Below are 288,358 nucleotides of genomic sequence, written 5' to 3' on the forward strand. Positions count from 1 at the left end.
GGTATGTCCATCCCAACAGCTCCTGGCATCTCTGCTGAAAGTTCAGTGGCTATAGATCCACCACTGGACATAGTCTCCTCCCCTCCCTATGGTCTGTTATAGAGGAATCCTTCATTTTCCCAGAAGATACAGGATTAGTTGATCACTTACACTAAGAAGGAAACTAACTGGAGTGATTTATAAAGACAGAAGCATCCCACACCCTGGATGGACTTGCCAGTAGTGCCAAGTCAAAATCTAGTTTACTAATTTATGGCTTAGTGTCTTGTCTGAACTAAGCACGCCACGGGTTACCACAATGTGTCATCACATTCTATGTTGTCCATCATTACCTATCTGTTAGCCATCCATTTAACTGTATATTTTCTGCCTTTCAAGACAAGAGGAGACAAACACTTTTCAAATGAATTCTACAGTGACCAAGCATCAACAATGAGAGAAATGTTCAGTAGCAAAATACAGTCTTTCGATGTGAACTTATCTGTTAAACTGAAACCTACTGAGTCCGATGTAGAAATTGCTCTTGAGGGAGGCTTCAACGCTGGCAAATCATCCAACTTGAGTGCATTCTTGAAGAAGACCAAAGGAATGGTAAGCTGTTAAAAAAAAAATCAGAGGTAAATATGCAGTATTCCAGGGGAACCAATATTCACATGCCATAAGGAACACTGAGCCATTGGCTGCATTCATGATGAACTGGGTTATTTGCACAATCTAAGCTTGCTTAGTGTAAACCTTGTTTAAGTTTTCTGTGTCTTAGCATGATGTGAGAATCCAACCTGTTTGGCTAGTTTATGGGTACTACGCAAATTAGAATAACCACCTGAAATGACTAAAAGTTAGGAAATTCATTTGCAAATCAGGACATTATTTCTATAAAATTTCCACATCCTAATGTGCACATACCTATAATGATTCATAATTTCTTTGTGGTTTGGATTTAAAATACTGTAGGTGCCTTAAATACCAGCTATAGAGTGGTATAGAAAAGAGAGGATGCCCAGAATCCTTTGCTGAAAACACGACTATTAAACTAAATTAAATTTGAAAAACAGGCAGTCCCTAATGTACCTAAATCTGACTTTACATAAAGAGGTGCAAGAATGTCAGCTTCCATGTTTGCACATGCACACCATATGCTGTCTGATATGGGCAAGAATTGCCTAGGGATTCCTTGCATAACCTGAGAACTGCCCATATAAGCAAGCTTATAGTAATCGGAGGACAATGTGAAAGAATACCATGACCTCTCTCTCTACCTGTGGGTAGAATGACTTATATATTACTGTTTTCTGCTTATAGGATCTCATCTATTTACACGTAAAATCTAATATACAGCTGGGAACTTTCCAAATGCGAAGGCGCAATTTGCGCTTGAGTGAAACATTCCTGGAAGATCTAAAGCTTTTGCCCAGTACCTATGAGAAGGGAGAGTATTTTAAATGTTTGGAAGCATATGGAACTCATTATTCACAGAGGGGAACCATTGGAGGAAAATATGAACTAATGTATGTGTTGGATAACCATACTCTGTCAGAGCACGGTAAGGACAGAATGAAAGTCCTCTCTTATACATGTCCTGACTCCCAGGAAACACTCTGAGACAGGGAACTGGTCTATAATGTTTTATTGATAATACACAACAGTAATCCTAACAAACTGAACAAACGTGGGAAAACCCAGCCATATAAACCCCGCAGGTTAAGGTGGTCCCAATCTGTGCCTCTTGGAATGGCTCACCAATTCCTCAGTGCTATGCATGCGCTTAACAGTCTGGAAGGGAGCCCCCTGCTCACCATCCTTACTCATGACAATACACAAGGGTAAACTTTGGAATAATGGGATAGCTGGAAATCAGAACAACTGGTTTCTGACCATAACCCTGTTTTCTTTAAAACTGGGTTCTTAAAAAATATTAACTTGGATTGGCTCAGGATACCAATTGCATGTTATGATGTTTATATGAGCTGCTGTTAATTTTGTTGTTGCTTTCTTGACTTCAGAGGCAAGCAATGGATTCCCCCTATTCTCCCCCCTATTCTCCCCCCTTTTACATTTTGAAAGATGTAAAAAATGTTCAAAAGCATTGGAAATATGCTATTTACTTTCCCACTTCTAATCATTTTTTAATTGACTCCATTTTCAGGGCTCACTGCAGTAGATGTAAATGAATGCCTCGGTTTTAATTTAGGTGTTGCTGCCACCGTAGATATCGTAGATGCCAAGGCAGAGATTAAAGCTAAACAGTGTAAAAACAATAAGTTTAAAAATGGTAAGTACATCAGCCCCTACCTTCTTCTGACATTTTGATGCCCAAGTTTGCGTTTAAACTGGCACATGTGTCCCTGATATAAGAACCAAGATGTGTTGTTAAAACAAGTCAACCATGTACTATATAACCATATTAAGTAATGAACAATACATCCTTATATTAATGCCAGTATATTTCATTAGCATGCTAACCACTATATAATGCCATGATATAGTGATAATGTGTAGCTTTGTGTCATATATTTGTGTGAATGGACTTACATGAAAGTTGAAATATATTATATTGCCTCTCCATGGATTAATAGTAAGGCTGGCTTGCAGGCATTGATGGAAAAAAGGATATTGAAAGCATCTCCAGAAGTACAGTACCTGTATGTCTCAAGGCCATGAAATAATTAAATGGTGATCAAGCAAGATGCTTATTCCAAAAGATTGCCTGTTCATTTAGGAACCATGGAATTCAAGCCAGGACTTCCTGAACAATTCACTGGTTCTCCCGGTCACTGGTGTGTAAGATGGAATAGAGAATGCTGTGCCACCTGGAATATGCTCCCAGCAAATCTGCTGCCACCAAGCTGATATAAAGCTATATAAAGATTGAATGTCCTCAATCTGGGCAAATATAGTTGACAGAAACTCCCAGGTAATCCATTCCCAACCATAATCAACATCATCATTTTCCTTTCTTCCAAGTGAAGGTGAAAAAAGAAAATCAAATGTATGTTCACTTGGTCCTATCATCATCATCATCACCACCACCACCACCACCATCACCATCATCATCCTCATTCCACAAGAAAATTGTTCTGGTAAGGCAACTCTTCCTGTTTTTTCACCTCCTATTTTTTTCTCTTCCAGTTGATGAAGTGAGAAGCAGAGGGGTTATCCATGATATAGTCTCTCTCGTTGAAGGTGGGACAACAGCTACTTTAACAAAGTTGAATGAAATGCTTTCATCAAATGTCAAGTTAGTTGATGTAGAACAGTATGCCGAATGGGCTGCTACGTTACCTCAAGCTCCCACAGTGATCAGACAAGAGGTAAGATGGTTTTCTTCTATCTATCAATAAGTTGGAGAAGTTTGCAATAAATGTGAACCTACAAAGGAAAGGGTTTTCCTCTTTCTTTTTTATAGTAAATTGTATTAAGTTTCAAAGAAAGAATAAAAACTACAATAAAAACAAAGAAGAAAAAACTAAAAAAGTACAGAAACACAAAAAAAGAAAAACATTTTAAATTTACAAGAAGATGTGGCTTCCAACTTTTAACAGCAAGGATATACCAAGTTTCCATAATAAATCTCTTACTCTATATTAAACCAAAACACCACATTATTTCTATAAAACTTTCCCCTTTAACACATAATAAAAATAACTAAGTACAGTTATTCCTCCTCCTTATATTAAAATAAAGAAAAAAAAGTATAGACCTGCTAAATATCTTTCTCCCCTCCAAAAGATAAAACATATTTAATTATTCCCTTCCTACCACTATTGTATACATTTCTGTCTACTATAATTGTTCTGGTAAGGCAACTCTTCCTGTTTTTTCACCTCCTATTTTTTTCTCTTCCAGTTGATGAAGTGAGAAGGAGCAGGGTTATCCATGATATAGTCTGTCTAGTTCAAGGTGGGAGACACCTTGTTCAAGACAATTATTTATTCAATCTTTGAAATTTCCTTTGGAAGGAAAACAAAATCCAAAACTTAAAAAAAAAAAAAAAGTAATCCCAAAAATAACATTAAGCACCAAGAGGACCAGCTTCTCCTTACTGTGAAAAGCCTGTCTTGGGGTACATATACTTAAAACACACACACACACACACAAATTGGTGATTTAGAAATGGGGTGGGCAGACTTAGTGTCTTTTTAAGGCTACAGTGTGGCTTGGAAATGGTGACGTCCCCCACCTCCCAGGTACTCTTACCAATCAAAAGCAAAACACAATCTTCTGGCTACAAGCTGCCATTTCGGAGGATAAATGGGATAATTCCCAGTATTCTCCTTAATCCAGAGAACATTTCTGGGCTTCAGGAAAGCCTTCCTGAGCCCCCCAAAAGTTGCTGCATTGTCCGCTCCACCTGCTGAACCAGCAGGCACAGCCGTTCAGTCCACCATTCCCATCAGAAGTGGAGTTTTCCTCTTTCTTGAGGAAATATTTTAAAAGTTGCAAACTTTTCCAAGTCAAAGATTATGGACAAGTAAAGCTAAAGTCTCCCTCAAATGAAGTTTGACTCCTGGTGGTGAAATGAATATTTCCATGAGTTTTTTCTGGGAATGCTTTGCCATAGCCTTCTTCCAAGATATTTTTTGACTTTACATTCTGGTCTAAAATCCTGGGGTTTCCTAGTGAACCCCCTCTCCTCTCCTCTCCTCTCCTCTCCTCTCCTCTCTGCCTGAATAACAAAGCAGTTCTTTCAATTTGAGACCTTCTAGTTCACAAACATGCAACCTTTTAAGTCTGTGGGCCATGTTCAGCCTTTCTTTGGGGTGCATTGCAAAACATTAGGCAGGGCCTGGAGAAAGAAATATGTGGAGTTAAGGCAAAAACAACATTTGATTTTAATTTAGAGTAAAATTAATCAAATACAGTTTAACATGATCGTTTTCCATATATATGTAGTAATTATCCCATTCCATTCCTTTTAAAATCACAATTTTGTGGCAACCTTTCACTGGGGGCCTCATGCAAGGCTTTTGAAATCTCTGGACCCCTATTTTAGTTTTTCCAGCAACCTTTACATCTACAGGCAGCAGCAGATCTGCATAGATATCATTTGCATTAGAATTTGATTTAATAGTCCCAGCCCATCCTATCTTCATGATCTGCATCCAATAGACAAAACTCCACCCTAACAAGTTATGTGTTGAAGTACAGTGTTTTTAGACAAAGGTTCTCTGATTTGAGATGGTAATGTACTTTCTTAAGGCCCACTTCTAAAGCCCCCTCATGGAAATCTCTAATACCATGAAAGAATTAGTGGGAACTTGATATACAGGTTGTCCCTTTATAGCAACTTCCATTAATGATGGAGCTGTTGTAAACTAATGGTATAACTAAAGTCTGCATTTTAAAGAATCAGAGTATTTACTTAGGAGAGGTGAGTATAATTGTAGCAGAGTATGGTTGTTCTCATGTTTAAGCAGGGCAGCAACTAAGCGGGGGCAAGCGGGGCATGTGCCCTGGGCACCGCAGTGGGGAGGCCCCAAAATGAGCATTGGGGGGGCGCCAAAATGAGCACTGGGGGTGTGTGTGCCAAAATGGGTGTGGAATCCATGTTTGCCCCGGGTGACAGAGACCCTAGTTGCAGGCCTGTGTTTAAGTACTGTATTCTGTGTTTTCTTCGTGCACAGAACTGCATAATAATGGTAAGCAATTATTTAAACCGAAAAATGCACACATACATGTGGTTAAATATTTCTGCAGATACTCCCAATTTCTGAACTTATACCACTGAAAATCCCAGACTCCCGAATAAAGAAAGAAAATCTGGACAGAGCTATAGAGGATTATGTGGCTGAATACAGCGTATGCAAATGCCAGCCTTGTCTAAATGGTGGGACGGTGATGCTGCTGGAAGGAAAGTGTGAATGCGCTTGCACCCCATATTACAAGGGAGAAGCCTGTGAAATACCCAAGTCACCTTTCATACCAGGTTAGAAGTCATTCAATAACTTAGCATATATTTAAATGACTCTCTTGGCTCTACTGTGTTGGCTCTACAGAACTTCCTTATGTTGAGTCAGCCCATCCTGTATTCTGAAACAAAAAGACTACATGTGCACTTAACCAACATCACGTGTAAGAATTGGTACTCTAAGGCCTAGAGTAAGATCTGTCCCAAAAACTGGCACTTATGGCTTTAGCTATTAATGTGTGGATTAGAGACCTTTAATATAGAATGGAAAACCTGGTTACTTGAACACAAGGAAGTTGGGATCAGAAGGCAGAGGCTGGAAATTAAGAGTTGACAAATAAGTGATGAGGAACAAGAGCAACTTACTAGCACACTGGAAGCCCCCACACAAGGGAGGACTCAAATAGGTGCTTCACACATTGTACTAAGCCATAATATGATGTACATTTTGTGGTTTGCTTATGACTTCTTGAAGAGGGGGCATACCACCGCCTCCTCCAGGGCTGATGGAACCACCCTATCCAACAAGAATGAATTCACCATCACTTGGATCCAACCACATGTGACCTCCTGGGACACCTTAACTAACTTGAAGGAGCATGGATCTAATATGCAGATTTACAGCCCCAAGAATCCTGTCGACTTTCTCAAGAATTACAGGATCAGATTCTTCCCAGATAACAGGGCAAGATCGTGTCTCAGTCAATTCAATTGCAGCTGCCCATTTCAAGTCCAACTTGGAGTGAATCTGAATGACTATAGCTGGCAGGTGCCTAGAATGTTTCTCACAGCAACCCTGTAGATGTTCGTTCCCAGGGGCAGGTCATTTTGAAAAGGGTTACCGGTTGACTATCTATGGACACAATAAGAGCAGAAAAATAATTGTATTTTGTATTTTGCCACTACAAGTAATGGGCCCTAGAAATTTACATTATAAACAAACAAAAATGTAATAGGACTATTACACTAAATAAAATCCATACCCCAGTAAGTAGCAGTAAATCAAAACCATTCATTCCAAGTCAGAAAATATTACCAATTATTCTTAGCTGAGCAGGAATCGCAACTGTGAGTACAGGGCTATAGAAGAGTTCAAATGTAATTAGAACAAAGCTAGTATCCATGTAGAATGAATGAGAATGGATTTTCTCCCATAGATTTAGAAAGTCTTCTTATTGTTTTTGACCTGGTCCACATACTGTACTAAAATGTGCGTTGTTTAACCATTGTTTCTTGGAAGAAAACACTATTGGTGGATTTATGCAATATAGATAGCCCAAATAGCCAATCAATATGCAATTGTCCCTCTTTGAGGGAAATGGACGGTGACAGAATTTGAAATATAAATGAATAAATATAAATAAATAAAGATCTACTGTAGTGATTGTGAGATTCTGAAGGTAGATGGAGTAAGTTCCATGTTCTGAAGTTAGACAAATAAATTCTTTCTGATCCTGATTCTGATGCAGATCAAAGAGCCGTTGATGGGAGCTGGAACTGCTGGTCTAGCTGGTCTGCATGTGAGCATGGAGAACACCAACGAACAAGGCAGTGTAATAATCCTGCACCTGGATCTGGGGGCAAGCCGTGTCCTGGAGCACACTTGGAACCTGGCTATTGTTAATTGTAGAAGACTACTAATAGGTTTGTGGCTTCTGGATACGTAGAAGGAATATGGTGCAATTGTAATGTAAGACTTTGGGACAGTTTGGATTCAACGCTTTTGGAAGCAGCTTATCCACTTCATATGGAGAGATGAAACTATGAAGGTTTGCTGGTTAAGTCAGGGAGACGGAAGGAAGGAAGGAAGGAAGGAAGGAAGGAAGGAAGCAAGCAAGCAAGCAAGCAAGCAAGCAAGCAAGCAAGCATAGCTCCCTACATTCTGTACGTCTATTTTTTATTTGTTTGTTTGTTTATTTATATTTATTGCATTTTTCCACCCCCCATCTCAACAGTGATCTGGGTGGTTTCTTTTACACAGGCCCGCAACTAGGATCTCTGTCACCTGGGGCAAACATGGATTCTGCACCCATTTTGGCGCCCCCACCAGTGCTCATTTTGGTGCCTCCCCAGTGTGGTGCCCAGGGCACATGCCCTACTTGCCCCCCCTATTTGTGGCCCTGCCTTTACATCCCCTAAACGAAGTATATACTTACATAAAACTGAAGCTTTATGTCTTCAGCCTGACCAAAAACACACCCCTCATAGTTACATTGACTCCTACCAAATTATTTTTTCTACCTCTCCTGTTGTACCTGCCCCCAACAATGGCAGAGGGTTGACAGCAACCCAGAGATAACATACTGCAATGTCCTCAAAGTGATGCAGCCTCCCTAGTCTCTCCCCACTTTGAAAACCAGTTATTGTTGCTTTCATCTCCTTTCAGTTAATGGGGAAGCAGGCATTCCAGCAAGGTCATCTGTTTTCATGGATGTTTGCTGAGATAGACAACCTGATATGGGTCCTGCTCTGTTCACTGAACAGAAGGCGTTTTTGCTCCCCCTTTGTGGAGAAAGAAAGAGGAGCTGTTTGTTAATTTACACAACCGTGAAAGTTCCTGGAGCAGGAGGGAATACGGAATGTCTTCTCATTAACTCAGCTACTGGCTGACTCACAGAGAGCAAAGATGGGTGGAACTTGCTTGCTCTGAGCTGTTATATCCATACTAGTTCTGGCTGGGATCTGGGACTGGTGAGGATGAAGTGGGGAATCACATGGGATTTAAAATGCATTGGGAATGATTTGCAAATGGGACAGACGATGGCTTTTAGTCAGGTCCAACTATTCTTACCATTACAAGTATCTATATATTATTTATTTGTTAGATTTGTGTCTAGTCTTTCCTTCAGAAGTTCAAGACAACAAACATAATGCTCCCTCCTCCATTTTTTTTCACCCCAAGAGCAACCCTGTGGGATAGGCTGGGATGAGAGAGAATGACTGGCCCAAAATCACCCAGGGAACATCTGTAGCCAAGGGTCAACATTAACCGGACTCTCCTTGGTCCTAGTCCAACACCTGAACCACTAGACTGTGCTAGCTCCCCCATAATAGGACCTGCAATATATTCTCCCACCTAAAAAAGGGCTCCTGCAAAGTATGCAATTACTAACTTAATCTTATAACAATGTTTTAATCCTAAAAGTTCAGGTTGGTAATACTAAGTTTTGGTAATACTATTTATTGACTCATGCAAAGTGCTGATAAATATGAGAACTGTAGTGTCAATACATCTGATGGGTGAAGGCCATATTATACTTGCTCAAGGCCTGTTTTGGTCACCGCATAAGATTGCTTCAAATATTGGTGATTAATAGTGATGTGCATTAGACTGCACTCAATTTCCTCCATTATGTGCCCTTTGTCCATAAACAGAAATATATATATATAGTAAAGGTTTCCCTTGACGCAAAGTCCAGTCGTGTCCGACTCCAGGGGGCGGTGCTCATCTCCGTCTCCAAGCCTTAGAGCCGGCGTCCGTAGACATTTTCTGGGTCATGTGGCCGGCATGACGACACGGAACGCCGTTACCTTCCCGCTGAAGCGGTACCTATTGATCTACTCACATTTGCATGTTTTCAAACTGCTAGGTGAGCAGGAGCTGGGACTAGCAACGGGAGCTCACCCCGCCGTGCGGTTTCGAACCGCCGACCTTCCAATTGGCAGCTCAGCAGTTTAACCCGCAGCGCCACCGCGTCCCATATATATATATATATATATATATATATATATATATATTCATTCATTCATTCATTCATTCATTCATTCCTGCTCCTGAGTGGCAATTTGGGATTTATGTTGACTGTGATAAGGTCAGCATCTTGATTATCAGAAATGGCATGTTTCCCACTCCCACTCTGTGACATGCTTTGCTTGCAATACAGTATTCTCCAGCATCAGGGCTCCATATCCTTGTTTGGAATGAGAGTCACATCTGATCTTTTAGCTGCATATTATGGGGTGGGACACTTTCCAAAAAGTGAATGGGATCAAGACAAAGAAGGACACAAAAACTAAGGTTGAATTTAGTTTTAATTTAATCCCAGTTGAAATATATAATAAAATATATTTATTATATTTAACACATTTACCCCCTTCTGTCACATAACATTGACAGTTCAGAAGCAAATTTTGGAGGGGGTCTGCAAGACACACCGAAAATTTTAGTTTTACAGACCTATCCAACTCCATCAGGTATTCTGGGCACAACCCAGCAAACATACAGGCAAAGAGAGCCAATCTTCATGTTACATGCAGACCTATGAATTAAATAATGAGTACAGTTTCTGTGGAAAATCATTTCAAAAGTGGCATTTTTCAGGGAAAATTAGATAGGGGTGGTACTTAATTGTTTGAAGCTACAGCTGCCCTTTCAAGCTGCCTTTTATTTTGCAAGGTTCTAGGCTTGGGTTTTTGTAGGAATTAAATATGCTTTTAGGGTCCCATGAAGATGAAACAACCTTGAGGGAGGAGAAATGTGATATAAGGAGGAAAGACTTTGAACTTGAACATAGACTCATGGCTCTCAGTTGAAAGATTCAGTCACGTAAGTCTCAATATCCCTGGCAGGAAGAAACAATATGCAATTCATGTTTGTGAATATTTGCATATTAGACCTCTAGACCTACTGGAATGTAGAAGAAAAATGTTGAGGAAATCCTGGTTGGAACCCTCCAGTCCATTTACTAGTCAGCATACTAGTGTGAGTAGAACAAGCCCATTAAATGTATCTAGAGAAAGATGCTTAAAGTCCAAAGGGACAAAGGGAAGTTGATTGAGGAACTACATACTATGAAAGAAAGGCTGAATTTCTGAGCTCCTTCTCTTTATGTTAGAAGGAGAAGGAGCTACATCTTTTGTACAAAACAGGTTGTAGGAGAGTGTCAGCCCTTTGGGGTTGTCCTGGCAGGAAACCAAAACCATGAGTACTAACACTACCTTTATTGTAAGGTTACAGTAACAGAATCTTGCAAGTCTGAAAGCCCTTCACCCTGTCCCTGCATTTACTTTCCAGAGAACTAGGGAGGGTCCCTTCTGAGACACTTTCTCCACCCCCATCCCTCTTTTGGGCTCAGGTGTCTCCTATCAGACCATTGTCTAGGCTGTGGCTCTTCCTCCTGCCTCCCAAGGTGATTCTCACAGCCCACTGCAGGACAGCCTAGTCTTCCAGTCAAGGGAAAGGAGGGGCAGAGAAAAAGAGAGGGAGTCCCTTGCTTACTGTCTCTATTCCTAGTGACCTTAGTGATCAGTAGGAAAGCAGGTGCAAAGAGAATATAGAATCGCATAGAGTTATACCACCTAAAGCCTTCATCAGGCCTTTCTTCATATATTCATAGAAGGCATGGGTGGTGCACTGGGGCAAACTCTTCCCCAGCTGTCCATGGACTGACAGGAACTTGCAACCAATGTCCATGCATACAAGTTTTGAAGAAACTTCAAAACCCTGAAAGTGAGCTTCAGCACCCTATCACAACCAATATTGAGGTTCTCTGTATGCCATTCATTGCACAGATGTGTTGAAAGCCTGACCCACTAGTCATCCCTTGAAAGGATATGTGAAACTCTATTGATTGTAACGGGACTTAGTCACAGTAATTTCTGCAGATTTTTGGTTAAAGGGGAGGTCTAGCCCAAGGAATTCCTATCCTAGTTTTACCTCTTTTTTTTAAGTACAGAAAACATCTGCATTTATAAAAATATATAGAAATGTTATTTAATGTGCACTTATAAGTAAGTGCATACAGGTAAATTAAAATGGCAGTAAAATAATCAAGACGTTTTCTTATACAGGTCCACCATGATAAAAATCTATATTGAATAATGATAAAGACATTTCTTCCAGCTCCATAAAGGGCTTGAAAGTCCTGTTCAAAGGGTGTTTTTAAACATCAAGAGATCAGAGATCCAGCCATAATCCAAGGGGGAGAGAGTTCCAAACAGTAGGAGCCAGATGGGAAAAAGTTGTCGTCCAAGTCAGAAGACGCCCATTTTGCACCAGACCCTCTTCTATTGTGTCTTTTCATATAGATGATCTTTGTGTCTTTCAGCAGATATCTGATGGGAAAGTAATACAGCCTGAATGTCCCTATTGGATCTACGCTTCAAGCTTCCTGTGAGCAGGTTGAATTCAAAGCTATTGATCCATTGATCTCTGGACTTCAGAGCTCCACTTTGTACTGAACAATAAACCTGATGACCTGCAGAATACACATCTGTGCTATTTGCTCTATCAGCGTCAAGTTTAATCCTTTAGACCTAGGGTCATATTGGGGTAAACCCTCGGCATACTAGTGCCAACAGTCCCAGTGGGCCTGACACTCCATAAAAACTGTGGCTCTGAATTGATTCCTCTTTTATTCTACAAGCCACCTCCACTCTCTCCTCTTAGTACCCAGATGAAAACAGCAGTGACAGGGAAATCATAGCATTTTCTTACAATTACCAGCAACTTCTTCTTCCTCCTCCCCAAAATGCAGGAGGGTTGGTGGCTACACTTTCTCCAAGCAGCAAAGGCAACTACAAGGACCACCCTATCAAAACTTGGAAACAACCATTGTTCATATTGATCAGTAACTTGATCGCATACTTTACAATAATCCAAAGAGGAGAAGTTAAGACCAGCCCATACTGAGTTTTTCAGGGCCATCCTTACGAATTTAAGGATTTGAACCTGTTTTACCAAATACTTTATCTACTTTATTGCAGTTCCTGGAAAAATTGAAGTTAAAAAGAACATGAGTCTGCTATTTAAAAAAGGGCAGTCCTGTGTCAAATACTTTCCTCCTTTCTTCACTATAATTTCTTCACTTTATTTTGTGTCACTGCAGTGGATATTTTACTGTTCCATCACAAACAGACCGTAGAACAAGAAACATGGCCATATCAACCTATTTTGTCACAATGTGAAGGATAAAGTTATGGAGAGGAAGAAGGTATGATTCCATGGGGTTACACTTTTCATCTTGGTTTTAAACCAGGACCTCTGGGGTTCTTAATTAATATATTGCAACATACATGATGAGTCTACAATGAAATGTGTCTCCTGATGAGGGTGCCAGCTAATCAGCTACATACCATTTACTTTCTTTTACACACCGAGACATGCACACACATTGCAATATAGCATTCTATAGCCATATAGTGTCACCCTTATTGGGCTGTTCAGCCATTTTTCCTCTTCCACCAAACATTTTTTCTGCGCTTAGCCAAACTTGGCTGATCTAAAAACCACCACCACAACAAAACTTGTAGTGTGGTTGTGTGAATGAATGGAAGGGTCCCTATCCTTAACCAGTGATCTTAGGAGTCCAGGATTGGGGGCTAATTGGGTTTACGGTTTATGGAGGAGCTGAGGGTTCTGAAGAGGGTTAAGAGATGCCTAGAGCGCTGCTGGAGGAAGACAAAAGTCGAACCCAACCGAACACAAGCTAGAGCCGCGATTAAGGCCTACCTTGTGGCGGTAAGAGTGGCGAAGCGCCAGTACTTCTCCGCTCTTATTGCATCCGCAGAATGCTGCCCGGCGGCCCTGTTTAAGATTACCCGATCCCTTTTAGGGAAAGGGGAGTCAGACTTCCATCTACAGGGCCGTGCGGAGGAATTTTCAGGGCACCTGCAAGATAAAATCGCTCGGATCTGGACTGAGTTGGACTCCAAGCGTGAGATAGAGTCAGAGGAGTTACCCAGGGAACGTACTTACCAGGTTATCTGGGACCAGTTCGATCCTGTTGAACCCAAGGAAGTGGACAGGATCCTTTGGATTATAAATGCTACAATGTGCCAATTAGACCCATGCCCCTCCTGGCTGGTGAAAGCAGCACGGGAGGTGACATGTGGCTGGGTCCAGGCGATGGTAAACACATCCTTGAGAGAGGGGGTGTTCCCAGCAGCCTTTAAGGAAGTGCTGGTGTGCTCCCTCCTCAAGAAACCATCGCTGGACCCTACTATACTGGACAATTTTCACCCAGTCTTCCACCTCCCCTTTTAAGGGAAGGTGGTTGAGAAAGTGGTGGCTTTGCAGCTCCAGAGGATTCTGGATGAAACGGATTATCTAGACCCCTTTCAGTCAGGTTTCAGGCCCGGTTATGGGATGGAAATGGCATTGGTCGCACTTATGGATGACCTCTGGCAGGAGTGGGATGGAGGCAGTGCATCCATCCTTGCTCTCTTTGACCTCTCAGCGGCTTTCGATACCATCGACCATGGTATCCTTCTGGACCGACTTAGGGAATTGGGGGTGGGTGTCATGGTTCTGCGCTGGTTCACCTCCTTCCTCCAGGGTCAGTCCCAGTCGGTGTTGATAGGGAGCGAGAGATCCGGCCTGCAGCCCCTCCTTTGTGGGGTGCCGCAGGGTTCGGTACTCTCTCCGCTTCTTTTTAATATCTACATGAAATCACTGGGTGAGATCATCCATCACTACGGGGTGAGGTATCATCAATATGCAGATGATACCCAATTATACATCTCCATCCCGGGTGAAGTAAGTGATGCTGTGGCCACCCTTTCCGAGTTCCTGGGGGCTGTGGGGGCCTGGATGGGGGACAACAGGTTGCGGCTGAACCCGGGGAAGACGGAGTGGCTGTGGATTAATGGCTCCTCGATTTCTGGGAAATTGTCATCTTTAGTTCTGGATGGGGTTGCACTGCCCCAGACAGACCCGCTGCATAACTTGGAGGTCCTCCTGGACTCACAGCTCCTGCTCGAAGAGCAGGTGGCAGCAGTGGCTAGGAGGGCCTTTGTGCAACTTCATGTTTTGCACCAGTTACTCCCATTCCTGGAGCGAGAGGCCCTTTGAACGGTCACTCATGCCCTGGTTATCTCCCATATAGACTAATGCAATGCGCTTTACATGGGGCTACCCTTGAAGAATATCCAGAAGCTACAGCTGGTGCAAAAGCTGGTTTCCCAAGATCAGCACACGTCACTCCTTTGCTCCATGAGCTGCATTGGTTGCCAGTTTGCTTCTGGGTCCAAGGTGTTGGTTATCACCTTTAAAGCCCTACATGGCACAGGTCCAGGTTACCTAAGGGACCGTCTCCTCCCCATCACATCAACCTGTCCCACCTGATCGTGCAGAGTGGGCATGCTATGGACCCCATCTGCAAGAGAATTCCATCTGGTGGGGTCCAGGAGGTGGGCCTTCTCTGCAACAGCCCCTGCCCTTTGGAATATCCTTCCCCTGGAAGTGAGATTGGCTCCCTCCCTCCTGGACTTTAGGAAACAGCTAAAGACCTGGTTCTGTAATTACGCCTGGGGCGGGAGCGAGAGTAGCCATTCTTGGGGATGGTTAGTTTCTTAGAAGGACCCAGCTCCGCCTGCAAATCATAAAGAACTTTCAGCCATCGAGGTTTTTATTATATTTATTGTATTATGTATTATAGCATTCTATAGTTTTATAGTTTTATTTATGTTTTATTGTAAACCACCCAGAGTCCCTTTTGGGAGATGGGCAGTGATAAATTTGATTAATAAATAAAATAAATAAATAAAACTTAAGTTTGTTGGTTAGTACTAGGATGGGTGTCTAGGAAATCCCAGATCTGTAATCAAGGCTGGGAAGCTATCCCAGAAGTAGGCAGTGGCAAAACACTTTTATTTATTTCCAGCAAAGCAACAAAATTGTGTCCATGCAAGGGCTGAGAACTGAAGAATTGCCATATTTGGCTTCTTGGTGGATCAGCTTCCCTACACTCTGGAATGGCGCCTGTTGAAAACCCATATTTTCACCCTGCATGAAGGTGGCATGAAAGGCTGCTGTTCAGATTTTGTTTTCTTCTCTCCATCATTAACAAGCTTTGTATTAAAGTTATATTTTTAACATATTGTTTGTGTTCTTGCTTTTTTCACTGTGTTATTCTAAATAGTTGTTAAATAGACTGCTTCTCATTATTATAACCTGGTAGTATATAAATGTAATTAATAATATTTTCAGATCCATATTCTTCATCTGAGCACACATTATAATGAAACCTCATTGCAATGGACTAATTAGGGGAAATCCATTATTCACTATTATAACCTGGTAGTATATAAATGTAATTAATATTTTCAGATCCATATTCTTCATCTGAGCACACATTATAATGAAACCTCATTGCAATGGACTAATTAGGGGAAATCCATTATTCACAAATATCCACTAAATACAGAAGTATATCATTACAACAATGTATGCTCCTTGCATGACAATATCATTGTGCAAATGATGTAAATCCCCATGAAAATTTAGTCCACTGCATGAGAAGTTCTTATGCTGAGGAATATTGAGGAGGTTTCCACATATTCTCAGAGTCATAGACTAATAGGCACCCACCTGCAGCCTTATGAGATCATGTGCTTTCCCTCAAGTGCCCCTCTCACACATGCATCTGTCCAGAGAAGCCAAGGTCTTCAAGTAGCAGACATGGGTATGTGAATTAGCTACTGGCAGTATAAGAATGTCTTTCATACTGTTTTAATAAATGCTTTCTTGGCTACCCTGATCTCTTGTACAGAGAATAGAAAAGCTAAAACCATGTGCCATGTATAGTTTCCCGTCCCCTGAATGTATAGCCCTTAGATCAGGCCACCAATATCCAGTGACAAAATGGTTTACAACAACCATTTTGACTCTTTAAGTCCTCTTTCCCCAAGCCCATAGGCTAAAACATGGGCCACAACAGCTGACTCTGTCCACCCTGAGACCACATCTGTAGCTTTTAGGAACAACAAGCAGCTGATAGGGTTCAAATTGTACAACTCTGGCCAATATTATTTACAAGATAGCTCGAAGTTCTTCTTATTTGAAATTCTATTGTGTCCAAATTCTGTTGATCTTTCACTGGTCATCTCAGAACATACCAAGATTCAAAATCTTTTTTCCAGTTCAATGACCAGCTTTCTCTGGAATTACTAGTAGGTTGAAAAGACATGGTTTAAAGCACATGTACACAGGCTTTCATTAAAAGCTCTTACAATGAATGTAGTCTACAGGTAGGACCAGAACCCTTGCCAGCATACAGTAAAATTCAAAGACTGTTAAGATCAATAGGTTTGGGATCTGTGTTTGACTTTATTTTGAACATTTACGCCCTTCCTGTCTGACAAAGGATACACACCACAAGGCTTTTGTTATGCAATTACTCTGCCTCATTTGCAGAATGTTATGGGGGTGTGTATGTGCACAGAACACAGAAGTTCTTATCTTCCTTTTGTTTTCCTACCAACTTCTTCCATCCTTTTTTTTCCCACTGGGAAAAAGTCAACAAAGCAGGAAAAGTTCACTAGCTGCAGAATGTCTTTTGACCAATAGCACTATAAACGGTCCATCTGGAAACACAGAGGTAGTCACAGTGGTTAATGGTTGACATGAGAAGCAATGCAGGATAATAAAATGGCAAATACATTTATGGGAATGGTTGTAACTTAGAGAGAGCAAATTCTTTCCATGTAGAATAAAGGTGGAAAACATTTGTGTCATCAGGGGTTCACTGAGGACCTTCTAGACAGCATGGCCAGTTGTGTTATATCATCAGAGTAGGGGCAGTTTTTTTCACCATTGTGGTGGGCCTTGGGTATTTAAGGGGAAAGGGCTGCCTATTTATTTAATAGGACAAAGGAAAAAAATAATAATTTTAAAAATCCCACCCATATGTATAATGTGGCCCCAACTACTCTAGAGGCCTCAGATCCTACAAAATTATCAAACAAAGCTCTTGGCCCCCCAGAGATTATCCCCTCTGATTTATGGCTTATGTCTTTATCTTGTGTGAACCCAGCAAATTACAATTCATTTCATGAACCATGATTAAACAAACCATGGGATGTGCAAAAGTAAGCAGCCCTAATGCCAGAAGTGCTGATCTTTCCATGTGGCAGAGAGAGATCTTAAACGGAGCTGGTCAGTTGGAGAGATGGTAGATAGTCCCCAGATAAGTGGGAAAAGACTTCCCTTTGCTATGAGAAATCCTTTCTGACAGAACTTCAAATTCTCAACATCAGAATCAGTATTAATGAGAAAAAGCAATGGTTTGTGCATATTAACAAGGTACTTTTTTTATTTCTGCAGGTGTTACAGCCACTAACGTCTATTTTCACCAGTCCTTTCCTTTCAAACTGTGCAGTGTATTTTCAAGCTCTAGCTATATACTCTGTGAGATCACAATATGCAAAGTATGGATTGTGCTGATCAGTTTTTCCTTGAGATGCTGGATAAAAACCACTGAACGCTCAAAATAGGAAGTTCCAGGCAAAGGACAAAGAAAATGTTCTTCTTGTAACACAGCAGTCTCGAGCAGGCAAGCAAGCAGAGTTTTCTCAACAATGGTAAGTGAAGAACCTTGTCTTTATTCTTTATTAATTTCACTGTGGCAGAGAAAAAAAGAAAGTAACCCAAAACAAGGGGAGTTTGACTGCTTGGCAAACTGTTCATGAGTAGCGGGCACCTTAATTTCCATTCCTTCAATTCAGCCAACAGCTACATACTCCGGACTGTTTCATAATCTCAGAGCTTTTGCGCTGTGAAGCAAGTTGCAGAGACCTACTCCCTCTGTTGATTAAATAGTAAGACAATGACTATGTTCCGTTCAGCTTAAGTGATGGCAGCCGTAGACAGAACTGAGAACTAGATGGTGGAAGAATCTGTGTTTGGAGTAAAAAATAGAGGTGGCAAGGTTAAAATTCCTGCCTGCCATGTAGTTAGATTTTTCAGTCGAATCTACCTTAGAGCACTGTTGATAAGATAAAATGGAGACAAACCACCATTCATGCTGCTTGAAGTTCTTGGAGGAAAAGTGGGTTTAAATGCAACAACAGTTCTTAAAGTAACAAAGTTGTCAGAGATGATGAACTTAATTGTGGGCTGAAACAGCTGCAAGAGCCAAAGACCACTGAAATATATTAGAACTCCATCTGCATGTCATTTCCTTTGGCATCTTTCTTTCTCATCAGGACAACCGTCAGATGTTAGGGGTTTGCAGACAGAATGGTTAATCCACTGACAGCCTGATTTTGTTCTCTTAGCACCATGAGAACAAAATATGGCTTCATCTTTCACATAAGATAAATGTTCTTTCCTGTACTTTGTTGTACGTTACAGGCATTCTTGAACTCAGATGCATTGGGATTAAGGACAGAAGGAAAAGTTGAAGAGGAGAAAGTGATATTAGGAGAAAAATTCCGCCAAAGTGATAACACAATTCTATACATGTTTACTTAGAAGTATGCCTCCTTGATTTCAGAGGAGCTAATTCCCAGATAAGTGGACATGAAATCACAACTTTAATCAATGTATAGCCCTGCTTAGTTCATTGGAAAAAATGAAGTCAATGCATTGCTCTTTAACTTAAATTGTCAAGACTTTAAATGTGAGAGACAGTTAGTCCTTGTTTAGGAACTGTTCACAGTTACAACAGTAATGAAAAAGTAACTTTACAACCAATCCTTGCATTTACAACCTTCACAGGTTTGTAAAGCAAAGGAAAGCTGAAGTAAGATCATAAGCATAGTCACGGTTCATAAGTACTTAGAGACTGCTATGCTTAATGACCGAGTTGCCAGTCCCAATTGTGGTCACTTAACAAGGACTACCTAGATAGATAGGCTTTATACAAGCGATCCCCAGTATGGTTCTCATCAGTTGGCTGGGAATTCTAGGAACTGTAGTCCAAGCATCCAGAGAGCACCAGAATGGGGAAAATACTTTAGAAATCTTCTCATAACATTTAACCAAAACTCTAGGAGTGTCCCAGAAATCAAATCAGTCTGAACTGATTTAAGACCACTGAACCTATCTAACAGGGATCTTATTCTTTTTTCTTTCTTTGAAAAATCCCAAACTGCATTCTCAGAATCTTTCAGCTGTTTTTCAGAACTTGGAAAGTGTTGTCCTATATCCCTGTGTAAAGAAGCTTTTGAGCCTCTGGTAGAGTCACTTACCTGCAGGCAAAATAAAGAAGCAAATAGAATGTGTATTCTGAAGAATATAGTTGATTACATTTGCACTGAGAGTGGATTCAAAACACACACAAACACATTTCCATGCATTTGTGTGTGTATCTGCCCAAGTCAAAGCCTGTGGCAAGAAAAAAAAAGTAAAGCAAGAGGAAGAGAAGAAACAGACAGTGGTTTTTCTGTCCTCATCATCAGCATTGACCAATGTTGTGTGGTGTACGATAGAACAAGCTACATAGCCAAGTTCTGAATCAGCACAGTGTAAACTTGATTGCAACAAGGGCATGCAGTGGCTTTGCTCATGACCAGAAGTAGTGTTATACAGGAAATGCACAAACAATATGCCAATGAATTGACTCCTCCCCCTCCCCAAAGTTTCAAATGTGAGTGAAGAATGGCAGGAGAGATTACTTAGGGATGGCAGGACTGAGCTTAAGGACCAGATCTCTTCCTGGGCCTTTGCCAAGCCCAAAGCTCTTCTTCAGAAAAGCTGCATCAGTGCATGGCAGAGGTTCCTTTCTGGGACACTGGGTTAGAAGTTACTCCTTCTTGAACACTAACATGGAGGGAAGTTGCTTGGCTGACCCTGCATTTTTCTCCACTAGGAAAAGTCCAAGGGTACAAAGTATTGGGCAGATCAGCTTACCTGTCAGTGCTGCTCATTGGTGGTATCTTCATGGACTGGCTTTTAAAGAGCCAGTTTCCCCAGCTTGGGGAGAAAGAAGGAGAAGGAGAATTCACACCATTTATGATTTACTTATAAGCTATAGTGTGAAGCCTGATGCCATTTGCTTCTGGGCAGCTATGCACTTTAGGCACAAGAGGGAAAGTAAAGTAAATGGGCAGCGGTGAAAGTGACATGGAGAAGATGGGAGCATTCAGAGACAGGCCAGACCAAAAATATCTTGTCCACCACACCCCTACACCATTGTGGAACATGCATGGCAGCTGCAGTACTCAAACATACGATTGTACTACAGGAGTCCTTGTACAGATGTTAGGTACGTGAGATGGGTGGTGATATGAATCAAATAAACGAATAAAATGAGTGCCCTGCTTCAAACAGTGTTGGCTCAGCTTCTGTCCAGATATTGAATACCAAGAATGCAAACATTGTACATGCCAATATTTCATAGATTAAAATAAGGATATCCTTGTGGGGGTGAGGCAAGGCCTTACCCATGCATTAACTGAATGCAGTGAGTAGAACCAGGTCCCAGTTCTAACATACCCATTGGCTTCACCTAATGGCAGTCCTGCTGTCAGGGCCACAAGTGTGGGGGGGAAAGTGGGGCATGTGCCCTGGGCACCACGCTGGGGGGGTGCCAAAATGAGTGCTGGGGGGGGCGCCAAAATGAGCGCCAGGGGGGTGCCAAAATGGGCGCGGAATCCATGTTTGCCCTGGGTGACACAGACCCTAGTTGCGGGCCTGCCTGCTATTTTATATGGATACCTATATTAGCCTCCCCCAACTTGGTGCCCTTCAGATGTGGTGGAGTACTTCCCAGATCCTCAGCCTGCATAGCCAAAGGATCTTGGGCAGACTTTTGTTTGTGTTAGCTAGGAAGTTTGGAAGCTCAAATCCAGTTCATCTGCAAAGCACCAGATTTAGTGTATATGTAGATCTTTGTGACATTTGTAACCTGGGCCATAAAATACTTCTGATTATACATGTAGTCTGTACTATACATAAAGTTCTCTGCATGCAGAAACCCTTTGAAAATAAGTTAATTATATGAACCTGTTAGGGACAATTGGTCAAAAAATACATTCTCTGCAGCTTCTTCCTTCCCTTCCTAAATATTTCCTTCTCATCTAGGGCTACAAATCTGGGCAAAATAAGTTAGCTAATTTTACGTATCCAGCTTTTTGCAGTCCAGATGTGGCAGCCTTATTCTTACCCCATCACAGGAACACCCACTTTGGCAAAGAGATGGAATAATTATTTCCCCTGGTATAACATTTTTTACTTCTTTAACTGCAGTATTTTATACCTATCTGTTTTCCTCTAAATTTTAGCATCAAATCTGCATCCAGGGTTATGCATTTACAGTGGAATAGTGTCTGATAAGAACAGCTTTCCCCTAGTCCTCTAGATGTACTGGATTATATTCCTCATGTATTCATATCTCCCTGACGTCAAACATCATGGATGAAATGCCTCTTTCACAGAAGAAACAACAGACTTTCATTGTATTTATATTTACTGAAAAGAAAACCACTTATTTAATGACTGTATTCACACATTTATATAAACAGCTGGGAAATCTTGGTGTGCCTTCATGTCCATTTGCTGGTGCAGCTGTAGGAATTATATTTCTTTGGCTTTGGCACACTGTATAGTGTAAACCTAGCCATTAAACCATGACTTATGGTGAATGCAGCTATTTGTGGTTTATTTGGTAAACTCTGTTTAGCAAACTATGGATTAGGACAGTGAGTTCACTCCATTGTTTGGGTTCATTTGAAAGAGAATAGGAGAGCAATACAGAGGGAAGGAAGGTAATTTTGATGTTATGGATGTTTGTATCAGCTCTAGCTAGCATGCCGGATGTCTAGGGATGATAGGAATCATAATCCACAATGACTCATAGGCTCACCCCTGTTGGAGTGAGAAGCTGGACAACTCAACTCTAGGTGAATTTGATCCCTTTAAGCAGGTGTTGATTTGTGCTGTAAATGTCCTGTTTCCCACCCATGGAGTCCTGCATGATCCTGCAAATAATATATTTAAATCTACTTTGCATTTGCTTAGAGCAGGAAATGGCTGAGTTATCTGTACATTCACACTAATGGGTAAATGAGTCTCATATGTCAATGTGTACAATTGTTTACACATGCAAATGCAAGAATGGGTAGAACCTTATTTTTCGGAGATAAATGGACTTCTTTGAAGCAGCATACTAAATGGGGGCCAGTAGGGATAAAAACACTTCGTATTTATTTAATTTGTATGGCCACCCATCTCAACAAGTGAAATATATGGTATTTCAGTAAATGTTAGAAGCTTCAGGAATCTATGTGTGGCTTCCTCTTATGGTGAGCCACTAAGCTATAGATTGAACTTCTCAATGAATTTCCTTCAGGTCCTGGCCTGACTCTGCCCACCCTGGTTGGTTGTTGGAATCGTATCCTTAAAAGGAAGGTCCATAAGAGGTCTTCCTCCTTTAGTTCAGCTTTATGTAACCTATGCAGATCAGCTAAACTAGGTTTAGAAGCTTACTTGCTTACTCTTTGTAAGTCTTAATACTACTGGCTTGTCATCTCAGGTTTCTGCCAACAGTGTAGCCCTAACAGGAATGTTGCCCAGTTTTATTAACTCTGGATTACTGACCCAGAAGTCATTGTTTTGGTTTTAAGCCACGTGGCTGCAAAGAAATTAAACTGAATATTTTCCAGTTGTAAACACTCTTACATCCATATTTGCTCATTCTGCCTATGACATCCATCTGTCAGACAATTTTGCCAACTCTCTTAACTGTTGGTTTAACAGGAAAGCTCTTTGTCTATCAATATCAGTTATTTCTACATATACATTATCATTGAAAGATCTCAAAGTTTAAGAGCCAGATGCTTTTTCTAATAGCTGCAATCAGGTCTGTAGGCAAGAGTTTACTATACGCTGCTTCTACATGCAGGGAAGATCAAGAGGGATTGTCTGGAAGAATTAAGGTTGGAGTCCTTGGTGCTCTCTGAGCTGGGTTGTTTGATTGCAGACGTTTCATTACCTGACTAGGTAACATCATCAGTGCTTGTAACTGTGGGATTTGCTCCCTGTTTATATAATTAATTAATTAATTAATTAGGGTTGGGTTTGCTGATATCAGCTGCCTACAGTGGGAAAATCAAGTCTAAACTAGCTGGAATAACTAGCACTCTACTTTGTGGCATACATTTCAGCCCCTTCATTCACAATAAAACCTACACCTTCACTTCCTTGCATGTATTCATCAACTCCACTCAACAAGATCAAACCACATGTATTCAGATTTATTTCATCCTTCCCCTTTCTCTTAGTTTCAGACTACAGCATATCTGGGTTGTTGTTGTTTTTTGTTACCTTTAATTCCTTAATTCTTAATTCATGCTGTTTACCATTTATTCCTCTTCCATTCCAAGTCATCATCTTCCATAGGCCATGGTTGTCAGCAGATGAACCCATTGATATTGACCTCTGCTGACCATCAGGCTTTGAAATGTAATAAACCCACCTCTTGTTCCTTCTCCCCAATAATGGGAATATGACTATTCTCACTCAGGTTGATGGAATAGCTCTTGAGCATCTTGCACTTGTTATCTTTTATACTGGCTTTTTAAAATTATGTTTTATATTGTGAGCTGCCTAGAGTCAGTCGGAGTTAACTTAGTTACAATGAGTGCTGGGGGTTGTTCTATCTTGCAGAGAGTATCTACACAATTTGCTAAATCAACATCAACAACAAAAATCCACTTAATGGGAATGCTCTTCTATTTTGCCTTAACCCCTTCTCCAAACCTCCTGAGAATCAACAGGAGCCTCTTTGGCAGAGAAAGAAGATTTGGAGAAAATTGGAAGGGAGATATCAGCACAGTATTCATATCCATTAAAGCAGAAATTGTGTTTACCAATGTTTTCTAAGCTAGATGTTTAATAACTATGGCAGAAAGAAATATTTAGATTATAAAAAGAAGCACGTTGGTGCTACGGCTGGTATATGAAAGGTGTTCCCGTGAACCTGTTTCCATGGTGAACATAGGACAGTGTTTTTCAAACTTGGCAACTTTAAGATGTGTGGACTTCAACTTAAAGTTGCCAAGGTTAGAAAAGACTGACATAGGAGTGATTCGTAATCTTCATGGATGTTTGTTCTTAGAAAGAATTCATATCCATTCCCATATCTGCATTGCTCCTACTTCCTCTTCACAAATAGTGCAGCCCTACAGTAGCTGGCAACATGATGTTCAAACCCAGGTGTACATTTTTAGGTGAATAATTCAGTGTCTTAGGGGCAATGCCAGGACCAGATTTTACATTGCCAAGCAGCTACTGAGACCCACAGATGAGGAGGGCTATCCCACTGCTAACCCTTCCTTCCTGGTTTTGCTCCTTGTTCACTAGCCCTCTCCAAGCATGAAAGAGTGCCGAGTTAGAATAAGAATTCAGATTGAACCAATTACATAAATATGCGCTTGTTTATGTAAGTATAGTATTACATGTATGCCTTTAAGCTGCGTTGTACTGATGTCATCCTGAAGAATGGAATTCTTGAGACAATGCCAACTGGTGCCTATTAGTGACTAATTGATTACAGAACGTATGCCTTGAGAGAGGCAGAAGATTCCAGGGTGTCCACCCCTGTGCTTTCTTATCTCTTCCTCCTTCTGGAGTAAAGCCCAGGGTCAGCTTGTTTGAAAAGCAATTAGAGCCTTGGTATTCATAACAAAGCTGCTATGTTGCATTTCAAAGAAAGTGCCTGCAATGTTTTCACACTGTGAAGCATACCCATGTGTGTAGCAATCTCTGGTCCTCGAAAAGGAGCGTGGACATCTATTTTTGCTGCGGTTGTTAAGTAGCTTTTATGGCTGTATGTTGATAAGAACCCATTTCCATTTGCTGGAATTGTATGAAAAACACCTCAACTGCTTGAACTGCAGACAGACCTTCTTTTTCTCTTCAGGCTGTCATATACCAAAGAATGATACTCTATGCAAAAGCTGGAGGGAACATGTATTGTTTACGAGATAATAGTTATGTTGTTTTAGCTGTAAAGCAAAATGAGCCATGCAAAGTATTAGAATGGCAACAGCTAGGAAGATGGCAATATATTTTGACACTGAAAGATTTTGAGTCTGTGAAGTAGAATAAAGAGCACAGAAATGGCTGCTTGACTTGCTACAGGTAGTCCTCAACTTACGACCACAATTTGGACCAGAACTTCTGTTAATAAGCGAGGCAGTCACTGATGAGTCACGCCTGATTTTACGACCTTTTTTGCCACAGTCATTAAGTGAATCTGGCTTCCCCCATTGATTTTGCTTGTCGGAAGCTGGCTGGGAAGGTCACAAATGGCGATCATGTGACTCCAGGACATTGCAACTGTTGTAAATGTATGCCAGTTGCCAAGGGCCTGAATTTTGATCATTTATTTATTTATTTTATTTATTTATTACTCATATTTAGCCACCGCCCATCATGTGATCACAGGGATGCTGCTACAGTTGTAACTGCGAGGAATGGGCGTAAGTCACTTTTTTCAGTGCCATTGTAACTTCAAACAGTTGCTAAACAAATGGTCATAAGTTGAGGACTACCTATATGTATCTATCCCAAATAAGAATACTCAAAGTGGTATATAAGCAGCTAAAATGGTGTGGCTTCTCTATTAACTCAAGGCACCACACTGCTTCACTTTGCAGATCTGCTTTTAGTGATTCAAATTTGTCCACCCCACTGAAGATTTGCACAGTCCTAATCTACAGTCTCTGTTTTCCCCAATTTTATCTTGCTGTGTAGAAATTTTCATCTGCATTTTTTTCTTAACCATTTTTATTCAATTTTATTGACAAAAAATAGTTTTTGAATTCTATTTCAAAGGGCAATAAAATTCTGATGAAATTCTCATAGGTGAAAAGCATATTTCTTGTACTTGAGTTAAAAACAATCCTGCATACAATGCCATTCATAAATGACATAGGTCACTTATCTCTAGGGTTAGGACAGGTCATAGTGATATAACTTTGGCAACTGCTTGTTGCGTTGTTATGATTTATTTCTCAGCTTGTAGAATTTTAGGATGTGGAGAGACAAGTGGTACTACCTGTTTATGTAGCCCTTGTCCTGCTTGGAGGATTAAACTGTTCAGCATAGGACTGGCTCAATGTTTAAGACAGGTGATCAATGTCTTCTTGTGGGCAGGATATTCCTCTTCCGCCTAAGGATGCAGTTATAAGAGCTTTACTGAAGAAACTATCCCATGATTTGGAAACCAGTGCAGATATAAGTCAGTCTCAAAGATGTCATTTCTGAGACAGATCATTGAGAAGGTGGTAGTCTTCCAGCTCCAGATGCATCTAAATTGTAATGATTGACTAGAGCCATTTCAGTAAGGCTTTCATTCAGACTATGATACCAAGACTTCATTTGTGCCTTGGTGGATGATCCATTCTAGAAATTGGGAGCATGCAGCTTTGCTTGTTCTCTTGGAGGTCTCAACAACTTTTGATACCGTTGACCATGATATCTTCCTGGGCCATCTGGCAGGATTGGGAATTCAGTGTTTGATCTGCACTGCTTCTGGTCCTTTCTGTCAGAAGTACCTAGGAAGTGATGCTGGGGGGTGGGTGTAATGGTATGTGGGAAAGACCTTGAGAGACGGGATGAAGGGATGCTGCCTAGGGAATGGTCAGATAAGGGAGGGCATAGCAGGAATGTGGGTGGAGCAAGAGGCTCAGAAGGGACCCTCCCTAGCTTCTCACGCTGTAAAGCCGGAGATTTGTACTTTCAGATTTGCAAGATTCTGTTAGTGTAGCCTTACAATAAAGTAGAATCAGTTCATCTGGTTGTGTTTCCTGCCTGGTCTACCTGGGAAGGCTGACATCAATCTTGCAAGTCCAAAAGTACAAATCTCCCACCGTCTCCTTTACAGTCCGAGAACAGTACGCAGAAAAAAGTCGCCATTGAAACAATCCACCATCAAATAATTCCTAAATGATACAAATAGTAGAACATACAATAAAAAATAAAAGTTAACACCATTCTTCACAATAAGTCACTAGGAGTTCCCTGGGAGATCACAATTTATTTAAAAATATACTTTAAATTCAGGCAACTTCACATTAAAGAGGTAAGTTTCATTCTTTATTTTCAGTTTAAGAACACTGTTAATGCATATATACAGGCCTACACATGAAACAAATATAGTAATTTTGTAACTTCTGGCCTATAATTAAACCTGAATGTGCAGAGGGCTGAGAAATATTTCAAGGGTCCCTCCAGGGTCAAAAAGTTGAGAAAGGCTGATCTCAACTAACGGCTTTTCCACGCTCCTAAAACTGGCAGGAAATTGCCCTGGCGTGATTTTTGCTGACCCTGTTGGCAATTCCCAGTCATGCTATTGTCTCTATTCTGACTCACCGGTGAATGGTCCTGCCCTGATTAGGCATGTGCAGCTATGATAGGCACAGTGATTGGTTCAGTCCTCCATGTTTGCTCTCCTCCTTCTGCATATCATCAGATGGTGAGAAAAACACCCACCAGTCACAATCCTGCAGCAGGAATGGGGCAGATCTGATTGCAAGCCATGTCCTTAAAGCCCTTCCCCATTTGCATCTCACCACTGTGCAAGCATGATCTGGCAATATATTTTTTTTCTGCCCTATCCCATAGCAATGGTTTCATCATGTCCACAGACCATGAGTGAGTCAGGCTGAAGTTGGCCTTGGTGGGACCAGTTTTAAAGTAGCATTTTCCCATATTCTGCCACCATCAAAGGACAACTTCAAGGTATATACAAAATCTGTTAAGTTTTGTCTTCCATTTTGGGGGGAGGGACATCAGATAGCTGGCAGCAACTGGGAAGGGAAGAGAGGCAATAAGGAGGCAGGATTGCAATTGGAAATGGGGACAGTGCATTTCATGCTGTTATTGTTCTCTGCTAACTCAACGACAGATGGATAATGTGATAGCCCCGTGATAGGAAGAGGTCCTTCAACATTGCAACTCTTTCAACTGTATAAAGCAGCATTTCTCAACCTTGGCCATTTTAAGATTTGTGGACTTCAACTCCCAGAATACCCTAGCCAGCCATGCATGGACTAGGAAATTCTGGGAGTTGAAGTCTACACATCTTAAAACAGCCAGGGTTGAGAAACACTTGGTTAAAAGCTGTCTGGGCAATTGTCATGCAAAAGTCTATATATCTTAAGCTATCTTCTAAAACCAGACAGTTGGGGGGCTCATACCAAGGAAATCAGGGTGCAAAATCCAAGGGTGATCAGATCCACAGAGGAACATATACATTGTATTTTCAGTTGATCTTGGCACACAGTATGGATGGTATTGCAGGAGTCAATTTGTCTTATTGAGTTGTCCTTCTTGATAAACAGATGGCTGCATTGTGCATCACCCTACAGTTTCTGGACCATCTTCAAGGGTAGGACCATTTAGAGGGCATCTCTGACAGTGCAACTTTCTTTCTCTAACCACAGCTTCCTGCTTGCAATTAAACTTTTTAGGTTTTACTGGCATTTTAAGGGATGCCCAGAAGAGCTTCCTGTATAAAAATGTATTTGAAACATTGGCTCTAATTAGTTTTTCCATGAGAAATATCCCCATGTTATATACGTACCTTATGCTCTATAACTCAGCTGCCCACCTGGCTGAGTTGCATGGCAGCTCTGTGACCAGCCGTCCATGTGGTTGCACTTTGCTTATTTAAAAACATGTATCAGTGTAAATATGCTAGTTATTTTTAAAACAAAAAAAAATTAAAAATTCAGATCATGTATGCATATAGAGGGAATAAAATTGAACTGAATTGAAATTGGATGTGTCCTTGCCTAGACAGAGAGAACTGATAAGAAGCTGTACTCTACATGGAAATGTTTATATTTTTTCCTCTACTTAATAAAATAAAATACTATAAAATAAATAAACTAAAATAAAGGGAAAAAAGCAATCTAGGTTTGAGGAAAAAAAATAGCTAAATGTAGCTTAACATTTCACTTCTTGGCTCACTTTCCCAAGGGGCTTTCCTACTCAAATGGGATAGTGATAGTGGATAGAACTAAGAGGAAGTCTCTCATTTGTCTTTATTACCAGAAAATGTTGTCATTTTGTAACTCGGACTATTGTAAAGGCAATAATATGCAACTTCCTGAACAATTCAGTCCTGGGACATAGTCCTAAGCATGCAAAATAAATAAATGGAGAACTGTAGCCGCCGCTTCTGCTTTTAGAGAAATCACATGGGCTTGACGTTTATTCCCAAGCTCATCTGAACTGCAAAGAGTTTAGTTCCTTATTCTGTTCCCTTTCTTGCTCTTCTTGCCCAACAACCGGCAAATATTATAAGAGAGTCTTCTTTGTCTATGTGCCCTTAAAATTAACTGGAGCAAAGGGGAATTTTCTGTTGAGGGCCAAAGCTATAACTCTCTAACATATAGATTTTGAGCATGCACAACCCACACAGAGGAATTTTAAAAGTTTATGGCATATTCCCTGTTTCCTCAAGTAGAAATAAGGTTTGGTGACAGTGCTACTGTGTTTTGTTTCCTTTCCTTTGGAAGGAAGAACCCTGGTGTCTAAGAGAATTTACTTCCTTTATTCACAAATAAACTAAGAGGACGAAAGTGGGGGTAAACAGCAAATAGTCCTGTAAGGCGGCTGATCAGTTACATCAATCCATCAACCTTGCATCAGTTCTTCTTGGATTATATACTGTATGCCCAACATACTTAAGCAAGTTTATTTCTAGCTCCAGCATGATGTGCAAGCCCAGAAAACCAGTCAGGTTAGAAGAGAGGAACCCTTTTAACACCAAAGTGCCCTTGTTCATTTCTTATTAGTAATCTCCACTTCAGTCTTTAATTCCATCAACTGTATATAACAACTAAAACTAGAACTATTAAACGTTCTACATTATCCCAAGGAAGCTGTTAGCATCTCTTTAGTAATGCAGCGAAAGCTACACTGATGAACGTGCAGTGCAGGGCGCACTAATTTTGATGTGAGAATGTTGCGTACTTCTTCAGCCTTGAAATTCATTCGTTTCACTTCAGAGAGGTCTTTGAGCAAAAGCATTTCAAACATCCCTTTGCACAATCTTCCTTTTCAATGAAAGGGCAAGGAGGAAGTTAAGCCCAGGCATAAAGCACTGATATTCCAATATTGGATTATATTTTCTACTCTTACAAAAAGAAAAGGCATAAAGAAGTCATAAACAAATGGCTTATTATCAGGGCCAGTTGCTACAAAGTGCTGAGTCGTTTCCATTTCTGGAATGCCCTGGTGTAGTTTCATCTGCGCTGCTTCAGGATATTGAAACAACAACTTTCTGGCTAAACCCAGCTGCTTAAACTAGAGACTTCCAACCATGCTATTTTAAGGGATATAAGCAATTGGCTTAATTTTGGTGCTTAAGTAAGCCCAGGCTATGGTACCAATGTATCCAGATTATAAATGTTCATCTCTAATACACCATGGTTACTTTTCCCTTTAACTTTCTGGCCGTGGGCCTATCCCCCAAACATAATGTGATTTGTATAGAAAATTCCAAAAGCCACAGAAAACATGTGACAATCCTTGGATACCAGTGACCAAGACAAACTAGTGAGACTTTATAAATGAATTAACTACTTATGAATCCATAACCACCACCACCACCCCGCAAACCACCCTTTAATGAATGATAAAATAAATTAAACAATACTTAAACTGGTTGGAGTAATGACTTTTTTTCTCAACCTACTGCCATGTATTTTTATTATGTAAGTGTAAAGGGTAGTAGGAAGTAAAGAAGAGGTGAAACATCATCACCTTTCAAAATTTACAGAATTTCTAGACTTAACATAAATAGAAACAGAGTGAAGATGGAACCCAGTGTTCTGCCCTTACATTGCATCCTTTTATGTACTTTTGGAGAAATCTGCCATTTGCTTCCTGGACCACTCTTAAAATAATACAACATGCAGCCTTACATGCTGCAATTGGTATGTTTATCAAGTAGAATTTATGTTCATGAAAACTCTGAAACACAATATAAAAGAGTCTCTAGACCAGTCTTGGGGATCTGGCTAGGACTGTTGGAACTGTAATTCTGCTATTTATTTATTTATTTATGAAATTTGTAACGCTGCCCAACTCATGACAACTCTACACTGCTACAGGTATCCCATTCCTGCTCTAAGACCTAATCCCTGTGGCTCACAGAAAGATAATAAATCATATACCTTTAAAAGTGCAGGTTGTTCTCCAGAGACTTTCTACTTCCTTTACTACTGTCTCCTCCCCTACCACACCACAATTTTTTTTGCTGATGGGATGGAGTTACAGTTGAGATATGCTGCACTTGCATCAAAGTCCACATTTCAGTTGGTAGCTTGCGGTATACTAAAACATCTACAGCTGAACTGCTTCAGAAGATGAGTTATAATTAAAAATGTTTCTTAGTACTCTTCAGGAACTATCTGTAAGAACAAGGGCTGTTTCACTGTGAAACAGCAATGTGCTTCTTCCAATTCTCAGCATCAGGCATGTTTTTGGCTCCAGTTCTTGCGTTCACACATTGGCATGGATGCCTGAAATGAAGAAACATATATGTGAATGGCTACTCATGCATAAACTTCCACATGCTTGGAAGCTCTGATGCTAGAGAGATTCCAGGCATATGGAAAGCTAAGCAAACAGCTCTGGTATAAGTTCTGGGAGAGTAGACTCCCCCTAGGTCTCTCCCTCTTCGGAGGGAATGTCATCTAAAGTAATAATGGAGACAAGCCTTTTAGTTGCAGTCTTCCTGTGGAAAGCATTGCATCCAGAATTAGGCTATTGGTTTTTTGGAAAGCCATGGCTGTTCAGGAAGACCATGGAAGTAGATTTGCTATAAGTAGAGATCTCCCATTTGAGATATGATTTTGCGTTTGGCTATTCCTCTTGGCAATAAAGTCTACTGCAATTGTTTTCTTTTTTTGTAATTTTTGTTGTTGTTGTTCTTATGATTTAATGTTGTCAACCTTCTTACCCTACAAGGGCATGTATGCCACTCAGAAGCCCTAATAGAAAACCAACCAACCAAGCAAACAAGAAGGATTCTTTATTTCAGAAGTTCACACCCAATATAAGGACATCAAAGGATGGTTCTAGTAGTGCACTCAGCAACAGGAATGAAGATAGTGGTGCACCATCACCCTCATGGCTTATTTGCTCCCCTATATAATACATTTGGTTTCCTGGAGTGTATTACAAAATCCATTCTGAGCAACCTTAGAGAAATAACAGCAGCTGAGATTTAAAAAAAAAATGTGCATGTTTATTGCAGAGCTGTTTTTCCACTGTTACTTTGCAGAAAAAAGAACTGCCTACTACAGTCAGAGTAGCAGTGGATGCAGTGGGGCCAAGGAAGAGGAAGGTTTTCTCCCTGGAAAAATCCATTCCAGGAAATCTTGGGCTCTTACTTACAGCTAAGGAGAACAAGCCACCAGAGAAGACCATTTGTTCGTAAGCCACCCAGAGTCATTTGTGTGAGATGGGCGGCTACATAAATCAAACAAACAAACAAACAAGGCACACAGACTTGGTGCCCATAAGTCAAATAAATAAATAAGACATATAAACTTGGCCCAGATAAATTAAAAATAAATAAATAAATAAGGCACACAAACTTGGTGCATGTAAATCATATACTGGAAATAAACAAATAAATACGGAGGCTGAAATCTAAAGAGAGGATGTTAATATGTGTTAACATGTATGTGCTACTTGGACAACAGGTAAATTGGGATAACCTGGAACAGTCATTAGTTGATACGTTACAACATCCCACAAGTGTAGATTTAATTATTTGTGGGGATTTTAATGCTAGAATCACCCCAGTTTGGAAATATTGAACCTAAAGGATAAAGGCTTTTTTTGAAATGGAAGCCATTTTCCCTCTGGGTTGTATGTCACATGGTAAGATCCAGAATAATCTTGTTTGTTTGTTTATTAAAGAAACAAATAAACAAGACACACAAGCTTGGTGCATGACTTCTGACTAGCTGGGAGTGACTGCTTGGTGTAGAACTGACTAGGTGTCTGGTAGTCCTAGGCCTACGTGTGCAAAGGAGTTTTGCACACACAGGAAAAGAGGGAAGGAGTGGCCTGAACTGATATCTATAATTGCTGGCTTGGCAGTGCTAGACGGCGCAGTGGGATTTGGGGATTGGGTGGTCGCAGAACCTTTGGGAGGGACTGATAGTCTCTGAAACCAATGAGGTATTTACTTATCAGCCTCAGAATTGCATTTAATTGTCAAGAATTGTTTAAGCACTGACATTGCAAAACAGTTTTTTTTTCTTCAAAATCTTATTGCTCCATTATGCTAAAAACGAAATCCAGGAAGAAAAAAAAATACAATTTTCTTCATGTTTTCCATCAACCCAGATGAAAAAATGGAATGTATATCTTGACCTCTCTATACCCTATTATGGGATTTATTATTATTATTACTATTATTACTTTTATTATTGTGGTTGGTCGCACAGTCAGCCAGATGTTTAGACTGAATTTGGCATTATTGTCCACCTATTGAGTCCTTCCCAAAGACCTGGGAGGAAGACCTGGAAGATGTTGTCTGATGGTGTTAAAGGTATCTTCACGGGATGTAAGCTGTTCCAAGTAAAGCTGCCTTTTGCAATGGACTGATGGTGATTTTGTCAATGCCAGTGGTGTTCAAGTGGTGCTCCAGATGTTTTCAACTTGCACCCAAGGTGCCTATTACTCTTGGTACTACTTGTAGTAATAATAATATTTGAGCCTTCAAGTCAGTTTTTTACTCCTAGTGACTGCCTGGACAAGTTCCTGAAGTTTTCTTGGCAAGGTTTGTCAGAGGTGGGTTGCCATTGTCTTCCTCCTAGGGCTGAGAGAGAGGGACTGGCCCAAAGTCACCCAGCCGGTTTTCATGCCTAAGGTGAGACTAGAACTCACAGTCTCCTGGTTTCTAGCCTGGTGCCTTAACCACTACACCAGACCGGCTCTCTATTCTTGATGTGAAAAAACATAAATACTGTCAATCATAAGACAAATGAGGAAAGACAAAGGATTTCAAAGTCTTCCTAGAGACCCAGGAGCTCAATCCACTTAGCTCCAATGACAAACATACTGAATGGAGAACTACTTTCTCTTTATTGCAGCACACTTTTCCATTTGTTGTAAATTATACTGATAGGCAAAATGTTTCCAGAAGAAACAGCTACAAAGTATGCATGTGGACATCTTGTGTCGGCCACCATACCCATGTGCTGGTTTGGGCCACTGGGAAATTGCTCCAATAGCAATTGGATGTCCACATGCATGTCCACATGCATATCTTGTACTCAGATTTCCCATAGCAATTTCCTGTGGCCCAAATTTCCACTCACATGCTGGACTCACAAATTTCCACTCATATGCAGCACACCACTCCAGCTGTGTCTTTATCGCTAATCTTGACATGTTATAGGCAGGCTAATGTATTTGGTTCCTAGCATCAACAATTCCACTGCTGAAAGAGCCCTTCAGCAGAATGAGAGACAGCTGGGGCAGCATTAACAAAACTCAGTTTGAAATTGTGCGTAGCCTTACTCTCAGATTAAGGGACAGTCCGACGCCTTGCCTCCCCCTTCTTCCTTCAAAGGCTAAGGTTGTACCTGCACTTTTGGAGCTATGTTCTGCTTTACGTTTTTGTCAAAGCAGAATTGAGATTTAGTCAACAGCTTTCTTATTAAACAGTGTAAGTCTTGGAAGAATATATAGAACATCTTGGCTTCAGCCTATACACTGATGCAGATGTTTCAGAGCTCAACCATCACTAGTGTGTTCCGCAAATGTAACAGGAAGAGAGAGACATTATGGCAGACAAAGCAGGGAACGATCTAGTCAGCAAATCAGCACTTCTCTGCAGTCAACGTCTTGAAATACTCCACAGCCACAACAAGTACATAGCAAAGTGTTGAACGCTGTTAGCCGTACAGGAAGCTAAGCGCTGCGGTATCTCTAACCTATCAGGAAAGCCAGAAGCCTCAAACCAGGAACGCCATCAAAGTAGCTACAGCGTTCATGAATGCTGCTACGAAACCCCTTCCTGACTGTGCTTTCTTTCTACTTTGCAGGATGGCAAGGCACATGTGAAGACCATTATGGCAAAGTTTAATAACAACCCAGCGGAGGATGTTCACTGCCATCAGGTCAGAGCTGGGGGGCACCCTCCTTTGGTTAAAAAGGCAGCATTTGAGAAGTTTGCTCAGCTTGAAAATGCTGGCTTGCCTCCCAAACCCAGCAGCTTTTACAAGCCTGCATCGCTTAAATCACCTTCGAGCACAAAACTGCTTCATGATGCATCAAGCAAGGATTTTAAAGCACCTCCTTTGCAAAGCAGCCCTGTGGCCAGCAAGGTGAAGATGCTAGCTCAGGCTGCTAGCCGAGAAGCTAATGAAAGGGCGAGCTGCCCTAAGCCTTTGGCTTCCAAGACTTCTGAAGGACTAAGAGAGGAAGCCAAGCCAGTGTTCCCAAAGGCTCCTGAGAAGAAGCTGCCTGGCTCTCCTGCTCAGAAAAATGAACTGAAGCCTTTAGATCAGAGATTCTTCAAACCTGAACCCCAAGGAAGTGAGGCAAAGCCTGTCTTTCCCACCGTCGCTGGAGTTAAAGAAAAATTCACCAGCGCTGCACAGGAAAACAACCCCAAGCCTCCTTTTCCAAAACCGTCTATTAGCCAAAAACCAAGTCAAAGTTTCATCCAAGGTGAAGAAGCTTCCAACAAAAGTCCTTGTTTTAATCAGGTGCCACCAGGTTCCATGGGCCTCAAGCCGAAAGTGGGCTCCATCCGACCCCTCAAAGATCCACAGGACAAGAGCAGAAATGAAACTAATCCCATCAGCCCTTTCCCACCTTTGAAACCTGTCAGTAACCAGAACAACCTGCCTCAAATCCTTCCCAAACCTGTTGGGCAGCAGAATGAAGAGGCAAAACCAAGATACGTCAAGACTGTTTTCCAACACAACAAACAAGAGGATTCTGGATCTACTTCTGGTACAACTGCTGCTAAATTGGCCAATTCATCCAGAACAGTTACGGCAGGACCTTGGGCCAATAACACTGGAAAAGAAGAGAAAGACAAAAATTTGCCCAGACGAAAAACACTACCTCCACCAGTTACATTGGGACCAGCCCCACAGAAACCTAACAGGCCTCCAACAGTTGACCTGGAAAAATTCAGGAAAAATCATGGCGCAGGTGAGTAATTTTTCTGTGATTTATGGTTGGTTTTATGCTTGGCAAAAGCTTTTCTGTGCTTAGAGATTAACTGTGAGCATGTCCCATGGGTTTTCTATTAATTGTGTTAGACTGAATTGTACATCTTTCCCAATTCAGGGTTTGCAGTCTCAAACATTTGAAGGGAGCTGATTGGGGTGGTTATTATTTGCTACTAGATGCTGCTAGGATTCAATTCTGACTCACATTGAAGTATGGAAAAATGACTTCCAGAAGTGTGATTGGGCTTTGAGAAGGTGCTAAGAAGACCTACAGTTCTTAAGTTTCCTCAGCAGACTTTCTCTTCTCTATGAGAGCCAGTTTGGTCTAGTGGTTAAGGTTCTGGGCTAGAAACCAGGAATCTGTGAGTCCTAGTCCCTCCTTAGGCATGAAAGCTGGCTGGGTGACCTTGGGTCAGTCCCTCTCTCTCAGCCCAAGAGCCAATCAGGTGTAATAGGAGAGTTCTAGTCCCGCCTTGGGCCTGAAAGCCGGCTGGGTGACCTTGGGCCAGTCCCTCTCTCTCAGCCCAACTTGGTGCAATGTAGACTAGCCTCCGCATGGTGCACCTTGGGCAACGTGACTTGTCACAGCTAAATAGTCTACACATCTGGCTGCTGGACCTCACAAAGATTTCCCAGCAAGAAAAAGCAGCATGAACACCGAACTGCTATGCCATACGATTAAAAAAAAAATTCTCTCAAGTCCCTCCTTCATTTGTCTTCTGCTCCCAATGAAAATTCCAGGCCACATTTTCTTCCTTTTTATGCTCAGTTTCATAGCAAAGTGATCTAATGAAGATAACATTGAACAGCAACAATGTGACCACAACATTGCTAGGCATTTCCTTCTCCCCCAACCCCGTGCTTTGTGAATGTCACAACACTGTTGTTCTGAAAACATGTTTCCTGCTTCAACAGTAATATTCCATGTGTTTTGAGCTAATCTCTAATCTAGAGCACAGGTAGGAACTCCATCTGTACAAGAAGGATAAATTTATACCAAGAGAAGATGCCATATCAGGTGCACTTCCGCCCCTACTTTAGGGGTGTAGTAAAAATGTAGAAACAGGCTGTAAGAAGAGATAAAGCTATCCCATTCAGGTTATTCCACCTGGCTTTGTGGGTGATCTTAGCACCTCAGAGAAAGAGAAGGAGATGAATCTTTCTGGATCTGCTTTTTCCTACTTTGGAGTTTCAGGCTTGTGAAGCCCATGATCCCTGGAGGGCTGTAGAGTTGCCCAAGAAGTAGAAATTATATGTTCATCCCACTTTCCTTTGCAAACTTAAGGTAGCGCATGTTGGTGAATCCCCTTATTTTATCTTCACATTCACACTGGAAGAGAGTGTGGCAGGCCCAAGGTCACCCAGTGAACAATGGTCAGGTAAAGATTTTACTTGGTTTTTCCCAGTCCAGGTCCTACATCTTAAATGTTATATCACACTTGTTTTCCTGAAACCAACAGAGTTTAGAGTTACTGACAGGACCATCCAGGGAGAGGAAGGATTGGGGGAAGGGGGTTGTCAAAAATGTCAAGGTGGTGGGTGCAATTATGAAAAAGGGGCAGGACTTAGTTTGCACAGTCCTACCCATAATCCCAGTTTTGGTTTGTCCTCAATTCTGCTTTTTGTTTATATGCTAAAAAGCACATGACTAGATGCACTATATACTGATATCCACTATATCACTGTTAAGTATGTAATTATTGTGTAAATTTCACATTTTTAATGTGGCATGATCTCCAATTCAGTAAGCAAAAATGGTTGTCTAACCCCTAAGTGCTAACCCAAATTTCATCTTTTCTTTCTCGGTTCTTGTTTCTGTCTTTGTTTATCCTATTAAGGTTTGCTGTAAAATTTCTAAAATTGGAAGTCCCCCAAGAGTTAAACAAAATTGCATGAGAAATATGTGTTTATTACATTTCTGTCTTTAGGGAATTAAGGAAACAACAACAGCTGCTCCTATTACTACCTGCCTTTGGTAGGAGGAAGGAATCTCAACCTATCCTCCATACAAATTTTACTCAAACATCATTCCAAGATGACACCGTGCAAGAAAATAATATGAGCAATGATGGTTGTTCCTTGTTATTGCTATTTTCAAGCTTATAATTCTGAAAATGTGATGGCAGATTTTTTGCTCACATTTAATTTGATCCTGGTACTGTTAAAACTCTTATTAAGACTATACTTTCTATTCCGTTTAATGTAACTTTTTACTTTTCTGTTTTCCTGTTCCTCCTATTGTCTGTATTTTCAACACTTCTTCTCGCTTACATTCTTTTAATCAGATCACATTAGCAATCCATTTATTTGATTTAGATCTCATTTTTCCAGCAAACAAGATTTGTTTTGTTAACAGGGAAATTAACAGTAAAGGAAAATCTGTGACTTGAAAAAGATAGTTTAAAAGCAGACTTAAAATAATACAGTATACTAATTACAAATTCAAAACTTAATAACTATGTCCAGTTGAAAATCTGCAGTGGACAGCTGGTGTAGATCTTTTAAGTATTGGAAATGTATGATTATGGTTTCAAAAACCACTTAGTATAATGGCATTTAAAACCAACTGAAACTTCTGGGTGCTCTTCAAACATCATCCCAAGTCAATGTGTAGTAGTCTAATTCTGATATGATCAACACATGAATACCTGTAGCCATGTCTAGTCTGCTCAGGTTGCATATTAAATATACTTGTGCAATGGGTGTTCTTCATCGTTGCACCATTTGGAAATTTTTATCCAGTCGTACATGATGCATGGATAGATATGAAATTCATTGCCACATGATAAGATGATAGCTATTGCCTTAAGTGGCCTTAAAAGGTTAGGCAGATTCAAGGAAAGCGCCCTATCCAATATACGAAAGGTTGACAACCTTCTCAGGCTACGAGTACCATCAAATAATCTTGCTTAGTAGCCCCAAACCCCCAAATCCCATGAGATTTCAGCAAGTTCAGCTCAAGGCTGATTCTTCATTCTCAAGCGCAGGACATAAATAATGGATTTAAGTTACAAGAAGGCAGATTCTGAATGAAAGTTAGAAAAAAGAAAAACTTTAATAGTAAGAGCAGTTGAATCAGTTGGAAATGGTGAATTAGCCTTCAAAAGGTACGCTGATGCAGTGTGGTGCAGAACCAAAAGTGTAGTACTTAATGTTTGGACCTGGACTGGGAAGACCCAGATTCAAGTCCACCATCAGCCATGGAAATTTACTGGCCAACCTCTCAGCCCAACCTACCACATGGAATTGTGGGATGAACTGAAGAGAGATCCCTGAATAAATCTCCTTGACCTCCTGGAGAAAAAGATGGATATAAATCTAACAAATGAATAAGCAAGGGCTGGACAGCCATTCGTTGGGTTGCTTTAAGTTGGATTCTTGCACAGATGGTGATTTGGCTTAGTGGCTTCAGCAAGCTCTTTCCAAATCTCTGATTCTATGATTTAAGACCTGCTACAAGGCAGTGAAATCTTGGGTGAAATGTTAGCACTTTCTTACAAGGTTTCTTCAAACTTGGGCAAAATCATCCAAATCCCCAGATGTTTGGTGATCTTCTGAAATACCAGTCATTTTGGACATTGTATTATTTTTATTTTTATTTAATGTTGAGAGGTTTTATGCTTGCAGAGAACTGGACATCCTTCCAATATACATTAAACAGCATTATTACTCTATTCAAACAGAGACACCTCCTCTTCCAGTTCCATTTCTGTTGATCATATTAGAAGACGTAATTATGAATGGACTGTGTAACAGATAGTTTGACCTTGCATCATGGCTTTGTCTTTCAAAATGTCTGTGAGAGACCCAAGGGCAGGATAATATGACACTTACAGACTGAAAAACACACACAGTGAACACATGAGTGAATAAGATATCAGAGGCATCATATGCATTGTTTCTTACTCAGTAGTTCAAATCAAAAGACAAACTTCTGGTAAGGAGTGATATACTGTCAGCAAATCATGGGACTCTGGGTGTTATCATACCCAAGATAAACAAAATTTAGTTTAAGGCAATCATCTGCAAAATGCAGATAAAGTAGAAAGAGAATTTTGTTATTGAAGCAATTTGGAAATATTTAAAAGAAACAAAAGAAAAATATGTAAAATACCCAATATGTCAAAACTTTGTTAAATATCCTTGCTGATAAGGAGCTGGGAGTAGGTATTAGTTTAAATGAGTGTTTCTCAACCTTGACTACTTTAAAATGGGTTGGCTGAGAAATTCTGGGAGTTGAAGTCCAGCCATCTTAGTTGCCCAAGTTGAGAAATACTGGTTTAGATTCTGAAAGGAAATAGTTCTTGTAAGAGAAAGAGGGATGGCAGCTATCAAGTGGCAAAGGGAGAGGTTTTAAAGCACCCACAAGGACTATGGGAAGGAGAAAGCTTGAAAACTGAGGTGATGGCTGGCAGCTAAAATGGCTAACCTGGACTTAGGTAGCCTTAGTGGTTTCTTTTTAAAGAATTTTATTAGATTTAAAGCAAAGATCAAAACCACAAAAAAACCCAAAAAACTACAAAAAGAAAAAAAAATAAGTGTGAAAACACAAGAAGAAAACATTTTTTAAAGATTACATAAAGAGGTGACTTCTGATTTTTAGCAGCAAGAATTAAAGCAATTCCTATAATCAATTCCTTACTCTATATCAAACCAAACTCACATTATTTCTATAAATCATTCCATTAGCACATATTAAAATCGCTAAGTACAATTGCACCCTCCCCTTATATTAAAAGAAAAGAAAATATGTAAACCTCTTAATCAGCTTCCCCAACCCGACAACATTTATTTCCTTCCTACCATTATTCTATACATTTCTGTCCACTATAATAGAGATCAAACTAAAAAGCATATAGATTGTCTGCTCTTATAATTAATACTACAATTATAACAATCTTAATCATATTGAACCTGAAACCGAGCATTTATTATTATACCTTATTAATCTTAATCCAAATCCTTAAAAAGAAATGAAGTCAAACAAGCCTTAAAAACAATCCAGATAAACATTCTTAAATCCTTACCCCACTTTAAAGTAAACCAAAGCATTTACATATCTCCAGAGTACACACAAGGCATTTTTCATAAAAAATTCAGACAGCCCAACTGCCCCCTTAAAAACTCCTAGTTCTCAGCAGAAAACTTCCCATAGATAACAACCTCTTCTTTTCCATAGCATTCCATCAGAATAGTTTGCAATTCGATTTGTCCCTTTAATTCCTTCAACTGCATGATCTGATCACTGTCTGGCAGTTCAACAGAAGCTTCAATCTCACTGTCAGTAGAAACATTTCTATTGTTATTGAGCCCTTCAACTTCTTCCACAACATCCCCAGCCAGATGATACATTTTAGAGCTGACGTTTTCTACAATGTCCAGAATATCTTGCATAATAACTTGACAGGAATCTGAGAAAATCTGTCTGAGCTGACAACAGAACTCTAAGAAAGTCTCCTTGAAGTCCTCCATGTCTCAGGCAGTAGATTATGGCACCCCCTAGGTACTTAACCTGGCATGTATTACTGAAACCTGGCTGGGCCCCGAAGGAAGGGTGCCCCTTTTGGAAATGTGCCTGGCTGGGTTTACTGTATGGCACCAGCCGAGACTTCAGGGCAGGGGGGGGAGGGGTGGCAGTTGTCATCCAGGAGTCTCTGGTGGCCTTCAGGGGCCCTGCCCCACAAGTGGCCAGTTGTGAGACCCTGTTTTTCAAGTTGGGTGCACGAGAGCAGTTGGGAGTGTTGCTGCTGTACCAGCCTCCCTGCTGCATGGCAACCTCCCTGCCTGAGCTGCTGGAGGGTTGGCAGTGGAGTTCCCCAGGCTTATGGTTCTGGGGGACTTCAACCTGCCTTCCCTGGGGCGGGTGTCATGAGTGCCGTTGAGCTAAAGTAATCAGCGCAATGGCACTCATGACAATGACAAGGAAATAGGTGAAGGGGTACAAGTTAAGTAGCCATCAACCCACAACGACTAACGGCTAACAAACAATAGATAAACGGATCACGGAGCCACCCAAGCCATCAGCAGCAATACCACGGGGATCGCCCAGCTGAAAGCAATCAGCAGAAGAATGAAAACCTGCGGATGGGCGATCCTAGAAACCCTCAACCAATGGCAGGGCAACGCATGGGACAAAGGGGGGTGACGTGACCGAGAGCGAGGGGGCGCTGACCGGCGCGGGGTATTTAAACCCCGCACCGGCGCGCTCCTGTCACTCTCAGCTTTTTCTAACAACGTTGTACCTATCCTGAAATAAACCAGAGCCTGCTTTGCAACCCAGTGTCTGAACGTTATTCAGAGGTAGGCAGCGCATGACATAAAGCTGAGAGTCATAAACTCAGCCTCGCCGAGCCCCACCGGACGACAACGAGCCGCGGGAGGAGTAGACGGCGAGAAGACCAGCAAGATGAGGCCGGAACGGCGCGGGCAAGGAGGGCGAGCCGCGCGGCAAGAGACAGAGGAGGACCGACCGAGGCCAGAGGCACCGCGGACTCCCGGAGCCATGGACGCCCGCCCCACCCGACCCGAGCCTCAGCTCCAACCCCAAGGGGAGATGGCGACGGAGGCAACCCGACCGCGGGAGGGAGCAGCACGACTTCCGAAACCAGCGGAGGACCCCGCGCCCCACATCGCACCCCAGCAACGGGCGTGGAGCGACAGCCCCACGGTGCTCGACACGGAGGAGGACGACGGAGACACCCATCAGACGGAGGAGGAAGCGGACCCGCGGCGGAGGGACGATGAACCCCCCCCCCCCGAGGACGCGCCAACGGAACCGGCCCCAGCGGCGGTGCGGGCTGTGGACGAGGAGGCACGAGCTGAACTCGCGGCCATGCGGGCTCAGCTGACGGAACTCCGGACCATGCTCCAGGCGCTTATGCCCCCCGCGCCACCCAATGACGTCCCCGCACAAGCCCACACCCCGAGCGAAGCACCGAACCCACACGAGCCAGCGGAAAGCCAGCAGACGGCACAGGCGGCCGACACCACATCCCGGGAAGCGAGAGGCGGGGCCGCGCAAAACGCCCGGGCCCCAAAGGACTTCCCCATCTTCTTCGATGGGACCCCCTCAAAACTCTCGTTTTTCGTCACCTACGCTAGGGAGTTCATGGGGAGGCACGGACACTCCTATGACTCCGAGGCCGACAAGATCGGCGCCGTGGCAATCAAACTCCAAGACAGGGCGGCGGACTGGTACGTCCAACTGTACGAGTCCAGCTCCCCCGCCCTCGCCACCTTCCCTGCTTTCATCAACGAGATGAAAAACTATTTCGAAGACCCCCTAGCCAAAGTACGGGCGAAAAGCGCACTCCAGAGACTTAAACAGGGCGCACGCACGGTCCCTGACTACGCCCTGGAGTTCAAAGCCCTCGCGGGAAAGGTCTGCGACTGGTCTGAGACCACCCTGCTGGAAATCTTCAAAAAGGGGCTCAACCGCGACGTTCTCCAATGGGCCCTCTACCGCGACGACCCAGAAACGTTACACGGGTGGATCCACCTCGCGGGGAAAGCCGAACACGCGCACCGCACCTTCCTTATGACAACCACGGAAGACACAAACTACGTCGGGGAAAAGGTACCCGCACCACACGGGGGGATGGCCGGCCCCATATACCCTAAAAAGAAGTTCAACCGGGAGCCCTGCGGGAGGTGTGGCAAATTAGGGCACAAGACGGCGGACTGCTTCGCCAACCGACCGCCGACCAGCGCGCCCAAGCCCGCCCCGAAAATTAGCCCCAAACCACCCAACCCGGGGCCGCCCCCTCACCGCCGAATGACCGTGGCCACAGCGACACCGGAAGAGGGCTGGGACGCTTACTGGGGAGAAGAGGACAATACCGACCCCGACCAGCCGGCGGGAAATGCTCCCCGCTTGCCCTGAAACGCGTGGCGAGGCAGGCGGCGGGACAGCAACGCGAACCACCTCAACGAAACGACAAAAGCTCCGTAATATTGGCAGCAATTCAACTCTCTGCCAGCAACGGAGCCACCACGGCCGCGGCACTAGTGGACTCGGGGTGCTCAAAAAACCTTATCCACCCCGACCTAGTCGCCAAACTCGAACTCCGCTGCTTCCCCCTCCCCACGCCGCTGGCATTCCACCAGCTGGACGGCTCCACAGCGGGGGGGAAACCAGCCACGCTACAAACCGAGCCGGTCACCCTGCAAATGGGCACTCACACCGAGCGCACATCGTTCGTAGTCACGCCCATCGGACGGCCCATTGCAGTCCTGGGGATGCCATGGCTCGCGAAAAACAACCCGCGGATCAACTGGGCGACCCGCACCTTCACATTCGGCGACGGCGAGTATCGAGCACCAGTACCAGCTGGCAAAAGCAACCCCACGGTAGGACGAGCGGAGGCGACCACACAAGACAACGCCGCTACCACTGCAGACCTACCGGAACAATACGCCGACTTCTCCGAGGTCTTCGGAGAAGCAGAGGCAGACCAACTACCCCCCCACCGCAAGACGGATTGCCGAATCGACCTACTGCCCGACGTCCCCCTACCTAGACCAAAGATCTATTCGATGACCCCGAAGGAGATGGCAACCCTCCGGGAGTTCATCGATAAAAACCTAGACAGGGGATTTATAGAGCCAGCATGCTCACCGGTCGGAGCCCCCGTCCTATTCCGGGAGAAGAAAGACGGGACCCTACGGCTCTGTACCGACTACCGGGGCCTAAACGCGGCTTCCCTGTCCAACAAATACCCCTTACCCCTGGTGAAGGACATGCTCGCCCACCTGTCCACGGGCAAAGTCTTTTCCAAATTGGACCTGCGCGAGGCGTACTATCGCATCCGAATCAGGGAGGGGGACGAATGGAAGACGGCGTTCAACTGCCCCCTAGGCGCTTTCCAGTACAAGGTACTGCCCTTCGGACTCGCGGGGGCCCCTGGGGTGTTCATGCAGCTCATCAATGAGGTACTGCATGAACATCTGTTTAAAGGGGTCCTGGTCTACATCGACGACGTCCTTATTTACACAAAAACATACGAGGAACACGTAACCTTAGTCAGGCAAGTCCTCGACAAGCTCAGAAGGGCGCAGCTCTATGCAAAGCCCACAAAGTGCGAGTTTCACAAAGACCGCCTAGACTATTTGGGGTATCGAATCTCCGGGGACGGCATCGAGATGGACCCCGCAAAAGTCGAAGCGGTACTAAACTGGGAGCGGCCCCGCAACAGACGGCAACTACAGAGCTTCCTGGGATTCGCGAATTTCTACAGGTCCTTCGCCCGGGGGTTCGCTGAGATAGCCCTACCCTTAACGGACCTCCTCAAAACCAAAGGGGTGGGGGACACCAGACGCGCCAAGAACCCAGGCACAGTGCTGAATTGGACTCCCGCGTGCCAGACCGCATTCGACAAGCTGAAAGCGCTGTTCACGACGGAGCCAATCCTCGCGCACCCGGACCCAGAACGGCCGTTCGTGGTCCAAGCCGACGCCTCAGACTTCTCCCTGGGAGCCATCCTCCTACAAAAAGACTCCACGGGGCTCCTGAAACCATGCGCCTACCTGTCAAGGAAGTTCTCCGAGACAGAGAGGCGATGGCACGTCTGGGAGAAAGAAGCCTTCGCGGTGAAATCGGCACTAGAGACATGGCGTCACCTACTCGAGGGAGCCACCCAACCATTCGAGGTCTGGACGGACCACCGGAACCTCGAGGCCCTACGAACGCCTAGACGCCTTAGCCCAAAACAGGTCCGATGGGCACAATTCTTCAGCCGCTTTGATTTCCAGTTGAAGTTCATGCCGGGCAAGAAGAACTTCCTGGCCGACGCCCTCTCCCGGCTGCCCCAAGACGAAGAGCCCGCCCCAGACACCATTGGGACGGTCCTATCCGCCTCGCAACTGGGGATGGCCGTGACCACCCGAAGCGGCGCACGGAGGCAGCTCGACGCTACGGCGCAGCCGACGGCGGGACAACCGGCGACGGAAAGAAGGCAACCGCAACTACCAGGGGGAATGCGCACGGACCTCGCCGCCGCCCTCAAAACCGACCCCTGGTTCCTGGCAAACCCCGACAAGGTAACGATGGCGCAAGACCTAGCATGGGGGGAAGGCAGAATCTACGTCCCGGACTCGCAACGCCAGGCGATCTTGCATAGGTCACACGACGCCAAGCAAGCGGGACACTTTGGGTTCCTCAAGACCCTACACCTAACACGGCGGCAATTCTGGTGGCCCGCGCTCAGGCGAGACGTAAAAACCTACGTGGCGTCCTGCCCAACGTGCGCTCGGGCCAAACGGGCACCAGGCAAACCCGCGGGGCTATTGCAACGGGTGGCAGAACCCTCCCGCCCATGGGAGGAAATCTCTATGGATTTTATAGTGGACCTCCCACCCAGCCAGAAGAAAACGGCCATTTGGGTGGTGAAGGACTACTTCTCAAAGCAGGCCCACTTCATCCCCTGCACGTCAGTCCCATCCTCTCAACAACTAGCCAAACTCTTCCTCATCCACGTGTACAGGCTACACGGATGTCCCGCACGTGTGGTGACCGACAGGGGCACACAGTTCACCTCCAAATTCTGGCGGGCCTTCTTGAAGCTGACGGGGACCCAACAGGCCCTGTCTACGGCTTGGCATCCGCAGACGGACGGAGCCACTGAGGTTCTTAATGCCACCTTAGAGCAATTTATACGATCCTATACGAACTACCACCAGGACGACTGGGCTGAACTGCTCCCGTTCGCCGAAGTCGCATACAACAACGCCGTCCACACGAGCACGGGAAAAACCCCGTTCGAAGTAGTCTCGGGGCGCGACTTCGTCCCCATACCGGAGCTACCTCAACCCCCGGAACCCCAGGTGGACGCCAGCGACTGGGGACGGAAGATCGCGGAAGCATGGCCAGTAATCACGGCGGCGCTGAAGGAGGCACAGGCTGCTTACAAAGAGCAGGCCGACAAGCACCGGCGCCAACAACCGACGTTCCAGGCGGGGGACATGGCCTATCTCTCCACCAAGTTCCTAAAGTCAACCCAACCCTCGAAAAAACTGGGGCCTAAGTACATCGGGCCGTTCCGAGTCACGCAAATAGTGAACCCGGTAGCAATACGCCTGGACCTGCCACACAACCTCCGGAGGCTCCACCCGGTGTTCCACACCAGCCTCCTAAAACCGGCAACCACCTCCCGATGGCACCCAAGCACGCCTCAGCCCGCACCGCTTATGATCGACGGGCAACACCACTTCGAGATAAGGGACATCCTCGACTCACGCAAGCAACGAGGAACCCTACACTATCTGGTCAGGTGGAAACACTTCCCCCACCCGGAATGGGTGGCGGCGCACAACGTTAAAGCGCCTGACCTGACCAGAGCATTCCACCGGGCATACCCCGACAAACCGCAATCAAGGTCAGCAAAACCAACCCCCCCCCCCGCAGGCCTCCCCCCGCCTCCCGTGCCCCAAGGGAAGGGGCCCCCCCCAAGCCCGCGACTTGGGTGGACCTTCCCCCCCCCGGGACTCACTCCCCCCGCCCCGGGCCCACGGGGTGGTGACAAACGATCGCCAGCACCCTCCCCCCGCCCCTTGGCCGCGGGGGAGTGGCAAGCAAGTCAACAGGGCAACCTGGGGGCAACGCCCAGGAGACACAACAAAGGCGACGCACTCCAAATAAGCAAAAAAGGGCCCTACCTGGAGCTGAGCAGCACCCGACCAGCCACGCCTCTCGCCTCGCCGAACTGAGCCAAACAAACAGGGTGTGGTTGGAGCATGCGCACGCCAGGTCAGAACCCGAGCATGCGCACCATGGACACACCCTGGGAAGGCACGTGGTAGAGGGAGGAGCAAAGGGAGGGGCGACAACTACTCCGGCGGGAACTTTGAAAAAAAAAAAAAAAAAAAAAAAATGGCGTTTTGACAGCTCCATGGGGGAAACCCAGAAACCCGGGGGAGAACACTATTCGGAAAGGGGGCAGTATGTCATGAGTGCCGTTGAGCTAAAGTAATCAGCGCAATGGCACTCATGACAATGACAAGGAAATAGGTGAAGGGGTACAAGTTAAGTAGCCATCAACCCACAACGACTAACGGCTAACAAACAATAGATAAACGGATCACGGAGCCACCCAAGCCATCAGCAGCAATACCACGGGGATCGCCCAGCTGAAAGCAATCAGCAGAAGAATGAAAACCTGCGGATGGGCGATCCTAGAAACCCTCAACCAATGGCAGGGCAACGCATGGGACAAAGGGGGGTGACGTGACCGAGAGCGAGGGGGCGCTGACCGGCGCGGGGTATTTAAACCCCGCACCGGCGCGCTCCTGTCACTCTCAGCTTTTTCTAACAACGTTGTACCTATCCTGAAATAAACCAGAGCCTGCTTTGCAACCCAGTGTCTGAACGTTATTCAGAGGTAGGCAGCGCATGACAGCGGGCCTCTGAGGCAGCTCGGGAATTCATGGCTACCCTGGCAGCCATGGGCCTGACTCAGATTATTCACGACCCAACTCGAGACAGTGGCCTCACCCCAGATTTAGTTTTCTTGTCGGAGCAGTGGCAATGTGGCCTGAGGGGAGAGTTACAGCTATCCCCATTGTCATGGTCAGATCACGCCCTGGTGGCCTTGAAATTCTCTTATGCCATCCCCCTCCGCAAGGAGGTGGGACCCATTCAATTGGCCTGCCCCCGGTGACTGATGGACCCAGTAGGGTTTCAGAGGGAGCTGGGGGTTATACCTGGGGATCTGCTGCACGGTCCACCGGAGGTCCTGGCCACCACCTGGAATAGGGAGGCGGCTGGGGCCTTGGACAGGATTGCACCTGTGCGACCTCTCTTGCCTCATCATACTCAATGCTTCCCGTGGTTCACGGAGGAGCTGAGGGTTTTGAAGGGGACTAAGAGACGTCTAGAGCATGGCTGGAGGAAGACAAAGACCGAATCCGACCGGACACTGGTTAGAGCCACTATTAAGGCCTACCTGGTGGCGATAAAAGCGGCAAAGCGGCAATACTTCTCCGCTCTTATTGCGTCTGCAGAATGCTGCCCAACGGCCCTATTTAAAATCACTCAACCCCTTTTGGGGAAGATGGGTGCAGTGACCCACCTACAGGGCTGCGCAGAGGAATTTTCGGAGCATCTGCAAGACAAAATCGCTCGGATCCACTCTACGCTAGACTCCAAGCGTGAGGCAGGGTCTGTGGAGATACCAAGGGATCGTACTTACCATGTTATCTGGGAACAGTTTGATCCTGTTGGACCCGAAGAAGTGGACAGGATCCTCCAGACTGTAAATGCCACCACTTGCCAATTAGATCCATGTCCCTCCTGGCTGGTGAAAGCAGCTTTGGAGGTGACATGTGGTTGGGTCCAGGCGATGGTTAATACATCCTTGAGGGAGGGGCTGTTTCCAGCTGCCTTTAAGGAGGTGTTGGTACAACCCCTCCTCAAGAAACCATCGCTGGACCCTACTGTACTGGATAATTTTCATCCAATCTCCCACCTCCCCTTTTTGGGGAAAGTGGTTGAGAAAGTGGTGGCATTACAACTCCAGAGGATTCTGGAGGAAACGGATTATCTAGACCCCTTTCAGTCAGGTTTCAGGCCAGGATATGGGACAGAAACGGCATTGGTCGCACTTATGGATGATCTCTGGTGGGAGCAGGATGGGGGTAGTGCATCCATCCTCTTCTTGACCTCTCAGCGGCTTTTGATACCATCGACCATGGTATCCTTTTGGGTCAGCTCAGGGAGTTGGGGGTGGGTGGCATAGTTTTGCGCTGGTTCACCTCCTTCATCCAGGGCCAGTCCCAGTCGGTGGTGATAGGCGAGGAGAGATCTGACCCTCGACCTCTCCTTTGCTGGGTGCCGCAGGGCTTGGTCCGCTCTCCTCTCCTATTTAACATTTACATGAAACCACTGGGCGAGATCATCCGTCACCACGGGATGAGGTATCATCAGTATGCCGATGATTGTTGTTTATTTGTTTAGTCGCTTCCGACTCTTCGTGACCAGCTCAAGCCAGAGCTTCCTGTCAGTCGTCAACACCCCCAGCTCCCCCAGGGATGAGTCCGTCACCTCTAGAATATCATCCATCCACCTTGCCCTAGGTTGGCCCCTCTTCCTTTTGCCCTCCACACTCTCTAGCATCAGCATCTTCTCCAGGGTGTCCTGTCTTCTCATTATGTGGCCAAAGTATTTCAGTTTTGCCTTTAATATCATTCCCTCAAGTGAGCAGTCTGGCTTTATTTCCTGGAGGATGGACTGGTTTGCTCTTCTTGCAGTCCAAGGCACTCTCAGAATTTTCCTCCAACACCACAATTCCAAAGCATCTATCTTCCTTCTCTCAGCCTTCCTTATGGTCCAGCTCTCACAGCCATATGTTACTACGGGGAACACCATTGCTTTAACTATGGGGAGCTTTGTTGTCAGTGTGATGTCTCTGCTCTTAACTATTTTATCAAGATTTGTCATTGCTCTTCTCCCAAGGGTTAAGCGTCTTCTGATTTCCTGACTGCAGTCAGCATCTGCAGTAATCTTCGCACCTAGAAATACAAAGTCTTTCACTGCTTCTACGTTTTCTCCCTCTATTTGCCAGTTATCAATCAAGCTGGTTGCCATAATCTTGGTTTTTTTGAGGTTTAACTGCAAGCCAGCTTTTGCACTTTCTTCTTTCACCTTCATCATAAGGCTCCTCAGTTCCTCTTCATTTTCAGCCATCAAAGTGGTATCATCTGCATATCTGAGATTGTTAATGTTTCTTCCAGAGATTTTAACTCCAGCCTTGGATTCCTCAAGGCCAGCTTGTCGCATGATGTGTTCTGCATACAAGTTGAATAGGTAGGGTGAGAGTATACAGCCCTGCCGTACTCCTTTTCCAATCTTAAACCAGTCTGTTGTTCCGTGGTCTGTTCTTACTGTTGCTACTTGGTCGTTATACAGATTCTTCAAGAGGCAGACAAGATGACTTGGTATCCCCGTACCACTAAGGACTTGCCACAATTTGTTATGGTCCACACAGTCAAAGGCTTTAGAATAGTCAATAAAACAGAAATAGATGTTTTTCTGAAACTCCCTGGCTTTTTCCATTATCCAGCGGATATTGGCAATTTGGTCCCTAGTTCCTCTGCCTTTTCTAAACCCAGCTTGTACATCTGGCAATTCTCGCTCCATGAATTGCTGAAGTCTCCCTTGCAGGATCTTGAGCATTACCTTACTGGCATGTGAGATGAGTGCCACTGTTCGATAGTTTGAACATTCTTTAGTGTTTCCCTTTTTTGGTATGGGGATATAAGTTGATTTTTTCCAGTCTGATGGCCATTCTTGTGTTTTCCAAATTTGCTGGCATATAGCATGCATCACCTTGACAGCATCATCTTGCAAGATTTTGAACAGTTCAGCTGGGATGCCATCGTCTCCTGCTGCCTTGTTATTAGCAATACTTCTTAAGGCCCATCCAACCTCACTCTTCAGGATGTCTGGCTCTAGCTCACTGACCACACCGTCAAAGCTATCCCCGATATTGTTATCCTTCCTATACAGGTCTTCGGTATATTCTTGCCACCTTTTCTTGATCTCTTCTTCTTCTGTTAGGTCCTTGCCATCTTTGTTTTTGATCATACCCATTTTTGCCTGGAATTTACCTCCAATGTTTCTAATTTTCTGGAAGAGGTCTCTTGTCCTTCCTATTCTATTGTCGTCTTCCACTTACACGCATTGCTTGTTTAAAAATAATTCCTTATCTCTTCTGGCTAACCTCTGGAATTTTGCATTTAATTGGGCATATCTCCCCCTATCACTGTTGCCTTTTGCTTTCCTTCTTTCTTGGGCTACTTCTAGTGTCTCAGCAGACAGCCAGTTTGCCTTCTTGGTTTTCTCTTTCTTTGGGATGTATTTTGTTGCTGGCTCCTGAACAATGTTGCGAACTTCTGTCCAGAGTTCTTCTGGGACCCTATCTACTAAGTCCAGTCCCTTAAATCGATTCTTCACCTCCACTGCATATTCCTTAGGAATATTAGTGAGCTCATATCTAGCTGATCTGTGGGTCTTCCCTAATCTCTTTAGTCTGATCCTAAATTGTGCAAGAAGAAGTTTGTGATCTGAACTACAGTCAGCTCCAGGTCTTGTTTTTACCGACTGTATAGATGTCCGCCACCTTTGGCTGCAAAGGATGTAGTCAATCTGATGTCAGTGTTGTCCATCTGGTGAAGTCCATGTATAAAGCCGTCTCTTAGGTTGTTGGAAGAGAGTGTTTGTTATGCAGAGTGAGTTGTCTTGGCAAAATTCTATCAGCCTATGTCCTGCTTCGTTTTGTTCTCCCAGGCCATGCTTACCTGTAATTCCAGGTGTCATTTGACTGCCCACCTTAGCATTCCAGTCTCCCGTGATGAAAATAACATCTCTTTTAGGCGTGTTGTCCAGTAGGTGCTGCAGATCCTCATAGAACTGCTCTACTTCAGCTTCTTCAGCATTTGTGGTTGGGGCGTATATTTGGATCACTGTGATGTTAGATGGCTTGCCCTGAATTCGAATTGAGATCATTCTATTGTTTTTTGGATTGTATCCAAGCACTGCTTTAGCCACTTGACTATTAATTATGAAGGCTACTCCATTTCTTCTGTGGTCCTCTTGTCCACAGTAGTAGATCTGGTGGCCATCTGATGTGAAGTGGCCCATTCCAGTCCATTTCAGTTCACTGATGCCTAAAATGTCTATCTTTAATCTTGACATCTCACCAATAACCACATCCAATTTGCCCTGGCTCATAGATCTTACATTCCAGGTTCCAATGGTGTGTTGATCCTTAGAACATCAGATTCGCCATTCACCACCAGCACCGTCGGCCGCTAGCCGTCCTTTCACCTTTGAGCTAGCTGCATCATCACGTCTGGGGCTAGTTGAACTCATCCTCTGTTCCTCCCCAGTAGCATCTTCCAACCTGGGGGTCTCATCTTCTGATGGTATACCGACATATCTCTGGTTGTACTGATCCATTTAGTTTTCACAGCAAGAATACTGGGGTGGGTTGCCATTACCTTCCCCAGGGATCACATTTAGTCTGACCTCTCTGTCATGACCTTCCCGTCTTGGGTGGCCCTTCACGGTTTAGCTCATGGCATCATTGAGGTGCTCAAGCTCCAGCACCACGACAAGGTAACAATCCTTTGCTGAAGATGATACTCAATTGTATATCTCCATCCCGGGTGAGGTAAGTGATGCTGTGACTGCCTCACTCGGTGCCTGGGGGCTGTAGGGGTCTGGATGGGGAACAACAGGCTTCGGCTGAACCCTGGTAAGACAGAGTGGCTGTGGGTTAAGGGTTCCTCCGTATCCGGGACTTTGTCATCTTCAGTTCTGGATGGGGTTGCACTGCCCCAGACAGACCCGGTCCGTAACCTGGGGGTCCTATGGGCTCACGGCTCCTGCTGGAAGAGCAGGTGGCAGCCGTGGCCAGAAGGGCCTTTGCACAGCTTCATGTTGTGCACCAGTTGCACCCTTTCCTGGATCAGGAAGCCCTTCAGACGGTCACTCATGCCCTTGTTATCTCCCATATAGACTACTGCAATGTGCTTTACATGGGGCTACCCTTGAAGAGTATCCAGAAGCTTCAGCTGGTCCAGAATGCAGCCACATGGGCTATTTTTGGCGCCCCTAGAAGGGCGCACATAACACCTTTGCTACGTGAGCTACATTGGCTACCAGTTTGCTTCCGGGTCCAATTCAAGGTGTTGGTTATCACCTTGAAAGCCCTACATGGCATGGGACCGGGTTACCTGAGGGACCGCCTCTTCCCCATATCATCAGCCCATCCCACCTGCTCATGCAGAGCGGGCATGCTGCGGACCCCGTCAATAAGAGAATTCCATCTGGCGGGGTCCAGGAGGCAGGCCTTCTTGGCAGTAGCGCCCACCCTTTGGAACATCTTGCCCCCGGAGGTGAGATTAGCCCCATCGCTCCTGGCTTTCCAGAGGAAGTTGAAGACCTGGCTCTGCCACCAGGCTTGGGGCAGGGAAGAGAATCAACATACTTGGGGTTGGCTGGTGCCTTGAAGTGCCCCTCCTACATGATGGTCAAAGAGATCATAGCCATCTGGATTTTATGAGCTGGGGTAGTTAGGAAATTGTTTTGGTTTTAATGGGATTTTATTGGAATTTTATCATGTATTTATTTGAGTTTTTATTCTATATTTATTCTGTGTTGTAAACTGCCCAGAGTCCCTCCGGTTGGAGGAGATGGGCGGTGACAAATCTGATAAATAAATAAATAAAAGTAGGAGTTAATGGAAAATTTCCAAAAGATGATTACACAAGTAAAAGTATGCTAACAAGTAGCTCCCAAGAGAAAGTGGCAGCAGAAAGCTGATGATTCAAAACAGCAGATTCAATGTGTAGGAAAATATTAAATTCTCCCAAATCAGTACAAAAATAATAGCAGAGAGGCAATTATTTATTCTCAATCCTCCTTAGTATTTGGATGAGAAACAAGCCAAAACTTTAAAAGATTTTTTAAAAATTAATCCCAAAAATGATAAGCACCAAGAGACCCCACTTTCCCTTGCTGTAGAAAGCCTCTGTTAGGGTACATAAACTTAAAAAATATATAAATTGGGAGATTTAGAAATGAGGTGGCCAGTCTTAGTGTCCCTTTAAGGCTACAGCACGGCTTGGAAATGGTGACGTCCCAGCTTTACAGCATCTCTTACCAGATTAGCGTGAATGCTGTTTGCAATCCTCTGGCTACAAGGCTCTGTTCTGGAGGACAGATGGGATGATTCCGAGCAATTTCTGTCCATGAAAATGCTCCAGGGCTTCAGGAAAAACCTGCCTGAGCCCCCCAAAAACTGCCATCTTGTCAGTTCTGCCTGTGGAGCCCACGGGCACAGCTGCTCAGTCTGCCATGTCCCCACCAGAAGTCAATAGCCTTAGTGGTTGTTGAAGATGGATGTTGGTTTCATTTCAGAGAAAAGATGGCTAATGATCCTAAAGTGCATTTGGCAGTGTTTGTGAGTGGTCCAAAACATTTGAAAGCACAGTCCAGGGAAGAGTGTTGAAGGGGAAGCGGCTTGGCATGGCTTGTTACTTGTTCATCACAGAAAACCCTCAATGGGGTTGAAGATGATGGGAGAGAAGATCAAAGGTTTACTTGTCACAAGCACCAACTAGATCAAGGCCAACTACAAGTTCACCTGACTGAAAGAGGAAATCTTGCCACTAATATCTGTAATCCCTTTCTTAATGTTAGAATTAGGAAGAGTGAGTAGGGGTAGAATTAGAATAATGCACACATACTGTATGTTGACCTTAGATCATAATCTACACACACATGCATGCTTAGAGCTTACTACAGCTGCAAGTTGGAGTTCAGAAAAAAAATGCTTTCACTTGTACTGACACTCTGTCTTAAGAGAAGGGGAGGAGGAAATGATTCATGTCAGGAACTTACGTTTGGCGAGCTTGGTTTTCTTCTTGCAAACTAGATAACATCATTAATGCTCTGACACAAGGGAGCATGTTTGCTGCCTTTTTATGTGTGGCAGCTTGTGCTACCCTGTGTAACTTGTGTCCTGATCAGATTTGTCTGTGGTTTGTGTGCCTAATTCTGATTGGCCTACCTGGCTTTGTTTGGCTGTATTATTTCATCTTAGATTGTTCCAACCTATTCTATCTGGTTTTCACTTATCTACATATTATTTGCCGGGTAACCATATATCAAAATTATCTCAGAAACCACAGCAAATTACTTCAACTGCAAGATATCACAGTAGCCCACAGACAAATGAAGTCCTTCCAAAGCATCTCAAGCCAATCCAAAGATCCAATCACTACAGAAGACAGAGCAGGGATTCTTTAAAACTTACAATGTGAAAGCCACTAAGTAGGACAAACAGGCAGAAGATTAGCAGCATGCAGCCATGAATGCTAGCTGGCTGTCAGGATTTATGGTGAGAAATCTTTAATTTTGCAATAAAATAGACAAATTTAACCACAAATGCAAGTGGGGAAACTGTAGCCATTTTAGACAAATCCAGATTTTAAAATGCAAAAGATTTCCTATAAGCCTGGCATTCTGATGGATCAGCCATTAATAGACACATACTGTAGGGATAGAAAATAGTTTACAAAGTGTTCCATAAAGCAAACAAAGACTCAGCATGAAGCACATTCTCCCCTATCATACACCCAGCAACCAGTAGGGAGATAAGCAAGAACTGACACAATAAGCAGAAATAATCTAAATGAAAATGGTACAGCCAACCGAGCCAAGAGGATTGATCAAAAAACAGGCACAGAAACTACTAGAAGACAGGTAGGACAACCTGTCACACATAAAAAGTCAGCAAACTCCACTTCCATGTGTCAAAGCACTGACAATATTACCTAGAGAGCATGAAGGACTCCACAGTTCAACCCTGAGCTACAAATATTCTCTTTGGATGTTACCCAGTTGTGTAATGAAACATTTGCAAGCCAAGCTCAGCAAACACCAAGATCCCAACATTTCATCCCTGAGCTACACTTATTGCCACTATAGAAAATGGTATCTGTTGGATTAACCATTAAGCACGATAAGCACATGCTTAAGGCACCAATGGAAGAGGGCAACAAGCTTTTTCCCTTGCTACCCATAACTCTTTCATTGCCACACTCAACTTTAGCCTTTTTTTTTTTTTTGGTAATTGTCCTTATCTGCCATATTCTACTTTAATCTGCATTGTTAAAAAAATGTTTCCTTCTGGCATGGTGAGTGACTAAAATTTAAAAGTTTGGCTTGAAGATATCACATTTGTTTCCATCTCATGGCACAAGAGTTTTGCTTCCATTGAAGGGCACCATTGTTGGGCTGTACTTAGGGCATCAGTTGGCCTAAATCCAGCCCTGACTTATTAGAAATTTGTACTTCCCTAGTTCAGCAGGAAAGGAAGCTAACAGTTTTATCAGTAGTTTGAATAAGAAGGGGGTGAAAGCTGGAATGTTGTTTTGCACTGTTTCTTTCAATCAAATCCTTTGAACCCTTAGAGGTACCCACTGAGCGGGTACAAGGAATAGCAACCTGAACAAGAGTAAATCCAGTACAGTCCAAAGAGATATGGATGTCGAGGACTTAGAGAATTCAAACAATAATTCTCAAATTTATATTTTAGTTTATTTGCTTTTAATAGTGCAAAAAACCTAGTGCCTGAGAAAGTTGACTTGGTGTGATTGTAGAAGAAATATCTGTGGAAGTGTTCAGTAAGCTTTGAATACATTCAATACAAACTTTTATTTCTTGAAATCAGTCAAGTTCTCAGGATGAATTCCTAATAAATTTGGCTCCAGATAAGCCAAAATAAATCAAGCCACATTGTGCCTAGTGCAGGAGGTGGTAGTGGTGGCAAACTTTTCAGAGGCTGGGCACCATAACATGATTTTGTATTATGGCTCAGATACCTCCTCCCAATTAAAATACGCTTATTTATTTAATTAACTAAATTTGTGTGCTGCCCTTCAAAAGGTTGGTTGCGGGCTGTTCCCTCCAGGTAAACCATTATTCTTTTCATTGTTTTTCATATCTGTTTTTATTGTTGTTTGTTGCCCTGAGTGATCTGGGACTGGAGGGCCTTATAAATATGAGAGAAAGACAGGGAGACAGACAGATAACTGGAAAAAGGAGGACACATCCTCCTTTTTGTCCTCATGTCCTCTGTCCAGCAGACATAATCTTAAAATCAAATACAAGTAGACTTCATTTAGCGTGACTTCCAGGGGAGGTGTGGGAAACTGAAGACAGCTCTGAGAAAGTGGAGCCAATGACTGCAGCAAAGACCAAAGAACCAATGAGTAGACCTGTTCCTTGGAACCTCTCTGGATAAGGAGAGGATGGGAGATCACCCACATGTGCTCTGGATGTCTGCTCCTTGTGAAGAGACTACAGGACTGCAGTTTTCCACTGGATCGGCCATCTTGCTCACAACCGCAGTGGAGCCTTTTAAAGGACACTAAGTTTGCAAACCTCACTTTCTAATCACTTTTGGAAATTGCCTATTAACCATCTTAAAGCTATTAGACACCTTCAGAAAGACAAGTTTGAAAAGTCTTCATTGGGTGAGTTTATCTTCAACTCTGAACAAAAAGAAAAATTATAAGCTTAAGAACTTAAAGAATTTGAAATAAACAGCAAAAAGCTAAATAAGATTTTCATCTTAAAAAGTTGTAAACAGATTAGGGGTACAGATAAGTTTGGAATATTGACTTTTACTATAAGATTTTGGAATTAACTATAAAAAATAAACAGCTTCTTGTGGGAAACAGACTTATTTTGGCTATCTTGGCTGTTGTAAGTCGTAACAAAGATAAGTGATGATTTAGAAACTGAACACTGGAGGTGACTAAAGATTCTAAGCAGAAAAAAAAATACAAGCCTGTTCTCGATGTCAGTTAACACTGGGACTTACAAAATGACACAAATGTTATAACATCAGAAATATTAAAGGAGATCTTTGAAGAATGGAGCCAGAAATTAGTAACTACAATATCAGCATTGTTAGTGATGATGTCTGCTTCTATGGATAGACTATGTCTAAAAGATGTTCATGAAGGAATGACAGATGTGGAACAAATTTTATCTGATAAGACAGAGAAAGTACCAAAAGTGGAACTACAAATCACAGGCCAAGAGAATGATTTGGTAAAGAATGCTTTACTTGATATTCAAAAGAACCTGGCTGAAGTTTTAAAAATTAAAAGGAAAATACAAATGATAAACTAAGAGAATGACTTGGCAAATGTTTTCTTACTGGATCTACAAAAGAGGCTTGTTAAAGCCTTGAAGAAATCTGTGTGATGGGACAAAGAAGAAACAAAGAAAAATCAAATCCTACAACAATATTTGATTGAATTAAAGATTAAGACTTAGACGTAAAAGGAAGGAATATAAAGTTGGTTTAATTGATCAAGGTTAAAATATGTTTTTTGCAAAGTTCTGGCAACCATTTATGGACTTTTTGCTGACACCAGGATTAAAAAGTCAATGTTTTATGGATTTACTGATAGATAAGCAATGGGATATGGGATGAAGAGATATCTGTTCAACCTTATCTATCTATTTATTTATTTATCAATCATATTTTTATCACTGCCCATCTCTCCCACACAGGGGATCCTGGGAGGTTATAAGGGGTGAAGAGTTATTAAATTTGTTTATACTTGTGATGAAGGTTGGACATCACTTCTTTATATATTTCTTTTCTTTTTCTTTATTATATTGTTTCTTTTCTTTTTCTTCTTTTTTTCTTGCACTTTTTCTTCTTTCCTCCATTCTCTTCTTTTTCTCTAAGTTTAGTTTGTATTAGTTTTTACTACCACAATTAAAATTCTTAATAAAAATTATATTTTAAAAAGTCCTTAGTTAGCAACTGCCTTGTTTAGCAACCATTCTCATTTACAATGGTGATGAAAAAGTAACTTTATGACCAATCCTCACATTTACAACCTTTACAGATCAATAAAGCAAAGGAAAGCTGAAGTAAGATCATAAACATAGTAACGGTTTCACTTAGCAACCACATTGCTTAACAACCAAGTTGCAGGTTGCAGTTGTGGTCACTAAACAAGGTCTACCTATATTCTCCAATTTTTTGAATGTCTTATAATTATTATTATTTTGGACTGATTTCACAATGGTAGTCATTCAAACTTTCATGTATTATGACTTTGTAAATTGCTTCTTTCTTTCCCTTGTCCAGACTCAACAGCCTAGATTTACATTATATATTTCCAGATTCCAGCAATCGGCTTCAATATAGCCCATTCAAATCTGTGATCACTCTAGTCTGTAGATCACATGACTCATCATACATTTCTATGGTGAAATTTGAAATGCCTATTGTTGTCAATTCTGTATTATCCCTAGCATATGTTCTTGAAAATAAAGATTTGTTGGAAAAATATTGCAATTGAAAAACCAGTCTTTCTGATGCTGGAAAATTTTTTATATACATGTAAGCCAAAGTACATTTTTTGCAGTTTTTCACTGTAAATTTTGTCACAGATGCCAAGAAAGTTAAAGTTAGCGTGTCCTTCTTTTCCCCGCATTTGTCCTCCTTTCCAACTGTCCTTGTCCTCCTTTGCCTGTTCAGATATCAGGTAACCCTAGCAAGAAATCTCACGAGATTGCCAAGTATGAGATTTCAGCATTGTCACCCTAAAACTTGCTTGCTACTTCGGCTATATAGATATTGTTGATCAGCACAGGAATCATGAGTGATATACTGCTAACCCCTGACTTAACACACTGAGTAATACCACAATCAGAGAGAATCAGAAGGAGTCATGTCCCTCATCTCTTCCGTTATTCTCTCCTGAATATTAGGAATGGAAGAATCTGCTTATCTGGATTTCTGAAATATTTATTGGGTTTCAGACATGTCCATTCTGCCTTCTTTCAATGTCAATTTGCATTTTTTTAAAGAAGTTCCTATAAAGTTCCTATAAATATAATAATATGAACATGTTCCTGTCACTTCACATTAGCATGGTGCAGAGTGGTTGTACATTTTTGAACAGAAGCCACTGTGGAGCAGTTTTGCATTAGATAGATAGACAGACAGACAGACAGACACAGACAAAAAAATTTCAGAGTTTCCTTATTTTCTGGAGTAAGGCAAAGAATGAAAGCATGTATGAACATACACATGGTAAACTGTAATTATTAAAATATGGACAGTTTATCCAAAGCAGAAGTTATGGGAAAACATAATGGTTTAATCACTCTCTGATTTGATAAAAATGTGCCACGCAGACTGCAGAGCTAGAGTAGCATCGTGGAAAGGAACTGATTGTGACTTCACAAATGTTAAGTGTCTTTTGTTTCTGTTCTAGGCTCCAACACACCCCATTCAGGGGGTTTGCCTCCTCCACTTCCACCACCCTTTCCTGCCACACAGCCTGCAGATGTACTACCTTCTCCACCTCCACCTCCTCCTCCAGGTTTCCATCCATCAACACAAACTCCTGTTCTCCCACCAAGAGTGAACATCCCATCCAGGTCTGATTTCAGGTAAATAATTGTGAATTATAGTCCTTCTTCCATATTTTCTTGCTTCTGAAAAACTGAGGGGAATCTCTGTTCTTCTCTTCATTGAAATGTCTTCTCCATGCGGTCATACAGAAGCACATAATTTTTAGTATCCATCACAGTGAGCTGCAATAAGCAGCTGCAATAAGCTACGTATAGCAGTAAGCTATGGTTGTTTCATAAAGCTACAACTGACTACGTTCATTCAACACGCTGGGCCATAAATTACCGTTTACAAAGCCTAATGGGAAGAGAAAGAAACTTAGAAAGGATCCACCCTAATTTGGCAGGTGGTAAGACTGTGTAAATGTAGCCAAACAATAAAGTGGAAGTAGCTCATCTGGTTGTGTTTCCTGTCTGGTTTACCTGGGAGGGCTGACACAAGCCAATATCCAACAGATCATATTATGTATGAACTCAGCCATATTCACTTTCATCTGCTATCATGTGACAATAAAAAGGCTATTTCTTGGGAGGGCTGTGTGAAAGCCATCATAGATTAGCCATATTGCCCTGTTTACGTATAAAATGTAGGGGAGGGGACTGGAAGGAGTCTTGTTTTAGCATGGCTACAACAGCAGGGAGAATTGTACTAAGCATGCCTTTTCCTAGCATGGAAGTCATGTGGAAAATAGTCCTTGTTCAATTTCTGCAAGTGCAAGCGTTAAAAAAATGGGAACCCTTTCTAGAAAAAGTACCATATTTGAATATATTTACCTATTATAAACTGACTCCAGAAACCTTAACTGCACCTTTTCCAATAAACTATAAGACATGGAATGGACTTTCACTTAAAATAGAAAATATATTTCAATGGATTTTCTTCTTTTTCGTAACAAATTCACTTTTGCTGTTTTGCAGAGGCCAAGAAAATGAAGAAAATTATGATGATGTTGGATTCGGTTCAGAAGGTAAGAACATTTATGATCATCCACAGAGGACAAGTGAGAAGCATGTGTGAGATGCCATAACAAATCAGAAATAAGCCAAAATTCTGGGCTCAAATATATTGACAATCAAATTGTATAAGCCAGCTTCAACGCTTGCACATGCAAATGCAAAAATGTGATATTTTAATACACTGACTTCCCCATCCTATTATGTCCTGACATGCATGCTGATTACTTGGTTTCCTTGTATCTGACCTGTCCATTTAGAGACAATGGAGAAGGGCCTTTTATTTGTCCCTACAGAGTCCATCTTCTACTTCAAGGACTCTTGTGGCTAAGTCTGTATTCATAGAAGGATCTGGCCAACCAATAATTAGCATCAGAAAGCAGACTGGGCAGGCATGTAGATTTCCTGAACCTTGTCTTCCCCACTATGGTGAGGTTCAAAACACGTTTTCCAAAGGATTTTTGAAGCATGCAGAGCCCTAGTAAGGTAAACAATAATGTACATCAGCTTTCTCAACTTTTTGACCCTGGAGGACCTCGGGGAACCCCTGCACTTTCAGGCTCAAATATAGGCCACAAGGTACAAAATTATTATATTTGTTTCATGTGTAGGCCTGTATATAGGCATTAATAGTGTTCTTAAACTAAAAGAATGAAACTCTTGAATGTGCAGTTGCACGAATTTGAAATATTTTTTTAAATCATGATCTCCCAGGGAATCCCTAGTGACCTCTCACGGAACCCTTGGGTTCCATGGAACCCTGGTTGAGAAACCCTGATGTACGTTAAAGATGAAGGGGGGTTACAGATTAAGTACAAGGATTAAAATAAGCAACTGGTACAAGTCATACTCCATTGCAGCATTCATGTTTTATAATAGGCTAGTATTTGATTTAGACCAAAGTTGCCTGCTTAGAAGTGTTGTATATATAGAGGCCATAAGGGATATAATAAAAATGGTGTCACAGTATTGTGACACAAGCTCCATCCCTTTGGGGCATGCATGTAACATCACAGAACAGGGCAAAACAGACAGGGCTTGCTCATTGCTTTCATCTGCCTGATCCCCTTGCTTCTCAACCTGACCCCCCCAACCTCCCCATACACCTCTGGCTAGCAAGAGCTACCATGACTTGCTATAGTTTAATGATTGGTAGACTACAAAATAATTTAATGCAATTGTGTTGCCTTTTTTCCCCATTAGGTACTGGAAATGCAGATGAAGTAAGTATTCCCCTTCATAAACTACAAATGTATTTAACCTTTGGTCTTCTCTGTAGTCATTCTCCCCACTAGCTCCCAGAAATCAATGATTTTTCATTTATACCTTGCCTCTTTTTTTTGGAAAGCTCACAGACATGGTACGTGGGAAGCCACTCTAAGTAAGATCATTCTTAGAAACAAAATGCTGGATTAGATCATTCGGATGATCAAGGGTGCACTTTATGAATTCAATTTACTGGTTTTCAGAGACCTACTGAGGTGCTGCTATCCAGGGTGGGAGCCAGCAAGTATGCCAGCTTAAAGAAGTGCTAACCAGACTTCCAGCCCCTATTCAGCCTCAGCAATGAAGCAGTCCACCCAGGAACCAGGGGAACAAAACAGGCTGAGTAGGAATGCTTCCTCTGGTACTTGTAACTGGCATCAGAAGAGATTCAAGTCTTCTGCTATCATTTTTCCAATCCCATAGATCAGTGTTTCTCAACCTAGGCAACTTTAAGACATGTGGACTTCAACTTCCAGAATTCCCCAGCCAGCCATGCTGGCCTGGGAATCCTGGGAGTTGAAGTTCACACATCTTAAAGTTGCCCAGGTTGAGAAGCACTGCCATAGAATGATCACTCTGTGAAAAGAAAGGACTGGTGCTAAAGGAGCAGTTTGGGCCTCTTCTCTCCCCTCTGCTTCTCTTGCCACCAATGATAATAGAACTGGGAAGAGAGAACTCCCTCTGCTTCTCTTGCCATGGGTGATGGTGAAGAGCCACCTCCTTGTTTCCCTTCTGCCATGGGAAGAGAAACAGGGGAAATCGCCTCTTTAGCCAAACCAGCCATGGCAACTGGAGAACTGTTCCCCTCATCATGTGTGTAAACATCCCCATCCACCCCCGTTTAGGCACTGGGGGAAGTAGCTCTGCAGCTGGTAAAGCTGCCCACAGGTTGACTACAGGGGTGCCAGCAGAACAGCCATTTCCATCTCACTTTCCTTGCTGCTGTGAAGCCCCTCACAGCAGGACACACTCAAGGGCACACTCAAGGAAGCAAAGATTACCCAGACTTAAATAAGGAAGCATCAAGGGTAAAGTGCTTAATATTGGAAACTACAATAAAACTTGCAGGCCTTGTTCACAGAGGGTCATAGAATTCATAAGTGCCTTTGGATGTTCTGAATCTTGTTTTTTCAGGATTTGTTGTTTTTTACACCTTGGATTTAGCTGCCATTTCTGAGATAAGCTACTAATTCCCTCCTCTGCTTTCTCTTGGTTGTATATGTCTAGCATTCCTGCAGGTACTTTCTCACCCTCCCCACAATTTCTCACACCCACAGAGGAAGGGAGGTGGGGAAAGAGACAGGGAAGGGAGGTGTGGAAGAAATGGGTCTTTTGGATGGCAGGAGAAGCTGGAAAACACCATTTTATACCTCGTTCAGGTTCCCTTCTTAGTAGGTCATGTATGAGTTGAACATAATATCATCCATGTCTTTGAAATCCATTTGGTGAGGCATATTTCTAGCCTACAGTTAGCAGGCTACAAAGAAGGAGGATGAGGATGAGGAGGATACAGAAATCATCCCATTGTTATTCAGGGCACTTTGTGGTTAAAGGGGATTTGAACCTGGGTTTTTCCTATCCATTATTTTAACCACTGCACTGTACTGGCTACAATCCTCTCTTTTGGGTGCCAAGTTAAAACCATCCTTTTTTTTTTTTTTTTGAGATAGATTGACCCACTAGGTCCCTGCTAATCTCGCTGCAGGAAGCTGCATATGTTTTAACTTATTGGATTCCAACAGACATAGAGTCAGGTTCAGTGTTTGTTATGCTCAGAAAAATAACAGGATTCTAAAGTGAGAGCTTGCCTCATTGGTATCATTATGTTTTCCCTAGGGTAGATAATCTGGTACTCTTGGAGTGTTTTAAACTATAACTTTTATAATGTTTTGCATTTGGATATTCTTATTTTTCCCTGAAAACTGAAACTTCGTTTTTACTTTTTATAGAATCAGAACAGTGATGGAGAAATGTATGAAGACATAAATGATATGAGGTATGAAAAAGACAATTCTACATATAATTGGGTCCCTGATCATGTTATAATAATCGTAGTTGTGATTAAATAATGTCAACGATTAAAAGTTGTATGCAAATAGATCCAAAAGAGAATGTACAGGTCCATTTCAGGCATTCTAGGCATGAATTCTGGTTATCAATGTCCAATATATCCTGATCATTCATGATTTTAATTTTCCTGTATATTTTAGAGGTAGGTGCTCTGGCCGTGAATAAATCGATTTGCTTTTAGCTATTTCAATATTTCTTGAATTACAAAAGGCTGCAAAGAATTATCAATACATGAAATGGGCAAAAGCATTAAAGCTCTTTTTGCCTATTCTTTGTCCATTTCCAGGTTCCACTACTGCTGTTTAGCTTTTTTTTAAAAAAAAAAAAAACAGGAGATCTAAGAACAGATCCATTACATCATGTGAAGACTGTCCACCCTATCCAAGCAGACTAATTTTTCCTGGTCAGAATCTGAACTTAGGTTTTGTAGCAGGGCTAGGTCAGGTCAGGATTCTCCATTGGGAAATGGAAAACTTTGGGAGACAGGAAGAAGATCTGCATCCTAGGCAATGGTCCGATAAGAGGCAGCTCGGTCCACAGGTGGGGGAAAACCATGGGAAGCATCTCAGAAGTTTTCCGGAGACTAATAGAGAGGAAAGAAGAATCTTGCAAGATTTTGTTTAATGTCAGTTTACAATAAAAACAATTCTGATGCTCCTGGTTGTGCTCTTGTCTGGACTACCTTGAAGGACTAACATTGATCTTGCAAGACTCAAAGTATTTGTCCCCTCCTCACTTTATAGTCTCCAGAAAACTAGGGAGGGTGCCTTCTGAAATGTTTCCCGTGCTTTTCCCCACCTACAGATTGAGTTGCTTCTTATTAGACCATTACCTAGGCTTCAGGTCTTTGTCCTGTCTCCCAGGGTTATTTCCACATACCATCACAGGGGGATTGTTAAATCCTTTCTGAGGGCTTAACAACAGTTTTTAAGCAAACTGGAGATCTTTGGCAATTGTATCTCTGAAATTTGATAGCATAATCAGAAGGTATTTAGGGACAACCCAAAAGCAGTTAGGAAACCACTTGCAGTCCTGGGATTTGGCTGGTTACAAAATATTGGATTTGACCAACAATTAGAATGATTAAGAAAGCAGATTGTGATTCAATTTACTGACCTTTCCAGTAAAGCTGGGGATTGTATACAGGAAAAGAAGACGGTACAAAATCCCCTATTTAGAATGTCAGAATAGCAGATGTAAGCAGTAGCAAGATTTACTCAACCCCTAACTCCAGTTGGTTGGTTGTCACCGTCTCCCCTCCCACACACATTTCCCATTACAAGGGGCATTTTAGAAAATTGTTTCTGCTGATGGCTGTCATTGTTTTCTAAAATGCCCCTCAGAAGTGTTCACTTGAGGAAACAAATGTATCAGCTGATCTGAGAGATCTTGCTAAGTCTCCCCCTTTCTCCAAAACTGTGAGCTGTACCTCAAATACAACCACAACAATAAATGAATGAATGAATGAATGAATGAATGAATGAATGAATGAATGAATGAGTGGGCAATTCAAGTTTAGAACTGAATAGTGGGTTAAGTTTCCCCTTTTTATTATTCAGACTTACACAAGATGATAAAAAGAAAGAGAAGGAGGAAAAGAAAAAATCTGATCAAAAGAAAGAGCAAAAGGATAAGGATAAAAAGGAGCAAGAACTCAGAAAGAAGTTCAAGGTAAGAATTCTTTCAAGAACATCATGCAAAGAACTGGAATAAATATATATGTCTATAGTTTCGAAGTTACTAAAATATCCCCTTGGTACTTTTATTTAACAGCAAAAGTTAATATTTTAATGCCTGCTTAATCAAATTGACAGAGCCAGCATAAAGTGTGACTAAGCAGAATAGGCAAATGGCCAACAGAGAACATCTGGAATTTTGAGATCATGTGGTGGGTGTTTTCATAAAATGGCTGTCCTCGTGTGAAGTTGCCATAGTGGCAACTAATTAAAACCTCTAATTACCATAAGGCAAACTGATGAAGTTGATCTTCACCATACCCCCTAGCTTCCCAGGATGCTCTCTACCAACTCCATTGACATTTGCCCCTTTTCCACAAAAGAGCACTGGGCTCCAACCCCAGCTATTTTTATGTTCTGAGAATATTTCTGGAACTTTTGTGGGACCCAAAGGCATTTATGGAAGTGAAGATGATGTTAAAGCTTGGCATTTTACTTTGTAGCATGTTAGTTCTTCATTTATGGAGTTATTTTAATTAAAAGGATTACAAGAGCCTGGTGGAGACCATGTGATATTTAGTACCATGGGCACCTGATGGCCTATCCTTGGAAGGAAATATTTGAGAACGTACATTCTTACCAAAAGACTTAACACAATGTGGAATTTTTAAAGTTCTTCTTCTAGGACCAGGTTGCAGCTGGTGCATCTATCCACACAGCTTGATCCTGTGCAAGTTTTCCAAGAAGTAAATGCCATTAAATTAGATAGGATTCACTCAAAAATGCATGCATTTCAAATTGTTGCTGCCTTAACGGGGCCCAAAATGCTCTTTGTATGATTGCTATGGATACAGAAGTAATACATTAATCCTAAACTCACAAAAATTAATTAGACATATATATCTAATAAATGACAGCCAGTTTGGAGTAGTGGTTAAGGCACCAGGCTAGAAACCAGGAGACTGTGAGTTCTAGTCCTACCTTGGGCACAAAGCCAGCTGGATGACCTTGGGCCAGTCACTTTCTCTCAGCCCTAGGAAGGAGGCAATGGCAAACCACTTCTGAAAAACCTTGCCAAGAAAACTGCAGGGACTTGTCCAGGCAGTCTCCAAGAATTGGACATGACTGAACAGACTAAAAAAAATCTAATAAATAATGCAATTACTTTTAAGGGGTCATTTGAATCATAGCTATTCACCAAATCCATAAATATTATGGAGGTAGGGAATAGCTATGATTCAAAAGACATCTATTCAGAAGACCTCTAATAGTAATATCAGAAACCCTCTAGCAGAAATTGATTCAGAGCACATAGCAAAATGAGGTTATCAAAACAGAAGAGCTTCTAAGCTCTTTCTTGCAGCTTTACTACAGGGAAGGAAGACTGCATAAAGCCTATAGCAGTATTTCTCAACCTTGGCAACTTTAAGATGTGTGGACTTCAACTCCCAGAATTCCCCAGCCAGCATGGCTGGCTGGGGAATTCTGGGAGTTGAAGTCCATATATCTTAAAGTTGCCAAGGTTGAGAAACGCTGGCCTATTATGGGTGGAGAGGTCTCATTCTCGTAACACAGAATCATGTTTTAGTATTATCTCCTAAGAAGCCTGTTCTTTCAAGCTATGTTTTGGTTTTCTCTCTCCCCGCCTCTCTCTCCAAGTATTAAATCTAACCACATGTCTTTATTTTTTATGTAGCTAGAGGGTCCCATTGAAATTCTTCACCTGGCACGAGCTTCCACAGACTTTAAGGGAGGAAAGTATGACCTAACATTCAGACAAGGAGATCAAATTGAAATACTCCGCATCACAGACAATCCAGAAGGGAAATGGTTGGGAAGATTAAATGGCTCCTGTAGGTATACTATAATGTGCAGAAACTAAGTAAATTCATGCTAATGGTTTTATACCTTATTTCTTCAAGTGATTAAAAACTGTGTTCATTTACTGCTTAGGCAGTATTTCTCAACCCTGGTGACTTTAAGACGTGTGGACTTCAACTCCCAGAATTCCCCAGCCAGCATGCTGTCTGGGGAATTCTGGGAGTTGAAGTCCACACGTCTTAAAGTCGCCAAGGTTGAGAAACGCTGGCTTAGAGAATCTGAATTTTCTCTAGGGCATAGCTCTTGTAGCTGTGCATTTGTTTCTTTCTTTCTTTCATTCTTTATTTATTTATGAAATTTATATGACCGCCCATCTCATACCAGGTGACTCTGGGCAGTGTACAATAAAAGCCAACAATTAAAACATATTATAAAACCACTTAAAACACTTAAATAATTAAACATAAATAAGAACAAGATTGCAAGGGGGTTAAAATCAGAATGTTGTACATGGTGCAGCCAATGCACAGGCTCCCTGCTGCCAGGAGGTCCCCAGGCCTGATGAAGAAACCGTGTGTTGAAGGCTTTCCAGAAAGCCGTAAGGGTTGGGGCCAACCTCATCCCAGGGGAAATGATGTTTCAAAGGGCAGGCACTGTGGCAGAAAAGGCTTGTCTCCTAGGTCCCATCAGATGGAACACCTTAGCAGATGGGACCCACAACATGCCTCTCCTGCTGGATTTTTGCTGTTCTTGCTCACCCCACTTCAGAATTGTGAGAAATTCTAATGGTGCAATGGTGATCAACATTTGGGTTTCTTTGGTGGTGAATGATATGGATAGCTGCTTAGACATGGAATATACTTCTTCAGAAGGAACAAATACAGGCTCTGGCTCACGTAGATAGGAAGGTGTCCCCAAATCTCTCCTTTTCTCTAAAAGAATAGAGTGGCTTGTCCTTCTTAAAACCAGCAAAGATTGCTGTGAAAGAGGCTGGAAACAAGCAGGGTGGAACATCTACCTTCCACCTCAGATTTCAGCTAGAATGTACATAAGCAGGGTTTTTCCAAATCACACAGACTAGTACAGAGATCATTTCAAAAGTAGCCTATGCTTGAGAGAAGTAGGACAATGTTACCCAAGAGCTGTGTTCTTTATTTATATTGATGTGTGTGTTTAGGTCTACTTTGATGTTTGTTGTACCTATACAATCCCAGTCACTATGCGTTTGATGCTTCTTGGGATCTCTGAGCAGCAGAACCATCATACCCTGTGAACTTCCCCAAACTTTTTTATGGGAAATTCTATTATAGCACTCTTAGCATTTTTTACAGCAGCATTGTTTTTAATTTCCTCCACCATGTGAGTACCAATGTTTGCATTTTTTTTTCATAATGAAGTCTTGTGATATTGATCTAAATCTCAAAGGAGAGATCCCTTTGACTTACTCTCCTTGTACCACAGATTTAGGAGGGCATGCTACGGAATCAATTTCATTTTTATCAGCTTTTCTTTTCTGGCCAGGATAATGCATAGACTGTGGGATACCTCCCTATTTCACATGTTGCGCTTAAGAGGGGACTACCACGCTAATTCTTGCCTTCATGGAATTCATTAAATTGTACCTGGACTGTCTGGCTTCAGACTACAGATGAGAGCTTATACAATGGAATAATGTTTTGTACAATGTTTATAGAAAATTAATATAGGAAGGAGAAAGATCCTAATCCAGTTTTTCCTATGATGTGCTCCATTTCCATGTACTATGCCTTATTTTCTTTTTGTACGGAGAAACGCATGAGCTACAGTATCTGTGGTACTGTCCAAACTCAGATTTATAATCTCAGTGAGAACAAGCTTTAAGAATCTGCAAAAACAGGGCGATTATTTTTCTAATTCAGGCAATATATTCTGCATCTATTGAATTAGCAGGATACATTTTGCTCCACTGGCTGTAAGGTTACCTTCAGAACATTAAGAATTTGAGTTGCTGCCAGAACATTAGTAAACATCTCTCAGCTGATCGTTTCTGCCTCTTTGTTCTACACCACAATGCATTTTTGCATGATGATTTTTCAGTTCTTAGATAAGTTTTTAATGCAGAAGCAACTGCATCACCAAATGGTATCTGTTTTAGATGGCTACATTAAAACTACCATGGTAGCAATTGACTATGATTCATTAAAGAAGAAGCCACGGATTCCCATCAATGTTCAGTCAAAGCACCAAGACAGTGATCAAGAAGTGTATGATGATGTTGGAGACCAGGACAGTATTAGCAGGTATGTCGCAGATTTGCAAAGTGATGGGCACCACATCCTACCAGTTCTAGAGTAAGGTTTAGGTGCTTTAAGTTGCTGCTGGTAGGTGTATATGCTGTAAAACAGTGTTTCTCAACCTTGGCAACTTTAAGATGTCTGGACTTCAACAGCCTGGCATGTTGGCTGGGGAATTCTGGGAGTTGAAGTCCAGACATCTTGAAGTTGCCAAGGTTGAGAAACTCTGCTGTAGGAGGAAAGGCTGGTGAAGATGACAGAATTAGCAAAGATGGCAACATTGACTTGTCTGATTAGAGAAAGGACAATAACCACACTTATTAGCAACTGGAAAGTCCTTATGGACTTTTTGCTAAAGAAAGAAAAAAATGAACTTGTTATTTATGAGTTTGATTATTAGAACGGATGGACTATGGAAAGAAGGAAATTATGCTGTAATCTTAGGGCAAAATATAAATGCATCTATAACCACTGTTAAGATCAGAAGCTACTGCTTTATAATCTTTTCTTTTTCTTTGCTTTCTATTTCCTTTCTATTTCTTTCTTTCTTTTTTTATCATCTATTCACTATTCTTCTTTACTTTCTTCATTTTTTCTCTAAAATTTGGATTGTTGTTATCTTGTTAAAAAATTATTTAATAAAATTATATATATATAAAAAAGAAACACTGCTGTAAAGCATCTTTTCCCCTTTGAATCCAGGATGTTGCACAGCCCTAGTTTACTTTATGGAAACAGTGTGTTATATCTAACACAGTCACTACGACACCCATGAGCTAAGTTTGCACAGCGCACTGGCTAGAAGGCAACTGGCTACCGTGTGCCAACCCAGTAGAATAATTGAGTAAACCATAAATCAGTTCAGCATCTGTAAGCATATTGTAGAAATAAAGCCATTCTGTATAGAACAGAGTCCCCTGTGTTGACCTTTCTGTGACTGTACCCATGACAGATTCCTAAAATTCCAAAGGTCACCACTGGTCCAGAAAATGTTGTCATTTTTCTCAAGCAACAGTTATAGAGATCAGCAGCAGTATAAAAAGAATTGCTGAGAGTGATTGACCCTTAACTTGGCCAATGTGTGCATGTGCAAATGTACCTGGTTTTCTTTGCATTCAATATTTTGTTTTGCTTTGTTTGTTTTTATGGCCAAAGTGGAAGTCAAAGTGCCACGGGAGGTAAGCTCTACTTTTATTAATGTCTTGAGATAACAATTGTACCAGGGGTCTCCAGCATTGTATCTGGGAACTACAGTTAGATTCTTTGATATTCTTTTTAACAGTGGAAACCTAGAATTGATCCATGTGAAGCATAACCTGTATTTTCAACAATGCTTCTAGGCCCCACATAGACCCTAGAGGCATTCTTGGAAAATAAAATGGTGGGTAGCTACTGTACAAGACTTTGTTTACCTTTTGGTATATCGGGGGCTTGTGAATGGCCAACCAATTATGCCAACTATTTTGTGCCCATCTCTTGCTGTGATTGTTGTCTCTAAAAGGTTGGGAACCCCTCAGTTACAGTTTGTTTGTTTGTCAGCCGGTCCAGCATGACTAAGCTGTGATTTCTGCATGTGTTTTGAACATTAGGCAAATCTATGATTTTGCTTAGTAATGGCTGACAAAATTAACCTCAAATGTCTGGATTCACACAAGATTCTAAGCTATAAACAATGGATCACCAACTAACTGGAGTAGTTTAAGATGGGTGTGGCTCATCTTAAGAAAGTGAACTCAAAATAAGATGACTCTCACAATAACATTTCAGCAGTTATATTTCAGAGTAAAATTATGACTCTAGTTCATAATAACAATTAGCAAGTAACTTGTTTACACCCCAAAAATCAATCAATTCATAATGCTCCCATTACTAAAATGTTCCTATTAAATTGAGGCCAATAAATAGGACTTTCAAGTTTCAAATCAAAACCTCTCCCTCTGACTTCCTCCCATCCAGCACCAAGCAAAGTCAGAAAGGTTTGCTCCTGTGCTAAAGGTTCAGAGTAAACAGCTTTTTTCTTAAAACAATGAGCATGAAAACAAACCCATAATCACCAAATTTGTTTTAAAACTGAATAAATTTCTATTTTTTTAACAGTAGCTCCAAATTGAGAGACCTGGTAACTACTGAATCTGTGAGCTTTATTACTTATTTTGATCAAGTTCTTCCCCAGACATTTATTAAATATAATTCAACACAACACAACACAAGCCTCGTGTGGCGCAGAGTGGTAGGCAGCAGCTTTGCAACCGAAACTCTCCCCACCACCCGAGTTCGATCCCAGCAAAAGCTGGATTCTCGGGTAGCCGGCTCATGTCGACTCAGCCTTCCATCCTTCTGAGATTGGTAAAATGAGCACCCAGCTTGCTGGGGAAGGTGACGACTGGGGAAGGCAATGGCAAACCACCCCGCTCTATAGTCTGCCAAGAAAACATCGCGAAAGTGGCGTCCCTCCAAAGGGTCAGACATGACTCGGTGCTTGCACAGGGGACCTTCCACCTTTTTTTCAATCCAACATAAAATCCATCCAAGACATCCTATTATACAGGGGAGGACTAAGCATGTGCTAATTGTTAATGGGCAACAAGATGCCAGCTTAGATTTCATTGCCATGAGGAAGAGCACTCTTCTCTGACTGGGAGTGATGACATCTGTAGTCCAGCATATGTGGAAAGCCCTAGGTTGGGCAAGACTGAAATTGAGGACTGTCTTCTGTAAACTAGGATATCTGTCCATCTTAAATCTGAACTCAATAAGATTTACTTCTGAGTAGAAATGTATTGGATGCACTGTAAATAACTTTAAAGGTATTAGGGTATATGTATTTATACTAGCTATTCTGCAGTTATTCCTTGTACCCATAAACTCCTCTTGCTGCAGAATTTCGAACTAAAAGATGAATTGATTTATAAACTCCATCTCTGCCTATTTCTTCCCCCCATCCTCTTGAAATAGGGTTTCCACCTCCTCCACCCGATGACATTTATGATGGTGTAGAAGATGATGAAGCTCCAACAAAGTAAGTATGAATTGCCCATAAAGTAATGAAAAGTGTTCGCTCAAAATGCAAATGTGTTAGGAAATTAACAAGTTGGACACTGGGTGAATTTTGCAAGGTTTGGAAATGAAATTATATACATGTTTAACCACAAATTGCTTTCTGAACTCAATCCTATGAATATTTCCTTCACCGGGTCCTTTGGAATGTATTGGTATTTCCTTCTATGTATACAGGTTTAGGACTGGGCTAAAGTCATGAGTCATGTATGATTCTCTCCTTTGTTATTTTTACTATAGTTGTTGTCACCTTAGCCCATTTCACACATTGTAGAGCAACCAATCCCAATTTCCCTTCATATGGACACTCAAGAACATTATATAGGTTTCCAAATATACCTTAGTTCCATCCACACATTATTTTGGAGTGTACACTTTAAACATGTCAGGGCTCTATACTTCATATAGCAATTATGGTGTATAATACTGCTAATGCTAACACTTCCTGTAGCAAACATAACTATAGGTATGATAACCACATCATTAAACACATGTAGCCCGATGCATTTGTGTGCATGTGTGATAGGCACCCTTCATAAGTTCATGGTAGGAAATATTTTTGTACAGAGAGCAACCACTTGCTAGTCTGTGGGCAGAGCTGCCTAAAATGTAACCCTAAATCGGTGTTTTTCAAACTTGGCAACGTTAAGATATGTGGACTTCAACTCCCAGAATTCCCTAGCTGGCTGACTTGGAGTTGAATTCCCCAGAATTCACCAGAATGGAGTTGAATTCTCCCAGAATTCCCCAGCTAGACTTGGAGTTGAAGTCCACACATCTTAAAGTTACCAAGTTTGAAAAACTCTGTCCTAAATATTCTACAACTAGCCCCCTGAATACATATTTTTGCTTATTCAATTAAACCATTCTGCCAAAGTACTTGCTAACATTTTTGGATTTTATTCTGCTATGTAATAATTGTGTGCATACTTCAAAGGTCTGTGTCACAGGATGAAGAGAAGAGTGACACCTGGTCCAAGGGGCTTTTGAAGATTTTAAAGGGAAAAGATTACCAAAAGAAAAGTATGCGAGAAACAGCACCCAAAGTGAATGTGACTGAAGATGAAAGTTCCTTGTAAGAGACTGCTGTGAAAAGTAACACAAGCAAAGCTCACTAAAGCTAATACCACAGATACACTGATGATTGTGCACTACTAACCACTTCTCACAGCAGCCTAACTAGCCACAAATCAAACATGCATGAGATAACTCAAGCTATGGAAACACTGCTTGACTATGAAAAGCTGGGCCATATTCTGTCTGCCACTTGGTACGCTTTGGCTATCGTGATTGCATGTCAGGAGAAGTGGTTTTACTATGAAGCAAGGAGAGATGGCTTCTGCTGAGAGCAGACTCAGTGTACCATTCGGTGTAGCAGAATCAGGAGCAGGTAGATCTGACCCACTGGAATCAAAATTGTTGGCTTTGTATGGCTCTAATTCTCATCAGCTGGGTTTGCCCAGGAAAACATCATGGTGGAATGTGACACCTAGTGGGTCAATGACAGTGTGGATTTCACAGAATTTCCGTGCTCAATAGGGGGCAAAAATCAGCATGGTCCCACGTTAATTATGTTGCTAGCAATTTTGTTGATGTTATACAACTGCACTCAGAGTAGATGCTTAAGGAATTGTCATGTTTAAGGAATTAAACAATAGTTGCAAAGGACCAGGTGAGAAAAAAAATAGAATGAATTTCCTTTGCCTTTTTTTCATGCACGAAAGAAGTATTCCCTTCAAGGGAAATATTAACTCCAATTTAGCAGAAATATTTCCATGTTTCTATTGTCGGCCTTCTTACCACACCAAGTTTGCATGAATCTGATTTAAGCCAGTTCTTTTCCTAATCCAAATAGACCTATTAATTGACAGCAAATGGATTTTTCTCTAATTTTAAAAATGACAATTCTTTTAGACTTGCCTTTGAAGCTACAGTTTGGATGCGGAATTGATACAATCATAAGGAAAAATTATTATAAATCTTTTTTTTTCTGATATGATACACACCAGTTTTCTATATCTTGCAGATGAAGCTAGGATGATTTGACTATAACCCAGCATAAAACATGTGCAGGAGGTCCTTCATCCAAGATCAGGTGCCCAGATACACTATAGATCATCCCCAATGGAGAGAAAACCCTACTTGCTTTTCTTTATCGTTTTTCTCATGTGCTGCAGCTTGCAGTTTGCGGGTGGGGCACAGGGTCAGCTTTTTAATTGAAAAACAGAAAACCCAAGGCCTGCATGCAGATATGTGTTCTGGATGGAGCAGAGACATGGCAGTAGAAAAGGGTTATTTTTTCGTTAGGCAGCTGCATTTTTTCCCCCCAATTTCAGATGTGGCACTGCCAGATTGCAGGTAATGCCATAAGAGCACAGCAGTGTCTCTAGAGACAGATGTGAGGCTTTCCCTGCTGTGGTAGACCTCCAGGTTGCAAGTCACGTGAAGGACCTCTGCCTGGGACCTTGAAGTAGTTGGACTGCCAGAATTGAGGAGCTCAGCCTGATGACCCCAGAACCCTCAGATACACATGCCCAGGTGCTACATACACAACCATTTTGCCCTCTTCTCCCCATTTCCTGTGATCTACTAGGACTTTTTCTTTTTTTCCCCTTCTCCCTAGGTTCTCATTTCTCTAGGCACATGGCTTCTCTTGGAAATCAGGATATGGAACAGAACTGCAACTCAGCTCTGCAGTGCAGTCGGACTACTTAATAAGCTAAAAAGAAAAAGAGAGAAGCTGTTAGTGCCACAATATGGTAGGGAGGAAACAGCACACATAGAAAGAGGAGCAAACCTGCCAACCAGGACTGGAGAGCAGGAATGAAGAGGGTGGCACATAGAGAATTTCTGGGTTTTGTTTTTCCAAAAAGAAAAGATGTGTGTGCTTGAGGATCTGTAGGTCCCTCAAGACCCAACTCTCTCAATCAGAGCAGACAGTGCTGGTCTAGATATACAAGCAGCTTAGCCTAGAAGAAGGCATTGTCTTGTATTACCTGACCATCACTCTGACACTAAAGGTCAGACATAAAAGAGAACTTGGTTACGTTCTATGTAGGTACATTTAAGCATATAACAAAACAAAAATGAGAAGCTCACAAAGATAAGGAGCTGAAACCACTCAATGACACATTCCAAGAACTGAACTCTTCTAAATTTGTGGCACACATCCTTCCCCCGTGCCATCCTACCCCTGTTTATTCTTCATTCATTAGCAAATGGTCATCAGCCTTATTATTCAGCTGCTGTTCTGCTGCCAGCAATAGATCTGGTTCTTTGGGGGGGTGGGGTATTAATTCAAGCTGCAGACAAAAATTCATTCTTCCATGGCCAAAGATTATAGTAAAAGACCTTAACCATTTTTTTATTTTTATTTTTTTTTAGAAAAATCCATTTCACTCTTCTTAGCATTTCTCTCCTGCTACACTTAGACTGTATGGCTTGGCTTTAATAGCAACAGCAACAATAATATATTGCATGTATGTAATACTTCAGAACTGTTTAAAGCACTTCCAGTGATCTCAGGCCAAGGTATTTATTTCAGAGTAGTATAATAGCTTTTGAAATAGAAACCTAAATATAGCCAAGAAACAAAGCCAAGAAAAGTTCAAGTGCGTAACAGGCAGAGGTTCTCGCTATTATAATATGCATAGATGTGTCACTTAATGATTTAAAGCAAGGATGGACAACTTATGGCCCTCTTGATGTTGAACCTACCAACCTTAGTCTGCATGTTCAATGGCAAGAATTCAGGATACTTGCAGTGTAATCTGGAGACCTGTGTCTACATATGATTTAAAGCTGGGATAATACCAGTCCTACCATTTCACATTATTAATTAAGGTTGTTTCTAAATTTATTTCTAGAGGGAAACCTTCAGCAAAACAAACAGGGAAGGGTAAGTAGTTGGGTCAAATTCTTCAACTGTGATTGACCTGAATTAGGACTACTAATTTCTGGGCTGCAGAAATCTGGATAACCATGAAATGCAGCAAAGAGATCTTAAATTCCAAACTTTTGCTGCCATTTAATGGTTGGGGCCTTTTGCAGCCTGGATATGGTAGCTTTAATTTAGGGTTTCTCAAACTTGGCAACTTTAAGGTGTGTGGACTTCGAGTCCCAGAATTCCCCAGCCAGCCATGTTTGAGAAACAGTGGTTGAACTTGTATAAATGTCATGGGTGCTTCCTTGTATGCAACACCTGTAGTCCCTTTTCTTCTTCCTCCTGTTATTCAAGTATCAGTCAGCATATTGCATCTCCTTCCATCATCTCAGGAGCTTTCCACCAAGCAACAGTTAGAGAAGAGTCGTTCTGCTTCTGGCAGAAGCTGCAGAAGAAATTGCAAGTCTGCCTGCCTTGCATCTATACTGGTCCCAGTCCTGACAGTCTGGTCCTGCTATAATAAAAACAAAAACGACAATAAGAAAAGCCTTTCTGGTTATGTGATGGAAGGTGTCTCTGAAGAGGGAGATGATGTGATGGACTACAGTAACGCAGCTGGTTCTCAGGAAGGCGGGAGCACATTCCAAGGAGGGGAGTGAGATAAGAGAAAACACAGTCCAGAGTTGGAACGTGGGAAGACTAGGAGGTTCAGAGTAGCCATGCCTGAGACCCTTCCCAGGTTATTTCCCCTTAGGTTAGGTAGAGTAACTTTAGTCTGGCAAGATTCCATCTGTACGATGTGAGCAAATAAAGAACTGGAGTTTGGCTGGATTGATTCCTTGCCATTCTTGGGCTGGGCCTGATAGGTTAGGTCATTATGTAAAGGCTGTCTTAATGCTAACAGGAAGAAAAAGGCCCACTGCAGCAACTTCCCTGCCATTCCTCCTACTCTTCCTCAGTTGCTCCTGTTTTCTGGAGGGGTCAGAGTGGAATGGGCCACACTGCGCACCCCCTGCATCCCTGAAGTGAGTCTGTTAGGTACATCCTCTTGCTAGTACAATATTGCTGTAAGTTTTATTTCACATAACAGTCAGTTTTGAATTGTGGAAAAGACGCCATTGTTCTTCTGCGCTGGCCCTGAATGACTTACTTTCTAACTGAACACCAGTTCAAATTCAGGTAGCCCTCATTTAGCAACCACAATTGGGACTGGCAATTGGGACTGGTCATCAAGCGATGCGGTTGCTCAGTGAAACCATGACTGTGCTTATGATCTTACTTCAGCTTTCCTTTGCTTTATAGACCTGTAAAGGTCGTAAATGTGAGAAGTGGTCACAAAGTTACATTTTCATTACCTTCGTAACTGCAAACAGTCACTAAACCAGGCAGCTGCTAAACAAGGATTACCTGTAACACTTTTAATGTTATATGTAGTTTGAGCCCAAAGACTGTTGGAAGGGACATTTTGGAGTATCTGCAGTGACAAGCATAACACTCCTTTAATGGCAACAAATACTGATAAGCAGCTTTGAGCCTACATAATATTCAGTGAATTCTTTTAAAATGTGTTGCTGTTTCCAAGCAATTCCTGGTTTCAGATTCCAGCTCAGTGTGGTTGACAACTAGTAATCCAGCTTGGCAGCAACAAAGGACACAATCCAACCCAGAAATATATACAAATAAGCCAACACTGCCCTGAAATGCATTAGTTAAGTCTTAAATAACTCTGTCAGAAGGTCATTAGACAGTTCAACACCGTTAATATATGGAAGATCATGTAATACCCTGGCTTATAATTGCCATGGCATACCACAGTCCCCAAATTCACTGTTACAACATATTACTCAATGTACTGTGGCCTGGCTTACATATACTGTAACACTAAATCATGATTTCTTTTGCCTTGACTAAATTTTATTTGAATGGCTAAACACATGCAGGAAACAAACTTTGGTTTATTTTTAAGCTGCGAACTTCAATGTGAAACAAAGTTTTAAGATAACATAAAGACAATGGCTTGGTTTAAACTATGGCTTGTGATGTCTGAAATTGAAATCCTGATTTATTATTCTTACCCAAATTTATCACCAAACAACATGTACAAACATAACCAATGACTATTACATTTTTTTTTCCAAATGTTTCTTAGATTCCGGAGACAGTGATGTCTATGATGATGTTGAATCAACTGACTTCCCTCCACCACCAAAAGAAATTAGGTGAGTTAAAATAAATAAAAAGGTTTTTTCAATAATGTCTTTTGTTTTCATTTGCACAGAGTAGGGGCTGGCTGAGTTGCTGTACAAAGTAGTAAATATAACAAATAATTTGCAACTGCCTATAAATATTCCAAGGTAATGCACTGATGGTTATCTCTTTTTTTATCCTGATATATTGCTTTAGCCTAGGGGTACATATAAAGTCTTTGAACTTTGGGAGGAGCAAATTCAGTGAACGTGATTCACAGAAGCTTAAGAAGATTGACAAAGAAGAGAGAGATTTTCGAAAAAAATTCAAAGTAAGCATTTGTTTGCTTGTTTGCAATCTATTGTTCAGCTAGTAATAGAAAAGGGAGTTAAACCTGAGGGACCGTCTCATCCCCATTACGTCAGCCCGTCCCACCCAGTCAGGCAGAGAGGGCATGTTACGGACCCCATCCATGAAAGACTGTCAATTGGTGGAGCCCAGGAAGCAGGCCTTCTCTGCCGTGGCCCCGGCCCTATGGAACACTCTTCCCCCAGAGGTGAGGCAGGCCCCCACTCTCCTGGCCTTCCGGAAAGGGGTGAAGACCTGGCTCTGCCATCTTGCATGGGGTGGGAAGGGGGGTATTCAGTCTTGGGGGCGGCCAGCACCTTGAAGAGGCTCCTGTGAATTGAATTAAATTAAGACATTTTAACATCTCTATCTTGGATTTTATATTTTTACCGAAGAATATTGCTTTTATTGTATTTTAGTCTTTATTTATGCTAGTTTTATTGTAAACCTCCCAGAGTCGCTCTTTGAGTGAGATGAGTGGTGACTAAATTTGGTAAATAAATAAATAAAGTGGAGCTGTAAGCAATCCTAAACACATCAATGGGCATCTGGCCATTATATAGTTTCCTAGCTTCACAAGAGCCCATAAATACTGGCAGGGGGTCCAGTTTCATTAATATGCTGATGATTTCCAACTATGCATTTAGTTCCATGGCAAACTGATGAGATGGTAGAAGTGTTGGCCCAGTGCTTAGAGACTGTCAGGGCCTGGATGGGGAGAAACAGGCTCAGACTGAATCCCTCCAAGATGCTGCAGAGTGGTTTTGGTTGTTTCTGAGCCAAACAGTTCCAGGGAAAAAAATTTGGGGGGCTCTGAACAGAGTTGTCCTGCCCTGTCCAGAGGTGGTTGGCAGTATGGGGACACTCTTGGACTCACAGCTCCTGCTCGATTGGCAGGTGGCAGTTGTGGCCAGGAGGGCTTTTGTACAGTGACATTTTTTGCAGCAATTGCAACAATTCTGGATCAGGAAGCCCTTTGCAGTCATCTATGCCTTACTCATATAGTTACTCTGCTGGGAATATTGTTATGTGCTGTACAAGTGGATGCTCTTAGAAAGGATTTGGGAGCTACAGCTGGTACAAAATGCAGCAGCCTAGGGAGTGATAGGCGTATCCCAAAATATTCAGGTAACTCCACTGTTTAAGGAGCTGCACTGGTTGTTGATTGGCTTCTGGGTGTGATTTAAGAAGTTGTATGTCACCTTTAAGGCCCTACGTGGCTCTAGACTGAGTTATCTGCCCAGAGTCTTTATGGAATTGGGCAGCCTTCTAAATTTGACAAATAAATATGGTTGACAGATAAAATAAATATCTCAGGAACTGACTTCTACTTGTATTCATCTGCCTGTCCAAATCAGGATGAATTGAATCAACTCCCTCCAAGTCCCATCTATACGAAAATGCCATCTGATGGGGCCTTGGAAGCAAGCATTTTTTATCACTGCTCCCATACCATGCTCTAGAGCAGTGTTTTTCAAACTTGGCAACTTTAAGATGTGTGGACTTCAATCCCAGAATTCCCCATGCTGGCTAGGGAATTCTGGGAGTTGAAACCCACCCATCTTAAAGTTGCCAGGTTTGAAAAACACTGCTCTAGAACCAAAGGGCTGAAAACAAAGTATAAATAAATAATAAACAAACAAACCAATACATAAATAAACAAATGGTGGTTAGATCATTGCCTGCCATCTTAAAAATTAACAGCAAGAAACTGTACAAAGAAAGGGCATTCCAGTTAAAAAGTCCCAATCTGTCACTAGGAAATTCAGAAAAAGGGCCAGATCCAGCCGAAGCTATGGGTCAGTCTGATTATATAGCTATTTTGGCCATGATGGGCTAAGGGATAAATTTTAGGGTGAGATCATGCATGGTGTCATTTAAGCCTCTGTCATGTTTTACCCAAGGTTTCAGAGTCACAAACGCATTTGAATTCAATTCAGATGCTACCTTGGATCTCTTTATCTCAGATGCTGTAACCAGCAACAAATCTAAGGTAATAGATGCAATCTAAATGGGGCCCCAATGACATTCATTTTGAGTTCAACATATGGTATGCAAGAGAAGGGTTAAAAATGGCGCTATACACATTCTCACTATGATTTTTCTGTCAAAAAGTTGTACAAACATGGCCTGTATAATGCTATTTCCTATGTTCATACTAGATTTTTTCAAATGTAGCCCAGTTTAATAATTCATAGCTTCCTTCCATCCCATGAAAATGTTCTACATAGAGTTATGTGCATATTTTTTTCCCTATAATGGGATCCTGGGAGGTAAATTGGGAAAGACCAGAGGAGGATAATGATTAGATGACTCTCTTCATATTCAGAAGGGACAGAGCTGTATGTGTGGATGTGACAGAGGTAGGGGGTATTTTTAAACAGTAATATGTCTGCTTTAGGCCCATAGGTGTCTGCAGGAGGGGTCAAAAACTGCAAAATGGCTGGGCTTGCACTATAGTGTCATGCCTGCCATCTTGTAGATGTTGACCACCCATTCTCCCGCACCCCCAGACACTGCTGTTACAGCCATATGCTACATGTGCTTCCCTCAGAATAGCAGAAAATTATAGGAATAGACAGGAAATTTTCCTTCACAGTGGATTCTGGAAGCCACAAAAAAAAAAAAAAAAGGTTCAGACTGCAGGTGGCTTTGGGGCTACAGGTTACACACTTGGGGATCAGAATAACCTATTATTGGCTGTGTTTGCAGAATGCACTGGTTAGGTTCACACAATACGTATTGACCAGGTCTGTGAAAGATTTAGAAGCCACATATGCATAACAAGGGAACCTTTTAAAAAGTAGGGTTTTGTTTCTGTTTTGTAGGTTAGCATATTGTACAAATTAAATCCATTTACTTAGTTTATTTTTTATTTATTTATTTTTCATATTTCCCTACAGCCCATCTTGTATTATGATGATTCTGGGCGGTTTACAGACAATTAAAAATAAAAAATAACATGCAGTATAAATATAAATAAATATAAGTATAATATAAAAGTGCAAAATATAAAATATAAAATTCAAGATGGCAAGTAATGATCTTATTGTTGGCCCCATCAAGGTGCCAACTATCCCGATAATTGGCTATCCCCCCTCCCACCCCAAGCAAGGTGGCATAACCAGGTCTTAACCCCCTTTCGGAAGGCTGGGAGAGTAGGGGTCTGCCTTACCTCCGGGGATAACTTATTCCAAAGAGCGGGGGTCATGGCAGAGCAGGCCCTCCTCCTGGACCCTACCAATTGGCAAGCCCTCATGGACAGGGTCCGTAACGTACACCCTCTGCTTGACTGGGTGGGATGGGTCGATGTAGGGGGGGTGAGGCGGTCCCTCAGGTAACCTGGACCCATGCCATGTAGGGCTTTAAAGGTGATGACCAACACCTTGAATTGGACCTGGAAGAAACTGGCACCCAATGCAGCTCATGCAGCAATGGTGTTATATGTGCCCTCCTTGGGGTTCCTAAGACTGCTCACGCGGCTGATGGTTCAGTGTATTGTGTGAACCCAGAAAATACTTTCATTCTGTAACCAAGTTAAGCATATTGTGCAAACACTGTCAATGAAATAGAAACCAGGCAACCATATTTGTGTTGGGCAGGCCTAGCCCCTGTGCCTAATATGGCAGTGAGTATCTCATGTGAACCCAGAATATTGGGCCATTTGAGTAAACTGTGGTTAAATTAACCACTGGAAAGCATGTCATTGAAATAAATCCAAACGCATTTCCATTGAACTCAGTGGGATTTACTTTCTGACGGTCATATTTAAGTATAGTTAGACTGTTTAAATGTTAATTCATAAAAGCCAACCGAAAAGCCTTTCAAAAAGCCACCTTAGAAAATAATTACTCATCTTTCCTTCCCCTGGGAAAAATGTGAAAGTGGTCTATTTCCCCAATGCAAACACTGTTAGCAAAGCTTTTTATAGGTATGACTGCAAGGGGAAGTCATTCAGTCGTCTCAGGGGAGAGTTCAAGTCTTGTTCCAGAGAAAATGCAAATCTCTGAAGAGCATGATGCATGGTTTGGTTTGCATGTCTCTGTGAACCAAAAAAAAAAAAAGGGTGTAAGTTTGTAGGGTGCTACTGCACAATATGTTTCCTTGCTCATCTATCCAGTGCAGCTGCTCTTCTGAATGTGTAAAATCTACTACACATAGGACCAGACTCCATGGCTGATTAATAAAAGAAGTGCTCTGATAGATCAGACCAAAAGCTATCTAGTTTAGCTTCTCTCCCACTTCGGTGAAAAGAAATCTCTGAGAAGGCAGGATATGAGGGCATGAGGAACTTCCCAGTCATGACTTCAGCTGCATCTCATATTGGAGATAAAATATGATTATCCTGACTACTAGTTATGAATAGCCTTATTCTCCCAGTATCTGACTAATCCTCTTTTAAAGCCATCCCACATGGTGGATGTCATCATGTCATTGTGTATTTCATAGATCAATTATACTCATTACAAAGAAAAGTTTCCTTCTATCTATCCTGAATCTCCTTAATGATCCTAAAAGTTCATTCATGATCTCAGATTCCTCTTCTCACACCATGTATACTTCTATACTCTTCAGTTGATGGTCTTCTTTTATCACTTTTTTCCTAAGCTAAGAAACCCCCAATTTTGCAATGTTTCCTCACAGGGGAATTGTTCCAGAGTCCTTGTTGTGCCAACACTATCATATGCTTTTAGGTAGTGAAATGGTATGTGGGAAAGACCTTGTGAGACCGGGCAAAGAGAGACTGCCAAGGGAATGGTCAGATAAGAGACAGCATAGCCCATAACTGGAGAGTGGGTGGGGAACAAGGCTCAGAAGGGACCTCAGAGACGGTGGGTGGGGGGTGGGGAGGACTGTACTTTCAGACTTGCAAGATTCTGTCAATGTAGCTTTACCATAAAGTAGAATTAGCTCATCTGGTTGTGATTCCTATCTGGTTTACCCCGTGAGGCTGATAGGTAGAGTATACTGTATGGCAGTGTTTCTCAACCTTGGCAGCTTGAAGATATGTAGGCTTCAACTCCCGAATTCCCCAGTCAGCATGCTGGCTGGAGGATTCTGGGAGTTGAAGTCCACACATCTTCAAGTTGCCAAGGTTGAGAAACACTGATCTATGGTGTCTGGAACAGGATGGAGAAGTAAGAGGTGGGTCATTGACTCACTGAGATAGGTTCCTGATATAGTCCCTATCCAGTCCCTTGCCTGGATCATCAGGTGATAAGAATTGTTGAGAAAAGATCACTCACTATCTAACCAAATCATCTTGTACTGTATGCTTTGGGAGGGAAAGTCAAGAAGCAAAACGTGAATATCAGGTAATAGCCTAATCTTCCACAAGATTATATTTTATTCAACTGTACATAAAGCCACAAGATTTTGACCTGGCTTTACTCAGTCATTGCCCAGGGAGCATTTTGCAGTTAAAGTACAATAATTTGCAGTTCTAGGTATATAAACAGAAATTTGACTTTTGTTTTAATAGCTGTCATTCTATAGCAAAAAAGGGAGGGAGGGAGGGAGGGAGGGAGGGAGGGAAGGAAGGAAGGAAGGAAGGAAGGAAGGAAGGAAGGAAGGAAGGACAAATAAAAACCCAGTGGTAATTTTAAACACATGCACCCTAAAATGTCTTGCATGCAAGAATAAAGAAATTAAGAAGTGATTTAATTACAACTGATGCATTATTTTTGTACAAGTAACCTATCATTCATTTCATTTCTACAGTATGAAGGCGATATCCAAGTTCTGTATACTATCACCATATCTAGAGCACCATCCCCCAAGAAAAGAGGTTCCAAAGATTTGCAAGTCAAGCCAGGAGAACTGGTTGAGGTTATTAAAAATGTGGATGATACTAAAGTCCTCTGTAGGAATGAAGAAGGAAAATGTAAGTACTAAAACACAAGGAAAATCATCTCCCTTTTCTGTAATATAAGAAGAAGGTATGTAGAGCAGAATGGGCATTGAGGCCATCCAAATATTGTTGAAATCCAACTTCCATCAGCCCTAGTGCTTATGGCCAAGCATAAGAGATAATGGGGGTTATAATCCAATAACATTTAAAGGGCAATAAAAGTATAGAAGCTGTTTGTACATTCAAGATCACTGGGGGCTAGACAGGCATTACTAGCAGCAGCCCAAATATTTTCAGATTAATTTACAGAACATAATTATTCTGAGCTCTGCTGAATGTTTTTTATTCATTTTTAAAGTGTCCCTGCTAAGGTCCTATAGCTCTGCTTACATTGATGGTTAAAATAACCTGCAGCAAAAAAAACAACCCACTCCTTTTTAAAAGGAAAAAATGGTTTCAGAAACGCATCATGATTGTGGGGAAAGCAGGTGGCAGAGAATACTCATCTATAGCTGGAGGGCTGGGCTCATATATCACACTAAGCCACAGCTTGTTTAACCAGGACTTGTTAAACTCCAGATGGATAGTTTTATTTTAGGTTTATAAACTGCAGTGGCTACACTGATCCAGTGTGCAAAGCCAAGCCAAACACACCACATTATTTACTTAGCATGATTCATGAGCCTAGATGTTTATGCATTTCTTAGCCACAAATTTGGGGAATCATTAGGTGCCTGGAGGCCAGCACCAGCCTGAATATAATTCTGAATATTGTGCTAGCAGTAGTAGCTGCTTTGTGTTGGAAAAAGTAAATTTGTCGGTGTATATCTGTGAGTGTTCCTGTGAGCTGGAAGCCAGTTTATAAAAGAAAGTAGGTTTATATAAGGCACTGTTTCTCAACCTTGGCCACTTGAAGATGTGTGGACTTCAACTCCCAGAATTCCCCAGCCAGCAATTAAACACTGATTTAAGGCAATTGTCACAGTGTGACTGGTGGTACCTTTACAGCTGGGTGTGCATATGACTTTAGGCAAAACAATTGCTTCACAGAGACAGAAGCTTTTTAGTTTCTATTACAAGTAGATTTACAGGAATTGGGAAAAAACAGAACTGTTTACAGCAGCGTGTCCAAACTTCCCAGTACAAAGTCTCTTCCTAACCCCTGCCTTTCCAAAGGCTCTGACTTTCTCTACCTCTTTCCCAGAGCTATTTGCTAGTGACCACCCACTCCACTGCTTACTTACTATCTCCCCGCTTTCTCCTCCTCCCTCCTCTTCAGCTTTTCAGAGAGAGAGAGAGAGAGAGAGATGAGAAAAGGGAACAGGCTGATTTATTTTGTGTGTGCCTAAAGCCTTTATTTGTGATTTTTTGGACCCCAACAGCCTTCCCTCTACACTGATGTTGAGTGATGCACCTCCATCTGGGTCTTCTGCCCAGCTCTTCCCAATCTGGGGCTTCCTCAAGGTCTCCAGGTGTCCCTCTGCAGACAGCCACCTCCCTCTATCCCCATCCATCTTGGGTTTTGGGTGAAGCACATCTCTCTGTCTGGGTCTTCCCTTCTCTTCTCCCAGGGAAGCCTCCAGCCGACATCTTCACCCCTTTGAAATGGCAACTGCCCAGTCCAGTGGCCCAGAACACTCCCAGCCATGTCTCTCTCCAGCCAGCCACCCACTTCCCATATAGTCTCTCCAAAGACTCTCCATCTGTTCAAACAGCACAGGTTCAAACGTGGCAATGTGTTAACCTTGAGGAACAGGAGAAAGAGCCGCTATCAAGACAGTGGTCAGATAAAAGAAATCTGAGTTAGGCCAGAACTGTAACCTGAGTAAGCATCTCGGACAAGACCCTCCTGTTCTCATGAAGATAAAGGGAGGGAAGGGGGAAGCTCATTCAGACTTGCAAGGTTCTGTTACTGTAACCTTATAATAAGACTTAGCATGCATGACTTTGGTTTCCTAGTCTAGTCTACTCTGAAAGTCTGACAAAGGTTGGGTAAATCTTTCATAGGAATATTACATTCTAGCCTTTATCAGTTTGCTATCTTTCTGATAGCATGGCTCATTCATAACAGCTTTCCTTTCTACATCTTATCATCTTTATGATGCAGTGGGACTTCAACCCCTAGAATCTCTTTCCAGCATGGCATGAAATAAAGGAATTGTAGTCACAATATATTGGAAGGGTAGTAGGTTATGGAAGGGAAACTTTTCATACCACATCTAATGTGGGCAAAATATAATTTTGTTTGAATAATTCTTGGAATCCATTAAGGAGCCACTGGATCAGTGTTTCTCAACCTCAGGAACTTTAAGATGGGTGGACTTCAACTCCCAGAATTCCCCCAGCCAGCATGCTGACTGGGGGAATTCTGGGAGTTGAAGTCCACCCATCTTAAAATTCCTGAGGTTGAGAAACACTGCACTAGATGATGGTATTACGGCCAATTGCCTTTATTCAACATCCCGTTGAATGAATGGTAATTTTAGCTTGCTTTTCTGAAGGCACCTGGTTCTCATGAATAAGTCTGTTTGTTACCCATCTCTTTCCCCAGGGAGGTATTAAGGATTGGAATTATAGGAATGCAGACTGAGGCTTGTGTGACCTTTCACTTTATTTCTCTACAAAGCCCCAGGAACTGGCACTATTCCCTACAGCTCTGCTCTTCTGCCTTTCCCCTTTAAGTTCAAACCTCTTAACAGTACGGGATACTCCTAAATCAGAGTGAGATTACATTATTTGCCTTCTGGAACCCAGATATGTAGCCCATCATTACTGCAATCATAAATCATTAATGGAGCCTTCAAAGGATACCATTCATAAAATTATTTCAGTAACTATGATTGCATGCAATGTCTGAAAGCAGAACTTTGCAATATTTTTGGTTCTCAGGGAGATTTCCTTTGAATATTTTGTTCCATCACATGTGTCCATTGTGTTCTAGCCAATGTATTGTTACTTGATCTGTCACATTAGAGCACAGTCTGTGGCGCAGGGCTTGCATGAGTTGACCTGTTGTGTGAGCCATGTCAAGGGGCTCAGGTGTGGCATCCCTATGTCATCCCAGTTCTGTGCCCCACCACCTGTCACCTGCCTCTGTCTCTTCCTGCCACCTCCTTTGATGTGTGCTGTTCCCACCTGAAGAAGACTTAGACGAATTATGTTACAGAGAGTCATAGATGTGCTGTACCAGTGATGGTGAACCTTTTGGGCTCTGCATGTCAAAAATTCAGAAAATGAATAACTTGACTCTGCTGGAAGGTCACCCCCCACCACCTTGAACAAAAGAGGAACAATTCTTTACATATTCATTTATTTTGAAAAAAAATACAATCCAATTTTGGGTGGCCAAAAGCACAGAGATGGTTAGGGAAGATAGGTGGGTGGAAGGAGCTGCAGTTCCTTTTGTTCGTTCAGTTGCTTTGATAACTCAAACAGGGAGAATAGGTGTTGTTGGGTGTGGGTGAACGCTGGCATGTCACCCAAAACATTGTGGCGTGTCACCTTTGACGTGTGTCATATTTTCACCATCACTATGCTATACCAGTCAGAGGTATAAAAAAGGAGGCTTGGTGGGATGGCAAAGTTAAGGAGGCTAAGGATGGGGGAAAATACAAAGAAGAGAATAATTGCTGCAAAAAAAGTTGTTGTATGCTGTGGAGTGAGAAAAAGAGAGCTGTAGTGAATGTAGTCAAAGAGGGCAAGGGATGGTTAAGATTAAAAACAACAAAGAAATGCAGAGCAATTTTGGTGGAAAAAAATTGTTTTGGAAGTGAGTGAAAAGGGCTAAGGAAGGATTCACACCCTGGCAGAGTGAGTGGAATTTAAAATAAAAGTGGTAACAAAAAATGGGGGTGCAAACTGAGGTGAGGTAATATTTGGAAGAGTACCGGGGAGAGGGGTATGGGAATAACAGTAATATGTCAAAGAGTTGATTTAAAACAAATACTACAGTATAAACATGTCCAAGTAAAAACGGATGAAATGGAGTCATAAATGATCAGTGAAATCAAAAAAATGGTAAGGCTGATGTCGCAGGAGAAATGTCACAATATGGATGTGGTTTGCTTATGGGGTGGCTGTGTGATTTTTTTACTACTTCTGTGCCTGAAGAATTATTGTTCAAAGGGAAAAGTAGCAAGATCTGTCTGTCAAGAGTGTCTGGGAAGGTGTTTGGCAGAATACTGACTGAAAGGAGATGAGCAGTGCAAACGAACAGCACATGCCAGGCAATGGTTCTGCAGACCATATTTTTGCTTTTCAGTAAGTTATTGAGAAATATATTCATGCATTTTTTTAAAGGGGAAAACTGAATGAATGATTTGCAGGTTATACATATGTTGCAGAAAATCCGAGCAAGTAGATGAACGCTTATACCTTTGTAGACTGTTTACTAAAAATGGAGAAATAGATGCAAACGTTGTGGTCTATTGTGGGGAGTCAATGCTTGCCAAAAGAAGCAGCAGCAGCAGCAACAACAACAACAACCTTATGACTTTGTATAAGAGTGTGATTCTGTACACACTGTTATAAGGAAGTAACAGCTGGGTATCTCAGGAGAAACATAAAAGTAAGTTGAATGCAGTGGGAATGGTTTATTTTGTAGGTGTGTACAGGTAGTCCTTGCTTAACAACCACAGTTGGGACTGGAATTTTGGTTGCTAAGCAAAGCGGTCATTAAGCAAATCTGACCCAATTTTACAACCTTTTTTGCAGTGGTCATTAAGCAAATCACCGCAGGCCTTAAATGAACCACATGGTTGTTAAGTGAATCACTCAGTTCCCCATTGATTTTGCCTGCCAGAAGCTGGCCAGGAAGGTCAAAAATGGTGATCATGTGACCGTGGGATGCTGCAACGATCATAAATGCAAACCAGTTGCCAAGCGCCCAAATCATGATCATGTGACCATGGGGATGCTGCAACAGTTATAAGTGTGAGGACCAGTTGTAAGTTGGTTTTTTCTGTCGTAAGTCTGAACCATCACTAAATGAATGGTTAAGTGAGGACTACCTGTATGGTAAAACACCAAGTGGTAGGATCAAGAAAGAATGGGTGATGAATCAAAGTTGATCCACAATGTTTCAAGGGTAGATTCATCATAGATTTGCACAAAGGATGAGCAGCATCTGTAGCTAGTTGCAATGACTCCAAAATGACATGTGTGGTGATATCATCATACTGTCCTTACATACTTACATCCCAATATGTAACTCAGCTATGTAAGTTTTAGTATTTGTGTGATATTATGCACATGTTGTCATTGTCCCCAAAATAGAAGCTCATGCAAAAGGCATTATGCTACTCTTAGATTAATTTTATTCCTTTTTCTAATGATTTCCAACAGTGTCCTAATCCTGAACATTCTTGAGATGTGTGAATTTGGCAACAGTCCCATTGCTGGCTGGGGGCTTATGTGGGCTGAACTCCATACATCTAGAGAACACCAGGATTGGGGAAAGCTGAATTATGATGTGGGATTTATTGTTTTCATAGCAGCTGCACAGGTTGACATTTTCATCAGGCTATCCATCAAGATCTTTTCACTGATTACTCACAACCATTTCAAACCCCACCAGCGTATATATGAAATTAAGTTTCTTTTCTTCCCAATTGTTGCCACATCAATGATGTTCTAATTTATTATTCTAAGCTAAGAGCAGTTCACCTGCTAAAATGTCCACTTAAACAGAAGTCAATGTTTTGGAAAAGCATGGACATCTGTTGTATCAACCAGTTACATTAACCACTTTCTTTCCGGTTTTATTCTGTATTTCTGTAAGGAACAGCCACATCTAATTGTTATTGTGGGAGGAAGTATATTATGAAAGAAGGAGCCTGCAGGCAGTGGATGGTGGGGGGAGGAACCCCTACATTTACTGGTATTGTACCTGGTGCTGTGCTGACATAGAAGATGGCAGACTGTTGATGGCCCCAATTATCTCTCAAGCATAAGGAGATCATTGGCAGAGTGCTATGAGCCCTTCAAGGCAGGCCAGAGCAGGAAACACACTCCAAAAGAAATACTGGGATTCTTACTTTATTGGTATTCGTTATAGTAACAAAATTATAAATGCCTGATGTCTTCCATCCTCCTCTCTCATATAAAAGAAAATTAAGGCGGAACTAGTTTAAGGTTCTTTTTAATGTTCTCTTCTTTTCCTGGGCTTAAATCATATTTTGCCATAAAAACTGTTGTATTCCTTCTCCCAGATCATCTCTGTGATTCTCTACAAGTGCCATGTGGATGCCAAATTCTCCACTTCAGTAGTTAGTAGAGTGGCAATGACCATGACTGATAAAACCTTGGAAAAGGAAAAAAAAAAAATTGTACAGTTAAATGAGGTTGTTATCTACCAGTTGCTGCTGCTGCTGTTATTGCTGCTGCAGGGAATACTATTCTTGGTATGCAGTAGGAATGTGAAAATTTATTCAGTTATTCCATAGAAGTTATGAAAGATGGCAAGAATTATGCAGAACTGAATATCATAGGGAGAAAAACTGTCTTCTTAAGCTATACTCATATGTATAATTGTCTGTGTGTATATGTATGTTCACACGCATACGTATTTCTGAATTCCTTTTAAAAGTCAGCAAAGAGATTTCCCAAGGTAACAAGAATTACACCAAAAGAGAACAGACTCGAGTTGATATATACTTTCTCTGAAAAAAGTCTACAAACCCCAAAAATATTCATTAAACTTCTTTCAATAAATATTCAGTCTATAAATATTCTTACTGTACAATCCTATACATGTTTACTCAGAAGTAAGCCCCAGTGACTTGTGAATATTGGAGCAGTTACTTAAAAGGTAAAGATTCGCTGAAATTGAACTCAATTCCTGGTGACTGTGTGGACCCAGCCATTACATCATCTTTGATATGGAGTAACTTTATAAATCAAAATTATTTTTTTAAAAAATGGCTGTGCACACTTCAAAAATTATTTGGCTTTGGATCAAACCATATTTTGACATCTTGAAGTTTTTAAAAAAAACTGCTTTAAAATGCTGGTACCCTTGGCCATTCTAGCATGAGGATGATGTTTTCAAACTTGTCAACCTTAAGATGGGTGGACTTCAGCTCCCAGAATTCTGGCTGGGAAATTCTGGGTGTTGAAGTCCACCCGTTTTAAAGTTCACAGGTTTGAAAAACACTGCTATAGACGAATGCTTCCAAAGATACTTGGCTAGGAAAAGCTATTGCCTTTTCTTGGCTTCCAGGAATTGAATCAGCTGGATACAGACAGAAAACTGTATAAAATCCCTGAAGACATTCTTCTGATAATAAAACAGAATGGGCACTCTGCATAAAAAAACAAGAATGCCCCATCCTCTCTTACAAACTATGACCATCTGCCTTAGCTTCTAGCTGAAATGTCCTGTGCCGAACCAGTTCATTATTTCTCTTTGATTTTATCCCTGTTATGTCTACAGCACAGGGCAGCAGCTAGCCAACCTTGTCTAAACACAGAAAAAACAAGGAAAATCCTTATCAGTTTATTTGATGTATATTCCACCTCTATCTTGCACAATTCTAGGTGGCATTCCTAATGCTTCCTCCTCTTATTTTCCCCACATCAAACCCTGATCCTATGGCTGAAAGCTAGACTGTGAAAAAAATCCCCATTTTGTATTGTTGCCAAGAAAGCTACGTGGACAGATCTGCATAATCACCAGAAGCCAAGCTCAACTGAAGGGAGTCTTTAACTTATTCATGCTTTGCTTCTACCTGGACTAGACTTTGCAGTACAGTTAGTGTGTGGAGGTCTTTGAAGATGGTTCTGCAGTTGATTCAAAATGTAACAGGCCAGATATTGATGAAGTCTAAATCTCCAGAGTATATTACATTGATGCTGCAACATCTGCATGGGCTGCCTACTTGCTTCCAAGCCTTATTCATTAGTATTCATCTATAAGATTTTGAGCTATTGGAAGCACGTTTCTGATTCACTCAAGACACTTAGCCCAACAGTGGTTTGCTTGTTTGTGCTTACTGTATTGTGTAAAATCATTCACTGTAGCTTATTCAACAAACTGTAATTACATCAATCATGGCTTAGGGTGCTGTGAGAGCCATCTTAAAATATTACTTATGCCTGTACAACTAGCCACAGCACTGATATCAGCCACAGAGGTATTGTTTAGATGCCCTCCAGGAAGGAAGCTTACATCAGCAAGCGTGTGAGACAGGACATCTTCAGTGGTGGTCACATTTATGGGGCTCTCTCCTTCAAAGGATACATTCAGCTCCCTGTTAACTTTCAGGCAGGCCCTGATAACATATTTAATTTTGCAGCTTTTAGAAGGCATTTATTCTTAGTCGCCCAAGTTTTACATATTGGCCGACTGAAGTTGAACTATTTATTTCAGAGGACGGAATTGAGGCTAAAACAAGAGTTGCTTGCAAACCAGGGAGCTTCCACTTGCACCTGGAATCTCGTTCTTGCTCTGTTGTTGTCATCTTAACTCCAATATTCAGCTCCAACTATTGGTCAGGTTGTTGTCATGGACAGCTAGTGATGTGTTAGCAGCTGATCCTGAAAATAAATGTGTGCCCTCCTTTTATGAGTCAGTCATTCACAGAATGTGGTTCAATATCTTTATGTCATGAAGACACTTGGATTCTAAGATCAGTATGGCATGACGTAAGAGACGTTATTTGTGAAAACTTCAAATGACACACACATTCCAGTCAGCTTTTCTTTTGGATTATTAACAATATCAGAAATTCACTACTTTCCACTGCTTCCCAAACTTAGATTGTCTTGTGACACTTGCCTAACCCATTTTATTTTATTATCACTTAGATGTGTGTACATTCCAGTCAATTTTGTTGGATGTGTGGCATATGGTCTTGACAGAGAAACATTTTGTATGTATGGTTTTTTGACAGCAGGGAAAAGAAAAGATATAATGGTGAGAAGATTCTGTCAGGGACAGAATTATTCTGGAGATAGTGCTTATATAATATTTATATATAGAGAGAGATGAACAATAAAAGTTCTTGTTTCTGGCAGGTTAGCCAAGTCCAACAAACTAACATAACTTCTATATCAAAGTACAATCAATAAATTATCATTTGAGCTTCTTGTTTTGGGAAAGTAGATGTATTGTTGCAAAATGGGAAGGATAGAAGAGGGAGATATGTTTAGCACAGTTGAAATTAATTAGAAGACTCAGCACCATTTCCCATGGATCAAACATGTCATAACTTCTTATGAAACATCACAAATTAGCTACCTGTTTACTGCAAAAATATCAGGGCCATACCTAGCTGCTTTTTGAGACAGTCCACCCCTTCACCTTTCCCTTTGCCTTCTCTCTTCTCCCTTCCTCTCTCCTCTCCTCCCAGTAACGTAAAATTAGCTTATTTTGGGGGCTGAAAATGGATGATTTTCTCTAAAGCCTTTGCTTATGGCAAGGATTATTTTTAGATGAGAGAGGAAAGAAGATTAGAATACCCTAGATATGAGCTCATTTCCCCATGAGAGTCATAGTGAAATTGCAATCCTTCATTTAAGGGGAAGTCTTTCTGCCTTGAAATGAACAGGAACTCCGATTTCAAAAGCCAAGGAGGGAACTGTATCAAGCTTGGAATGTTTGCCTTGCAGTTTTTAAATCTAACTGCTAGGAAGGGAAGTGCTCTTAATTACTCTTGGGTTTTTTTCATATGAGAAACTGACTCGGTGAAGCTACATCAAATAAACACAATTGATTGGTTAATTATGTACCATTGAGTTGTTTCTGATTCCCAGTGGCCACATAGATAGCTTTTCTCCATGATGATCTGTCCCTAACCTGGTCCTTCAGCTCTTCCAGTGGTGTGCTCATTGCTACTTAACTGAGTCCAGCCACCTTGCTGTTGGTCATCCTCTTCTTCTCTTTCCTTCTACCTTTCCCAGCACTAAAGCCTTCTCCAGAGAGCTGGGTCTTCAGATAATGTACCTGAAGTATAATAATTTGAGCCTGGTCATTTGTGTCTTGAGTGAGAACTCTAGGTTGATTTGTTCAATGATCCATTTCTTTGTTTTCTTGGCTGTCCATAGTATTCTCGGAAATCTCTCCAACACTGAAGTTCAAAAGCATCAATACTCTTTCTATCCTACTTCTTCAAAGTCCACCCTTCGCTTCCATGGAGTGTCACAGGGAATAACATGGCTTGCACAATTCTGATCTTTGTAGGTATAGACACATCACAACATATGAATATCTTTTCCAAGGCCTTTATGGCTGCTCTACCAAGTACTAGTCTGCAGTGTATTTCTTGACTGCATGTTCCTTTACTGTTGATGGTTGATCCTAAAAGGCAGAAGCTATCTGGATAGAAAACAAGCCCAATACCATCTTTTTAAAAGCCAATTTGAAAGTTCTGGAGAAAATAGGCTGTTCCGGAGGTCTTTTAAAGAACATGAACAAGATTTTGTTGTTGTTTGCACTACAGTGCTGGCAAAGAGGTAGAATTTCATCTTCATGATGCAATCTTATTATCAGAAGGCAGTGCACTGGTGTATGTGCAGATTATGGATAAACACATATGTATATACCCCAATACACAGGCATTTCCACACCACAGTCGGCTTCCCCTCTGCAGGGTTTCTGCCACCATGTATTTTCCTTGCTGTTGTCTTGGGCTGAGAGGATTAGAAAGGGAGATGAAGGGGTGGGTGGGGAGGGGACTGTCAGCACACCCTGCCCTTCCTTCCTGGCTATAAGGCTTTCATCATAGAGGCAAAAAATCCCTGATAATTAGATGGATCAGCAGCACTGTCCTTTTGTCAGCTTCAAGAACAGGGACAGAAGGTGCTGTGATGCCTTGGCTTTGGTGGCTGGGGAGGGGGCGGAATCGCAGGTGCTGGGAAATGCGACAAGGCAAGAATTCATGCCCATGGGCCATCGTGTACCTTGCAGCTCCAGTGGAAGTGCTGCAAATGTGATCTCACAATGCGGTCCCTGTTTGACAGCGTCAGCCCTTCAAGGAAGTCCAGACAAGAAGAGCAAACCATGAGTACTAACACTAGCTTTATGGTAAAGTTACGGTAACAGAATCTCGCAAGTCTGAAAGTATTCCTCCCCTCCCCTCCTTTTACTCTCCAGAAAAGTGGAAGGGTCCCTTCTGAAACACTTCCCACACCCACTTTCCTTCTGTGGGCTGAGATACCTTGTGCATGATGTCTATGGCTATGGCTCTTCCTCCTGTCTCCCAAGGTCATTCCCACATACCATTATAGACAGCTAAGGCTTCATCTCCTGGCTGGGAGGTATCCTAGCAGGTCTTCCAAGGGGAAGGGAGTTGTGCCATGTGTTTAATTCCCAACCATAGGAATGACTATGCAGATAGCTACACAAAGGAAGGATAAGGAAGTTGTGGCAGGGAGGGGTGTGTGTGTTTGTTTTGCTGCAGGATCTCTGACAACCAGCTTGGGGTGGGGCAGTGATTTTCTTCTCAGAGTTCTGAGACTGGCAAAAATGGATGTTTGCAGGTTATCTTCAAACTGCTTTTGCAGAATTGGGAAACGGAAGCATTGGTGGAATTGAAGCATGCTTGGTAATTAGCAGGTTGTCTCTGCAATTTTAGTGGATCACTGAGTCTGGTTTCGGTCCAATGCAAAAATAGAGCAAGTGATGTGTCCTGATTACCAGGAAACACACTGAGGCGAGAACTTGGTCTCTAATATTTATTAGTAGTACTTAACAAGAATCCTAACAAACTGAGAAAGCGTGGGAAAACCCAGCCATATAAACCCCAAAGGTTAAGGCGGTCCCGATCTGTGTCTCTTTGAATGGCTGAACAGTTCCTCAGTGCTACGCATGCGCTTGACAGTCTGGGTGAGAGCCCCCTGCTCGCCATCCTTACTCATGACATGATGTGAGAAAAAGCTTTTTGTCTGATTTCTATACATGACTGTAAAGCAGATAAAAATAACGTTCTGTCGTGTATGAAATTAGCTGATTTTTATCCCATGGATGGACAACTTGGGCATCCTACAACATAGTAGGATTATTATTTATATTATTTATTATTTATTCATTTATATTATTTATTGTTGTAATTTTATATTGTGGATTTTATTATTGTTTTAATTGATTACTGTCAACCACCCAGAGTCCCCCAATGGGAGGAGATGGGCGGGGACAAATTAGATAGATAAATAAATAAATAAATAAATAAATAGTCTTCATTCCAGCAAAATGCCAATACATCTCACATGGTCAAGATGGAACTCAAAGATAAGAAACAGTGTTTTTGTATTAGAATTTTCTTCTGTCCAGATTCTCTTAGCTGAGATGTCAGCTTAAGTTGAAAATAACTATGTACATATGATTTAATTTTACAGATGGCTATGTCCAAAGAAGCTGCATAGCATGCGAGTAAGTGCAATAATTTCATAGTAAACCACCCCCCGCTCAAAGAATGGTCAAAGGATAATTTAAAAATGGTTTATATTTTGGGGGGTTTAGTAAAAAAAAAAGTTTTATATAAAAATGCTGACAAATAATTACTTTTAAAAACAACAGAGAAACAAAAGTGTTTCAAAGAATCTGAAGCCAAGTTTTTTTTCCCTGTTGACCTTTGATAAGGATAATTATTTTCCATCCTTAGTTTATAATTTAAAGATTGTTTAAAAAATAAGGTCTTGACTCTTGGACACTTCATGGAGGCATGTGTGGAATTTTTATAGCAGCAACCCAGAAGGGCTTTGCCACTATCTTCTCTAGAATGTTTTTCCAACTTTCCAGTACATTTTCCAGTCCTTTCTTGGTGGTCTCCTGTCCAAATGTAAATGAGTACTAACAACCTGCCATTGGAGGGAGAGGCTGGGTGTCTTCTGACATGCACCAAAAAAAGGACAGTTCCTTTGTCTCTGACAGATAATTCTAGGTTTTTAAATACACAGAGAGAGACACACATTTCTCCCTGGGCCCAGTCAGGAAAGTCTTTTTATGGAATCCCACATGTCAGTCTGTCTGTCTATCTACTTTGGTTTTGGGGCCACCCTACTCCTCAACAGCTCTGAATGGTTTACAGTTAAAAAGAAAAAAATATTTAAGAAACACACTGGACCAGAAGGCTAACTCAGTATCACAAAAAACCCCAAAACATAGGGGCTCCACTGCCATCCTATCCCAAGGCCTGGGGGAACATCCAGGTTTTTAATAGTTTTTGGAAAGTCAATTGGGTGAAAGCAATACAGGTATCTGGGAGGATGTCATTCCTGATAGATGACATTGTTTAATGAAAGGGACCCAGAGGGTGACCACTATATACAGTATATATGCAAATACTATATTTGGTAGCTTTGAAGGTCCCATGTTCAGCCACCTGGATCTGCAGGTAAGATGGGACAATCTGGGCTAAATCATGGAGAAGAATTGTCATAAGTATTAGTACTGAGCTAGATGGATCAATGGTGTGGCTCAATATAATGCTGCTTCTTGATTCCTAATGTCTATAAAAGTAACTAATTCATTTATTCTCTTTCTAAATTTACAGAGATGAAGAAATATATGATGATATTGCAGATGGTATGTTATATAAGTAAAATGGAATTCTAATGATTAAGAATGAAGCCAATTGAAATGTTTTTCTATTGGTTTGTTTTTAATTATAAGGATAGGAAGTTTTTATCCAAAACTGACTTTTCCATTTTTTCCCTCTTTCATAGACTGCTTATATGACAATGATTAGCTCCAGGCCTCATCTCAGCACAATCTTCACCTTCTCTGATTGGTGGATACAAGAGAGAAAGTCATTACTCACACTCAGGATTTATGTGTATGTACAAAAGATTTGGTTAAGCTATTCCACCAGTTTCTGGACTGTGAAGCGTGTTTTATCACAGAAGCATGATAACATTACACAAATATGCTCTTGACTGCAACCATCAGCCAAATCTTCAGATCAGGACGTCGTTAAATCATTGGGGGTAACGTGCCAGTTTTCTTTTGCAAATCCCCCAACACAATCCAGAATATTCTCTGTAGCATGCTAGAGATGAAATCAGCAACCCTTATTTGCACATATAATACCCCTTGTCGTATTCATATAATGGGCTGTGGGAATGTCCCAACATGCCCACAGACATGATCCCTCTACTTCATCTTTTGTATGTTATTTTTATCTCCCTGCAGTACACAGAATCATAGAGATGGAAGCAGCCATTTAGTCCAACTTGCTTCAACTCACTATAAAGTTTGTCCTACTATTCAGGCAGAATCTGCTTTCCTGTGACTCAGAAATAGGCAACCCATATCCTAGGGCTGTGCTTCTGAAATTCAGTCTGAAAATGGCTGGATTTCAGCAGCAGGATTTCAACTTGTTTTTCAGATTTGGGATGGTTTTAAGGATGGAAATGGAAAGGGTTTATCTCCAGGAGGACTCGTCTTCCCATCTCCACCCTTAAAATCCACCAAAAGCTGAAGAATCAGCCATGCCTCCTCTGGTGATGTCACATCACTGAATGGCCTCCTGTGGATCTTTGGAAAATTGAGGTGTGGCCATTCACCCTTCAAACATTGTTCATCTCTGTCTATAAGTTAAGGCTGTTATTCCATTGTTTGCTGGGATGGTAGAGAGCAGAAGTTCTTCAGCTGAGCATCCCTTCAAGTACTTGAAGAGTAGTATCATTTTCCCCCAGTCCTCTCACAGACTCTCAAAACTATGAAAGTCCCTTCAAAATGTTTGTTGTCCTTTTCTTCACCTATCTGGGTTTCTATCTTTCTTAAAAAGTGATTCTCAGAACTGGATAGAATGCACAAAGTTTGGTCTGACCAATGCCGAATATAATGAAACCACCAGTTCCTTCCTTTTGGACAGTCTAGTTCTACAGATGCAGCCTAACATTACATTAGATTATTTTTTATGTATTCTTAGAAAACCAATTATTCCCCATTCTATACTTATGCACTTGATATTTTTTCCCTAAGTAACGAGTTTTGTACTTATATCAATTAAATGTCCTTCTTTATTTTCAGTTTACATCCTGCCCTGAATTATAAAACAGGATACATTAATTAGCAATTTTGCTGTGTTATCTCACCAATACTGATAGTATAATAAATTTAGTTACAGATATCTGGTATAAGCTATGACTATACGTATCATACTGTCATTGAGCAAATGTCAGTAATTGTGTATTATGTATCATTCACATGGTGTATCTGAGGTAAGTAACATAATTTATGTAATTTGTCTTGTGCATTGTCATTTGTTGTGCTGTCGTTTGTGATATCATGTGACATCACTTGCCCTCCATGGATGTCTATGGCTTCACTTCAAATGCAGTCGTCATGATGATCCTGAGAAAAGATGTAGCTCCTTTAATGAGCTTCTGGCCAATCATGCATTCTTGCTCCTGTACTATCCCAAAGAGATTTTTGGAACTAAATCTTCATCATTGCACACATATACAGTACATACCTGGGTAGATTACTGATTTTCTAAAAATAAAAATAGTAATTAAATAATAATAATGATAATTAACTTCTATTAGATAAGGAAAATGTGAATGAAACAGCCTTGGCCATTTTTGTTTTGTATCTCTTGTCTGCAAGGGCATTGGATACATGCATGTTAATATGTAAAAAATAATAATCTGAGAAGTAATACAAGATCCATCTAGACACTTACCTGGTTCCACAGTTATCAAGCTAATGTCTATAGGAAGCATTCCAGCAGGATATCAGGGTCTTAGAAACCAGTTTATGTTCTTCAGGAATTAGTATGAAGAGGCAATCTGCCTCCAGCATAGGAGGTAGGCTCATCATGATTAGTTGTTAATGGTATTTTTAACTTCCACATTTTTTTCTAACTCTTTTTCAAAGCAAGTTCATGGTAATTACCCACATTTTTGTTTTGAAATGGTAATTACCCACATTTTTGTTTTTTAAAAAAGAGAATTGCTATCACAAAAAGTAATTAAAAATGTTTTTCTCTCTTCTGAATTTCCTGACTTTTCAGATATATTTGGGGTCCTTCTCTATCATGTCTACCTTTTTCTTCTCAACCCCAAATCCTCAAACATAATATTTTCTTGGGGGAAAAAAAGGTACTCTGACCCTTTGATCATTTTAGCTACCATTTTATGGGCCTTTTCCAGTTGTACAATAACATTTTAAAGTTGTAACCAGAGCTATGCACAGTGTTCTAACAGAGTGTCTCCTGAATTCAAGCCAGTCATAACTATTCCCCTACCCTCCCCCTGAAAACATTCAGCACCCTATTCCTGGAGCTGGTCTCTTCTTTTACGTCTAAAACATTTTTTAAAACTTACCTGCTCGATTGCCCCAGTCCAACTGCTACTGGGGAAAGCACCCAACCGCAAAATTGCCAGTGTTACTATCACTTTATCTTCACACCCCACAGGTGTGTCTTTAAATGTAATAGAGGAATGGCAGTAAAGCACCTGGGAAAACCTGGGAGAAGTTCAGTGCTTTCCTTTCTATTTTTTATAATCGACATTCCCTCACATAGCTGTCCATGATAGCAAATTATCAGAAAAATGGACATAAATACATGTACTGAAAAACATGGAGGGGGGATAGTGAAGCTGAGGCTCAAAGGTATTTGTAACTCTGCCACCAGACAGCTGAGAAAATGGGGTGCTTGTTGATATCCTTTGCCCCCTCCAATATAGGTAGTCCTCGCTTAAGAACCATTTGTTTAAAGATGGTAAGATGGTTTGGAGTTATGACAGGGCTAAAATAAGTTATTTACAACCTGTCCTTAAAGTTATGACTGTTGCACAACCTCTGCAGTCACATGGCCACGATTTGGGCACTTGGCAATCAGCTTGCATTTACAACCGTTTGGATTTTCTCATGGTCACGTGATTGTGATTTGCAACCTTCCCAGCTGGCTTCCAATCCTCAAAAATCAATTGAAAACAATTGATTCACTTTACAACTGTCACAATTCACGTTACAACCACATGATCTGCTTTACGGCCATGGTGACTTTCTTTACAACTGCTGCAAAAATGATCATAAAATCAGGTCAGGTAATGTGGTGCCTTGCTTAATGACCACATTGCTTAGCTATCAAAAATCAAGTCCCTATTGTGGTCATTAAGCGAGGACTACCTGTACTCTTGGTAAGCTGGAGGAAACAGGGTCAGCACTAATTGGCTGGTGGTGTTTCTATGTGTCCTCTATATTCTGAGGTCAAGAGAAGTGAAGATGGTTGCAGGTTGGATTCAAAGTGATTTCTGAGGACTCAGGGTTGGAAATAGTTGTAGCACAGAAGTGCCTTGTGCAAGCTTTTTTTTCCTTTCACAAAATCTTTCTCTCCTCCCCTTTCTCTCACACACAATTTACACACTTTCTACCTATTTTTCTAACAGAGACAGTGTAACAACCAGTCAGTAGTTTTTTAGATCCTTAGATCCCCTTTAAAAGATTGCCATAAATATGTACCACTTCCTAGACTTGTACACAAACACCAAATCTTGAATAAACATTGTTAGAATATTAAGAATGTCACCATTGAATTCTTAATGATCCATTAATGACCCTGTGATTTGTTTTTGCTTTGTAAATAAGAGCAAGAATTTTGCCTCTTGTCACTACACTTCACCTTGTTTTCTCACTCTCTTCCTAAAAACAGAAGTTCAGGCCCAACATCATCTGCAATGAAAAAATTAACTGAGCTTCTCTTCAACCTCGTTCTCTAATTTTCTCATCATCTAACAGTTTAACCGCTTTTCTCATACATTGCTTGCTGATCTACTCAAATCAAGGTCTTAGTATTATTGGCCACATGCTTCTTACCTCCTTTGGTTCCTCTTCATTTTCATTTGGACAAGACTTCTATTTTTTTTGAATGGGCAAAACAGAGACACATTTTCTGAGAGCAGAAAGGCTGCAGAATACAAGGACTGAAACCAACCAACCACATTCCAGATGCCCTGTCAAACCATTCCAGGAGGCCCTTGTTTCAGCACAAACAAAATGTGTAAGTTTTTGTTGTTCTGGGGTTTAAGCTGAAACAAAAGGGATCCCAGAGTACTTTTACGGAGTGAGTGGGACAAGACTGGCATGTGTCAGCCCCTCTTTCCCCTCAGCAGCTCCCAGAATGGCATACTGTAAAGAATGACATTGGCAAGGCAGAAACCAGCACAGAGAGAACCCTTGTGACGCCACTGAGCAGGTGCCTCCCAATCTCAGGGCCGTGAAGAAAACGGTATATGCAAATAATTACAGTATATGAAGACCTGCAATAACGTGCTCCTCCTCTTTCCATTTCATCTCCCTACCCAACCTCCCCAATTAAGAAAAACAGCAAGCACTTGGACAGGTTAGACACAGTACCGTGACTGGATGGCCTCTGTGTTTTAGAATGTAGAATAAAGTATTTCATCACATATTTCAGTCTTCTATCACAATACATGAACATAGTCCCAAGTCATGTTTCTTGTCTGATATCTTTTTGAAGATTAGATAAAAGTGGTTTCCACCTAATGATCCTCTGACAGTCACCCTACTAGAAGTGGCAAAGAATCCTCCTTAAATGGGGGGAAAAGACTGTTTTAATAGAAAAAATATGGAAGTGTGCGCATATACACGGACAGCCTGGCACAATGTTTAGAGAGAGCACTGATTACAGGAGAAATAAACCAGGGATATTAGGCTTCAGCTTGTGATCCACAACATTGTCACTCATAGGGCAACCCTACATAGCTGCAGTTCTAGCTAAGGAATCCTGACGCATAAATGACTCCAATCTGCAGAGTTGTTTCCTTACCATACAAATAGACATGTGAAAACCTTTAGCGTAACAGACAGAATATGACTTGCACAGAGAATTTATTTGGTAAAGTTATAATGGCAATTGCTTGGTAAAACTTGTTTCATTTTTTTTTTAAATGAACAATAGTTAATGTAATTTATGCATTGTTCAACGTTTTCTTTTGTGCTCAGATTTTAGCCTTGGAACTCCTGACTTAATTATAGTAGCATGTTGCTATGGCATCCAGAAGTTTTGGGTGTGGATATTATGTTTTTATTCTTTGTAGATTTTGTTCTTAAACTTGTTCTGATTTAGGAAAAAATAAATAAAAAATTCAAGTTTTCTAGATGGCAGTTTGCTACTTTTCATATTTATTTCAAATGCCCTCATATTTACTCTTAAACAGACATCCCAGCTATCAGGTGTCATAACCACTAAATAGTAATCAGCCTGATTTCCAGAATACAGGACATGATCAGCTTGAAGGCAGTCCAAAGAGGTGGGTGGAAGAAGTGGGAGAAGAATGTCTGGCGTGATTTTCAGGTGATGGGTATATTATCAGGAATGGGCACTTGTAAGAGAGATGTTGTGATGTTGTCAAATGTTGGATTCTTTTTTAGCTCAAAATGATAAAACTTGGTAAGTCATAATGTTTGCATAGCAAACAGTATAATATTTCCTTCCATGGAGTTTGATGACTGTCTGGTTTGGTCACAATAGAACCTGTTTTCGGTGTCTCTTCCTTTCAAGATTCATGAGCCACACTTTATAGAATACCTTCCCCCTGAAGGTATGGATAGCCCTGACCTTGCTATCATTCTGTAAGCAGATCAAAACAATTTTAATCCAGCATGCATTCAGCCCTTAGATTATTTCACTTTTTATAATTTTAATTTTGTATAATGGGTCGTGCTGTTGTTCTGTCTTGCTGTTCTGACTTTGTACCACACTCAGAGTCTTCAACATTGGGGCAGGCTGTGAATATTGGAGAACAAATAAATGGTAATAAGAGCCAACTTGGCTGCAAGTTGTGCTAATCAATTCATGCATTCAACAGGGTTAACATAGTCTGCTAACTCAATATGATTTCTCTGTTTGCTTAACAAGGTGTACATTGTGTACAAACTAAGCCACTATGGCTTAATTAACCATAACTTTAAAAATTCTGGCTTAATATATAACACCACCACTCACATTCCTCTCCCTCCCCAACTCTCTCCACACAAACACACAGAAACACCCATTTTAGTGCCTTGACTCTGGATATTACCAAAAAAATGTTCATTATTGTAGTCAAGGCAAAACTATACAGAGTGTAAACAGGAAGCATTTGACATTTTTCAAAGAAAAACCAGTCATTTTTCAGAGTAAAACCACAGTCTTGGAAGCGAGAAACTTTGCATGTAAAAGTATGAACTGAACTTAGTTTTTGTTTTTTAAAAATACCACTTTCATAGCATGTAAGAGATACTACACTTTATGCTGCTGTTAAAATATAATTTTAAGAAATACTGTTAAACCCAATCCCATTTTTTTCATGGCTTAAGCTGTAATATTCATATAGTTCTATGTAGATGGATCCCAGTCCTATCCAGCAGATAGCATGGATCCAACTTCAGAGAGTGGGGCTTATCCTTCAAAATGAAATGTCTTGAGGACATCTTCTTTAAAAAAAATCCAGAAACTACCAATGTAACTAGTTCTGTAGGAAGGTTTTTTTTTTCCAACTAACTTCAGATTATGAGGTTCGGAGGAGTGGGGTGGGGGACATAGATGAATAGACATTTTTGCAGATCCAGTGAGTTTCAGGTCTGTTATGGTGCTCATCCCTTTGTAAAGTAATTGTACAAAATATGAAGGGACATCACAGTGCTATCTTCTTATGGTTTACAGTAATTCCTATAAAACAAAATCTTTCTTTGGATAAACAGTTAAAATAGTTATATTTACAGGGAAGATAAGGTATTTAATACAAATTGAAATCCTATGTGTTTAAATTGCACAGTGGATTTTACTTCTGAGCAGGCATTACAGGACTAAGAACTATGTAGGCTCAGGTCTAATTAATACTCAGATGTGAGAGCCCCAGGCAGTGCCACAGCTTTAAGTTACACTAGAAAGTTGAAGAAACATTCCAGAAGAAACCAATAGCAAACCACTTGCTCTTGCCAAGAAAACTGCATGGACCTGTCCATGAAGTCATCAGGAGTTGAGTTCAACCCAAAGTAGTATTTACTTTTCAACCTAAACTTTCCTAGAATTTCATTAAAGGTAAAGGTAAAGGTTTCCCTTGACGTAAAGTCCAGTCGAGTCCGACTCTAGGGGGCGGTGCTCATCTCCGTTTCTAAGCCTTGGAGCCGGCGTTGTCCATAGGACACTTCCGGGTCATGTGGCCAGCATGACGACTCGGAACGCCGTTAGAATTTCATTAGAACACACCAATTAGGATTGGTTGTGCAAGTAACCTCCAAGATTACCAAATCTATTATGTGATGGTGATAAACAGATTACGCCTACCAATTTTGAGACTTCCAACTTTTATCAACTGAAATGAGTGTTCCTTAATCATTCACTTGGTTTTAGAGATGTTATTGAATATTTATGAGCATCAGTTTCTCATAGAAATGGGAATTCTGCCTGCAACATACAACATACAGGTCAAAACCCACAAAGCCATTTGGAAGCAATGTTGTTGTTTATTCGTTTAGTCGCTTCCGACTCTTTGTGACTTCATGGACCAGCCCACGCCAGAGCTTCCTGTCGGTTAACACCCCCAGCTCCCCCAAAGTTGAATCCGTCACCTCTAGAATGTCATCCATCCATCTTGCCCTTGGTCGGTCCTCTTCCTTTTGCCTTCCACTCTCCCCAGCATCAGCATCTTCTCCAGGGTGTCCTGTCTTTTCATTATGTGGCCAAAGTACTTCAGTTTTGCCTTTAATATCACTCCCTCAAGCGAGCAGTCTGGCTTTATTTCCTGGAGTATGGACTGGTTTGATCTTCTTGCAGTCCAAGGCAGTCTCAGAATTTTCCTCCAACACCACAGTTCAAAAGCATCTATCTTCCTTCTCTCAGAGGCAATACCTGACAGTATTAAACTAATATCATGTGTGCGCAAAAAGGATTTGTGTAACGAAGACTGATACAATGAGGAGGGACTACATGAACATTGTATGTGAAGGAGTATTTTATTTATTTATTACTCAAATTTAGCCACACCCATCTCCCCCAGAAGAGGGACTCTGGGCAGTTTACAGTGAAATCCCACATAAAACATAAACATTAAAATCACCTAAAACAATTATGATAAAACACAATAAATAAATAAAATCCCAGAGAAATGTAAAATCCAGGCTGGTGGGAGGGACTCTAGGGTGCGAGCCATCCCCAAGAATGGTTATTCACTTTCCCGCCCCAGGCGAGACGGCAGAACCGGGTCTTCAGGGCCTTCTGGAACATCAGGAGTGAAGGGGCCTGCCTCACCTCCAGGGGCAAGATATTTCAGAGAGCGGGGGCCACCACAGAGAAGGCCCGCTTCCTGGACCCTGCCAGATGAAATTCTCTTATGGACGGGGTCCGCCACATGCCCCCTCTGGATGATCGGGTGGAGCCGGCCGATGTAATGGGGATGAGACGGTCCCTCAGGTAACCTGGCCCCATGCCATGTAGGGCTTTAAAGGTAATAACCAACACCTTGAATTGGACCCGGAAGCAAACTGGCACCCAGTGCAGCTCGCGCAGCAACGGTGTTATATGTGCCCACCTAGGTGCACCAAAAATAGCCCGCACGGCTGCATTCTGGACCAGCTGAAGCTTCCAGATACTCTTCAGGGGTAGCCCCATGTAGAGCGCGTTGCAGTAGTCTATATGGGAGATAACCAGGGCGTGACTGACTGTTCGGGCTTCACGATCCAGGAACGGGCATAACTGACGCACAACCCGAAGTTGTGCAAAGGCCCTCCTGGCCACGACTGCCACCTGCTCTTCAATCAGGAGTGGTGAGTCCAGGAGAACCCCCAGATTATGCACTGAGTCTGTCTGGGGCAGTGCCACCCCATCCAGAACTAAAGATGACAGTTTCCCAGAAGATGAAGCCCCATCAACCCACAGCCACTTGGTCTTACCAGGGTTCAGTTGAAGCCTGTTGTTCCCCATCCAGACCCCCACAGCCCCCAGGCACTGAGAAAGGGCAGTCACTGCATCACTTACCTCACCCAGGATAGAGATGTATAACTGGGCATCATCAGCATACTGATGATACCTCAAGCTGTGGTGACAGACGATCTCACCCAGTGGTTTCATATAGATGTTAAACAAGAGAGGAGAGAGAACCAAACCCTGCAGCACCCCAGAATGGAGGGGTCAAGGGTCGTATCTCTCCTCTCCTATCACCACCGACTGGGACCAGCCCTGGAGGGAGGAGGAGAACAAGCGCAGAACTACACTGCCCACCCCCAACTCCCTGAGCCGTCCCAAAAGGATACCATGGTCGATGGTATCGAAAGCCGCTGAGAGGTCGAGAGCAAGGATGGATGCACTGCCTCCATCCCGCTCCCGCCAGAGATCATCCATAAGTGCAACCAATGTAGTTTCTGTCCCATATCCTGGCCTAAAACCTGACTGAAAGGGGTTCCAGATAATCCATTTCCTCCAGGACCCTCTGGAGTTGTAACACCACCACCTTCTCAACCACCTTCCCTAAAACGGGGAGGTGGGAGACTGGATGAAAATTGTCCAGCACAGTTGGGTCCAGAGATGGCTTGAGGAGGGGGCACACCAGTGCCTCCTTAAAGGCAACCAGGAACACCCCTTCACTCAAGGATGTATTTACCATTGCTTGGACCCAACCACATGTCACCTCCCAAGCTGCCTTCACCAGCCAGGAGGGGCATGGATCTAAATAACAGGTGGTGGCATTCACAATCCGGAGGATCCTGTCCACTTCCTCGGGTCCAACCAGATCAAACTGCTCCCAGATAACAAGGCTAGAACATTCCCTCAGTATCTCCACAGACCCTGCTTCACGCATGGAGTCCAACTTAGACCGGATCCCACTGATTTTATCCTGCAGATGCTCAGAAAACTCTTCCACACGGCCCTGTAGGTGGGTCACTGGGCCCACCTTCCCCAAAAGGGTACGTGTGATCTTAAACAGGGCCGTTGGACAGCAATCTGCGAATGCAATAAGAGCTGAGAAATACTGCCATTTCGCCGCTCTTACCACCACAAGGTAGGCCTTAATAGCGGCCCTAGCTTGTGTTCAGTCAGATTCGGTCTTTGTCTTCCTCCAGCGGCGCTCTAGGCGTCTCTTAAGCCTCTTCAAAACTCTCAACTCCTCCATGAACCACGGGGAGTGTCGGGTTGGATGAGGCAAGAGGGGCCACACAGGCGCGATCCTAAGGCCCCGGCCACTTCCCTGTTCCAGGCAGCAGCCAGGGCCTCCACTGAACCGTGCAGCATGAATATGTGACGGATCTGTAAGTAAACAATGCCAGAGATGGAGGTACAAGAATGGTGAAAATGTGTCTGTGTGAGAAAGAATATGAAATTATTAGGATGTTATTAGAGTAGTAGTTACACTAGGAGTTGGATCAGGAATGAGAGAGATCCAGCTTCAATTTTCCTCCATCCCCTCTGCTCACCCAACATTCTTGACACTCTTGGATAAAATGAGAAGCTCTCATCTATGCCACCTGGACCTTCCAAATGAAAGGCAAGATAAATGTGAGGTGTACACTATGTCTGTGTGTGGGGGAGCAGCTTTATCCAGACATTAAGCCAAATGAGATTATGTCCCCTGTTCTTTTGAATAATTAGAACATTCAGACAACCCTCCTGCATTTTTTAACACAAGTTGTTGGCCTGAACCTCTTGAAGTGACTGGAGAAAAGATAGTCCTCACTTAACAGCAGCAATTGGGACTGGAATTTCTGTCACTTTTGCGGTTGTAAATCGCAACATCACATGACTGGGGCAACGGAAATTCTGGCACTTCCAATTGCCGTGGTTAAACAAATCACGGGTCATTATTTTTATTTATTTTTATTATTTATTACTCATATTTAGCCACTGCCCATCTCCCCCAGAAGAGGGACTCTGGGCGGTTTACAATAAAATTCCCCATAAAACATAAACATTAAAATCACATAAAACAATTATAATAAAATCCAATAAATAAAATCCAAGAGAAACGTAAAATCCTCATTAAGTGAGGATGTCACCTTCTGCCGGCTTCTCCACTGACTTTGCTTATAGGAAGCTGGCAAAGAAGATCACAAATAACAATCATGTGACTGCAGGATGCTGCAACATCATTAATTGCAAGCCGGCCACCCAGCTCCTGAATTGCAATCAGATGACCGCAGGGATGCTGTGACAGCTCTAACTACCACTCATTCAGGCCACTAAGTTCGAATGGTCACTGAAGGAATGGTCATTAAACAAGGACCACCTGTACAGAGAAAACAGGTATCCAAAACGTCCACTCACCCCTAGAAAGCTTACATACATTTTTTTAAAAAATGTTCCAGAAAGAAAACAAAGTATTAGTTACGCTGACCCTATTTGTGGTATTATGCCACAAGTGGATGTTTGCATATGCCACAGGTATGCATTTTTATACACAAATGCATAATTTACATGCAGACAGCTTTTATATACATACATACACACACACACAACCCCACAGACATGCAGACATATATATATATATATAAAACACACATGCACATACTGTATAACCATATACCCAAATATACACTATATATGGACTCGAAGTGACCGGAAGGCACACAGAGAGAAAGTAGATTGGTACACGGAGACGCTTAAGTTATCCGCGCGCGCACACACAAGCTACACATCCTACTGAGGCGCGCACACTGTCTATTACTATCCCTTAGTAAATAAGGTCCTGCGGGCCCTGCCACCTGGCTCGAGGAGGCAGACGCCGCGGAAAAGGAGGCGCGGCGGCGGCACTGCCGCTCCCCGGCCCCGTCTTGGCCCCTTCCAGGCATCCTCCCACGAGGCACCGCTGAGCGCTGGCGGGCTCTCTCCGCCCTCCGGGAGCCCCCAGCGCCGCCGCCCCGCCCCGCCCCGCCCCGCCCCGCCCGGACTGCCGGGCGAGAGAACGCCGAGCGCCGCGTCCGGCGGGCGAAGTCAAGCGGCGTCCCCTCCGCCCGCTCTCGCGAGATCGGGGAAGGTTTCCGGTGTTGTGTCTGCGGGACCGTAAACATGGCGGTGAGTCTCCGCGCCCGCTCGCTGAGGCACCTCCGCATCCGAGGTGAGGAGAACCTGGCCTAGGCCCAGACCGTGGCGGGCGGGCGGGCGGGCGGGCGGGCAAGGGAGCGGCGTTTCTCCGGGCGCCCCGTCCTCGCCCCTGCCTCAGCCCGCTGCTCGACAGCCCCGGTGCGGCTTCCATCTCTAACTGAAGCTCTGCTCTTGTCTCCCCTTTCTCCCCTCCAGGCCGGAACGACAGCGGCGAGGAGAACGTCCCCCTCGATCTCACCCGAGGTAACGGAGGGCCGGCGGGGCCGGGAGCCTCCGCTGCGTCTCGCGTTGCCGGCTCCCATTTTCAGAATGGGAGTGAATGGAGTCTGGGCTGAGGGTGGAGGCTCGCCGGGGAGTTTCCCGTAGGGAGAAGGGAGGGTCGCCCAAGAGCACTGGCCAGCCGCTTCTCCATTTGTCGGGGCGCGGACGCTTTGGGGATGGAAAGGTTGCCAATGAACAAATGACCCCCGGCCGCCTCCTCTTTTTCCTCCATTACTTAGGATTAAGCTGGGTTGGTCACATCCCTGTGAGTAATATTTCATTCAGCCTGGTTGCGGTGCGTGAAGCGGACTTGTGGAGTAGATTAGTTCCTCAATATAGGGCTCTGCCGTTCCATTACGGGGGTGTGGGGCGGGTGTTGTTGTTTTTGCAAGACTCTTAAGAAATAAGCTCTGTGCTCTGTGTTTTCCCTCTGGTTATGGGATGGCGTTTTACCCGCTTAAAATAAGTTGGTATTTGTTGGGCCTTTTGAAAAGGGAGGGAATGTGAAGGCTGGGTGGCATGATGAAAGGCAAAAGGTGTCTCTCTCTTTTTTTCTTTTTTTAAAAAGGTCTGCCATGCAAATAGTGAAAGTCATGGTATTGTTTTATGGGAGGAGGATGCTTTACTCTGGTGAGTTGCTTGCTGAGGTAGTCTTGACACATGGGAAGGGGGAGCATGAGGACAACAAGCAGCTGCTAGGTTATTGGCAGGTATGTTATTCTCTCCACCCTAGATTGTTTGTGCAATTTAACCTATTTCAGGTTCATTGTTTAATGTCAGCTTGCTGCAGATGGGCTGTTAGCAGCATTTAAGCATTTGAGCGCTTATGCTGGCACTATGTAAATCTCAATGGTCTTTCTGAAGGCATTCTGTTCCCCTCCTACAGTCAGCTTGCAAATTGATTTGGTGAGTCAGTCGACTTGGAAATAGGCTTCCTTTGCCTGAGCTTGTTGATAGTCATGAAGGCCTCCCTAACTGACAGTCTCCACAGGCAAGGTGATTTCTGCTGATTAGATGTGGATCTTAAGGCAAGGTGGCAGTCAGAACTGTCATCATAGTGACATTTTTGAAAACCTCAGATGTTTCAGTTAATTTATAGGAATATATATGTTCCTTTTAAACTTAAAATATACATATCTATAGCAAAATATCCTGTCAACATGCTATCTAAACATAAAACAATTATGTGTTAGTATTTACTGTGACTGTTATTTCATTGCTTGTTATTTATTTAACAGATTTATATTGCATATTTCAGTCATACTCCTTTAATACTAATGTATTAAAATAATACAAATATACTGTAGAGCTCAGAATGGACATCTTGTCAGTCTCAGAACTGCTTTTACAGCAATGTGTTCTTTCTGGAAAAGAAATAAACTATAGTTTCTCCTACTTAGGCCAAACAGATGAGCAGGACTGTATTTCCCTTTCCATCATGCTTTTTCTGGGAGGCAGGTTGGAATTCCTCACTAGTGAATGGCAGAACAGTGTTTCTTTTAGGTACAATTTTGGGTAGATAAAATGTTGGACTCTAGAGTACTGCAAGTTAGGATTCACACATCCTTTGAACTGCAAATTCTGAAGTAATTTGTAATCAGGGTGAAATAATGGGTATAGTTCTGTATATGAGAAAAAAATGAGAATGATATTTATTAGAACAGCAGTTAACATAAGCTTCTGACAAAATAATATAGGGTCCAAATGGCATATTGCAAAAAGATACTGGGTTTATTCACACAGGGCATGTGATTTCTCTGGACATTACTGCAATGATTGCTGGACTTTACTATAGACATCTTCATACTGCTGTTGTAAAATCTAAATTGGGGCTAAATTGTTTTAGAATATGAAATTCAATGGAGAAATCAGTCATTATTTAATTTAAATGCTGTAATTCAAAAAAGGATTTATCACAGATTGTATCTAGACAGACAACATTCATCTTTTGTTATTGCTGTTCTAATAAATATATGCCTATTTTCTATGTTATTGAAGAAAAAATATATTGAAGGTCTCTAAAAAAGGTCAAGTAGCTTCTTTGGATTTTTTTGACAGCTTTTATGAGGATACTGAAAATGTTATTTTCCTCAAGGACATTTTGTTTCTCTTGTGCCCATATTATTCTGTCTATCATTATGCTGTTATGGCTCACTTATTAGAGGTACATGTACTTCATAATGTCTAGTGTATTTTGTTATCTCTTAAAACTTGCTTCAGTAGAATAGTCTGTGTTATATGTGTTCATGCAGTCAGATCAGTGATCTTTGGATAATAGTTCGTAAATATATTCCCTGCTTTTGATTTGTTTAACTTTTGAATGGTGAATGAGGGGTTGAAGAAAGCTAAGCATGTTTAGCAGTGTGTGGTCAGAAAGATAATTTGTGTCTCTTAAATCCATGGTTAAGTAACCCATGTAAAAACTAGCAATGTTACACATACTGTACATAACAGGTAGTACTTTTAAGTTGCTTTACACATGATGTGGAAGTGGTGCCTTTTGCACCTTGCTATTATTATTTTTTGTCTTTTATCCTGTGGGATCCTATTCTCTGGGTTGCATCAGTTAGGGAGTAATGTCTTGTAGGACTCAGGAAGCGTGCCTTTTTTTGTCACAGTGCCTGCCCTCTGGAACACCACACCACCCGAAATTAGGCTAGAACTGATCCTGGTGACCTTTTGGGAAACCATTAAGATCTGGTTATTTTCCCAGGCATGGGGGTCAGGGAATTACAGAAGTTGAGCCCAGGTGTGTTAGTTGCTGGTTTCCTTGGTTGCTGTAGTATATTGTTCTCCTTGTCTTTAGTTTTTCTTTTTAGTTCAGTGGCTGTATGGTTTTAACTCTGCCAACCTCCCAGGGTTGTGTTTGCAATGCAAACTGCTTGGACAGTTTTTTTCATTGTTACATATTATGTGCCAGTCACCCACAATTCCTTTGAGCAGGCTTTAGTACAGTGACCTAGAACTCACCAGCTGAGTGCGAGCCAGCAGTCAGTCATTATGGTCCTCAAGATGCTTAAAAAATCCAAGTTTATTGAGCCACGGTTAATTGACGTGTTGGCAAGTAACTGAAATTTGCTTGGATGATCAATTATTTTTTAGCTTTACCTGGGAAAAATACAAGAACCTGTCTGTATGCAATGAAACCAGAATCAAGAAGTACAGGTAGTCTTCAATTAACAGCCACAGTTGGGACTGGAATCTCAGTTGTTGAGCGAAGCTGTTGTTAAATGAGATGGCACATGACTGTTTCGCTCAACAACTGCAGTATCAGTGCTCTTGCAGGTCGTTAAGCAGACAGATTCCCAGGTAAGGAGCACGGAGTGCCTCAAGGGGGTGGGGGAGGAGGCCCAGCACAGGCTGTGCTAGAGTGTCTCTCTGCTCAGGGACTGAGATTCCTGCTTGGATCTCAGCTCCCTCTCATCTCTGGGTTTTTTTTAAAGAGCACCCTGCCAAAGGATTCCTTCGTGCCTGCTTGCAGGGAGCTCTTTAAACAGCCTCCAGAGATGAGAGGGAGTCCTCTAGCAGGCAGCAGCAGCTTGCAACCTTCCCTGCCAGGTTCCCCACTGACTTTCCGGGGAAGCTGGCAAAGAAGATTGCAAATGGTGATCACATGATCGCAGGGCGCTTGTCAAGTGTGAGCAGGTTTCCAAGTACCAAGATTGCGATGGTGTGACTGCAGGGTGATGGTGCAGCATTTTGCAATGGTCAGAAGTGCTTTACAAGGCGTAAAGCACCCTTTCCTAGGATGTTGTACCTTCAAACAGTCGTTAAATGACTGGTCGTTAGGTGAGGACTACCTATATGCATAGTTCCTTACTTCTCCACCTAAGGACAAAAGTAGATAACGTCTCAATACTAAATGCAGTTTCTAACCTGCCCATTTTAAGTTAATTCAAAAAAATGCAAATAAGCTTTTGTTTTGTTTTGTTTTTTGAGAGGAACAGAGAGTCCTTTGCTTTAAATACATATCATCACAGAACATGGGCATTTATATAAAGTGACATTCTTGCCTGATTGAAAAATAATGGTTAGTGTGGGAAACCACAATTACATTATCAAAATTTGTGTGTATAAATTTAAACATTTTAATATCTGTCACATTAGGATAGTACTAATTACTCTGTATTGTCAAAAATGATAATGAATATATACACTGACTTCATGTATTACAAATGCATAATCCTGTTTATTTCAGTGAGGACTTTATGGATTTTAAAGTTTAAAACTTACATGATGGGTGACAGAAATTGTATATTGCATTCCAAATGAAGTATCATTAGAACATTTCATAATATGGAAAAAAATCCAGAAGACCTATGAATAGGATTTATAAACATTTACAGTCTAGGAATCTCTCTGACAATATAATTTTTATATAAGCACAGAGTAAGGAGGTGAGGATGGGTGTCTCGTTTCATGCCACAATGTGGGAAAGAGATCCCTTGTCTCCCTAGAGCTACATGCGTTCAAAGACTTAGGAAGGATTCATAGCTAAACTTTTTGAGCCAAAAGCTATTGTAATAGAATTCTGTTTCCTTTGGTGACTGTTTTAATGGAAATCCAAAGTAGTTCATATCCACTTAATCCAGTTCTGTCTTATTTGATTGGCAGCAATCTTCCAGAATTTTAATAAGAGATCTGCATTGATGACTTAAAACTTTTTAAAAGATTTCTTTTAAAAACTGCATTTTTAAGAAAGCCGTGGAAGGGGATTTACTATAAGTTAGAACCCTGGGTTGTGTTTAGATGTTTTTGTTACTAACCTTAGTTTCTTTCTTAGTAATTTGTTATTTCTCACTGTGGTCTGATATTTTCTTATACCTTTTTTATTTTTACTCTTTTGCCATAGGAAGGGAATGAAAGCTTCTCAGAATCCTGTTGGACTGAAGCAGCAAATGAGCTCCAGCATGTGTGCTTTTTTGGTGCTTAAAACAGTTCCCAAAGATTAATGTTATTGGACTGCAGTGGCAGTAGTAAAAGATAAATTCTAAATGTGTGTTTCTGAAGAAAACCCTGTCAAAGCCAGATGTTATCTGATTTAATTCCAATTTAAATGAAAATCTGTCATATTAGTAGTCCTGGCAATAACAGGTGGCCATAGGACTTTGTAGAAGTTAAAAAAAAAAGCTGAGTCTATATGCTTTAATTTTAAGTCCAAAAGCCTTTTGCATGCAGTTTATACAATATTATAGCATAGGCCTTTTTGCTAGTATAAAGAATGTATCTCCAGATTTCCCAGATCTGGGTAAATAGAGCTTTAAAAATCAGTCAGCACCCTGACTTAAGTCCAGAGTGAATCACCAGCAAGTGAAGTTCTTTCAGTACTGAAATTTATGTCCCTAATGATGATTGCTGTTTGACAATTAAGTTGCTATTTCTAGACTAATTGCAGGTTCTGGACTGTCATCAAGAGCAATTCCAATCAAGATTATCTAGACAAATTTAACAGTTGGTCAGTGATACCTTGTCCCATTTTTTTTCCCACTAAAATAGCCCTATAAATTAAGCTGGATTGAGAGTGAGCGACTGACTCAAAGTCAACCAGTGAGCTTTGATGATTTAGCCTGGACTAAAACCTAAGTTTTCCTGCTACTAGTCTAACACCCACCACACAGAACTCTTTGTTTGTGGTAACAGTTAAGTGTTTTGGTCGGTTGGGGATATGAATGTACGTGTACTTTCATATGCAAATGATGGCTCAGAACCTGATCTATTTGCAGTGAATATTAAATAAAAGTATGTTGCAACAAGGAATATAGATCTGAAAATAAATGTGGCAAATACCAAAATAATCCTGCTGTAGCATTTTGAACCACTCTGGAGCGCATTATTGGATATCATAGTGACTCAGTCTGAAATTTCGAGGAACTGGAACAACTGATGCCAACTAGCCTTCAAGGATCTTAAAGCAAGGAAATTAAATGCTTCTAGATTATGAAGAAATTGTTTTAAGCATTGAAAAAATTCGTTTAGCACCAATCATGCATAATGCCTTGGTTGTTTTTTTTTTTTAAAAGAGTACAATTACAGCCAACATGGTCTCTTTGTGCAGTATGGACATGAATTGATTGCTGTATTATGTGCCATCAAGTTGGTGTAACACTTAATGACATGAATTGGCTGTTTTTTCTTTAAGCTCTGTTTTCAGTAGTCTCAATGCAGTTGCAAGGTGACAATTGCAAGAGTTTCTGAATGGGGTTATCCATTAATTTATTTTATTCCATTAAATCTTTTTATATAACACATTTCTCCTGTTTCATGCAATTCACATGCAAGTGATGTACAGTGGTAACCTTATTTAAAAAATGTTCAGGGCCAGTTGCAGTTTCAGGGCAACCCCATGTAAAGTGCATTTGCAGTAGTCTAACTGGTTGGTAATGATGGAATGGGTTACTATAGCCAGGTCCTCCTGCAGCAAGTAAGGGTGCAACTGGTACACCAACCAGAGCTGATCATAGGCTCCTCTAGCCATACCTATGACCAGCCTTCTGGCAGGAGATATAAATCCAGAAGAATAATTCACAAGTCGCAAAACTGTTCCTTCATAGGTATTGCCTGCCTGTCAAGGGATAATACTGGTGTCAACAGCGAACCCCAATGTACAAACAGCAATTCTGTATATTTTTTTTAATCCGTTCAGTTGTGTCTGATTCTCGGAGACTGCCTGGACATGTCGCTACAATTTTCTTGGCAAGGTTTTTCAGAAGTGGTTTGCCCTTGCCTCCTTCCTAGGGCTGAGAGAAAGTGACTGGTCCAAGTTCACTCAGCTGGCTTTGTGCCTAAGGCAGCACTAGAACTCACAGTCTCCCAGTTTCTAGCCCGATGCCTTAACAGTGACACGAAACTGGCTTTCTTGGTTAAGAGACAATAGAGTAAATGTCACCCCAAGTCGTCACAGCTTCCAGGCACTGAGAAAGGACATAAACAGCATCTCTCTTAAAGCATGGCATAGCAGTGTATAATTAGGCATCACCAGCATGCTGATATCATATCCCCAATTGTCAGATGACCTCCTCCATCAGTTTACTATAGATGTTAAAACACAGGGGAGAGAGAATTGAGTCTTGTAGAAGAAGCAGAACCACTGCAAAACAAGACTCCTATCCCCAATTGCAGGCGGCCCAACAGGATACCAAGATCAGTGTGTTAGAGGCCACTGAGAGATCCAACAGAACCAGGAGGGGCACACTGTCCCCATCCACATCCCAATAGAGGCAATCCAAGAGAATAGCCAATGCTCTATTCCATATCTAGGGCTGAATCCAGACTGAAAAGGATCCAAATACTCTGCTTCTTCTAGGATACTGTGAAGTTGGTCTATTATCATCTTGACAACCTTCCCCCAAAAGATGAGATAGGAGACTGTACAATAGCTATCCAAGACTGCTAGGGATGGCCTTGTCAAGGTAGTTCCTCCTCCCATAAAGAGGTATTAGCAATTTCCTTTATCCAGATGGTCACCACTCTACCTAGTGTCTATAAAAACCAAAATGGGCAAGAGTCCAAGAAACAAGTAATGGGACAGCTGAGACTGTATCCTGTCTACCTCAGAGGTCACAGGCCAAAAGGAATCCCAGATAATATGGTGAGAGTGCCCTAGACACCACCAAAGACACTGCCCCTGCAGAGCCAAGACCACAGCAGATCTGAGTGACTTTGTCAGCCAAATGCAAAGTGGGGGATCATGAGATTGTCCCATCCCAGTAGGAAATTCATAACCTAAAGGCCACTGGCTGATTAAGGTCTCAGTAAGTAAGTATGCTTCACCTCCTTTACCACCATGGAGTAGTTCTGAACTTGTGCACATATCCATGTTTGGTCAGATTTGTTTCTCATCTTCCAACACTGGTGTTATAGGCATCATTTCTGGCACTTTAGTGTGCACTTTTTCAATTTTTCTCAAAATTTCTAGGCTCTTCTCTCCCATCTGGAAAAGATAGGCAGGGCAGTGGTGAGGGGACCCCATTGTAAAGATAATGGAGTAGCAGGGAACGAGACCTATCTGGAAAATAGTGTCTTGTCATGTTTATAGTTATTTCATGTAAATGGAGAGGGAATTTGAAGAAATCTAACCAATTCAAAGTTACAAAAAGCTAATTTGTATAAAATCAGATTTTTTCTTTTTTTTAATAAGAATTTTATTAAGTTTAAAGCAAAGATAAAAACTACAAAAAAGCAAAAACACTAAAAAAAACTAAAAAAGTGAGAAACACAAAAAGAATTTTAAAGATTACATAAAGTGACTTCCAACTTTCAACAAGAATATACAGCAATTTCCATAATCAATCCCTTAGTCTATATCAAACGAAGATCACATTATTTCTATAAATAACTCCATCAGCACATGTAGAAATTACTAAATAATTGCTCCTTCCCCTTATGTTAAAGAAAAAAAAATGTATAGATTTCTAAACCAGCTTCCCTCCCCTAAACACAACATTTATTCAATGGTATATTTCTGTCCACAGTAATAAATCAAACTATAAAAACATATACATTGTCTACTTTTATAATTAATAATACTACAACAATCTTAACCCTATTAAACCTAAAACCAAACAATTATTATTGTACCTTATAGATACCTTATAAATCTTAAAAATCAAACAAACCTTAAAAAGAGACCAGTAAATCTTAATCCAAATCATTAAAAAGATATAAAATCATAAAAAAACCTCATTGTCAATCGGTTTAAGCATTCTTAAATTTTTAGCCCACTTTGAAATATATCAAGATGTTTACATATCTCCATTTTACACACAAGGCATTAATCAAAGCAAATATCTGTAGCTCAGGGTTGAACTGTGGAGTCCTTGCTTCTCTCTGAGCCTTGTTGTTTTCTTGCAGACGTTTCATTGCCAGACTAGGCTACCTCTTTGCACTGAAGCTGTTGCCTAGTCTGGCAATGAAATGTCTGCAAGAAAACAACAAGGCTCAGAGACCACCAAGGACGCCACACAAGGCATTTTTCATACAGAAATCAGACAGCCCAACTGCCCCCCTTAAAAACTCAGACTTCTCAGCAAAAAACCTCCCACAAAACATTCTCTTCTCTCCCATAACATTCTCTCAGAAAGCCATAACAGTCCCCCAGAAAAACAACTTTCTTTGTAATCTGCAGCTCAGACTGTCGCTTTAACCCCTTCAACACCAAAGTGTAGTCTTCGCCTGGCATTACTTCGATCTCACTGACAGCAGAAGCATCTCCATCTTTGCCAAAATCTTAATCTTCCTCCATAACACCTTCAGCCAGGTGACACAGTTTAGAAATAATCTCTTCTCCAATGTCTTGAATATTCTGCAGAACAGCTTGACAGCACTCTGAAAAGATCTCTTTGAAAGTCTGCTTAAACTCACAACAGAACTCTGAAAAATCCTCCTTGAAATCTTCCATGTTTCAGGCACTAGATTATGGTGCCCCCTAGATACTTGACTCCCACAGATAGAAGTTAATGAGTTAATAAAAAGCTTCGGACTGAAATTGGCACAAGAGAAGGTACACTAACAAGCAGGTCCCAGGGAAAGTGAACAGAAGGCTAAAGATTCAAAACGGCAAATGTGTAGGAAAATATTCAGTCCTTCAAATTCAGTACAAAAATGATAGCAGGGAGGCAATTATTTATTCTCAGTCCTCCTTAATCTTTAAACAGGAAAACAAGCCAAAACTTAAAAAAAAAAAAAATTAATCCAGAAATAATAATAAGCACCAAGAGAGTCTGCTGATGTAGAAAGCCTCTCAGGGTACATAAACTTAATAAAAAACTTTTTTAAATTCCCTTTTCACCCCTATGGATGGTATGTGTCTTCATCAACCTCAGGTCCTCTACCAGAGGCCTGGGAGTTTGAGGGTTCTGCACAGTAACTTAGCTGTTCCTAGCACAGCACTCTTCTGGACAGAGAGCTCTGATGTTGTTCCTGGGATCTGATGGAGCCACTCTCCGAGCTTGGGGGTCACAGCCCCAAGTGCTGCTACCACCACTGGGACACTTTGGCCTTCACTTTCCACATCCTCTCTAGTTCTTCCTTCAGGCCCTGGTAGTTCTCCAGCTCCTCATACTCCTTCTTCCTGATGTTGCTGTCACTTGGCACCGCTACATCTATCACCACTGCTGTCTTCTGGTCCTTTTCTATTACCACGATGTCCGGTTGATTGGCCAGTACCTGCCTGTCTGTCTGGATCTGGAAGTCCCACAGGATCTTAGCCCTGTCATTCTCCACAATCTTCTGAGGAATCTCCCATCTGGACTTGGGAGGATCTAGCCCATACACTGTGCAGATGTTTCTGTACACAATGCCAGCTACTTGGTTGTGCCATTCAGTGTATGCTGTTCCTGCCTGTATCTTACACCCTGCCACTATGCGTTGGACTGTCTCTTAGGCCTCTCTGCACAGTCTGCACCTCGGGTCCTGTCTAGTGTGGTAGACCCCTGCTTCTGTGGATCAGGTGCTTAGTGCCTGTTCTTGTGCTGCTATGATCAGTGCCTCAGTGCTGTCTTTTAGTCCAGCCCTTTCCAGCCACTGGTAGGATTTCCCAAGGTCAGCCACCTCACCTATCCGTCAGTGGTACATCCCATGCAGAGTCTTGTCTTGCCATGGCGCTTCCTCTGCTTGATTTTCCTTCCATGTCTGCTGCTGCCTCAGGCATTCTCAACAGCTCATCTTTAGGGGCCATCTTAGTGATGTACTCCTGGATGCTCTGGGTCTCATCCAGGACAGTGGCTTGGACACTCACCAGAGTGTCCTGTATATAGGGTGATTTAGAAATGGGGTGGCTCAACTTAATGTCCCTTTAAGACTATAAATGTGGCTTGGAAATGGTGACATCCCCCACCTCCCGTAGTCTCTTACTGGATGGTTACAAACTATTTGTGATTTTCTAGCTGCAAGACGGCGTTCAGGAGAGCAGTTGAGGTGATTGCAAGCTTTTTTTTCATTCATGAAATTGGGTTCCAGGAAAAAGCCTGCTGAGCCCCCCAAAAAGCGTGCGTTGTCAGCTCTGCCTTCAGCTCCCCCAGACACAGCTGCCTAGTCGGCCATGTTCCTACCAGAAGTCGTCTAAAATCAGATGATTTCTTAATCCACTCCGGTATTATCGACTTTAAATTAGTACTGGCTCTTCCTTACTACTGTTAATCTGATACCTTTTTTTGTAGAAGTAGACAGTCCTTGGCTTGCAGGTGATTCCCCAACTCTTTTTTTTATTAGCACCTCCATCCCATGGCATAAGATAGCTAGAACCCTGCCTGCTACTAATTCGATCGGTTTACTACTGCCGCTTTCAATGTAACTGAGGCACCTGTTACCCTACTGCACAATTGGGATTGCAAGTTATGTGTGAGGCTTTAACTTCCTGGTAAAACCAATGTAACCGAGATCATAGTTTTCTTCCTTTTAATGTGGTCCCAGTGAAGGCCTGTTTATCTTCATATGTTTCCAACTAAACTCTGTCACACAATAGTATTCAAAAGGAGTAGAAAGAAAATAATGGGAAGGTATAATTCCTGGAACAATCTTATTTGTTCATATCTTCAGTTAGAAGTGGCAACTGTTATTTTATTATTTTTCTCAAAAATACGGATATGGGGCGTAAGAATTTGCTCTGGCTAGGTGTTTTATTTAATTTTCAAAATGTATGGGAGCAGGCTTCATAACCAAGGTATGCCTGCTCCTTATAATATGTCATATGTGCTTTTAAAGCTTTGTGACCAGAGGATAATTTATTACTACTTTGAGAGAGGGTAAATACGACTACATTTTGCCTGTTACACTGACTTGACCAAGTTGCAATGTTTTTGTTTTATGGAGCCTTATTGAGAAAGTACAGGTAGTCCTTGCGACCATTCACAATTATGACAGTGATGAAAAAGTAACTTTGAGAGCAGTCCTCTTATTTATGACCTTTGTAGGTCTGTAAAGCAAAGGAAAGCTGAAGTAAGATCATAAGCATAGTTTCAGTTAGTGACCACTTCACTTAATAACCAAGTTGCCGATCTCAATTGTGGTTGCTAAACGAGGACTACCTGTAGTTTGATATTATTATTATTATTATTATTATTATTATTATTATTATTATTAGATTTTTCTAAATAACTCTGAACTGGCGGTACTTGAAATCTAAATAATTTCTGCAGCAAAATCATTTGAATCTAGAATTATTCTTGGCAATATTTTGCTAAATGTTCAAAACAAGAATATAGATCAACCATATTATATTGTCAGTGATGTTAAATTGTAGGAAAGCAACTTATCCGATCTATTACGCATCCTTAAAATCAAAAGTTATAACAGTTCGTGGTACTTTCATACCAATACCATTGATATAAAATACCATTCTTTTTTATCTCTTTTGCTTGTAGCTTTTACTTCTTAAATTCTGTAAAATGTTTTCTATCTTTCTCTTTCCCTTTCTCTCATTCTTTTACCTTTTCTATTTAAGTGGTATTCTCATTTTGAAAAATATTTTTTGGGATCTCGTGATTTTCTATTATTTAGAAAATAATATTTTCTAAAACATTCCCTTCCTCCAAAATTTTGAATTTCCTTTGATATTATAGCAGTCACAAAAAAATAAAGTTTTTTTTAACTGCATTGATGGTAACTGAATATTTAATATTGTCTGCAGTTGATTACAAGGTGACTAACATAAAATAAAAGTGGTTATTTTTAGTCTTTAATTCAGCTAGAATTTTGTCTTTTAGATCAGATAAAGGCACAGATTTATAAATAAATAATAACCCCAGCATGGAATAAGTTTGTGTATCAAAACACATGGCAAGAATATTCAAAGTTAGATATTAAGATAATTTAAGGAGCCTCACTGTGATCTGTTTCCTAAAGGGCACACTTTTTTATTGTTTTGGTTTCTTTATACGGTTTCTCTAACTCTCGTCTATCTATACCACATTTCTTTTGTAGACCCCTCTGATAACTTGAGAGAGATTCTTCAAAATGTGGCCAAATTACAAGGGGTTTCAAATATGAGAAAACTTGGCCATTTGAATAATTTTACTAAGGTAAGAAGCTTTGTAACTATTACAGCATTATATTTTACTTTTATTAGTGAATCAAAGAATATTTATGTTTTAATAATGTCATCAAATAGTAATGGGATTGCTAAATTGTTTTAAATTACTTGGATATCCACAACTTTGCAGTACAAGAGCTTGAATAAGAATGTGACTTCTGTGATAATGAACCATGTTGAGTAGGCATGTGCAGATTATTTGATGTATAAAAAACACTGGATCTGCTTCCAGCAGAATTATCTTCTGGGTATGTTCATTCTTGTGCAGAAGACCTTGAAAGGGCCATGAAGCAGTCACCTGAGCCTTTAGCTGTTTCATTCCTCCTTTTTGCAGATCCAGAAAGGCATGTCAGAGGATCTGCTCAGCCCTATATTGAATACATTTTCAAGATAGAAATTGAGATTTTGGATAAATGTGATTTATTTATTTCTAGGATTTACTTAGTGCCTCAGTTGACTCGGATTCTAGGCAATGTACAACATGTAATAACGATAACATAAAATTATTATTATTATTATATCATAATACAAAATAATATAGATTAATAAAAACATTCTTCTGCCAGTGGCTCCACACTGATCAATTCCCAAAAGTCAACTTTTTACAACCTTCTGGAAAACTATGAGTGTGGGAGCCATCTTTGCTTTGGGGCAACCTTAATCCAAAGGAGGGGAGACCCCACAGGGAGCATCTACTATCAAGCTCCTTTCAATTGAACCTCATCATAGCAGCTGTCCCCTGGTGACCTATATTGTGCAGGCAAAAATGGTCTCTAAAATACTCAGGCTCTGAGTCATATAGGTTATAATAAGTAACCAGTGTTTTGAATTGCGTGTAGTAACCAGTGCAGCTCCCTAGTATAAATTTTGCTCATAGATCTTTGGAGCAGTGCCAGCTCAAGGTTATATGATGCCCCTGGGCCACATTGACTGCTGGAACCATCTTCTGCCAATGCGAAGTTTTGCATTTTTAGAATGATTCAAAAGAAGGGGTGGTATCAGTGCCTCCAAAGCTTTGATGCCCTAGGCATCAAGTGTCCTAGGTTAGTGTCTACTCAGCCTAAAGCCAGCCCTGCTTTGGAGTATTTTATAAACTTCCTTCATAAAATTAAGCATCCACACAAAATGGAAGAGAAGTATAACACCTGATCTCTAAAGTCTCTGTTCTTTGAACTGAACTGAACTGAAATGCTTCATAATGCATGAATGTGCAAATACAGCACATCTCTTTATATTGTCAAAGCAGCTGAATCTTTTGTAAGACTCCAAAGCTGGTTCAGAAGCTGCTTGTGACTGTATTTGCATGAGTGTACAGGTGCATTCTCTTTATTTCACTTTCTTCATACAGCATTTTCTTCTTGTATTCAAGTGAATTCTACCTACTGTAGAATTCCCCACACAAAATTCCCCTCTACTGTCAAGAATGTTAGGGCAGGTTTGAAATATGGAAGGATGGTGGGTCATGCATATGGCCAGTTTCTTTCTTGTGTTGCTCTTACTCTGTTTAGACATAATGTTTGAACTGATCTCAAGCAAATTCCTAAATGTCCAAAGAGCTGCCCCCATGTTTTACAGAATGCCAGGAATTCTTTGGGTTATTGGAATGTTCCTGTGGTTAGCTTGATGGTAGTTTTGAAGAGAAAAAAGGAAATATATGAAAAAAATATTTCTGGTATATCATAATTTAGAAATTCTGTGAATTAAATAGGTAAAACTATGATGCTTCATTTGTGAAACTTATAACTAAAGTTCCCAACATCCTTTAAAATAACATTTTGAGCAAGCAATAATTATATGACTCCATTGATATTGTGGAGACCATGTGGAGACAGTTTGAAAATTATGTTTTATATAATCCAAGAGCTGCTTTTTAGAAGAAAAACTCTGAGAAAATTGGTGTGCAATTACTTATTCCTGTTCAGTTCTTTTAGGAGCTTTAAAAAGTTGAAGTAACAAAGAAAACTCAACACAGTGAAAAACATTAGAAATTAACCCTAATCTTTTACTACTATATAGGTTTTAAGCTATTATTCTCATTTCCCCTTTTCAGAGTGCTTATACTAGTTTAACACACTTGTTTTCCAATAAAAATATTTCTAAAATAAATTTGGGTGGTGTAAAGCCACAAGCCTTTTGTGCATTTCCTGATGCCTCATTTTCCTAGTATCTGTGCTTTTAAGATTATCCCCCACTTAGTATACAGTACATCTTTACTATAACAACTGACCTACATAGCAGGGTATCAAAGAGTTGAATTATTTTTAAAAAATTATTTTTGTTAACTATTTACAGGCAACTAAACAAAAGTTATATTGGTGAGTTTTGCTTTAAGAATGGTAGTAGCATTACCACAAAAATGAATTGGATGAAGATGTGAGTGATAATCATTTTTTTGAAATTCAAGATTGTGTGGAGTTGCTGTTTTCAGAGAAACCAAATAATATATATGTCATTTTTAATTTATGTTTTTAAACCTGATAACCTTGTAGTGTCTTTTAAGGTAATTAGAGAATCCTGGATACATCTGAAAAATAAAGCAGTTTTTCAGTCAATCCAGTTATCAGTAGCTTTCCTTTTATGAAGTAATCTTTTAAAATAATTGGACAAAAACTAATGAGAATAATTCAACAAGGCCATTTCTTCCTGTTCTAGTAATATCCTGGAAAATTGCTCAGGATGGTTAATTGGGAAGCAGTGTAGCTAGTGGGATGTGAGGAAATGTTTAGTTGGACTTGTGAATTGAGTTTGTTGTTGAAAGTACTGAAATGTATATGCTTACTTGCAGCTTCTTTGTAATGCTGGTCATACTGAAGAAAAATTAGGTTTTACTTATGAAGATATTATCATATGGTAAGTGTTATGTACTGTAAATAGGAATCTGATGGTTGAGTTTCTGTATTAAAGAGTAACAAATCAGAAAGGGGCTTTATCCAGAGGAGAATTATCATGGCTTGTTACAATTAGAACTAAAGGCTAGAAATTCTCAGTCATGGGTAAGAAAGTGGAAACAGAGCCTTAACGTGGATTTAGGCTGGGCACCTCTTCAGACCCGCTAACAATTGTGAGCAGTAGAGATTATTAGCTTGACAGTTACTCCTGTCCCTGATGCACAGTTGGGATGTCCAAGTTATTCCTTAAACATAAGCCTGTTGTGTAATGTATCTTGTTTACTGTTAAAGTCCTGAAAGAAAACCTTTCATTAAAATTGTTTGTGTTTAAAATAAATAACCAGACACTGCCAGCCATATATTGGGATAGCAAAGAATCTAAATAATTATATACAGTGGGTATGCAGATAAATACTACAAAATATAGTATGATTTGATCTGATCTGATATATTTGTAAAACAATAAAATTGTAATATGTTATAGGTGTCAGTATGACATACTTTCTTTTGGAGGTGTTAGAGAAATACTTTATTTAGTATTTATTTAGTAATTTACATGCATTTTCTTTCCTTTTACAGCTAAGGTGAACAATAATATCTTAATCATTTACTACTAACAGAAATGAGTGCATTATATTTCTATATTAAAATCAGAAACAATTTTAACAATATCAGTTTTATTTTCAATCAGGGCTATGCGGTGCTTTAGATTTGGTTCCAGAAAGGTGCTCTGGACCTGTAATAGTGTAAACTTACTAACTGTCTGCAACTCTTTAAAGGCCATCACAAGACTAGAAAAAAGCACAGCTCTTTTTAAAAGTTGCAGACACGTTTCCATGTGCTTTTTTACCCAGTTGGCCATTCTTCTGACTTTCAAAATCTTATAATGTGCTAAGCTGAAAACCTCTGGGAAAAACATGATATACCAGTATAAGATTGAAAACATTTATCTGTGCAGTGATTCTCTACCCCATAATAGTTTCACTTTTGATCGAGTATCCCCTTAATTGAAAGCAGTGAATAATTGGCCTCTGTTTGTATACTTGCAACTACAGAGATGAGCTTTGGGAGAATTTAAGCTCTGTAGAACCTTTTTAACTAAAGAAACCAAAAGATTTAACAAATTGGCTTTGGTGAGTTGGTAAATGGTTTGAAACTTTGCAAATTTGGGATTATATAATCCTTTAACAGATGCAAATGTGTTTCTTCTGTGATAGCAAGAATTCTGAATTAGTGTCAACAATGTTTACCAAAAACTGTAAAATTTTGTTTTATATTTATATATCATTCTCTAGAATGTTACTGTTTTTAATTTAGCTAAATATATAATATGTTAGATATTTAGTGGTTCCTAAACAACATATTTACAGGATTTTATACATTATTAGCTGGTGAATAGAATGCTGTAAAAAAGAAAGAGTTGAGTATTACAGTGTTAAACTAAATATAATTAGATGTAGCAAGTTAATCACATAAAATGGGGTTGGAGAATATAGAATGGATATACTTTGATCATGTATAGCCTGACTAACCTCTTTATATGATCACAGTTTGCGGTTAGCTTTACTAAATGAAGCTAAAGAGGTGCGAGCAGCAGGACTCCGAGCTCTTCGATACCTTATCAGAGACTCCAGTATTTTACAGAAGGTATTAAAACTGAAAGTGGATTACTTGATAGCCAGGTAATTATCAAAATAATGCTACGGTAATATAATTTGGTATTGCTCAGATTTTTCATGAGAATCTGTTATTTATATGACCCTTCAACAGTGCCCATTTTTATTATTAAGTTTGTAACTTGGGCCTCCTCCCACAGGAATCATGATTCCATCGTATATGTATTTTCAGTGTATGTACAGGATTCATGTGTATACAGAACTTCTGCTTTCAGTCATATAACAAACATACTGAAATATTTTTTTTAACATTTCTGAAATTACAGTATGCCCCATCCAAACTGTTCTATGAAGCAATTAAATTCTGTAGGCCTCTTGCTTTAAGCCACATCTAGTCTGATAAAAGCATCTCTTAGAGCCTCCTGTATGTCTTGTAGCTCTTGGGTTGTTCTTGCTGACTTTGTTATCTTGTTGATACTTGGATTTGGAGCAGTAGAGCTACAGTCATTTTATAAGTAAATAAACTGGAACAGTTCATGGTGGAGGCTTTGAGGCAAACAGTTGTTTGGATTATTTTGCCTCCGCAGTCTTTAAAACTTGAATCTCATCTACGTATTCTATAAAATAATTTTGGGTTGATTTGAGCATTTTCAGCCACCAGCAGAGTTCTACTCATAGTTTGAGAGGAAGTGAAAAACATAATTGTTGCTGGTTCTTTCTTCCCTATGCTACCCCTGTGCAGTCTCCTATGCATGTACCAGAAGACTCCACTTCTCCCTGCAAATGTTTTGGAGGTAGATTAACAAAGGGTATAAGGAAAACATCACCTGTTCTATTTTTCCATCAGAAGTATTCCACAGGGTCAGCTTTCAGGGGAGGAAGGAAGCTTTGTGTGTCTGAGAGGCAAATTCTGGATCCAAGTCACCCAATAATAAAGGAGCCTTGCTGGAATTTTGACGTCTGAACCCTAAATACAAGGGACTAATGCATTAAATGTTTAATACAACAAACCATGTTTTTATAGGTAGCTATAAATATATGTACATAAATATATATCTATTTAATTTTAGATGCATAGATATACAGCAGAGTAATGAAGTAGAACGAACACAAGCACTTCGTTTAGTCAGAAAGGTATGTGAAGACTCATAGTATAATACCATCATTTATTAAATTAACCATATCAATTTTTTTTAAGACTGAAAAATAATTAATCAATCTAGCAGATAGCTTGGTTATTTAATGTGGAATACAGCCCTGGTAATGAAATTCAGTTAACATGGTATAAACAAGATTATAAATATAAACAACTATACAGATAAGTATAACGGTTTGGTTGTGTCCCTCATCCATTGCCACAGTTCTGACCTTAGTACTCCCTGTAGCCCCTGTGCCTTTCCAAAGCCAATCAGAGTCAGAGGACTTTCAGATATGGAAGAATTAAGATATGGAAGAATATTCTTCATATAAAAGAAGCATATACAATTGTGTAACATTTAGGTACATTTAGCTCCTATGCAGGGCTTCTGGTCGATAAATACAGTATTTCAAGGGCTCTGTAATATTCAGGTCCACTTTTTGAGAACCCTCTTAACACTATTCAGCTGTGTACCAAATGCCGTACGCCTTTTAGGGACTGGACAAAGCCCATTGGAAGTCAGGACACGGTTAGCTGTAACTGAATTCCGGTTCAAAATGTATGTGTTCCATTCTACTTTCTTACCTTATTGATGACCCTGGTTTAAAATTTCATCTCAGAAAATTAGTCAAATTGATCTCTCTCCAAATCAACTATTTTTAATGGCGCATACAGGACTTTTGGAGTCACATTTGGAGCTGTATGATGCTCTCATATTCCCAGGTTTTCCACAGACGGTATTATTTCTGTGAACATTTCAGGTGGAGAAATTATTCTTATTGGGGCACCTTTTGAAGTAGCTTTTAAGTATGTTTTTGCTATTCTTCAATTTGTGTGGATAAATTGAATAAAAATATCTTGAAGATGCTCTAGCAGCAATTGTTTCCTTTACTGTGGCTTCTTCTTTGTATGGCTATACACCAGTTATCTTTTGAAAAAAAAAAAGATAAAAAATAAAGAAGTTATAGAGATAAGAACAGAATACCAAAACAAAATGTTCAGGCAGGTGAAATACAGTTTAATACAGATAACTGAATATTTTGCATTGTTCTTTAATTGTGCTATTTATGCAGTAAATATGTCCTTCTTTTTACATTGCTTTGCAGATGATCACTGTGAATGCTTCATTATTTCCCAGTTCAGTTACCAATTCTTTGATAGCTGTTGGAAATGATGGCCTTCAGGAGAGGGACAGGATGGTTCGAGCATGTATTGCTATTATCTGTGAATTAGGTAAGAATTTTAAAAAGTATTCCAGTTAAATATGAGATACTGATTAAGGATAGTTTGAGAATGCTTTAAAATGTATCGAATGTTAAATTTTTATAGTATATAATTAATGCCTCATAAGTAAACAATAGGTATTTTGTGAAGTAGAATTCTGAACTGTGGAGTCCTTGGTGCTCTCTGACCTGGGTTGTTTGCTTGCAGACGTTTCATTGCCCGACTAGGTAACATCATGATCATCTGCAAACAAACAACCCAGCTCAGAGAGCACCAAGGACTCCACAGTTCAACCCTGAGCTGCAGATTCTCTCTTCTGTTGGAATTCTGAAATACCAGATTACTTAAGAACATAAGAATGGTTACATTATGAAACCAAAATCCATCTGTCCAGCATTGTTTTTCACCAGTGTTAAAAATACATGAAAAGCTCAAACATATAAAAGGATTAAGACAATGCTCTTCTGGTGTTTCTTTTCATTTTTTAGTTCTCAGAGTTCTGAACATTTCTCACAATCCTTAAAAATATATGCTACTGTACTTTTTACAGCCATTAATAAAATATGCTTTTATTTATTTTGTACTTTTAAAAATCTTTCTGTGTTGATGCCTCCTATGTTTATATATTTGAGCTCATACGTAGGTTGATTTTATTTTCTAACTTTGGTTTGTTTTTATTTTTATCTCAATGATATAGCTCCATAAAACCCTGAGGATAGCTTCCAGAGGGCAAATAAATTAATCCTAAAACTATAAATGCCAGTTAAAAAAAATAATCACAGAGCATACAGTTCCCATAAATTAACCATTCAGCAGCTGTCAAATATATCAATAATCATAACCAGGCTGAATTTAATTAAAAATAAAAATAATAAGCAGTGTGCAAGTTGCCAAAGTCTTGTAATAGGTAACTTAAAATATACTTTCTTAAAAACTGCAAAATGATAAATATTTTTGAAAGAGGAATATTGCTGTTGAGCAGGTTTAGGACAGAGAATCAAGCATCTCACAAGGAATACATTTAATGATTTTTCGCTGCCCAGAGTCACTGGTTTGAGATGGGCGGCTATACAAATTGAATAAAGAAATAAATACATGATTTGGTATGAAATCCTATACAACACACCGGGGAGTATGCACCATTGAACATATTAAAATTTGTTTCTAGATCGTAAATACCTGTTCTGATTTGTATTCTTAAGCAATTTGAAATTGAGTGTTAAGTAAGAGTCCTCAAAGTTTCTGTAAGGAATCCATTATGGATTGGTAGTGAAATTATTATGTAAACTTGGAAATTTAGAGAATTTAGAACTATTTTATAGCATTTTGAAAAATGAATTTAAGATATAATTTTAATATTAAAATTTAAATATAAGATTTTTGTCTTTGTGGAAATGTAATTAATATTAAAAATTCTTAAAATATTAAAATATTTAATATTCTCTAAAATGGAATAATTTTCTTTCAGCAATTCAGAATCCGGAAATAGTTGCTTTCCGTGGTGGTCTAAGTACCATTTTGAAAAATGTAATAGATTGCCAGTTAAGCCGTATAAATGAAGCTCTCATAACGACTGTCTTGCATCTTCTTAATCATCCAAATACCCGACAGTATGTGCGAGCTGATGTAGAATTAGAGGTAATTTTAAATATAATTTTATTAATGTTTCTATTTGTTCTGACCTTGAATTGTTTATTTAGAGGAAGTTTTCAGTTAACAGCCATGATTTGGACTGGCAACTCTGTCACTAAGTGACACGGTCATTAAGCAAGATATCACATGACCACGACTAACTTACAGTCTCACTTCCACCGTGGTCGTTAAACAAGATATCACATGACTGTGACTTACGATTTTACTGCTGGCTTCTCCATTGACTCTACTTGTCAGAAGCCGGCTGGGAAGTGCGCAAGTGGTGATCATGTGACCATGGGATGCTGCAACAGTCGTAAATGCCTGCCGGTTACACAGCATCCAAATCTCAATCACATGACCGCCAAGATGCTCTGACGGTCGTAAGTGCAAGGACTGGTCATAAATTTATTTTTTCAATGCCGTTGTAACTTTGAATGGTTGCTAAACAGGGCAGTCATTAAGCAAGGACTACCTGTATATTACATAGTTTTGGAGCTCTGGCTTTTGATAGCAGAATATAATCTATTAACATAGAAATGTGATACTTGCATATGTGTACATGAATTATCCTGCTTTTTTCAAAATAAATTGAAAATATTTATGAAGGTAGAAAACAGATTGGTTCATAGCATCTCATCTCCCAGTATCTTCCATCTGTTTAAAAATAAGCAAGATGATTTGAGTTTAAATGTAGGGACAGGCTGCATGTTTTCATGTTAAAGCTCAGAGTAACTGTCTCATGCCAGTTCTATTAAAAAGTAAGAAGCTTCTGATTGGCAAAAATATAAATAATATGGGAAAAGAGGGCTTTATTTTGAAAAGCATTTAAATAGATTTAAATACCACAGTAATATGCACAGTGATAATAAGAATGATGCTAATGTTCTTTTTTGTAGCGGATTTTAGCTCCGTACACAGACTTTCACTACAGGCACAATCCAGACACTGCAGAAGGACAGCTCAAGTAAGTACATAACCATTCTCTTCTATTCCCATATTACCAATCTGTGGAATATGCTCTTAACAGCAATACCATTTAAAAGAACAATAAAACATAACAGTTTCAGTGTAACTTCAGAATCTTTACCTATTAATGTTTTTATAACAGAGAGGACAGAGAAGCACGGCTTTCTGCTAGTAAAATGGGAATTGTGGCGGCATTTCGATCTTGGGCAGGTAGGCCATTTGTTCTCACTTTAACCAAAGTTAGTAAGTAGAATAAAATGCTTCATAAATAAAGCAGAATTTGCTGGAAACAAAACTTTGGGGAATTAGTGTGAGCAAACTGTAGATGGGAAACTTTTTTTAGGTAAGAAAGTATTAATAAAAGGATGAATTAAGTGATAGCAGAATATAATCAGCACTTTCAGTGCTGAAAAAACAATAATGTGTACTGGACAAGTAGATAGTTTAGATTATAATGTATTGATGCACCCATCTTGTTCATGATCGGTTTGTTTGTTTGTTTGAATTTATTGACTGCCCAACTCCAGTGGACTCTGGGCTTTAACAGACTCTGAAACTTTAATTGAAGTTTCTGTTTATATGTTCAAATGTAAAAACTTAATACACAATCCTACTCTACTGTTATATAATTATGCATTTCATTTTGTTTTCAGGTATAATCAGTTTATGTAAGCCTGGGAATTCTGGGATCCAGTCTCTTATTGGGGTGTTATGTATACCTAACATGGAAGTGCGGGTACGTGTTCAACTTCTGCAGTTAGAATTGTGAGATTTACATGTTCTTCACAGGCCATACTCAGTTCTCACAATACTGTTAATCTAGGAACTGTATAACATTTATTTTCTCAGGCATCTATATTGTGTGTAAAAACATGTCAGAGGCATTGCCATGCATCGCCATCTGTATTTGTGGGGATTGCCTGCATTAAACTTGGTTTTAAATGGTTATAAATCACATTATGGTTTAAAATACAGTAGAATTTAAAAACTTTAAATGCACTTTCCTTAATGAAAGCATGAGGAATTACCATCATATTCAATAGACTTATTTTACTCATTTCATATACATTAGCTGACATGCATTATCTCAGCCCAATGCAGATTGTTTATTCATTACAAATATTTTTGTAGAACTTCTATTACAAAGCTTCCCAAAGCAATTATTATAATCGTAAAAAATTCAGAGCAAAAGCAAAGTAAAAGCATCTGATTAAAACTAGAGATACTGGGGGGAGTTAATGGCTGAGAAAGACCACTATAAAAAGGTGGCTTCCCCCCCCCCCACTGATGATCCCACCATTAATATTATCATGTTTTGTTTTATTTTAATGCATTTTTATCCGTATTTGTATAATTTTATATTTTATTTGTGGTTCTGGTCTATAACCGTAATAAAATATTGATTGATTGAAGGTGGCTTAAAAAAAAAAGACTCCTAAAACATGCCGGTGTTGGTGTATATCATACAGCAGAGTGGAGGCTATTCCACTTGATAGATGCCACTGTGGAGAAGACCTGCCACCCATACTACCACCAAGTGATAATCCCCCCTTTGAGGTGGGAGTTCAAAAGTTGCATACACCTTCATGTTCTTGTAATGGTTTGTTGTGTGCATTAGCATAGCAGAAAATGGTTCTGTTGAACACTAAGATTATTCTTCCACCCCAGGTTTTGAATGTGTATAAAGATGAATTATAGGGAAACCTTAAAGGAAGCCTAAAATCTCATTTTATTTACTTTCCTATATTTTTAATTACTATAAATCTTAAGTTCCCAACTAGTACTTGTGGGTGCCTGTATGTTTTAGGTGATATCTACCAGACTCTCTGTTCCATGCAAATTTTAAAACACATTTTAGATTCTTTTAACTAACAAAAAAAAAAAAAATGGGAAGCTTAAATGTTGGAAAGACAAGCACCAACCACACACATCATTTTTATTTCCAAGAATACCTATAAGTCACAAAGTATTCTTTGAACATAACATTTGGTAACTGCAGTCTAGTGCTTTATTTTGCACTTGGCCTAGCTGTTCCCCTGTCTTCAGAAAAACAAAAGTAAATCAGATTGGTACGAAGTATCCTGGGGAGACAGTATGCTAGAGAACATAATACAGAGCAATGCTGGCTGGGGAATTCTGGGAGTTGAAGTCCACCCGTCTTAAAGTGGCCAAGGTTGAGAAACACTGGCCTAAGTTGTGTTTGCTTTGGCTAATAGCTTCATATAAATATATTTCTGCTCATCTTTGAAATCCGATTCCTGTTTATGTTACAGCGAGGCTTGCTTGAAGTTCTGTATGATATATTTCGCCTTCCTCTTCCTGTTGTGACAGAAGAATTTATAGAAGCACTTCTCAGCGTGGGTTAGTATTGGAACTGGGGAAATGCTCCATGTTATTTGCTGGGATGATTGAGGAGTATTCCTATATCTGCTGCTGTGTTGGGACTTTAACCCCAGCTAAATTGCAATAATTATGCAATAATATTTCTTTTATGAACTTGAATCATGGCTTTAAAAGCTGTAAGCATTTTATTTATGATATATAAAGGGCCCCTTTGAGGGAAGTCATTTGTTATCTAAATTGCTAGTATTTGAGATGCTTTTTAAAAATAACTTATATTTGCACCATCACTACCATGCATGACAGATTTTAAATTTAAGATTTTTTATGATGTGGACAAGACAAGCAGGAACCTATTAGCAAGTATTTATGTAAATCTATCCCAGCATTGCAAAATAGGAAGAAAAACTGCAAAGAAAACAAAGAGAAATAATAATGCCAAATCAAACGAGAGGTGCCATGCAATAATTTTACAGGTATTCTGTGGCCCGCCTTTAAACTTAGAATTTTTTATTTCACATTTTTATTTGTGTAGATCCAAGCCATTTTCAGGACAGCTGGAGACTTTCTGATGGCTTTGTAGCTGCAGAAGCTAAAGTTATATTACCTCACCGAGCCAGATCCAGGTACTTAACTATTACCTACCCAGACAGAAAATACATTTTTGCCTCATTTTGATAATATGAAAGAGAGGTTAAAAAAAGAAGGTTAATGTGAAGGTTTGTGGCTTTTTTATTTTATCTAGGCCTGACCTCATGGACAATTATTTGGCCCTGGTTCTCTCTGCTTTCATTAGAAATGGACTCTTAGAAGTAAGTTCAGATTTTAAATTATTAAAAATTATCCCAACTTTAGTACAGTATGTTCACTGTAAAGCAACATGAATGTCATGTGTACACCACATACTTATAATTTCACTTCTTGATTATTCCAGGGTCTAGTCGAAGTAATCACAAGCAGCGATGATCATGTATCTGTCAGAGCAACCATATTACTGGGAGAACTTTTGCATATGGTAAGAGAGACTTGCTGATTTGCTGCTCATCGCTTTAAAAGTCATTAAGAGTTCGCCTTCACTTCCAAAAGTGAAGGACAAGGAAATAATGTTCAAAACTTAAAGGAAGATGCCAAGACACATTCATGTTGTTGTCTTACATTGGTAAAAGAGATAGAAGGTAACAAAAATGACTTTCTGTTCCCTCTTACTTTTATTATCTTAAGGTCTAATGCTTTTCTGAGTTTGGTGGGTTTGGTGTTGTGCATAACAATGACTGCCTCTTCTGTAAAAAACTGGGCAGTTCACTGCAAAATCCTTGCTTGTTTTCAATGCGTTGCTGGTGATCCTGAAATCTCTCTGTGTTCTTGGTTTAAGACCACACAGTCAAAGTTCTTTTATTAACTTGAGAACTCCGTCTACTAAAGTAACATTATCAGGTCATAATTCATCATTTCAGCAGGCTGTTCCTTTTTAGATTAAGATTGACCAATTGCTTGTTGGCTGCTTTAATTAACAGGTAATGTTTTGTGAATGGCTCTTCCATGTCTATTTCCTTTGTTTACAAGCAAGACAAGCAATTAGAAAAAAGCATGTTCTAATAGTTTTTTCCCCAATTCAATATTTGCTTTTTAAATAAGATGTTTATATTAATTATATCATTTGATATAAGCTCTGGTTTTATATTTATATTATAAATCTATATTAAAGTAAAACAGCTTTCACTGTTGGAGGGTGGCTAGATGGAAGAAACTGGACTTTGTTTCAAAACCCGTAAAGCTATTTCTGTTTTTCAGGCAAACACCATTCTTCCACACTGTCACAGCCATCATTTACACTGCTTACCAACTTTAATGAATATGGCAGCTTCTTTTGACATTGTAAAAGAGAAGAGACTGTAAGCATACATTTTAATAGCATGCTCTAAGATAAAAGTATCCACTTAGCATTCTTATACATCAGAGTACATCTTTATACATTTTATTTATCAAAATAGATATCTCTACTGATGAATCAGAAAGATAGAATTACTGCTCATTGAAAATTGCCTCCTATTGATTTTAGTCTCTACTACATCAGAGCATTTCGTCAGCACGGGAACACCAGTGGATAAACCCACTAGTGAACAGATTTTGCTTCCTGTATTATTATTTTCATCTGACAATTTCTCTTTCCAAAATAGCGATTAAGACAGATTGTGTTTATTTTCAAAAGAAAGCAAATATAACCTCCTCGTTTTCTTGTTTTGAAATTCCCAATTGTTTTCCTTGCATGTTGTATTTCAATTTGGACTCTAGATGCAAGTTGGCAAAAATTCAGAACACTTTATAATATATTCTGTGAAGCAAACAGCATGTATTTGTCTAAGTTGCACATCTATCACAGATTTTATTTGGCATATTTCTATACCAGCAGCACTTACTCAAAGGCTATTGTCTTGGCTTTTCTTTTTTCTCTTTTTTCTTTTTTCTCTCTTTTCTCTTTTCTCTTCTCTCTTCTCTCTTTTTTGTTCTTTCTGTTTATGGCCAAAGAGGACCATTGGTAGTGAGCTAATTTTTGCAAGACCATATTTTGTTTTTGTCATTTTGAATTTTATCAGTTAACATGTTCAGTAGTTGTTTCTGTAAATTTATACAGCATTCTAATTTTTGAAACAATTTCTTCTCCACTACAGCAAACACTAGTGGCACTGATATTCCTGCATAAATTATTCTACAGACAGTAGTCTTAAATCTTGGTGTAAGAACCAATATATTGCAGAATCAATCGTTATAGCATGTAAATTACATTCAAATATTTTCTGTTTATATCTAATAATTACCTGTATTTTGTAGAACAAATGAAAGATCCAAAGCCTGCATATTTAAGAATGTCAGAACAGTGTAATTGCTATTTCACGTAGGCTCCTGAAATGGGACTCAGCTTGCACTGGATTCAAATAAATTTATTTTAAAACATTCCGTGCTTCAGGCCCCACCATAGAAGTGACCTCTGCTCAAGCCATTATTGAGCTTTAAAGCCATCTCAGCATAAAAACCCCTGGGATCTACAGAATATACCAATCCTTTCAGATCCTTATTAAGTATAGTAATTGTATTAACATGTTCTTCTGGTAGACGAGCCAGTGCTGCACTGAACTGCTTGAAACGCTTTCACGAAATGAAGAAAAGAGGGCCTAAACCTTACAGTCTTCATCTAGATCACATTGTCCAGAAAGCCATGTCAACACATCAGCGAAGAGATCAGTATCGCGTACAGAAAGATATCTTTATTCTAAAGGTAGAGTTATCTATGTTTTTTGTAAACATGAAAAAATAGTACTTATATAATTTAAACCTAAACTTTCCTGTTATAATGGTTAGCAATTCTAAGTATAGACTAACATTTTTTTTCCCATTCTTATGGGGTCTTGGGGAGCCTGTCTCACTAGAAACTAATACAACTCTAGGGTTTTGGTTTCATTTTCTTTTTTAAAAATATACCTTTTGGTATGGTTAGTCTGAAATGTGGTGTTTAGTAACACAGAGGTAATTTTACAGTAAGATTAACTTATTTTTCTTTTCCCTTCTGGTGCCAAAGGATACAGAAGAAGCACTATTAATGAATCTGAGAGACAGCCAAGTTCTTCATCACAAAGAAAATCTGGAATGGAATTGGAATCTGATAGGGACCATACTTAAGGTAAGCACAGTGATATCCTAATTAACATTTAAGAATTGAAATATAAAGAAGTAATTGAAATAATTCTTACTATGCTTTGTATTTTTTGTTTTTAGTGGCCAAATATTAACTTAAAGGCCAACAAGGATGAACAGTTGCACAGGTATTTATCTACTATGTTGAGAAGAATAATTACAGAAATATTTCAGTTTGACTTGGACATTTTTGTTATTGTAATATTTTAGTGAGCAGTTGATACATTAGATAAAAAGAAATTAAATTGTCTTTTCCTCCAGTAATTTGAATTTAACTTCTTATAAATGAAACTATTTTCAGCTATTTTAGATCCAGAAAGAAACCTAAGTCCAGTGTAGCATTCACATAAGAAAGAAACTGGTCTAAACAATTATTTTCAGATGATGAACTACCAGCCCTCTGGTAATGGATATAGGGCAACAAGAAGTTATTCTTAATGGTGTTGAACGAATGGATGAGTTTTGAAAGTAAAAAAACAATTGTAACACTATCTTCACCATTCAGTTTGTGAGATCCTGTCACAGAGAGGATTGGATACTGTCACAGAGCAGGTCATAAAGAAGGATCTTTCTGATACTTCCAGTGGTGCTTGTTTTTATTTATTCAGAGAGTCAGGACACATAGAAACAAAAGCAGATATATGAATATTCTGTTGGGTGGTTTCTGATTTAAATCTTCACTCACTCATATATAAGAATACCCATGTACACTTGCATAGTTCAAATTCTAGCTGGCTAGGCAAGGTTTGAATTGCAGAAGAATTGAAATGGGATGCCCACCATGCATGGTACTTCCTATCATATGACTGCTCTGAAATACTACAGTTCCCATCCACTTTTATAATTTTCAGGAAGAACTGTCTCTTGTTTTGAGAAATACGTAGCATTTTGTGTGTCTTCATAGACATCTTCATTCTGGTATTTTTCCACTTGCTACAAAAACCTATTTCTACTAGAATAGTTTTGCTGCCTTTATGCACTGCTCTGAGTAGGTCTCATGCACTCTGTCTTTCTTATATATCCATTCATTCCTTCACACAAATACATAATACAGTAGAACACAATGTTAAGAATCCAGGAACATTAGCAATAGTGGTGACAATATACCCTTTGTCTGATCCTGCAGGCAACATTGAAAATGTATGACTTGTCATACATATACATGTACCTGTTCATGTACATATAACTTATTTTTTGCTCCATCAATTTATGGCATTATTTTATTGAAAATATATATTTTTTCTAATAATGCCTACTTATTTCCCACATAATGCATTTTTGCTTACATTACCTTACTGTTACATTATATTTCTCACATACTTCATTTAATTAAAAGTCAGATTCTGTAAGTGCTAGATGGCCGACAGAAGTATTTTTCCCTTTTCTCTCCACCAATTTAAAAAAGAACAACTGGCTTTTATTCTAACTGGCTACTTTTATGTATTTTCTCTCAAAATTTCATATTGAATCTTGTCAATTCAGGAAAAAGCATTTTACTTATTTGAAGTCAGCAGAGGGATATCAAGAATAGTTGTTTGGTTCACATTTGCAGATAAGAAACATAAAGGAGAAAGATTTGTGGGATTTAAAGATTAAATTCAGAAATTCAGAGTGTGCAGATTTGAAAATGTTTATTAGAGTCTTCTTTAGCTTATATAGTGGCCTCTCTTGACAGCATTATATTTTCATTTCATTTATTTTACATGTCTTAAGAAATAAGACAGATTTCCTGATAAGTTGGTGCTACCTCTTCTGTAATATAAGTAGTAGTAGTAGTAGTTTATTAATTGATTAGTCCTGTGACCTTATCAATAAAATAAAATTGAATTAAATAAAATACAATACATTGTCTAATTCCAAAAAGAAAATAGAGAAGAGAAAATACGGTAGTACTACACATATGCGATAATACAAGGAGTCAGTAATCAGATGTATGAATCTCCCTTACAGGATACCCCAATTTGTTCAGTGTATTGGGTTCTTTTGACTGCTGCCTTCGTTATAAACTTAGCAGTTCTGTCTACAATATGCACATTAGAACCCAGAAGGAAGTAAGACAGTCTGTGGTTTGGATCCCAGTGTACTGTTCTTTCTAATAGGGATGATAAATATTTAAGCCTAATGGGTACATGAAATTGGCAATTGAACAAAATATGAAAAATATTTTCAGTGGCTGGTGAACCACATATGCAGGTTCTTTCATGATATGGGAAGTGGTGGAAGCGCCCATATTTGTCCATGGAGTCCAACAACTCAAATCTACCTCTAGAATAGACCCTTCTTAAAAATCCTGGCAAGCTCATTGATAGACATTTTTCGGGTTGAAAAGTAATTTTATTCTTAGCCAACCATCTTAAAGATTTCTTTTTAGTCAAGAATTCCATGTCAGTTTGTGCACTGATATCCAGGACTCGCTGTTTAAGCATTTCCCTTGCCTGGGAGGCTGTTGAGAGCAAATACTGAATGGAAAACCCATGTCATGAAATAACTTGAAATAATTGGCTGATCCAAGAATTGAGCTGTCCCATATTTATCTGTTCCATTAAGCATATTTTAGGAAGTCAGAATCCATTGATTGGATCCTCAGCCAGTATGTGAAAACTTCAATACTTAAATGGCTATGTAAAGAATGGATACCTAATTCTGCTCTGACTGCAGGGGCAGATGTATTCTCATCAGTTCCCAATATGCATCTTAAAAAGCGGGTCTGAATTTGTTCAAGTGGAGTAGCTATATTTAAACCCCACAATTCTGCACCATAGGTCAGCACTGGAACTGTTTTGGCCCTAAACACTTTCAGTATAGGAGTCAGAGTGCCTGGATAATTGTAGTTAAATAATTTATATAATCTTTTAACACTTGCTGCGGCCCTTGCTGTAATATAAAATACTATATTTATATATAACTTTATCTTTACCAGATGCATGGGTTCAGAAGTATTGAGACTGAAAAGGAAATTCACCAACTTAAAAGCTCCTCTTGAGAATAGCAAACAGGGATGGCAGGAGGATTCATTTTTATTCAATTATTAAGATGTATATTTAACTTATCTAATGTGTGAGATCAACAGTACATTGCAGGTATGAACAACTAAAACAAAGGGTTACTGCATAAAAATCCTCAGTCTGAAAAAATGCCTTGTTGGAATAAAGAAAGAAAAAGTCTTGTTAAATAGCAAGAAACAGTGACAAAGACGTCAGATTAATCATTTCTTGAAGGAGAATGTCTTACCAAATAGAAACAGCTACAAAAAAAAGTTCTCTTTCATTTCTCAGCAGACTATTGAGTATAGTTTGACAGTAGACCCCAGGGAACAGTTAGATTTAATGTCACTGTGATTTTGTAAAAAATATATATATTGACTCTAAGATTTGAAATGATAAAACTATTCTATTGTATTATAAATAACTATAAACAAGTACATACATTGTCAGAAGCCTTTAGTGATTTTTTTTAATTGCCTCATTCTTTTGTTTGATGCTAGATTTGTACGACGGCTGATGTATTTTTACAAGCCTAGCAGTAAATTGTATGCCAATCTAGATCTGGATTATGCAAAGTCAAAACAGCTCACAGTTGTTGGTTGCCAATTTACTGAATTTCTCCTTGAATCTGAAGAGGTAAAATTGATTTTTTTTTTTTAGCCGAAATTAAGGACTGGCAGATTCCTGTTTGACGTATTCTAAATGCAAAATCATACAATTTTTACCAGGTTTAGCAAAAGTAGAAGTATTTAAATGAAAGTATTTAATTCTGAATCTTTAAAATTCAGTAAGAAATGCAGTTTAATCTTTGGGCAAAAATAGAATTCATAAAATGTATTGTTTATTCTGGGTGATAATAGAAAATGTAATATAAAAGATATTGGTAATGTTCTGCCTCAGTAAGTAAATTAAAAACAAAAAGAGTGTGACATGCCTAGAATCCTTTAGTGAAAGGATTATTCCTCTTCTTAACTTTGCACTTCAGGGGAATGGTGCCTGATTAATTAGGTTTTCCACTCAGTCTGACTGTTTGTCAATTAATAATACCACACTTTCTGTTTTAATACTGAAGGCAGTACAATATTTTGGAGCAACCACATTACTTTAATTTAAAAAATAACTAATTAATGCAGACCAACCAATCCCAAAATTTATTATTCAAAACACACAAAACAGAAACTGCAATCAGTTCAGAAACAAATAAAATGCTAGTTATACCTCCTAAGACTTGCCTTAGTTGGCACATTATCCAAGTAGTTTGTGTCTTTCATGTTTCAGAAGTGCATTTTAAGAGACAATTGTTCATTTAGAAATTAAAACTTAAAAGGTGGCATGGTTTTGACGCACTGGCCTGACCTGCTTCAGGGTATTGTGTGGAAGTGATACATGGGTTAATCAACATGCCCTTTTGCCCCTCAGGAAGGAAGACAGGAAGGAAAGAAGGAAGGAAGGCAGGTGCAACAAAAGGTAGATACAGACTTAACAATTATCTAAAGTTTCTACGTGTTCACCTTTTGCATTCCTAACTTTCTGTGATGTGCAAAAGGTAATAAAAATTGCTTGTTCCAGTTCCTTTTTGCTTGATTTTTTTTGACAAAACTTACTAACTTGTAGAAGAAAGCGACAGAAGATTAAGTTCACTTTTGTCAAAACCTGTCCTTGACTTGCCACTTTCTTTTTCCATTGTTAGCTTTGGAAAAACTTGAACTGCCTGTGGATTGTTTATATTTATTAATGCCATAATCCCCATAGGAATGACTTTCAGTTTATGTCAAGAACATTTGAGGGCATTATCAAGACTGACTGTCTCCACCTTTCACATGTGGTCTAAATTTCTTAAAAACAACTTCCTAGCATTGTCACATACATTTTTTATATTTTTTCTACATTACATATCCTTTAACTTTTTAAAAAATCATACAACTTACAGAAATTTTACAATAAATATTTTCCATTGGTTTTACTTTTCTAGGAACTCAGCAGTTTGTTTTATACCAAGTAAACTTGTAAATATATTGAGCAAGGAAAATCTTGCTAAAAATAACCTGAATAAACTTTTTGTTCTTTCCTTTTAAAGCAGGATGGGCATGGCTACCTTGAAGAGTTAGTAAGAGATATTGTACACTGGCTTAACATTTCTTATGGAATGAAACCAGAACGCAGTCTTCAGAATAACGGGTTACTTAACACTCTTAGTCAGCACTACTTCTTATTTTTTGGTACCCTCTCCTGCCATCCCCATGGAGTGAAAATGCTTGAAAAGTGTAATGTATTTCAGTGGTAAGTATTCTGTTACAAAAATAGTTTTTGAAATATTGGGGTTCCAGAAACTTTAACACAGAAATTATCTTAACGTGTCATAATTTCTGTAGAACTGAGTTTGTGGTAAACTGTAAGTTAGCTGTAACTAGTTAACGTTAAGTTTTTACTTTTGGAGGAGTAAGATGAGTTTTAGATTTTATTTGTAAAAATGTTGAACACAAATTACCATAGTGTAAAGACCACTGAAGAAGATAAATATATTCTTAATGCTTTCTAAGTAAACATTTCACATTTATAGAATGTAATTCAAACTAGGCACTTGTCATTTCCTCTGGGGGGAAAAGTGGTGGAAAAAGAATCGATATGCATTATTTCAGTTCCACAATAACTTATATAACATTATTACTTATAACTTATAAGTTATAAATGTTACAACTTACATAACATTATTGCCAAGTAACTTAGGCAAAGTTATTCTTTGGCCCAAGTAGCTTCAAAATTTGACAGTGGCAGTGGCACTAATGGAAGAACAAGAAAAGAAAAGAAAAGAGGTTTTTAAGATCAGTCTATTTTTCCTTAAGCGGGAACTTACTTTTTTAGATTCTTTTTTTGTTATAGGTATATATCCATATCTTACTAGAGTCCCATTCATTTTTTGTTTGTTTGTTTCCAGCCTCCTTAATCTGTGTTCCTTGAAGAATCAAGATCACTTACTTAAACTGACAGTTTCTAGTTTAGACTACAGCAGAGATGGTTTAGCAAGAGTTATCCTTTCTAAAATCCTAACGGCATCAACCGATGTAAGTGAAAAGCAGATGATGTTATTCGAGTTTTCACGCTGTGGTATAGAAGCTAAAATGATGAACTATGTTTGAATCCTTTCTCAGACATAAGACTAGCTGGGTGACTTGAGTCAGTCACTTTCTCTCACCCTTCACATCTCTATGAAGGAGTGACCCAAAAGATGGTAAGAGATAAATATATCATAATATTGAACATAAGCCTTGTAAAAGTAAGCTGTTCGTTCGTATCAGCTTTCAGCTGTCTTTCAAGATCATAGCTTCCCAGATAGCTTAGGACACGAAATATAATACAGACATTGGAATAAAATAGTACAAATATAACCAATTTTAAATAAATTCAGTTACAATAAAATACAGTTTTAGAATGTGGATCATGCTAAACATAATTAAACCTTTAAATGAAGCCATGGAAAAGAGATGAATTAATAGCTGCCTTAAATGTGGCCAGATTATATATTTCTCAAGGAATTCTTGACTAACAACTACCATTTCTGCTGTCATCTACTTTACTCATCTTGGTAGTTAGCCCTGGGTGTGGAAATTCCTCATTAACTTAAATCATGGGCAGGAACCTACCAATGAACACATGCTTCAAACAACTGTTTGAAGCTATAAAGGTTACCCTGGGATTCTTTGAGACCACCCAGAGTATTACGTGCCTTGTTCTTGGTGTGATCTTGGTTGGTCGACCACTCCTGGGAGGGTAACAATGGTGTTGAATTGCCTTCATTTCTACATGATCTGCCTGACAGTGGACCGGTGGAGTCCAAACTCCTTGGAAATAGTTTTGTAACCTTTTCCAGCCTGGTGAGCATTAGCAACTGTTCTTTGGAGGTCCTCAGAAATCTTGTTCCTTTGAGCTATAACACACTTCCACATATGTGTGTTGTGAAGATCAAACTTCGATAATGAATACCCAGAATTCTTTTCTTTAAATAAGGCAAGATCTCTCACACTCTCACCTTATTATCATCCCATTGATTGAAACACCTGACTTCAATTTCCTCTTCAGATGAGCTGATAATCCTAGAGGTTCATGTACTTTTGCCACACACACATCTGTAGCTCTGGACCATTTTCCTCAATAAATACATGAACAAGTACAATGTTTTTGACTCATTTGTTTAATTGAGTCATCTTTATCTTGTTTTAGGACTTGTGTGGAGAACAGATCATATTTGTACAGAAATACTGAAAATTCAGAGGGGTTCACAATTGTTTAAGCACCACTGTACATATATACACACTCTTGTACTCATACATGTCATATTTAACCCAAAGGAATCTAATTCTGAATTTAATATCTCTCCCCCCACCCCATCCTGGAAGGTTGATAGAAAAAGCTTGTCTGTGTCTTTTACTGCAATCATCATGAAACTAAGATTATCCCTCCCCCTCCCCATTTAAGGAGAATTTGGGGCAGGAGACCTAATTTTTCTTTCTAATCTTTCAATTAAATACACTATATTTGGGGAAAATGTTATGAAAGGCTGAGGCTTATAGATCAAGTGGACTCCCAACCCTGTTTTTGATGTGACTAACATTAATATTGATTGTATAATGACATCTATATGTAAAACCAATTCCTTACCATGTTCCATTTTCTGGTTTTCCATTAATCTGTTTTTTTCTTTCTTTCATAGAACTGTAGGTTATATGCTACAAAACACCTCCGAGTACTGCTGAGGGCCAATGTGGAGTTCTTCAGTAATTGGGGAATTGAGTTACTTGTCACACAGCTTCATGACAAAAATAAAGCCATTTCTTCTGAAGCACTTGATATCCTTGATGAGGCATGTGAAGACAAGGTGAGACTTTTTCCTTGTTCTTTAGGTGATGAAGAAATAAACCTAGCTTATTTTTTTTAAATCCTACTTTGGGGGTTGATGTAAAAAAATCAAGTTTTTTTTAATTAATACAAGCTGTGATGTGCTGTGATGACTTTTCCCAAATGTAATTTCAAAAAGAATAAAACGCAGAACTAAAACTAAAACTTTAATTATTTTTCTTTTAACTTAGATTTTTCAAGGCTGGCATTTTTTAAATAGGAAAGAAGCACAAATATCTAATAAATATAACTTAATATAGGCAGCTTATGAAAATAATGCTTAGATTACTATATACATATACTGTGTGTGTGTTTGTGTGTGTGTGTATAAACTGAGTGTGGATGTCTATCTTGGAATTTATCTTGGGGTTTATCCTTGCTTTTCTTTTTTGGTTATTTTTTGCCTTAGTTACTGATTTGGATTTTGTTGTTATTATGCTTTTCTTGTTTTCTAAATTTAGGATCAGACTAAAGAGATTAGGGAAGACCCACAGATCAACTAGATATGAGCTCACTAATATTCCTGATGAATATGCAGTAGAGGTGAAAAATAGATTTAAGGGACTAGATTTAGTAGATAGGGTCCTGGAAAAACTATGGACAGAAGTTCTCAACATTGTTCAGGAGGCAGCAACAAAATACATCCCAAAGAAAAAGAAAACCAAGAGGGCAAAATGGCTGTCTGCTGAGACACTAGAAGTAGCCTAAGAAAGAAGGAAAGCAAAAGGCAGCGGTGATAGGGGGAGATATGCCCAATTGAATGCAAAATTCCAGAGGTTAGCCAGAAGACATAAGGAATTATTTTTAAACAAGCAATGTGCGGAAGTGGAAGAAGACAATAGAATAGGAAGGACAAGAGACCTCTTCCAGAAAAATAGAACCATCGGAGGTAAATTCCAGGCCAAAATGGGTATGATCAAAAACAAAGATGGCAAGGACCTAACAGAAGAAGAAGAGATCAAAAAAGGTGGCAAGAATATACGAAAGACCTGTATAGGAAGGATAATATCGGGGATAGCTTTGACGGTGTGGTCAGTGAGTTAGAGCCAGACATCCTGAAGAGTGAGGTTGAATGGTCCTTGAGAAGCATCACTAATAACAAGGCAGCAGGAGAGGACGGTATCCCAGCTGAACTGTTCAAAATCTTGCAAGATGATGCTGTCAAGGTGATGCATGCTATATGCCAGCATTTTTGGAAAACACAAGTATGCCCATCAGACTGGAAAAAATCAACTTATATCCCCATACCAAAAAAGGGAAACACTAAAGAATGTTCAAACTATCGAACAGTGGCACTCATTTCACATGCCAGTAAGACAATGCTTAAGATCCTGCAAGGTAGACTTCAGCAATTCATGGAGCGAGAATTGCCAGATGTACAAGCTGGGTTTAGAAAAGGCAGAGGAACTTGGGACCAAATTGCGAATATCCGCTGGATAATGGAAAAAGCAGGAAGTTTCAGAAAAACATTTATTTCTGTTTTATTGACTATTCTAAAGCCTTTGACTGTGTGGACCATAACAAACTGTGGCAAGTTCTTAGCGGTATGGGGATACCAAGTCATCTTGTCTGCCTCCTGAAGAATCTGTATAACGACCAAGTAGCAACAGTAAGAACAGACCACGGAACAACGGACTGGTTTAAGATTGGGAAAGGAGTACGGCAGGGCTGTATACTCTCACCCTACCTATTCAACTTGTATGCAGAACACATCATGCGACATGCTGGGCTTGAGGAATCTAAGGCTGGAGTTAAAATCGCTGGAAGAAACATTAACAATCTCAGATATGCAGATGATACCACTTTGATGGCTGAAAGCGAAGAGGAACTGAGGAGCCTTATGATGAAGGTGAAAGAAGAAAGTGCAAAAGCTGGCTTGCAGCTAAACCTCAAAAAAACCAAGATTATGGCAACCAGCTTGATTGATAACTGGCAAATAGAGGGAGAAAACGTAGAGACAGTGACAGACTTTGTATTTCTAGGCGCAAAGATTACTGCAGTCGCTGTTTGCAGCCAGGAAATCAGAAGACATTTAGTTCTTGGGAGAAGAGCAATGACAAATCTCAATAAAATAGTTAAGAGCAGAGACATCACACTGACAACAAAGGTCCGCATAGTTAAAGCAATGGTGTTCCCCGTAGTAACATATGGCTGCGAGAGCTGGACCATAAGGAAGGCTGAGCGAAGGAAGATCGATGCTTTTGAACTGTGGTGTTGGAGGAAAATTCTGAGAGTGCCTTGGACTGCAAGAAGATCAAACCAGTCCATCCTCCAGGAAATAAAGCCAGACTGCTTACTTGAGGGAATGATGTTAAAGGCAAAACTGAAATACTTTGGCCACATAATGAGAAGACAGGACACCCTGGAGAAGGTGCTGATGCTAGGGAGAGTGGAGGACAAAAGGAAGAGGGGCCGACCAAGGGCAAGGTGGATGGATGATATTCTAGAGGTGACGGACCCATCCCTGGGGGAGCTGGGGGTATTGACGACCGACAGGAAGCTCTGGCGTGGGCTGGTCCATGGAGTCACGAAGAGTCGGAAGCAACTAAACGAATAAACAACAAAATGCTTTTCTTGATCTTATAAATACTGTAGAATAACTAAATAAGATTAAATATGCAGGTTTGATTTTGATTTTGAATTGATGAGGGAGACTTCCAATACGACTATAAGTGAAATGTAAGGTACCATCTCCTAAACATCCCTCTTGTCTTCTCTTGTAGGCAAATCTTCATGCCCTCATTCAGATGAAACCAGCAGTTTCTCATCTAGGAGACAAGGGTTTGCTTCTGCTGCTAAGGTAATCATTTAATGTATTATTTCAGATGAAAACTTGCATTTGCTCTGTAAATATTTTTAAACAGTGGTGGCTTTTTTTTTCAGATTTTTGTCAATCCCAAAAGGGTTTTCCTATCTAAATGAGCGAGGCTATGTAACAAAAGAAATGGAGAAATGGCAGAAGGTATTTAATTATCAAATTGGAATCATTCCCTGGAACTTAGTGGTATATGTGCAACAACGATTATGTTGAGGTTTTATATGAGCCAAAGCCCACCTTGTTAGCAGCAAACATTAGGGACACAAGTGCTCACAGGGAACACTTTCAGTGCATTGATTTCAGAGCAAATTTAAATACAGGTAGTCCTCACAACCTTTTTGTTCAGCAACTGTTTGAAGTTACAACAGCACTGAACAAATGGTACTTACACCTGGCCCTCGACATTACTGCAGTTGCAGTACCCCTGTAGTTGCATGATCAAAATTCAGGTACTTGGCAGCCTGCCCACATTTACAACCACAGAGTGCGCTTCAACTCCCCCCACCTATCTCCCCCCCATCTGCTCTTTTGGCTGCTCTGCGCTCTGCCATCCCTGCCACCCTGCTCTCAGCTGCCCCTGCCACCCTGCGCTCAGCTGACCTGCACTCTGCCACCCCCGTCGCCCTTGCCCTTCTCTGCCCCTGCTGCCCTGTGCTTTGCTACCCCTGCCACCCTGCACCACCACCGCCCTGCACTCTGCCACCCCTGCCACCCTGCACTCTGCCAGGAAAAGGCTGCATGCAGCCTCAGGAAGAAGGCCTCGCAAAGGGGAAGAAGAAGACAGCAATGTTCAGCTGGGGACGGCAGGGTGGCCAAAAGGGCAGAGATGGGGGGAGATGGGCAGGTGGGGGGATTTTAAGTGGAGGCAAGCATGGCAGGGCAGGGAAAGCGTGAGGCCTTGGTGAACAATGGCATGGTCCTCACCTAACAACCAAAACCAGGACTATCGAAACTGTTGTTGCTAAATGGTGCCGTCATGTGATGTTTTGCCTAGTGATCTCATTGCTTGGTGATGAAAATTCTGGTCTCAGGGTTGTTAAGTGAGGACCAACTGTATCTGCTCAGCTGCTTCCATGTGACTTCTTGTGTCTGGAAGTGCTGATGTTTGGAAAGATTATACTTAATTTTTACCTTAGGTAATTAGTTTGAAGAAACTAATGGGTTTAGTTAGTGGGGCTAACAATATTTAGATTAAATTTTTAAAGAGCCGCTTCCTGGAGGGTTTGTAAGCAAGCTCAATTTACAAAGAGGTATATAGTACGTATGTAGAAATTCTGCAAGTACACCTTAAGAAGTAGCATTAATTATATTTAGTATTTAAATTTCTTTAAAATTGAATTTTTAAAAGTGTTTTTTGGAATACCACTCTTAGAATATAACCTTCTGGATCAGTATTTCTTAAAATGTGGCCCTAGGCCCCTGGGGATCCCCCAAGACCCTCTCAGGGGTCCATAGAATCAAAATTATTTGCCAGCCTATGCTGAAAAATAATACAATATTAAAATCCCATTAAACAATTGTGAGAAGCAGTAGTGGCAGCAAACATATCAGTTTTAATTTTTAATACGATAAATATAACCCATGCAAACAAAAGCTCTTTTGGGATCCTCCACAATTTTTGAAAGTGGAAAGGGTTCTGAGAGAAAAATGTTTAAGAAACACTGTTCTAGACTCTAGATTTGGCAGCTCTAAACTGTTACTTTTTATAGTAGTTTAATGTTAAGTGGTCAGGAAATTGATACAGTAACCTCTTCCTGTCTTTGCCAAGTTGTGCTTCTATATTAACAAAGTAAGATGGGCTTGAATGGCTCAGGCCTGCTTGGATTTTTTAAGCTTGCTAAGTTGCAGTACAGCGTTTGGCATTTTTCTTCTAATCCATTGTGAAGTGCTGCTTTCATATATAAATGTCTTGTGAGAATTTAAAGATTAATCTTGCAGACACTGGAACTGTGGTTTTCCTTTAAAAGTATTTTTGTTCAGTGGGCCAAGGTGTGCATAAGCAAATAAGAAAACTGACTTCTCTTGTTTCAGGAAAGGACAGTTTTTAGTTATTTTGCAAGAAGTAAGGTTTTAGATTTGTCTGAAGGTAAATCATGTGTAGTGTTGTTAACGATTCCAATTTGTTATAGAAAAGAAATTCATAGCTGAGAACCAAATAGGATAGTATTTGTATGGGATAGTCAAGCTTATTTTGTAAGATTGTGAACCTGATCCAGTGGGAATTACACTATATTGATCTTGCTCGAACTTGTTGTCTCTCACAGATACATATTTTTGGCAGCATTTTGATTGTAAAATCTGCCTCCAGTAGGTATTTTATCATAGTGGAATTAGGGAACGCTTCTTACTTGGGTCATGATATAGTGTGTCTATAAATATAAATATTGCTAGAGAAAATGTTTTTCTTAGGATCTCTGTATTCCATTATATCTTAGGAGTACAATTTAAAATACGTTGAGTTGATAGAAGAGCAGTTAAATGAAGCACTTACTACGTACCGCAAACCTGTTGATGGTGATAATTATGTTCGTCGGAGCAACCAAAGGTAGAATCTTGACTGATTTGTTAAAGCAATGCCTATAGTTGTTTAGTGGGTTTCAAAACTGCCATAATTAATTCAGTGCAAACCAGCCATTTTTCTTCCCCACAGATTGCAGCGGCCACATGTCTACCTGCCAGTTCACCTCTATGGTCAACTGGTACACCACAAAACAGGCTGTCATTTGTTGGAAGCTCAGGTGAGGAAATTTAATGTAGCTGATTCAAATAAGTTAATATTAAAATAAAATGCAATATTCTTTTCACTGTCATTAGCATTTATTTGCCTATTACTGGTTCAGAAGTGTGTAGCATAAGCCACGCTACAAGGCAATTTGGCTTTGCTTTCATAGCACTGGCTCCATAAGCAAGTCAGGAATTGTGAAATAATACATAAGGTTAAACAATTGCCAGTATTCCTGTATGCTTCCTTTCTTTTTAACTAAAGGGAATAACTGTTGAGGCGTATATAGAATTGATTTATAGGGCTGAGAAGAAATACCTCTGCTTCTTGCTTCTTGACACTTGGTATTCTAAGCCCCTTTTCTTTAGTCCATAGAAGTAGGGAGGTGGCCTGATAGCAGTGACACTGTTTTGCCTCCACCAAGACTTACTCCTGTCTATGCCTCTTCTAGGTAATAAGTGTATCCTTGTTTTTTAGGATGGGGTGTTTATTTCTTCAGACAAATTATAGAGCATAAAGGTAGTGAGAGATTCATGCTATAACATTAATGGCGCACCCTCATCAGTTCTTAAGAAATGTTTATTTTCCAGATAGATACCTTTTTACAATTGCTTTTTCTTCTTAAGATTTATTTCTACTGTTATAATATACAAAAAAGGAAATGAGGAACAGAAAGCTATATCAACCAATAAAAATAAAGAAAACAAATGACAAACTTCAATACCACTGCTCCCACCACCCCAACATGGTGAATGGTTATTTTAAAATTCTTTGTTTTTCAGTATGCAACTGTTTGGCATTAGTAACCAATCTCACAACCACCTGCAGTTTTATTACAATTTAATATATTTTGAGAACCCCTTTTCTGCAATTTTAAAAGCATCTAATGCATATATTTCATACTTCTAGGAATGGAACATTGTAAACCAAAGAGGATTCGTTCTTAATTGATAATTATTTATAAAAAACACTTACAAGGCAATCTCTTATCTGGACCCCTTTCAGTCAGGTTTCAGGCCCGGTTATGGGACAGAAATGGCATTGGTCGCACTTATGGATGATCTCTGGTGGGAGCGGGATGGTGGCAGTGCATCCATCCTCATTCTCCTTGATCTCTCAGCGGCTTTCGATACCATCGACCGTGGTATCCTTTTGGGGCAGCTCAGGGAGTTGGGGGTGGCTGGTGTAGTTTTACGCTGGTTCACCACCTTCCTCCAGGGCCGGTCCCAATCGGTCTTGATAGGGGAGGATAGATTGGCCCCACGGCCCCTCCTTTGTGGGGTGCCGCAGGGATCAGTACTCTCCCCTCTCCTTTTTAAGATCTGTATGAAACCGCTGGGCGAGATCATCCGTCACCATGGGATGAGGTATCATCAGTATGCTGATGATACTCAATTGTATATCTCCATCCCGGGTGAAGTAAGTGATGCTGTGACTACCCTCTCCGAGTGTCTGTGGGCTGTGGGGGCCTGGATGGGGAACAACAGGCTTCAACTGAACCCTGGTAAGACCAAGTGGCTGTGGGTTAATGGTTCTTCCGTATCCGGGACATTAACATCTCTGGTTCTGGATGGGGTTGCACTGCCCCAGACAGACCCGGTGCATGACTTGGGGGTCCTCCTGGACTCACGGCTCCTGCTCGAAGAGCAGATGTCAGCCGTGGCCAGGAGAGCCTTTGTGCAGCTACGTGCTATGCACCAGTTACGCCCCTTCCTGGATCGGGAGGCCCTTCAGACAGTCACTTATACCCTTGTTATCTCTCATATAGACTATTGCAGTGCATAGGGCTACCCTTGAAAAGTATCCGGAAGCTTCAGCTGGTCCAGAATGCAGCCGCGCGAGCTGTTTTTGGTGCCCCTAGAAGGGCACATATAACACCGCTGCTGCACAAGCTGCATTGGGTACCAGTTTGCTTCCGGGTCCAATTCAAGGTGTTGGTTATTACCTTTAAAGCCCTACATGTCATGGGGCCAGGTTACTTGAGGGACCGCCTCTTCCCATTACATCAGCCCATCCCACCCGATCGTGCAGAGAAGGCATGCTGCGGACCCCATCTCTAAGACAACTTCATTTGGCGGGGTCCAGGAAGCGGGCCTTCTCTACAGTAGCTCCCACCCTGTGGAACAGGCTGCCCCCGGCGGTGAGGTTAGCCCCATCGCTCCTGGCCTTTCAGAGGAGTCTGAAGATCTGGTTCTGCCGCCTCGCTTGGGGTGGAGAGGGGAATAGATCTACATGGGGATGGCCTGCTATAGACCACTCCTCCCACACTTGGACTGTTTTAGATTCTTTCGCCACTTGGACTTTTTATCTTTCCATTTATTTATATTATTTATTGTTGTAATTTTATACTGTATATTTTATTATTGTTGTTTTAATTGATTTTTGTAAACCGCCCAGAGTCCCCTGATGGGAGGAGATGGGCAGGGACAAATTAGATAGATAGATAGATAGATAGATAGATAGATAGATAGATAGATAGATAGATAGATAGATAGATAGATAGATAGATAGATAGATGGGAGGAGATGGACAGGGACAAGATAGATAGATAGATAGATAGATAGATAGATAGATAGATAGATAGATAGATAGATAGATAGATAGATAGATAGATAGATAGATAGATAGATAGATAGATAGATAGATAGATAGAATTTCATCCTGCGCTTTTCCCATGTGGCACAGCAGTGAGATGGATTTAAAGAGAATTTAAAGGAAAACATTGAATAGTCAGTATTGTTTACCTAGGGCAAACAGCCTTTTTCAGTTGATTGTACATAGCTATGAAAGACAAACAAATTGGCTGTTCCTATTCTTGCATTTTCCATCTAAGTATATGGTCATTAGGAGTCAAAAATGACTTGATGGCACATAATCAGTTCCTGCATTTGCACTTGTGTAACACTAAGCCAAACTTGTGGAAGTTTGGAAGTGATGCTCTTCATAGGATGAAGTGTTAGTCCCACATAGATCTTCAGATAAGTAATGTCATAATTGGAAGTACTCAGCTGGTTTTTTCATGCATGATTATTTTGCATTCATCCCCTTCCTCTGTTCTACATTATGATAAAATGCAAGATGCAGCTATGAAGCTACTATAAAAACACTGTGAAATGGTAGCATGCACAAGAGATGTGTGCGCTGAGCTCAGTTTTCAGCGTTGTTAAAACAGTTTTGAAGTGATTCTGAATGAAAGGAAAAGAGAATACCTCCCAACTTTTATAAACGAAGTGAGGAATTTGTGGCCCTCCAAACATTGCTGAATTACAAGGCCAGTGATACAGGATGCTGGGGAGCTTACATGTTCCCCAGCCCCTTTCCCATGAAATGAAACATTCTATTTACTAAAGATTGTACTGACATTCTCAGTTTAACATATTACCACATGTTTTATACTATGGTATTCTTAAAGAAATTATTAGCAGTATAAAATACTTTGTTTTTAAATAATATGACAAAATGCATTAAATACTTGTTTATTAACTTTATTATGAGCACTGCTGTAATCTGGAAACAGAATTTAATGTTGATAAATAAGTTAAATCTGATATATAAATTATACTGTGATTGTTCTTTTTGTTGTTTAGAGTATTGTTCCTGACCTGAGTTACACTGTCCGTTCCCCTATGCTCGAAAAATGGGAGGGGATTAAGCAACTAAAAGCTGCTCTTTGGGCACTGGTTAGTTAAAAATATTTACCACTTTTTTTAAGTATAGATTTCTACAACTAAATATCAATCAGTGGTTACCAGTTTATTTCTATTCTGAAATAAATTGCTTTATTTGTATAAAGCAAATAAATTGTAAATTGCTATAGAGAGGTAAAATAACATATTAGGGTTTGTTTATATTCCATTTTTCTACTACAAATGATGCTCAAAATAGTAGCTGATAATAAAATGTTAAATAAATTCTGAATGAAATGCACCAATAATATCATATCTGCATTTATACAGACATATGAACTTGGAAGAAGGCAAATTTCATGTCTGAATAAAACTATAATTGTCAGCAGAACTATGTTTATACTTCTAGCCTGGAATCTTAGCTGAAAGAGTTTAGGACTTTGAAACAGTCATTAAGAAGGCCCCTTCTCATGTTCCTCTAAGAGATTTTGAAGGAAGGCATGCAAATTATAAAAAATAAAAACAAATAGTTTGGGAGAATAATTACTTTTAAATTATGTCTGGCAATGGTAACTGCAGCCTTCATGGATTCTCCTTTTTGCAGTACTCAAGCCTCAGAGATTACATTGATCTATGTCTATTAAACAAATCAGTAAATAAACATTGTCAAAATTTGGCGCAAGCCATTGAACATTAGTAACTCTATGTTCTTGTTTCCAGTGGGAAAAATAAAAGGTTTCTTTAGCTTTCAGTTTGGTTTAATTATAACCGAATTACAAAGAAAAAATTAGGGCAATATTGCAAAATGTCATTGGTCCATCTCCTGGAAATAATTGGAAAACACACAGCAGCTGGCTGCCAAAATTATTTTACCATCATCATGAATAACACAGTTTTTTTCTGGTTAATAAAACATGGATGTCACATTGTTAGTAATCAAATTTACTGTTCTATCCACTTGACTTTGGGCTGTTAATCAAAGAAAGAAACTGTGTTGATCTCAAGGTTGAATCTTGGATATAAGTACCTTGTATTCTGTGGGTTCGATCCAACAGTTCCCATTACTTCTACAAAGGAAGATTCCTCTAGTGGAAGAAGGGAATTTTACAATTCTGTAATACCAGATTAACCATATTTCTCTACTGGTGATAGTAATGAAATGGATTAGGGAGATTTTAAAAGGCATATTCCTTGTGAACTTGAAAATTAGACTGTGATAAAGTGATGTCAATACTTTTAAAAGAATATCCATTGAGGGGACAAGTTGATACTTATCCAGGTAGAAGCAATGTAGCATTTATGCAAAATCTCTTTATAAATCACTATTTTACCTTTTGTCAATCATGCCTTGATTTTGTATTTGTTCACAAATATTTTATTTAAGGGAAATATTGGATCTTCAAATTGGGGGTTGAATTTGCTTCAAGAGGAAAATGTGATACCCGATATAATGGCACTTGCCCATCATTGTGAAGTCCTATCTATTAGAGGGTAAGTACAACTTGAAAACTGGAAATGCATTGCAAAGAGTTTGCAAGTATTTTATTTTGTTAGATTTTTATGAAATTATAGAGTTGGAAAGGTCCTAAGAAGTCTACCTTCTGCTCAGGGTAGGATCCAGTAGAGCATCTCAGATAGATGACCATCCAGCCTGTTTGAAGGCCTCTAGCAAAGGAGAGCTCACATTTCATAATGTTGTTATGGCCTGAGGCAAGCGCCATGGAGAACTAACCACTTCTTGTGGTGACCTGTTCCATTGGCTGATGATTTGTACAGTCAGAAATTTCCTTTTGATGTCTAGCATGAACCTGCTTCCTTGCAGATTTAATCCACTGATTCTGGTCCCGCCCTCTGAAGCTACAGAGAATAAGTCTACCCCCCCACCCTCCTGTATGACAATCCTTGAGATTAATATTTTCTCTTAGTCATCTTTTTGGTAGGCTAAATAACTCATATCCTTTAATTATTCCTCACAGGGTAGTTTCCAGACCCTTCACCATTTTGGTAGCATTCTTCTGATCTTGCTCCAATTTGTCACTATCCTTTTGAAAGATAGTGCTTGGAACTGGATAGAGAACTCCGAATGAGATCTAACCAGGACAAAATAGAACAAAACAATTGCTTTCTGCCATCTGGACTCCGTGCTCCTGTTAATGCACCCTAGGACAGCATTTTCTTTTTTTTTGCAATTGCATCACACTGCTGGCTGAGATTGTAATTGACAAGAATACCCAGATCCCTTTTACATGTACTACTGCCATACTGCCATCTCCCCTATCTTATTCCTGTGCCTTACATATTTTTCTTCCCTCATGCAGAACTTTAGATTCCTCTCTGTTAAATTCCATCTTACTCATTTCAGTCCACTGCTCAAATTGCTTAGATCTTTTTGAATTTTTTTTCTTTCATCTTGAAGTATTAGCTACCCCTTCCAACTGTATGTCATTTGCGCACTTTGTAAGTGTCTCCTAAATTTCTTCCTAAAAGTTAATGAAAAAAATTGTTGAACAGCATAGGGCCCAGGACAAAGTCCTGTAGTCTTCCACTGGATACTTCTTTCTAAGCTGCAAGAGGCACAATTCCCAGTTCTGGCCAACAGGCCACACACCATTGCAGCAAACAAAAGTCCCATCATAAGCCTGCGACTGGCCTCCAACCCCATTGCCATCGCCACCACCCAGAACACTTAGTCTCCTGCACTGCCAGTCAGGAAAACCCCTCTCAGCCAAGATCCTCCAGCATAGCCTCCCGCACAACTGCTATCCAACAGCCCCAGGACCTGAGTTAGGATCTCTAGTTTTTCCTGTTTATTTACAAATTCTATGCACTATTGCAGAAATACCTGAGGTTTTGAGTGGCATCTTTGGTATCTCTGTTGTATTTTCATGCAAAATTCTGAGCCTCCATCCTTGCCTCCTGTTTCTTCCTTCATGTTCTACCTTCTTGGCCCTAGTCATTGGTTACAAACTTAATTCTTACTCTCCTAGTTTTGTTCTAATTTAATGCCTTCATGACTGCCAAACACTTCCTTTCCAGTTGTTGTAAGAAGTCCTTCATGAAGGTAGCATAGGCCATTGTCATAGAATGGAAGTCCATCTTGGTGGCACTGTCTGCATAGCCAGTTGACAACTTCCAGAATCCATGACCCTCAACTGGAAGGATTGATGAAAAACCTACCAGTCCCTTCACTGTTCTATGCTAAGGCCCATAGCCTTCAGAGATTCTTTAATTGTCTCTTCCAGCTGTTTCATTAGGACTCACTTGACCTTTACAGTACTTTGTTAAAAGTATTGTGTTAAAAAAGGTCTGTTTTAAAGGGCACCTCACAACCATAAAAAGAAAATCAAAGTTGGAAATACAGGTAGTCCTCGGTCAGCGACAGTAATTGATACTGGAATCTCTGTCGCTAAGCAATGCGGTCGTAAAGCACAACATCACGTGACCACATCAGTTAGCAATGGCAATCCTGGCAGCCCCCATTGCTGTCTTTAAGCAAAAGTCATGGGTCGTTAAGCAATTAGCTCCTCATGACTTCCTGGCAGCTTCCAACAAGCAACGTCAATGGGGAAGCTGGCAGGAAGTTGTGAGTCTTGACTGGCTCACAAGCAGGCCGTTGGGTATGTAAGTGGCTGCTGCAGCCTTGCTGCTGCTAGGGCCAGGAGATCTCACAAGCTGCCCTGTGCTCCACTGCCTGCTGCTCACAAGGCAGGCCTGGCCCTTCTCAAAGCTGCAGCTGCACCAGCTGCAGCCACCCTCACTGCCCTGAATTCTATGGCCCCTGTTGCCCCGCACTCTGCCACCCCCAGCTGACCTTTGCTGTCTTCTTGCTCCCGCTGCTGACAAGGGATGCCCAGCCTGGCCCTTCTTGGGGCAGCTGCTGGGCATGTGAGGCCTTCTTTCCAAGGTCTCATGCGGGCTTCCTGAGGCCTTGCAAGGTTTCCTCGGGAAACCTCAGGAAGAAGACCTCATGTGGCCAGCAGCTGCCTCATGAAGGGCCAGGCTGGGCACGCCTTGTCAGCAGCGGGAGCAAGATAACAGCAAAGGCTAGCCGGGGGCGGCAGAGCACAGAGTGGCAGGGGCTGTGGAGTGCAGGAGACCAAAAGGGCAGAGATGGGGGGGAGATAGGCAGGTGGGGGTTGTTGAAGCACAACTTGCAGTCATAAATGCGGGTGGGATGCTAAGGGCCCAAATTTCGATCACGTGACCACAGGGATGCTCCAAGGCTGTAACTTTGAAGACCGGGTGTAAATACCATTTCTTCAGTGCTGTCGTAACTTTGAACGGTCACTGAAGGTTGTTAAGTGAGTACTACCTGTAGCAATTTGTTTAATCTCATGTGTTTTAAGTCTAACTTGAAAGTAAATTTTGTGTGGTGTTCATTAAGGATGTGTAAAACATTATACTTTGAAGTATCTCAAAGGTGTGGAATTACATGAAGTCATGCAATATTTTAAGCAATTTGGAAGGAGTTGGAGCTTAAGCACAGCTGCTCTGTTTCAAGTTCTAAATATGTCCAGTTTTCTTAGAACAGCCCATTTCATGCTCAGAACATTGTATAAATTTTTGCCCTTGAATCTTTTTAAAATGAAACATTTTGTGAACCCCTTGTGGTAATCATGCTTACATCTTCCTGACCTTCCTTGGTATTTTACTGTGTCTTGTTTACCATCTATTCTACCTCCAGTCTTTGTAATAATGTAGGAGATAAATAATTGAAGTCTGTAAGCTAAGCAGTAAAACAGTAAATAATTTAACTATTTAATAGTAAATAGTTAAAACAGGTATTCATTCAGGTGTAATTTGGCAAAGTAAAAGGGAAATAATTAAAACTGTTGATGTTATTCCCCATTTATTTAGTAATTCTGTATTTTTGTTGCATTAAAAACTTGAATACTGCAGTAAATGTTTGAAGTGTCTTCTTGGGAGCCACACTGAAGATTTTGGGGATCCATAGGCAGCCCTGGGCCAGCAAATTCAAAAGGAACAGAGAAAACATTTTTCTGTAGTCCAATTACATTGCATTCCTATTTAATTTAAATATATGATAGTTTTTCATTTTACTTTTGTTTTGAAAACACAGGACATGTGTCTATGTGCTTGGCCTAATAGCCAAAACCAAGCAAGGCTGTGATATTCTGAAGCATCACAATTGGGATGCAGTAAGACACAGTCGTAGGCAGCCTTGGCCAGTAGTCCCCGACGATGTGGAGCAGCTCTGCAACGAACTCTCTTCTATTCCCAGCACACTTAGTTTGAACTCTGAATCTACCAGTTCAAGACACAACAGTGAAAGTGAATCTGCACCATCAAGTAAGCTATTTGGCAGCAATAGTAGCTAATGAATGTCTTCCTCTTTTTTCAGAAAAACATGAGGGTGACCTTTTTCTTTGTATGTGCTTCATAATCTACAAGGTAGATTAGCTCATGCTAGCTCATAGGTCAACATATTCTCTTTTTCCTTTCTTCCTGTTGAGCAGAGATAGCTTAGAATCATGTTGTAAGCCAACTACAAAGTGCTGTAAGGCTGATTTGTAATTTTGGTTTATTGCGGACAAGAAACATAGTTCCAAATTGCATTATGCTAAATGATGCTTACTGTTAATCCAGTCATAAGTTAGTAAAGGGGTGGGCAGACTTTATGCTTGTGAGATGTAGTTCTTGGTTGGTGAATTTAGTTCACTTGTTTTGCTAATAGTAATCAGTAGTTCCTTGAGCCAGAAAGACACCCAGATACACACCACTGTGAAGTCATTTTTGGAAAGGATAGTTTAGTTTTTCAAGAACTTGAGATCAACATTGGGCCAGAAAACATTTATATAATTAGCAGTTGCTTGCTTTTTAAGAAGTAGATTGCAAGTATGTGGCAGATCAAGATTGGGACCGTGATACAGGAGCTAGTGGGGCTTTTAACCTATGCTGGGATCCATTTCCAGCACAATTTACTTTTGAAAAATCATTTTTTTCATTTGTTAATTGTGGGATCGGTGTCAGAAATACATGAAAATATGGATCTCAAATGTATGTTTAAATAAGAGCATTTATGTAAAAGTTTAAATTGGTGAAGACAATTTCATAAATGGTTGTAATAGTCAATATGCTCAGCTGAGATCCAGGTATTTTATTGCTGAATTGGAGGAGGAAATGTCCTAGGCTATAGGCCTAATTGTAAAATGATATTGGTAAATGTTTCCTTTCAACTCCAGGAAACTGTTATATTCTTCTGCCTTTTATAGTATGTAAGAAATCGCCTGTTGCTTTCATACAATATGCAGCTTCTTTGCAGAACTAGCTGTAGTTACCCAAACTGTCATGGATCAAAAACATGAGCCTTTGCTTTCATTTCAGGCATGTTCATCATGGAAGATGACCGGATTGGCAGCACCTCTACTAGCACATTTTTCCTAAATATCTCAGAAGATGCGGAACAGAATCTCTATGACCGTACTGGGCCCTTGAAGGATAAGGATCGCAATCCCTTCCCCTTTTTCTCCTCCCGCAGGCTTGTCAAGAATCGCATCTTGAATTCGCTTACCCTACCCAATAAAAAGCAGAGGAGCAGCAGTGACCCTAAAGGAGGCAAGCTGTCTTCCTTAGAGAACAAGATGGGCTTAAGGCGAAATCGGACAGTAACAGAACCTTGCAGCAGCATGGATTTTACACGGGGGGATGATTTTACCACGGTGTTCAAGGTTCCTAAAATTCACACTCTGAAACTAGAAACTTCATTTGTTGGGAGCAAGCACAGTGAAGATGCAGATAGTACCCCAAGTATTGGCGAAAATGACCTTAAGCTTCCCAAAAGTCTTGGCCATGAAAATCATAGGGAAAACACCAGCCGAGAGAGACTGATAGAGGTTTCAACACAGACTCATTTCAAAAGCCGTAGCTTGAGTTTCAATACAGATACGACTACCAGTGGAATAAGTTCAATGAGCTCAAGCCCTTCCCGAGAGACTATGGGAGTGGACTCTACCAATATAGACACTGACTGTGGGAGCTTAAGCACTGTGGTGAGTACCAAGACCATTAAGACCATTCAGTGTTCAACCCCACAGTCTAACCACCTCCCTCTGTCAAAATCAAATTCTGTCTCCCTGGTACCACCAGGGTCTTCGCACACTCTTCCTCGGAGAGCACAGTCACTCAAAGCTCCTTCCCTCGCTACTATAAAAAGCCTGGCTGACTATAACTTTAGTTATACCAGTTCCCGAGATGCTTTTGGATATGCGACACTGAAACGCTTACAGCAGCAGAGGATGCATCCCTCTCTGTCACATTCTGAAGCCCTCGCATCCCCAGCGAAGGATGTGCTCTTCACAGACACAATCACAATGAAGTCTGGTAGCCTAGACTCCCGACTGACACCCAACCGGTAAGTTGGTCATCTTCTGCTTTTCTTCACTAAAGTTGGGTTATCGTGGGAGATAAATTGTTTACAAGGAAATACTGTTCCCTTTGTTGTCCTGGTGCATTTTGAGGAGCATCTGTTTTTCAAGATAAAAGCTTCTTCTCCTGAAGCAGCTGTAAGGGGTAAAGATGGTGAAGGGAGAATTGAAAGGTGAAAGGTCCCCTGTGCAAGCGCCGAGTCATGTCTGACCCTTTGGGGGGATGCCGCTTTCGCAACATTTTCTTGGCAGACTGTAGCAGGGTGGTTTGCCATTGCCTTCCCCAGCAAGCTGGGTGCTCATTTTACCGACCTCGGAAGGATGGAAGGCTGAGTCGACCTGAGCTGGCTACCTGAGAATCCAGCTTTCGCTGGGATCGAACCTGGGTGGTGGGGAGATTTTCGGTTGCAATACTGCTGCTTACCACCCTGCGCCACACGCTGTGAAGGGAGAATTAGCATTGCTTAAACCAGATAGAACAACTGTCTAATTGGTGGATTCCAGTTTCAAGGCTGGAAAAGACAATAAAAAATCCATTGACTTAAAAAAGTGAAAGGAAAAGGAATTAAGATTTAAACATCCAGGTTAGTGTTTCTCAACCTTGGCAACTTTAAGATATGTGGCCTTCCACTCCCAGAATGCCCCAGCCACTGGGAGAAACACTGATCTAGGATTTGATTTCTATGTTCGGTAGCAGACAGATCTTGTGAATGTACATGCCACCTTTCTTGTCTGCAGTGAAACAAATTATCTAGTTCCGGAATGTGGAATGGAGCTTCTGGAAAAACAGAGGTTTATAGTTAAAAAGGGCTTGAAGTCTGCCCCAATCTGAATAGCCTTGCTCATAATTCATTTTTGAGTGAATTAATAATCTTCTTAAAATGCTTTTCTCTAATGTCAGTAAAAGGTACAGCATTTGGAGTAGTTACCCCTTATTTGTATTTGCATTTAGGTTTTTAGCTGTTCTCTGATCATCTTGTCTTTTAGAGGTATTAGTAGCTCATGATTCCAAGTGAATGAAGAATGGACTAGGAAAGTTGGGGATGGTAGTGGAGCTATCTTTTGGTCATAGATTGCATGGAGTGGCTGTTTGACACTTATTGTAGTAGCAGATATTTTCATTGTGAAACAGCAACCATCTCCTACTTCCCTGTGCTAGCCATTGTAGTGGAATGAATGTTTTTAACATCAGATATATTGAATATTGGGCATAGGCCAGTGGTTTCTACATTTACTGAGCCAATTTAATAACCCCCTCTCCACATGTTAGTAATTGTACTTTCGGTATCTGCTGACTGAAATAAGACATAATGAGAAAAAACTACTGTGATTTCAGTAATATGTTTAAATGAGTTTCTATTTTATTTATCTCAGCAGCATCCACATACAATTGAAAAACTGTTGTACATATATGTGAGTTCATTCAGTCTAGAGGAGGTTGTCATTATTTGCACGTTCAAGGGAAGAAAGCTGGCAGGCCCCTAAAATGGTTCAAAAGGGCGGTGACAGCACATCCCCTTATAATCACTCTCTCCCTATTTCGCATCAACATCCATATTTTCAAAAAAGAACAAATGAACTAAATAGCAGAAAGATGTTTTAATGACCCCCAGCCCCGTGGGGGGTCATTAAGACCCTTACCCATGTCTTTCTTTTCTCCTTTGGGTGAGGAATCCTGTTACGCATACTTAGGCAAGAAAGCATATCCTCCCTGGTTTGTTCCTGGGGGCCCAGTAAGCTGCAGCAGATGCAGACAGTATGGGGATTCTGCAGAGCCAAGTAGGTCCTCTGCACTGGACCGTTCAGACAGGTGCCAGTATACAGTATACATATGTGGCAGTGGCTGCCAAGTAGGCTCAGGGTCCTTCACTTCTGGGGATGTTGGTGGCGTGGCTGGAGGGGCCACATGGGTGGACCTGAGAGTGCTTTTTCTGCTTTGCAATATGGCCTCTTTCTCTTACTAGTGAGGAAAGAGGCTAGAGGAAGGTACAGCACAGTTCTGTAGGTTGAGGCTGAGGGATACCAAATTTATGGAGAAGCTACAGCTCTGGTTGAGTAGCTGCCAGCTCTGGGCGGCAGGGAGAATCGAATAGGGACATATCTAAAGCAAGTATGTTGTTTGTGGGGTGAGAGCATTTATGGGCAGCTTACAGAGATCAGAACAGTATTGAGAAATAATAACAATCAGCCTCATCGTCTTTGGCTGATGCTATATGTTTATCTGTAATTTCTATACATTTAACAAGTAGTATGTTATTTCATAACCTGATCATAAGTGGAAAAAATAATAGTTCCTAGTTGTGTCACTCCTTAACTTAAACGATTTTTTAAATTCTTAGATGCAATTCATTATGAAAATGATTAAAATTCAAATCCCACTCTCATGTAAATTGCTTGACTGACAAATGAGCTTGTTACTCTGAAGTTCATAGTGATATATATGAAAATGCTGACAGCCTGCTTTGCTAATTAGGTACTCTTTATAATTGCCTATCTCCTCAATAATTTGTTTAAATTGAATAAAACATCAATATAAATTGCTTTGAACTGAGCTATTAATGCCTTACCAAGTTATATTCAGTAATCAGAAAATGCCTCTCTTCCAACTTTTTAATAAGACAGTTCATTGTCACCTTTACTTGGCAGTAATGAATAAAAACTAGAAAATTATTGAGAATCAATTTAGGAAGGGTTTTTTCAGTGAGTGATAATTTACCCTTAACCTGAAATCTTAACATTAGTTAAGTTGCAATCAGCCACTACCTCTGGAAGAGAAGTAATTATCCCAGAATGATCATTTCAGTAATCAGATGGATTACTGGACTATTTTAGATACATTTGAACTGGTCCAGAAGAATTGAAAAATAGTAACCAGTCTAAATTAGCATCTAAACTGAAATGAAGCTAGAGAACAGGTGAACCTAAGCCAAAGTGGAACCCAAATTTACCTCTTCAGAATTAAGATACTTTCTATATAGCAGTAGGGCCTCTGTGCAGTGCGGCATGTGCTTCAGTTGCCCTAAATAATTTTCTCTTGAATAATTTAGGGGCAGATAAATATTAAGCAATAAATATGTACTTTTGTTTGTTTCTTCAAGTCTTGGTGACTGCCCAGACTAGTCCCTGCAGTTTTCTTGGCAAGATTTTTGGAAATGGCTTGCCATTATCTTCTTCCTAGAGCTGAGAGAGAATGACTGACCCAAGGTCACCTAGCTGGCTTTATGCCTAAGGCAGGACTAGAACTCATGGTCTTCTGGTTCTAGCCTGGTGTCTTAAGCATTACACCAAACTGGCTCTTGCACTAAAATTAGCCATGGTATTTTAAAATATAATAAAGCCAAGACTGTGATTCTAAATATGTTCCTTCTATGCTGTTATAGGTTCATGAGAGCTTTAAGCTATGCATCATCTCTAGATAAAGAAGATTTATTAAGTCCTATAAACCAAAATACATTGCAACGTTCTTCTTCTGTTCGTTCCATGGTGTCTAATGCTACTTACGGTAGCTCAGATGATTACATTGGACTTGCTCTCCCGGTTGATATCAATGAAATATTTCAGGTATGTGCGCAATATTTTTGTCTTAATGAGGGAATTAGGCATGTTAATACTAACTACTGTGATGCTGTTCTGCATGAAACTCTTAATTTTATCCATAGCAATAAATAGAGACAAGTGTGCATGGTGCAGTTACAGGAATATTGTTGAATGTTAAATACCTAACACTGTTTTCTGTAGCTACCCAGTTCATATATTCCCAGAAATAGCTACTGTTTTTAAAACTTTGATCTGCATACTTTTTCACTTTAAAATATTTCAGGTAAAGGAAACCCCCTATTTCCAGAAGAAAACTATGCCTTCATTTGATGATCGGGGCACTCGAGTCTTTGCCCAGGATGCTGCAGGTACACTTTCTTTTCTCTTTTGGCTTATATGGTTGCCCACCACTTCTGCTAAACTATCCACCTCCTCCTCTAGGAAGAAAGAGATCATTCACAAGTGCTGATTTCTAAGCCCTATGATTTGAAATATGACAGTCATGCTTCATACCACAGACTTCAAGATTCTTACTTCCAAGGGTATATTGAAAGCATATTGTGGTTTACACTCAAAAGGAACTATCTTCATACAGATAAAAAATGAGACATGGGGAGGTAATCCATGGTAGGACATTTCTCCATAAAGTCTAAGACACAGTATTATGTCACACTAGCAAAATATGCCCCAGCAGAGGACTTGGCCTGTGTAATGATTGCCTATCCTAACAGAGTCAGACTCACAAGCAGGTACTTAATGACATCTGATTTATTGTAAATGTTACGATGTACCAGCAACATTGGAACGGTGAACATGACATACCGCCCCCCCCCAAAAAAAACTAAGGAGCAGGTTTCATAGGATAAGCGAGATGAAAGCATCTAACTAAAACAGGAGACTGAACATCACGTGCAGCCACCCACTCAGGGTGGGGGAAATGCTTCCACCGAATGAGATACTGCAAGGTGCCACGAAGCCTGCAAGAATCAAGGACCTCCTTCACCTCAAAATGTTGCTGTCCGTCAATCATAATTGGCACAGGAGGTGTAGGTTGCAGATGCCACGGATCGGAGTGGTTGACAGGCTTGAGCAAGCTGCAATGAAAAACAGGATGTAAACGTCTAAGATTGTGAGGCAAATCCAATTTAAACGTGACGGGGTTCACAACTCCCACAATGGGAAAAGGACCAACAAATTTAGGAGCCAATTTTTTTGAGGGCTGAGGAGACTTAATGAACTTGGTGGAAAGGTAGACCTTATCACCAACTTTGAAAGCAGGTTGAAGGGCTCGTCTCTTATCAGCATGCAGTTTGTAGGCGGACTGGGCATCTGCCAACGCTTGTTGAATAACTGGCCAGGAATCACCTAGGTGCGCAGCCCAATCAGAAGCAGAACAGGGCGGTGTTGTGGGTTGAGGTAAATCAGGAATGGGAACAAAATCCCTGCCAAACACAGTACGGAAAGGGGTGTGCCCTGTGCTCTGATGGATGGCGTTGTTGTAAGCCACTTCAGCAAAAGGCAGGAGATCAACCCAGTTGTCTTGCTGATAGTTGACAAATGCCCACAAAAATTGTTCAAGAGTAGACTTAAGAGCCTCTGTAGATCCATCAGTCTCCGGATGCGATGCAGTGGACAATGCTTGCTTAGTGCCCACCAGTTTCAAAAATGCCCGCCAAAACTGAGAAGTAAACTGTGTTCCGTGGTCTGTGACCAAGCGGGAGGGGCTCCCGTGAATCCTGTAGATATGGACTAGGAATAGCCGGGCTAATTGCTGAGCAGACGGAATGGAGGCACAGGGAATGAAATGGGCTTGTTTGGAAAAGTAGTCCTTCACCACCCAAATCACAGTCTTTCTCTGACTAGGAGGCAGTTCAACAATAAAATCCATGGAGATCTCCTCTCAAGGGCGGGAGGGACTGGCCACAGGCTGCAGCAAGCCTTGCAGTTTGCCCCCCTTCCGTTTAGACATGGCACAGATAGGACACGAAGCAACATATTCTTTGACATCCCGTCTCAATGTAGGCCACCAAAATTGGCGGCGTACCAGGTGTAAGGTCTTCACGAAGCCAAAATGACCAGCAACATTATCATCGTGAGATCTATTCAAAACCTCCCTTCACAAACTGTCAGGGACATAGAGGCGGTTCTGCTTCCAAGCGAAGCCTCTGTCAAAGGTAACATTGTCTCTATTCACTTGCAACCAAGTGTCAGATTTCAGTTCGGAGAGAAACTTTTGTTGCAATTGCGAAGGAACCGCCGGCCGTCCACCAGCCGGTGAAAATGAAGCTGAGGGCAGCTGCGCACGAGTCTGACTGCGAGTGACAGCTTGCAATCCCAACTGGGGTTCCGTCCACAGTGTACCCACAACGTCAGGCGCCTGGACCGAATCCTGGGGCAGGCGGGAAAGCGCATCAGCCAGGAAGTTTTTCTTGCCCGGAATGAACCTCAATTTGAAATCAAAGTGACTGAAAAATTGAGCCCAGTGGATCTGCTTAGGACTGAGTTTACAGGGCGTACTGAGCGCTTCCAAATTCTTATGGTCAGTCCAAACTTCAAAAGGACATTTGGCCCCCTCTAAGAGGTGGTGTCATGTGCCCAAAGCAGCCTTGACTGCAAAAGCCTCTTTTTCCCAAACATGCCATCGCCTCTTCATCTCAGAAAATTTGCGGGACAAATACGCACAGGGTTTCAGGCAGCCTGCAGCATCCGCCTGCAACAAGAGTGCTCCAATTGAGAAATCGGAAGCATCCACTTGAACCACAAAGGGTCTAGTAGGATCAGGGTGTTGCAGAACTGGTTCAGTAGTGAACAGGCTTTTGAGTTTGTCGAAAGCCAGTTGGCATTCAGGCGTCCAATTGAGCAATGCTCCCGGGTTCTTCACCTTTCGTGTGTCCCCCAGCCCCTTCGTACGTAACAAATCAGTGAGAGGTAATGCAATTTCTGCGAACCCCTGAATGAACTGGCGATAATAGTTGGAAAAGCCAAGAAAACTCTGGAGCTGCCTGCGAGTGCGCGGGCGCTCCCACTCCAGAATAGCTTGAATCTTTGTAGGGTCCATTTCAATACCTTTGTCCGAAATCCTGTACCCCAAATAGTCAAGCTGAGTCTTATGAAATTCACACTTAGACAGTTTAGCATAAAGCTCAGCCTTTCTCAGTTTGCTAAGTACTTGCTTCACCAAGCGCTCATGTCCCTCCACCATTTCAGTATAAATCAAAACATCATCCAAATAAACCAGTACCCCTTTGAACAAATGCTCATGTAACACTTCATTGATCAATTGCATAAACACCCCAGGTGCCCCCGCCAATCCAAAAGGCAAAACCTTGTACTGGAAAGAGCCCAGAGAACAATTGAAAGCAGTTTTCCACTCATCCCCCTCCCGTATACGGATACAGAAATAGGCTTCCCTCAAATCCAGCTTAGAGAAGATCTTCCCCTTGGCCAGATGTGCTAACATGTCTTTTATTATTGGCAAAGGATATTTGTTTAATATCGAAACTGCATTTAATCCACGGTAATCTGTACAAAGTCTCAATGTCCCATCCTTCTTCGCTCGAAATAAAACGGGGGTGCCCACTGGCAAATTAGCTGGTTCAATAAAACCCCTGGCCAAGTTTTTGTCCACAAACTCCAGTTCCTTTTGTGTCATGGCATAGATTTTTGGCTTGGGTAGTTGTGCATCTGGGACTAACTCTATGGCACAGTCAGTTTTTCGATGAGGTGGGAGTTGATCCGCCTCCTCCTCACCAAACACATCTGCAAAACTCTGGTATTGCTCCGGCAAGCCTTCCAGTGGGGTGGCAGCGAAGTGCGGGGTTGCTGCCGCCGCCCTCCCCACTGCAGCCTGCGGAGCATCGTCCTCTCCAGGGGCTTGATAGAAACCATCCCCAAAAGTCAAAGTCCTGTGCACCCAATTTATATACGGGTTTTGCTGGACCAACCAAGGAATCCCCAGAATGACCAAAGGACCCCCCACAGGCACCACTACAAATGGCAGCCCCTCACAGTAGCTGCCCATTTGCAATGTCCGTGGAATGGGTGACTGGCTTCCCCCCCGCCGTAGAACCATCCAGCTGGGTAAAAATCATGGGACGTTTTAACGGAAACCTGGGTAACTCCAAAGCAGCCACCACGTCAGGGTGCATCAAGCAACGTGAACACCCTGAATCGATCAAAGCCCACACTTCAACAGTTCTTGTGCGGGAGCCTAGAACTGTCAGTGTGGGATAGTTGCCACTCACCGAAATGTGGTCGCGCCCTTCCTCTACCACCTGCCCAGCGGCGCCCTTTAAAGCAGGTGGCTGGCGTTTCCCGCTGCCTGGAGCAGATTGGGCTCCCCCTCGTCCCTGAACTAAGGGACTTCCTCTGCCTCGGTCTCAGCCAAAGCCGCCTTCATCTTCCTGGGTAAAGAGGGAGATTTCACTGACGACTTTCCCGGACGTTCCTCGGTCTTTCCTTTCGGGCACGCCGCTGCTCGGTGACCTTCCTTCCCACATCGGAGGCATTGTCCCTTCGCGTAGCGGCACTCTCTCTCCTCTTCCCATGCACGTTGCCCGGACTTTCCAGTGGGTGCAGCGGTGCGGGAACCCTTGCTGAGCTTAGCATATTTCATCACCCTTCGGTGAGCAAAAGTTTCTTGGGCATGCTCAGCCTTCCCTGCCAGCTGTATCCACTCATATAAGGAGTCCGGATCATCTCGCCCAAGTGACCACCTTAGGACCTCCGTATTCAGACCGTCCTTAAAAAGTTCTATTAAGGTGGATTTGGACCAATCCTCAACTTTCCCAGCCAAAGCCTTAAATTCCAGAGCGTAGTCTGCCACCAATCGTGGCCCCTGGCACAGTTCCTTCAATGCCCGTTTTGCTCTTTCCTTAGCTAACGGGTCTTCAAAGTGTAATTTTAACGCCCACAGGAATTCCTCAAACTCCTCTAACTCAGGGGCCTCTGATCGACACAACTGCACGTACCAATCGGCCGGCCGCCCCTTGAGCTTAGTGGCAATGGCATTAATCTTGGCCCTTTCTGAACGGAAGCACTGTTCCCAGTCGTCCATATAACTTCTTGCATTGGTAAGGAAGAATGACAGCTTGGTTGGATCTCCATCAAACTTAACGGTAAAGTCCTTTATCCCCGCTCTGGGCGGCCCCTTCGTCACAGCTGGACGATCGGGCTTCCTCGTAACCTCCAAGGATCTCCGCTCTCGAGGAGGGGACCTTGAAATTCTCACCCTCGGCGCTCTTACTTCCTCTCGGTGTCGGGTCCTACTCCTTTCCTCTGGGGAAGGTGGGGGCGAAGAAGGAGTCGAGTACCTATGACTGGACTCCTCTCTCCTCCTCTCTCGCGGACCCCAGTCCATGGACATTTTTCGGAACATAAATTCTAAGGACTCCAATTTAGCCTCCAGCAGTTTTATACGATCAGGGGTTTGGGATCCCTCCTGTTTCTCTTGCCTCACCATGGTTGGGGACAACGGGTACCGCTGCTTCCAAGACGTTCTTGACGTCCCGGGTAGGGTCCCTGTGTCTCATCCCAGGTGATCAACTCGCCTGGTGACTCGCCGGTCGGTTCAGGGGCTCTCTTGGCTCCAGCCTCCTCGTCCCCTAGGCTGAAGCTCGACCCCTCCCGAACTTCTGAAGTCTCTCTAGTGGGGACTCTCTCCGTTCTTACTGCTGTAGAATCGGGTTCCCCCTCACTCGACTCCTCGCTTTCCACAGCTTGTGGATTTGGTTTGCTCTTCGCTAGCACTTCCCCTCACAAAATAAATCTGGAAAGGGGCTAACGGAAGAAGTTTTTAGATTCTCAGCTTTATGTAATGATTGCCTATCCTAACAGAGTCAGCCTCACAAGCAGGTACTTAATGATATCTGATTTATTAAAGAATAGTATGCAAATACAGAGAAAGCTGAGAATGAATAAAAGCGCGCCAAATACAAACTAAAAACCCTCGCTTCAAACATAATCCCTCCCCTCACCCTGCCGTTGCAAACTCCCCCCCCCCCCAGGTGCTGGTAACCGCTTGAACTGCCATCCTGGGAAAGTCACCTTGAACACACGAGATAACCCAAACACATTCCAACCCAGCAGCCAACAGATAACGACTCCCCGAGATGGAATCCTCCGCCCTTCCCAGATGAAACACGTATCAGTGAAATGACACGCGAAACATTACGATGTACCAGCAACATTGGGACGGTGAACATGACAGCCTGCCTGAAACGTTCTCTGGAATCACTTGATAAACGGAATATTGGCAACACTTTTTTAGTGTTGGGCAAGACTCATGGAAATGTGTAAACATTGCAGTGTGTTTACTCTATGTAGCTAAAGCAAAGTTCCCTTTAATAACTGAAATTTACTCAGATGTGGGCTTATTTTCTGCCCTTCTTAAAAAAGATTACTTGTAAGACTGAATTGCAGAAGGTGCTATTGTATTGCTTCATTGCATTCTATTCTCTGTTGCTTAACAAAATGCCTCCAGGTTTGCCATGTGGTTCTGATGAGCTTGTAAAGAGTCCCTTCCAGATGCTTCGTCAGCAGATAAGTCTTACGGAGATTATGAACACAAGTCGTTCAGATGCCTCCCAGTTCCTAGAAAACATGGAAGACACCGGACTCCAAGAGCACACTGAAGATAATTGTCTCTATTGTGTTTGTACACACATCCTGGATTATCAGCATAATAACAAACTGAACTCTGCATATAGTCACACAGGTTAGTGCCATGAGGTCTGCTTCAGTCAGACAACTCTATCCTGATCTGCAATAATTAGGAGGCTGGAAGCTTTGTTCATGCTGCTTCAGTTTTCTGGTGCTGTTTCAGACAGAATTCCAAAATCTATTTCATAATCTTGAAAGCTAGAAATCTTCGTTGAATGTTTAACTTCTCAGGATGGCAAATCCTTTGGAAGCTAACCTTTTCTCATTGTTGTTGTTGTTTTTGATGCCCATAGTGCCTGCATCATAAATTCATCATCAAAATACTTTTCTTTTACTAGTGCATTGTTATCAAAATAGTAATTCATATTTGGTTGGATTGTTTCTAACTTACTCAGTTCTGTATCATGCTATTGTTTTTTTCTTCTGTGCAAATTTTCTGTATCATGCTGTTTTTTTTTCTTCTGTGTAAATTATTCCATATATCTTATATCAAACTTTATCAGAATTTTCAGACATTCCTTATTCAGACTGGTGTGGAAAGGCTATGCATAATCATTTGGATGTGGTTTCACATTCCTCGAAGTTTTCTGGAATTTCAGGATGTAGTGATGCTGTATCCCATGGATCAGCTAGTAGTATCAAGAGTACTGATCTCATCATAGGTGAGTGATTTTTCATAAAGTTTGCTTCTGATGCTGTTGTTGCTTGGATGTTGGATGCTTTCACCAGAAACCCCAGCTTTGCGCCCTGCTTCTTAACACCTGAGTAATCAATATGATGTGTGTACTGTTTGAGGCCATCCAGGCATTACTAAGTCTCCCACCTTCTGCACAATGTCTGCTTTTATCTTTCCCCTCTCTGTATATGGTCTGGGCTTTTGATTCTCACCTTTAGTTCATCCTGTCTGTTTTCCCATGGTCTCTTTATCATGAGTAAGTATGTCCACTTGAACCAAAAGAAGTAACGTTTGTACTTAAGAGTAGCTTTTACACCCATTGGCTTGTATCTTTAAAATAGTTAGCAGTCTTTGTCAATGTTATCCAGTGATATTTCAGTCAATAAATACTGTATTGGGTTAACATACTGTCAAATTTATTTTTCCAAAGGCATGAAATCAATCCCAGATGATACTCCAGTATGCCGCATACTGCTGAGAAAGGAAGTCTTGCGATTAGTAATCAACTTGAGTAGTTCGGTAGGAACTAAAGGTCATGAAACAGGTCTCTTGACGTAAGTGAAACTTCATCCAATTTTTTTTTAGCTTTTACAAGTAGTATTCCTTTTGTCTTTGAATTGGGGATGAAATTGTTTCACACTTCATACAAATCAGTTCTGTGTAGAACTTGGATAGGGAAAACATACAGCTGTACTTCCAGCACTGCTTAGCTGCATCTCAAAATAGAACTCACATGTAACGTGTTAGAAATAATACAATTGAAAGGACTAAGTTGACTGCAAGGAATTCCTCAGGATTATACTCATCTCTCTACTTCTTTTCACTTGCTAGTCTATAATCAGAGTCAGATTTAGATGAGTTGGCAGCTGTGGGGAGAGATTCCCTTTGGGAGGAAATGTTGAAGTGACGGCACATTATTTCTTTATAATTTTCCCCACAACACTTCCAGCAAAACTTATTGCTGATCATAGTTTGAGTAAGCAGGTATTAATAATGACATTAATTTATCAGTCAAGCTTCAGTAGTTGAGGCCTGTGTCAAAGTTTCATCATGTAAGTCTTTAAACGCCAGAACCCGCTAAATTCCAGTATGTTTTCGTCTACATGAGATACACGTTATCTGCATATTCAGTTCATTCCAGAAGCATTTTGATGCAGCACTATCACTCTATGAGCCAGTTTGGTTAGTGGTTAAGACATCAGGCTAGAAATTGGAGACTGGGAGTTCTAGTCCTGCCTTAGGCACAAAATGTCGGGGTAATCAATGAAGAAAACCATGCTGAGTCAGATGCAAACTCTAGTTCCTTTATTGTTCTCTACCATATACAGAATCTTGCCAGACTAAAGGTTCCTTAACTGAGCAAAAGGGAAGAATACTCTTGAATCTAGGGTGGGGCTAATCTAACTTTCTTCCTCGGCCCCTCCACACTCTCCAAGGAGTGCAAACTGAGAATGCTGAGCAGCCTGGAATGCGCTCTCCTCTCCCCCCGCTCTGATCTCCATCACATCACCCCCCTCCTCAGGGACACATTCCATCACACACAGCCAGCTGGGTGACCTTGGGCCAGTCACACACACTCATCCCCAGGAAGGAGGAAATGGCAAACCACTTCTGAAATCTTGCCAAGAAAACTGCAGGGACTAGTTCAGGCAGTCGCCAGGAGTGAGAAAAAAAAAAAACCTGACTTGAAGCCCCTCCCCCCAAAACACCCTATCACTCTAGAGTGTGCAGTGGCTGAGTCTAGCACCCAGTAAGAAAGAAGTGGCTATCTTGGCACTGAACCAACTTTTCTTGTAGCCATCACATGTGATATTTGTGAAAGCATGACTTTTGATATTTAGATTAGGTTCCTTCAAATTTTTTATTTAGTTTTATTTATTTGCATTGTGTATTTCTTCATATTTTATTTCAAAGGCTTATTTCTCAAGATTTGCCTGAATATCAGATTCTTGTCTCAGGTTATAAGACTTCATACTACTTTGATGGAACATTTTTAAAAACGTTTCCTTGCTCTTTCTGATTCAGAATTAAAGAGAAGTTTCCCCAAGCATTTGATGATATATGCCTTTACTCTGAAGTGTCCTACTTGCTAGCTCACTGCACTTTTCGATTACCATCTAGACGGTTCATTCAGGAACTCTTTCAAGATGTACAGTTTTTACAGGTGAGGAGAATTAAAATCTAATGCACTCGTGAAATGTGGCACTGAGTTACTGCTCCATGTAAGTTGCCTTGAAAACTCTGTACACTCTGTTTTCCTCTAGATGCATGAAGAAGCAGAAGCTATTTTAGCCTCACTGGCAAATCAACAAACAGATAATCCATCAACTGAATCCTGACCTCTTGTTTTCCATGGTGTGGTAAATGTGAAGTTACTAGTAGCATTCAGTAACATCTAATTGACTGGGCAACAGAGAAGTATCATCTTCTGAATTGTTCCAGGAGTTCTGGTACATGAAATTGGATGCTCAGTTGCAGAATCTTTCTTCAATGGAACTTGCTTCCAAAGCCATCTGAGCCCTGAGGGGAATTGTTAAAACAATGAAAGTAACAAGATATGCAAGAAGAATGAAGCACCAGACACTTATGCAGGTTTTCATTTCACTTATTTTTAAATGCAATGTCACAAAAATAGAGGACAAAGTACGTGGGACCTGGTTTACATGGTTGACTTTTGACTTCCGTTTTGGACAGAGTTGATGCCTTGTGTGTTTACCCTGGATTTTAGAGACATGGTATCTTAAGCTGTATCCCATTGTCATCAACGGAGCATGCTGTAACCGTGACATCAGGGGATTAATTAGGGGCTTTCCGTGATATATTTCTTAATTTTTGTGAACACTACTTGGACAATTTCTGCCCTCAGAGAATCTTCAGTAACTTGGAGGATAACCTTAAATTATTTTATTGTTATAATATTAGCAGTCTGTCCAGTTTTGTTGCAGTTTCATGTAATTATGTGTAAACTGAACCAGTTAAGGAACTTCACTACAGTTTGCATTAAAAAAAAAACCACACACCAATCCCTTGGAATCAGATTTCCCTACATGTAATGCATGCATTTTAATGGGGTGTTCTACATTAATGCTCATCCAGTATGTTAATTGATTGTCTAAATGTAAATCTTCAAAAACAATGATTTTTTTGTCAGGCAAATCAAGTAAAATTAATACCTATTGCTGCTTTTAATCAAGAAAAATGCAAAATAATAATTCCACATTCCATGGCTTTAAATCCTAATAATTTGCTTCAATCATACACATAAAAGATTAATGGCAAGTTAATACCAATAATTGTAGTGAAAAGCCTTAAACGTGCAGCGTTGAAGTGCTACGTTGCTATAATTCAGAGGTCTTTTGGATAAAATTTGCACAGATTACATAATGGTGACAATATGTAGCTCCAGTCTGAAATTTATGCAAGTGTGGAGTTGAAACAAACTGAATTTATTTCCAAACTGAAAAGGCTCTTTTAGAATCAAATAACTGATACCTGGAAACCTGTACGTACAAATGTATAATTGTTTTGTTTACAAAACCTATAGTGCACTGGGTTACTTGGTCATTTCTCGTGTATAAAAATAGTTCAGGTGGATTGTATTGGGAATATGTCCACCAAAATTTATCTCCCCTTAAAAGTATGCAAAGATTTGCTTGTCAAGATGAAATTAGCTCAGTTTTACATATATTTTTAACTGAGCATAATTAGCATGCTAACATATATATATTTTGTGGTAGGAATTTGTTCTTAGAGGCATATAATATTATGTACATTTACACTTGTTATGGAAGCTAGCAATGTCTAGTTCAGTATACTGTCATATCAAAAGATGGTGTTGCTCCCCAGCTCTGGAAGAAAGTAGATGCCACCATAACAGTCATAGCATTGTCTAAGAAAGATGAAGAGTTTATTTGTGAATTGAATCTTCAGCACTAGTAATCCTAAGTAAAACCTTACACAGTTGAAATAACAAAGGATTGATAGTTCCTTACACATAAAACTCAAAGCAGTTTTTTTTCCTCAACACCCTGAAATGGCCAGGTAGGGCATCTGAAGCTTACTGCATTAGATCAGAACTTTTTAAAAATTCTGCTCCTCACAAGAATTAGGCACCAACCCCTGCATCCTTAGAATAAATCTGGAATTCTCTTCCTGCCACTTTGGCTGGAACTGTAATAACCTCTCTGTATTCACTGTGATCCACAGATGTAAGTACTAGTGGGTGGAATACTTTCCAGGGTGGTATTTTTTACACTAGACAGGCAGAAAGCAGAATGAAGGACCTAGCCTGAACAAAAGAGAATCACTTCACCCTGATTGGTCTATATCTGTAACTCCCAAAAGGAAGTTATCTCTAAGACACCAGAGTTAATTTGTCTTCTGGCTTCTAATTTACCTCTCAAGAACAGGTCACTCAACAGATAAGGACCTACAAACCAGATACAGGCCACTCTACATACAGAATGTGGGACACAGTTCCTAAGACCTTTTAAGGAAATGCATGCCTTCTACCTCCAAGCAGAAGTTTACATTACCTCATTATACTGCTTTGAACACATTCTAAGTGGGAGATACATCAGAATAATGTTTGGGTCAATCTAATCCTCTCTAAAGTATTGGGGTATGTTACTATGGTACATAGACAATGCAGTATGGATAACCTAGAGAATTGCCATAAGGAGTTTTACCATTCCAGCCCAGGGCTGAAGAATCTTAAGGCAAGATCATAATGTTTTGCTGTTACGTTTCTAGATATGAAATTTGAGTATCTGTTGAGAATGTTCTTACTTATCTCTAGTTTAGTGACCATTTAGAAGCTAAACAACTGAGGAAAGGAGGAATTGGAGAAATTTCAAATATTTCATTCTCAGGTAGGGATATCTTTTTAAATACAGTATTTAAGTTGGTGAGGGTTTTTTTTTCCTAATTTGTTTTTTCAGGTTTTCAATTTAGAGACTATAGGAGGGAATAGGGTGCTCTCTGCTTGCTTTTCTGAACTATGGAACGAAGTTCTATGTTGGGAATAACAGCAGATATAACCCAGAGAGAAGTGTGCGCCAGTAAGATTTCAGTATCTTCTCCTCCCATTACACTCTTTGGCAAAACCGTATTACAATAATTAATGGATCATCTGGAAGGCCATGAAGTTACAGTAGTTCCCTGATTTCTATGAGAACCTCCTGAGGAAAAAATGGGAGGGGGGAGAAATGGGTCAGGAGAAAATAAAGGAAGGGCTTCAGCTGCTTTAATGCCTGTATATGGTCATCATACAGAGTTCACTAATAATTATTCATCGATATTTACAGATGCTTTGATCTTAGATAAAACTCCTGTGCAGAACCAAAATGCCAGCCACAGTAGACCAAATGGTGGTGTAAATTCCAAAGGATTAATACAATACTTCCAGTGGAAAAAAAAAAAGCAAATAGCTGATTGTACATAGTTATGAATGCTACCTCAGTTATGATAGAGTAATAGGATCTATAGATCAGTAACTCTAAATGAAGTTAATTCATTTATTCTGTGTTTTGCATTTTTGCTTTCAAGGCAAAACTAGATGAGAAAGTTTTCATTAAAACAAAGATGGTTAAGCTTTCAAGCTACAGCTGTTACTGAAGAAATATAATTACAGTGGAAAATTAAAAAGTAAATTCTGCTGAATGTACTGATATACCCACTTAGATAATAATGCATAGGTATTCATGTTTTGCCATTAAAAAAAATGAAATTTTGGCTTCCATTGAGAATACTGCCCCAAAAGAGCTGACCTTAACTGTATGGGCAACAGCATCACAAAAAATGGCAAAGTAATATTAATTGAATTTGGATCTATGTATTAAAATACAGATCAACAGTGGCTGCAGTATCTGAACTGATGTTTCTTCCTCATGATGTTATATTTAATTTGTTAATCAATTTGTTGTAACAGAACATACCTGGAATCTGGGTAGAAATTCATCTTTTTTTAATTTTACTTACTGACTGAGTTTTACAAGGCCAGTCGCTAGCTTCTTACATTGATGCATTTCTTTGTACCCTTAAAGCCATGTACAGCTCTTGCGCTTGGCAAGGAGAACAAAAAGCCTTCTGGAGCCCCATTAGGTTGCCATTGGGAAATGGGTTACTTTCAGCTTAGGTACTTCTCTGAAGCAATTTCTCCTTAATCACTAAACCCAAAATTTGAATAAATACAATAGAACATGGAAGAGGTCTACACTTGCATTACAGATTATAAGTATGATGGGAGTGGTATCAGGGCTGCGCATGCTTCTAAAGTGGTTTGGCAGAAGCATTTCTGACCTCACACAAGCGTAGCAGCCACATCTTTTTTCAAGCTTCTGCTTTAAGAGTCAAAGACACATTAAAGCAGCAACAGCAGCTTTTTTTTTCAGGCTCTCACAGAGGTTTGAATGAAGAACAGAGAGGTGCTGCGCTTAGACCTGCATGGGGTCCACAGCACTTTGGAATCATTTTCAAATAATGCACGACCCTGATAGCATTGTCATTTTGGTAGGCTTGGATGGCACAATCCAGAAATGCTATACAAAGAAATTCCTACATAAATGCGCTCTCCCATTATTGAAAGGGTGAAAAAATTTGCAAAGACATTTAATGCTTGCAGCTGTCTCACAATGGACTCTAATAGCATGTTCTATGTTTTGGGAACATACTGGGAGGGAGGGAAGCCTTCCTCCATGCACCTCCCCCAGCCATAAACACTGGCAATTATTTGGACATGGGATATTTAAAGAGGCCTTCTTAGAGTATGTGTGGTGGGAAAAGGAGAGTGGAAGAGATAACAGGTTATGAATGACGAAGAATAATCGTCATTTTCTATCTTCCTTATAATGTATTCCTGGGGGGGGGGAGGATGAATAGTGTGAACAATCAAACTCAGTTTGGTTCTTCACATTCAGCATCTCCATCTCTATTGGTATAGGCTCCAGAGTACCTTGATTTTAACATACGTTTAAAAAACAAATAACTTTTCCTTATTTCATATTTCCCAAAGAGCATAGATTTGAATATTGTGTTGTCTGTTTATGTCAAAGGACCCAATTTCTACCAACTCTCTTCTCCCACTGCAACCTTTCATGTAATTCACAAGTCCTTCAAACCACAGATTTTGGGGGAGTCACAAAGCTCCATTTTTATGTTCCACTCACAGAATGATCCCAGATCATACTTTATAGCTACAGCAAACAGTCATATGTCCTATAAAAATAGGCCAAGAACCTAAAGACATTACACTAATAAAAGATAGCTTTAAGTATTCATACTCCTTGCTCATGGGGACATAAAGTGCATATGTTGACCTTCAACATTTGCCAAGTGAACCGTACCTGCCAGCACCCACAGGATCATTGGATCTGTATTGATACATTTGGGACCTTCTGCATTTAAGTTGTTACCAGAATAGAACTATTAGAACTCTTTACCAAACATGTTCTAATAACTAATGAAAACTATTGTGAATCAACAAAAATTGCTCCTTAGATATGACATAATTGCAGTCAGCCACATAGGTCAGTAGCCTTCCTAAACTTGGTCATTCCCAGTAATGGTGGACAACACCCCTCATCCCCAATCCTCATGTGCAATAGTTAGAGGCAATGAGTTACAGTTTGTATCATGGAAAGATTATACACAGTATAAAAAATGATACAGGATAACAAAATAAAGGTTTTGCAAAGTTAATATCCCATTTGTAACATGAACATTAATTTCAGATAGCGGGGGCATAATCCAACCAAGCAAAGCAATTCTAAGGTTTAGGAGTGCTTGCTTAAGTTGAATCTTGCCTTGAATGTGTTAATCCTTTCTGTATAATCAAGGGAAATTAAACTGTCCCTTGATTATTGTCTCTTGCAATAATCCTAATGTGTATGTGTGCGTGTGTGTGTGATTTCCCCCCCCCACCCTTATTGTACCTTGGGAGCTACAGTGCTGGCTTAGAGGTATACTAGTGATAATGGGAACATAATCATATGTTTCTAACACATATCCCTGTTAGAAATTATCTAGAAATGGTAGCCTTATCTTGATTTTTTGGAATTTTAGTTAGGATTACTGTATCTTAAAACTCCAGATTTGCTACATGTTTTTGTTGACTTTTTACTTTCAGTAAAAAGTAAAGAATGTGGTTTTCCTTAGGACTATTTTTGTAAAATAGCTGGATAGCAATGCTACAGCATGCAGAAATTGCACTTTTTTGCCTGACTTGCTTGTAAAATAGACACTATTTAATTTGGGGAAAAATGTAATTTATGCCAAAAAGAATCAGGCAACTTGCTGCCATTTTGCCACTGCATAGGTTAGAGTAGCACAAAATGCAAGAACTTGGGGGTGGAAACGATTTGTAGATATAATTATTGTGGAGGATGGGGAAATATGCTTCAGATAGTAGATGCCAATAACCCAAATGATGCATGGGTTGGAAATTATGTAAATTAGTCATTCGGAGTGGGTGGCGGGGAGAGACTATGGAAAGACTCATTTTCCCTATCGTGTATGGTCAATTTTCCATATAGATAGATAGATAGATAGATAGATAGATAGATAGATAGATAGATAGATAGATAGATAGATAGATATAGATATTCCATATATATATATATATATATATATGTATATGTGTGTGTGTGTATATATATATATATATATATATATATATATATATATATATAGACAGACAAGCTGCTACATATTTGGAGGTTCTATTGTTTGTAGGTCACTGAATGAACTTTGAAATCTGATTTATATTATATAACTGTAACATAGAAAGAAAAAAGTATTTATATATTTTCTGTATGACAGTTTCATTGAGCTGTGTATAATTTTAAAGGGGCTTTGTCCCAAAAAAGTTCTGCTCACCTTGATCCTTTTTTGTTTTCATTGGTTTGGAATTTTGTTTTGTTTTGTATAGTGTGTACAGTTCATGTCTATGAATATTAAAGGCCTCCTAAAGCATTATCTTCCTATCAAAGGGATGCATTGTTAATAAAATGGACTTTAAACATTTTACACTTGTCTTGCTGCCTGTCAAATGTCAATTTTGCTGTCCCAAACTCCTTTCGCACTGTATGTTGAGTAATAAACCCTTAGTTTCTACAATTGGAAGCTGTAGAATTATTATTAATATCTATTATTCCTAGATACTAATAATTTTATTTTGAAATACTGTAGGCTGTCTTTAATAAATTCTGGGCTTCACTCATTATGGTCCCCTGGTGTTGCCCTGGGGATTACTTTGGCATTATAATCAAATAATATGAGTCAATATCATTTGGTTGCAATGATACAGTGGTAGAATTACAAGCAAGAAAAGGAATCTTCACCAATGTTCTTCATTCAGATTCTTACTCTCTAGTTGCTCTCCCAGTACTACCTGCCCTGCTTCAGACAGCTAAAGACACTTGGCAACATTCTGTCTCATGCTGTTAGCATTCAAAAAATTTAGGAAAATTATTGATTTTTTTTTCCAGTATCCACCCCAAATTCATTGATGTTAAATGCAGGTCAATGAAATTAAGTGTGATGCCCAATTCTGTACCTACAGATGAAGAAGACAGTATTTAAAAGGCTTATATGTCTGCCCAAGTCATCATATAACTGTAGATGGCTAAAAACAGCTTCAAACAGGAATAACACAAAACAGTTACAACAGTAAATGTAATGCCATGCTGCTGAGTCTGGCTCAAAATCTCCCATAACATCCCAGCCCAAGGCTTAAAGGAAAAGCCAGTTCTTTTAAGACTTCGTAGATGGCCAACAGGGTTGGGGCCCTCCAGATCTCTGGGGGAATGTTCTATAAGGCAAGTGCTGCGACAGAGAAGGCATGTCTCCTGACTCCCATTAGATGATGATGCCTCATAGAGGAGACCCAGAACATGTCCTCTCTGTCAGATCTGGTAAGATGAGCAGAAATAATTGGGAGATAATCCCACAATAACCTGGACCTGTGCCATGAAGGGCTTTATAGGTGATAACCAGCATCTAGAATTGTACCTGGTTATTTGGAGGGGAAGGTTGCCTTCCTTTAGGTTCACTTTCTGCAAGAAAACTTCAGAAAATACGTTGGTTGGTTGGTTGGTTGGTTGGTTGGTTGGTTGGTTGGTTGGTTGGTTGAACAATTTATATGTCCACCCATCCTGCTACTGTGATTCTGGGTAGATAACAGTAACAAAAACAATAGCAATCCAAAATAATTGAAAACAATTTCAGTACCATCAATATACAGTGCATCAGAGATCCAAATAAATTTCTTCCATTTTACACACACATATATAAGCAGCAGCTAACCAAGAGGGCTCTCCTAACCTCCCAGCTTAAAAGTGAGGTCTTTAACATCTTATGGAAGGCCAACAAGTTTTGGAGGAAATGCTGTTCTACAGGGCAGGCACCACAATAGAGTATGCATCTCTGCTGGGTCCTTCAAGATGGCACTGCTTAATAGAAGGAGCCTGCAGCATGCTTGCCCTGTTGGATCTAATGGAACAAGCAGAAACAGGGAGAGGCAGTCCCATAAATAACTGGGCCCTGTGCCATATAAGATTTTAGATGTGACCACCAGCATCTTGCCTTGCAACCAGAAGCTCACCAGGACACAGTGGAACTCGCAGAGCAGTGGTGTTACATGTGTTCCTCCATAACAACCAGGGGCAAACGGAACCCACCCACCTACTCAACACACATGGACGGGCAGAGAGGAAGGTTACTGATCCCATTCCACCTCTCACCTAGAAGGGACCCAGTCATTCCCCACCTCAGTTGTCTGCAATCCTGATGATCCCCATTCATCCCCTCCCACTGCAATTGGAGAGTGCTCTTTCCAACAGTTCTAACTCCTCTGCCAATAAAGATGCACCAGGCAATGAATGCCCTTCAGGAGCTGGCAGATAAGCCCAGTGAGTCTTAGGCTCACACAGGGAGGCAAGAAGGCCGTTGTCAAGCATGGTTAACCTCATGGCAGCCATAGGGCTCAGCTGTTCAGTTCTACTGCCAGCCTATTATTTCCATTCCCCTTGCCAGTCTTTCTTGGCACCTAGCTGCCAGCACATCCTGCTTTGCAAAAGCCAGGCGTATCTCTGTGCAGCCACTAATTGCTGCTAAGGCCACCATTAGATATTTGCGCTTTTATTTCAAATTAGCTTTTTAATTACTTAAGAATTTTCTTATTTGACTTTGCAGTTAAGTGGAAGGAGTGAGGCTGCTCAAGCAACACTTGGTTTCTAGCTTTGGGGCTATTTTTTTTCTAAACATGTCTATAGGTTCAAGAAATGGAATCAACAGGTGGCAGTTCCAAGCAGACCTTTGATGACTTCAAAAGCCAAGCAGGAACCCTGGTTAACTGTTGGGATGGGAATTCCAGAAATCTTGGCTAGACAGAAAAGTTGAACAAATCTTAGAAGAAAACAATATGACCAGGAGGCTCAAGGGCATATTTCACAAGGGCAGTCAAATCTCCAGTGAAATCTATAAACCTTCCACTGTCAAGGAATGCAGAGATGATGTCTCAAAAGTAGACATTTGTAGAAGTTTAATCTCATATATCAAATTCCTGTCTTAAAAACATTTTAGAAGTTAAATCATTTTGAATGTAATTTGAACTTGACCACCATTTCTCCCCAAATTGAAGAAAACTGCTACCTTGAGAGGAGGGGGTAAAGATTGGGGGTAGCAAGGAAGTGTGTGGGAACGGAACTGTGGGAGAGTAGGGGGGCACCTTGAATCACATTGCAATCCCACAAAGCCAAATGCAGCCCATACTGTACTCTTTTTGCACTCTTGATTCAGAGAAAAAGAAAGATGGGGAAGTACGTAAATATGCAATTGCATGACATCCACAGCAAGCCATGATTACACCAAAATAGCACATAATAACCCCAACTGCTGCAATTTTATACTTGTGTCCCAACATCTGTTGCAAGTAGCCCTTGGGTGATGGCATCACACGTTTTGTCATCTTGTCACCCACTCCTCCATGGTGTTTTAGCACTGCCCACTTTACTGACCTTGGCTGATTCCCCAACAATAAACGAATGAGTAACTCAATGGGAGATCACCAGAAAATTCTAGGGGTACAGATCAGACTGAGAAGTCAAAAACTTCCAGAAGAAAACAATAGCAAACCACATCCATTGTGTTACCAAGAAACTGAATGGATATTTTAATAAAATACGATAGTCAGAAATCAAATCATTTTAAGTCAAGTGATTTTTTTAATATTATTTTTTCTTGTCTAGAAATGGTGCAATCCTGTACATCTTGTTGCACATTCAAGACATGAGGGACACGTTCTTTTTCTTGTCAAGTATGCAGTTCCCTTATTACTGCATGTTGTCTCCACTTTTGGCATCAAATGGCATCAAAGTCAACACAAGAGGCTGTCCTATCTTTTCAGATTTTCCCCCATTTACATTAGTTTATGTTCAGATATTATAGTGCCAAGCAATCACATCTCCTATTTATTTAGAAGCTGCTCCTAGTGAACTGAAATGAATTTAGTAGCTAACATACATTTTAATCTGATAGTGATGTATTTCTTCAGGAAGTTGTGCTACACTGAGGTCTGTAATCTTTCCAATGTACAGAAGTGGAATCCATTTCCTGGGCCATAGAGGGAGGCAATTCCGTTCGATAGAGGTAATTCAAATTGTCTTTTGAATGTTCTTTTGTTTGTGGTGTGCTGGGCCTACTTGTGAAACCAAAGTCTTGGAGAGGTTTGTACGCGGTTAGACCTGAGTTGAATTTCTGGTTTGTTCTCTCTTCCATTTGTAGTTCTGGGTAATAGGTGGATTGAAAATAAGGCAAATTTTCCATTATTATCATTCCCAGAGTAGATTGTTTGCCACTGGACCCTTGATGCTTCTCCAGCACAACTAATTGGTCAGGAATTGTATCATGGATGTCTATTATTCCAGGACTCATCTGTGTATGAACAACAACTGAATTAAAAGCTGAATTAAAAAATACACATACAAAAGCAGACAGAACATAGAGTGGAAAGTATAGATATTCAAATATAAAATTATGTGCCTCCCCGCCCCCCGCTCCATTCAAGGAAAGAGTGTTGGTCCAGTACCAGTCTATAAACCAGGGTTTCTCAGCCAGGGTTCTGTGGAACTGTAGGGTTCCATGAGAGGTCACTAGGGGTTCCCTGAGAGATCAAATTTATTTAAAGAATTATTTCAAATTCAGGCAACTTCACATTAAATAAGTTCCATTCTTTATTTTCAGTTTAAGAACACTGTTAATGCATATATACATAAAATGAATATTGTAATTTTGTAACGTGGTCTATATGTGAGCCTGAATGTGCAGGGGTTCCCTGAGGCCTAAAAATTTTCAAGTGTTCCTCCAGGGTCAAAATGTTGAGAAAGGCTGCTATAAACACTCGTTCAAAAGGGAACAGAATCGGCTTTTTTGATTAAGTTTGGGGTCACTAGAGAAGATTAGAAGATGGCGCGTTGCTCAAGTGGTGGTCACTCGTGAAAAGACAGATGAAGCCCACAGCCCTTTATTCTATACTCAGATTGGTTAATTCATTCCTGAAATTTATTATTCCAATACATTATCAACATCATCATTTTTGTTGTTAATCACTACATACCTTAGTAAGGAAGCATGCAGGTATAGTCCTACATATACCAGATTTATACAGAACAATATGTTGGAAAAGTTGGAAAATTTATCACCAGTTCCAAATCATTTTCCCTGACATGGCTATTGAGGTAATTACCAGAATTACTTTTGGATCTGTGTATATCAATTAGCTATTCATTTATCACAGCCAACGCAGTTTTGGGCAAAAAGAGACCTTTTTATCTGAAGAATACTCACAAGAATGAAACACCAAGTAGTCTAAGGAGACATAAAATAAATAAAAACTCTGAATACCAAGTATATGCTCTACTCCTGTGCTTTTTTTCCTAATTACTTTAATCTGTTTTCATATCCTATCTCCAAGATGTTTAGTGCAATACAGAGATTCATTTTTGCAAAAGGTATACAAAATGGAGTTGCTGCCCTAATCTAATGCTCCAAGATATCGACGAAGTCCACTACTTTCCTAAAAATGAGGAAAGCAGCACCTCGCCGTCAGGACACAAGGTCTTCCCCTTACGTACATACGTGCAACATCACAACTTCATGCAGAAGAGGAGGAGCTTGTGTTACAACAGGGTGATGCTGCTTTGGCTCTCCCTTGGCTGCCTTTGCCAATACCTATTAGATACAGTGTAACATCCATGAATCCCAGCTCAAACACATCCTGGATGGGAACTCCAGCAGTGGCATTATCAGTACATCTGGAGGGCACCAGATTGAGGAAGATGGATCAAATGCAGTTTCTTAATGGTGTAACTTTACCTTCAAAAATGGGGTCACTTTAGGATGGGGTACTGCAGGATACAAACAATTCCTCATGCTGGAAAAGACAAGAGACGGGGTAATTAAATAAAAATGCCTTGTTTCTTCATGAAGAGGTAGAAAGTTTTTTTTAAAAAAACAAAACTTTGGAACTTAGGACTCAGTTCCCACGTTAAAAAAATCAAGGGCAACTCAACACTTATGCTGTGTGCACAATTAGTGGGGGAGATGGGCAGTAATAAAAATAAGATATATAAATAAAAATAAATAAATTAGAGGTTTGCCTGCACACTTAGAGGTTTGCCTAACCTGACAAGGAATTTTTACATCTGCTGCTTCTTAATTTATCACCGTTAATATTTTTGCTGCTGGGCACTTACCAATTACTTCTCCAGAAACACACACACATTATCAGCACTAATGGAGTAATCACTAGTAGCTGAAGTAGATGGGAAAACCATGTTCCTGTTGGAAAGAAAAGCATGTGCACTTCTATTTAAATGTTTAATTGTAATTATTCAACACAATTTTCATATAAGACAGACTTTTTTCAGCACAGTTTTAGGCTAGTTTTAATACCCAAAGAAAGATTTTTCAATTAATTTTCAGGAAAACACCCCAAAGAAATATAAACAACAGTAAGGGCCGGTTTCTTGATGAAGAATTATGTTTCACTGATACAGATTGGAAAATGCCGGCAAAGGGCTAATTAAAAAACAATGGTTGACCAGGGACCCAGTTTACATCTCTCTCTCTATCATCTATCTGTCTCCAGACAGCACACTTGTTTTTATAGATGGCAAATCTTAGTTATTCATCTCTGGCCAAAATCAGGGCAAAAACACGTTGAGTCTTGACTCACTCTCACTCAGCATTCATGAAGGCTACACTCCCAATATAAGAGACCCACAGTTGGTGCAACTTGTTCTCCAGAAGTCTCTAGGTAGCAGCAGTGGCAAGGAGTGCATTGGTACATGATATCCAATGAGCTGCTAGCACACATTCCTGGGGTAATTGAATTGGTCAGTGGTTACTTAAGCCTTGGGTTATATCACAGTTAGATGTATCTCAGATGTAACCAGTATGACTGGTTACCCTTGAAGAGTCAGGAAACTTTGGTTGGTGCGTAATGAAAGTATATTCCATTTATTTTGAATTGCTCCAGCGAGCTGGTGGAAGGTAACCCTTGCATTAAGATTGCACCAAAAAGAAATCAATTGAAAATATCTTGGAATAATAGCAAACTGGTGACAACTAGAAAAACAGTGAAATAGTAATGTAAGATTATCCATACATTTCAGAATGCGGAATTCAAGGTTTTAAACTTTTAATCTCAGTTTAGGGCTTATCTCAGAAACTGCCTTTCTTGGTGCAAATCTATCTGAATAATAAGTCTAATGGAAGGACTTCTTAAAAATTCATGCTGGCTCAGGCTTCCTCTCATACCACAAAATTTCCACAAAAGATGGAAATTAAATTCATGATACTTTCAGAAAAGGAGTTAGGCCCTACCTCTGCTACCAGGGCTTTTGGATTGCCTTAATAATAATAATATTTTTAATTGCTTTATTTTTAGACTATTAGCCACCTCATAAACTCTATAGGTAGAAATGTGAGCTATTATATTCAAAATAAATAAAATAATAAATAAAATAAAAGGCATGGGTCCAAATACACACCAATCTCTCAAACTGCCAATATTCAGAGAAATTCAATCTTTACTACAACAGTGAATAAATACAACTAAGCAGGACTTACTATCAGCTTGTGTAGTCGCTCTAGTAAAGTTGTCACTGCCAATATATTCAGGTTTGACAGTGTAAGCCTGAAGTGCAAATAAGTATGTTGTGCTGGGCTCCAACTGTCTCACTGTGAATTCAGTTTGGTTTGTTTTTTTAATTTTGTAACTGCATATCACTTGATTATCTGCATTCAAGAAGAAAGTTCAGGCAGCAAACAAAAGTCTCACCCACCTCCCTCCTTTGAGCATCTCTGCAAATATCTGATTTTAAGACAAAAGGCTTTCTTATGTCATCCTAGCATCGCTGCTACTCCGCAACCACTCTTATAAACCTATTCCTGCTTTTCATAATCAACCTCCACAAGTATTTTCAATGCTGTTCTCTTTTATGTGGGTTCATAACATGCATCTTCATTATTTGATGACTGAAGCCTCAAACGTGGCTTAACAGTCAACAGCATGATCAGCAATGCAAGGTTTGCATGTCACAGAAAATCAGGAAGTACTAAGGATTCTGGTTTACCCATGAATGAACTAGGATGCTAATGTGCACAGATCAATCTCTGCTGTTTGGTTCCCCTTGCCAGTAATACAGATAAAGGGCACTGAAACTCTTTTCTGACTTACCCCTTTTCCAACAAGCTGAAGTTAGAAGCTACATTTTGTTCATGATTTCTTAGCTCTAACCTGTTTAGGAGAAACAGTGCCTTCATTCCTGCATCAAGCTAAGCCATGTGTTCTGTTTTCAGACTAGTGTTATGGACCAACCAGGCCATTATCACTTCTTCAGTGGCTTTAAAAACTGTCTTAGCACAATGTGTAAACCAGGCACATCTACAATCTCCTACTGTTAGGAGTAAACTTGTTAGCATTAACGGTAGAAGTTAAACAATGCAACTGGTTAAAAGCAGAACATCAACAAAGGTAATTTTAAAAAGAAATATGTTGAAAATAAAGAAAAGTCTGTGTCAGTCAGCTAATTCTGTTGAAGAGAAAAACAGACCAGCCCTCATAAAATGGAGACATTCAGAGAAAGCAAAGCTCAGAGTATATGGGACCCATTTCAAAATCAGTATTTACTTCTGGTTTCTCCACACAGCTTTTCCTCCATTGCAACTCACTAGACCAGTGTTTCTCAACCTTGGCAACTTTAAGACATGCGGATTTCAACTCCCAGAATTCCCCAGCCAGAAGTCCACACAACCTAAAGTTGTTGAGGTTGAGAAACACTGCTCTAAATCTTGAGGTCCTGTCAGGAACTTCAACATATGTTTATGTTTTTCCTCTTGGATTACCTTCATTTATTTATGAGAAAAAAAAACATTTCTGGACTATGTTTCATCTTCTTCTGTGCTTAGGAGGGCAGTCTACCCTTCCTAAATAATTTTCCCATCTAACTTAAAGGAACATTATTCTGGATTACCAGGACCAGTTACCTGTATGTATAAATGGTTCGAATCCTTGTACCGTACAGCTTTGATTATTCATTTTCATGTAAAATACGTAACCTCTAATAAAGCCGAAGTTGAATTCTTGATCATAACGTTTCCAAGTTACTGTTAATGAATCCGCAGTTATTGTACTTATATTAAATGAGAGGTATTCTGTTGGTTCTGGAAAACAGGAAGTTGACAACGTTTTTTATGTTTGCTGTAGTTCTAATCCTTAGTCTTTACATTATGATTACATTTCCATTTGTTGTCAGTGCAAGACTGCGTTCTGGGAACTGACCATTAAAAGTCTTGGGGATGAAAATGGAACTAAGCTAACTTTGCTGATTAAGATCTGATGATCAGACCTTGCTGATAAGCTACATAACTATACAGCAGTTATTTCCTCCTATTACCTTCCCTATCACATACATGCATTGTTAATATTAAGTCTCAGGATTTCTCCTAGTTTTTAATCTTCCTTGCTCTTCTGTAGCTGGCCACCCCACCTAAGAATGCAGCAGCTGTGCTGAGAGTAACATTTTGTGATTATGGCTACACTTAATGTTGGGACCTGGACCATCATGAGAAAAAAATATGGGAAGAAATATACAGCTTGAGCAAACCTTTAAAAAAAGCCATGCATTGAGCAGCTTTCATTAATATATTTAATAATTAAAGTTTGTTACATGACTAATGAACATGTAAATGAAAACGTTATGCCAGAATGATCTATTAGTTTGCAAACACCACTAATGAAGGAAGTCTGCCAGTATGAACAGAAGGGCATTCCCCTCTGGACCTATCACTTTATATCAAAACTGTATCAATGGCTGGGAGGCCACAATTTCTCCCTTCCAAGAGGGGAGTAAGCCCGTTATGACATTCCTCAATCCCTCTAAACAGTTTTAGAGTCAGGAGGCATTCGTATATCTACCAACCCAGCAAGCAGAAAACACGCAGGAAGCACCCTAAATCAGTGTTTTTCAAACTTGGCAACTTTAAGATGTGTGGACTTTAGCTCCCAGAATTCCCCAGCCAATAGGATGACTGGGGAATTCTGGGAGTTGAAGTCCACATATCTTAAAGTTGTCAGGTTTAAAAAACACTGCCCTAAATCAGTTGGTGCTCCCTCCAGCCAACCAACACCAGAATGCATAAATCCCTATAACTCTGCCCCAAGCTACTGCAGATTTTGCAGCGTCAAAAATCTACCCCACCTCAGATTCCATGCCAAAACACTGCCCCACCCCAGCTTTCATGCAATAACAAAGTAAAATGAAGTGCTACTGTAATGCTTTCCCCGCTTTCTTCATCTTCAATACAAATGGTGTTTGTAAAACAAATCTGAGCATTTGTAATGGAGGAAAAATGCCCAAACTCCTGTACTGGAGATCTTCACATGGACAGCTGTGAAGATGGTATGATGTCATAGCATTAGTTTTGCAACGAGGCAAAACTAACCTGGTTCCTGACACCTCTAACCATTTGTGTAAGCTACAGCTGAAGGTGAGAAGAGAAAATAACAAGTAACAAGCAATGTCTATAGAGAGGCACCAGGAACTGGATGCTGGAAGTTGTCTGTGGGGAGTAGGAGAGACAGGCAGACAGTCCTGGATCAACAAAAATCTGCCCCACTCCACACAATGAGAATTAACACAGTGTTGGCTAGCACTGTGGAGACATTGCTAGCACCCCCCATCTATGATGCAGTTCCTTTAAAGAAACCCAAGTAGCAGCCTGGCATTTTGTATCCAGCTAGTCCCCTGCTAAGAAGAAGGGGAAACAACACATTTATCCATGTTCATTTTACTCCCAACATCTGGACGTCTGGGCAGATAGGAACCACTGTAAGCATCTACAATAGCCAGTCAAGATCAACCCTGAAATGCATCTTTAAGGATGGTGCACATTTGTCTTGCTGTATGCAAAAATAATCTGAGCCGCTACTGGGAACAAGGACCTGAGCAACTGTTCAGCCATCTTTCCCTTTTAAGGATCCGTGAACAGAATCCTGCGTTAGCTGAAGCCCAGGAACTGGAAGGCAGACAAGAGTTCCCACCAGGGGGAAACAGAGTACGCATAAGCTCTTCAGAGCTCCATTGTTGCAAAGCGAAAGATCACAGAATAAATCAAATCAGCTGCTGAACACAGACAACAGTATGACAGAACTGAGTTGTAGAGCTAATTCTGGACTGGCGCAGAGGCTGTGTAGTATATGTGTGTGTAACAGATTGCAGTCATAGTCTAATTTAACACATACAATCTTAGCATAACTTACCCAATTCTTTAAGGTATTTAACCTTCTTTTCCAGTAAACAACTTTTATCACCATGCATTCCATACACACTAAAAGTGTATCTTATTCCAGGTCTGAAGGCATCTAAAATACATTTCAAGAAACATTCCAGCAAGAACCAAGAGTTAGGAGTATAAAATTAGATTACATTTACAATATTTAAAATTTGTTTATTATGAATTACTGCAATGAACAAGAATGGGAATAGTAAAGAGCTCTATAACTTCACAAGTGTGCATTGTATATACAGTATAAAATTCCTGTCCTTTCCCTCTTCAATTCTGCCACATATTTCCAAATTCATTTACAAATACAGGCAGTCATCACTTAATGACCACAAATGGGACCAGAATTTTGGTAGCTAAGCAAAGTGGTCATTAAGCGAATCCACCCAATTTCACAACCTTTTTTGTGGCAGCTGTTAAGCACATCACCGTGGTCATTAAGTGAACCATATTGGTCATTAAGCAAATCATGCAGGTCCCCACTAATTTTGCGTGCCAGAAGCCAGCCGAAAAGGTCAAAAATGGCAATCATGTGACCATGGGACGCTGCGCTGGTCATAAATGTGAACCTGTTGCCAAGTGTCCAAATTGTGATCATGTGACCACGGGGATGCTACAACAGTCATAAGTGTGAGGACCAGTTGTAAGTAGGTTTTTCCAGCACTGTTGTAAGTCCAAACCATCACTAAACAGTTGTTAAGCAAGGACTACCTATATCTCTGTGTGTGTGTGTGTGTGTGTGTGTACAGTATATACAGACACCATGATTCACTGATATCACTATACTACTTACACATTCCATTCATATTCATAAACACAGTCTAAGAGCTGACTGAAAAAGAAACAATGCTGCCTGCTCCATTCTTGAACATGCACAGCTTCATTTTATACAGTTTGCACACTGTGTATTTTTAAAAACTTCTTCAGAGAGTTTGAATAATGTTCAAATGTTCAAGTAAATGCCAGGAATGTAAATTCCAAAGAAAAAAATAGCTTCTCATCATTTATCCCTCTTGTGACATTAAATGCATGAAAGTATTTCCAAAGTGACCTTTATTCTTTTTTTTGGGGGGGGGCATTTCACAATATTTATGTTTATTTGATCCAAATTTGTTTTTAAATCCAGGTAAAATGCTAAGGAAAATGCCACAAAAAAGGTAGTATTTGCAGTTTCTAGTGGAAGCTAGTGATAATGTCAGGGAAAGTTGAAAACATTAACATGTAAGAGCTACATAAGGCTTCTGACACAATTTTCTTTAAGTGTCATGGGTTCTACCAAAACTATAGTTATCGTGACATGAGAAACTGGACACCAAATGGCTGCCACAAAACTGTGGTTAATTACAAAAGCTGGAGAGTGACAGGAAGTGATTTCACGTTGAAAAAGGGAAACAGAGCTTTTCTGTTGACCTTGTGGGGTCTCCGTTTAAGTGCTTGGGTAGAAGAAGACCCTGTATCCCCAAAACCTAATCCTGACGGGATAGACTACCTTCCACCAAGGATCTTTTTGGCAACAGAACTTTTACTGAGGACAGGAACATGGTAAGACTGGACCACTGTCCTGCCATCTAGTTTTGGAAGGACACCTCCTTCTCCTTCTCATGCCAGGCACTACTCTGTGGACTTGTATGTTGGAATGGAGTGGGAAGCTGAACATCCAGGCTGGATGAAGTAGCAGTATCTTTGCACATTTCTCCACCTAGCCTTGCAAATATTACATTGGTTTCATGAAACATCTAAACAGGGTCAGTCCTGGTTAGTACTTGGTTAGGAGACCACCAGAAAACCCCACAGTGATTGAGAAGATGCAAAAATATTCCAGAAGAAAGCAATGGCCAATCATTTCTATACTTCTGCCAAGGAAGCTCTGCAGATTTGTCCATAAAGTCACTCAAGCTTGACTTAAAAAGAATTCATTGTTACAGTACTTTTAATGACCAGATAGCAATGATCTCTTCAGGAATTATTCACTAAGAAACTTAAATTCTTCTTACCAGATGTAATGAAAGCATTGGAGTCATTTTGCCCAAACTTCATCCACTGAAAATCACACGGGTGATATTTGGGCTGGTTGCACCAGTCAACAACATACTGATTGAACTTGCTTTGAGGCTTCCAAGAAATATAAATACTATCTGCTGTATTGTTGATTGTGCTTTCGTCAGTATAATGCACGTTACCTTAAAAAAATGCCACAATTTTTAGGCACCAGCACAGAAATCTTCAAATGTCTTTCACAATATTTATCCTTCTCTCATACAGCTTTCTGGAGAGGGATATGCAAGAATGAAAATGTCCTGTTGATCCCTCCAAAATATTTGTAAATCTTTAGTGAATATGAATTCACATTCACCATGAAATCAAGGCAACGTTATGGGGACAGTTCAGGAAAAAATGTTTGCCAGACATATTTGTACTGTAATTAGGTATAACCAGGGAAAAGCCCGAGATGTACATGCAATAAATAAAATAGTAAAACCAGTTGTTTTCTGTTGCTGAAGAAAAGACTCTTGGGTTTCGCTATGTGCTGCTTCTGTATATATATTTGTTTTAAAGAATTCAATCAAACAAACCACATTATAATTCTCAGTGCATTTTCATTCAGGGGAATCTGAGTGAAAAGCCTGAAGGTACATCCCATGGAATTAAATGGGATTTATTTTTGAGTAGAATTGGGTAAGATTACACCATCAGCTCTGCAGCATAGTCCCTGGAACTTCTCTGAGTTGGTGGAAAATGAAGTTAGCAGTTAGCAATACAGATTTTTAAAAGAAAACTTATGGGTACAAATATTTTACATGCATAAAATAACCATGGAGAAAATTGCTAAACATTTTACATTGCAAGGCACTGTGTAAAAAAAGAAAAACCATGTCCAGAGAGCAGCAGAGTATAAACTGACATATAAAGGCTGAAATCCCAAACATTCAATCAAACCAAAGATTATAATACAACAGGAGCAGAATGTTGCTATATAATCGTGGAAATCAGCAAAACTCTGGGGTTCTACTGTTTCATGTTTCTTCCCGGTGATTCAGAAAAAGGAGGATTCCTTGGTGTTCTCTGAGCTTGGCTGTCTGCTTGCAGACTTTCATTACCTGACTAGGTAACATCATCAGTGCTGGTGACTGTGGGGTTTGCTCCCAGTTTATATACAGAAGCTTGCCCTGCCAAGGTGGGTGGGGGTGTGGTTTTCTCCTCAGTAGTTCCTTGATTGGGGCATTGTTTTCTGCTTTGATTGTTTGTCTGGTGTTAATCCCTGCTTATCTGGGTGTTTGTCTGCTGGAAGGTATGCGTTCTGGTCTTTTTTTCCTCTTAACTTTTTGTTGTCTCTTTTGAATCGTGTATAAGTATGGCTTATTTCTGTGTGTCTATTGATGGCTAATTATTAATATTTAGTTTAATATTAATATTAAACTAACATAATTAATATACTTAATATTTAGTTGGGTAATGAAACATCTGCAAGCAAACAACCAAGCTCAGAGAACACCACGGACTCCACAGTTCAACCCTGAGCTACCTATATTCTCTTCTACTAAAAGAAGGATACATTGCAGTAACATGTCTAAATGAACAAACCATTCTTGTCGGTTGCTGGGATCATAATCCCAGAGGGAGAGGATGCAAACGCAGCATTCCTGGCCCAGACGAGGATTTTGTAAGAATGGCTGCCAAGGGAAATTGTTGTGCAGTTCTGTGGCGCAGAAATTGAGTAATTGTGACGCTGCACTGAAGGCTCCTCTAAGTTTTCCCAGAATAGGTCATAGGTTTTGATGTTACCATTAGCACGAAATCCTGGCAATTCCTATGGGCAGGAAACCAAAATTCTCTCAAAATACATTTCTCATCCATGCGCCTTTCTAGAATGGTTTCAAATTGCTTCTCATTAAAGGTGTTGTCAGTTTTTTCACTCTGCAGCAGCTGCCAACGTCAAATCAAGAACATGCAGCATCAAGCTACATCTTTTCTACGGGGGCTTATAGAAAATAAACATCCTTATATTCAAGACTTGGATCCACAAAAGGAACAGAATCTCATGCTGTTCTTTCATGCAATGCAAACTGACCCTAATTTATTTACCGCATTTATTGGGGGTGGGGGGTGCATCAAGTAAGCAGGTGAACTGGTTCTGATGGACACTTCCATGACACAGGAGACTGTTTTCTCATTTGTGCATATGAGATATTTTAATTGTTGAAATTATATTTTTATGATTTTAATTGCTGATTTTATTGTGAACTGCCCAGAGTCCCCCTTTTTGGGGGAGATGGGTGGTGATATAAATTTGAATACACAAATAAATAAATAAATAAATTCCTTCAAGAGAAAAGTAAAGACTTAGCACCCTCAGTTGCCCTTAATGCTGAGGGATCAATCAGTTAAGAGTGAAAATGCTGCACTTCCATTTTGCAGAATGTGTTGAACAGTAATTTACGGTGGGGAAAAAAAAGAAAGAAAACCTCATAACCAAAGAAAAATAATTCAACCAACTTGTTGTACTGTTTATTATAACATCCCACATAACTGTATTTTACAAATATTACTGCTGCCTTATATTTATTTCTGTGAAAAGCAGAATATTTTCTTTACTGCTCAAAATTTTACCTTAAATGCAAACACAGAGATGAAGTACATACTCTCCTGTGCCCAGAAGAGTGTCTTTACCATTATTAGAGAATGTTGCCTGTAACCAAGGCTGATCCCACTCTTCCTCTTTCTGAAAAGCATCATATGAAAGCCATGAATGACCAAATCCAAAATGGATGGTGGAAGTCAACCTTCATGGACCATCTATTGTCCTTCCCCGCCCCTCCCCAGTCTGATCTTACTGACTGCCTTCAATTTCTTGTGCTTACTACACTAACTCTCTTTCTGCACTTAGCACAAGGTTGCTTACCTCAAAAAGGAATAGTGTGATGGGTGAGCGTGTACATTTCTATACATCCTATCAATTTTATATGTGTGGCCAGACTTACCCTCCAGAATATAGTTACACTACGCTGCTCCAAGCTTTGGTTAACAATTCTCCAGATATCAAGCAATCCTGACGGAGCTGAAAATCAAAGCATATAACTGTAAACCGCCCAGAGTCCCTCTTTGAGGTAGATGGGTGGTGATAAAATTTGAAATATAAATAAATATAAATAAAAATATAACACATTCTGTTGTAAGCCACCTTGATGATCAAACTAAAAGGGTATAAACAATAAACAGACTGCTTTATTAGTAGGATCACAAGTCGCAGACAGATGGAAACCAGCACTCAATATTTTCATCCTGATAACCATTTATTTGCTACTTTAATTGCCTTTGAGGAAAATGTGATGGCTATTCTTGAGATGGGAAATAATATAAATGCTCAAGGACACTATTAATACTGTAAATATCAGATTGGGTGAAGCTAAGGACAGAATCTCTCATTTGTAAGTAAGAAAGTAAATTTTATTTACATTTAAGGATCAACTATCTATTCACATTAAAGAGATAGAGAGAGATATCAAATCCTCAAGCAATAGATTAAACAGAACCATCCTTAACCTAATCCTAATGGATTTAGGATTAACCATAAAAAGTTTTATATTAAAAGAAAATTTTAAAAATTGAATAGCAGTGGCTATAGAGTATAATAAATGGAGATCACAGAAGACAAATAAGCAAGTAAAAGAGGCATAATGAAGTCCAAGCATCAGGCTGTGTAAAATGGACACACATTTGTAGGTATCTCAATTTCCCCACCAGATGGTGACCTACATATTCTTGCACTGGGGTGTTACTATATCTCCCTTGCATTAACATGGAAGGCAGAGCATTAAATCTGGCCAAAGAGAAGATTCTCCAAAGAGACAAGCATGAGATGTTACCTAAGTATCTCAGCTGGAAGTTTGTGGGTAATCACTAGATATAACTGTAATTCGTTTACTCTTAAGTTTCTTCAGGACAAAACAAAGTCCCTCTAATTTCACTCTTGCCAGGCCAACTTACATGTGATTGAATTTCCAGAAGTTGAGAAAGGTTAGCTGGTTGCTCTTATGGCAGCTCTAATACAGAAAATACTGGCTTTTCTGGAGATAATTGGGTAAGAACATAGTAACATAAGCAGTGCCCATCTAGTCCAGCAATCTGTTCTCACAATGATCAACTGAACAAGCGAGCCCACTAGTCTTCTAGCAAATGGCCTCCAGAGACAGTCACATTGCCATCAAGGCTAATGACCATTGATCCCCATGACTTCCATAAATTGTTCCAACCCCTTTTTGAAGCCAGTGAAGCTGGTAGCCAGCACCACATCTCGTAGTAGCAAATTGCAAAGTTTGATTATGCATTCTGTTCAAAAATATTTCCTTTTGTCTGTCCTGATTCTTCCAGGATTCAATTTCATTGGGTTGCTGCTGTTTCTGGTATTTTGGGAAGGGGAAAATAGTTCACTTTACCACACCATGCATAATTTTGTACACCATAAATCATGCAGTTGCACCATTGAGTTATAAAAGAGCATTATGATATTGGCATCTCTATTTTCAATAATGTGGTCAATATTGAGAAAACTCAATAAGGATCTTAAGCTTTTCATCAGTGTGGCCATTTTTGTTTTAAAATTATCAAGTGGCACACAGAGATAATTTCATAACCAACCGTAAGCAGTATCTTACATCTTTCAACTCCTATTGAAGGTAGAAGTCTAATTCCCCACCCCCTCATGTTCAGCATTATACTTACCTGTATCCAGGGCTGTTGAAGTTCTTTATCTCTGGTTCTCAATTACCCATTTGTGGGTTAATCTGTATGAGGGCTACGGACATTTTGAAAATGGTGTGAAAGAATTGCTTTGGACCTCAGGTAAGCACAACACCTCTTTATTATCCATTACAGTAGCTCCCAGGAGTGTCCATGGGAGGAGGTGGTCAAGATGGCAGTCATGACTGTGTGATTGAAGCCCCACCCCATTTTACATGCACTGTGCGTAATTCTTCTCTAAAAGGCCCTTTCTGAAAGATTCATATATCTTAAAAGGTTAATCAGGATAAAGTCCTTCCACTAAACCTCCCCACAGGTTTGTGTCATATCAACAATAATGATCACCTGATTAGGTTATTCATTTGTGTATAAGAGTTGCAGAAATACTTGCATAAAATCTGACCACTGCTCATCATAGAGGCTTATGTCAGTAGTATTTGCAAACGTGCAAGGCGTTTGTGTTTTTAACATGCAGATTTTATAAGCTGATTGTTGAAGAAGAAATATCAGATGCAGAAGGATCCTTTTCAATATATGCTAGATTGAGTGGCCAGTATCTAGAATTCCTGAATTTATGCAGTCCAGCTTGAGATTCTCCAGAACAAATACACGATTATTTTCATCACCTGCTTACTAGGTTAATCAACCATATACTAGTTGAAGGTGATTTGAATGAAATATTAGTCCTTTTTTTAAGATCATAACACTCCACCACTCAGATCTGTAATATTTTGCAAGATTACATGTCTGAATTTAATTGAGTGGATATATGGCATTCTAATGAGGATAAACTTTCCTTTCTTCTGAATACAGAAGAAAAATGGTTTTGATTAAATTACTTCCTGAATATCTATACCTTGATATTTAAACTTAGTGCCTGTCAAAGGTATTGGTCTGCACGCTTTCATCCCATAGCTATGCCAGCTGGAGATAATAGAAATTGTAGCCCAAGTACTCGGAGGGCACCAGGCAGAGAAGACTACAGAATTCAAGGCTCCATTTCCCTTAAACTTCTCTTCCACCTCAGAATGCTCACCAGATTCAGGAGTCTTGGCAAGTATACTCTGGCTCCATTCACTCCATTTCCAGAAGGGATCGACAGCTGTAGCACAGCGTACTTTTAATGTATAGCTTGTGTAAGGCTGCAATCCACCCAGTTTGATGTGAGGATGGAAATCTGGATTGGACTGCACTGTGATACTGTACTGCAAAACATAAAGAGTGAACCTGTTAAGAGGCCAACTATCCTTCCCTGGATAAATCTTTGTTTCCGAAATCTAACTGCACATTTCACACCTACAGCAGATGGCAGCATCTAAGCAACTTTGATCCCCAAAAAACTAAGCAGGATCAGATCTGAATATCCAGAACTGTAGGCTAGACTGGAAAATTTAAACAACACAACATATCTTGGAAGGCAGCAACGGCAAACCCACATCTTTATTGCTTCCAAGAAACCTACACAGACATATCCATGAAGCCACCAAGAGCTGGATTTGATTTGAAGGAATGGTTACCATTTTAATTATTTTAGTTACATTTTTGATTCCTACCCACCTTTCCAATCCACTTAAACTCACAAAAAGATGGAAAAGCATAAGACATAATCAAAATATAAAAAGGAATAATACCACCTCCTAAAACCATTCAAGAAGAAACAAGTCTCAGTTCCTTTCGTAATAGGGAGGAAGAGAGCTGGATTCCAATGCAACTCCCATCTGTTTGCCCCTGTTGGCTACCACTTCCCCACTAGAATTCCCCTTAGTGCAGCAAAGGAGGCTGGGATTGCATTGCAGAAAGGGAAGTGGATGAAGAAAAAATGAGAAATGCCAACCAGTGCTCTCCAGAAATTGCTCTTTTAATCACCTTGAGTAAAATTTGTGCTGTTCCCATTTCTCTCCAAGACCCTGTTTCCCTGAAAGGATCCCAGTGTTTGTCCAAAGGGTTCCTCTCATTCTTTGGAATAGATATGGGGGCCCTGCAGACAAGGTAACATTTGATCCACCCAATTTCTGGGTCACTAAGAGAAATTAGAAATATCGGAGGTAAATTCCAGGCCAAAATGGGTATGATCAAAAACAAAGATGGCAAGAACCTAACAGAAGAAGAAGAGATCAAGAAAAGGTGGCAAGAATATACAGAAGGCCTGTATAGGAAGGATAACAATATCGGGGATAGCTTTGACGGTGTGGTCAGTGAGCTAGAGCCAGACATCCTGAAGAGTGAGGTTGAATGGGCCTTAAGAAGCATTGCTAATAACAAGGCAGCAGGAGACGGTGGCATCCCAGCTGAACTGTTCAAAATCTTGCAAGATGATGCTGTCAAGGTAATACATGCTATATGCCAGCAAATTTGGAAAACACAAGAATGGCCATCAGATTGGAAAAAATCAACTTATATCCCCATACCAAAAAAGGGAAACACTAAAGAATGTTCAAACTATCGAACAGTGGTACTCATTTCACATGCCAGTAAGGCAATGCTCAAGATCCTGCAAGGCAGACTTCAGCAATTCATGGAGCGAGAATTGCCAGATGTACAAGCTGGGTTTAGAAAAGGTAGAGGAACTCGGGACCAAATTGCCAATATCCGCTGGATAATGGCAAAAGCGAGGGAGTTTCAGAAAAACATCTATTTCTGTTTTATTGACTATTCTAAACCTTTGACTGTGTGGACCATAACAAATTATGGCAAGTTCTGTATAATGACCAAGTAGCAATGGTGAGAACAGACCATGGAACAATAGACTGGTTTAAGATTGGGAAAGGAGTACGGCAGGGTTGTATACTCTCACCCTAGCTATTCAACTTGTACACAGAACAAATCTCAGATATGCAGATGATACCACTTTGATGGCCGAAATCGAGGAGGAACTGAGGATCCTCATGATGAAGGTGAAAGAAGAAAGTGCAAAAGCTGGCTTGCAGCTAGACCTCAAAAAAAACATGATTATGGCAACCAGCTTGATTGATAACTGGCAAATAGAGGGAGAAAATGTAGAGGCAGTGGCAGACTTTGTATTTCTAGGTGCGAAGATTACTGCAGATGCTGTTTGCAGCCAGGAAATCAGAAGACGTTTAATTCTTGAGAGGAGAGCAATGACAAATCTCAATCAAATGGTCAAGAGCAGAGACATCACACTGACAACAAAGGTCCACATAGTTAAAGCAATGATGTTCCCCGTAGTAACATATGGCTGCAAGAGCTGGACCATAAGGAAGGCTGAGAGAAGGAAGATCAATGCTTTGGAACTGTGGTGTTGGAGGAAAATTCTGAGAGTGCCTTGGACTGCAAGAAGATCAAACCAGTCCATCCTCCAGGAAATAAAGCCAGACTGCTCACTGGAGGGAATGATATTAAAGGCAAAACTGAAATACTTTGGCCACATAATGTGAAGACAGGACACCCTGGAGAAGATGCTGATGCTAGGGAGAGTGGAGGGCAAAAGGAAGAGGGGCCGACCAAGGGCAAGGTGGATGGATGATATTCTAGAGGTGACGGACTCAACCTTGGGGCTGCTGGGGGTAGCAACAACCAACAGGAAGCTCTGGCATGGGCTGGTTCATGAAGTCACGAAGAGTCGGAAGCGACTGAACAAATAAACAATGACAAGAGAAGGACACCACTGGATATAACCCACTATTTGGGTTTTAATTGTTTATGGCAGGATGAACTGTGCCATGACTGAGTCTGGGTTGTAGTTTGTCCCAAGAGTTAGAGTTTTGTCTGTTTGGCAACTGCATGACAAGTGTCACATAGACAGCTAGAAGGTTCTTGAATTAAAACACCTGTGAGGAACCACCTCCGTCTTCTATTGCAAGATTTCTAATGGGGCGGGGTTGTGTTTGTGCTAAGTGTTGCTCTGAGGAACGGGGGTAGCGTATGTGTATCAAGGAGCAGGATGCTGAAGTTGCTGAAGAAACACAACTGGACAGAGGATCCCTGGAGGGAGGAGGAATGTGTGACTGAAGACCTAGCAGGAGCAAGCAGAACTGGGATCTATGAAGCAGACTGGCTGGTAAAAGGTCTGCTACACTGGAAAAGATAGACCAGGAGTTACAGTATGAAGCAATGTGACCCAAGGAAGAAGTAGCTCAGGAAAAAGAGTTATTTTTCTCTTTTCTTCAGTTTGGAAAAGGCTAGGAGCGGGAAAGTGAAAGTGAATCTAAAGGCATTACTGTAACATAAAAAAGTAGTGAGTACCTCTAGCAACTGTGTACTGTAGGTAAGGAAGAAACTGAGACAATCAACTGCAAGAAACTCTGTACAAAAATGTATATTCAATTGTTACACTAAGACCGCAACATATTAAAATAAGCCCAGATCACTTACTTTATTTGCACTGTAACTCTATGCGTTACTTTAGCTGGCAGAAGAACACAGTTCCTGTCCCTTTCTCACCCTCTGACACTGTGGCATTTGTCTTCATGGTCTAGACCAGTGTTTCTCAACCTTAGCAACTTTTAAGATGTGTGGACTTCAACTTCCAGAATTCCCCAGCCAGCATGCTAGCTGGGGAGTTCTGGGAGTTGAAGTCCACATACCTTAAAGTTGCCAAGGTTGGGCAATGCTGGTCTAGTCCATGAAATTCCACACATCTTAAAGTTGCCGAAGTTGGGAAATGCTGGTCTAGAACAGTGTTATCAACCATTATAGATGAATTGCTTTTTGATCATGGCCAGAGGGGCAATACAGCAGTTACTTGGAAAGGTACATCCCTCTTACTGTTTCTTCCTGGAGCATATTGGGGGAAGGGTTTATGTTACTTTATTTAGATATGGATGCTTCTCACCTGCTTATTCCCACCAGCATATGCAGCATGGATCTGGCATAACAACAATGGGTTTCCGTTTATTGGCTTTACACGCCATGATAACTGCATGAAAGTAGCATTTTGATCATCCACTGATAGGTTGCTACGAACTACAGGACGAACTGGTTGAAAAGAGAAGAAGAATGAAGGTATATGAGGATTCTGGAAGAATGTAAATCAATACCTTGGACCATAAAAGCAGCAAAAAAAAAAAAAGCTTTATCTTCCCTGGACTTCCCTTCTCAGTTATGGCACTCAAAAAGATCTTCAGGCATAGAAATTGTGACAACTATCTACCAGGCATTGTGTTTTTCTACCTTCTCCATTTCAGCTTATTTTGCTTTTGCTCCAGAGTTGTTTTCTCTTCCCTTTCATTCCCATCAGAGAAGTGCCCAATTTCCCAACACAATGGTTGCATTTCCCAGAGACAGGAAAAGGAAGACACAAAAAAGGTCTCCTCCTCCTCCTCCTACAGAAATGAGGAGGGTAATCATAATTTCCCTAGCAGGAAGGAGCTCAATGGCATGTGTCAAATCTTAACCAAGTCCAACCTACAGTCCATGTTGTGATTGTTGTTACTTGATCCTTCTGTGTGACAAATTACCATGAAGAGTGAAAGGCAACAAGAACAAATCCTACTTTTGTTGTCATTATAACAGCATAAAGGAACCCCCAAAACTGGATCAATAGCAGCCTAAAGTAAATCTGGAGGAGAAAAGTAGCAGGAGCATCCTAACAAACTAGAAACTCTAATGATCTAATTGCTTGAATCATGCAGGGGCATCTGTAGGGGCCAGGGTCAAATCAGGCAAGACACAGCGCACAACACCACAACACAAGTCCCACCCCTTCTGTATACATGTTGCATTGTGAAAAAGGGGCAGGTCTTCATTAAAACACTGTGCCTGCCTGTTTTGATCCTCATCTCCCTTTCTGGAAACCACTGATATCGTTGACTCGTCCCCAACTTGGTGTTCTCCAGATGTGTTACACATACAACTAATGGAGGTCATCAGGATGGAGGAGAATGGGGTCAATGACATGTTTCTCTACCAGGTTCTCCTTTGTTCTGCCTTTCTTAGTGGCAGAGAGATGATCGGCCTTTATTTATCAGTGAGGAAATAGGAAGGGAGAAAAATATCTGATTGCTGCAATTTCAACCTGTCTGGAACTTTGTTTGGGGGACAGCCAATTCTATTAGCAAGAACCAATCAATATATTATGTTTTATTTGACATTTGAATCCAGATGCAGTATGCAAAAGCATATAATACTTTTAGATTGTGACAGTAGGATGTAAATAAAAATTAATAAAGAAAATCAACCCTTACCTCTGTAGTTTACATCAAAACTAAGATACTCTTGTTTCTGCCCAAGGCAATTTTTGGAAATCAAGCTTACATTGTATATGGATTGGTGGCCCATCTTGAATGAACAGCTGTTTTTGCAATCTGCAATGCAACTGCAATACGTTTTTGTAGAAGAGCTTTTAAGAAATAGCAGGGGGGAGAAAAGGCAATATGTATTCTATTCACAGTTAAAAATAGTGTATTAGAGAAATTTTGAACTTTATCTATAAGTTCAAGATTTATCACCCTTGATTATGATTTCTGATTCCACAGTTCCCTACGCTAATCAGATTCTCCCCTAATTAGAGTTTTGCCAGTTGACTTCAAGGCCTGCTTTTGAATGCAATACTGTAGAGGGAATCTGTTTTGAGTAATGGTTAGCATCAGAGCAGATATAAAACTAAACCATGATTAAACAAAAAAAAAGAAAGAAAAAGAAATGAGGAATTCATGTTGGAAGCAAAGAGGGTAAGAACTGTTTATTTCCCAATTTGCAAATGGTGGTTTTCCTGATTTGCAAATACCTAATATTTTCTCTGCCCCAAGCCACTATAAATGTCAATATATCTATAGGCATACAATAACCTTGAGTAAAATGTCTAGGGTTTCCTCCATTCAATATGCAAATAACTAACTTAACTTTCTGATAATGAGCACTCTCTTCTATCCAGGACAAATTTTGTCTCCTGGCATCAGTGTCTTTAAGATCTCCAAATATTCCTTTCAAAGATATCCCATAAATCCTGAGACAACTACCCTAAGCTCCTTCATATTATGCTTTCAGTTGACTTCAAGACTGTTTTGAGAATACTTACGTATCAGACAAAATAAACTTTGCTGGACACACTGACTTAACATCATTGTCCGACTCCATATTTCCAGGATCCCAAGTACATGTAATATTAATCATGTCTTCAGTTTCACAGCTTAGATTTCGGGGTTTATCAGGCTGCCCTATTAAAACATGTTTGGATTAAAATGTTACCTTCTTATACTTATACAGAAAGTATACAACTACTTTCAAAACAAGTTAAGTTGATTGCTTATATTTCCCCATCCCTATCACCAGCAGAAAGATGGTCAATGCAAGTGTTGGGGATAGACATTCAACCCTACTCCACCTTTGGATGTCCTGTCATCTTTATTCAAGGATGTCTCCAATGACCATTGGCAGGTAAAGATTATAGAGCTCCATGGCTTGCCTGCCCCTGCTTTATTCTGAAAGGGAAATTGGCTCACCCAAGCATTTCATTTATTTTAATTAAATTTATATTCTGCCTGTTCATTCAGGAATTCAGAGCAGCATAAATAGTGCTTCCTCATCTTTTTACCCAAAACTTGGGAAGTTGGTTGGCCTGAAAGAAAGTGACTGGTACAAAGTGACCCTCTGAGCTTCTGAGAGTGGGCCAGAACTTAAGTCTCCCTGCTTGGATTACAGGTAGTCCTCATTTAACAACCATTCATTTAGTGATGGTTCAGACTTAAAACTGACTTATGGCCAGTCCTCATGCTTATGACTGCTGCAGCATCCCCACAGCCACATGATCATGGTCTGGGCACTTGGCAACCAGTTTGCATTTATGACCATCACAACATCCTGTGATCACGTGATCACCATTTTCAACCTTTGGCCAGCTTCTGGCAAGCAAAATCAATGGGGAACCACGTGATTCACTTAATAATCACATGGTTCGCTTAACGACTGCTGCAAAAAAGGTCATAAAATTGGGCTGGATTCACTTAATGACAGCTTTGTTTAGCAACCAAAATTCTGGACCCAATTGTGGTCATTAAGTGAGGACTACCTGTATATTCACTCAAGAAAGTCACACACTTGTATCTTATAACCAATGCTACATATGTCCAAGATCATCTTCAATGATCCAAGTCCTGTTCCGATACTAATTTCCTAATCCACAGCAAGAACATCTTTGGTTATATGTCCCCTTTCTCTCTGGCCTTTGCAATCTTTTTCCCACTGAGAAGGTAAGAGAATTATCATTAATTTGTGGAGAGCAAGAAGGAAGGCCATTTGCAGCTGGCAGCATCTAGCCAGTCATGGCTGACACCCAAACTTAACAGGCTTGGCCCTGATTAGCATTGGATGGGAGATCACCTGAAATTCCTAGGAGGGCGGACTAGGCTGAGAAGTAGAAAAAACTTCTCAGAAGGCAGCAGTGACAACCCACTTCTCTAATGTTGCCAAGCAAGTGGCAAGTATAGTTATGAGCAGTCATTCCCAACTCAAGGACAAGGAAGGAGGCTACATAAAAGCGATAAAATCGGAACAGGACGGCCACCCCATTCTGTACATGTCCCAAATGGCAGCTGCCATGGTTTTGTATGTAAAAAGATGACAGCTGCAGTATCCCAGTATTGATTTCCTAAATTTAAAGGCAGGCAGATGCCCCATTATGGCTTCTATGTGGAGACCAGCACTTTGGACAAACAGAGGCTATCACTTCTTGTGACAGATGCTGTAGGAAGGAGATGAACGAAACACACATGGACTGTGATCCTCCCAGCCCTTCCAAAACTAGCCTCCTATGCCATCCATAGCAAGGGAAGACTATTCATTTGCCAGCCCCCTGAGTTCCTCTGTACAGAACAGGAAGAGGCAATGTCTTACTCTTTGTCTGGGGTGAATTCTGATTTTATATCGGGAGATGGGCCCTCTCAGCATTTTGTGGTCCAGATGAAATGGGAGAAAAAAGGGCCTTCAGAATACAGGAGGCAACCTTTGGCTCCAAGAACCACAGCTGGATGGGGCTACACTTCAGTATCCAATCACCCATTCACATGCATTTGCAAACCTCCATGCACACGCAATACTTCTACGCAACTTCACCTTTCTTCCAACCTGCTATTGGCTGCAGGACACTAGTAATCTGGACCATCAGATCATAAAGTGGTTGGAAGCAACGAGATTACATTTGCTGCCAAAAACGGCAAGAGGAAATTAGTGACCCACTTCCTTTTGGCAGGTGAGAAAACTAGGCAGAGGTCTCTATGATACCAAAAGCCAGATTTTTGTATGTTCCAGAGCTTGCATGGCCCTTGGTCCACCCACACTCTAGGGCATGAAATCTTTCAGGATTCCAGAAAAGCAGCATAATCACAAACACAGCTTTTCAGATTAAATTAACAACTGTTCTAGTTAAAATAATCCTGTTCTCTACAGCAGAGTGAGCAACTTGGGATCCTCCTAATGTAACTAGATCACAACTCCCATAATCTCTGATCTCTGGCCATGTTGGCTGGGACTACCAATCACTGAAGTCCAAGGGCCTTTGGAAGGGCCCAGGCTGCCCACAGTGACAAGCAATAACACTGAAGATTTTCTGCTTACTAGTGAGGTAGAGATAAGTTGAATTGTTATCAAGCGTGTTAGAAAAACCACAAGCGACTTGAATGCGACTGGGGAATGAAAAGGTAACATTTCTAGTAAATATTAGCCGTTGCTGTTTTGTCAACACATTTTCCCTGTGGTTGTGAATTGAAAAACTAGTTACATATTCATTTTTCTTTGCAATGCAGCAAAATGTGAAATTGGAACCTCGTTCAACTGCTTTGTATTCAGGGAAGATGTAAATTTTGTCACCACTGAGAGCATCTGGGCCTGCACAAAGCGACAGAGAAAAAAAATTAATTTTCTTCATTTAATTATTTTATTATACAAAGAGTTCTTCAGATCTCAGTCACAGAAGAAAAACGAAAGACCTCTATTGGAGCAAAGTGCCATAACCTTGGCTTGGAATTCTGGCAACTGTGGTCCCAGCACATCTGGAGGGCACCAGGTTGAAGAAGGCTGCTATACATGCCATTTCCCCCCCCTCCATATGACAAACTGGGAGACTGCACTGAGAGGCAAATCGGCTGTGCATGGCCGAGTGAGTTCATAGCAGAAATAAGATTCCAACTGCAGACTTAGCTATGCTGTGCTTCTTATTAAGCCGTTTATACTGGGGGTGGAAGGGGGGCTCTTGCACAGTCTAACAGCTGCTGTTACATCTACAAGGTCTACATCAAGCCCCAACCTTCCAGTCTGCACTACTGAAGCACTTATATGCAGACTTGGGCACGTCTAGGATCAGAACCAGTCCGTTCCTTCTCCAGCTAGATGGGCTGAGGGAGAGACTTAACCAGACCCTGAAAAACACGTTGAAGAAATATGCACGGAATGACCCAAAGCACAGCTATTGTAGCCTAGTCAGGATTGCAGACTGCATGCTAGGTGGGCAGCCCACCTACTGTGCTTCAGAAGATGGGATCCGCCCACTACAAAAGGGACTTTGGGTGGGGATGGACGGGTTGGAAAAACCATCATGTAAACCTATTATGAAAATGGATTGAGAGAAGATTTGGCTGAGCAGGAGTATATTTCTCTGTGAGCCACACACACAGAGCACTCAGAAACAGATCTGAACTTGTCTCTTCAACACAAAATGTCACCAGAAACAGTTTTAGAAGAATTCAAAGATATGTGTAATTAACAGACCAATTACTACTACACTGATAGACCACACAGTTGATTTACTGCAAAAACATTGAAGTAGAACATCACATTTCAAAAGACATTCTGGAAAAGGAAGTGCCAAACGTTCCACGGTTAGATGTTATTGAATGTTCATGCTGTGTAGTGGTCCTCACCTATAGCTTTGGTCCTTAATCCTAACAGAGGGATAAGATTTTGTACAGACCTCAGACATCTCAACCAGGCTACCAAATTTGACAGTTAACCTATGCTCTGTGTAGCTGACTTATTAAATCAGTTAAGTGAGGCTACCTATTCATCTACCTTACCTTTAAGCATAGACTACTGGCAAATACCTCTGAAGAAAATCTCCAAGGAGAAAACAAATTTTTCAAGGACTGCTCCAGTTTATTAAAATGTTTTTTGTTCTCAGGGGGCACTTCCAACCTTCAGAGGCTCAAGCTTTAGTGGGGGGAGAGGGGCATAGCCAGCCTTGAGCCTCAGGTTGCTCACTGCCAACCTACACAGACTAAGTCCCTGTCCTAATAACAAGGTAAGGAATTATTTGTTAGGGAACTGTGAAGAGGAACAGAAGACAAGAAGTTACCGTTCTAGGAACAGAGATTCAACATATCTGGAAAATGATAGGTTGGCAAAGCTGCCCAATGCAGTACATCATGCTTTCCACTGGTAATAGGACTTTACCATTTGCTGCCCTCCAATCACTCCAGTTACTCCAAATTTTAGTCACTTTGCTCCTTATTCTGGCTTCATGAGTTTCACACTCCAAGGGTACATCGGAGAACAACCTCTGTTGGTAATGTTGTCTTGATTTATTGAGAACTGTTGTATGATTCACCTAAAAGTGCACCATAAGGAAAGCTAATTTAAAAAGGAACCCAAACCAATGAGACAATAGACTTTGGGTCTTTTGATATCACTGCTTCTGCAAAAAAGCAAGGTCTGGTTATTTGCCAGATTCTCTTCCCCAAGCAGAGGCAGCCTAGCCTGTACCTGTGAGAGGACAAGGTATCCTGAAGAACCCTGCCAGAGGTTAGGGGGTAATATCCAAAATAAGTCTCAGTATGACTGCTCCAGCCTTAAATAACAGCTAACCCCTTCATCAGGATGTCTACCTTCCTGTGGTCTTCAGAAGTTAGTCAAGGCTTACTGAGCATTTGAGGTATAAGGGTCTGCAATCTTTTTTATGATAGTCTCAGTTGTCATGAATTTTATGACTATAAACTTGGATTTCTGAGGTGGCATTCTATGGACTGGAATGGCCATTGACTCTGGCTTGGGTGGCAGATAAATCTGGTAAATGAATAAATAAAGTGGAAATTCAGAACCATTTCAGTTACGATGCTGACTACAAAATACGAAGCAGAGCTATGCCTCAGATTCCTCCTTCTTTGACAGTGCTATTGCTTGAAATATAACTTCCATCTTAAACTAGGTTTTGGCTGTCGCAACAACGCCGCACATGCAGCTTTGTTTGAGAATGTATATTTATACTTCACAAATCTCTCCAGCCCTTAATCCTTTGCACTGTTTTACAATCAACTGCAACTTCTTCCCACTCCCAAGACAGTTCCCTTAAAAGTATCAGAAGACTCTGTAAGTCAACTGTGATAGCCCCTCTGCTTCCTCTCCCATCAAGTTAAGCGTAACAACACTGCACTATCTTGCAAAGCTAACGTAATTCACAGACTCCTGATGCTATCTCATTTCTTGCCACATCAGTGTAACAACAGTAGATTTTATTTTGCACGCAATGGCATGATCGTTTTCCAGCCTTTAAAACTGCACTACTCTAAAAAGAAAATAAAAACTTGCTCCTACCTCTCCAATCACACTTACATCAAGAATCTGGAATTCCAAATTGTTTTTAAGGGGGCAACAATGACTTCCCTCCAGGAGAGTCATTTTATTTTTAAAAAGTGGTATCCCATTCTGTGAAAAATTAATCAGGGCATAATTCTCCAGGCAGAATATTGCTACAGATAGTCCTTGTTTAGCAATCACAATTGGAACTGGCAACTTGGTCATTAAGTGAAGTGGTCACTAAACTGCAACTGGGCTTATGATCTTTCTTCAGCTTTCCTTTGCTTTACAGACTGGTGAAGGTCGTAAATGCGAGGACTGGCTGTAAAGTTAGTTTTTCATCACTGTCATAACTGCGAATGGTTGTTAATGAGGCAATTGCTAAATGAGGACTACCTGTAATGCTGTTTATACATTAGATAAAACTACTGAAATACAGGAACAGGCATTTCTCATAAAATGAGCAGAATAGCAACTCCCTATTTTGCCTCATGTTTCAGCTTCTAGAACTTTCTATTTAAAAAGAAAAAAGAAAGTTAAAGCTTCTTAAGGAGCAAGCAGATAACCCCCCACCCCCCAGATCTGACATCTATGCATCTAGTTTGGATTTAACTTGAGTTTGAAAACTTATTTCCACCAAAGACTGGGTTCAACAGGAAGATGATATAAATTCACATTGCCATTTTCAGAATGACACTTACATTCAAAATAATCCTATCTTCTTCTTTTAAACGGATTTGAATGTTAAAAATAATTTTTATTTCGGAATTATATGCTTCAGAGTAATCATTAACATCCCATTCCAGTAACAGTTGCTGAACAGAATTATTTGGGTAAATCCTAAGGTTTGTTGGTTCAAACACCTGGTTGCCTGAGGGGTAAAAAAAAAAATACTGTAGAACAGTAGAACAATAATGAGTAATCTAAGACAGTGTTTCTCAACCGCAGCAATGGACTTAGCAACACTGATCTAAGACATACAAATCTATGAAGTAGTTACACGTTGTAACATTTATACAGAAATAATCCCATTTGCTTTTGCATAGTATCTTCCTTATAATCTGAAGGCTCAATTTACATGTTAAGTTTAATCAATATGCTCTTTAATTAAGAGCCAACAATTTGGAAGTGGGGGTCATGAGTCTGATTCAGATTGGGATTCTGGTCTTTCTTTTTTTCTCTCTCCCCCTCCCTCCCTCTCCCTCAATGGCTCAGAGTGATATACACAGGGAAAAAAAGATTATAAACAAGTCTTAACAGGATGCATTATGATGGCACTGACCAACATGGGAAAATACCAACACTTATCGTCTCCCAAACAATTTCCCCCAGATCCACCTTTTTTACTTCTTCACAGAAATTCATTGGGGAGGAGGTAGTTCTTACATCTGAGAGCAAGCTGTTCCATAAGAGAGGCACCATCATTGAGAAGGTCCTGCTACAAGGGCCCTGTAGATGACAGAACAGTCTTGGACATGGCACCTTCATATAGGGTAGGGGAACTTGAATCCACTGCCCTCTCCTTCAGACCTGATCTAGATCTGGGTCCCACACTACTACTCTGAATGGGAGAAAATTCTAGGGGATGTGTCTTCAGAGGAAGAAGAGCAAGTAGAGCCGGAAGCATCAATCCAGCAGTACTGGAGCGTAGTGAATAAAGGGGATGGCCTTGAAGGACAGAGGGAAGATCTACAACCAAGGCAACAAGCAGATAAACAAAACTTGAGCCCAGGCCAAGAACATGGTTTGCAAAAACCCTCAGAAGCACTCGCTCCCCAATTCTCATGAAGATAAGAGAGAGAGAAAAGGAAGTACATTCAGACTTGCAAAATTCCATTCTAATAGAAGTAGCTTCAGGTCTGCATGGGGTCTGTTTCTTTGTCTGGTCTACTTTATAGGGCTGACATGGAGCCAGTGACCCCATTTTGGTTTTGAGAGACCAAGCAAGTTCACAAGAACCTTTGCCTGCACCCTGACAGTAACTTAGAAGTTCAGCCACTTAATCATAGGCAGAGGTGTTTACACATAGCTTATGCATTATGTCCCCTCCCACTGAACAGTGTTGAGAACGACTTCTCTAAAACTCAGCCCTTGCCTGTGAACATCTTGCTTTGCTGTGTTTGGGACTTTTGATTTAATTTCACCTTGTCTCTGGTTTTTCATTTGGATTTGTCATCCAATCAATAGTTTACTGGACTTGATCTGTTGCCTGATCAATACTTTACTGGTCTTAATCTGTACAGTGTCAACTGGATGACTATAATCTATTCTCAGAGACATTGTGAAAGGACTTTTTCAAAGACTGCATTACTTCATCTAGCTGTGATAGAACCAAAACTTGCTTATCTCTGGTCTGTGGCATATTGATAGCTCCCTAATTTACTCCCTGGCAGCCAACTGTGCTCCCAGCATAGAAAGCCTACTCCAAAACCAGGGTCCCAATTTGTATCAGACTCCCTACTGTCAGGAATGATCACACTGAACCTGCAACACTGAAGGATTTAACCCACCCTAGACTTGAGGGTGGATGTCTTCTCCCATTCCCACCCCAATCGTGTAAAATTTACCCATCCAGAATAATGCATATATCATCAGTCTTTGAGTTATACATAGGATCAACTGCAGTATGACTTCTTTAACTGAGTGACAAGCCTTATTTGTTTTGCACTGGGAATGCTTTGTCATTTGCTATAAAACTGCTTAATTTGAGCATAGCCTTTCAACTCAATTCTTTTACAATTCTTTTAAAAGGTCCAGGAATTTAGTAGCTCCCTTCAGAACACTGCTATATATGCATTCACATCTCTACCTTGATTGTGAAACAGACCAAAACATAGTGCTACGCAGAGAAGTGTCCTGTGAAATATCAAGTGGTCCATCAGTTACCCCTGAAAGATACAAGCAACAACGTAATACAGTTCTTTTTGTTCAATTGCGTTGTCCAGTTCTTCAGCAATCTCAAACTTATTTTCATGCATCATAAAATAAACACACATTAAAGCAGTTGGTGGATTCTACAGGTAGTCCTCAATTGGGACCAGAACTTCTGTCGTTAAGCAATGCGGTTGTTAAGCGAGTTGCATCCAATTTTACAACCTTTTTTGCCGCAATCATTAAGTGAATCCAGCTTCTCCCATTGACTTTGCTTGGGAAGGTCTCAAATGGCGATCATGTGACCCTGGGATGCTGCAATTGTCGTAAATATATGCTGGTTGCCAAGTCCCCAAATTTTGATCATATAACCGCAGGGATGCTGCAATGGCCATAAGTGTGAGGACCTGTCATAAGTCACACATATGTGTGTGTGTGCACCTTCAAATCAGTGCTGACTCCTGGTGACTGCCTGGATAAGTCCCTGCAATTTTCTTGGCAAGCTTTCAGAAGTGGTTTGCCATTGCCTCCTTCCTAGGACTGAGTGAGTGTGACTGGCGCAAGATCACCCAGCTGACTTCATGCTGAAGGTGGGACTAGGTGTCTCCCAGTTTCTAGCCTGATGCCTTAACCACTACACAAACACACATACACACACTCACTCCATCCATCCGTGCGCGTGTATCTCACACACATATTTGATCTACATGAACTGGGGAACAACTTCTTCTCTTAGGAGCATGATGGCAATGCTATGATGTCACTGGAGGAGACAGAACTGCCATTTCTGGTCTCATGTTTCTTTTTTTTTTTAATGAGATTTGAGCTAGGGTTGAAGAAAACAAATGCATTAAGCACTTATTTTCCTTGTGAAGGAGCAAAACAAAAGTCACTGGTGCTATAAAATTTTCTTTTTGTGCTGCTAGAATTTAGCAGTGTGATCTAGAGGTTTACTGAGGGCTGCAGCATGAGGGATGAGTTACCCACCCCCACTTTATACATGTTACCCAGGGACATCCATGGGACAGGGGTCAAAAATGTCAAGATAGCAGCCACAGCCATGCATCAAAGCCACATCCTTTTTTATGTGTGTCTCAACATATGTAAAAAGTGGGTGGAGCTTTGACTGCCTTATTAGGCTTCCATCTTGACTTTTCTGACCCTCCCTGTGGAAACCTCTGATGGTACCTGAACACTTTGGGGGTACAATCCATCAAAATCCATGGGAACTACATAATGAAACTGAGTTTTTTTGACTGGAGTATTGTGCAGAATTTTTTTCAAAGGGACAATTCCAAATAAGTCCTTTAACCTAATACGAGCTTTTTAGTCATCACATTTCATTTAAAATAGAAAGGCCCCCAGCTGGCTTCTTAAGGCTTCAGGTTTGGTGCACTGCACTCCAGTTCACTGGATTCATGAAGCATCATCTGCTATTAAAATGTACACATACTGTTGAGTAAGAGGAAAATATAGCAAATAACTAAGGTCAGAAGGAAAGGAAATGCAGCAAGTAAACTGAAAGCCACATTATCAGCAGTAATGATAATGGTGGATATAACAGTTGTTGATAAGACTTTACCCAAGATTTTAGCTCTTGAGTAAGCATAATGTGATCTAAAACGAAGTATCTAAATTCAGCTCACAAGAGAGAAAAATGATGTTCCTTACTTAATGAAGCAGGCTGCACCCAAGGTTGCAAATAGAACATTACTGGCTAAGCTCCTAATGGGATTATAGATGAACTTCTTCTCTTTAAATGGCCATACGTATTGCTTCATTTATTTCAAACCTGATAAGCCATTTGGGCCTTCCTCCCATTTGGGCCTGCCCAAAGTCCTGCCCTTGAGGCACCAATGTCTAATCCATGGACTTTCTCATGCTATCAGAAATCTGTCAATCTTTTGGGTGACACCAGACCAGTGTATCTCAACCTCGGCAACTTGAAGATGTCTGGACTTCAACTCCCAGAATTACCCATCCAGCATGCTGGCTGTGCTTCAATTCTGGGAGTTGAAGTCCATATATCTTAAAGTTGCTAAGGTTGAGAAACACTGCCCTAGACTATTGAAGCCAGGAAAGCTTAGTGACACAGCCTCTCATCCCCCCGGGGGACAAAGTAAGAGTGAAATCACACCACTCAATGGTGGTGCGATTTCACCAAAGGGATGGGTCCTTTTTGCAAGTTTGAATGTTGGTAGACATACCACCTTATTCCAACCTTTGCAAGATAACAAAGGGGTAAATCTCCTCAATTCAGTAGATGCTGTATCACAAGAGATTTGGGGTAGCTACAAAGAGAATTCAAGCCTATGTGACTTATCCAGAGAGAAGCTCAGGTATTAGCAGTACTCCTTAAACACAGATTAAGACTCCTCAATCCAAAGAATACAGAATGGAGAAACTGATTAAACCTAGACTGACTCAATCACACACACCTGCACACAAACTCAGAAACCCATACAAAGTAAATGGGGAAATTCTGGGCTCCCACATTGCATAAACTGAAACTTGGTTTGCTTGGTTTTGCAACAGCACATTGTACAACCCCCTCTAACCAAGTTTATTCAATAAGCTATGGTTAAACAAATGTGTGAACCCAGTCCAAGACAACAGGGGGGATGGCATTTGAGATGTAGTTGCAAGGGAGCAAACTTAGAATGTATAGACATGCCCTTGGCCCAGTGGAGAAGAAAATGAGAAAATTACAAGAGAACAGAGCACAAATATTTACCAATTCCTGAGATAATATGAGACCTGAAATGATGACTTTCTCAGCTTGGGGTTTACAGGTTGTCCTTTTGTGATTCTGGCTCACAGAGCCCTTGAACCCTCAGACATTCCAAAGCTGTTGCTGGAAAAGTAAAACACAAATAAGAAACACAAAGAACAGGGACACTGTACCCTGCCTAGTGGCCCTGCATATATCAACAAGAAAAATAAGAAACATTTATGTCAGGAAGGGAAACCAGAGGAAGAAGGTGGGGTAGAAAGGAAGCAGAGCTAACTGTAGGTAGGAGGCTAAGGGAAGACAAATGCACTTTTTTTTTCCACAGAGAAGAACCAGTTTGAAAACTTTAACTGAGAAAAAGGTTATTCCCAGTAATTAAGAATAAAAAGCGGAGGCCAGCAATGCTTGACAGCCCTAGATAGTTTATTGCTGCCCAAAATGTTTATTATGTTGTGATCATTATTTAAAAAGTTAAGTGGTAGTCAAGTGCCAGTTCTCTGCTTTCTCATCTAAGAGTTCTTGAGATTTTGGACATTTTTAATTGTAATTTTTTAAAAAGTAATTGCTTAAAAAGTATTTTTCAGTCCTACTTACCAACTTCCACCCTTTACCTCTGTGGTCTGTGGTGCACACACAGCACCACAAAGAAAAATATATTGGAGGGCCAGTGTCACATATAAGCCCTGGACAGAAATTAGTTTCTTCAACAGATCTGAAAATCTGCTGTGTTGCTTCATTACTGAAGCAGATGCCGAATCTATGATGGATAGTCTGATCAAAGATTCAAGAATTCACCCATTCTGCATGCCAATAGAGCTGCTCCTGATTATGGCTCAACATAATTTTTCTTTACTTCATTTGGGCTTAGTTTAATCTCACTGCTCACTTAGCATTCCAGGAAAAGAAATGAAAATACAAGAAATTAAATGCACCTCACAACAACAATGCAACAGTGTTCCTCGTTAATGAAGCACTTAAACCCAGTTATTTGAAATTGTTAACTTCAACTATTGGTTCTTCTGCTGAATATAGTCTGGCTTGGTGGCAGCTGATGTAATGGAGACTTCAGAACTTCCTAATCCAGAAGTCTCCCTCCATTCTGTTGCTGTCCTGCCAGGGATCAGAAACAGGAGTTCGGGAATACAGTGCTTAGGACTTCCAGTCAGACTATGTTGCCTGAGAATTATGAGAACTGCAATATCGCAGAGGATCTCTGATCAGGGAAGGCTTGATTAGAGGGTTGAACTAAGATCAGTGTGAATGGAATGAAATTGCCTCTGAGTCCACTATGTGGGTCTCATCGGGTCGGTAGCGAAGATAGGAATGAGAAGATTTCTTAAAGCACTTCATTCTTTTAAAATAAGGCTGCATGAGGCTGGCCATTAGCTCTGCTGGCCCTGGTAGATTAGGAGAAGGGAGGTCCAGGTTCCACCATAGCCATGGAAATGCGTTGGATAGGATAGGCAGGATAAAATCTAAATAACAACAATTGAACCCCTGGAACACCCCTAGATGGCACTGCCAAAATTCAGTAGCATAACTTTTCATGAGTTAAGAGCAGAGACATCACACTGACAACAAAGGCCCGCATAGTTAAAGCAATGGTGTTCCCCATAGTAACATATGGCTGCAAGAGCTGGACCATAAGGAAGGCTGAGCGAAGGAAGATCGATGCTTTTGAACTGTGGTGTTGGAGGAAGATTCTGAGAGTGCCTTGGACTGCAAGAAGATCAAACCAGTCCATCCTCCAGGAAATCAAGCCAGACTGCTCACTGGAGGGAATGATACTAAAGGCAAAACTGAAATACTTTGGCCACATAATGAGAAGACAGGACACCCTGGAGAAGATGCTGATGCTAGGGAGAGTGGAGGGCAAAAGGAAGAGGGGCTGACCAAGGGCAAGATGCATAGATGATATTCTAGAGGTGACAGATTCGTCCCTGGGGGAGCTGGGGGTGTTGACGACCAACAGGAAGCTCTGGAGTGGGCTGGTCCATGAAGTCACGAAGAGTCGGAAGCGACTAACGAATAACAACTTTTCATGTTTTGGGGGGATAAAAAATTACAAAATAGGTGTGTGTTTTTTAATTTAAGATTTCTATTGCATTTTATTTTATCAATCTTCAGAGGCCACAGGTGAAAAGATGTGCAGACAAATCTAGAAGAAACATCTCTCTTCCGACCCCCTCATCCAGTAATGTTCACTTCTACCAAAGATATAAACGTTGTGGTTTTCCAATATTACACAATTTCCCTGTCTGTTGTGATAAATATGCTATCATTCAGGCACATCTGAAGCTACCTGAGATCCAGAAACAAGGCTAAGAACTTCTACACAGTTAAGCACTGTGTGAATTGGCACACATGAATGGGCTCATCGCTAAAATACAAGAACGTGTCCAAATGCCCACTCTGTCCACCTAAGATGCCCACTCTGTCCACCTACATAGAGAAGCTAACCGCAGCAGGATTCTTCATGATTGTTCTGCAACACACACACACACACACACACACACACACACACGTATATTATGTCCTTTTCTAATCTCTATCAAAAAATCTAATCATGAGTCACAGGGTTATGTCTAATAAGATTGCTTTGAAACAGGATGATCTCTGTTTAAGGCTCAAATGCCTTATAATACACTCTACTTTATATATAAGAAACTAAATTCAAATAAAAAATTCAAATTTAAAGATATTACAAGTTTATTTATTTATTCATTTATTTAACACTGAGTCTGTTGCTCAAAACTGTGATTCTGGGTATTCAATTTGTTTCCTACCACTTTTTGCCAATCTAAGTCCACCTCTCCAAAGATGTCACCAGCTTCTCTGGGGATGCTTTGCTACATTTCTGCCATCCTGACAAGGTTGAATAGAGCTGCGGGAAGAATCCCCCCTGCCAAGATGAGAAACAGGTTTCTAAGTGAAACGGAAAACATTCAAAATGAAAACAGAAGTCCTTTCTAGGTAGTTCAGCAGCTGACAACCACTTCTCCCCCCCCCCTCCAAAATTGGCAAAATCAGCAAGATTGAACAGAAGCTTAAAATTCAAACAATAAATTGGGACTTCAACTCGCAACAATTCATAAGAAAAAAAATTCAAACAGCAGCATACCATGTCCCTGTCACTTCTGTGTGTAAATTCTTGCAAATATCCCTCTATATGATCTCCTATTTTAGACCCTGCATTTTCTTGTTCTTCCCTTTTCTCTTGTCCTTATTTACCCTTATCTGAGAAATTGTGATTGTTGCTATGGATAACTGTTTTCCTCAAAAGTTGCTAGCATGGGGGGAAAAAAAGGCCAGATGGCAGGAAAAAGGAACCAAAATAGGATGGCAGGGTGCCAGGGGTAGAAAACACAATAAAGTCCGTGCGGAGGAAAAAGAGACTGCACTAATGATAATGCATACATTTAGCGGGTGAAGAAATAACTCTTGGGAAACTATTCCTATTCAGGAAATGGTTTATAAGAAGCTGCCTGATCATTATTTTGCACTAACTGGAGACAGATAGTTGAACTCCACACATCTTAAAGTTGCCGAGGTCGAGAAACAGTCCAAGATTCTCCAAAACAAGGCATAAAACGACTCCCCTTCCAATTTCGGTTATGCTAAACAAAACTTCAGAAAAGAGCTCAACGTTATACCTGATAAACCTGCTCCTAAAATTAAAACCCAACAACGTTTAGCCAGCCTTCAGCAGTCTTCAGGCCAACGGGTGAGGCTGCTCGCTCTCTCCCCAGCAGCGTCTCTCCGCGGCAAGGGACTGAGCGACCACATTGCTACCCCGCCGCCAAAGACACGCGAGTCACGCCAGAGAAGGGAAACCCGGCCACCCATCAAAAAGAAAAATTGCGGGAGGAAAAAGAGGCCGATTCAGACCTCAAGTACTCACGTCCTCAGTCGGCGGCTGGCGCTAAGATGCTCCCGAGAGGAGCGGGAAGGGGAGGAGACCCTCGCTGCCTCGCGCTGCTCCGTCTCCACGCTACTCTGGGGACACACGTCGGAGAAACGCCAAATCGCATAGAATTCCGACTTCTGTCTGGCACCTCTCGGTTCTCCACCCTTAATTGGAAATGGCTTTCCAAGAAAAGAGGAAAATAACTGGGGGAAGAGGAAGAGGGGTGGGAAGGGAGGCGATTCTCGTGGAAGGGCCGAAGTTGGGGCAAAACTGTAGCAACTGCCCTTCCAGCCGCCCGCGGTCCGATGACTTTCTCGGGAATGTCGTGGGGATGAGTCACGTGGAGCTTCGCGTGTCGGCGTCCCCCCACCCCACCCCACCCCACCCCACCCCACCCCCCTCGTGTGTAAAGTAAACCCTCTGGAGTTCTGCAGAAACCGCGGAGGAAGTGCAGTTGCGAAAGCTCGCCTTCCTCCGCTTTCCTGGATGCCACCCTCGGCCGGGCTCGTCCCGGGCTCCGCGCAGAGCCTCCGCAGCCCGGGAGGCCGGCGGGGGTTCCGCCGAAAGGCTGGCCTGGGCAGCCGCTGCAGATCTGCAAGGGCTTTCGCTCGTGCGCGGCCAAGTTTGGTGACGGAGTTGAGTTTTATCACTTTTAAGAGAAGCTTCCGGTGTTTCTCCCTCCAGCGCATCTTAGCGTTTCATTTTTCTCGGTTTCTTCCGAATCTTTGAAATAACCTTTCGCCTGAGCTCCTAAATCCTCTTACAAAACCGTACCTGTGGTCAGGGGCCCTAATAAATGGGCTTTCGATTAGGCGGCTCAAGACGTTGAATAAATGAGTAAAAGCGTTGGTTCTGCTTCCCAATGCCAGTTTTTCCCCTCCTGTTGCTTTCTGTCCACTGAAGTCAGTATTGCACCAAACTGGAGCTGGCTGGTGGGGAAAGGCTAAAATACTGACTTAATTATTGTGCTACCTAATTGGCTGCCCCAAAGGGAGCCATTTGACTTATTTCAAATACCAAAACCAGAACTCCATATGTGTTAATATGTTTTCTACTACAGATTAAGGTTACTATGGTAACTAATCATTTTGGGGGTGAAGTGGTTGAATTTAATTGTCCCCTTTTCACGTGTTAATGGTTGCATTGCCTAAGTGAGGAGCTTGCCTGAACTTGTTTTAGTTTCAGTTTCCCTTCTGTGTAGGCTTGCAGAGAGTAGGCAGCTGAGAGAAATCTCCCCTCTCAGCAAACAGCCTTTAAATATGTTTTGCTTTCTGTAAATAAATTATTTTTATAGAAATGCCTGGTGTGTGACTTTTCTGATCTCTCCTGGGCCAAATGCTTTCCTAGCACTCTGCCAACAATATGGGTCCCAGAGAAATTCTCCACTGGGCTCAGCCAAGTGATCCCAATGATGTGCAATTCAGGAGTCCTTAAGCAGCTAAAAAGTATGCCAGCCTAAAATTTTTCTGCCATGGCTTCCTAACCCAGTATTCTGCCTTAGTACCAAGGTTGGCAAGTGGAATTGTCCTTACAGTTTTAAGGAAAGTGGTGGGTGGGTTCCTCAGGGTTTTTCCTCTCCCACTGAGCAGATGGTAAAACAGGTGTCCATCACTTTCCCTAAGGCAGGATAGGAGAGAGCCAGTTTGGTGTAGTGGTTGAGGCACCAGTTGAGAAGCTGGAAGATAGAGTTCCACTTTAGGCACGAAGCCAGCTGAGTGATCATGAACCAGTTCCTTTCTCAGCCCTAGGAAGGAGGCAATGGGAAACCACTTCTGAAAAACCTTGCCAAGAAAACTGCAGGGGCTTGTCCAGGCAGTCCCCTGGAGTCAAGACTGACTGAGAGAATGCTAAACTTATGTTCTGGCTGCTTTGTCATTTTAGCACTCTTTCAAAAAGAAAACAACAACAACCTGATCCCTTGTTTAAAAGAGGTATAACAGTTGACTGCAAGGGCGCTTGTCTTGTGCAGACCACCTTCAGACTTAACAGCTGTAACTGCCATCTCCACCCCAGGATCTGTCAAACTTTCATGCTAAACACTGGTTTAGCACTGCTCTGAAACCGTGCTAAAAACAGTGCTCTAAACTAACCCAAAGAACCGCAGAAAATTCTAGGAAGGGCATGTGGAGCAGTGGTACGTCTCCTCTGCTATGCTACTTCGCCATGGATGTCAGCTGTGCTGGGGGCCTTGGGGATCAGCTGCAACCCCAGATGAAATAACCAGATTCTCCCACTATGAACAGCAGGATGGCTCTGGAAAACAATGCTCAGGGACTGGAGGGGTGGGGGACATGCTTGGAACAGCCTGAAATGGCCAATAGGAGCTGGGCAGTTCCCAGCCCCTGATCACACCTTAATCCACATGACCAATGAAGCATCCAGGCTCATGTCTACCGCAAATGGTAGGTCAGGAGGAAAAAACACTAAAGCTGGAACAGCTAAAGACAACTTTAGGCTAGGCACGTGATGAAGGCAATATCAGATGGTCACGGCATGTAAAAATGGTTTATGCCACGTGTTCAGACCACAGATTGTAGATGAGAGAATAAGCCCATTGACTCCCTCCCCTCCACTGGTGGGTTCTTACCTGCAACCAAACAATTGGATAGTGTCTTAATTGATACTTAATCGATACTTAATTAGTAAATTAATTGATAATTAGTATCAATTAAAATGACACACAAGAGTGTCCGTGTACTCCAGAGCTCTTGGTCAGCCTAAGGGCTACAAAATGCAGAGGATGGCCATGTTGCAAGAAAGACCAGAAATTTAAGCCAGCAATCAGGTCCATTGAGGAATGCAGGGTGAACTCAGCTTTGAAATGAGGGCTGTAAACTGCATTTTTGTAAGTGGCAGGGTAACTTTCAGGGACCAACTAGTGGTGGCACCTCACCTCAGCCTCTGAAAACAAGGCCATTACATTCCAAATCTGTTTGTAACCCTTGGTGAAACACATCTGTGTGGCTGGAACTCTCCAGGTTTGAAAAGAGGAGAAGGAATGAGATCTGCAGAAAGAGTCCTATGAAGTACTTCCTTTCCTCCCTGGTACAAATAACCTCTCTTGAGAAGGGGTAAGTTGGGGTTCCTGCCCAGGCTGCTGATATATTACATGAGTGTGCCCCTGATTGAAAGCTCTGTCTGTAGTGTTGGACCTATGACAGTTCATCCACACAGGCAAAGTCATTTGGTGCAATCATCAGGGGACAAGATTGTAAGTATAAACCATGTCCCAATCGAATGGTGACTGGCCACAAGTTCCCCGCCCAGTAGGTGAACACAGAAAGAAACCCATAGGCTGGGTCCTTGCCCACAGCAATCGCCAGACATATTTTTCCATGTTTTCCAAGGAAAGCACTTTCATGAAGGTGTTTTATAATGTGTAAATTGATCCTTTGTTAGATTTCAGTATGCAATTCAATCTGAGTCAGAGGCTCAGTGTACTGTTAAGCTTTCAGCTCAACATTATTGTTGTTTACTTAGAAATAAGTCCCATAAGTGTGTGGATTGTAAGTAATAAAATTCTGGGGAGTGCATCTCATAGGTGAAAATTACAAGGCACAGTTTCCAGACAAGGCTGCGCTTTTTAGAAATTAATACTCTTAGTTTTCTGGACACTGTTCTGAAGTGGAACATGGATTGCAGCCAACCAATGCATTCTAATACATGTAATTAACGTTTGAAAAAAGGAAAAAAACATGTTAGGGTACACTTACATTCTTTTGTTACTGTATCTTGAAATCATTCAATGTTTGTATCTGGGAAATAATTGCATTACTCTTATCCCCACTCCACCACTGGAAAGCCAGTGCCTTGCTCTTAAAATTAAGTAAAACGTGGCCACTGAAACGTGGATGATGTATTTTGCCTTTACTTTGAATAGAACAACAGAATTGTTTGGTGAGGAGGAAAATGTATCTCATGTTAGATTTCTGATGGAGAAGGAATGGTATATTTTGTATTAACAATCCGATCCTAATCTTACATTGTCCGAATTAAGACTTACTGATTTTGATGGACTGGAGAGAAAGCTGAAGACAGAACTGAATATGAGTGGCTTAAAAGAATCCTCTTCTGTTATTTTTTAAAAATTGTTTATTTATTTATCCCAACTTCCATTGTGTATAAACATTCACAGCTTTCAGTAACTAAAAATACAGAGCATAAAAGAGAAGAGCAATACGATTCAAATCAAAGCTTTATATAATAGTAAAAGAACGTAGGGAAAGGGATCTGTACATTGTTACCATTAAAAATGGTTTTAACGCACTGCCTATGTGATCCTTTTTTATAAGCTTTTTGGCCAGGAAGCAGTGTCTCCAAGTCATTTTCTTTCTGATATAATTATGAAAAAGAGTAGAGAGCACTGCAGACTGAAATAAACTTAGGCCATTCCAAAGTATGCATTTCTCATGGCTGGAACTTTGTCCCATCCTAGATATTTCAGGCCCCCATTTCTTACTTTTTATTTGTAGGTGCACTTACCTAGGAAATGATATAATTCGTTTTGTGGTATATCTTAGATAGCAATATATCTTAGCTATTTGTCACGGAATACCTGCATGTGGAATTTGAGAACCTCTCAAATTTTATTTATGTAATTTTTATGTATTTATTCATTACCTTTATATAGCCGCCCATCTCACCTACGTAAATTCCACCTGCAGGTCTTACAAAACGGAAGTTTGAGTGTGACCACAATTAAAATGGCCCCTTACCAGAAGGCATATTGACAAGGATGCTTTGTTTCAATTGTACCATTTTCCACAATGTTCACTGTCATCACCACAGCAGTTTTATCTTCACTGCTGCTGCTGATGATGATGATGTTGCTGATGATCCTCCTTCTCTTCCTCTTCCTTGTTTTGTTGTTGCTCTTGTTTGTTTGTTTGTTTTTTATGAGGAAGACCAGGATCATGGGAAGCATCCACAGTGGTCCAAAGGCGTCACCACACTGGGGGCCCCAGCTGGCCCTTACTTGTCAAGCTATGGTAACAAACCATTTTAGATCTGCTAAAGGAAACCAAAGGAAGTATCTGCTTGGCAACTATGGTCCAAAATAGTCAACACTAGTTGACCTTGGCAAATAACCTCTTGTTGGCCTTTGAGTGAAAAAAAATAGCAGGGACAAGAATTCCCCCCAGTTTCATTTACCATTAAGTAAAATTAAGTATAGCTCTCCAGCCATTTCTTTAATTGCTTCTTCTGTCCTATTGAAAATTACAATTTGTAACAATGCTTGTGCGCCTGTTTTTTTTCTAGGCTGTTGTGGAAGGGGGTACATGGGCTATGTGATGGCAAAAACAGAACCGTATAAGCATCCATTCCTCACCAAGGGAATAAGTAAGGGAGTATTTGGCACCACCTTCCTTCTCCATTTTTGTTAAAGGAGAGGAAGCAACTGTACCTAGAACTCAAGTTTGGAATAAACAGATATAGAAAGCGGGACAATGCAGTTTCATCAAATGAAACATTCGCTTGCTAAGAGATTCCAAAAACTAAACTACTACTTGTTTCTCTTCAGTTGTGCTAGACTACAATTTCCATCATCTCTACAAAATGTAACTCTTTAGAAGACTGACCTCTTTTGCAGTTCAGGCTTAGGTGAGCAAGACCTTCCTTGAATAACAGGGAAGCTTTGGGGCAGACAATGTTCACCGCCCAGGTTTTGCTTAGTGGGTTATCTGAACAAAGCCACGTGGTTTGTTTGTCTGTGGCTTAGCATGAGGCACGCAGCAGTGCTTTATTCAAGAAACCATGGTTAAACATATCATGGCTAGTGCAAGGGTCCTGTCAATGCTTGGCTATTTGGGATGGGTGTTTTTTCAGATGGAAAGGGTTTGAACATCTTGGAGTGCCCCAAGCTTCTCCTGAAGACTGAACTTCATTTGCTAATTCCTGCAGTTCTGTGCTAAGGAATTTATCAATAATTAATTAATTAATTAATTGGAGCCAATCAACGTAACCATGTTTAAAATGCAGCCTAAGGAGGAAAGCTTGTTTTGCTGCTGCAGCTATGCTGTATCATTCTCTCACCACTTGTCTTCCTGCTGTAATTACTGTGGAAATGTTATTACGGAAAGCTTTTGCTCATTGCCAAGGGATCCCATTAAAAGGTTGGAGGCCAGGATCAAGTTAGTGATTATCACTATTGCTGGATGCGATATGGCTGCTGGAATTCCACAGAAACACAATTTATTTCATTGCATTTTATCCAACGTTATATTTTATATTTTGTAAAATACCATTTTTAAAATTGGAAGATAGCCTCAGGTGCCATGTCTTAATGACAGATACAGTAACTCTTATAATAATTATATCTAATGAGAGCCTGTCTGGTGTAGTGGTTAAGGTACCAGGCTAGAAACAGGGAGACTGAGAGTTCTAGTCCCGCCTTAGGCACAAAGCCAGCTGGGTGACCTTGGGCCAGTTCCTCTCTCTCAGCCCAAAAGCCAATCAGGCGTGGTATGAGAGTTCTAGTCCTGTCTTAGGCATGAAAGCCGGCTGGGTAATTTGGGGCAGTCCCTCTCTCTCAGCCCAAGAGCCAATCAGGCATAATAGGAGAGTTCTAGTCCTGCCTTGGGCCTGAAAGCCGGCTGGGCAACCTTGGGCCAGTCCCTCTCTCTCAGCCCAACTCACCTCTCAGGGTTGCTGTTGTGAGGAAAATAGGAGGAGGAAGGAATATTAGGTATGTTTGCTGCCTTGAGTTATTTATAAATAATAATAATAATAAAGGTGGGATAAAAAATCTTTAAAAAATCATTATATTATTTGATGGTCTATAGGAATAAACAGTCACATGCATATAAACCTAATCCTGAGCTTGCTTCTGCTGGACAGCTTCTGCATGGCAGTATGCTCTGAAGCAGGTTTTTGTTGGAGCAAAAATAAATTTCCATATACGCATAATATATTGGGTATTGTATTATTTTCACAGAATAACACAAGATACCTAATGATTTTAAGCCATGGTACCACAAACACACATACTGATGCAACACCAATGCTCCTGTCCTGATTAGACCCTCAGACACCCACACATACTCTCACACTCAAATACAGACTGAGAGATACAATATTAACCAATGCTAACTAGACCATCACAGACAGACACACACTACTTCATTTCACAGAAAAAAATTCAGTCTTCTATGGCCCCTGCTGGTTAAACAAAAGATTTCTGGAATTCCTGCTATGCAAGCTTATTTTATCTTGTTTATTCTTTCCAACTCAGCAGTATGTTGGGAAAAAAATTATATAAGGGGTATAGGACTCTGTCTATCAGCATGACAGCTTTCCAGAAACTAAAGAGAACATTACTAAATTTGGTGCAGAGGAATAAAGCAGCAAATGGAACACTGAATTTAAAAATGGGCCAGATCAGGCAGGAGGCTGCATAGAGGGGGGAAAAAAGAAAAAAAAACTGAGGGGGGGGGAATCTCCCAGTGCACCCCCCCCCCGGGAGAGGCAGCTCAAAATGCTGCCAGGTGCTCCATTTTTAAGCCCACCTCCTTCCTAATCATGTGACTCAAAATAGTGTGGCTATTAATGGATTGGAAAGAATTCCAGAAACTATGTTTTGCAGGCTTTTCCCAGCTTGTTTTTCTATTTTGAATATAACCCATAACCGTAAATTGCATGTTTGGCTCCAAATGAACTGCATGTTAAAGAATTAAAAAGACAGCCTGACATGACAGTATCAATTATATTAGGGGATTGCTAATGCAATCATCCTAGCATCTGGATGACTGTTGAGGGTTAAGTCCCTTTTCTTTGGTACTGGAAAGCAGGTTGACCTCTTCCAATCTGTTGGCCACTGTGTCATTCTCCAGATTTGCTGGCACAGTTTGGATAGAACCTTTACTGATTCTTCTTTGGTTGCTTGCCATATTTCTGTAGCTGTTCTATCAATTCCAGTAGTCTTCTGACTTGGCATTGACCTAACTTCATTTTTCAGTACTAGAGGTTCTTGTAAATATGGAATACGTTCTCAAGTATTTTGGATGTTGACATCTCTACTGTACAGAATTTCAATACTCCATTCATCTTTGTTTGATCTTCTTTGAATCAGTCCATATATCTTTATTGGCTTCCATTAGCATATCAATTCAAGGTTGGAACCACTTTCTGAGTTCAAATATCTTTTGAAAGACTTTCCTTGTTTTTTCATGTCTGTTTCTATCTTCAGTGTCTTTATAGATGTTATTGTAATACTGCTTCTTGAGTCTTCTAACAGCTCTCTGATTTTTTTTTCTTCAATTCCTTCTTGAGATCTTGATTTTCTTCACGTTGGTTTCTCTGCTCTTCTTGGCAATTTCTACCATTTATTCTGATGTCCAGTTTGCTTTCTTCTTTGGCAATGTCTTTTCACATCCATCATTAACAACATCTTTGATTTGTTCCTCTGATCCTTATCAATGAGGTTCAGGATTTCAAAAAGATTCTTGATGTTCTCCTTAAAAATGGTAAGTATATGCTGAAGATCATATGGTGAAAATTTATTGGCTTTGTTCTTCTGTTTTAACTTTATTTGGAATTTGCATATGAGAAGCCCACAGTCTGTTTCACAGTCAGTCCCTTGCCACATCTTTGCTGTTATAACTGAGCTCTTCTGCCTCCTTGTGCTAATATCATAGTCAATTTTATTTCTGTGTACTCCATTTAGGGATGCCCATGTACCTAAGTGTTGATTTAGTTGTTTGAACACTGTTTTAATAATGAAGAAATCATTGGACTGGAAGAAATTGATGTCATTCTCCTACTCCATTTGTGTTTCCTAGTCCATACAGTCCAATTACATTTTCCTCCTTACTATTTTAAACGTTGGTACTTAGTCTCAAAGTACAAGCAGCACATGTGTTGCACGTGTTGTTGATTTCATATTGAACTTTATCATCAAACTGATCAACTTCCCTTCTTCTGCTTCAGCGGTTGGAGCATAAACTTGGATAATCATCCTATTGAAGGTTTGTTTGCAAAGTCTAACTGATATTATTTGGTCATTGACCACATTATACCCAATGCTGTGTCATTTCTGACTATGAAAAGAATGCTGTTCCATTTTGCTTTCTATGTCCTATGTAGTAAACATGATCTTTTGACTGAAACTGTCCAATTCCAGTCCATCTCTGATATCTAAGATGTCAGTGTGTAGCCAATTCATTTCATCTTTCACTGTGTTGAGCTTTCCTGTATTCATGGTTTTTATGCTCCATGTTCCCACTGTAATTCTGTCTTTGCAGCTTTGGATTTTCATCTCCTACACGGCAACATCAGCAACTAGACATCTTGAAGGCTTTAATCTGGCTGCGTCATAATTACCTCTAGTACTCTGAAAGATCTTCAGCTCTTCCTCATTAGCATATTGAGTGCCTTCCAGCCTGAGGGTCCCAGCATCCAGCACGATATAATCAATCACTTTATCTTGTCTACCCATCTGGTTTCCTTGGTAAAATGCAGGAGTGGGTTACCATTGCCTTTTTCTGCACAATATGAATTGAAGCCTTTGCCGTTGTCACTAAAGTGAACTGCCTCCAGCATCTTCCTGTATCACTGCTACTCAATATAGGTGCCTGCTTGCTTTATCTGGGCATCTGGGATGACCTTCACGTCTTGGGTGACCCTGCTGGGAATCTATACCTGTGGCATACACTCCTGGCATTCTTCACGCATCCCTCCCAGAAGAACAGCAGCATAGCAGAACTTGGGGCATCCAATAGCTGTAGCAATATGCTTTCCTCTCTGTGTGTTTATGTATATAAGTTTTGCATTTTTCATGTTTACTGCTTATAGAATTGGGCTTGCTTTGTATTTGTTATGAATCATCATGCTCTATTAATGCAGATGCATTAAAGTCAAGTTGCTTGAAAATCAATGGGGAGTCCTTTAAGGTACCACTAGGTGGCACCACAGGTTAATGAATTACGCTTCCTCTGCCACCCCTTACTTTTGCATTGAATTCCTGGAAATTCCCTTGCACTTTTCTTGTTCAGCAACAGGATGGAACAATTATCTTATGCTTTTTCGTGGAATGGTTATTATGTAATGAACATAACACATAAAGGAAAGCAATTCCATATTATATTACACACACACACACACAAAGCACCTCTTTTATATTTTGTAACCTACTATATTACACCTGTATTAATTCTCTGCTGCTACATTCTCTATTAGAATATTTAGAATAAACTAATGAGTAGGTTGCAAATTCTATATTAGAACATCCCGCAGTCTTGTAACCTTTTTTTTGTTTTTGTTTTTGTTTTGCTTGTTTCTTTTTTTCCAAATAGGAAAAACTGTTCTACAGTTCCTATCTGTGCTCCCATCACTTCCAGTCAAAGTGTCTGGTGTGATAGTGTTCACTCAGACACAAGAGAAAAAGGATAGCACTAAACAGAATCAAAAGTAGTGGAGAGGGGCTGGATGGAGGTGAACTTCAAGTAGGGAAATTTATTTTAATATTTAACATATTAATCTTTCTGACTGAAAGATCCCTAGCACTCAACAATAGTATAAAAGAATTATAGGCAACTATAAAAGTATAATCAAAGGAAACAAGAATATGCCCCTTAACAGACTTCAGTACCAAAACCATTCCTCCTCATCTTCTCTCTGAAATTCCTAACTCTCAAAAATCCATTTTGAGAAGCTTGCAGGCTCTCCAGAACCATGGTTTTCATGCTGTGTAAAGTTGTGATGCATTGTGCAAATTAAGGGAAAGAGTGTTGTGCCAAATGAGCTTCTGGAGATGTGAGAATTCCCTACCTAATTTCAGTTAAGACAACTATTGAATAGAAGTCATCATAGGTTATAATTCATACTGGCCCCTCTGCCCAAATCTTGCTATTTAATGGGAGGAATCTCTTTTTAGTCAACCCAAACACTTTTTAAATTAATCAACCAATTTTTCATGCAAAGAATGCTGCAGATAAGGGAATTACTCTTTCTTTGTCTGGTTGCACAGGTCTCAGGTCTTCAAAGGGATCTCACATATAAATTTAAGCCATTATTTCTTTAACTGTGGATTACTGAATAAACCACAACACCTGAAGCCCAAACTGAATAAGCTGCAGTATAATGTTGTGATTAAGGTCTTCAAGTCTTCCCTTGGAAGGTGCTGGATGACTTTGGGCCAACTCTCTCTTAGTCCAGCTTCTTCACACAGTTGTTGCTGTGGGGATAATATGAAGGGAGACTTATCTCCATGGATGCTGCCTTGGGCTTCTACAGAAAAGTGTCATATAAAGCCATAATAATTAAAGAAATACATACATCATGCCTTAATTAGGTATGTGAACTCTAAAATTCTCCTCCCTTTCAAAAAGATAGACCCTCCATCCTTTCTTCTGTTCTATTTTACACCAAGATTCATCAAAGGCATCCTCTTCCAGCATTCCTTTTGCAGCCCCACTTGAATGAAGGACTACACACAGAGATCTGCTTGCAGAACTGCTGCTCTCATCTTAAGGAGCATTTTGTTGACTGAGTTGGAAATCTAAGTAGATCAGTGGACAGGGAGTGTTAATATATTGTTTTCTACTACAGATTGGGGTTACTATGGTAACTAATCATTTTGGCCGGGTGCAAAGGTTGAATTCAACTGTCCCCTTTTCGAATGTTAATTTTTGCACCTGGGGGAAGGAACTTGCTTGGACTTGTTTTAGTTTCTGTTTCCCTTCTGTGTAGGCATGTAGCAGCTCTCACTCAGAGCCTGCAAGTATGCAGAAGCTTTTAAAGATGTTTTGCTTTCTATAAATAAAAATTATTTTTATAGAAATGCCTAGTGTGTGTGACTTTTCTGATCTCTCCTGGGCTAAAGGCTTTCCCAGCAATCTGCCAACAGGAAGAAGCAAAAGTCAAATCTGCCAGTTTCCACAGTCTTTGCAGTTATGCTGGGTTCATCTTGCTTTATACTGCATTGTCTATTTTGCCTTAAGTCTGCCTCAACCCCCTGAATCATCTAATGTTGACTTAAAATCCCAACAAATGAACTACATTAACTGTCTAGGTTTTTTTTTTTAATGTGGAAAAACTGTTATCCTTGCACAGCTGGGTGTTTTCTATTCATCCCCTCACCTGTACCCCAGAGGAGAAGGTGACAGGAACAAGCAAAATGGAAAGCTTTTCCAATACCACCCAATGAGCCTGGTTTCTAGCAAGGTTGGACTGTAGAGGACCAACTGCTATGTTCCTGGCACTGCCAGTTGTTTGATTCCATGCTCAGTTGGACCATGTTAAGGGAACCGTGAAATGGAGCAAGCAGAACCATTCGCACTTTTGAACTGGGATGAATGCGCTATCATTTTGAGCCAAGGGCCACATGTAGATGTTTAATTGGCAAAAGAAATAACCTTGAGGAGCAGGAGGAAGAGCCCCAATTAAAACAATGGTCAGATAAAAGAAATTTGAGTCAGGCCAGAACTGTAACCTGAGTAAGCATCTCAGACAAGACCCTCCCTAGTTCCCATGAAGATAACGGGAGGGAGGGGGAAGCGCATTCAGACTTGCAAGATTCTGTTACTGTAACCTTATAATAAAAGTAGTCTTAGCATGCATGACTTTGGTTTCCTAGTGTGGTCTACCTTGAAGGGCTGACATCAATCTTGCAAGTCTGAGTATGCCTCCCTCCACCCCACCCCCTTTATCTTCATGGGAACTACAGAAGGTCTTGTCTGAGGTGCTTACTCAGGTTACAGTTCTGACCCAGACTCAGATTTTGTCCTAACAGTCAGGAAACCACGCTGAGATGAGGAATAGGTCTCTAGTGTTTATTACTGCTACATAAGACAGAAAATCCTAACAAACTGAAGAAGTGTGGGAAAAACCCAGACAGATAAACCCCAAAAGTCAAGGTGGGTCTGATCTGTGTCTCTTTGAATGGCTGCTCAACTCCTCACTACTACGCATGCGTTTTCCCGCCTGGATTGGGGCCCCCTCCTGCTCGCCATCAGTGCTCATGACAGATTTCCTTTATTTGACCATTGTCTTGGTTGCAGTTTTTTTTTCCTGTTCCTCAAGGTTATTCCTTCTGCTCATTACAAGGTGTGGCAGACAGGAAAGCAGGATGTGGTTTGAGGAGAAACTAGGTATGACCACAATAAAAACAATATTATTCTTAAACCTATCCATTTTTTCACCTGTTGGTTTCCTCCTTTCATCCACCCTCTCCCACCTTATCAAATTTTAAATGATGCATGTCCATTTTGAAGCATTGGTTGAAAATTGGAGGAATGAAAGAAGTGGCTGGGAGCTACAGATTTCTCTAGGATGTGTAGCTGGTGCACCCACTTCCCTTAAAGTGGGGAAAACAAAGTGGACAGGGAGACCGTTTTAGCTTCTGACATCCCATTGTGCTCCCATAGCACTATATTTCATGAAATTATTTCATTCTTTTGCTACGATAACTCCCTGCATGTGCTGCCTTTTTAAACAGTCTTATTTGGAATCCTTATATTACTAATACGTTGCGGTTGAGAATATTAACCAATTTTTGTTCCAACATGCTGTGTATTCTGCAACAGGACAAAGCAGGCATTTTAAGGGAGCAAATGAACCCAAACATTACTCAGAGCAGTTTAGGAACAAATGCATTTAATATCACAACGTACCACAGTTAGATTTTCCCCTACAAGTTAGTTTGTTTTAGCAAAGATAACACAAGGTATCTGCCAAAAGAGATTTCTTGCTCCAAGATCTCGTCTAGTGACAAACGGCATGCCAAAGTGAACACTTCGGAACAAGGAGATGTAGAGACTTGTTCATCTGGAGCTACATTCTTGAAGTTTTACCCGGCAGTTCAGTGTTTCTCAGCCTTGGCAACTGGAAGAGGTGCGGACTTCGACTCTCAGAATTCCCCAGCCAGCAAGGGGAACTAAGCATCTTACCTGACTCTGTGTGAGGAAATGTTGCAATCTGAGATGACCAGATTATTTATATATTTATTTAGTCAACGTATATATTACCCTATTTCCAGAGACTTGAGTATTAATAAGATTAAAAACTGAAATAAACAAATGCAATGATAACCCATTAATGCAATGCACCACTATTTTTGGCCAGCTTGATCTTAGTTGTCTCCAAATGCAAATTATTTCCAGTTGATATCAGTCTTGTGTGGGTTCAATTACCAGTTTATTCCATCCCATTTCTGCATCATGCTGCATATAAACACATTTAATTTATTTAAAAATCTGATATGTGTGTTTCTTACCTAAAACATGTGTCTCATAGACATTTTTGTGCATTAAAAAAGAATTGTATGGGGTAAAATTTGTAAATTTGGGATGAACCAAGAATAACTCAGTTCTGAATGATGTAGTAGCCTGAGAATTGAGAATCAGTTGGGTCACTCAAAAATATGAATCAAACTAATCCCCTGGGCACCTCAAGTTACTATAAAATAATATAGAAGCTGCATTATACCAATATAATGCTTCTATATTATTTTATACTCTAATACTTTCACTGGCCCAGCCTGTGTTAAAACTAGCAGCAGTTCCTTGGATTTAAAGACTGCCCCCTCAGATGTCTTAAATTAAGGTACCACAGTCTGAATTTGGGACTTTCTGCATGCCAGACATGTATTCTTTGATTGATACTCTGCCCTCCTAAACTGGATTCCCTTCAACTGTGTTGAGAGTGCATATCCCAGAATCCCTTGTCAGTATGTCTGGAATCTGTGACATCATCACAAAGGCATGTTGAGTTTAATGACCAATTTATTCATTTTCTTTGGAGGAAAAGCAATCTATATGTACTTAGTAATACAGCTGGCAATGATGAAAATGTTCATATTAATGTGTATTTTTAGAAACAGAAGTCTTTTAATAAAAATTTTTTTCCCGCAAATACATTTCATATGACTTTCTCTTTCAAGTGCCCCACAGACAGAAAGACATACTGCTGTGCCAATTTCCAAAGGAAAGTAACGAAGGGGGGGAAAAGATAAAAGAAGAGACAAAATGTACAATATAGACTGTAAATTTTCTCTCTGTGTACCTAAAATATTCAGGATCCCAAAGAAACTATGTGCTTCAAAGGCATAAGTAAAAAAAAAAAAAAGTCTGAAAAAAATATCAAGGTCAAAAGGTACTGAACCAAACTCTTGAACTGAAAGAAATTGACTTCAGGAAAAAATAAGTTGGACAAAAAGACATTATTTTAAGGTGTCTCACAATTTTGGACTACATTAATCCAAGTCAGAACCTCTCATGCAGAACACATCATGAAAAGGATTTCTCTTCTGATTAAGGATGAACAGATTAATCTCAGCCCAGCTGATTCAGTGTTGCACATACTTAGATATAAATCTGTTCCCGAATGCATATATTGTTCTGCATGTTTTTTAACATGCATAATAAGAAAAGTATGCATTTATTATACTATCTTCTGACTTGAGAACTGCATTTTAAAATTTGTAGAAAAGCAGGATCTAAATAATAACAAAAGCCAGTCTAATGTCATGGATAAGGCATCAGACTAGAAACTGGGAAACCGTGACTTCTAGCCTCTCCTTAGGCACAAAGGCAGCTGGGTGACCTTGGGCCAGTCACTGTCTTTCAGCCCTAGGAAGGAGGCAATAGCAAACCACTTCTGAAAATCATGCCAAGAAAACTGCAGGCAGTAGCCAGGAGTCAAAACTGACTTGAAGGCACTAATGATAATAATAATGATAATGATCACAGTTCTCATTTGCACATTAGTTCAAAAAAAGCGCACATTAGCTTAGTTTTGCTTAAACTATGAATGAAATGAAATTTCTTGGCAACCCTAGGCCATGATTGCATTCTAATAGAATAGTCTTCTCCATTCTGGTGCCCTCCAGATGAGTTGGCCGCTGGCCAAGCGTTCTGGGTGTTGCAGACTTATATACCTGGAAGGCAACAGATTGGGGGAACCTGTGTTATAGCAAAAGAGTGCCCACTTTAAGGGAGACACATCTAATTTCAATGTTTAGTTGGATAATTTTTCAAAAGAGATAGCCTTTTGTGTTGCAACAATACCATGCAACAAAAAGTTGAAAGACTGTAGTCATTGGCTAAACACTTTTCTATCAGATACATACACACAAAAGGATGTAGAAGGGGGGAAATAAACAGTAGAGGAAAATGGTTCTGACACATAAGAGATATATAGGAATACATACAATCACTGGATACAATCAGCACACTTTTTTCACTGCCTCTTTAAGTTGTTTGGTACCTGTGGAAACTGAACACTGAGTTAGGGTTACGGTCTGTGAGAAATCTACATAAAACCTGAATGAAAGTAGAACTCTTAATGCCTTTTTACATTTCACAAACATGGAGATGCTTTCTTTCGAGGAGGTTCTTCAATCACAGTAAAATATGTCCAGGACATCTAGAACATCTGTTTCTCTCACAGCTGTTACTCAGTCACCACCTTGGAAGCAGAGTAGTGAGACCATCTTTGTTTCCTGAGATTATCTCAATTTAATCCAACTGGACCTTCCCTCTCCCTCTCCTTCCCTCTCTGAATATACATGTGTGTGTGTGTAATAGTTTGCTGATAACAACAGAATCCTTCAGAAGTAGACCAGTGCTGCCTAGCTTCTCCAGCTAGAACTAGAACTTTATAGAGGTCCTTCCTGAATGTTTCCATTTCATCCTAAGACTAGGACATTGTATAGCATTCATTCTTTCTGTATTTTGTACCATCATATCCATAGCGCTGCACTGTGGGAGAATGAAAGTTGGAAGAAGACCTCCTGCTACTTCTGTTGATGTCGCTAGACTGATTACCACTCCTGGTGATCCAGCCAATAAGTTCAGGAGAGACGCTGTCAGTCATTGGAGTTGGCCACATTGATTGTGTAGCCCAGAGTTCTCTGAAACTTCAAAATGGCCCTGCATGGTGACAGGGCACACATTCATATCTTTTGGAGCCTAACCGAAAAATAAGGCCATGAACCCTAATATAAAACAAATCATAACTTCAAGTGGTAGGTTATAATTTAAAAAGGAGTTAGTTGTCATTTCCTGTCATAAAGAACCTCAGCTAAATACAGCCTAAGCAGGAAAAATGCTTGGGTAAGTCACTGGGTTGCCAAACGAGGTTGAATGTGGGAGCAAGCCAACCCTTTTGTGCTTTCCCAGGCAAAATAATGCTACTACTAAAACACTGTAATAATATGCTCAGAAATGGCCCAACCCTGCAGTCTGTAACACTAGCTTAGGAAAGAGGAAATACAGGGGTTCCAAGCCAAATAAATTTTTAAGAAGTCCTTGTGGTGATGAGATCCATCGTAGACTCTGGAACAACATGGTCAGCAGTACAATGATCTTCCCATTTTTTTCAAGCATCGCCCTTTTTTTTGCATAGAAGATAGATTTATAAATATTTGGCTAAGTGCTGTTTTCTCTTATGATCAGCTCTGAGGCCCATTAGGCAACGAAGGGCCAGTCCCAACCTCTTGGGCTAATCTACCTTATAAAGTTATTATGTAGCAGATATGAAATGATCTGAACTCTTGCAACTAGGTTTCTCCAAAGTTTTTGGGTTGTAAGTATAAAGCATGTTAGTGTGGCTATTCCGTAACAACCACCTCTCTCAGATTAGCAAGGGAACTCATGGTTTTTACTGCCGGTAAAATCCCAGGCTGATGCCTTGTGACAGTGACCTGGAAGCAGTAGGAAGAACAGAGGCCCCAATTGCCATTTCTTTAGGAAATATTAAGCAGAACCTCCATTACTGTCTCCCTTGGCCAGGAATTCAACATTCACTCTAGTGCGAATGCTAGAACAGTGAAACCAACATTAACTGGAGATGGGATGCAGGGGTGACCAGAAAGATATAGTACAGAGGTGCTGGCCATGAGAAGCAGTGAAGCAGTGAAAGGCTTTGTATTCCTAGGTGCGAAGATTACTGCAGATGCTGACTGCAGTCAGGAAGTCAGAAGACGCTTAATCCTTGGGAGAAGAGCAATGACAAATCTCGATAAAATAGTCAAGAGCAGAGACATCACACTGACAACAAAGGTCCGCATCGTTAAAGCAATGGTGTTCCCCGTAGTAACATATGGCTGCGAGAGCTGGACCATAAGGAAGGCTGAGAGAAGGAAGATAGATGCTTTGGATTTGTAGAGTTGGAGGAAAATTCTGAGAGTGCCTTGGATTGCAAGACGATCAAACCAGTCCATCCTCCAGGAAATAAAGCCAGACTGCTCACTTGAGGGAATGATATTAAAGGCAAAACTGAAATACTTTGGCCACATCATGAGAAGACAGGACACCCTGGAGAAGATGCTGATGCTAGGGAGAGTGGAGGGCAAAAGGAAGAGGGGCCGACCAAGGGCAAGGTGGATGGATGATATTCTAGAGGTGATGGACTCGTCCCTGGGGGAGCTGGGGGTGTTGACGACCGACAGGAAGCTCTGGCGTGGGCTGGTCCATGAAGTCACGAAGAGTCGGAAGCAACTAAACGAATAAACAACAAATAGAGATGCTGGCCATGAGAAGGCAGGAGGTGAATTAGGGTTTGGGTGGTGTCTGGCTACAGAAGAAGAAAGGACATGGTCTTTCTTTTCAACTCCTACTTGTTGCTCCAGACTATCCTGGCTTTTTTGAAACAGGACAGAGTTTTTATTTTCAAAATATTACTGTTAAACAGAGATCCAAGCCCCAAACCTACAAATGTTCCTCATATTCTGCAGAGGGTTGGGGATTTATGAAGCCTCCGGTAAAGGGACGCATAGGCATTTTATAAAACATGTGTCTGTGACATCTCAATAGTCAAGGTAGGACGTTATGATATAAGTGGTCATATAGGTACTGTAAATGACAAACAAAGGAAGTAGAATGTGTTTAAAATCATCTTGAGCGTTCATGAGCCCTTGGTCCAATTTAGACAATGCAGAGGCAAGCAAAACAGTAAATATAAAATTACTTTTTCAGGATTTTTTTTGCTGCAGTATTATTTACCATTTGCAATGAATAAGAATGTTAAGGCCCTGGTAGGGATTTAGTGGTCATTCATTATTTGATTCTATTTCTTTGAAGTTAGGGGAAGACTGGTCTCACAGTGGCAAACACAGCTTCAGCCCTAGTTACTAATTCCTTGTTCTGTTGGATCTATCCTGTTAGAGCTTGAGAGACAGAGTGTGTGCTGGGGCTTTGGATGGGTGGGTGGGTGGCTGGGAAGGAAGAAGAGAGGCATAAAGTGTTGTGTTTTATTTCTATCTTGACATGCTGATTAATATGTACCTGCTGTGATGGATGTGGCTATGTCAGGCACTTGATGGATGTGACAGTCACAAAAAACTTATTTACCAGCGGACAAGCTAACTTTCCAGGATGTTGTTTACTACTTAAGCTTGCCTTTGTAATCTTCCTTTTTCTAAGCAGCAAAGCCCACTTCCAAACAAAGTACTGGGCTGTATCCATGCACTGTTTTATTTTCTAGGAATGCCTTAGAGACCTATTCAGCAGTCAGAGACTTATACGGTATTTAACTGATCAGTTTGCTAACTTCCTATTTTTAAAATCAAATTAATTTTAAGAAAATACAATCAGGTGGGACAGAAAGAGGAGCCAAGGTATTTTGAATGTTCTTGGGACCATCTTAATAACCAGTCAAGGGCAATGGTATGTGGAATTAGGTGTGCTCACATCATACAAATGATTGGAAACTCAAGGTTGTTTCCGTTGCTCTACTCTTATGGAACATGAAAAAGCACCTCAAGGAGAACTGTTTCCCACCTCCTTTCCCAGCTCCTGGGAATTCTAGGCATAGAACACACCCAACACTGATTTTTACCCATGATCCAGAGCCACAGAAGAGTTATAGTGAAGTTTCCATACACTCAAGCCCACCAGAAAGATGACTGATGTTATGCAGTATATGTAATTTCACAAATGGATTTATGTTTTTATCCTTAAGACGTCAGGCACAGGGAGTGTTAGCACACATGTGGTGTCATTCCATAGCATTATTCTGCAACGTGCCAATAATAATCCGATTCTAAAAGGCAGGTTCAACTGGATTGTCAGTGGCTGCTTATTGTTAGCAAATTTGTGGGGATGCATCATCTGTTGATTTTCAATTTGTTACTTACCAGGATTAGGGAAGAGACTGAAGATCTGGTATTATATATACATGTCTTACAATATCAGCAGGTTCAAATGAAAGCTTCAGAATCACTTCCTATAAAAAGAAACACAAATATTTAGTGGCTGAGATTAAGTGACCTCATTACTGAGATCTTCTTTCCATGCCAAGGATCAGCCCATGACTTCAGAATTCTCACCATCACCAGGAACTATCAGGGCCTCCATCTATTTATTTTATTTATTATGACATATTAGCTGATTTTACAAATTGCCTTTCCTCTAAAAATAGCAATATTGTAAGTCCAGTTTGGGAGATGGTAACAGACCAAGTCAAGAGGCAAATAATTCTCTTCAAATGAATTACCATACCATACCATACCATACCATACCATACCATACCATACCATACCATACCATACCATACCATACCATACCATACCATACTCTGGTGTTCTAAACTCCACACTTCCAGATTCTAGTGTTCTTGTTTTACAACATATCACATTTTAACTTCTGGCTCTCTTAACTTCATCTGAGTCTACACAGATTGCTCCATAATCCCTTGTGTGGCCTTAGTTCACTGTGTACTGAATTGGTCTCATCTTATGTTTCACACGTACTGGGTAGCTGGTCTGTGCTAGTGGTGGTCCAACAGCTCTCCCTTGGTCATGGAAATATTGCTGGCATCTGGCCACCTTCAGCCTTATCACCAGATACTGACTGTTTTGGGGCTGGCTGAGCCTGGTTAGGGTAATGGGGCTGGTTTCCTGGGAACATATGAATGGCTATTAAGTCCTCCTAGCCTCATCAAGCCTCCTTTCTCAATTTTATGCCTGAAATTTCTCTTACTTCCCTTTTGCCATCCAATGGAATTGCTGGGCAAGTAACAATGCCTCATCTGATCTGCCATGCTGCCAGCTCTGCAGTCTTAGCTCTTGTGCTTTCTGATCTTTTTGTACCATTTCCAATCTTCTTTCTCCTTCTCTTCTTCTTTCTCTACTTATGTCTCCAGACTTCCCTTTTCCCCCTGTATTTTCAACTCATTGTTTGTTTCTTCTTCTCTAGCCCATGACTCCCTCTTCAGCTGGACCCTTTGGACTTGTACACCAAATAAGGAAAGGGAAGACCCCTTAAAAAGTAATGGGACAAGCAGGAATTTGCTGTGCATCCTTCCCCTCACATGTATCCAGGGTAGATAACAATAATAACACAGAGACAAATATAATTGGAGAATGTAACCTCTATATTAGTAATGTTTTATCTCCCTAATGGAAGGACAAGAGATAGAGCTAACCAAACCTCTCTGGAAAAGTATTCCAAAACCTCAGAATAACTAGCTCACTAGTTCTGTCTCCCACATTCAAGCTAAAATTAGGTGTCTTTATAGCCCAGTTATAAAGATGTTATAAGGGAAAGACATGATCTGTATAAGTAGCTTTTAGTCAATAGTCTAGGTATAAAATGTTGAACCAGCTGAAGTTTTCTGAACACTTCCCATAGGCAGCTCTTCACAGAGCAAATTCCAGTAGACAAAACAGGATGGTATGAGTCATCCTGGCCAAATCTACCCTGGACAAAACAAGGTTTATGAGTATGGATATGGGAGCAGAGGAAGGCCAACTACAGTCACGGATGCATATGAGGTTTGCCTCATTCGCAATTCAGAGGGGAGGATGTGTACCTCTGCCCATGCCACCCTTTTCACTGTAGAATTTCCCATTACCTTGCCTACACATGTCAGTGATTCTCAGCATCCTGGTCCAACAGGACAGCATTCTCAGCATTTACAAAATGTTGTTTTAAGACAATAAAGGTCCAGTTGTGTCCCAAGGGCTGTTAGAACTCCTGAGGAACACAGACTCATGATCAGGAAGGGAAGGGAGGTACAAAAGAAAATACGAAAGTACTGAAGACATGGCTTCTGGGCCTATGCAGACATCATTCCTTTTATTCTTGAGAGTACTCACAATCATAATCTTGCAACTATCAGATTAAGACTGGAGATAGCTAACTGGTGATCTTTAAAATTATCTCATAGAAGGCCTGCACTGTCTTCTGAATGGCAGCTGGAATATTCCACTAATACTTGACCCTCTGCCATCAAGGAAGCCTACGCTGAAGCCAAAGTCCATCACCAAGTCAGTCTCACCAAGGATAAATAGAAGCACTGTCAAGTTCTGGTAGCTTTAACAACACATGTTCCAGGGATGCTTTTATATACTTTCACCGCTTCAAAGACTGTGGGCTTAAATCCACATTGCTTCCAGGAATAAGTGGGGATTTTCTTTTACATAAGGCAGTTAAGTTCAGAGACTAATTTTGCATCACTTGTCATGAGCACTCCCCCCTGTGAGGTTGCTCCATGTTCACACCCATTCTCCTCCCCCCACCCATAAATCCATCCAAAGTTGGGAGGAGAGCCTCAAACAACAGAACAATGTGCAACAAGATGCTGGATATCTGGAACCTTGGAAAATGTTACTTCCAAGATCTCAAGCACTTTGGTTGATCTTAGCAACCCTTAAACCATGAATCCCTAAACCCATGAATCCCTTAGCAACCCCTAAATATAAATGTCTATTTATATGACATTTTACAAAGAACCAATGTGGCAACCTCCTACCTGAAGAAGATTAAAATTTAAAAGACGTAAGGAATCGACACATGAAGGAAGTAGTAGAGGCCTGGGAAACTGAGAAAATGATATGTGATTATTTCAAGGACACAAATTTCACCGCAGAAACGTATGATGAGTCATGTGATCTACAGACTAGAGTGAACATAAATTTGAAGGGGCTGGATTGAAGCTGATTGCTGGAACCAGGAAATAAATTAAATAACATAAATGTTGAGTCTGTTGACGGATGAGGGAAAGAAAGTAGCAGACAATTTACAAAGTCACAATACATGAACGTTTGAATGACTACTGTTGAGAAAGCAGTGCAAATAAACAAGACACTCAAAAAGCCGGACAATATTTGATTTTAAGGCTATGCCTGCCGGACAGAGGACATGAGGACAAAAAGAAGGACATGGCTCCTTTTGCCAGATGTGTGGTGAAGATTCTTCCCTTTTCTACCTCTCACCATTTGCCTTCATGGCTAAAAATACTCATCGGTATAAGGAGATAATGCAGTCTTCAGCCCCATCATAGGTAGAACTAGAAGTCCTTTCCTGACAGCTGATCCACCATTTTATTTCCCATGGAGTCCAAATGCAGCACTCTTAGGGGAAATGTCAGCCTTTAATAAACACTGCCTTTTTTGGTGACAGTTGCTATTTTTTCCTCAATGTGCCCTATGAATTATGCTGTCTCCAGGGCTTCTGAGAGAAAATGATGCTTGAAGAATCTCTGGGAAGGGAGCAATGATCCTGTGGTTACCGTTTGAGGCAGCAGCAGCAGAACAAATTTAAAGCAAAGGAACAAGAAGTTCTCAGCCATTGCAAAAATAACTAAAAGAAACCATGGCCATGACTGAATTGCTATGTTCACACAAATATGCTTAAGCCATAATGCAGTTGCCTTGTTTGTAGCTTAGTGTGTTATGTAAATTGACTGCTGTGATTTAGCATGTTCTATAAATCCAACCAATTGGATAACTAAATCATGATTAGATATATTGTATATATAAACACAACCTAACTGGCTCAAATCAGCCTCTATATAAACTATTAAGTGCCCTGAATTTCTAGTTCTAACTTAGCAGTTTTAATCTTTGCACTGGCACACATAAACTGAAAAAGATATTTGCCAAAAAACATTTGCTGTGATGAGACTTAGCACAACCACCAATGAACAAATATTGGAATCCTTATATAAGACAGTGGAAAGACCACATTTGGAACAGGATGTTGGACTGTGGTTGACAATTTTCAGAAGGAAGAAGGAAAACTGGATTTGGCTCATAAAAGGGCATTTTGGTTGGCCAGGGAAATAGAGAGAAGATACTTGGTTTAATCTAGCAGAATATAAGCTGAAGGTGGACCCTTTGTCTCCATAAATAGAATTATGGTATGAACATCAAGTGAAGTGACAAGCCACTTATATTAAGAGACAATTGTTGGCCTGAGACCAAGTACACAAAAACAGGACATGGGTAAATATAGACTGGAAAATGAACACTTTTTTTAGCTACTACAGGAATGAATCTCTGGAACAGGCAGATAAGAGAAGTGTCTTGAAGTCGCTTGTTCAAAGAAAGAGCAAAATTATTTAATGAGAGCATTATTTATTAAAATAATGATATCCCATTCCGTATCAACTGGTTTCAAAACAGCATACAGTTAATCAAAACAATAAAACAGAAATTGGTGAAAACAACCAAAATAAAAATAGAGAAGAAATCACATAATTAGTAATGTGGTCAACATGGAATTGTAAAAACATTTCTATTGCTTGGATATAGTTTACTCCCACTTGTTGTATAAAACTTGGTTCTTTATCATTGGTTCTTTTTTATCAGAGTAAACACACTAATTTTGATTCAGAGTACCAAATGAACAACCCATTTATCTTGATATAATTATCATTCAGCAAATTAGGAAGCCCTGGTACAGAATTTGGCAAAGCCAGTGTCTTTCTGGAAAATTGTCAGAGAGGAGATACGATACATAGCAGTTGGCCAGGCATACTGGGTACACAGGGGATTGTCTCAAGAAGAACCCTTAACAATATGAACTTGTTAAGAAGACACAAACCATAATCTCCATCTCCTCTGCACCAGAAAGGGCCTTTCCCATTTGTATTAGCAACATATTTTCTCTGCTGTGTCCCATGATGTTGCCATTGTATCATCTCAAGCCTATGAGTGACTTTTCAGCAGACTTATGGATGGCACCTTGACGTAGCACTGGGGAAGGCCCATAGACAAAATCTCTCTGAAAACAGAATCTAAAGGAATCTGTCTTCAAGATGGCCCAGGGCAAATTCCTTACTCAGTTTAGGGACAGTGAAATTGAAGAGGTAATAAGCTGCATTCATGTATTATTTCAATTGCTCTTTTTGAGAAAGGTTTCGAATTGTCCTCTAAACTTAGGGATACCAATCCCATTAGCAGCAATAATCATTTAAATTAAAACTTACAGATACACTACCAAGTTTTCCAAAGATCTTCATAGGTCTGTTGTAGGCTACATCTCCTGTTTTAGGCATTGATAAAAAATCTTGGACTATCTTAGTAGACAGGGTCATGGAGTGCAACCACATGATACTTCACCAAGATGATCCTTTAATTGAGATAGCTTTGCCCACAACTCTCCCCCCTCAGACCATCCTGGCACCACATAGCTCCAGTTATATTTACAGATGGCACTGGCCCAGAGATAGCAAGTCCCATTACAAGGTTCCTATGTGAAACTTTCTCTGAGGCATGTGGTTCCTGTGGTCTGAATCCAAAATGTCTCATACCATAGCTTTTAGAGAGCTAGCCATTTCAGTGTCACTCCCACATTTAGAATGGGTGATGGATCGCTCAGGCATACCAAGATACAGCCATGCCAACTTCCTTATAAAATTAAAATCGTATGTCTGTGAGAGGGTGCTACAGAGCAAAGACGAAAATCTGAATGTTTCAAAGGCCCTTTCTCCCAGTGTTAAATATCAGCCTAAGCTATCAAACACTTTCTCATTCAGCATGTCTTTTAAAGACCATTTCTTACCACATATCAATCCATAAACATTTATATTTCACAAAACTGCAGGCACCCACAAACACTGTGTTGCATATTTCAGTAATGAATGTAACTCCACCCTCTCAAAGGATCTGTTCTGAGATAACATTTTGGCACCAGCAGGAATAGATTTTGGCAAAAGAATGTGAGAAATACCTTCCCAGAATAGGGAAGAATACATATTACTCAGCAATTATCAAGAATAAACAGCCAGGAAAATCCAGAAGTGGAAAAATGACAACTTGTGGTTGACTTGGAAAGATTGGTAGTGAGTTATAGATTTGCCTGAAGGGTCCCCAGGTGAAGTGCTTCCCAGGGTTCCATATTTTGTTGTCCTATTTTCCTTTTCCTACTTTCTTCAGTCCATACCTGTTTTACTTGGAGGCATCAGGCAAAATATCCTTTTCCTCTTCTTTGACATTACCACCTCCCCCTGCTCATCTTGGCGCTGGCTGCTGCTGCCACAACCTGCTTCCACAGCCACAGCAGTGTCATGTCTGTACCTCAACAGAAAGCACATGATAAACAGTAATGAGAATCCAGGTACTATCACTGGCAGCCTTGGTTGAAAGAATACAAGGAGGGCCAGCATGTTGTCAGAACATGTAGGGAATATTGCAAAAACCAGTTTTCCCTATCTGGTGCCATCCAGATGTATTAGATTTCAGCTCCCATAATTCCTAACCTTGATAGTAGGACTCTGCTTCCAGTGTTCTGGGCCATAAGCATATAAAAAAACAAAGGGTGGTGGTGGTGGTGGTGGTGGTGATAGCAATGAAAAGAACTTCTATAAAGAAGTCTGTTATTCTTGAACTTGAGGCTATATTCTTTTCAGAGAAAGTTGGCATACCATCATGTGAAGTCAATAACTGGCCTATGATGGATCATAAAATGTCATATTTGACACCTCTCAACAAATCAAAACAGGAACTGAAAATATTTAGTTTTATTATGTGTTAATTTGTAGAGTATTTCTTCTGTCAGCTTGAGATCAAGACCTGAATATGAGTTTTGATGCATATATCAAGGGTTGTATATGGTTGGGGCATGAAGAAATTGTTGAGATGACTTAAAGTAGACATGTCCAGACAGTAATAATCTTGCTTTTCTTAAAATCCATCTATGTTTTTGAAAATTGATTCCCTCATCCTCTCCCTCCTTAACCAGCCTTAAAGCCACTCAGTTTAGTTGAAATGAATTAGTTTAATTGAATTAATTGAAATGGGTTTGGGAACCAAAAGCCTTGGGGGTCTGCATGTGGTCCCTGGGTTGCAAATTGGGTGCCCATATTAGATGAGAGTCATCTACATTGAACTCACTGGGATCACATCAGAATAGAAGCCTAGAAGCTTGGGCTGTGAAGCACAGAAATTTTTATTTTTCTTAGAAGAAAACTTATCATGCAAAACATGAATTTGAATGTCAGATAAACATTACCCTACATTTGGATAGCAAAATGAGAAATCTAGCCAAGTTTCTTTCCCACTTTAATCAAAAGTATCTTTTAGATAATGTATTCCAGTTATGATTGAAGTATTATGAAGCAAATCTTACATGATATAGCCAATAATGCAACAGGCACAAGTGAACACAGGACTTCAGTGAAATGTATTAATGATACAGGAAGAAGAGGAGAAGGAGAAGGATGAAAATAATTCTTGTCCACACCTTCATCCAGCCACTCTAAGCAGGGAGTTTTGCTATAGAAGATGTTGCATTTTGGAATTAGCAGGTTTGAAACAAACTCCGTATGGTTTAGTAATTCTAAGCCTACTATAAGCTGAGCCATTTTCCCATTTCAGAACTTTGGGGAGGACAAGAGAGGCTATCAAAAAAAAAAAAGCAGTTAAAAGGTTAATAGAATTAAAATGTCTGGGGAAACATGTATGTTTGGAGACAACCCCCCCAGCTATTTCAAGGCAATGTTACAGTGCTTCAATTCCAGTGGCAGGTCCCATCCTGAGAAAGCAGAATTAAGAAATATATTCTTAATATATTCTTAGGACCCACACAAGATGCCCTACCTGATGATCTATGGGCAGAGTGTATCATAGCAGGCAATAGGACTGTGTTAGTGCTGTGGATTCCAAATGGAGCCTTTGAACACGCTGGAGTGCAAACCCAAATCTATCTTGCCTTTTCTGTGGCAACCCCTGCCCTATGGAACACCCTCCCCGCTGAAGATTGGCAGGCCCCCAGCCTCCGAGCCTTCTGAAAAGCACTTAAGAACTGGCTCCACCCCCCCCCCCCCCCGAGTGCTGGGTTAGGGTAAAGACTGATGGACTGCATGTGACAGTTTATTTGGTGCCAGGTTTTAATTGTTTGCGGTTGTAATAGATGTATGTAAGTATTAATGATATATTGATGTCGTTTTTAACTGTTGGTTGGGAGCTGCCCAGAGTATGATATAAGATAGGTGGCTATATAACTGTTTCAAATAAATAATTTAATTTAATTTAATTTAATTTATTGTAAACCACCCAGTGTCCCTCTGGTGAGGGGAGATGGCTGGTGACAAATTTGATAAATAAATAAAATAAAACGGTAACACTTTAAGCATCTTTTCTCAGGATTGTGCAATGCCAGGACAAGGCACTGTCGCCTTCTCCCTTCCTTTATTCTTCTTTCCATCAACTTGTTTTTTGACAGACAGCTTTGATGCAGCTTCCATTCTGATTACTCCATTCTGCAAACCAAAGCACAATGCACCATTTATTTTCATGATTAGCAGCAGTGCATCAAAAAGAAAGGGTGGAGTCGGGTGGGGTGGGGAAGGTGGCCAGGCTTTAGACCTCTAGACTGGAACAACACAGACCATGTACAGAAAATTATATCTTTACTCTTCTTCATGTTCACCTATGTCCTGCTGCAGTTGTGCAATCTTGAAACAAACATAGCTGCTTTAATGAGTCACAGAAAGGTGTTGCATCAACAATTGCACACCTACCAAAGCACTTGTTCTGCACTGCCCTAATAGGACCCCCATTATTTATTCCCTGGGCTGTTTTTCTTTTCTTTAAATTCACCCATCCAAATTTCAGATCAAATTTTCTCAGAGCTAGGGGGAATGTGTTAATGGACAGTTGCTTCAAAGGCTTTTAAGAAGTTTTAGTGGTAAATATTTGGTTGTGATAAAGCTGTAGGAAAGAAAGCCCAAATTGATTCTTCTTTTCAAAGCCTACAAGCGAGGAAGTGTAATAAAATAAAGTAGGAGGAAAACTGGCCAATCCTGGTAATTTTCCTCCCCCCTAAAACACAGGGGTCGAACTGACAAATGTAATAGAACAGTGTTTCTCAACCTTAACCACTTTAAGATGTGTGGACTTTTCTCAGAGCTAGGGGGAATGCGTTAATGGACATGGCTGGCTGGGGAATTCTGGGAGTTGAAGTCCGCACATCTTAAAGTTGCTAAGGTTGAGGAACACTGTAATAGGAGAAATGTTGGCAGTTCTTACCATTATGAGAAATGAACTACAATAGCCATAAACTAGAAAAACTTCCTCCCTGATTCCAAGCACGGAAAACCTCAGTCCTGGCTATGTGTAGAAAATGCCCTGCACATCTTTTGCATAACTACAATGCTCCTCACCCTCAAGACCATCCCCAAAATGGTCTATATAAATTGAATGAATGAATGAATGAATGAATGAATGAATGAATGAATAAAAAGACAGAGAGACAGACAGACAGACAGAGGTAGGTAGGTAGGTAGTAAATTATAGCTGCTGGCCACAGGCAGCAGGCCTCCCCTTGCAGTGAAACTGTGCCCCTAAGGCAAACTTTTTGGCTGTCTTTAAATAACACAAGAAACTCCAAATTTTAGCCACATTTTAGCCTAGCTTGTTGTAGAGCCCATGTGCGTGTGATGTGACTGCAGAAAACTGGCGTGGGTAAACATGTTGTCCAGATACAGCCTGTGGGTTTTCAGATCCACATCTGCAATTTCTGAGCGGTGATAGGGCCAGCCAGTGTGATATGGTAGTTAAAATGTTAGATTAGAACTGAGGAGAAGCCCCATTCATGCATGCAACAAACCTATGGTTTGATGGGGTTCTAAACAGCTGTCAAGGCTGTATTAGGCAAGATTATTTCATAAATAAGTCATACAAGTAAAATATCCCAGTATGAATTGAAAGGATAACCCTATACTCTGAATTCTTTTACTATCTACAAATAAGCAGACAAATGTCTCCATAAGGAACACTTCTGCTTTAGCAAATGTTTTCTACTCATTTATCTATTATTCTTTTATTGCTTATAACACAACCTTACCCCCCAACTTGGCTGCTTGATTTGTTTTTTCCCACTACGAATTGACATTAAGCAAGTCTTTTTCCCAGCAGTAATAATTTCATTTACCATAAATTAATTTATTTGCAATACCACAGAGACCTACTAAGGCATTCATGTCATAAAAGGCCACTTTGTCTTGAAAGCTGAAAGCCCATGATCAATAACTTTTCTGCTTTCTTTTTTTAAGGTAAAGACTGTTGAATAAGAGAACAATGCTTTGGAAGAAAAAAGCAAGAAGAGAATTACCACTAAAATAAATCAGATACATGTTTGAAAAGAAGAATGGCAAACAAGTTGCTCTTACTTCAAATGTGCACCATCCTGGATGCAATTTCTACAGAGAAAAAAATCAGTATGAACACAAGTATACTTGTGTGAACACAAATGAACACAAGTATACTTATAGTTCAGACTAATTAAGAGTCCTGTTCTGAGTAATCTTTTTAACTAATATTAATCTGGACTTAAAGAAGATATTAGTCTTTTCAATAAATTATTTGTATTTTTGTAAACAGTCCTTGTAGCAAAACTCCATTCAGTAAGAGCTGACATTTTTCCCCCCACAGCAACAATCCTGTGATGAAAATTGAGTTAAGAGAGACTGACTGGCCAAATCATTACCCAGGGTGTTTCCATGGCTGAAAAGAGATTCCAGCCTGGGTCACCTGCTCCTATTCTAATGCCCTATGACACCATATTGGTTCAGTTCATGTATGGGGGGGAAATGGATGAAGAGAGGGATTGGCATCTGAATGATAAAGCAAACATTTTTTAAGGACAAGATCCTGGCTGTTTTGGGCCAGCTGTATTGCTGGATGTCACAATTGCAGGGATGTCTGAAGGGAGAGGTCAAAGGTCAAGATGATGGCCACAGCTGTGTGTTCAAAGCCACACCCCCAAGTCACTGTTGAGGTGAACAAGACCCACTATAGACTGGTTATTTGGGATGAGTTTGTTCCTATTGGTCCTGATGGACAAGATTCTTGGAACACTTAGCTTGGCTTCCTGTGTGTTAGACCTCTTGGTTATTTATTTATTTATCAAATTTCTCTGCCGCCCATCTCGTACATGATAACTCTGGGCAGTTAAGGCTTCCCGGGAGATGACATATGGTTGGATCCTGGTGGTGATTAATTTATCCTAGAGAATGGTGGTCTCATCACTGCTTAAAGAGGTGGTGGTTAACACTCTCCTCAAGAAGCCATTGCTGGACTCAACCATTCTGGATAACTTTCATCCTATCTGGCCTTTCTAGGGAAGATTGTTGAGAAGATAGTCATGCTGCAGCTTCAGAAAATACTCCAGGAAACAGATCATCTGGACCCTTTTCAGTTGGGTTTCAGACCTGGGTACAGAACTGAAAAGGCATTGATTGCACATGTGGATGACTCTGGCAGGAGCAGATTGAGGGTGGTGTTTCCATCCTAGCATCCCTCAGAGGCTTTCAATACCATCAATCATGGTATCCATGACTTTCTAAGGGGACCTTTCAAACAATTCTAATCAATGTTATAGCTAACAGTTATAAGTCTTGACTTACAGATATCCATGCACAGCAGCAGTAAGATCATTGCACACTGTGAACTATTGCTGAGCACTTCATCACTTATGTGGAACCACAAAAACAGAAGGGTGGACCAAAATAGGCACAATGGTGGAAACCGTGCTATCTGGGATATCTTTAAGAGAGGATCCTAATTCCTTATTGCCTTTTTTGTGTGGCATATACCTTGATCTAATCCAAACTCCAGCATTATTTGTACAGATGCAGTTTTTCATTCGACACATCCTCCTCTTGGTCATGCAAGTCACATTCTGCAAGGTAACCTATGCCTTCTTCAGCATGTGGACCACTCTTCTTGGATTGGGGCACCTGTCTTAGCTGTTGGCATTAGACTCATTTGCAACATTATCCAGCTAATTTACATTTATTGCCATTTATCTACACTGCAAAGCGACATCTGGAGGCCGCAGTGGAGAAGAATGTTATGTTCTTTTTCTATCCATCATTTTCCTTTGGTCCCTTTGCCCCATCTAAATTTCTTTCCTTGCATCAGAGGGTTCATAGAAGAGGCAAGCCTGCCACTGGTGGTAAATCCAGGATGGGGGATAGAAAGTAATTGTGAAAGGGGAAAGCAGAGGGCAGAAAAACAGTTGAACAGTCATTCTGCAGACCATCATCTGCCCCCTCCCAAATCTTCTTGTAAGCAGAGATCCATCAACCAATGCAAATTGGCTGGATAGTGTTCTGGACTAATTAGCTCAGTATGTTTTCCAGAGCTTAGATATTCATAAAACAACCCCCCTCTTCTCCTAATACATGGAGTTTTCATAAAATCCTGAGAAACATCCCCATATGTGTCTATTTTCAAAGGGACTTTTCTTTCTCTAAAACATTGCATTTAGCACATGATGTACTTCAGCTTTGACTCTCACTTTCCAGTAACAATTCTGCTCTTCCCAGACATTGTGTTTCAGAATAAACCAGCATCTTTACTACTACAGAAGGTCACTCCTTGTGTGACCTGGTGCTTTCAGGAAGGAAAAGCAAATTAATGAGTTCTTTCACTATGATGGTTAACATGAGAATTTCCTCCTGTTCTTGAAGTTACGGTTTTTACAATTTGCAATAGCTAGCTGCTGCTCATTATTATTATCAAAGGGGAAAGAATGCCATCATTCAAGCTCTTTTTTGAAAAACTTCAATCTGATATTTATTTATTTTATTTTATTTTATTTATTTATCAAATTTTGCCACCACCCATCTCCCCCCAAAAGAGGGACTCTGGGAGGTTGTGTGTGTGTGTGTGTCTACAGTACTCAAAATTAAGTCCTATTAAATTCAATATGGCTTACTCCCAAGTATGGGTAGACTTCAACCTAAGACGCAGAGAATGAGTGGGAGAAAAACTATTGGATCAGCCCAAAACTGTGTAGTTCAGCCAAAATCTCTGACCAAGAACAAAATGGAGCTGTAAGTAAGAGAGGCAGCCTGAAGTCCACTCCAAAATAGTAATGCAGGCAAGTAGGACAAGAGCAAGAAGAGAGATAAGTCATGAGGCAGATAAACATGAAGAATTCAAGGAGGTTCCCTAGCCAAGAAGCAAAGCAGGAAGACTCAGGAGAGAGGAGAAGAATGAAGTGGCCAAATCAAGAGTCAGCCCTACTATTAGGCAAAGTGGTCATGTATCCTATTTAAGACAGTCCTCTAGTTCAGTGTTTCTTAACCAATAGTATGTGTTCAGTTGGGTTCAGTGACTAGGTTGGCTTGTTGGCTTGCTGGTACAGAGGCAGCACTGTAGTGGATGATGATGATGATGATGATGATGATGATGATGATGATGATGATGATGATGATAATTTGAATTTACATCCTGCCTGACTCCCAGAGACTATGGACAGGAGAAACAAAGCCAGTGTTTCCCCACTGGGGAAGATGCCTCAACCCTTCTATCTCTTTCTGGAGATGTGAGACTGCCCCCAAGCAGATAGAGAAAAGTGACGCTGGCCATGAACAGCAATCCAGGGTTTGGTCATTTTAGGGTCAGGGTACAGTGCGATTTCCTTTTAGGTGAGATGAACAGACACTGTATTATGGAGTCCTTGGTCTTCTATTGGAGACCTTCTCTTGGTGAAGAGTCCTTCTCTTCTACTGGACGCATTGCATTGCATTGCATGATTCCAATATGGGGAAAATTTCTTTTGAGACAAACACTTCATCATATTGTGTTATTCCAGATTAAGGTAAGAATTGATTTTCCTTCACCGCAGCCATTCAATTGTATTGTGTTACTCCAGTGTAAGGAGAGATTTGATTTTCCTTCGCTTTTGACAAATACTCAGTTGCATTGTTTTATTCTAGTGAAAGGAGATACTTGATTTTCCTTTGAGACAAATAGTATAATGGGTTGTGTTATTTCAGTCTGAAGAGCTATTTGATTATCTTTTGACTGAAACGCTATTCACTGAAATGCAGCAACAGGCTTCTCACAAATAACAATGATTTATTATCACTTCTTTCTTATCTTTCTGTTTTACCAATAGAGCAGTAAAAATTATTATCAGCAGTACTGTTGCAATTTTTATAAACTAAAACCATATGGAAACCAGTAAATATTAAAACAGAGTGCTTGTAAGCAAATTACTTTCCTTCTTAGAAAAAGTGGGCCTTTGGTTTCTGTTTTGATGAAGGAATTGGTGGCCCTTGAAAGAACAAAATGCTGAAATTAAAAACCATGGTTCTATTTCTCTGCTGCAGATAATTGAACAAATTATTTGCAAAAATTTATTCAACACAAAATTTAGTCCAGGTGGTTGATGGTTAATTTTAGTTCATATTCTCCATTCCAATAATTGGTCAATGTGCAATCTTGGACAAACTACTAATTCTTAAGGCAGAAGTGCTTAAGCAATTATTCCATGCCATATCATTTAGATTGACTAATAACTTTGGTTAATAACTTCTGAAGAACAATAACCTTGCAGATGATTTAAATACTCATCCTGATGGACAATTATATGGGGGAATATAACATAATGGAAAAGAGGCAGATTCCAGAAGATGGAGAGTATGGTGGTTTCCAAATCATTTAAAAGCCTTCAAATGCTTCCTTTGGAGCTGTGTGAATAGTACCATATCTTTCCAAGATTTTTTTTCTCTCATTGTTCTGTGGGTCTGTATTTGCAATAGAGGCTATTCTGAGGAAGAATATAAATCCCAAAGGTATATCCTAAAGAACAGAATCCCAAAGATTCCCAAGAAAGAATTCCAAAAAATATAAATCCCAAAGGACAGAGAGATTATCAGTGTTTTGAAAAGATTCTTGCCCATCTGCATAAAAACACAAGCAGAATCTGGGCAAATTTGTTTAATATAAGCAGGTTCTGACTTCCAGTTTATTGAGGCTATAGTTTTTAATCTATTGATCCAATTAATCTATTAAAATCTAATTGGCTAAAAATTATGTCCCCATTTAATCAGGAAGCAGTTAGGTATAGATATGTTGTTGCTTTTAGATTTTTAGAGTTAGAGTTTATGGTTTGTGTCAGCTGATTCAGTAACTAGATTAAAAATATTGTGTGAACATAACTGCTCTCATCCTGTGGAAAGGGTTGACGCTGGATTCTTCTTGCACTTTTCTTTTTATGTCATGGAAACATAAAGGATCATCCCAGAAGTATCTCACTGCATTGTCTTCTCCTCCACATGCTTGTAAATCGTTAGAGTTTACAATTTATGGATTTATTCAGTTGTATGTTTTTTTTACTTAAAAAAAAGAAAAACCAACCTCTTATAACCTTTCCAGAGAAGCTCTGCTGTTTATCAGCTACCAAACACTGAAATAAATAAGAACTGCAGAAAACAACGATCTCCTGTCATAGCCCTAACCTCAAGTTAAAGCCAAGATGGAGAAATAAAGTTGAGCCAGGATTGCAATACTATCGGCTGAGAATATTAACCTGCAAACTTCAGTCTGGATCTTCACAGACGTTTCATTCCGATCAGACCCACCTGAATTGTCAAGCACTTTCTGATCATTGCACAATATCTGTCTGCCACTGTATACTGTACATACCAAGTGAGCAGCCCCAGTGAGGGAAGTGCCTTTTAAGCATTCATTCTTCTCATGGGGAATGGGGAATGAAACTTAAGGGAAACAAAGCAGATGATGAGATTTAGAATCAACTTCTAATTTTTGAATGGAGTAAGACATGCAATCAGAGCTATAAGAAATGCTTTACCCCATTTTTACTTCAGTCTGAGATTTTTTTTAAAAAAGAATGTTCGTATCAAAATATGTAAGTATTGTTTGTATATTTCCTCATATGCATATCTGAAAGCCAATTTCTCTAATATTGTAATTGCGTACATCATTTGCATGAGCATGTCAAAATACCATCTTCCTTAAAAGAGTCTTTCTCCCTCCTTCCTTCCTTCCTTCCTTCCTTCCTTCCTTCCTTCCTTCCTTCCTTCCTTCTTCCCTCCCCCTTCTGTTTTTTTCTTTCCTTCCATCCCTCTCTCCGTCATACACAGAATATCTCCTTTGAGAAAGACAAGAAGTACAAACTCATGGGATTAATTACCTAACCTTTCTTAAAAGTAGATTGAAGCTCTATTTATTACTAGTTTAGATTACCTTGATGTGTATTTCCTGTTTGTTTGGTTGGTTGATTGATTTAATTACAGAAAGACAACTATCAACGTGCCCTTCAATGAAACACAAAGTAGATATTCCATGCTTCTGTTTCAAAGTGATATAAACTACTCTGAAGAGATGTAAGCATAATTCAGAACACTTTATCTACGAACACTGTAGATCAAGGGCTGTATCTCTGTTTCTTCCACCTACCACAAAGCTGAGAGGGAGAAAATTCAGGAAGGTCCAGCTGAGCTACTTACACAACAGCCCTAACCTTCTTGGCTTGAGTCAGATGATACCAGAAGGCTTATGTGATGCGAAGAACTCTTGTGTCCTACCTTGTCTATATTTGGGAAACTCAATGCAAGAGGGAGGTAGAAGAATTCTTACCATGCTGCCAAATTACCAGTTTTTGTTCTGCTTGCACATCTGAGAGGCCAACTTTCCTCTTACAGTAAACACAGCACATAAGGTTTACCAGACATGAGGTTCACTGTTTATGTCCATGCCATGTTCAGTCAGCTTAGCCTTTGCTTTCTTTACGGTGTCAATACTGGTAATTAAAGTCTCAGTTTGATTGCTGACGTAACTTTGACATGCTATAGCACAATTCATAAAACCGATGACTAATGGGCCTTGGTAAGAGACAAGTAATCTCTGTCTAAATATTTTTTAAAAGAGAGCAAGAAGAGAAAAACTGACTAGATGGACTTGGTGAAGAATTTAACAGGGGTGTGGCAGTCCTTATAATCCTGTTCTGCTGCTTCCCACAGGGTTTACTGCTAGTCTTATTGCATTGTAATGTTATGCTGTGCATTATAATACAAATGATCCTGGTTTTGCTCCTAGTCTAATAAGCTCAGGCGCATGAAATGGCAGTGACAGAAAGATGGGTGAAAATGAATGCTATAAACTGATTGTATAATCATCTTGCTTCTGTCTAGGAGGTTCAAAAAGGAATAAGGATAGGGATGGAAAGGAGATGAATTTTGACATATGGCTAGAATGGTGGGTTAAGCCATCTGTCAAAACTTGCTTTGATTCTGCACAATATTTTTTCAGATGCATTCAAGGGGACCCCAACTATTCCAGCAGTTTTGGAATAATACTATTAAACTTCAAAAAAAAATGCACAATGAACATTTCTTTTAAAAATCTTCATAATTTGTAGTATTAAATAAAAAAATGCCAATACAATTATAGATGTTATATTACATATATATATATATATATAGAGAGAGAGAGAGAGAGAGAGTTAAAAAGAAACCTAACCCTATACTAAACTTAAGAAGAAGAAGAAAATGAAAGAAAGGAAAGAGGAAAAAATTAAAAGAAGGGGAAAATCCTATAGGCATTTAAACAAAACTAAAAACTAAAAAAAAAACCCAACCTAAAAGTACAACCCAAATTCATTCATTCATTCATTCAGTCATTCAGTCATTCATTCATTCTAGCCATCCATTTAAAAATATATCTAGTTTTAAACAATGAATTAAAACTAGGCCATATGAAATCATATTGTCTGGTCATGCAAAGGCTGAGATCTGACAGATTTCCTCAAGCTAGTATTTAGAGAACACAGGCATTCTTCCATGAGTGCATGATCAGCTTTTTTGCAACAGTTCAAGCTCAATATATCTAAGATTCTTCATAGATTGAAAGATTTTGCCCTGGTCTCAAAGAATGGAGAAGTGGGTGAGAGGTGAATAGGCTATAAACTCACACATCCATAGACGAATGCTATAGCCAGAGTGTGCTGGTCCTATTTTTCTAGACCAGTGTTGCTCAATCTTGGCTGGCTGGGGAATTCTGGGAGTTGAAGTTCACACGTCTGAACGTTGCTAAGGTTGAGAAGCACTGGTCTAGACACAGAAGTCTCCATAACACCTGATAAGCAATTCAGAAAACTATCATCAGGCACTATTTCTAGTAGAAACTAGGTAGACGGTCACTACTGCAGAACAAGCCAAAACAGCCATGTAGGGCAGAGCCTAGCAACTGGAAGGGAGCATTCATGCCCACCCCAGCCTAAAGTGGCCAATAGGAGCTGGGCAGGTACCAGTTCTTGGCTCTGTCATTGGCCCCTTCATCAATGGTTTTGTGTCAGGAAAAGAGGGAAAACTCTACGTTTAAACTGAAATAGCTACAGCTGAATATAAGCTATCTCCTTGGAGGGCAAGGATGAGATTCAGGCATCGTCATGAAGACATGTGCTTTAGGAATAGTAAGCAAGGCATTCTCTTGTCATGATTACAGGGACATGAGGATGGGCCTCAGTAAAACTTGGAGAAAGGCTGAACAAAGCAGGCCCCACTGAGAGCTTTCAATGAGCTTTTCTCCTTGGCTCCATGATATGGTTTTATTGGTATGTGAACTGGTGTGAAAGCACCTTTTGCTACAAGTCAAGCCTGTTAAAATCTTTAAATCCTATTGGGTTTTTTTTTAAAAGCCTTGAAGCTAAACAGCATCACTGGATACTCGCCCAGCTGGCTTCCCCTAGCTACTCCTATTTCAGAGAAGACCATTTTGACTTCACCTCTGTGAACCATGCATCAGCGTATTTGTGGTATAAAAGACTTAGAGTCCCTTCTCGCTTGAGATTTCGCTGATCAAGCAAAACCAGATGATTTCCAACACCTGTGAGTAGTAACAAAATCTGAGCAAGACATGACACTTCCCTCAAGATACAAATGGGCTATTATCTCTCCACGATGTGGAATGAATCAACCAAGTGAAAAAGATGAGTGCTGTTAAAGGGAATGGAAAACATTATTTATTTAGATTAGATAGATTTACATCTCTCCTTTTTTTCCAAACAAGTTTACACAGAGAGCTTCCTTTATTTTATCCTTACAACCACCACCTTGCGAGGAAGGTTGGACTGAGGGAAAGAGGGACTGGTTCAAAGTCATTTAGTGAGTTTCCATGGCCAAGAATAGACTTGAATAGACTGGTCTCCCCAAACCCAGTCTAATATCTTGACCACTGCACATATTTGATTGACATAAAAATTCAAATCTCAGTTCTCTAAGGTAAGCGGGCAACTGGTGCTAAGGTCTAGACCACAAGTGGTGGGGAGGAGGACCGGAAAGCAGATGGGACTACCTCATACACACGGATGAGTTTGTGGGGAGAGCTTTATTTATTTATTTATTTTTGTCTATGACACGACTGTTCTAGGACTTACAGCACACTTTCTTTGTGTGTCTGTTTCCTATTGGAAACGGCAAGAAGCTGTGTCAGTTTTAAGCAAGAGGACCCTGAGAATTGCAAAAAGGAAAGGAAAGTCAGTGATGGCACGCAGCCCTGGGGCACGCAGCCCACTTTATAGCAGGCTGGCTGGGGAATTCTGAGAGTTGAAGTCCACACATCTTAAAGTCGCTGAGGTTGAGAAACACTGCTTTAGAGTCCCTTTACAGTTGTCTTTTGGCAGTGTTTCCAAGCCTGGTGGCTGAAGATCTTAGCAAGCTGCCTTCCCCCACCCCACCCCATACTCCTGTTATCACTCTACAGCCACCCTACCACTCCTGCTTCCTGATCTGAAAAAGGCCAAGGGGAGAAGTTCCCTCTTGATGACTTCCTGTGGAATTGAACTGGAACCCAAAAAATTAAGGAGGCTATTGGTTGCTGCTGAAGAAAGGCTCCTACAGTGAAAAACAGGATGTCCACATTTATCCTTTTGCCACTTTACAAGGGAAATGCAGGAATCATGCACTTCACCCAGGAGAATTTCAACAAAATGTGCTTTTCCTTGGGAAAAACAAACAAACAGCAATTTATTTTTCATTAAATGGAATGGTAACATGTGTATGTGTGTATACACACGCATATGTATGAGCATACATACTAATAAGGTCAGAGAATAAGCTTTCGGATCCCTTTGCCTCAACCATGCTCTTCTGAGATGGCAATCTGCTATTCCTTTATTCCTTTCAATATGAGACCTACATTCTCTGCAAGGTGTTGTTTTATATAACAGTGTTGCTTTGCAAGGCTGATCTAAGTGTCACTGGGATAACGTATATCTGAATTGCTGTGATGATTCAGAATGTTATCACTGCTTCTTTCTGCTCAACCAAAACAACAGATAATCAGGGTTGCTTGGATTCATCTTTCATATCTGGCTCAACAAAGCCCACAATACATCGGTCTACCCTGTGCTACCATGTCTTTATTATTTATTTTTCTAGATGTAGATCACACGTTTGTCTCTGGGTCACAAGGCAGCGTATATGAGGCTCCCTCCTTTGGCGTTGCCCTAATGGCAACAACAGCTGGTGGGTAGAAAGACTAGCCCAGTTATCCTATAAGCACAGTGCCCATACGTCCTTTATTATAAAGGACAGTCCTTTGTTTCAGAAAGCTGCCCTTTAGATTTATTTATTTCTCAAAAACTCACTCTTGCCCTTTATTTTGGTCATTTAACTTTAACCATACAAATGGTACCACTTCATGAACAGTCGGACTGCAGAAATCCTTTTTAATCCTTGCTTCTTATAACTTCATAGCTTTTCAGGCTTTTTAGATATTTTTCATTAGAATATGCATTCCTGTGAAGTTTTCCTTGGTTTTGCTCTTGAATTTTCCTTTGTAAAGCAAGGATATAAACATCAAGAATTAAAATCTGTTATCCTTATGAGCCTCTTTCAGATTTGCCCCTTTCACAGGTTTGCCTTTATTTTTTCCCAGAAAATATGGTCACCATACTTGTAAGCTTTCACAGTATGGAACTGAACCTGGATCCCACCCTCATCCTCCCAGTCCACCACTGCAATCCAGGAATTGCTAATTTTTGATTTCACAAGCTTATGTGATCTCACAAGACTTCTGCCCAAATCCCTACATTGGTTCTTCTGGTTTTCACTGTATTTTGCTACCACCACTTATTTGCCTTTAATAGCTTCAGAAAAACAGCTTGCTTACTTTTTAGCCAGCCTGGATCTGGTTTCTTCTTTCCTGCTTGGCTCCAACAGCCCTGTTGTAGCAGTGTGAGGTACCCAGGAAAATGGTGAGTCCCAAGTGATATCTGAGTTGCATTTGTTGTGGTGTTCTAGGAATCAGGTAGGGAAGAAGAAGAGAAATAGAAGTAAATCTTTTCCTACTGTCCGAGCAATAGCCAGATGAGTGGATGAACAGATGGGGAGACAGTTCTGTTTTTTTAAGGTGAGCATTATGGTGGACATGTAAAAAAAGCTAAAACTTTTTGGATTCAAATACATACTTTGATGCAGAGGATTTTAAAGATCAATATTCAATTGAAGCCAGAACTTTTCCTTTTAGGATTAATGGATAAACAGTTAGAAAAAAGCCATGGAAGATTGTTTCAGTATATGATTACTGCAGCAAGATTACTATATGCACAGAGATGGAAAGATTCGACACTAACCATGATGGAGGAATGATTGGTGAAGTTGACAGATTTTGCTGATTTTACTTCTTTATATCTTTCTTTCTTTTCTATTTTTCTTCAACTTTTTCTTTTCTTTTCTTGCACTTGTTGCTTTTTCTTTGATTTCTTGCTTTTTCTTTTTTCCTCCTTACCTTGTATTAGTTTGTATATATAAACAAGTTTTTACCCTCTTGTTTCAAAGTTTCAATAAAAAATTATATAAAAAAATAAGGTGAGCATTATTGATCCAGAAGATTAAATTTCAAAACAAGGAACTATGAAACTTAGTAAAAAGAAGTACTGTCTTGAGCAGAGCTTGACTTGGTATGGATATGTTTTGTTATATATTCTTGGCAATGGAAGTGGTTTGTCATTGTTGCCTTCTGAATTTTTTAAAATTTCCTACTCCACAGGCTCAGGATCTCCTGGTGGTTTCCCATCCAAGTGCTGACCATCCTGACCTACTTCACAAGGTTGTTGCAAGCAGAAAAGTTCCAACATAAAATGCTGCAGCTGCGAGTTCCTTGAAGATAGTGAGATTATATCCATCAGGCACAGCAGTATGATAAAAAAGTTGGCAACTTTAAATTCAAGACAAAATAAATAGCAAATTGACTTAGGGTGGAGCAGAGTCACAGTGAATGTCAATAAAACACAGAGTTTATTTCAGTTCCAATATATGGTCTAGTGGTTAAGGTGCTGGGCTAGAAACCAGGCATCTGTGAGTTCTAGTCCTGCCTTGGGCATGAAACCAGCTGGGTGACCTTGGGCCAGTCCCTCTCTCTCAGCCCAAGAGCCAATCAGGTGTAGTAGGAGAGTTCTAGTCCCACCTTAGGTGTGAAAGCCGGCTGGGTGGCCTTGGGCCAGTCCCTCTCTCTCAGCCCAACCCACCTCACAGGTTTGTTGTTGTGGGGAAAATAGGAGGAGGAAGGAGTACTAGGTATGTTCGCCCTCTTGAGTTATTTATAAAAATAATAAAGGTGGACTAAAAATTAATTAAATAAAATGTTTGTTTTGACTTCATTGGCTAGCTGCAGAATGCCTTGTTCTAGAACATGAGAGAGAGAGTCAAATGAGACTATAAAAGGGCAGCAGTTGCCCTTCAGAAGTTGAAGTCAAGAAAATAATTTTCTCAGGTTCTTCCAGGCATGGTATAGCCAGCAACAGGAGAGAAACTTGCTTGAGTACATGCTTCCATACAAAGGCAAGGTACAGGTAATCCACGACTTACAACAACAATTTGGGTTGGAACTCCTGTCGCTAAGCGATGTGGTTGTTAAGTGATTTTGCAACCTTTTTTGCCATGATCGTTAAGTACGTCTGGCTTCCCCCATTGACTCTGCTTGTCAGAAGCTCCCTGGGAAGGTCACAAATGGCGATCACATGACCCCAGGATGCTGCAACTATTGTAAATACATGCTGGTTGCCAAGAACCCAAATTCTGATCACGTGACCACGGGGACGCTGTGATGGTTGTAAGTGCAAGGACTGGTCATAAGTCATCTTTTCCAGTGCTGTCATAACTTTGAACAGTCATTAAACAAATGGTTGTAAGTCGAGGACTACCTGTATATGTAAAAGAAAATAAACGAATAGTCACAATGCAACATGGAAGTCCAAAAGCTTGATGTATATGTGTGTATGTATGTACAGTGTGTATGTATGTATATGTATATGAGGTATCATGGTTGCAAGATGCAAAATGTTGTTACAGTGATGAAAGCTGTTTTCATCTATCCTAGCTATGCAATGTTTACAGAGTGCTCATAACTTTATTACCAAGACAATAACATGCCTTTCAAACTCCAGCCTTTTTCCCCCTAATCATCTGCTATCTCAAAATGTGGTGAAGTTATTATTCAGCTACAAAGCAGTTTAGTTGAATACTCAGATCCAGGCATGTGCACCCATGTTTTCCCAAGCTTCTGCAAATACAGCATTTAATTGAGTGTGTGTCAACAACAGACTGCCTGGTTTTTCTGCCCACAGGACTGATGAACAATGCTTTGCTCTGAATTGGTGAAAGGCAAGAGCTTTTGAAAAACCTGATAATCTTAAAAGGGACAGAAGAGATCTGCGGTGGAGGAAACACCATTTTGCAGATCCTGGTAACTTGTTAGGGAGCAGCCATATTTCATTCTAGTTTACCTTCTTTTGTTCTAATGAGAGAGAATTTATTCTGCCCGCTGCCTTCGTTTCAGAATCTGTTTGAGGAATGAGGATTGTGAAGAGCCTCAGCCACCCCCCAACACTTCACAAACCACGCTATAGACAGCAAGCCTCACAAGTCCGCTGTAGTGGCAGAAAGTTCTATCACCAGCTATGGAGCATTTCAGTGACTAGACCTTCCTTTCCTGTTCTTTGCTCACACACAGTTGAAACCTCAAGCTCTGCCCCCTTACTTAAAGTAATTGCAACAAAACAGATATGTAAATATGTCTTAGAAACACCATGCAATACATAGGAAAATAAAGTGTCGAACTATCTCAGGGACAGAGGATCATAAAGTTGAAGGGCTGGAAAGAACCACAAGGATCATCTAATCCAACTCTTTGTGGTGTGCAGGAAAATGAATTAAATCATCCTCTTCTTAAAATCAGTTAAACTATCCTTTTCTTTAAAATCTCTAGAGATGGAGAACCCACAATACCACAGGTTCTGTTCCTCTGTTGTACAGATCTTACCATCAGGAAGTTTTTCCTTATATTTAAAATCTAGATAGCATTAATTTATACTCATTATTACGGGTCCTCATTTGGGGGGCAATTGAACATAGTCCCTGACCATCTTCCTGTGGCACTCCTGTATATACCTGAACATTGATACCCTGCCTCCCCTCAACTGTTTCTCCAGACTGAACATCTCAGTTCCCTTCAGCCTTGTCCTCATGGAGTGTATCCTCAAGTCTCTTACCATATTCTCTGAACCTATTCTAAGCTGTCAAAATCCCTCTGGAAATACCCAAAATCACATACAATTGAGCAACAGAGTGTTCCGCCAAGTGTCTAGGCAGGGATCAGGTGCCCAGACAATTGGTTCTTTTAGATCCAGAGACAATAAGCACACCAGTGGATAAAGAGATTTTAAGCTTTATTATTACCTTAAGCAAACAGATTTAAACAGAAGCACAGTTTAGGCAGATTAACAGAAGCATACACATAAAGAAAACATAACATAAAGAAAAAGAAATCATAACAAACCAAGCAAGATGATGCCCAATCTCCCATAGGCTGTCAGGAGCCCCTTAATAAGGACAGTGGAGATACCCCAGGATGGCTCAATATCCACAGCATCTAGTGCTCAGGTCTGTGCAGAAGCTCCCAAACTCAAAAGGCAATCCTAAGGTTTTTGTCAAGGTCTGGCCCTAAAACCTCGTGACCCTGTTTCCATGGTACTGAGGCTGCAGGATCGGACCTTGACTGGACAGTTCCCAGGGTCTGGAGCACCTGTTTAATCCAAGAGCCTGGGAAACTATACAGATAAGCTAGTGCTTAACAAAACCAATCTGGGGGTTTTCTTTTATCTCCCCCCTACCCATGCCAAATAGAAATAAAAAACAAGCAAGCTAAACATTAGTGTAACTCAAAATAAACTCTAAGCTTCTTCGTGTGAAGGAGGACATCAAAATATGTCACTTAAACCCCTCGAAATAACAATGGTCTTCCACATTGCCACTACACAGAGCTGGTTTCCAATAGAGGTGTCCAAAATGTTTTGAATTTGAAACCAACTTTACCAGAAGAATAAGCTGGTTTCTGAATGTTAACCTGTTAACCTAACTGATAACATCTCAGGTGGGGAAGAGAGACATGAGTTGAAGCAGGGGGGAACAACATTGCCAGCCTGTCATCTGGGTTATAGTGAACATGGATTTAGCCTTCTTTCTAAAGAGCACTAAACCCAGGTTCAGAAATAGCATGACTGACCAGTCAGAAGCATTGAACACTTCTGCGCCTGTGACATGTCGCTCAGTCCTCTTGAAAGGTGGATAAACCTTCTATTCCAGACACCCACTTACATCTGCCCATCCCACGTTAAAGAAATCAATTTTCTCCCACCATCTGGTGACACTCAGTGGAAGGGGAAACAAAGCCAGGGAACTCTATCAATTGCTTTCTTTAACTTCTGCCTTAAAACTGTAAAGGCAGCGCTACTTGCTGGCTTCATTCCAGAGACAGAAAGGGCTTGGCAGCCCTTTTTTTAACCAACTCACAGACTAGAGGATTGCACATTAACATGGCTGTCTGTGCCAAGGGTAAACAGGGAAGAGGGAAACAGAAGTCCATTTGTATTCGGGAAAGAAGACGCACTCCAGCTACCTTACCAGTGACCATTGCATCTCCTTTTCTTTCTTCTCTGTTACAAGATAATCTATTCATGCTCTCAGCAGGGCAAAAGCTTCCCTTTTCTTTGTTTAACATGAAAATCTGACCACTGCTGCATGGTGAGGATGTCATATTTTAAGAAGGAAGAGAGAAGTTCTCACCACTGCAAGTGCCCAGCTGAGCTTTTTTTAAACACATAAGCAAAAGGACTCTTTCTTTCTCAATTTCTTTTTTTATTTTCTGAGCGAAAAACCCAGCTCTTTCACTAGGAGTAAGGACTCCTGCAGACACCAGGCGTCCAGTTTAGCCCAGTACTTGAGGAACTGAGGGTGTGTAAAGCTGACAAGCATACCCAAATCTCAGCTACCCACACTATGTGGAAAGAATCCCTCTTAGGAAATGCAGCCCTATTCTTGAGTTGGAATTTCCACCAAAGGAAAACCCTCTCCGTCTAGCCCAGGATCAGACTCAATCACTGTCATTTATGTTACTTTTAACTAAATTAACTTTAGTGTTTGTCCTAGCTCTGCTCACTTTTTCTGACTGTGGCCCTACCCTCTTTTTGGTATTTAACATTCTGATGCCAAGTTCCCAAAAAGATTGTGTACCTTTATATTCCACAGTTGATTGAAGCCTGTGACCTGCCTGTGGCACAAGGACTGAGTTGTGACTTTTGGTAGTATCTATAGTATTTTCTACTGAGAACTTTGCAGTTCCTGGTGCTACCTATTAACTCAGAATGGTTCCTAAATTTCACTTCTCTTCTAGTGTTCTCCAGAATGACTTCTATGTCAGCAAAAGGAGGGAACTATGCACATACTCAATGCACCCACATTGTAAAATAATGTATAAAGGAGGTTTCAGGGTTATGGATATTAATGCTATTGCCCCCACCCTACCCCTCTGTCAGCCTTGTGAGGTAGTCCAGACAAGGAGCAGGAGTAGTAGCTCTATCATTACTGTAAGGTTATATTAACAGAATCTTGAAAGTCTAAAAGTACTGTACATCTCTCCCCCTTTGCCTTTGCAGTCCAAGAAACTAGGAAGGGTCTCTTCTGAGATGTTTGCCATGCCCTCATTCCTTCTGCGGGCTTAAAGGTAAAGGTAAAGGTTTCCCTTGACGTAAAGTCCAGTCGTGTCCGACTCTAGGGGGCGGTGCTCATCTCCGTTTCTAAGCCTTAGAGCCGGCATTGTCATAGACACTTCCAGGTCATGTGGCCAGCATGACTCACGGAACGCCGTTACCTTCCCGCTGAAGCGGTACCAATTAATCTACTCACATTTGCATGTTTTCGAACTGCTTGGTGTGCAGGAGCTGGGACTAGCAACGGGAGCTCACCCCGCCACGCGGTTTCGAACCGCCGACCTTCCGATCGACAGCTCAGCGGTTTAACCCTTATTTTACCATTGCCTAGTCTGCAGCTCTTCCTCCTGTCTTCCAAGGTCATTCCCACATACCATTACATCTCCCACAGAAAGCAGTCATTTTTTCATCACAGGCATATTGGTGCCACGTACTAGAACCTCTTTGTCTGGACATGGCAGATGGTGTCACCTGTAGCTATCAGTCTACAGGACATGTACAGGACTTCTCAACAAAAGGGGACCCTGGTTGAGTCTCACTCTTCAAGATTTCTAACTCTTCAAGTAGAGGCACTAGTAGCTAGATAGTTCTAAACCATGATGGGTTACCATGTAGGGCTATTGGAAGAATATGAACTACCATTAGATGGCAGGAAAGAGACACAGAAACCCAAACTTGTTGCTGCCATCCAGTGGTGGTCTGGATTTTGCACTCCAAATCTCATAATCCTAAATCCATACAAGAGATTGGATGGCCCTTTTCCTTTCCGCTGTTATTTCAGTGGTTTTCCTAACACTGGAAAATATTTAGCTTATTTCTATGCTGGTTTTTAACCAACAGCTGCCAGCACCATTTGCAACAGTACTATAACAAAATCAAAGCAATGCAACATAGCGGATCACATGGCGGAAAGGAAGAGTAACACTGTGATAATAAGTTGCAGAGATGTTTAAAAAATAAATAGCCAAGAGGTGTTGGGCTGCTTCATTTAGAAGTAACCACTTTTAAAGAACCCAAGCTGTTCTGTTAGCAATCCAGGATCTGAAAGTAAAATTCCTTTCTCACATCAGAAGAACAACAGGCAATCAGAATTCAGTTAAACACCAATCCAAGACCCAAAATATTAACACTATTGAGACATTAACACATTAAAACAGCTGCTGTGAAAGAATTCTGAGCACTGTGTGCAAAATAGGATTATCACGAAAACATCCCAATCTTTCTTACCACAGCGTTAGGAGGTTCCTTGTTTACTGAATTCCAGAAACTGTTAAAGGCAAAGGAACAAATACAGTACCAAAAAAAAAGGGGGGGAGGGGGTAATGAAACAGAATTAATTCAAGGGTATTCCTTCAAGAACTAGTCCTAATTATTACTCCATCATCATTTGCAGAGACAGGTTTTTCTCCAGGGGTGAACTGATACCTCAATTTATTTTTTCTTCAATACAGGGTTTCTCAACCAGGGTTCCATGAGAGGTCACTAGGGGTTCCCTGGGAGATCACAATTTATTTAAAAAATTATTTCAAGTTTGGGCAACTTCACATTAAAGAGGTAAGTTTCATTCTTTATTTTTAATTTAAGAACACTGTTCATGCAAATATACAGGCCTACACATGAAATGAATATAATAATTTTGTAACTTCCGGCCTATATTTGAGCCTGAATCTGCAGGGGTTCCCCGAGGCCCAAAATATATTTCAAGGGTTCCTCCAGGTCAAAGGTTGAGAAAGCCTGCTTCAATAGGTACTGAAGGTTAGAGGAGATGGGGAGAAACGTTTTAAAAGTTAGAATGTATCAAGGGTGAAAAAGGCTCAGGTCTTACAGTTGGAATGCAAGAGTTCTGAATGTTTGCTGTTTGCTTTGCAACAGCTATTCTTTAAAAGATTCCCGATGCAACATGGTCCCTGAACTTTCACTTGTGGGGAGACTTTAGTACTGAACACAGTCAGACGACTCATCAGTCTGCTGATTGTGGAGTCTGACACAGGGCAGAAATAAGAAAAGCCAAAACTTGAAATGCAAGATTAAAAAAGGTAAAAACTTCCTTAAATCAAACTCAGTTCCTGATGATATAGGAATGGGAGATGTTCTTTTGGCTTCCAGTTCAGTTGGGATATTTATTGGTGGTCTCCAATCCAAGGATTAATCTGTTTGACCTTGCTTAGATTTTTGAAATCAGCCAAAGCTAGCCAAGTGCTGCCATCTTCTGTTGTGGGAGAGTCCACAACCACCTAAATCACTGTTTTTCAAATGTGGCAACTTTAAGATATATAGACTTCAACTTCCAGAATTCCCCAGCCAACATAGTTGCCACATTTGAAAGACACTGACCTAAATATTCCAGGTGTGAGGGGAATTAACTTTCCTAATTATCTGATATATGTACTCTGTTTAGTTTTAATTGTTTTGCTAACATTGCTGCCTGACATTAATAGGCAGCTCAAATATAAATGTCCTTCTCCCAGATTATCTTAAATCACTGATAAAAAATCATGTTCACTACAATGGCAATGGGAGCCAGGCCAACTCTTCAAGATTGGTGCCTCCTTGTTCATTTGTAGCTAAGAGTCCTTCCATTGTTCCATTCTGTATAAATGTCCTCAATGCTCACACTCCTGCACCATCAGGCTTCCATATGAGTTAGAACCAGATCAACTGGATCTGACTTTCTTCACAGTTTTGTGTCCCATGATTTTCTTTTATTCTATTCCCCTCAGAGAGATTCTACTGAATTACTGCAAGGAAATGATTCTGGAGTCTAAACACAGTTGTGCAGAATAGGCCTTGCTGAAACCACATGAGCTGCATTTGATTATAAGTTGGGTGCAAGGATTAAGTCATGGTGGAGATGTGATTATTTATTCACGTACCTAAAAACATTTTTTGGTGCTGATTGGAAGTAACAACACTTCCTCAGAACCATTGTTCTAATAACTCTACTAGCCTCCTTCAATCTGCTGCCATCCAAATGTGTCTGGACTCTACTCCCAAAAAATCCTAACTAGCATGGCTTCTAAGGAGCGATGCTAGCTTGCCACTAGCTTAAGCAGTGTCTGCCCTTACCTAGCATTGAGCATTCCCACAATGTCCCACAAATAAAACCATTGGGTAAAAAGTCCATGAGGAAATGAATAGGCACAGAGCCATCCTCATCCACACATTTTAGTGGACATTGTACATTCCCACCTACTGTTATTGGGAAGGAGGAAAACCTAGGAAGATAGAGGTCATCTGGTGGGAGGTGGTAATGGAGGGTATCAACAGGTTATTCTTTCAGGACAAACCCATCACAACAAATCTGCTGCTGTGGATGTTCTTTTTTCCAGTTTGAGGAAAGGAAAAGGAAAGGATGCTCTACCAACAAGAAACATGCTCCCAGATTAATTATTTTTAATCAGCTGCCTGCTGAATGATGGAAAATTACATGTCAGATGTACAAAAAAATGATGTAGGGGCAGTTAGTCTCAGAATAGCACAATGATTATTTCATTTATGTATCTATTAATTACATGCCAGATGTACAAAAAATGATGTAGTGGCAGTTTGTCTCAGAACTGCACAATGATTATTTCATTTATTTATCTATTATACAATTATACAGAACTGAGCTCAGTTCCCCTGAGATCTCCAATTCGCTTGAGATGTTGGTTATTCATCTTGAGATCTTGTGTGGGTTTTACATGAGAACACTGAAACTTTGTATGCACTTGCTAGAAATCTCCTGGGGCCTCATGCAAGAGCTGAAGAAGCTCACAAGGCTTAGGGAAGTCATGAGATTTTGGCCAGTTCTAATTTCTAATCTTGACGTTGCTGTTTTTTCAGTGTCCCAAACTTAGTTGACAGTACCTGAGAGGAACCTGTAGATTGTCAGCCACTTTAAGGACAAACCAATATCTTGGACAGTGTTGGGTGATATGAAAGCAGTTTGCTCCATAATTCATTGTTTGGATGCTTAACCAAAAAGCAAATATTCCTTCTTCTCTTTTTCCCTCGTCTGTTTTTTGAGGTTAAGCTAGGACAGACTTTTCCCCTTGGGAGTGTTACTTGGAAATCATTTCAGAATATGAAACCGAAAGGGTCGAATCCAGTAATGAATTTTATTAACAGGAGTCATTTTCTGTGGAACAGGATATAGGGAGGCAATTCTTCCTTCCTCCCTGAAAGCCCCTGAACCCTCAAGGAGCAGATTTTGAGGGAGGGAGAAGGAAAACAAAAAAATCAGTGTTATGATGTGATTGGGGCTTACTCATAAAATATTCCATTCAAATTTGCTTGAGCCTAGATCGTGGCTCATGTATGGGTCTTGGTGAACAGCAAACCAACAAATCCTGGTTCTTTCAAAAACAGCTAATAACAACGTGATTGATGTGATTATAAACAGCTCGATCTTCCAGCAATTATGAGAATCTTACTTCCGTTGGTAATTTTGTTAGACCCAGTGATAGAAAGCCTATAATAGTAAACAACTAATTTTGCCACACGAGTTTAGTTTAAATAGCCACGTGACAAGGCAGAAAGAGTCCTTGGGACATTAAAAGGACTTTACTGGCACTGAGAAAGACCATGAGAGGAATACTTCTTGGTGCCATGGTGTCTGCAGGCATTAGAGGAGGTCTATGCAGCAAAGCCGATTTTTATTCTGTATGTGGTGGGGGTCTCCTCTCCTGTCAGGACACAGCTAGAACTTTCTCTTTTTTTATTCTGGACAGGGAATTTGATTGTACAGTCACAGCCGCCATTGTGATTGTTTTGAACCCCTCTCCAGATGGCCCAGTGTGGCAGTGCAACGTAATTTATCAGGAAATGATAAGCCCCCCCCCCAACCTGCACAATGCACAATCAGTGTCTTAGGGATGTCTATGCATGTATTTTCCCTATAATTCCCTTTGTTCCTTCCTTTTCACTTTTATTTCCTTCCTATATCTAGATCAGTGTTTCTCAGCTTCAGCAACTTTAAGATGTGTGGACTTCAACTCCCAGAATTGCCCAGCCAGCATGCTTGTTGACTTAGCCACAGTGTCTGGCATTATACAGGTAGTCCTCATTTAACAACCACAATTGGGACCTGAATTCTGGTTGCTAAGCGAAGCAGTCATTAAGCAAATCAACCTGATTTTACAACCTTTTTCTGGCAGATGTTAAGTGAATCACTGTGGACACTAAGTGAACCATGTGGTCATTAAGCAAATCATGCAGTTCCCCATTGATTTCGCTTGCCAGAAGCTGTCCAGGAAGGTAAAAATGGCCATCATGTGACCACGGGACACTGCAATGATCATAAATTAGAACTGGTTGCCAAGCACCCAAATCATAATCATGTGACTGCAGGGACACTGCAACAGCTGTAAGTGTGAGGACCAGTCACAAGTCAGTTTTCCCAGCACTGTTGTAAGTCCAAATTGTCACTAAACAAATGGTTGTTAAGTGAGGACTACCTGTAGAATACTCTATGCCAAGAACAAAACACAGTAGAGCTTAATGGAAGCCAATGTGATGCATACAAAAAGTGGATTTCGCATGTGCAGTTATTCTTCCTTAGGTTTTAAATTAGGTTGTATCTGTGACAGAAAGGGCAGGATTTGGGTCCTTTCTAATTCTATATCTTGACTTGAGTTACATATTCTTCATCATGGCATCATCTTAAGGAAGAAGGTACAGTCAGGTGAATTGAAACTGCTCAAAAGAGCTACTAAATTGTCAGTGGTTTTCACCTACAGAACCACCCTGCAGCTTGATTTGCTTTTTCACTTCGTCACAGTTCTTGTGCTGCCACCGACATGCTTTTAAATCTGCTTAGCACATGCATATTAAATCACACATGACTGTCAATCTAACTTGGTAAATATGAGGATACCTGCTGATACCTTTTTGGTTTTGTATACATTTTTACTTCAGCAAAGGATCATTACCTTGTCGTGGTGCTGGAGCTTGAGCACCTCAGTGATGCCATGAGCTAAACTGTGAAGGGCCACCCAAGACGGGAAGGTCATGACAGAGAGGTCAGACTAAATGCAATCCCTGGGGAAGGTAATGGCAACCCACCCCAGTATTCTTGCCGTGAAAACTAAATGGATCAGTACAACCAGAGATATGTCGGTATACCATCGGAAGATGAGACCCCCATGTTGGAAGATGGTCAAAATGCTACTGGGGAGGAACAGAGGATGAGTTCAACTAGCCCCAGACGTGATGACGCAGCTAGCTCAAAGCCGAAAGGACGGCTAGCGGCCGACGGTGCTGGTGGTGAACAGCGAATCCAATGTTCTACGGATCAACACACCATTGGAACCTGGAATGTAAGATCTATGAGCCAGGGCAAATTGGATGTGGTTATTGGTGAGATGTCAAGATTAAAGATAGACATTCTGGGCGTCAGTGAACTGAAATGGACTGGAATGGGCCACTTCACATCAAATGACCACCAGATCTACTACTGTGGACAAGAGGACCACAGAAGAAATGGAGTAGCCTTCATAATTAATAGTCAAGTGGCTAAAGCAGTGCTTGGATAGAAGCCAAAAAAGGATAGAATGATCTCAGTTCAAATTCAGGGCAAGCCATCTAACATCACAGTGATCCAAATATACGCCCCAACCACAGATGCTGAAGAAGCTGAAGTACAGCAGTTCTATGAGGATCTGCAGCACCTACTGGACAATACGACTAAAAGAGACGTTATTTTCATCACAGGAGACTGGAATGCTAAGGTGGGCAGTCAAGTGACACCTGGAATTACAGGTAAGCATGGCCTGGGAGAACAAAACGAAGCAGGACATAGGCTGATAGAATTTTGCCAAGACAACTCACTCTGCATAACAAACACTCTCTTCCAACAACCTAAGAGATGGCTTTATACATGGACTTCCCCAGATGGACAACACCGAAATCAGATTGACTACATCCTTTGCAGCCAAAGGTGGCGGACATCTATACAGTCGGTCAAAACAAGACCTGGAGCTGACTGTAGTTCAGATCACAAACTTCTTCTTGCACAATTTAGGATCAGACTAAAGAGATTAGGGAAGACCCACAGATCAGCTAGATATGAGCTCATTAATATTCCTAAGGAATATGCAGTGGAGGTGAAGAATCGATTTAAGGGACTGGACTTAGTAGATAGGGTCCCAGAAGAACTCTGGACAGAAGTTCGCAACGTTGTTCAGGAGATGGCAACAAAATACATCCCAAAGAAAGAGAAAACCAAGAAGGCAAAATGGCTGTCTGCTGAGACACTAGAAGTAGCCCAAGAAAGAAGGAAAGCAAAAGGCAACAGTGATAGGGGGAGATATGCCCAATTAAATGCAAAATTCCAGAGGTTAGCCAGAAGAGATAAGGAATTATTTTTAAACAAGCAATGCACGGAAGTGGAAGAAGACAATAGAATAGGAAGGACAAGAGACCTCTTCCAGAAAATTAGAAACATCGGAGGTAAATTCCAGGCAAAAATGGACATGATCAAAAACAAAGATGGCAAGGACCTAACAGAAGAAGAAGAGATCAAGAAAAGGTGGCAAGAATATACAGAAGACCTGTATAGGAAGGATAACAATATCGGGGATAGCTTTGATGGTGTGGTCAGTGAGCTAGAGCCAGACATCCTGAAGAGTGAGGTTGAATGGGCCTTAAGAAGCATTGCTAATAACAAGGCAGCAGGAGATGACGGCATCCCAGCTGAACTGTTCAAAATCTTGCAAGATGATGCTGTCAAGGTAATACATGCTATATGCCAGCAAATTTGGAAAACACAAGAACGGCCATCAGATTGGAAAAAATCAACTTATATCCCCATACCAAAAAAGGGAAACACTAAAGAGTGTTCAGACTATCGAACAGTGGCACTCATTTCACATGCCAGTAAGGTAATGCTCAAGATCCTGCAAGGGAGACTTCAGCAATTCATGGAGCGAGAATTGCCAGATGTACAAGCTGGGTTTAGAAAAGGCAGAGGAACTAGCGACCAAATTGCCAATATCCGCTGGATAATGGAAAAAGCCAGGGAGTTTCAGAAAAACATCTATTTCTGTTTTATTGACTATTCTAAAGCCTTTGACTGTGTGGACCATAACAAATTGTGGCAAGTTCTTAGTGGTATGGGGATACCAAGTCATCTTGTCTGCCTCCTGAAGAATCTGTATAACAACCAAGTAGCAACAGTAAGAACAGACCACGGAACAACAGACTGGTTTAAGATTGGGAAAGGAGTACAGCAGGGCTGTATACTCTCACCCTACCTATTCAACTTGTATGCAGAACACATCATGCAACGTGCTGGGCTTGAGGAATCCAAGGCTGGAGTTAAAATCTCTGGAAGAAACATTAACAATCTCAGATATGCAGATGATACCACTTTGATGGCTGAAAGTGAAGAGGAACTGAGGAGCCTTATGATGAAGGTGAAAGAAGAAAGTGCAAAAGCTAGCTTGCAGCTAAACCTCAAAAAAACCAAGATTATGGCAACCAGCTTGATTGATAACTGGCAAATAGAGGGAGAAAATGTAGAAGCAGTGAAAGACTTTGTATTTCTAGGTGCAAAGATTACTGCAGATGCTGACTGCAGTCAGGAAATCAGAAGACGCTTAATCCTGGGGAGAAGAGCAATGACAAATCTCGATAAAATAGTCAAGAGCAGAGACCTCACACTGACAACAAAGGTCCGCATAGTTAAAGCAATGGTGTTCCCAGTAGTAACATATGGCTGCGAGAGCTGGACCATAAGGAAGGCTGAGAGAAGGAAGATCGATGCTTTTGAACTGTGGTGTTGGAGGAAGATTCTGAGAGTGCCTTGGACTGCAAGAAGATCAAATCAGTCCATCCTCCAGGAAATAAAGCCAGACTGCTCACTTGAGGGAATGATATTAAAGGCAAAACTGAAATACTTTGGCCACATAATGAGAAGACAGGACACCCTGGAGAAGATGCTGATGTGGAGAGTGGAGGGCAGAAGGAAGAGGGGCCAACCAAGGGCAAGGTGGATGGATGATATTCTAGAGGTGACGGACCTGTCCCTGGGGGTGTTGATGACCGACAGGAAGCTCTGGCGTGGGCTGGTCCATGAAGTCACAAAGAGTTGGAAGCAACCGAACGAATAAACAACAACAAACATACATTTTTAAGGTGTTCAAATTCTCCTAGATGGTGTCATTACGGCAACTGCCAAGACAAGACTATGACTTAACAATTTCTCACCACACCAACAATTTAAAGGATCTATGGAAGAACTTCCTTTATGCAAGGAAGTTGTCTGAATCTGTAGCTATAGGATCACACTGCATTGCCAGGATGATTTCTCTTTTGTGGTTCTACCACAAAATTTTTGCAAATGACCCTTCACATTGAAGAGTTTTCCTTCAGATTTTAAAAAACAACAGTAGCAAGGTCCTTGGACTCTGAAGAAACAGGCCAGAAAGAGTATTGATGCTTTTGAACTTTGGTGTTGGAGAAGACCTAGGAATACTGTGGACAGCCGAGAAAACAAACGGATCATAGAACAAATCAACCCAGAGTTCTCATGTGAGGCACAAATTTCAAATTATCCTACTTCAGATACATTATGTGAAGACTCAGCTATAATGCTGGGAAAGGTAGAAGGAAAGAGAAGAAGCGGACGACCAGCAGCAAGATGGATGGACTCAGTTACAGTGCCGATGGGTAGACCTGAAAGACCAGGTTAATCATCATGGAGAAAATCTATCTATGTGGTCACTAAGAATTGACACTGACTTGATGGCATGTAATCAATCAGCACAGTCTTACACATTTGTACTTAGAAATCCCTCTGCATCCAACAGTGTTTAGTGCTCAGAAAATGCTGACAAGATTGGCAATCACACCACTGGATTGCTCTTCGATGCACTCTGGGAAATGGTCATCCCTGCATTATAAACCTATAGACAGCTTCCCCCAGGAGTGTGTCTGAAAGCTTTTGTAAATGCTGAGATGCTGCAGGGAGGAAACGCTCAGATCCCTTTGCTTTCATTAGCAATCAGAACAATATGATACGATAAGAAAGGGAAGGTTCAGTATCAAAGCCGTACCAGACAAAAATGAACAGAGAGGATGGTGCGCGCACTTGGCACACTGTAATTGGACCTGCAAGTACACAGCTGCAGGCACAAGTAAATGCACAAATCCCCGTGGGAATTGCTTCAGCATCTGGTAAAGGGAACAGTTGGCAGAGGCAGAGGAACACAGTGGGTGGACAGATCGGCTGGTTTCCAGGGTTCTACAGCTTTCAGATCATTCCTTCTGTTTCTTTAACTAGCTTCCCTGGGTCTGACTTCTGTGCTGCAACTCTGTTTTGACTGTCCTCAGTAAGCCTGTTCTCTACCTATCCAGCCCATTATTGGAATAGGTTAAGTAAATACTAGTTTTCATTCAATCACCCACAAGACTGTCAGGGGGAGGGAATTCCCCCTGAGATCAGAGCCCCAGGACTGCGTGAGGCCCTGAAAGATTCGCCTGCAACTCCAGAGACCTGGCTACCAATGGTCATTTTTAATGCAACCCAAAGGGACAATGATTAAATAGTCCTAATAACCATATAATGATATACATTGAAATATAAATAATCCTATTAAGTATATTAAATTTTAATGGAGCATAGGGTAAATGAGGTCAACATTCATTTTTGACCTAGCCCTACCCACCACTCTGGGGATTGTCTTGCCCTGCACACCATTCAATGGCCATGTGCAACCCTTGACTACAAAAGGTCTTAGAAATAAAGATGATGCTTGAAGCTTGTACCCAGGGGTGTCCACAGGGGGAGTCAGGAAATTGAAAATGGCACTCACACCCACGTGAATGAAGCCCCACTCCTTTTTTACATGAATCGTATGTGTCATGCATGTAGAAAAGGGGTGGTTGTGACCACCATCTTGTTTTTTTAATTCCCCCTGTGGACCCCCCTGCTTGCACTTTGCTTGGCAGGAGGACTTATTCCCCCTTTTCAATGGAAGTGTGTGTGTGTGTGTGTGTGTGTGTGTGTGTAAGAGAGAGAGACATCCTGATGACCTTGTGGATGCAGAGAGTAAAGAAGATGGCCTTGACAGAAATATCCAAGAACTGTTACCTAGCCAAAAGGGGTGGAAATTTTTTAAGTCCAAAACAATGAGATAATATTCAGAAGTGGCTCAGACAGACACCTCCCTGACTCACTACTGTATAAGAAGGGGGAGGAGGTACAGCATAATCAGACATACATGATTCTGTTATTATAGCCCATCTCAATAAAAGTAGTTTTAGCCTTCCTGTGGAGTTGATTTCTTGGTCTGCTCTACTTGGTGGTGGGTGGTGGGGGTGCTGACATGGACAGAGTCATGTTCTTGGTGCTAGGCTTGGTTTCCTGGTGGTCTCCCAGCCAAGTCCAACTTTGAAGAGATTTCTTAAGACCCATAACGTTGCCTAAGTGCTGCCAGCAACACAGCTGTGATTAACCAGTCATTATGGTAAAGTCAATTATGGTAAAGTCATTCTGCAAGTCAAGCTTCACTCCAGGTGACTATGTGGATGCATCCATTTAGGTTCCTTGGCCACAGTACAGAAGTGTTTGGCTACCATTTTCTGCTTGGTTTTTTAAAACTTCCCACTCTAGCTTAGACCCAGGATCTACCTGACTTAGATCAGCTACAAACAACAAGGTCCTCCCATTTGTTATGATTGACCAGCCACTAAACTAGTCAAGTTATATCTCTCCTCTCCCATTCTCCAAAGACATATATGTGATAAGAGAAAAAGGAAATGTAAGTCATCTAGGAGAGATACAGAGATCTTTTTACACTCACATCTGTTCTGTTGTCTGCCACTGGGAAGTCTTTCAAAATTGTGGATTGCATTCCTGGTTCAGTCCCCACACAGCTGTGCAGTTCACTGCCCTGAGCATGATTTCATGTAATAAATAAGTAATAAAAAGTACATTCTGCAATATCCATGTAAATTATATTTATATAACTTAAGCCAATCTATATAAGTTCTTTTATTTTGCATAACTTATTCTGTATTGCCACTGTCTTGTTTTTTAAATTATTATTGCTCCGCTTACCCATTATTCAGGGAGAAGAGCATGAAGGCATTTATGATGCAGAATTCCTGTCCTGAGCACAGGAACTGTTACAGCTATTTGCAAGTTGTTATCATTTCATTAACTCTGTAAGTCATTGACTGAGTATTTTCAAGCATAAGTCCCTAACCATATAGGCTGGAAAATGGCTTAATTAAAACAACAACGAAAGTAGATCTGTGCTTCTATAGAACTGTAATTTCCTCTTGGCTCCAGGCCAACAAAGATATAACTGCACAATTGCTTTCTGTATATATGTAACAAGGACTGTAACAGAAAACTTTTCTTTTTTTCAGGAAGACCTTTGGTTCACTTGCCATATGATTATTTTGCTCCAGCTTCTTGGATTCGTTTTCTTCCTTTTCATTTGATGCTATATTTATAATGTGTGTGCAGGCCTTTGAGTCAGTCTTCACTCCTGGAGACTATGTGGACCAAGACCTGGAAGTTTTCTTGGCAACATTTTCAGAAGTGGTTTGCCCTGGCCTTCTTCTTCCTAGGGCTGAGAGGAAGGGACTGGCCCAAGGTCACCCAGCTGGCTTTGTGCTTAAGACGAGACTAGAACTCAGGTTTCCTGCTCCTAGGCCAGTCTTAACCGCTAGACCAAACTAGTTCTCCGTTTATGACTTGCCGTTTGTTTTACATTGTTTGAAAAGGACTTTTGCAGCTGTTTATATATAGTGAGATCTGGTTTGGTGTAGTGGTTAAGGCATCAGGCTAGAAACCGGGAGACCATGAGCTCTAGTCCTGCCTTACGCAAACCACTTCTGAAAAGCCTTGCCAAGAAAACTGCAGGGACTTGTCCAGGCAGTCTCTGTACATTGTGAGGAGCTTCCAGGTCTTCACATCAGCAGCCTCCAAGTCCTCCTTTGGCCAGCTCACTATACCGGCAGGGTATCTGATGACTGGCAGGGCATACATGTTGATGGCGTGGATCTTGTTCTTCCTATTGAGCTGGCTCTTCAGGTCAGAGAGGGAGAGAGAGACTCTTTAGAAAACCGAAGCCTTGAGCAATGTAATTTTAATATATAGATAATAAAATATTGCACCAAGATAACTTAAGATACCAAAACACCATTATTATTCAATAGCTTTTTTATTACTTGGCCCTGATGCTGAACTTCCAAGGGGATGTAGTAGGTTTTTAAGCAATCTGAGAAGAGCCAGAGGAAATGGGTGAGTCCGGGGGGTGCTTTGATTTAACACATTCCAGGACTTTCCTTCCTGTTTCTGAATCCGTGGCATGAAATGCAAATCATCCGAGGAGTTTCAGACCTACGCTCATCCATTTCAGATTGTCAACAATCTGTTTGCGCCAGAATGAAACCTAATAATCAACTCCATACCTTCTGCTTTAATTTTTGGACTCTGAATGAATTGATAATCGCATTAGAGCTAATCCTGTTTACTCTAGTTGCATAATATTCTTGCTATGACCCATTTTCTCCTTGCTGTTTATCTCTTTATTATTCTTTATTACAGGTCAGTGACCCAGACTAAATAAAACCTACATGAATATGACCTTCTGTAGATCTGTGCTGTTTTGGTCCTACCATTTCTCACAGCATAAGACTTCAATCAATTTGTTCCTTGACTTCTGGATTTTGGCTTCACCAAGTTCTTCCTTCCCTCTTCTTCATTTCTGTTTGCTCACTGTAGTGCCGGCTGTTAAAAGAAAGAGCAACAACAACAAAACCCCAAACAGCCTTGGAAAGGCAAAGATATTCCCCCTAAAAACAGTAAAAAATTGCCTGTCCCAGACAATTGCCTGTCTTATTTTCCAGGGGGGATGAGTGGTCCAGTGAGAGGGGAAAAGGCAAGATTTAATTTTTTTCACTAGGAAAAAATAAGTAGAGCTTTCTTCCTGAGGCGTTCCAGCTTATCCTCAACACAAAACACATTAACAGCTTTGCAGAATGGCACACCTGCCAGCATTGTTAGATTCTGACTCCCATCATCTTTAGCCAGCCAGTGTGGGTAAGGGAATCACTCAGAGGAATTCTTGTTCAGCAAATCTAAGTAAAAGGTTCCTCAGGCTGTTCTAAATCAGTGTACCTCAACCGTGTCAACTTTAAATGTGTAGACTTCACCTCCCAGAATCCCCCAGCCAGCATGCTGGCTAGGGAATTCTGGGAGCTGAAGTCCACACATCTTAACACTGAAAAGGTTGAGAAACACTGATCTAAATAATTGATGAGCGTTCTCTTTCTGAGGACTGTCTGCTTCATAAGACAATTTGAGACTCTTCAGGAATGCAAAAGAAATCTCGCCTAAGAATATCAGCTCTACCTCTAGGCCAAAAAGATGGGTAATACCACCGATTATATATATTTTATGCAGCCTTAAGAACAACCCGAATATGACTTTTCGTTCCCGCCGATAGTTTGTTCTTGTTTTTAATGAAAAACAGCAACTTTGGGTGGCAGCAACTGTAACTGGAAGAATGGCAGAGAATGATCCATTTTCCAATCTGAGATGTGAAATGATGTAGATTATTCTATGCGTGCATTAAAATATAACCATTAATTTAATTCATGAAAAGTGAGGTAAGTTCTTGTGTGGTGTTTATTTCTTTATTATAGCATTTCTCTGTTCCTCCCTCTACCCTACCATTTTAGAAATCTTTTTGATGTGGCCTTGCCCCATTTGAAGGGGGGCCTCCAATATGCTCAAAATTTTGGATGGTCTTCATGAAGATGCCTTCCAGGTGGCCCCCTTCTATAAAAACTGTTTGTGTTTGCCTTCACCTTAGGTTCCTTTTCATGGAGCATGACAGCAGCAAGACAGAAACATGACTCCCACCTTAGGTGCATATTTTCTGCAACTTCTTTTTTATTACAAGGCACAGTGAACCTTCTTAAAAAGTCACAGTCTGACTTCAGTAAATAAATCTTGAAGCCCTACTTCATGCGGGAAAGGGACAGGTGGAACAAGGACCTGATTCATTTTGGAGGTTGACACCCCTCACCCACCCCTTAAAAGGTCTGTCCTCTTCCTTGCTGGCTTTCGGTAGCTTTCCTTTATAATGCAATAGCCTGGATGCACATATTGCTTAGGCTTTATAAGGAAGTAGACATATATGTTTTATAATGTTGCAAGGAATTTGAACCAACTAAATGTAATTCAAATGCATTCACCCATATATATTATCTGTACAGGAATATGGGGGGAACCAGTCTCTCTACCTCCTCTTCTAGTTTTTGGAGATCCAATAGAAGAACACCAGTCTATCACACACAAGAAGTTGCTGGCATTTTTTTAAAAAAAAATACATTCCCCTAATGGCAAAATTGTATGCTTTCAAAAAGAAAGCTGTAGATATGTACAAGAAAAATATTCAGACAGAGCATATGCTAACATGCTGTTTAAAAGGTGCATCATGATGAAGCTTGATATGTACATATTCACACATATGAAATTATGTACATTTTGTAAAACAGAGTATGGATCTCTTGTTGAACTCAATAACCTCATTTAGACAGCAATCTAAGCTAGAACGGTTCAGAAAGTTGGCTTAAGCATGAATGTTCTGCATGCTAGTTCAGTCCTCACCATGCTTCAGTCTTTAGCCTGT

At 40.6% G+C, this 288,358-nt stretch overlaps 4 protein-coding genes across 6 annotated transcripts in view; 3 read left to right on the forward strand and 1 right to left on the reverse strand.

Annotated features, from left to right (window-relative positions):
* C9 (complement C9) overlaps positions 1 to 12,115 on the forward strand; it is a 20,464-nt gene extending 8,349 nt beyond the window's left edge. The window contains exons 6-12 of one of the 2 annotated variants that reach the window (XM_063295720.1): positions 379 to 591; positions 1,303 to 1,543; positions 2,147 to 2,272; positions 3,130 to 3,311; positions 5,698 to 5,926; positions 7,378 to 7,552; positions 11,956 to 12,115. In XM_063295720.1, coding sequence (XP_063151790.1) covers positions 379 to 591; positions 1,303 to 1,543; positions 2,147 to 2,272; positions 3,130 to 3,311; positions 5,698 to 5,926; positions 7,378 to 7,532 — 1,146 coding nt within the window. In that variant the 3' untranslated portion in view covers positions 7,533 to 7,552; positions 11,956 to 12,115. The remainder of the gene's footprint in view (positions 1 to 378; positions 592 to 1,302; positions 1,544 to 2,146; positions 2,273 to 3,129; positions 3,312 to 5,697; positions 5,927 to 7,377; positions 7,553 to 11,955) is intronic. The other variant, XM_063295719.1, reaches the window with a different exon arrangement.
* A 23,535-nt stretch (positions 12,116 to 35,650) lies between these two features.
* FYB1 (FYN binding protein 1) lies at positions 35,651 to 106,064 on the forward strand (the record flags this gene model as incomplete). Its single annotated transcript, XM_063295729.1, has 18 exons — positions 35,651 to 36,776; positions 61,610 to 61,787; positions 62,667 to 62,716; positions 63,906 to 63,925; positions 65,924 to 65,964; positions 67,598 to 67,709; positions 69,411 to 69,567; positions 71,670 to 71,814; positions 72,964 to 72,986; positions 74,764 to 74,827; positions 75,803 to 75,940; positions 78,732 to 78,763; positions 80,898 to 80,967; positions 81,152 to 81,266; positions 87,005 to 87,167; positions 99,468 to 99,501; positions 100,625 to 100,656; positions 100,797 to 106,064. Coding segments are annotated over 18 exons (2,523 nt in total), but the record flags the coding sequence as incomplete, so codon positions are not given.
* Positions 106,065 to 112,996: 6,932 nt separating this feature from the next.
* On the forward strand, positions 112,997 to 185,482 carry RICTOR (RPTOR independent companion of MTOR complex 2). Of its 2 annotated transcripts, none has more exons than XM_063295730.1 (39): positions 112,997 to 113,132; positions 113,315 to 113,362; positions 126,299 to 126,396; positions 129,193 to 129,257; positions 130,846 to 130,977; positions 131,982 to 132,045; positions 133,156 to 133,282; positions 134,742 to 134,911; positions 135,805 to 135,872; positions 136,017 to 136,084; positions 136,528 to 136,610; positions 138,148 to 138,235; positions 138,750 to 138,840; positions 138,960 to 139,026; positions 139,149 to 139,229; positions 140,006 to 140,106; positions 141,326 to 141,488; positions 141,789 to 141,890; positions 141,986 to 142,032; positions 145,389 to 145,524; positions 146,308 to 146,355; positions 146,966 to 147,168; positions 147,824 to 147,950; positions 149,597 to 149,761; positions 152,505 to 152,581; positions 152,665 to 152,743; positions 155,035 to 155,144; positions 155,250 to 155,337; positions 158,909 to 159,001; positions 160,332 to 160,438; positions 164,028 to 164,257; positions 165,293 to 166,319; positions 169,713 to 169,893; positions 170,153 to 170,237; positions 176,351 to 176,584; positions 177,033 to 177,191; positions 177,636 to 177,759; positions 179,231 to 179,369; positions 179,470 to 185,482. In XM_063295730.1, exons 1-39 carry the CDS (start codon positions 113,084 to 113,086, stop codon positions 179,542 to 179,544), a joined length of 5,199 nt encoding a protein of 1,732 aa, XP_063151800.1. In that variant the 5' UTR covers positions 112,997 to 113,083; the 3' UTR covers positions 179,545 to 185,482. The 2 variants fall into 2 exon arrangements, with proteins under 2 accessions (XP_063151800.1, XP_063151802.1); XM_063295732.1 differs by having other exon boundaries at positions 146,969 to 147,168.
* A 3,915-nt stretch (positions 185,483 to 189,397) lies between these two features.
* Positions 189,398 to 225,967, reverse strand: OSMR (oncostatin M receptor). The gene is made up of 19 exons (XM_063295733.1): positions 225,751 to 225,967; positions 221,853 to 221,972; positions 219,057 to 219,135; positions 216,949 to 217,118; positions 215,129 to 215,282; positions 213,299 to 213,568; positions 210,765 to 210,903; positions 209,932 to 210,086; positions 208,581 to 208,723; positions 204,825 to 204,993; positions 202,030 to 202,106; positions 200,633 to 200,858; positions 199,045 to 199,230; positions 197,028 to 197,129; positions 194,753 to 194,929; positions 193,327 to 193,501; positions 191,956 to 192,036; positions 191,576 to 191,633; positions 189,398 to 190,135 (listed from the first exon to the last, which is right to left on the reverse strand). Exons 3-19 carry the CDS (start codon positions 219,124 to 219,126, stop codon positions 189,752 to 189,754), a joined length of 2,736 nt encoding a protein of 911 aa, XP_063151803.1. The 5' UTR covers positions 219,127 to 219,135; positions 221,853 to 221,972; positions 225,751 to 225,967; the 3' UTR covers positions 189,398 to 189,751.
* Between the last annotated feature and the right edge of the window lie 62,391 nt (positions 225,968 to 288,358).

Source organism: Candoia aspera, chromosome 2 (genome assembly GCF_035149785.1).
Source record: "Candoia aspera isolate rCanAsp1 chromosome 2, rCanAsp1.hap2, whole genome shotgun sequence".
Classification (NCBI taxonomy): Eukaryota; Metazoa; Chordata; class Lepidosauria; order Squamata; family Boidae; genus Candoia; species Candoia aspera.

Coding starts and splice junctions, on each gene's coding strand:
- RICTOR (XM_063295730.1), top strand. CDS start 113,084: ATGGCGGTGAGTCTCCGCGCCCGCTCGCTGAGGCACCTCCGCATCCGA. Junction 134,912..135,804: donor GAGCTGATGTAGAATTAGAG/GTAATTTTAAAT, acceptor TCTTTTTTGTAG/CGGATTTTAGCTCCGTACAC. Junction 166,320..169,712: donor TCCCGACTGACACCCAACCG/GTAAGTTGGTCA, acceptor ATGCTGTTATAG/GTTCATGAGAGCTTTAAGCT.
- OSMR (XM_063295733.1), bottom strand. CDS start 219,126: ATGGACCACTTGATATTTCACAGGACACTTCTCTGCGTAGCACTATGT. Junction 210,904..213,298: donor AACTTATCTCTACCTCACTA/GTAAGCAGAAAA, acceptor ATGTTTTAATAG/GGCAGCCTGATAAACCCCGA. Junction 202,107..204,824: donor TGCCAAGACTCCTGAATCTG/GTGAGCATTCTG, acceptor TTTGATTTTCAG/CTCCGTCAGGATTGCTTGAT.